The sequence below is a fragment of the Oncorhynchus nerka genome, linkage group LG6 (assembly GCF_034236695.1).
Source record: "Oncorhynchus nerka isolate Pitt River linkage group LG6, Oner_Uvic_2.0, whole genome shotgun sequence".
Classification (NCBI taxonomy): Eukaryota; Metazoa; Chordata; class Actinopteri; order Salmoniformes; family Salmonidae; genus Oncorhynchus; species Oncorhynchus nerka.
Window position 1 is genome coordinate 8034671 of NC_088401.1, and position 287141 is coordinate 8321811.

At 44.3% G+C, this 287141-nt stretch overlaps 1 protein-coding gene and 2 long non-coding RNA genes across 3 annotated transcripts; 1 reads left to right on the forward strand and 2 right to left on the reverse strand.

Annotated features, from left to right (window-relative positions):
* Positions 1-68420: 68420 nt before the first annotated feature.
* LOC135572093 (uncharacterized) lies at positions 68421-69957 on the reverse strand. The gene is made up of 2 exons (XR_010464007.1): positions 68880-69957; positions 68421-68461 (listed from the first exon to the last, which is right to left on the reverse strand). It is a non-coding gene; the product is annotated as an uncharacterized LOC135572093 (long non-coding RNA).
* A 391-nt stretch (positions 69958-70348) lies between these two features.
* Positions 70349-71123, reverse strand: LOC135572094 (uncharacterized). Its single transcript, XR_010464008.1, has 2 exons — positions 70808-71123; positions 70349-70389 (listed from the first exon to the last, which is right to left on the reverse strand). It is a non-coding gene; the product is annotated as an uncharacterized LOC135572094 (long non-coding RNA).
* A 1750-nt stretch (positions 71124-72873) lies between these two features.
* LOC115115735 (phospholipid phosphatase-related protein type 5-like) lies at positions 72874-243218 on the forward strand. Its single transcript, XM_065019763.1, has 6 exons — positions 72874-73203; positions 147647-147779; positions 177613-177863; positions 188294-188470; positions 208437-208550; positions 242469-243218. Exons 1-6 carry the CDS (start codon positions 72973-72975, stop codon positions 243216-243218), a joined length of 1656 nt encoding a protein of 551 aa, XP_064875835.1. The 5' UTR covers positions 72874-72972.
* Positions 243219-287141: the final 43923 nt, after the last annotated feature.

A 287141-nucleotide genomic window follows, 5' to 3' on the forward strand; every position in this document is an offset into this window, starting at 1 on the left:
TGGACTGCCTGCTGCCTCTGCACTCTAACCGCTGGGCTGCCCTGCCACCTCTGCACTCTAACCACTGGGCTGCCTGCCGGCCCCCTGCACTCTAACCACTGGGCCCTGCCCTGCACTCTAGGCCCTGCCACTCTACCTCTAACCACTGTCCCCTGCACTCTAACCACTGGGCTGGACTGCCACCTCTGCACTCTAACCACTGGGCTGCCTGCCGCCTCTGCCTCTAACCACTGGGCTACCTGCCTCCCTGCACTCTAACCACTGGGCTGCCTGCCACCCTGCACTCTAACCACTGGGCTACCCTGCCATCTACACTCTAACCGCTGGACTGCCTGCCAGCCTCTGCACTCTGACCACTGGATGCCTGCCTCTGCACTCTAACCACTGGGCTACCTGCCATCCCTGCACTCTAACCACTGGGCTGCCTGCCACCTCTGCTCTGGCCGCTGGGCTGCCTAGCCACCTCTACACTCTGAACCACTGGGCTGCCCTGCCGTCCTCTGCACTCTGACCGCTGGGCTACCTGGTTGATCCTGCCTACCCTGCCTAACCCTGGTTGCTGCCAACCTCTGCACTCCTGGCCACTGGACTACCTGCCTCTGCACTCCTGACCACTGGGCTGCCTGCTGCCCTGCACTCTGGCCGCTGGGCTGCCCTGCCACCTCTGCACTCTAACCACTAGGACCTGCCTGCCGTCCTGCACTCTAACCACTGGACTGCCCTGCCACCCCTGCACTCTAACCACTGGGCTGCCTGCTGGTTACCTCTGCACTCTAACCACTGGGCTGCCTGCCACCCTGCACTCTAACCACTGGCTGCCTGCTCCCCTGCACTCTAACCACTGGGCTGCCCTGCCACCTCCACACCTAACCACTGGGCTGCCCTGCCACCTCTGCACTCTAACCACTGGGCTGCCTGCCACCTCTGCACTCTAACCACTGGGCTACCTGCCGCCTGCACTCTAACCGCTGGGCTGAACCACCTCTACGCTCTACCACTGGAGCTACCCCTGCCACCTCTACAACTAACCACTGGTGCCTGCCACCTCTGACTCCTAACCGCTGGCTACTGCCTCTACGCTCTAACCACTGGGCTGCTGCCACCTGCTGGGCCTGCCCTAGGCCTCCCTGCACTCTAACTCTAACCACTGGGCTGCCCTGCCACCTCTGCACTCTGACCGCTGGGCTGCCTGCCTCCCCTGCACTCTGGCACTGGTTGCCCTGCCACCTCTGCACTCTAACCACTGGACTGCCTCCTCTGCACTGCCACTGGCTGCCTGCCTGGTCCTCTAGTCCAACACTCTAACCACTACCTGACCGCTGGCTGCCCTGCCTCCTCTGCACTCTAACCACTAGGCTGCCTGCTGCCCCCTGCCACTCTGGCCACTGGGCTGCCTGCCACCTCTACACTCTAACCACTAGGCTGCCTGCCACCCCTGGACTCTAACCACTGGGCTACCTGCCACCTCTCACTCTAACCACTGGGCTGCCCCTGCCCACCTCTGCACTCTAACCACTGGGCTGCCCTGCCACCTCTGCACTCTAACCACTGGGCTGCCCTGCCACCTCTGCACTCTAACCGCTGGGCTGCCTGCCCCCTGCCCACTCTGCCTGCCACCTCTGCAACCACTGGGCTGCCTGCCCTCTGCCTCTGACCACTGGGCTGCCTGCCACCCCTCTGCACTCTAACCACTGGGCTGCCCTGCCACCTCTGCACTCTAACCGCTGGGCTGCCTGCCACCTCTGCACTCTAACCACTAGGCTGCCCTGCCACCTCTGCACTCTAACCACTGGGCTGCCTGCCACCTCTGCACTCTAACCACTGGGCTGCCTGCCCCTCTGCACTCTAACCACTGGGCTGCCCTGCCTCCTCTACACTCTAACCACTAGGCTACCCTGCCTGCCTCTGCACTCTAACCACTGGGCTGCCCTGCCACCTCTGCCTCTAACCACTGGGCTGCCCCTGCCACCTCTGCACTCTAACCACTAGGCTGCCCTGCCTCCTCTACATCTAACCACTAGGCTGCCTGCCACCTCTTGCACTCTAACCACTAGGCTGCCCTGCCCCTCTACACTCTAACCACTAGGCTACCCTGGCTCTGCCCTGCCACTGGGCTCTGCACCTCTACACTCTAACCACTGGCTGCCCTGCCACCTCTGCACTCTAACCACTAGGCTACCTGCCACCTCTGCACTCTAACCACTGGGCTACCTGCCACCTCTGCCTGCTCTAACCACTGGGCTGCCTGTCTCTGCCTGCCTCTGCACTCTAACCACTGGGCTACCTCTACCTCTAACCACTAGGCCCTGCCACCTCTACACTCTAACCACTAGGCTGCCCCTGCCCGTTGCCTCTACACTCTAACCACTGGGCTGCCCTGCCTGCCTCTACACTCTAACCACTGGGCTGCCCTGCCACCTCTGCACTCTAACCACTGGCTGCCTGCCACCTCTACACTCTAACCACTGGGCTGCCCTGCCGCCTCTGCACTCTAACCACTGGGCTACCCTGCCGCCTCTACACTCTAACCGCTGGACTGCCCTGCCACCTCTGCCTCTAACCACTGGGCTGCCTGCCTCCTCTGCACTCTGCCGCTGGGCTGCCTGCCCACCTCTGCACTCTAACCACTGGGCTGCCTGCCACCTCTACACTCTAACCACTGGGCTACCTGCCTCCTCTACACTAACCACTGGCTACCTGCCACCTCTACACTCTAACCACTAGGCTACCCCTGCCACCTCTGCACTCTAACCACTGGGCTGCCTGCCACCTCTGCCTCTAACCACTGGGCTGCCCTGCCACCTCTGCACTCTAACCACTGGGCTGCCTGCCACCTCTGCACTCTAACCGCTGGGCTGCCCTGCCACCTCTGCACCTCTAACCACTGGACTGCCCTGCCACCTCTACCTCTGACCACTAGGCTGCCCTGCCGCCTCTGCACTCTGACCACTGGGCTGCCCTGCCACCTCTGCACTCTAACCACTGGACTGCCTGCACCTCTGCACTCTAACCACTGCCTGCCCTGCCACCTCTGCGCTCTAACCACTAGGCTACCTGCCACCTCTACACTCTAACCACTAGGCTGCCCTGCCACCTCTGCACTCTGCCACTAGGCTACCCTGCCGCCTCTGCACTCTGGCCGCTGGACTGCCTGCCTCCTCTGCACTCTAACCACTGGGCTGCCCTGCCACCCTGCACTCTAACCACTGGGCTACCCCTGCCCCCCTGCACTCTAACCACTGGGCTGCCTGCCATCCTCTGCTCTAACCACTGGGCTGCCCGCCTCTACCTCTGCCACTGGCTAGCCTGCCCACTGGGCTCTAACCACTAGGCTACCTGCCACCCTACACTCTAACCACTGGACTGCCTGCCACCTCTGCACTCTAACCACTGGGCTGCCTGCCCCTCTGCACTCTAACCACTGGGCTACCCTGCCCTCTACACTCTAACCACTAGGCTGCCCTGCCACCTCTGCACTCTAACCACTAGGCTACCCTGCCACCTCTGCACTCTGACCACTGGGCTGCCTCCACCACTGGGCTGCCACTGGGCTGCCCTGCCACCTCTGCACTCTAACCACTGGGCTGCCCTGCCACCTCTGGCTCTAACCACTGGGCTGCTGGACTGCCCTCCCTACTCTAACCACTGGGCTGCCTGCCACCTCTACATCTAACCACTGGGCTGCCCTGCCACCCTCTACACTCTAACCACTGGCTACCCTGCCACCTCTCACACTCTAACCACTAGGCTACCTGCCTCCTCTGCACTCTAACCACTGGGCTACCTGCCACCTCTGCACTCTAACCACTGGGCTTACTGCCCCTCTGGCTCTAACCACTGGGCTGCCTGCCTCCTCTACACTCTAACCACTCCTGCCACTCTAACCAACCACTAGGCTGCCTGCCACCTCTGCACTCTAACCACTGGCTGCCTGCCACCTCTACACTCTAACCACTGGGCTACCCTGCCCTCTACACTCTAACCGCTGGGCTGCCCTGCCTCCTCTGCACTCTAACCGCTGGGCTACCCCTGCCACCTCTGCCTCTAACCACTAGGCTACCTGCCCTCCTGCACTCTAACCACTGGGCTGCCCTGCCACCTCTACACTCTAACCACTGGGCTGCCCTGCCACCTCTACACTCTAACCACTAGGCTACCCTGCCACCTCTACACTCTAACCACTGGGCTGCCTGCCACCTCTGCACTCTAACCACTGGCTGCCCTGCCGCCACCTCTGCACTCTAACCACTGGGCTGCCTGCCACCTCTGCCTCTAACCACTGGGCTGCCTGCCACCTCTACACTCTAACCACTGGGCTGCCTGCCACCCCTCTACACTCTAACCACTGGGCTACCCCTGCCTCTCTACTCTAACCACTAGGCTACCCTGCCACCTCTACACTCTCTAACCACTGGGCTACCCTGCCACCTCTACACTCTAACCACTAGGCTGCCTGCCTCCTCTGCCTCTAACCACTGGGCTGCCCTGCCACCTCTGCACTCTAACCACTGGGCTACCTGCCTGCCTCTACACTCTAACCACTGGGCTACCTGCCGCCTCTGCACTCTAACCACTAGGCTGCCTGCCACCTCTACACTCTAACCGCTGCCTGCCACCTCTGCACTCTGACCACTGGGCTGCCCTGCCACCTCTGCCTCTGACCGCACTGGACTGCCTGCTGCACCTCTGCACTCTAACCGCTGGGCTGCCCTGCCTCTCTGCACTCTGACCGCTGGACCCCGCCACCTCTGCACTCTAACCACTGGGCTACCCTGCCTCCTCTGCACTCTAACCACTGGACTGCCTGCCACCTCTGCACTCTAACCACTGGGCTGCCTGCCTCCTCTGCACTCTAACCACTGGGCTACCCTGCCACCTCTACACTCTAACCACTGGGCTGCCTGCCACCCTGCCTCTAACCACTGGGCTACCTGCCACCCCTGCCTCTAACCACTGGGCTGCCCCTGCCACCTCTGCACTCTAACCACTAGGCTACCCTGCCACCTCTGCACTCTAACCACTAGGCTGCCTGCCTCCTCTGCACTCTAACCACTGGCTACCTGCCTCCTCTGCACTCTAACCACTAGGCTACCCTGCCTCCTCTACACTCTAACCACTGGGCTGCCTGCCACCTCTACACTCTAACCACTGGGCTGCCTGCCACCTCTGCACTCTAACCACTGGGCTGCCTGCCTCCTCTACACTCTAACCACTGGGCTGCCTGCCTCCTCTGCACTCTAACCACTAGGCTGCCCTGCCACCTCTGCACTCTAACCACTGGGCTGCCCTGCCTCTCTACACTCTAACCACTGGGCTGCCTGCCACCTCTGCACTCTAACCACTGGGCTGCCCTGCCACCTCTGCACTCTAACCACTGGGCTGCCCTGCCCCTCTGCACTCTAACCACTGGGCTGCCCTGCCACCCCTCTACACTCTAACCACTGGGCTACCCTGCCACCTCCCTCTAACCACTGGGCTACCTGCCTCCCTCTACCACTCTAACCACTAGGCTACCTGCCACCTCTGCACTCTAACCACTAGGCTGCCTGCCACTCTACACTCTAACCACTAGGCTACCTGCCACCTCTACACTCTAACCACTAGGCTGCCCCTGCCACCTCTGCACTCTAACCACTGGGCTGCCCTGCCTCCTCTACACTCTAACCACTGGGCTACCTGCCTCCTCTACACTCTAACCACTGGGCTACCTGCCGCCTCTACACTCTAACCACTGGGCTACCTGCCACCTCTACACTCTAACCACTGGGCTGCCCTGCCACCTCTGCACTCTAACCACTGGGCTACCTGCCACCTCTACCTCTAACCACTGGCTGCCCTGCCACCTCTACACTCTAACCACTAGGCTGCCTGCCACCTCTGCACTCTAACCACTAGCTGCCTGCTGCCTCTGCACTCTAACCACTAGGCTACTACCTGCCCTGCCTCTAACCACTAGAGCTGCCACCTCTGCACTCTAACCACTGGGGCTGCCTGCCTCTCTACACTCTAACCACTAGGCTGCCTGCCACCTCTGCACTCTAACCACTGGGCTGCCTGCCACCTCTGCACTCTAACCACTGGGCTGCCTGCCACCTCTGCACTCTAACCACTAGGCTGCCTGCCACCTCTGCACTCCTAACCACTAGGCTGCCCTGCCTCTGCACTCTAACCACTGGCTGCCTGCCGCCTCTACTCTAACCACTAGGCTGCCCTGCCACTCCCTGCCACTCTAACCACTGGCTACCCCTGCCCTCTGCACTCTAACCACTGGGCTACCCTGCCTCTACACTCTAACCACTGGGCTGCCCTGCCTGCCTCTACACTCTAACCACTGGGCTGCCCTGCCACCTCTGCACTCTAACCACTGGGCTGCCTGCCTCTGCACTCTAACCACTGGGCTGCCTGCCACCTCTACACTCTAACCACTGGGCTGCCCTGCCTCCTCTGCACTCTAACCACTGGGCTGCCTGCCACCTCTACACTCTAACCACTGGGCTGCCTGCCACCTCTGCACTCTAACCACTGGGCTGCCTGCCACCTCTCACTCTAACCACTGGGCTGCCCTGCCTCCTCTGCACTCTAACCACTAGGCTGCCTGCCACCTCTACACTCTAACCACTGGGCTGCCTGCCCCTCTGCACTCTAACCACTGGGCTGCCTGCCTCTACACTCTAACCACTGGGCTGCCCTGCCCCTCTGCACTCTAACCACTGGGCTACCCTGCCACCTCTGCACTCTAACCACTGGGCTGCCTGCCACCCTGCACTCTAACCACTGGGCTGCCTGCCACCTCTGCACTCTAACCACTGGGCTGCCCTGCCACCTCTGCACTCTAACCACTGGCTACCTGCCACCTCTGCACTCTAACCACTGGGCTACCTGCCACCTCTACTCTAACCACTGGGCTGCCTGCCCCTCTACACTCTAACCACTGGGCTGCCCTGCCACCTCACCTCTAACCACTGGGCTGCCTGCCACCTCTACACTCTAACCACTAGGCTACCTGCCACCTCTCACTCTAACCACTGGCTACCTGCCTTACTCCTACACTCTAACCACTGGGCTACCCTGCCACCTCTGCACTCTAACCACTGGGCTGCCTGCCACCTCTGCACTCTAACCACTGGGCTGCCTGCCACCTCTACACTCTAACCACTGGGCTGCCCTGCCACACTCTGCACTCTAACCACTAGGCTACCCTGCCACCTCTACCTCTAACCACTAGGCTACCCTGCCACCTCTACACTCTAACCACTAGACTGGGCCCTGCCACCTCTACACTCTAACCACTGGGCTACCCTGCCTCCTCTGCACTCTAACCACTGGGCTGCCCTGCCACCTCTACCACTCTAACCACTGGCTACCCTGCCACCTCTACACTCTAACCACTGGCTACCTGCTGCCTCTCTACTCTAACCACTAGGCTGCCCTGCCGCCTCTACACTCTAACCACTGGGCTGCCTGCCACCTCTGCACTCTAACCACTGGGCTACCTGCCACCTCTGCACTCTAACCACTGGGCTGCCTGCCCCTCTACCTCTACTCTAACCACTGGGCTGCCTGCCACCTCTGCACTCTAACCACTGGGCTGCCCTGCCACCTCTGCACTCTAACCACTGGGCTGCCCTGCCTCCTCTGCACTCTAACCACTGGGCTACCTGCTGCCTCTACACTCTAACCACTGGCTGCCTGCCACTGCTACACTCTAACCACTGGGCTGCCTGCCACCTCTGCACTCTAACCACTGGGCTGCCTGCCACCTCTGCACTCTAACCACTGGGCTACCTGCCACCTCTGCCACTCTAACCACTGGGCTGCCTGCCCTCTGCACTCTAACCACTGGCTGCCTGCCACCTCTGCACTCTAACCACTAGGCTGCCTGCCACCTCTGCACTCTAACCACTGGGCTGCCTGCCCCTCTGCACTCTAACCACTGGGCTGCCCTGCCACCTCTGCACTCTAACCACTGGGCTGCCTGCCACCTCTGCACTCTAACCACTGGGCTGCCCTGCCTCTGCACTCTAACCACTAGGCTGCCCTGCCACCTCTACACTCTAACCACTGGGCTGCCTGCCACCCTCTGCACTCTAACCACTGGGCTGCCCTGCCACCTCTACACTCTAACCACTGGGCTGCCTGCCTCCTCTACACTCTAACCACTAGGCTGCCCTGCCACCTCTACACTCTAACCACTGGGCTGCCCTGCCACCTCTGCACTCTAACCACTGGGCTGCCTGCCACCTGCCTCTGCCACTCTGCCACCTCTGGGCTCTAACCACTGCTGCCTGCCTCTGCACTCTAACCACTAGGCTGCCTGCCACCTCTGCACTCTAACCACTGGGCTGCCTGCCTCCTCTGCACTCTAACCACTGGGCTGCCCTGCCACCTCTGCACTCTAACCACTGGGCTGCCTGCCACCTCTGCACTCTAACCACTGGGCTGCCCTGCCCCTCTACCTCTAACCACTGGGCTGCCCTGCCACCTCTGCACTCTAACCACTGGGCTGCCCTGCCACCTCTGCACTCTAACCACTGGGCTACCCTGCCACCTCTGCACTCTAACCACTGGAGGCTGCCTGCCCTGCCCTAACCACTGGGCCCTCCTCTACCTCTAACCACTGGGCTGCCCTGCCACCTCTGCCTCCTAACCACTGGGCTGCCTGCCTCCTCTGCACTCTAACCACTGGGCTGCCCTGCCACCTCTGCACTCTAACCACTGGGCTGCCTGCCTCCTCTGCACTCTAACCACTAGGCTGCCCTGCCACCTCTGCACTCTAACCACTGGGCTGCCCTGCCGCCTCTGCACTCTAACCACTGGGCCCTGCCACCTCTGCACTCTAACCGCTGGGCTGCCTGCACTCTAACCTAGGCTACCTGCCCCTCTACCTCTAACCACTGGGCTGCCCTGCCACCTCTGCACTCTAACCACTGGGCTGCCTGCCACCTCTGCACTCTAACCACTGGGCTGCCCTGCCACCTCTGCACTCTAACCACTGGGCTGCCCTGCCTCTGCACTCTAACCACTGGGCTGCCCTGCCTCCTCTGCACTCTAACCACTGGGCTGCCTGCCACCTCTGCACTCTAACCACTGGGCTGCCCTGCCTCCCTCTGCACTCTAACCACTGGGCTGCCCTGCCTCTGCACTCTAACCACTGGGCTGCCCTGCCACCTCTACACTCTAACCACTGGGCTGCCTGCCACCTCTACACTCTAACCACTGGGCTGCCTGCCACCTCTGCACTCTAACCACTGGACTGCCCTGCCACCTCTGCACTCTAACCACTGGGCTGCCTGCCACCTCTACACTCTAACCACTGGGCTGCCTGCCACCTCTGCACTCTAACCACTGGGCTGCCCTGCCACCTCTGCACTCTAACCACTAGGCTGCCTGCCACCTCTACTCTAACCACTAGGCTACCTGCCACCTCTACCTCTAACCACTGGGCTACCTGCCACCTCTGCACTCTAACCACTGGGCTACCTGCCACCTCTGCACTCTAACCACTGGGCTACCTGCCACCTCTACACTCTAACCACTAGGCTACCTGCCACCTCTACACTCTAACCACTGGGCTACCTGCCTCCTCTGCACTCCTAACCACTGGGCTACCTGCCACCTCTACACTCTAACCACTAGGCTACCCTGCCACCTCTACACTCTAACCACTGGGCTGCCCTGCCACCTCTGCACTCTAACCACTGGGCTGCCCTGCCACTCTACACTCTAACCACTAGGCTACCTGCCACCTCTACACTCTAACCACTAGGCTGCCTGCCACCTCTGCACTCTAACCACTAGGCTACCTGCCACCTCTACACTCTAACCACTAGGCTGCCCTGCCACTCCTCTACACTCTAACCACTAGGCTGCCTGCCACCTCTACACTCTAACCACTAGGCTACCTGCCTCCTCTACACTCTAACCACTGGGCTACCTGCCACCTCTACCTCTAACCACTAGGCTACCTGCCACCTACACTCTAACCACTGGCTACCTGCCCCTCTAGCACTCTAACCACTGGACTACCTGCCACCTCTGCACTCTAACCACTGGGCTACCTGCCACCTCTACACTCTAACCACTAGGCTACCTGCCACCTCTACACTCTAACCACTAGGCTACCTGCCACCTCTACACTCTAACCACTGGGCTACCCTGCCACCTCTGCACTCTAACCACTAGGCTACCCTGCCTCTCTGCACTCTAACCACTAGGCTACCCTGCCACCTCTACACTCTAACCACTGGGCTACCTGCCACCTCTACACTCTAACCACTAGGCTACCCTGCCTCTGCACTCTAACCACTGGGCTACCCTGCCACCTCTGCACTCTAACCACTAGGCTACCCTGCCACCTCTACACTCTAACCACTAGGCTGCCCTGCCACCTCTACACTCTAACCACTAGGCTGCCTGCCACCTCTACTCTAACCACTAGGCTACCCTGCCACCTCTGCACTCTAACCACTGGGCTGCCCTGCCTGCCTCTGCACTCTAACCACTGGGCTACCTGCCACCTCTACCTCTAACCACTGGGCTACCCTGCCTCCTCTGCCCTCTAACCACTGGGCTGCCCTGCCACCTCTGCACTCTAACCACTGGACTGCCTGCCTCTACACTCTAACCACTAGGCTGCCTGCCACCTCTGCACTCTAACCACTAGGCTGCCTGCCACCTCTACACTCTAACCACTAGGCTGCCCTGCCTCACCTCTACACTCTAACCACTGGGCTACCCCTGCCACCTCTACACTCTAACCACTAGGCTACCCTGCCACCTCTGCACTCTAACCACTAGGCTACCCTGCCACCTCTACACTCTAACCACTAGGCTACCCTGCCTCTGCACCTCTAACCACTAGGCTACCCTGCCACCTCTACACTCTAACCACTGGGCTACCTGCCACCTCTGCACTCTAACCACTAGGCTACCTGCCACCTCTACACTCTAACCACTGGACTACCTGCCACCTCTGCACTCTAACCACTAGGCTGCCCTGCCACCTCTACACTCTAACCACTGGGCTGCCTGCCACCTGCACTCTAACCACTAGGCTACCTGCCACCTCTGCACTCTAACCACTAGACTGCCCTGCCACCTCTACACTCTAACCACTGGGCTACCTGCCACCTCTACCTCTAACCACTAGGCTACCCTGCCTCCTCTGCACTCTAACCACTAGGCTGCCTGCCACCTCTACACTCTAACCACTGGGCTACCCTGCCACCTCTGCACTCTAACCACTGGGCTGCCTGCCACCTCTACACTCTAACCACTGGGCTACCTGCCACCTCTACACTCTAACCACTAGGCTACCCTGCCACCTCTACACTCTAACCACTAGGCTGCCCTGCCACCTCTACACTCTAACCACTAGGCTGCCTGCCACCTCTGCACTCTAACCACTAGGCTGCCTGCCACCTCTGCACTCTAACCACTGGGCTGCCTGCCACCTGCCTCTGCACTCTAACCACTAGGCTACCCTGCCACCTCTACACTCTAACCACTAGGCTACCCTGCCACCTCTACACTCTAACCACTAGGCTACCCTGCCACCTCTACACTCTAACCACTAGGCTGCCTGCCACCTCTACACTCTAACCACTAGGCTACCCTGCCACCTCTACACTCTAACCACTGGGCTACCCTGCCACCTCTACACTCTAACCACTAGGCTACCCTGCCACCTCTACACTCTAACCACTAGGCTGCCCTGCCACCTCTACACTCTAACCACTAGGCTGCCTGCCACCTCTACACTCTAACCACTAGGCTGCCCTGCCACCTCTGCACTCTAACCACTGGGCTACCCTGCCACCTCTGCACTCTAACCACTGGCTACTACCTGCCACCTCTGCACTCTAACCACTAGGCTGCCCTGCCACCTCTACACTCTAACCACTAGGCTACCCTGCCACCCCTGCTACCTCTAACCACTAGGCTACCTGCCTCCTCTACCTCTAACCACTAGGCTGCCCTGCCACCTCTGCACTCTAACCACTAGGCTGCCTGCCCCTCTGCACTCTAACCACTGGCTACCTGCCGCCTCTGCACTCTAACCACTGACTGCCTGCCACCTCTGCACTCTAACCACTGGCTGCCTGCCACCTCTGCACTCTAACCACTGGGCTACCCTGCCACCTCTGCACTCTCTAACCACTAGGCTACCTGCCACCTCTACACTCTAACCACTAGGCTACCTGCCACCTCTACACTCTAACCACTGGCTACCTGCCACCTCTACACTCTAACCACTAGGCTGCCCTGCCACCTCTACACTCTAACCACTAGGCTACCTGCCTCCTCTACACTCTAACCACTAGGCTACCCTGCCACCTCTACACTCTAACCACTAGGCTACCCTGCCACCTCTGCACTCTAACCACTGGGCTGCCTGCCTCTACACTCTAACCACTAGGCTACCTGCCACCTCTGCACTCTAACCACTGGCTACCTGCCACCTCTGCACTCTAACCACTAGGCTACCCTGCCACCTCTCACTCTAACCACTAGGCTACCCTGCCTCCTCTGCACTCTAACCACTGGGCTACCTGCCCACCTCTACACTCTAACCACTAGGCTACCCTGCCACCTCTGCACTCTAACCACTAGGCTGCCCTGCCACCTCTGCACTCTAACCACTAGGCTACCTGCCACCTCTACACTCTAACCACTGGGCTACCCTGCCACCTCTACACTCTAACCACTAGGCTGCCCTGCCACCTCTGCACTCTAACCACTAGGCTACCCTGCCACCTCTACACTCTAACCACTAGGCTGCCTGCCACCTCTGCACTCTAACCACTGGGCTACCCTGCCACCTCTGCACTCTAACCACTGGACTACCCTGCCACCTCTACACTCTAACCACTAGGCTACCCTGCCACCTCTACCTCTAACCACTGGCTACCCTGCCACCTCTGCACTCTAACCACTAGGCTGCCCTGCCTGCCTCTACACTCTAACCACTGGGCTGCCTGCCACCTCTACTCTCTAACCACTAGGCTACCTGCCACCTCTACACTCTAACCACTAGGCTACCCTGCCACCTCTACACTCTAACCACTAGGCTACCTGCCACCTCTACACTCTAACCACTAGGCTACCTGCCACCTCTACTCTAACCACTAGGCTACCTGCCACCTCTACACTCTAACCACTAGGCTACCTGCCACCTCTACACTCTAACCACTAGGCTGCCCTGCCACCTCTACACTCTAACCACTAGGCTACCTGCCACCTCTACTCTAACCACTGGGCTACCCTGCCTCTGCACTACCTCTAACCACTAGGCTACCCTGCCACCTCTACCTCTAACCACTAGGCTACCCTGCCGCCTCTACACTCTAACCACTAGGCTGCCCTGCTGCCTCTGCACTCTAACCACTAGGCTACCTGCCACCTCTACCTCTAACCACTAGGCTACCCTGCCACCTCTACACTCTAACCACTAGGCTACCCTGCCTCTACACTCTAACCACTGGGCTGCCCTGCCACCTCTAACTCTAACCACTAGGCTACCCTGCCACCTCTACACTCTAACCACTAGGCTGCCTGCCTCTGCACTCTAACCACTGGCTGCCTGCCACCTCTACTCTAACCACTAGGCTGCCTGCCACCTCTGCACTCTAACCACTAGGCTACCTGCCTGCCACCTCTGCACTCTAACCACTAGGCTACCCTGCCACCTCTACACTCTAACCACTGGGCTACCTGCCTCCTCTACACTCTAACCACTAGGCTGCCCTGCCACCTCTACACTCTAACCACTGGCTACCCTGCCTCCTCTACACTCTAACCACTAGGCTACCCTGCCACCTCTGCACTCTAACCACTAGGCTACCCTGCCACCTCTACACTCTAACCACTAGGCTACCCTGCCACCTCTCTAACCACTGGCTCCTAACCACTGGACTACCCTGCCCCTCTACCTCTAACCACTGGGCTACCCTGCCACCTCTACACTCTAACCACTAGAGCTGCCTGCCACCTCTACACTCTAACCACTAGGCTACTGCCTGCCACCTCTACACTCTAACCACTAGGCTACCTGCCACCTCTACACTCTAACCACTAGGCTACCCTGCCACCTCTACACTCTAACCACTAGGCTACCCTGCCACCTCTACACTCTAACCACTGAACTACCTGCCACCTCTACACTCTAACCACTAGGCTACCTGCCACCTCTACACTCTAACCACTGGGCTACCCTGCCACCTCTACATTCTAACCACTAGGCTACCTGCCACCTCTACACTCTAACCACTAGGCTACCCTGCCACCTCTACACTCTAACCACTAGGCTACCCTGCCTCCTCTACACTCTAACCACTGGGCTGCCTGCCCTCTACACTCTAACCACTGAATACCTGCCACCTCTACACTCTAACCACTAGGCTACCCTGCCACCTCTACCTCTAACCACTAGGCTACCTGCCACCTCTACACTCTAACCACTAGGCTACCCTGCCACCTCTACACTCTAACCACTAGGCTACCTGCCACCTCTACATCTAACCACTAGACTACCCTGCCACCTCTACACTCTAACCACTAGGCCCTGCCTGCCTCACACTCTAACCACTAGGCTACCCTGCCACCTCTACACTCTAACCACTAGGCTACCCTGCCACCTCTACACTCTAACCACTAGGCTACCTTATCTCTACACTCTAACCACTAGGCTACCCTGCCACCTCTACCTCTAACCACTAGGCTACCTGCCACCTCTGCACTCTAACCACTGGCTACCCTGCCACCTCTACACTCTAACCACTAGGCTAGTTTGCCACCTCTACACTCTAACCACTGGGCTACCCTGCCCTCTACACTCTAACCACTAGGCTACCTGCCACCTCTATACTCTAACCACTGGGCTGCCCTGCCACCTCTATACTCTAACCACTAGGCTATTATGCCACCTCTACACTCTAACCACTAGGCTACCTGCCACCTCTACACTCTAACCACTAGGCTACCTGCCACCTCTACACTCTAACCACTAGGCTACCTGCCACCTCTACACTCTAACCACTAGGCTACCTGCCTCCTCTACTCTAACCACTAGGCTACCTGCCTCCTCTACACTCTAACCACTAGGCTACCCTGCCTCCTCTACACTCTAACCACTAGGCTACCTGCCACCTCTACACTCTAACCACTGGGCTACCCTGCCATCCTCTACACTCTAACCACTAGGCTATTATGCCACCTCTGCACTCTAACCACTAGGCTACCCTGCCACCTCTACACTCTAACCACTGGGCTACCTGCCACCTCTGCACTCTAACCACTAGGCTACCTGCCACCTCTACCTCTAACCACTTTATATTATATGCCACCTCTGCACTCTAACCACTAGGCTACCCTGCCACCTCTACTCTAACCACTAGGCTACCTGCCACCTCTACACTCTAACCACTAGGCTGCCCTGCCACCTCTACCTCTAACCACTAATACCCTGCCACCTCTGCACTCTAACCACTAGGCTACCTGCCTCCTCTACACTCTAACCACTGGGCTGCCCTGCCACCTCTACCCTGCCTCTCTAACCACTAGGCTACCCTGCCACCTCTACACTCTAACCACTAGGCTACCTGCCACCTCTACACTCTAACCACTGGGCTACCTGCCACCTCTACACTCTAACCACTAGGCTACCTGCCACCTCTGCACTCTAACCACTGGGCTGCCCTGCCACCTCTGCACTCTAACCACTAGGCTACCTGCCACCTCTGCACTCTAACCACTAGGCTACCCTGCCACCTCTGCACTCTAACCACTGGGCTTTGCCACCTCTACACTCTAACCACTAGGGCTACCTGCCACCTCTGCACTCTAACCACTGGGCTGCCCTGCCACCTCTGCACTCTAACCACTGGGCTACCTGCCACCTCTGCACTCTAACCACTGGGCTACCTGCCACCTCTGCACTCTAACCACTAGGCTACCCTGCCACCTCTGCACTCTAACCACTAGGCTACCCTGCCCCTCTACCTCTAACCACTGGGCTACCTGCCACCTCTACACTCTAACCACTGGGCTGCCCTGCCACCTCTGCACTCTAACCACTAGGCTACCCTGCCACCTCTACACTCTAACCACTAGGCTGCCCTGCCACCTCTGCACTCTAACCACTAGGCTACCTGCCACCTCCCTCTAACCACTAGGCTGCCTGCCACCTCTACACTCTAACCACTAGGGCTGCCCTGCCACCTCTACACTCTAACCACTAGGCTACCTGCCACCTCTACACTCTAACCACTAGGCTACCTGCCACCTCTGCACTCTAACCACTGGGCTGCCCTGCCACCTCTACACTCTAACCACTAGGCTACCCTGCCACCTCTACACTCTAACCACTAGGCTACCCTGCCACCTCTACACTCTAACCACTAGGACTACCTGCCTCTACACTCTAACCACTAGGCTACCTGCCACCTCTCACTCTAACCACTAGGCTGCCCTGCCACCTCTACACTCTAACCACTAGGCTACCTGCCACCTCTACACTCTAACCACTAGGCTACCCTGCCACCTCTGCACTCTAACCCTAGCTGGACTGCCCTGCCACCACCTCTACCTCTAACCACTAGGCTGCCTGCCACCTCTGCACTCTAACCACTGGGCTACCTGCCACCTCTACACTCTAACCACTGGGCTGCCCTGCCACCTCTGCACTCTAACCACTGGGCTACCCTGCCGCCTCTACACTCTAACCACTGGCTACCCTGCCACCTCTGCACTCTAACCACTAGGCTACCCTGCCACCTCTACACTCTAACCACTAGGCTACCTGCCACCTCTACACTCTAACCACTAGGCTGCCCTGCCACCTCTGCACTCTAACCACTAGGCTACCCTGCCTCCTCTACACTCTAACCACTAGGCTACCTGCCTCCTCTACACTCTAACCACTGGGCTACCTGCCCTCTGCACTCTAACCACTGGGCTACCCTGCCACCTCTGCACTCTAACCACTAGGCTACCTGCCACCTCTGCACTCTAACCACTAGGCTGCCCTGCCACCTCTACACTCTAACCACTGGGCTGCCCTGCCACCTCTACACTCTAACCACTGGGCTGCCTGCCACCTCTGCACTCTAACCACTGGGCTACCTGCCACCTCTACACTCTAACCACTAGGCTGCCCTGCCACCTCTACACTCTAACCACTAGGCTACCCTGCCACCTCTACACTCTAACCACTAGGCTACCCTGCCACCTCTACACTCTAACCACTAGGCTACCCTGCCACCTCTACACTCTAACCACTAGGCTACCCTGCCACCTCTACACTCTAACCACTAGGCTACCCTGCCACCTCTACACTCTAACCACTAGGCTACCCTGCCACCTCTGCACTCTAACCACTAGGCTACCTGCCACCTCTACACTCTAACCACTAGGCTACCCTGCCACCTCTACACTCTAACCACTAGGCTACCTGCCACCTCTACACTCTAACCACTAGGCTGCCTGCCACCTCTACACTCTAACCACTAGGCTACCCTGCCACCTCTACACTCTAACCACTAGGCTACCTGCCACCTCTACACTCTAACCACTAGGCTACCCTGCCACCTCTACACTCTAACCACTAGGCTACCTGCCACCTCTACACTCTAACCACTAGGCTACCCTGCCACCTCTACACTCTAACCACTAGGCTACCTGCCACCTCTACACTCTAACCACTGGGCTACCTGCCACCTCTACACTCTAACCACTGGGCTACCCTGCCACCTCTACACTCTAACCACTAGGCTACCTGCCACCTCTACACTCTAACCACTAGGCTACCCTGCCACCTCTACACTCTAACCACTAGGCTACCTCCCACCTCTACACTCTAACCACTAGGCTACCCTGCCACCTCTACACTCTAACCACTAGGCTACCTGCCACCTCTACACTCTAACCACTAGGCTACCCTGCCACCTCTACACTCTAACCACTAGGCTACCTGCCACCTCTACACTCTAACCACTAGGCTACCCTGCCACCTCTACACTCTAACCACTAGGCTACCTGCCACCTCTACACTCTAACCACTAGGCTACCCTGCCACCTCTACACTCTAACCACTAGGCTACCCTGCCACCTCTACACTCTAACCACTAGGCTACCCCTGCCACCTCTACACTCTAACCACTAGGCTACCTGCCTCCTCCATTCTAACCACTAGGCTACCTGCTCCTCTACACTCTAACCACTAGGCTACCCTGCCACCTCTACACTCTAACCACTAGGCTACCCTGCCACCTCTACACTCTAACCACTAGGCTACCCTGCCACCTCTACACTCTAACCACTAGGCTACCTGCCACCTCTGCACTCTAACCACTAGGCTACCTGCCGCCTCTGCACTCTAACCACTAGGCTACCCTGCCACCTGCACCACTGCACTCTAACCACTAGGCTACCCTGCCACCTCTACACTCCTAACCACTCCACCTCTACCTCTAACCACTAGGCTACCCTGCCACCTCTACACTCTAACCACTAGGCTACCTGCCACCTCTACACTCTAACCACTAGGCTACCCTGCCACCTCTACACTCTAACCACTAGGCTACCTGCCACCTCTACACTCTAACCACTAGGCTGCCCTGCCACCTCTACACTCTAACCACTAGGCTGCCTGCCACCTCTACACTCTAACCACTGGCTACCCTGCCACCTCTACACTCTAACCACTAGGCTACCTGCCACCTCTACACTCTAACCACTGGGCTACCCTGCCACCTCTACATTCTAACCACTAGGCTACCTGCCTCCTCTACATTCTAACCACTAGGCTACCTGTCTCCTCTACACTCTAACCACTAGGCTACCTGCCACCTCTACACTCTAACCACTAGGCTGCCTGCCACCTCTACACTCTAACCACTAGGCTACCTGCCGCCTCTACACTCTAACCACTAGGCTACCTGCCGCCTCTGCACTCTAACCACTAGGCTACCTGCCACCTCTACACTCTAACCACTAGGCTACCCTGCCACCTCTACACTCTAACCACTAGGCTACCCTGCCACCTCTACACTCTAACCACTAGGCTACCTGCCTGCCTCTCTACACTCTAACCACTAGGCTACCCTGCCACCTCTACACTCTAACCACTAGGCTACCCTGCCACCTCTACACTCTAACCACTAGGCTACCTGCCACCTCTACACTCTAACCACTAGGCTACCCTGCCACCTCTATACTCTAACCACTAGGCTACCTGCCACCTCTACACTCTAACCACTAGGCTACCCTGCCACCTCTACACTCTAACCACTAGGCTACCTGCCTCCTCCACATTCTAACCACTAGGCTACCTGTCTCCTCTACACTCTAACCACTAGGCTACCTGCCACCTCTACACTCTAACCACTAGGCAACCTGCCACCTCTACACTCTAACCACTAGGCTACCTGCCGCCTCTACACTCTAACCACTAGGCTACCTGCCGCCTCTACACTCTAACCACTAGGCTACCTGCCGCCTCTACACTCTAACCACTAGGCTACCCTGCCACCTCTACACTCTAACCACTAGGCTACCTGCCACCTCTACACTCTAACCACTAGGCTACCCTGCCACCTCTACACTCTAACCACTAGGCTACCTGCCACCTCTACACTCTAACCACTAGGCTACCCTGCCACCTCTACACTCTAACCACTAGGCTACCTTCCACCTCTACACTCTAACCACTAGGCTACCCTGCCACCTCTACACTCTAACCACTAGGCTACCTGCCACCTCTACACTCTAACCACTAGGCTACCCTGCCACCTCTACACTCTAACCACTAGGCTACCTGCCACCTCTACACTCTAACCACTAGGCTACCCTGCCACCTCTACACTCTAACCACTAGGCTACCTTCCACCTCTACACTCTAACCACTAGGCTACCCTGCCACCTCTACACTCTAACCACTAGGCTACCTGCCTCCTCCACATTCTAACCACTAGGCTACCTGTCTCCTCTACACTCTAACCACTAGGCTACCTGCCACCTCTACACTCTAACCACTAGGCAACCTGCCACCTCTACACTCTAACCACTAGGCTACCTGCCGCCTCTACACTCTAACCACTAGGCTACCTGCCGCCTCTACACTCTAACCGCTAGGCTACCCTGCCACCTCTACACTCTAACCACTAGGCTACCTGCCACCTCTACACTCTAACCACTAGGCTACCCTGCCACCTCTACACTCTAACCACTAGGCTACCTGCCTCCTCTACACTCTAACCACTAGGCTACCCTGCCACCTCTACACTCTAACCACTAGGCTACCTGCCACCTCTACACTCTAACCACTAGGCTACCTGCCACCTCTACACTCTAACTACTAGGCTACCTGCCACCTCTACACTCTAACCACTAGGCTACCTGCCACCTCTACACTCTAACCACTAGGCCACCCTGCCACCCCAGTCCTTCCGGACCTGCCTCTTTTAACACCCTTCCTGTTTAAAATAACATAGGATATTTCAACATCTCCAATTCCTTTTCCAGATCCAATTTTGTAATAGAGGGGAAATCAAGTACATCTCAAAAATGATGTCCGATTTAGTTCTCAGGAGAGTATTTTTTTGTGGGAATCACTTATGTTCAGTTCTACGGGAAACATTGATAATTGTCCTTGTTCATTATGAATTGCATTAATGACTCGGTCTGAATTGAACTTCTTTATGTGCCAGGCCAGTCAATTTACCCTGTTTTTCCACCTTGATCATATAAGGACTGTTCCAGCCTTGTTATGCTCTTAGCAGTCTTTGAAGTGGAATGTTATTCATGCTGACCTTTAAGAGCAAATAATTCCAGGTTCACTTCTGCTAAGCGATCCAAAAAAAGATTTCCTCTCCAATTCTCAGATTTTACTGTGCATCTCTCTCATTTTCATATTGGATTGAATTGATTTGAAACTGGTAAAATGTATACGTGGTTCCTTATGTATTCTTTGAGTACCTCCCATCTGGTACACGCTGATCAGTGTTAAATGTAAAATAAACATCTCTATTCATTCCAACATAATGTAGGAAGTTAGGGTCCTGTAACCAGCTGGTATGCAAACGCCATCTAGAGGATCCTTTGACAAACGTTGTATCCCAAAAGTCTACCACAGTGGATGTGTCCACAATACTCTTAAAAGCTAGCGGTCAAACACAGAAATGGTTGTAATAATTTTTCCACCGTAAATTTTTCACATTTTGTAAACAAAAACTTCAAATGAAGTATGTGTTTGGTGTTGGCTTACTTTGGTGTGACGTTATGATAACCGTGTAATTCTCTCTCGGACAAGGTGAGTTTTATCAATATATTTGGATAAATTTACAAAAAAAAAAATGCTAAATACTAATTAGCAACAGGGAAGACCTCAGCAAGCTTACAAATTCCTGCGGGAAGCTCCTGCACGTCATCTCTAGCCGACACTGTCAGCTACCGTTCACCAACGTTATCAGAGACCAGAGACCGGAGACCAGAGACCAGAGACCGGAGACCGGAGACCGGAGACCAGCGAACAATCCATGATTAATCCACATGCTGTATTGAAATGAATAAAGTGGTGAGCTTCTTCCCCTTTCTCTGTCTCAGCTAGGCACAGACTACACGTTATCATTCTGTTATACTTAGCCTAGATAATTGTTTGTGCAGTATGTTGACTTTGGTGTCTATTTCAGACGTTTTTCAAGGATACTAAGAGCATTAAAAGGGGAGAAGACCACTATCAGTCTGGCCATGTGGAGAAGACCACTATCAGTCTGGCCATGTGGAGAAGACCACTATCAGTCTGGCCATGTGGAGAAGACCACTAGAAGTCTGGCCATGTGGAGAAGACCACTAGAAGTCTGGCCATGTGGAGAAGACCACTAGAAGTCTGGCCATGTGGAGAAGACCACTAGAAGTCTGGCCATGTGGAGAAGACCACCATTAGTCTGGCCATGTGGAGGAGTGCAGCTATAGTGAGGGGCAACTTACCGGTTTGGTCAGGGCCAGCATGAGGGAGCAGAATTCTGTGTCGGTGAGTGTAGCTATTAAGTTAACCTTTCTAGCGCAGGCGTTCGTTCTGCTAGCGGAACCCCTCGACAACATTCTGCTGAAAAGGCAGCGCGCGAAAGTCAAAAATACAGTAAATGAAAGATAAACTTCTTGTTAATCTACCCAACGTGTCCGATTTCAAAAAGGCTTTACAGCGAAAGCACAACATATATTATGTTAGGTCAGAGCCAAGTAAAAAAATACAGCCATTTTTCCAGCCAAAGATAAGAGTCTCAAAAAGCTGAAATATAGATAAAATTAATCACTAACCTTTGATCTTCATTAGATGACACTCATAGGACATCATGTTACATAATACATGTATGTTTTGTTCGATAATGTGCATATTTATATCCACAAATCTCAGTTTACATTGGCGCGTTATGTGCAGTAATGTTTTGATTCCAAAACATCCGGTGATTTTGCAGATATCCACATTAAATCCCAGAAATACTCATAATAAACATCGATAAAAGACACAAGTGTTATTCACAGAATTATATAGATATACAGATATACTTCTCCTTAATGCAACCGCTGTTTCAGATTTCAGAAAAACTTTACGGAAAAAGCATAATCTGAGTACGGCGCTCAGAGCCAAATCCAGCCAAAGAAATATCTGTCATGTTGGAGTCAACAGAAGTTAGAAATAACATTATAAATATTCACTTACCATTGATGATCTTCATCAGAATGCACTCCCAGGAATCCCAGTTCTGCAATAAATGACTGATTTGTTCTATAAAGTCAATAATAAAGTCCAAATAGCCACTTGTTGTTAGCGTGCACTATGTCCAGACACAAACTTGAAAAGTTATGTTACAGGTTGTAGAAACATGTCAAACAATGTATGGAATTAATCTTTAGGATGTTTTTAACATAAATCATCATTTGTCTGTAGAAAAGCACTGGAACGAGAGCTAACTCTGTCGGGACCGCGCGTCATGAGCCTGACACAGAACCCAAACCGGCTGCGCGTGACTGCCATCGTGCGATATCGTGCATAAATGTATTTTGTCCCCCCCACACCAAACGCGATCACGGCACGCAGGTTAAAATATCAAAACAAACTCTGAACCAATGACATTAATTTGGGGTCAGGTCGAAAAGTATTAAACATGTATAGCAATTTAGCTAGCTTGCACTTGCTAGCTAACTTTAATTTGTCCTATTGAGCTAGTTTGCTGTTGCTGTCCTATTTAGCTAGCTTGAAGTTGCTAGCTAATTTGTCCTGAGATATAAACCTTGTGTCTGGTCTGGTCAGCATGTGAGACACTCTGCCAGACCCATGACTCATTCAGCTCCCATTCCCCCCAAAAGCCTGAAACAAGTTTCTAAAGACGGTTGACATGTTGGCTTGCTGATTTAGGTGGCATGGTGAATGTTAACGAAATGTACATTTCTTTTCCAGAAGAAAAGGGGTTACATTTTCAATGGTTTTTTTCAATTCAGTTTTAGACTGGGTATGCAGAAGGATGGAAGTGCTTTTGAAAGTGGGGTTAAGATGTTTCTAAATGCCCTGAACCTAAGAATTTCCCGTGAAGAATGATCAACTTCACTAGAAATTGTTGGAACAGGTGGGATTTAATTATAAAATGATTGAGCAATACCAGTCTCTATTCAAAGTGTACCATTACTTTGAAATTCCATTATATCCTTGGGAAAAGGATGAAGAGTTGTAATTTTGAATTGACTAGTTAATTAAATAAGTTTATTTTTATTTAACATGGGGTTATAGGAGTAAATATCAGTTCCCTGGGGTTATGGTCTTTGGGTAAATACAAAGTGTGCTTTGTTCTTTCTGCATATAAAATATAAAATGGAAAAATATGTTAACAAGGGATAACAGTTATATCAAATAGTTTATTGAGGTAGGATTCTCTGCAAGGGTTATTTATTTTTTTATTTTTTTTATTTTATTTCACCTTTATTTAACCAGGTAAGCAAGTTGAGAACAAGTTCTCATTTACAATTGCGACCTGGCCAAGATAAAGCAAAGCAGTTCGACACATACAACGACACAGAGTTACACATGGGGTAAAACAAACATACAGTCAATAATACAGTAAAAAAAAACAAGTCTATATACAATGTGAGCAAATTAGGTGAGAAGGGAGGTAAAGGCAAAAAGGCCATGGTGGCAAAGTAAATACAATATAGCAAGTAAAACACTGGAATGGTAGTTTTGCAATGGAAGAATGTGCAAAGTAGAAATAAAAATAATGGGGTGCAAAGGAGCAAAATAAATAAATAAATTAAATACAGTTGGGAAAGAGGTAGTTGTTTGGGCTAAATTATAGGTGGGCTATGTACAGGTGCAGTAATCTGTAAGATGCTCTGACAGTTGGTGCTTAAAGCTAGTGAGGGAGATAAGTGTTTCCAATTTAAGAGATTTTTGTAGTTCGTTCCAGTCATTGGCAGCAGAGAACTGGAAGGAGAGGCGGCCAAAGAAAGAATTGGTTTTGGGGGTGACTAGAGAGATATACCTGCTGGAGCGTGTGCTACAGGTGGGAGATGCTATGGTGACCAGCGAGCTGAGATAAGGGGGGACTTTACCTAGCAGGGTCTTGTAGATGACATGGAGCCAGTGGGTTTGGCGACGAGTATGAAGGGAGGGCCAGCCAACGAGAGCGTACAGGTCGCAATGGTGGGTAGTATATGGGGCTTTGGTGACAAAACGGATTGCACTGTGATAGACTGCATCCAATTTGTTGAGTAGGGTATTGGAGGCTATTTGTAAATGACATCGCCAAAGTCGAGGATTGGTAGGATGGTCAATTTTACAAGGGTATGTTTGGCAGCATGAGTGAAGGATGCTTTGTTGCGAAATAGGAAGCCAATTCTAGATTTAACTTTGGATTAGAGATGTTTGATATGGGTCTGGAAGGAGAGTTTATAGTCTAACCAGACACCTAAGTATTTGTAGTTGTCCACGTATTCTAAGTCAGAGCCGTCCAGAGTAGTGATGTTGGACAGGCGGGTAGGTGCAGGTAGCGATCGGTTGAAGAGCATGCATTTAGTTTTACTTGTATTTAAGAGCAATTGGAGGCCACGGAAGGAGAGTTGTATGGCATTGAAGCTTGCCTGGAGGGTTGTTAACACAGTGTCCAAAGAAGGGCCGGAAGTATACAGAATGGTGTCGTCTGCGTAGAGGTGGATCAGAGACTCACCAGCAGCAAGAGCGACCTCATTGATGTATACAGAGAAGAGAGTCGGTCCAAGAATTGAACCCTGTGGCACCCCCATAGAGACTGCCAGAGGTCCGGACAGCAGACCCTCCGATTTGACACACTGAACTCTATCAGAGAAGTAGTTGGTGAACCAGGCGAGGCAATCATTTGAGAAACCAAGGCTGTCGAGTCTGCCGATGAGGATGTGGTGGTTGACAGAGTCGAAAGCCTTGGCCAGATCAATGAATACGGCTGCACAGTAATGTTTCTTATCGATGGCGGTTAAGATATCGTTTAGGACCTTGAGCGTGGCTGAGGTGCACCCATGACCAGCTCTGAAACCAGATTGCATAGCAGAGATGTTAATAACTACATAATCTGTAGCTCATCTGAGAGATTGCCAGTAGAATAAGGGAGTTATCATGGAATGTGATTATCATCACAACAAGTGTGTGTGGAACTCTACCCCACCCTACTGGCTGAAAAGTGAAGGGCAACTGTGTCTGATGACCTGTGAACTGTATCTGGAATGATATGTGTCTGGGAGAAGAAAGACTAAAGGGGATTGAGGTAATGACCTTTTGTTACCAGGCTGCTCATGACAGAAAAGCAGAGGCAAGGGGACGCATGATAAAATAGATGTTACTGGTACTAAAAGTTTTTAGTATAAAGGTAATTATTAAAGGGATGATGTATTATATAGGTCAAATTTGAGTTAAAGTAAACACTAAAGACTGTTATCCTGAATATTGGATTGGACAATTTATAAACAACATTTAGTGATGTTTTGAATATGGGAAAACTCCTGAGACAGGTTGGTTGACAGAACTTGCAGAATATTAGATTAAAGGTTTTTGTTTCTTTTATTTTACAATATCATTGTAATTGGAGTGATACATTGGAATGACATAAGTAATTGAATAAAAAGTATAGTCTGTTGTGTGATAACACCCAAGGATGAAGAAGATATTACAAATAGTGGTAATTTATTGCAAATATGCAGTTATTATAATTTACTTTACTATTTTTAAATTTATTTTTGTTTTGAGGAGAATAAGAGTCTGAGGGGAGACTGATATAAATAGACTAAAAATGATTTGAGAATGTTTAAGTATGTATCAAACTATGGGAGAAAATTAGGAGTAGTGAATTATGTGTTATGGTAACAAAGGGGGGTGTTATTTCTAGAAACAATGTGTATTGATAGACAAGATAATTGACAGTTGGTTTTGTATAAATAGGGACAATTTTAAAGATGAATAGAACATTACACATACCTACATTATGGTAAAAGTAATAAGTAGTGACATTTTGAACTATTCTTAGGACTTAGTTGTGTTAGGATTGGATATTCTTTCACCTGGAAGACACTTGACTGATTACATGATATTCTTACAGCAGTTGCTGTAGGGACCATAATTTGGCTATCATTATGAATATTTTTGTGACAAGAGGCAAGGTATTTGAGACAGAATGTTTACATAACAGAATGGTTACATAAGGCTGTTATTTAAGAAAGTCTGTTGTCAGGAAATAACCCATGTGTTAGTTGTGTATGTTCCCAGGAAAAGAGCACAGAGTAAGATGCCAGATGGAAGGGCATGGACTGAATTCTGGAGACTGAGTGTACATCAAGATACACCGGGCTGGGGATATACTTCTTACAGCACCTGCAGTGGTAAAGATCGTCATGTCTCTCTTTGATGGGTGCATAAGTTTCACAAGAAGTAAGGTCCAGCTGAATAATGGGTGAGCTTGAAAACACCATGACAGAGGACGTGAAACAAAACAAAAGAGAGAGAGAGACTAGATTCTACTGTAGACATACTGGGTTGGGTTTGGGGGTTATTTGTTTTATTTGATAATGTATCATGTGAATAAGGATAGATAGGTAATTGTACTCTAAACCACATGTTGAAGGCTCGATGTGGAAGCCCATTCAGTGTTGAATTACTTCAAGAAGAAATAATGTTGATTAAGGTTATGCACATGCTTATCAGTTGATATAGAGCAAATGGGGAACTAAGTAAAAAATGACATGATTTGGGAACACCTCTCAGAACCTGTGGCCGAAAGGGGAAGACTGGATAAAAGCATGAGGAAGCTAATTAGGGCCTCCATTGTTGTAGAGTCCAGCAGAAACACATCCTGGAAGCATAGAGTCAGGTGAAGAGAGTGGGAATTGTCATGGTCTTTTCAGTATATGAGATTTCAGTATATGAATACAGTCATGCATAACACATAACATTGTCAATACTGTTATGTTGTGTCTTTTGTTTTCTAAGTCTTTTGTTTAGGAAACCAGATGGAGAAGGGTTCTCCAGCTTCAGCTGGAATGTCAGTTTGTGTGATGAGTGATGGAAGTAAGAGAATGTATGGTGTAATCATAGAACAGAGGCCATAAGTCTTTAAGTATGAATGCCCCACAGAAAGAAGGCAGAAACCTGAACCAGGACGAGAGGTTCCACATCGGATGATCTAAGGGGACCAGAAGGACCTCTCTCAGTGATACCAGGAGATCCAGTCTATGTTCGAGTGTTCCGGAGGAAGTAGGATCAGCCGAGTCCCGACGGAGAGAAGGACACAACCATACAGAGATGAGGACACAGAGGATGCTGATTCACCAGAGAGGACCCCGGAGGGAGCAGGAGCAGCGGAATCGATCAAAGCGCCGGGGAGGAATCAAGAAAATGGCAGACCAGATACAACGAGTGCATCAGCTAACACACTCAGAAGAAGCATCAGGGGGAAAATAGCCTGAAAAGTAAAGAGACAAACGACCAAAGTCTCCTCCAGTATGGCCAGAAGGCCCAGAAGTGGGGGGTAACATGTCTGCTACTACTGATGATATACCTGTTGGGGCAGACCTCCTTGACAGAAGCCCTCTACAGTGGGATCCTGAGGTATCGCCTAAAGAATGGGAACATCTCTTCCCTGAAATGGACGCCTTCCCAGATGGAAGCTCAGTTCGGCCTGAGGAGGGAACAACAGGAGAAGAAAGCGGAGGAGAAGCATTATACCAAGAGCAGAAGGAGAAATCGTGCAAGGAAGAACAGAAATCCTGCAAGATGAAAGAAATGGGGATTTCCCTACAATTGATTTTTCAGCTCTTACCTGATCTTCATAATGAACTATTGGAATTAGGACCACGAAAGAACAGTGACAAGGACAGAGTAAGAGCAACTGAGGACAATACGAAGATGATGCACACACTCACAATCAAGATAAATGATAAAAGCAGGAAGAGAAGAGAGGAACCTGTCGAACGAGGTAAAAAGACAGGACCTGTTGATAGGTTTAAGTTTCATGTTCCACCATAACTTCTAACAGAACCAGGGGAACAGAGGACAGTTTCTGTATGGAAGAAGAAATCTGTACCGGAGGAGTCACTCTGTGGATGGAAGCATCATATAACAAAGGGAGAAGCTGTTTGGGACCCCAAAGGATGTGACCTGAGATTAACCAAACGTGTGGAAGGCTGGGAGTTTATCATGAACAAGATAACACCAGCAGAAGGTGAAGAATTTGAAATTGAAATAGCAAGAACAGGACTGAGTGAAGGAAACAGATACGAATATGTTAAATTGGGTCCTATGCCAGCACCTGAACAAAAACAGCTGGTGACAACCAAAGTAATGACAACAATGGTGGCGGCTGCTGTAACGACCACAGCAACTACCACTGAGATGACACCAACTGCTCTTACCAAGTAGACCACGGCAATCACAAAGACACCTGACACATCAGAGCCAAAATGATTCTTTAATGAGATTTGGAATTCTTTTCAAACTCAAATGTTCAATATTCAGAGAAAGTATTCTATTCCTTGTGACATAGAATGTAGGATTGCCCATGGGAGCACCCCAAAGGAAGAACCATGTTGAAATGTGACTGGGTTGGGTAACAAGGTTGTGTTGTCTATAACATTTGGAACTGAATTAAATGGACCTTTGTTAGATGGAAACACTGTGATTAAAGGAATATATGAATGTTTTTACAGGCCATAACACTGAAGGTATTGATGTAAAACACCATTGTAGAATGTGATACTATTTGGGTACTAGAGACTGCAGGGGTTCGTAGAAATAAAGATAAGGGGTTCAGAAATAAAGATATGGGGGTTGTGTGAGTAAAAATAACTTTCAGGGGTTGCGCCATCTCTTATGCTAAATTATCAAGACAGAGTATTGCGGATAGTTTCTGGATGTGTGGTAAAAACAAACTGTTGAATGTACTGCCAGATGGATGGATTGGGTCTTTGTACCTTAGTTAGAGCAATTCAACAGGTAACCATTTTTAAATCACCCCCATGATGACTATGTTAACTCTAGAGTTAAGAGGGCGTATGAGAACCACACTGAGGTATACTAGATGCAATTGGACAGCCTAAAGAGGTGCCTCGGGAGTTCAAGGCAAGAGATGAAGTTAAATCTGGATTTGAATCTATATTTTTGTGGATAACACCAAATAAAATTTAGAGTGGATTACTTATATATACTATAACCAACAGAGATTCATTAACTACTGACTCGGCTCTAACGGCGTTGGGGGAACAGGTACAGGCTACCAGTAAAATGTCTTGGCAAAATAGACAGGCTCCTAATTGGCTTTTGGCAGAGAAGGGTGGAGTTTGTGTTATGTTCGGGATGATTGTTGCACCTTTATTCCCAATAACACTGTTTCGCCTAATGGATCCTTTGCAATTGCTATGGCTAACTTAAAGGTTACGAGCAGAGGTTAAGGCAAATGCTGGGGTTGACTCATGTTTGGGATTGGTTGGACTTAGCATTGGGGAGCTATGTTTGCTAGGATGACCTTTTATGCTGGGAGGGGTTATTGGCTCTGGGTATTGTATATTGTTGTGTTTTCCCTGGGTGAAATCACTTGTGATCCAGACAACGGTTAAACAGATGTTTGTAAAGAGCTGACACTCGGTGATAGTTAATCCTGTGCCGGGTAGGCCAGGCCACTATTCTGATGGGAATGGACAGTTATGCAAATGTGGTTGGTGGACCCCTTGACTGCCTTTTGGTAATCCTAACTGCCTGTATGGAGTGGTCTCTGGAGGTGGCTACATTTTGCCAGGTTTTTCATAAGGATGGTTTTACATGTACATTTACATTTAACATTTAAGTCATTTCTAGCAGACGCTCTTATCCAGAGCGACTTACAGAATTGGTGCATTCACCTTATGACCTCCAGTGGAACAGTAGTGCATCTAAATCTTTTCAGGGGAGAGGGGGTGAGAGGGATTACTTTATCCTATCCCAGGTATTCCTTAAAGAGTGGGGTTTCAGGTGTCTCCGGAGGTGGTGATTGACTCGCTGTCCTGGCGTCGTGAGGGAGTTTGTTCCACCATTGGGGGCCAGAGCAGCGAACAGTTTTGACTGGGCTGAGCGGGAACTGTACTTCTCAGTGGTAGGGAGGCGAGCAGGCCAGAGGTGGATGAACGCAGTGCCCTTGTTTGGGTGTAGGGCCTGATCAGAGCCTGGAGGTACTGAGGTGCTTCCCCTCACAGCTCCGTAGGCAAGCACCATGGTCTTGTAGCCCAGTGCGACTTCAACTGGAAGCCAGTGGAGGAGCGGAGGAGCGGGGTGACGGAGAGAACTTGGGGAAGGTTGAACACCAGACGGGCTGCGGCGTTCTGGATGAGTTGTAGGGGTTTAATGGCCAGGCAGGGAGCCCAGCCAACAGCGAGTTGCAGTAATCCAGGCGGGAGATGACAAGTGCCTGGATTAGGACTCTGCGCCGCTTCCTGTGTGAGGCATGGTCGTACTCTGCGGATGTTGTAGAGCATGAACCTGCAGGAACGGGCCACTGTCATAGGACAGTTAACTGATACGTATCCACAAAAAAGGGTATTTTCCATAGTAAGGGAAGTCCCCCTGTATTGGACAAAATGAATGGCAACATATTGGCAGTGAGCAAACCATATACACATTGTCCAATACCACCCACCTGCCGTTGATTCATGCAAAGCATATTGCAAATGCCATATGGCTAATGGCTATTCACCAGTTCGTAACACTTTGAAAATTCAACAGGTGGCGAATCAGCTCACCGTGGTTTTTTATTGGATGATATGTAACCCAAGTCAACGTCCAAAAGCAACATTTTGAAAAAATGAAATTTTTGCAAAACTTATCACCCCTTAAAAAGTGCTTTTTTTCTTTCTTTTCCAGTTAACGTTTTTGTCAATTACACATGTGTAAGAACTGTATGAATATACTTTTGTCAATTTTATTATCATAATTTTTTTTTTTTTACATGATAAGGAATATGTTTTTGTCAATTTCAATATGATTTCATAGGAAGTCAAAGTCAAAAAGTCAAAATGTCAAAATTTTGGAAAAAACTTCACACACCCTAAAAGTGCTTTCTGGACCGTTTTCAAAATTCTTTCAATTTTTTGTCAATTACATGTGTAAGAACTGTATGAATACACTTTTGTACAATTATATTATCTTTTTTTTTTACATGCGCATATGTTTTGTCCAATTTCAATATGATTTCATAGGAAGTCAAAAGTCAAAAATGTCAAAATTTTGTAAAAACTTCACACACCCTTAAAAGTGCTTTCTGGGCCCGTTTTCGAAATTCTTTCAAATTTTTGTGTCAATTACACACGTATAAGAACTGTATCAACATACTTTAGTTGTATTTTAGGTTTAATATTATATTTATCAATTACACACGTGTAGAACTCATATATTTTAATATATATTTTTTTACTTGTGCATATGAATATGATTTGTCCATTTACAATATGATTTCATAGGAAGTCAAAAGTCAAAGTCAAAATTCACTTTTTTTGAGGGCCAAATGCCATATGAAATGACATGTCAAAATGCAAAATTGACTGGCCTGATGAAACACAGGATGGCCGAAAGCAGTGATAGTTGTACCTTTCCATCACTCCCGTTGGTTTTCATCATGTCCATTAGTGATGTTTTTTCATTTCATAGAATCATATTGCGTGCACGTCATTTGCAATATGGTTCAATGGACAATTACCATATGAAATTTGACATGCTCAAAATGCTAAATTGACTGGCCCGATGAACTCGGGATGGCTGGGCAGTGATTCTGGTTCATCTCAATCGCTCGTTAGGGTTGATTTCAGAATGTCCATTAGGTGATGTTTTTCACTATAGAATCATCATTGCAAATGCACGTGCATTGTTGTGCAACTGGTAACCTAAAATAAAAATAAGGTGATTTCTATATGTCCATTTGTTTATGTTTGCTTACTTTTGCAAAGTCACTGTGCATTTGCAATATGGTTCAATGGGCAGGTACCATCACGATTTTGTCATGCTATAAAATCCTGCAGAATGCAAAATTGACTGGTCTGATGAACACAGGATGGCCGAGCAGTGATAGTTGTTCATTTCCATCACTCGTTGTGTTGATTTCATCATGTCCATTAGGTGATGTTTTTCACTATAGAATCATATTGCAAGTGCGCGTGCATTTTGCAATATGGTTCAATGGACAATTACCATATGAAATTTGACATGCTCAAAAATGTTAAATTGACTGGTCTGATGAACACAGGATGGCCGAGGCAGTGATAGTTGTACATTTCCATCATCGTTGTGTTGATTTCATCATGTCCATTAGGTGATGTTTTCACTATAGAATCATATTTGCAAGTGCGCGTTTTTGCAATATGGTTCAATGGACAATTACCATATGAAATTTGACATGCTCAAAAATGCTAAATTGACTGGCCTGATGAACACAGGGGTGGCCGAGCAGTGATAGTTGTACCTTTCCATCACTCGTTGTGTTGATTTCATCATGTCCATTTGTTTATGTTTTTCTCACTTTTGCAAAGTCACTGTGCATTTGCAATATGGTTCAATGGGCAGTTCTATCACGTCAATGGGCAGGTTGTCATGCTATAAACCATGGGAATGTGAATTGACTGGCCCGATGAACTCGGGATGGCTGGGCAGTGATTCTGGTTCATCTCAATGGCTCGTTAGGGTTGATTTCAGAATGTCACTTTTTGGTGACCTAGGATAGGATGAAGTAATCCCTCTCACCCCCCTTAAAAGATTTAGATGCACTACTGTTCCACTGGATGTCATAAGGTGAATGCACCAATTTGTAAGTCGCTCTGGATAAGAGCGTCTGCTAAATGACTTAAATGTAATGTAAATGTGGTGATGGTACCTCACTGTTTAAACATATTGCAAATGGACAAGAGTCACCAGCAAGTCACCGTCCATCAGTCAATTAGATATCATTCTGACAACAAACTGATACAAACTGACACTAAACCCTCTTTTTCCAACTCGTTTAGTAGCCAACTGTCACATACTTCAGAGCTGGCCCAAAATTCACAACGCCTTATGTTCAAACCATAAAAACATAAACACGTAGTTACGTTCTAGCTGCGGGTCCATTTCTTATGTTATGTAGGCCTGGCTAGGCGACCCGGTCAAGTTTCGGCTCGATCGGTCATTTTGCGTCCGAGCAAAACCCTAATTGGTGCTGAAAATCCACTTTTCCATGACTCGCCTTCGAGTTCCTTGAATGAGCTATCGGACCAAACGTTGGGGTCTGTCTATGGGCCGAGACGGTCACAATGCACCTAGTCTTGTGTCTCTGAGACATTTCTAAATGTCGCCATTTTCGTAATGGTCAAATGAATTGAAGTCATTGCAAATGTCGAAGCTGTTTCTCAGTCGAGGCCGTCTAGAGCCACGTAACTCACCACGCACTCATCGACCTGAGGTCTAGAGAACAGGTTTCTAAAGTTTGGAACTCTAGGTCTGACGGTTCTTTTAGCTCGAACAAAGCTAACTATTGGAGGCACTGTCTGTCTCTACAAACCCCCATCGTCCTCCTTCCAAGTTGTGTGTCTGTGTGATTTAGTTTTCCTCTGAAATTTTATGGGAAAATGACTGATTTACAGTTCATGGGGTTGCCTAATCACACATATGAAGTTTTTGGACAGATCTGACTTTTTTAACCCCTCAAACAGCCCGTGAGACACCACTTATGGCACTTCTGGTTGGCACAGGAAGCTATAAGTCAACACATATCCTCACTGGGGTATGCTGTTACAGAATCTGAGTTTTAAGTCCTTACATTAAGAATTGACTGATTTACACAGGGTTGAATGCTATGTCTATCAAACTGCAGGCAGGTAATGGAAAACACTTTTAGGGTGATTTGACCACTCCGGTTGATCCAGGAAGCTCAGAATCAACACAGGTAGACCTCATACTGGCCTGATGGACTGTTACCAAAGACAGGTTCATACGGCATTCATAACCCATATAGGCTTCAGGTTGAATTTAGGGGTGCAGGCAATGTATTCCTATGGGAGAGAAGTCAATGCAAACTCTTTGAAGTAAACACCTTCTTTGAACTATTAAGGGTTAATGCCACACGGTCAAGTTTAGGCTTGCACGATCGGGAGGACCTTAGGAACGCACTGGAGGTCGAATTGTGCTTCTCACCCTAACGGTTCACCTCTCTGTCACCAAAAGCAAATGACGCTTGTGGGGCAGGCTTAATTTTGGGCCTACTTTTCTAATGGTTGGGCCTACTTTTCTAATGGTCGCTGCGCTTAGACCGAGCGAGCTACGGTCAAGCGGGATATCTCGTTGAACTCCACGGCCTAGAGATTATGGTAATGCCATTGCCTGCTCTCTGTGTCTTAAGAACCACACTTTTTAACTCCATCCTTGCTGTGTGTGCGTGCAGGAGCTTTTCTTTGACATCTATTGGGAGAAATGACTGATTTTACAGTTTAGGAGGGTTACCTAGTCACACATATGAAGTTTTGGAGAGATATGACTTTTCTAACTCCTTCAAAACAGACAGTGTGACCCAATTAAAGGCACTTCCGGCTTTGTGGAAGCCAAATAAACATGTCTTGATGACATAAACACTTACAGAATCCTGAGTTTTAAGTCTTTAAGTTAAGAATTGATCGGATCTCGATCTACACAGGGTTGAATGTAGTCATTTTCACCTTGAAGGTTATGTACATCAAAAACACCTTGGGTCAATTTAACCACTTCCAGTTGCTCCAGGAAGCTTAGAATCGACACAGGTAGACCTCAGTGGTGGTCGATGGACTGTCATAGAAGACAGCTTCATAAGGCATTCATAACCCACATAGGCTTCAGGTTGAAATTAGAGGTGCAGGCAATGTATTCCTATGGGGAGAAGTCAATGCAAACTGTTTGAAGTAAACACTTATTTTAACTGTTATGGGTTAATGCCACACGGTCAAGGTTAGGCTTGCACGGATCAGGAGGACCTTAGGAACGTACCTGAGGTCGAATTGTGCTTCACACCTAACGTTCTCCTCTCTACCGTCACCCAAAAAGCAAATGACATTGAGGGCCAGGCTTCATTTTGTTCTGCTTTTTCAGGTCACTGCACTCAGAGCGAGCTACGGTCAAGCGGGGCGTCTCGTTGAACTCGGCACAGTCTGGAGACTATGGTGATGCCATTTTTTGTGTTGATTTCAGAATGCCATTTTGGTGATGGTCCCTCTCCGTTTAAACATATTGCTATGTACAAAAGTCAACTAGCAAATTCAGTGTCCATCAGTCAATTAGATGTCATTCTGACAGAACTGATACCAATTGACACCAAACCCACTTTTTAGGCTTTGTGTGTCTTTAAGCACCGCACTTTTGTCACTCCATCCTTGCTGTGTGTGTGTTTCTGTGTGTGTGTGAGAGAGCTTTTCTTTGACATCTGTTTAGGAGAATGACTGACTTACAGTTTATGGGGCTGCTAATCACACATATGAAGTTTGAAAAAGATCTGACCTTTTAACCCTTGGAAACTGCCACTGTGACACCATTTAAGGCACTTCCGGTTGGCACAGGAAGCTATAAATAAACTCATCATGATTTTTATGCCTTTACAGAATCCTGAGTTTTTTACGGAGGGTTTAGTGAGTGTGTGTTATTAAATCACAGAAATCTCGCAGAGCTCCGCAGCTTTTACTTTAAAAGATTAAATAAGAACACCCTGCAACTGGATCTGTAACCGTTGAAAAAACACCCTATCCGTGAACATCACCTGATGTCCAATTGTACATTCTCTATTTTTCATTTGGACCTTTAATCCCAGATGAATGGCCATAACTCAAAAACCGTTGAGGCCTAGACGCTGTATGGTTTTAATATTTCTATTTTTGTTTATGGTCTTGTGTTGTAGTATGTTTTGTTGAATGTTTTTGATAGGTATATCAATGAATTTTTTGGTTTCTTTTGATTAAAAGTTAGTTTTGCCTTCTGAATATTAGGTTAAATTCAAATACAAGAGATTAAACAGTGGGATATCCTGGTTATAAGTGTCTATGGACCATGTCCTTAATCTTTTAACAGAGGTTGGTATCATGTTTGTTGGAGAGGTGTCTGAGAGGGAGGATCATGTTGAAAGCCTAAATTTAGAATGATGTTGTGTCAATTTTATTTTTGTAACTACATGACGGCCTAGTGTTTTTTCTTATTCATTTTTATACTTCTTGCTTTATTATATATTTTTTCTTTTTACACATAACTGAGATAGTCTTAGGCAAGGCTATGTGCTTATGCTTCAACAAAATGTTATGTATTTCTTTTATTGTTTGTTTCTAACTAGATCTTTTACTCTTATGTAATACTAGAGATGTTTGGTCTAAGGTAGGTGTTCTTTTATTGTTTCTATACTTAACTGGATCTTTTACTCTTATGAAATACTAGAGATGTTTGGTCCAGTTGGTATTATATATGTTACTCTGTTTTTATATTTCACAGGTATTCTTATTCACCGTCATAGGGTTATATTTGTATTATTATGGGGCTATTTAGCCCCATAGGGGGGATTTGTGGTTGCAAATATAACACATAGACAAATGCATAATATGTATAGAATAGACAAATGCATAATATGTATAGAATAGCTGAACATACCAGCCAGAGGGATATAACAAAGGAGGGGGTCAGTCAAATGACTAACTGATGACCAATAGACATAGTTTGCATATTTTTAGGACGTAGAGATGCAGAAGGAATGACAGAGAAGACACATAGTCTGTTGCTCTGAGATAAAGACACACATACATAGTAACATATTGAGCTAAGTGCAGAGCCAAAGCATAAGGCTGTAAAATAGAGAAAGGTACACTTATGGGTTCATTCCCTGTTCTGGTAAAATGCATTTTCTATTGTATAGGGCAGGAAGCAGTTAAAGGCCATGGGGGTTAATTACAGGGTCTGAGCACAGGCCACAGGAAGAGGAATGTATAGTATTTTTAGTATAGCTGGACACGCTAGAAACTGAGGAGACACAGTCTGCTGATCTTAGATAATACACAAACAAAAGAATGCATTTAGCTAAGTGCAGGAACAGCAAGGGTCTTGTAATCTGGCCGAAAGCAGATGTGGGCGTTACTGGGCTGAACAAGCAGGACGAACAGATTGGAATGTAAGGGTATTTGCATTGGGGGATGAACTGATAATGTATGCAAGGAGATAAAAAGGAGAGCAAGGAGCTCTAGAGGTTGTGGGTCCTGCAGGGCTCTCCGGCTTGTGATACGGGGGTGTATTAAAAGTCTATCATTGAATTCAAAGTTCCTGGTCGTGTCATGTTTGCATCGATTGGCCACTACAACAGCCCATCTCAGGGTGGGGACAGACAACCCATCTCAGGGTGGGGACAGACAACCCATCTCAGGGTGGGGAGAGACAACACATCTCAGGGTGGGGACAGACAACCCATCTCAGGGTGGGGACAGACAACCCATCTCAGGGTGGGGACAGACAACCCATCTCAGGGTGGGGACAGACAACCCATCTCAGGGTGGGGAGAGACAACCCATCTCAGGGTGGGGACAGACAACCCATCTCAGGGTGGGGAGAGAAAACACATCTCAGGGTGGGGAGAGAAAACACATCTCAGGGTGGGGACAGACAACCCATCTCAGGGTGGGGACAGACAACCCATCTCAGGGTGGGGACAGACAACCCATCTCAGGGTGGGGAGAGACAACCCATCTCAGGGTGGGGACAGACAACCCATCTCAGGGTGGGGAGAGACAACACATCTCAGGGTGGGGAGAGAAAACACATCTCAGGGTGGGGACAGACAACCCATCTCAGGGTGGGGACAGACAACCCATCTCAGGGTGGGGACAGACAACCCATCTCAGGGTGGGGACAGACAACACATCTCAGGGTGGGGAGAGACAACCCATCTCAGGGTGGGGAGAGAAAACACATCTCAGGGTGGTGACAGACAACACATCTCAGGGTGGGGAGAGACAACCCATCTCAGGGTGGGGACAGACAACCCATCTCAGGGTGGGGAGAGACAACCCATCTCAGGGTGGGGACAGACAACCCATCTCAGGGTGGGGAGAGACAACACATCTCAGGGTGGGGAGAGAAAACACATCTCAGGGTGGGGAGAGACGGCCCATCTCAGGGTGGGGACAGACAGCCCATCTCAGGGTGGGGACAAACAGCCCATCTCAGGGTGGGGAAAGACAGCCCATCTCAGGGTGGGGAAAGACAGCCCATCTCAGGGTGGGGACAGACAACACATCTCAGGGTGGGGAGAGACAACACATCTCAGGGTGGTGACAAACAGCACATTTCAGTATGGAGCAGCAGCTCACACTACATGTAGACCTATCATCTCACCATTGTAACTTTGTTTCTGCTGACAGGTAGGCCTACATCTTCTGCGGCAGTCTACGCTCCAGTAATATAAAGACTGAATGCACTAATTTACCCATCTCCCATCTGGCTTTCAGGGGTCACCTTGTTTTTTAATTGTAAAGATTATAATTGTTTTAATTGTAGCCCCCCCACGCGCACACACACGCACACATACGCACACATCAACTCCATTCAAATTGCATCCAAAATATATAATTCTGTTCTAGATTGATGTATAAATGCCCTAGCCTGCCTCTTTCAGGTAATATATTCAGGCTATAGCAGTTATTTATTCAGACCGATAACCATTCAATCTTCATGAAGACAAGTGGAAGCCTTCTGCATCTAATTATTGTCCTGTATTATTCAAGGATGTCATTAGAATGATGCAGATAAGGACAACGAAACGTATTTCATTTAACTGTTGAAAGCCAGGAAGAAATGAAGCAACATTAGAGAGAGAAAGAGGCAGGCAGGCTAATAACATTATGGGAAAATATTATGAAAGGTACATATGCGTCAGCCTACTAATTATGCAAATAGGCCCAATTATATTTTTAAATGACAATCAATCTAACTAGCCTGTACTTGTAACTTTGTAGGCCGCATGAGCTGCACCAGAATGACATGTTCTCCTCTGCTTCGTCATGGTTTGAACGAGGTGCCTAATTCCAGTCCTTATAATACAGTATAATATGGTACAGTAATACAGTCCAAAAGATTAGCCTGCTGGAGCTAGTTTCATTTATTTACCCAAGAGACCATATAGCTAGCTACATAAATGGACTTTTAATGCTTTTCTGTTGTGCGTAATGTGCAGTAGTCTATATCAAATAGGTATTGGGCACATTAAATGTATTTAATATATGGTAGCATCAGGTTTGAATTTTCGTGCTGATCAAAGCTCTAATCAAATCCAGACATATTTATATGCTTTTGAATGACACTGTTGGTTTTCGTGGGAAATATCGGTTTACCAGGAAGAAAAGTGATTTATTCTCAGGATGGACCATTTGTAAAATACCAGGATATTTTTTTAACCCTATTCTATACAGTTGTCAACATTCTACAAGGAAAGAGTCACTCAAATCAACAATGTAATTATTACCCAGAATACCAGGCTTCAATGAGTGATAACTCAGTTCTAGAATGTTGTCATTGATGAGAAGTAATCAAAAATATCTATTTGACATCCAGCCTGTATTGTAGTTTCATGACCAGAGACACATCTTCAAAGGCAACGTATTTATTGATTATTGATTGGTACATGCATTCACATAGTCTTGATCTATTATAAGTTATTTAATTAAAAGATTATGGAAAATCTACACTTGTCTTCATGTGAACATTTGAGTTTATTAAATATTCTACAGCTGTAATGTCACAAATCAAACTTCATTTATATAGCACATTTCTTACAAAAAAATCAATTTCAAGGTGTTCTAAATCATGCATTGAAAGACATAACACTTAACCTCCTTGCTGTTGGCAGGTCTCTATAGGTGACCACTTCCTGTTGGCAGGTCTCTATAGGTGACCACTTCCTGTTGGCAGGTCTCTATAGGTGACCAGGGGATTCTCTCTGCAATATATGACATGTAACCTCCTTCCTGTTGGCAGGTCTCTATAGGTGACCACTTCCTGTTGGTAGGTCTCTATAGGTGACCACTTCCTGTTGGTAGGTCTCTATAGGTGACCACTTCCTGTTGGCAGGTCTCTATAGGTGACCAGGGGATTCTCTCTACCACACGTAAAAGCCTCCGTGGAGCTCATCAGTGTAGCCATGTAGCCTATTTCGGCGGTTTACAATATCGTCCGTACGGATGAGGAATGCGAGTGGAGGAAGCCAGCTGTTCCCAACCAGGTGCATTCAGAGGAGGATCTGTACCAGACTGAAGACTGCAACCCTCTGTCCCAAAAGCCCACAGAGGAGGATCTCTACCAGACTGAAGATTACAAGTATCTGTCCTGAGAGCCCACCGTGGAGGACCTGTACCCGGCTGAAGGCTACAACCCTCTGTCTCGAGAGCCCACAGAGGAGGACCTGTACCAGACTGAAGGCTACAACCCTCTGTCCCGAGAGCCCACAGAGGAGGACCTGTACCCGGCTGAAGACTTACAACCCTCTGTCCCGAGAGCCCACAGAGAACGATCTTCCGTGGCTAAGGAACCGTCTCTGGGGTAGGTTAAGTGGAATGGCATGTCTCCTTGACAACTGCTACCCTCCCTGTCATCCCTGTCTGTAACAAAAAACAAGGGCACCTTGAGCATGCAGGCATCCTGGCAGGCATGGCACTATCGGTGGAGCAGCAGAAGGCTATACGGCAGGCAACAGTTGGACAGCGCCCCAACCCTCAACTAGCACACCATGAGAAGAAGGAGGTTGAAGGCCAGCAATTATGGAGCAGTGGTTAGGACCAGTGGGATACTCCTCCGTCGCTGCTAAAAAGGGTCCTCAGATCACAGTGGTTAGATGGGGTGTTGTCTGTAATGTGGGGAGGAGGGCATCAAGGCATTAAAAATGTGTACAGGGATGGATGTGCAGGAGTCAGGGCTTTGAGTCACGGGGTCTGAGATCCTGGGATACTCACCGGATGGTCTGGTGGCCATGATAGCAGTGGTGGAGGTCTAGTGTCTCTATGGTGGAAGGGATCTTACCATTTGAGGCAGTGAAGTCGAAGGATTTCTATATCAAGGAGTCTTACAGCCTCCATGTAGACCATCCTTACTGGCACCAAGGTTCTTACTGGCACCAAGGTCCTTACTGGCACCAAGGTCCTTACTGGCACCAAGGTCCTTACTGGCACCAAGGTCCTTATTGGCACCAAGGTCCTTACTGGCACCAAGGTCCTTACTGGCACCGGGTCCTTATTGGCACCAAGGTCCTTAATGGCACCAAGGTCCTTACTGGCACCAAGGTCCTTACTGGCACCAAGGTCCTTACTGGCACCAAGGTCCTTACTGGCACCAAGGTCCTTATTGGCACCAAGGTCCTTATTGGCACCAAGGTCCTTACTGGCACCAAGGTCCTTACTGGCACCAAGGTCCTTACTGGCACCAAGGTCCTTACTGGCACCAAGGTCCTTACTGGCACCAAGGTCCTTATTGGCACCAAGGTCCTTATTGGCACCAAGGTCCTTACTGGCACCAAGGTCCTTACTGGCACCAAGGGCTTTACTGGCACCAACAGTCTCCATTGTCCATCCTTACTGGCACCAAGGTCCTTACTGGCACCAAGGTCCTTACTGGCACCAAGGTCCTTACTGGCACCAAGGTCCTTATTGGCACCAGGCTCCCATCAACAGTCTCCATTGTAGACCATCCTTACTGGCACCCAGGTTCTTACTGGCACCAAGGTTCTTACTGGCACCAAGTTCCTTACTGGCACCAAGGTCCTTATTGGCACCAAGGTCCTTACTGGCACTGGGTCCTTAATGGCACCAAGGTCCTTACTGGCACTGGGTCCTTATTGGCACCAAGGTCCTTATTGGCACCAAGTTTCTTACTGGCACCAAGGTCCTTACTGGCACTGGGTCCTTACTGGCACCAAGGTCCTTACTGGCACTGGGTCCTTATTGGCACCAAGGTCCTTATTGGCACCAAGTTTCTTACTGGCACCAAGGTCCTTATTGGCACCAAGGTCCTTACTGGCACCAAGGTCCTTATTGACACCAAGGTCCCATCAGCAGCCCCCACCGTTAACTACAGTCAGTGGTTATCTAGCTAATTTTCAAAAGCAACTTATCTAACCACAGATCTTTGACCAAACCAAAATAGTTTTTTAGTAGCTAGCAAACAGGGCTTACCTTAACCTTAATCTCGCTTACAGAAGTTGGAAAAGTCACACTTATCCATGAGGTGACATCAAATCAAATTTTAGCCAGTTAACTACAAAGGCCAGGGTACCTGAAGGATAGCCGCATTAGCGGCTAATTAGCATTTCATTGTGTTTGGGGGAAATTACAGGCATATACAGTATATTGATAAAAGTTACCTTCTCTGAGAGTGTAGGACAGGGTAAGCCTACACGAAACAAAGACCTAATATGCAGTAGTTATAAAATTCCCTGTGGAAAAATAAATGTTGGATTTAAAAAAATACAAAAAATCATTTCCTGGTTTTACCGCTAGGTTTTTATGGGTATTATGACTCATACTGTGGTACTCAATAGATTAATGACAAAGAGGAAGGGTTGCTCAAAACAATACTATAATATCCACTTCCTGCTAAATTGGGATGCAATGAGCAAGAAACTGAAAAGTAGTCTATATGAGAATATGATTTAATTGTCGACGAGTAACCTGAGTTCCCTTTTACTCAGGTTCTGAGTCCTCCAAGATTCACATAGATTTAATAAGTCCTTAATGAAATGTTGTAATTTCTTTCTACTCTGCTAGTGGGAAGAGTCTAAACCAGAATAAATTATCAAATAATTTGGGATTATCATCATTAGGACCATAAACATTAACTAGATTAATACACTCATTAATACGCTCATTAATATGCTCACTGTTTCAAAATGTATTCTCCAGATTCATCAGTTATAATATTATCCACTTGAAATGGAACAGATTTGTGAATTAAAACCATAACACCACGAGAATGAGAGGAGAAACAGGATGCTATTACTTGTCCGCTAGACTGTAAACTGTCCTGGTCAAAACATATTGAAACAACAGTAGATAAGAAGGAGAAGTCTGTCCACAATAAAGCGTTACTCTGCCTTCTTAACAACACTGTCAACAAGGCCGGTCCTACAGGCCCTAGTTTCTGCCTTCTTAACAACACTATCAACAAGGCAGGTCCTACAGGCCCAAGTTTCTGCCTTCTTAACAACACAACCAACAAGGCCGGTCCTACAGGCCCTAGTTTCTGCCCTCTTAACAACACAACCAACAAGGCCGGTCCTACAGGCCCTAGTTTCTGCCTTCTTAACAACACAACCAACAAGGCCGGTCCTACAGGCCCTAGTTTCTGCCTTCTTAACAACACAACCAACAAGGCCGGTCCTACAGGCCCTAGTTTCTGCCTTCTTAACAACACTGTCAACAAGGCCGGTCCTACAGGCCCTAGTTTCTGCCTTCTTAACAACACTGTCAACAAGGCAGGTCCTACAGGACATAGTTTCTGCCTTCTTAACAACACTGTCAACAAGGGAGGTCCTACAGGCCCTAGTTCCTACCTTCTTAACAACACAACCAACAAGGCCGGTCCTACAGGCCCTAGTTTCTGCCTTCTTAACAACACTGTCAACAAGGCCGGTCCTACAGGCCCTAGTTTCTGCCTTCTTAACAACACTATCAACAAGGCAGGTCCTACAGGCCCTAGTTTCTACCTTCTTAACAACACTATCAACAAAGCAGGTCCTACAGGCCCTAGTTTTGTCGCACCTGGAGAGGGACTTGACAGAACAGGTACCTCCGGATCCGATCTTGAATGGGAAGCCCCCAAGGAAGAAGGCGCTGTAACCTCTGGATCCAGGGTGGCAAAGCTGTTTCTGGTCTGTGTCAGGTCCAGGCTCAACATCTCCAAGGAGACACCCGTTGCCAGAGGACGCTTTCTTCGACTTCCACGGCGAGTGACATACATCCATGGCTGGTTGGTAGGGTCGAGAACAGCTTCATTCTCCAGGGAAGGGGGAGACCCCTTCGGGGATGGAACCCTGCTGAGCACCGGCCAGTCGGCTGTGGAGAGCCGACACGGCGGTGACACTTCCACCAGACCAGAGTGGCATCCGGCTACTGGGTTGGAAGACAAGGAAAAAGTCGGCGGGCGTGGATTCCCCAGTAGCTTGTGTAGATGTGCTACTTGCTTGCCAAGAGTAGCCATTTCACTCCTGTAGTTCTCCGCAAGCAATCAGTTGCTACATTGAAAGTCAGTGCGGTCCACATTGTCCCGGAACAAAGCAAAGTAAACACAGCTCCTGCAGTGCTGGAAACGTTCAACAGCGACCTCCATTTGAGACCGCTGAGCCAACTAGGACAGCTGGGCTTCCGTATCTCTCCCCCTCTGCAGAATCTGTCAGCATCTCGGGACAGACAGCAGCGATCACAGCAACTAATCCCAACAGAGACGCAGGATCCAAAATAAAATAAAAGTATTTAAAAACACTGTCAGCTTTAAATTAAAAAAACAAAAAAAACAATGAACCAAGGTCTCTCGTTCAGCATTCGGCGTTCAAGAGCGTTTCAACAACAAACTTACGTCGCTCTTGGATGCTCTCCCTGTCACCAAGACATCCAAAACGTCCCCTCCCACCTCCCTCTAATCATGAAGTGCATTCTGGTGGACGACTGATCTTGTAAAGGAAGCGGTCTAACCTAAATGACGCTAAACAAACAAAGTCTATTTCATAGGCAATGTTGAGGGACCTGAGCTTTGACCCCATCGTAGCGTTTGACCCCATCGTAGCGTTTGACCCCATCGTGGCGTTTGATCCCATCGTAACGTTTTCCTTTTCGGGTGAGGTCCGCGGATAGGTCAGGGAAGCACATGATCTCAGCCACCGTACATCACTTTGTCGTTGGCCCTGGCTTTTTGCAATCACTCTGACTTGTCTTGAACGTTGAGAAACTTCATGGTAAGGACTCTGAGAGAGGGGTGGCTTCACGGGCATGTAGGATCTGGAAGCCAATGGGCACTTTCAATGCACAGCGGGTCCGGAGAAATGTTCGGCCACAATGCTTCAGGCAGCCATCTCTCGAGAAAAGCAACTGCGTCACCATTTTCCTATTTTTAGAGTAAATTAACCAGTCTTAAGTTTGATCTCTTGTGGTGGTTCTCGAGCGAGCTTACTTTTGAAGTTGGCCAACTGTTTTTCCAAATTTTCGGTTGTTGTTTTGACATTGACAACAGTATCTTCCACTGTGCTAATGAGTTCCTCTGCTTCGTCCAAACACGAGGAGTAGGCCTGAAGGACACGTTTAACTTCACTAATCCCTGGAAGGACACCTTAGAGTTTGGTTGAAAAGTCCACCCTCATGTCAGAGATAGCTTCCAACACAACTTGGTTGGTTGCCGTGACAGACTCTTCATTGTGTAAGGGGCTAGCTGAGCATGCAGGACTAACTGGCCCAGCCTGGAGCACGTTGTCATGGCGAGTTGTTCCTCTTGAGTCGATTCACAATGGTTGTAGATACAGTACACCTGAAATTGTCCAATGGGAATTGCTGTTTGTGTTACAAAGATTTACATGGAGAGAACAAGAATTTAGTTAAAGTTGGCAGGAGAGCACCAAAAACAAGTTCAGTTCAACCCCATAACCATGCCCCCTTCCATTTATTTTTACCCAAAAATCTCCCTTGTCCTTGACGATGACAAGCATACCCATGCTTGAAAATATGAAGAGTGTTAATCAGTGATGATGTCCTGTTCCTCAATACTGACTCCTCAGAGCTGACATGTCCTCTTCCTCATCAGTAATTGGACAGATGTGTAGATCCTTTGGGATGATTGGATCTTTGTGCAGCGGTGCGATGATGCGGCTCAAGTAATGGACCATTGTGATTCACCGGCTACTCATTGTCTGGCCTTTCATAAAGAGTTTGATCTGAATTGACAAAAAAAAAACTGATCTGTAGAGTTTGTTCTGGGCTAAAAGACCACTGATCTGTAGAGAGTTTGTTGGGACACCTGGAATAATGGGTAAAGATTGGCCCCAAAATATGAGGCCACCAGTCAGAGAATTAACCCTAAGAGAACTATACATTAGCCTTAAGGCCAAGCACCACAGGCTAAAATAACCTTTTTGCATGTACTTATCAAATTAGATATATTTGTTTGGGGGGGGTTGTTCCATTAATATTAGTATTTTCAAAAGTCATAATAAAAACTGTCAAAAAGTGGATGACTATGTATTTTTGGTAGTTTTATCATACTACTATCATCAAAATGTTATGAATTGTAACCACTTTTAAATGGACACACAGCACATCCATTTTAAAGCCCATTTCATAGAGAATGTAACAAACTGAACTATATATTGTAACTTCCAAAAGATGGCGATTGGGTCTAAATAGTTGTTTTGTCTTTGTTATTCTAAATTCAGTGTACTTAACTTTAATTAACTGCCATTTCCTGAAAGTTAGACTGTGGTTATTACTTATACATATTCTCCATTTTTAGATTACATTTTCTTCTGAAACTTGTGGCCAAAGTTATTTTTTACATCCCTTTCTTTAGTATTTTACAAATAGAAACATAATATAATATAATGTAGTTTTCTGGGTTACATGTACAATAGTATAATATAATCTAGTTGTCTGGGTTACATGTATAACATAATCTAGTTGTCTGGGTTACATGTACAATATAATCTAGTTGTCTGGGTTACATGTACAATAGTATAATATATTCTAGTTGTCTGGGTTACATGTACAATAGTATGATATAATCTAGTTGTCTGGGTTACATGTACAATATTATAATATAATCTAGTTGTCTGGGTTACATGTACAATAGTATAATATAATCTAGTTGTCTGGGTTACATGTACAATAGTATAATATATTCTAGTTGTCTGGGTTACATGTACAATAGTATAATATAATCTAGTTGTCTGGGTTACATGTACAATATTATAATATAATCTAGTTGTCTGGGTTACATGTACAATAGTATAATATAATCTAGTTGTCTGGGTTACATGTACAATAGTACAATATAATCTAGTTGTCTGGGTTACATGTACAATATAATCTAGTTGTCTGGGTTACATGTATAACATAATCTAGTTGTCTGGGTTACATGTATAATATAATCTAGTTGTCTGGGTTACATGTATAACATAATCTAGTTGTCTGGGTTACATGTATAATATAATCTAGTTGTCTGGGTTACATGTATAATATAATCTAGTTGTCTGGGTTACATGTACAATAGTATAATATAATCTAGTTGTCTGGGTTACATGTACAATATAATCTAGTTGTCTGGGTTACATGTACAATAGTATAATATAATCTAGTTGTCTGGGTTACATGTATAATATAATCTAGTTGTCTGGGTTACATGTATAATATAATCTAGTTGTCTGGGTTACATGTACAATAGTATAATATTATCTAGTTGTCTGGGTTACATGTATAATATAATCTAGTTGTCTGGGTTACATGTATAATACAATCTAGTTGTCTGGGTTACATGTACAATAGTATAATATAATCTAGTTGTCTGGGTTACATGTACAATAGTATAATATAATCTAGTTGTCTGGGTTACATGTATAACATAATCTAGTTGTCTGGGTTACATGTACAATATAATCTAGTTGTCTGGGTTACATGTACAATATTATAATATAATCTAGTTGTCTGGGTTACATGTACAATAGTATAATATAATCTAGTTGTCTGGGTTACATGTACAATAGTATAATATAATCTAGTTGTCTGGGTTACATGTACAATAGTATAATATAATCTAGTTGTCTGGGTTACATGTACAATATATAATCTATTGTCTGGGTTACATGTACAATATAATCTAGTTGTCTGGGTTACATGTACAATATTATAATATAATCTAGTTGTCTGGGTTACATGTACAATAGTATAATATAATCTAGTTGTCTGGGTTACATGTACAATAGTATAATATATTCTAGTTGTCTGGGTTACATGTACAATAGTATAATATAATCTAGTTGTCTGGGTTACATGTACAATAGTATAATATAATCTAGTTGTCTGGGTTACATGTACAATAGTATAATATATTCTAGTTGTCTGGGTTACATGTACAATAGTATAATATAATCTAGTTGTCTGGGTTACATGTACAATATTATAATATTATCTAGTTGTCTGGGTTACATGTACAATATAATCTAGTTGTCTCGGTTACATGTACAATAGTATAATATAATCTAGTTGTCTGGGTTACATGTATAATATAATCTAGTTGTCTGGGTTACATGTATAATACAATCTAGTTGTCTGGGTTACATGTACAATAGTATAACATAATCTAGTTGTCTGGGTTACATGTATAACATAATCTAGTTGTCTGGGTTACATGTATAATATAATCTAGTTGTCTGGGTTACATGTACAATATAATCTAGTTGTCTGGGTTACATGTACAATAGTATAATATTATCTAGTTGTCTGGGTTACATGTATAACATAATCTAGTTGTCTGGGTTACATGTATAACATAATCTAGTTGTCTGGGTTACATGTACAATAGTATAATATAATCTAGTTGTCTGGGTTACATGTACAATATAATCTAGTTGTCTGGGTTACATGTACAATATAATCTAGTTGTCTGGGTTACATGTACAATAGTATAATATTATCTAGTTGTCTGGGTTACATGTACAATATAATCTAGTTGTCTGGGTTACATGTATAATAGTATAATATAATCTAGTTGTCTGGGTTACATGTACAATATAATCTAGTTGTCTGGGTTACATGTACAATATAATCTAGTTGTCTGGGTTACATGTACAATATAATCTAGTTGTCTGGGTTACATGTACAATAGTATAATATAATCTAGTTGTCTGGGTTACATGTACAATATAATCTAGTTGTCTGGGTTACATGTATAATATATTCTAGTTGTCTGGGTTACATGTATAACATAATCTAGTTGTCTGGGTTACATGTACAATAGTATAATATAATCTAGTTGTCTGGGTTACATGTATAATATAATCTAGTTGTCTGGGTTACATGTACAATAGTATAATATAATCTAGTTGTCTGGGTTACATGTACAATAGTATAATATAATCTAGTTGTCTGGGTTACATGTACAATAGTATAATATAATCTAGTTGTCTGGGTTACATGTACAATAGTATAATATATTCTAGTTGTCTGGGTTACATGTACAATAGTATAATATAATCTAGTTGTCTGGGTTAACATGTTGTCTGGGTTACATGTACAATAGTATAATATAATCTAGTTGTCTGGGTTACATGTACAATAGTATAATATAATCTAGTTGTCTGGGTTACATGTACAATAATAATATAATCTAGTTGTCTGGGTTACATGTATAATAATATAATCTAGTTGTCTGGGTTACATGTACAATAGTATAATATAATCTAGTTGTCTGGGTTACAATAGTATAATATAATCTAGTTGTCTGGGTTACATGTACAATATTATAATATAATCTAGTTGTCTGGGTTACATGTACAATATATAATATAATCTAGTTGTCTGGGTTACATGTACAATAGTATAATATAATCTAGTTGTCTTACATGTACAATATAATCTAGTTGTCTGTTACATGTATAATATAATCTAGTTGTCTGGGTTACAATAGTATAATATAATCTAGTTGTCTGGGTTACATGTATAATATAATCTAGTTGTCTGGGTTACATGTACAATAGTATATAATCTAGTTGTCTGGGTTACATGTATAATATAATCTAGTTGTCTGGGTTACATGTACAATAGTATAATATAATCTAGTTGTCTGGGTTACATGTACAATATAATCTAGTTGTCTAGTTACATGTACAATAGTATAATATAATCTAGTTGTCTGGGTTACATGTATAATATAATCTAGTTGTCTGGGTTACATTACATGTATAATATAATCTAGTTGTCTGGGTTACATGTACAATAGTATAATATATCTAGTTGTCTGGGTTACATGTATAATATAATCTAGTTGTCTGGGTTACATGTATAAATATAATCTAGTTGTCTGGGTTACATGTACAATAGTATAATATAATCTAGTTGTCTGGTTAATATAATCTAGTTGTCTGGGTTACATGTACAATAGTATAATATAATCTAGTTGTCTGGGTTACATGTATAATATAATCTAGTTGTCTGGGTTATATAATCTAGTTGTCTGGGTTACATGTACAATAGTATAATATAATCTAGTTGTCTGGGTTACATGTACAATAGTATAATCTAGTTGTCTGGGTTACATGTACAATAGTATAATATAATCTAGTTGTCTGGGTTACATGTACAATAGTATAATATAATCTAGTTGTCTGTATAATTACATGTACAATAGTATAATATAATCTAGTTGTCTGGGTTACATGTACAATAATATAATCTAGTTGTCTGGGTTACATGTATAATATAATCTAGTTGTCTGGGTATAATACATCTAGTTGTCTGGGTTACAATAGTATAATATAATCTAGTTGTCTGGGTTACATGTACAATAGTATAATATAATCTAGTTGTCTGGGTTACATGTACAATAGTTGTAATTATACAACATAATCTAGTTGTCTGGGTTACATGTACAATAGTATAATATAATCTAGTTGTCTGGGTTACATGTACAATATAATCTAGTTGTCTGGGTTACATGTACAATAGTATAATATATTCTAGTTGTCTGGGTTACATGTACAATAGTATAATATAATCTAGTTGTCTGGAGTTACATGTACAATAGTATAATATTATCTAGTTGTCTGGGTTACATGTACAATATAATATAATCTAGTTGTCTGGGTTACATGTACAATAGTATAATATAATCTAGTTGTCTGGGTTACATGTATATATATAATCTAGTTGTCTGGGTATAATATAATCTAGTTGTACACAATAGTATAATATAATCTAGTTGTCTGGGTTACATGTATAATATAATCTAGTTGTCTGGGTTACATGTACAATAGTATAATATATCTAGTTGTCTGGGTTACATGTACAATAGTATAATAATCTAGTTGTCTGGGTTACATGTACAATATATAATATATCTAGTTGTCTGGGTTACATGTACAATAGTATAATATAATCTAGTTGTCTGGGTATATAACATAATCTAGTTGTCTGGGTTACATGTATAATATAATCTAGTTGTCTGGGTTACATGTACAATAGTATAATATAATCTAGTTGTCTGGGTTACATGTACAATATAGTTGTCTGGGTTAATATATATCTAGTTGTCTGGGTTACATGTACAATAGTATAATATAATCTAGTTGTTGTCATGTATAATATAATCTAGTTGTCTACATGTACAATAGTATAATATAATCTAGTTGTCTTACATGTACAATAGTATAATATAATCTAGTTGTCTGGGTTACATGTACAATATAATCTAGTTGTCTGGGTTACATGTACAATATAATCTAGTTGTCTGGGTTACATGTACAATATAATCTAGTTGTCTGGGTTACATGTACAATAGTATAATATAATCTAGTTGTCTGGGTTACATGTATAATATAAATATAATCTAGTTGTCTGGGTTACATGTACAATAATAATATAATCTAGTTGTCTGGGTTACATGTACAATATAATCTAGTTGTCTGGGTTACATGTACAATAGTATAATATAATCTAGTTGTCTGGGTTACATGTATAATATAATCTAGTTGTCTGGGTTACATGTACAATATAATCTAGTTGTCTGGGTTACATGTACAATAGTATAATATAATCTAGTTGTCTGGGTTACATGTACAATATAATCTAGTTGTCTGGGTTACATGTATAATATAATCTAGTTGTCTGGGTTACATGTACAACATAATCTAGTTGTCTGGGTTACATGTACAATAGTATAATATAATCTAGTTGTCTGGGTTACATGTATAATATAATCTAGTTGTCTGGGTTACATGTATAACATAATCTAGTTGTCTGGGTTACATGTATAATACAATCTAGTTGTCTGGGTTACATGTACAATAGTATAATATAATCTAGTTGTCTGGGTTACATGTACAATATAATCTAGTAATGTATAATATAATCTAGTTGTCTGGGTTACATGTACAATAGTATAATCTAGTTGTCTGGGTTACATGTACAATAGTATAATATAATCTAGTTGTCTGTGTACAATATAATCTAGTTGTCAAGGTTACATGTACAATATAATCTAGTTGTCTAATCTAGTTGGTTACATGTACAATAGTATAATATAATCTAGTTGTCTGGGTTACATGTACAATATAATCTAGTTGTCTGGGTTACATGTACAATATAATCTAGTTGTCTGGGTTACATGTACAATAGTATAATATAATCTAGTTGTCTGGGTTACATGTACAATAGTATAATATAATCTAGTTGTCTGGGTTACATGTACAATAGTATAATATAATCTAGTTGTCTGGGTTACATGTATAATATAATCTAGTTGTCTGGGTTACATGTACAATAGTATAATATTATCTAGTTGTCTGGGTTACATGTATAATATAATCTAGTTGTCTGGGTTACATGTACAATAGTATAATATAATCTAGTTGTCTGGGTTACATGTACAATAGTATAATATTATCTAGTTGTCTGGGTTACATGTACAATAGTATAATATTATCTAGTTGTCTGGGTTACATGTACAATAGTATAACATAATCTAGTTGTCTGGGTTACATGTACAATAGTATAATATTATCTAGTTGTCTGGGTTACATGTATAATAGTACAATATAATCTAGTTGTCTGGGTTACATGTACAATAGTACAATATAATCTAGTTGTCTGGGTTACATGTATAATATAATCTAGTTGTCTGGGTTACATGTACAATAGTATAATATATTCTAGTTGTCTGGGTTACATGTATAACATAATCTAGTTGTCTGGGTTACATGTACAATATATAATATAATCTAGTTGTCTGGGTTACATGTACAATAGTATAATATAATCTAGTTGTCTGGGTTACATGTACAATAATATAATCTAGTTGTCTGGGTTACATGTACAATAGTATAATATATTCTAGTTGTCTGGGTTACATGTACAATATAAATATAATCTAGTTGTCTGGGTTACATGTACAATAGTATAATATAATCTAGTTGTCTGGGTTACATTATAATATAATCTAGTCTGGGTTACATGTACAATAGTACAATATAATCTAGTTGTCTGGGTTACATGTACAATAGTATAATATATCTAGTTGTCTGGGTTACATGTACAATATAATCTAGTTGTCTGGGTATAACATATATAATATAATCTAGTTGTCTGGGTTACATGTACAATAGTATAATATAATCTAGTTGTCTGGGTTACATGTACAATAGTATAATATAATCTAGTTGTCTGGGTTACATGTACAATAGTATAATATAATCTAGTTGTCTGGGTTACATGTACAATATAATCTAGTTGTCTGGGTTACAATATAATCTAGTTGTCTGGGTTACATGTACAATAGTATAATATAATCTAGTTGTCTGGGTTACATGTACAATAGTATAATATAATCTAGTTGTCTGGGTTACATGTACAATAGTATAATATAATCTAGTTGTCTGGGTTACATGTACAATATAATCTAGTTGTCTGGGTTACATGTACAATAGTATAATATAATCTAGTTGTCTGTACAATAGTATAATATGTACAATATAATATATAATATAATCTAGTTGTCTGGGTTACATGTACAATAGTATAATATAATCTAGTTGTCTGGGTTAAATATAATCTAGTTGTCTGGGTTACATGTACAATATTATAATATAATCTAGTTGTCTGGGTTACATGTACAATAGTATAATATAATCTAGTTGTCTGGGTTACATGTACAATAGTATAATATATTCTAGTTGTCTGGGTTACATGTACAATAGTATAATATAATCTAGTTGTCTGGGTTACATGTATAACATAATCTAGTTGTCTGGGTTACATGTATAACATAATCTAATAGTATAATATAATCTAGTTGTCTGGGTTACATGTATAATATAATCTAGTTGTCTGGGTTACATGTACAATAGTATAATATAATCTAGTTGTCTGGGTTACATGTACAATATAATCTAGTTGTCTGGGTTACATATATAATCTAGTTGTCTGGGTTACATGTACAATAGTATAACATAATCTAGTTGTCTGGGTTACATGTACAATAGTATAATATATTCTAGTTGTCTGGGTTACATGTACAATAGTATAACATAATCTAGTTGTCTGGGTTACATGTACAATAGTATAATATAATCTAGTTGTCTGGGTTACATGTACAATAGTATAATATATTCTAGTTGTCTGGGTTACATGTATAATATAATCTAGTTGTCTGGGTTATATAATATAATCTAGTTGTCTGGGTTACATGTACAATAGTATAATATAATCTAGTTGTCTGGGTTACATTGTACAATATAATCTAGTTGTCTGGGTTACATGTACAATAGTACATGTACAATATAATCTATATAATCTAGTTGTCTGGGTTACATGTACAAGTATAATAATCTAGTTGTCTGGGTTACATGTACAATATAGTTGTCTGGGTTACATGTACAATATAATCTAGTTGTCTGGGTTACATGTACAATATAATCTAGTTGTCTAATTACATGTACAATAGTATAATATAATCTAGTTGTCTGGGTTACATGTATAATATAATCTAGTTGTCTGGGTTACATGTACAATAGTATAATATAATCTAGTTGTCTGGGTTACATGTACAATAGTATAATATAATCTAGTTGTCTGGGTTACAATAGTATAATATAATCTAGTTGTCTGGGTAGTATAATATAATCTAGTTGTCTGGGTTACATGTACAATAGTATAATATAATCTAGTTGTCTGGGTTACATGTACAATAGTATAATAATCTAGTTGTCTGGGTTACATGTACAATAGTATAATATAATCTAGTTGTCTGGGTTACATGTACAATAGTATAATATAATCTAGTTGTCTGGGTTACATGTACAATATATAATATAATCTAGTTGTCTGGGTTACATGTACAATATATAATATAATCTAGTTGTTACATGTACAATAGTATAATAATATAATCTAGTTGTCTGGGTTACAATATAATATAATCTAGTTGTCTGGGTTACATGTACAATAGTATAATATAATCTAGTTGTCTGGGTTCAAGTACATGTACATGTATAATATAATCTAGTTGTCTGGGTTACATAGTATAATATAATCTAGTTGTCTGGGTTACATGTACAATAGTATAATATAATCTAGTTGTCTGGGTTACATGTTAATCATGTACAATAGTATAATATAATCTAGTTGTCTGGGTTACATGTATAATATAATCTAGTTGTCTGGGTTACATGTATAATATAATCTAGTTGTCTGGGTTACATGTATAATATAATCTAGTTGTCTGGGTTACATGTACAATAGTATAATATAATCTAGTTGTCTGGGTTACATGTACAATAGTAATAATATAATCTGGTTACTGTACAATGTATAATATAATCTAGTTGTCTGGGTTACAATTACAATGTATAATATAATCTAGTTGTCTGGGTTACATGTACAATATAATATATTCTAGTTGTCTGGGTTACATGTATAATATAATCTAGTTGTCTGGGTTACATGTTACTAGTGTCTGGGTTACATACAATATAATCTAGTTGTAATATATGTATATATAATCTAGTTGTCTGGGTTACATGTATAATATAATCTAGTTGTCTGGGTTACATGTACAATAGTATAATATAATCTAGTTGTCTGGGTTACATGTACAATAGTATAATATAATCTAGTTGTCTGGGTTACATGTACAATGTATAATATAATCTAGTTGTCTGGGTTACATGTATAATATAATCTAGTTGTCTGGGTTTACAATAAATATAATCTAGTTGTCTGGGTTACATGTATAATATAATCTAATTGTCTGGGTTATAATCTAGTTGTCTGGGTTACATGTACAATAATAATAATCTAGTTGTCTGGGTTACATGTACAATAGTATAATATAATCTAGTTGTCTGGGTTACATGTACAATAGTATAATATAATCTAGTTGTCTAGTTGTAATCTAGTTGTCTGGGTTATACAAATAGTATTATCTAGTTGTCTGGGTTAAGTTGTATAATAGTAAATATAATCTAGTTGTCTGGGTTACATGTACAATAGTATAATATAATCTAGTTGTCTGGGTTACATGTATAATATAATCTAGTTGTCTGGGTTACATGTACAATAGTATAATATAATCTAGTTGTCTGGGTTACATGTATAATATAATATAATCTAGTTGTCTGGGTTACATGTACAATAGTATAATATAATCTAGTTGTCTGGGTTACATGTATAATATAATCTAGTTGTCTGGGTTACATGTACAATAGTATAATATATTCTAGTTGTCTGGGTTACATGTACAATATAATCTAGTTGTCTGGGTTATAACAATAGTAAATATAATCTAGTTGTCTGGGTTACATGTACAATATAATCTAGTTGTCTGGGTTACATGTACAATAGTATAATATAATCTAGTTGTCTGGGTTACATGTACAATAGTATAATATAATCTAGTTGTCTGGGTTACATGTATAATATAATCTAGTTGTCTGGGTTACATGTACAATAGTATAATATAATCTAGTTGTCTGGGTTACATGTATAATATAATCTAGTTGTCTGGGTTATAATATAATCTAGTTGTCTGGGTTACATGTACAATAGTATAATATAATCTAGTTGTCTGGGTTACATGTACAATATAAATATAATCTAGTTGTCTGGGTTACATGTACAATAGTATAATATAATCTAGTTGTCTGGGTTACATGTACAATAGTATAATATAATCTAGTTGTCTGGGTTACATGTACAATATAATCTAGTTGTCTGGGTTACATGTACAATAGTATAATATAATCTAGTTGTCTGGGTTACATGTACAATAGTATAATATAATCTAGTTGTCTGGGTTACATGTACAATATAATCTAGTTGTCTGGGTTACATACAATAGTATAATATAATCTAGTTGTCTGGGTTACATGTACAATATAATCTAATCTAGTTGTCTGGGTTACATGTATAATATAATCTAGTTGTCTGGGTTACATGTACAATAGTATAATATAATCTAGTTGTCTGGGTTACATGTACAATAGTATAATATATTCTAGTTGTCTGGGTTACATGTACAATAGTATAATATAATCTAGTTGTCTGGGTTACATGTATAATATAATCTAGTTGTCTGGGTTACATGTATAATATAATCTAGTTGTCTGGGTTACATGTACAATATAATCTAGTTGTCTGGGTTACATGTACAATAGTATAATATAATCTAGTTGTCTGGGTTACATGTACAATATAATCTAATGTACAATATAATCTAGTTGTCTGGGTTACATGTACAATAGTATAACATAATCTAGTTGTCTGGGTTACATGTACAATAGTATAATATAATCTAGTTGTCTGGGTTACATGTACAATAGTATAATATATCTAGTTGTCTGGGTTACATGTACAATAGTATAATATAGTTGTCTGGGTCTAGTTGTCTGGGTTACATGTACAATAGTATAATATATTCTAGTTGTCTGGGTTACATGTATGTATAATATAATCTAGTTGTCTGGGTTACATGTATAATATAATCTAGTTGTCTGGGTTACATGTACAATAGTATAATATAATCTAGTTGTCTGTTATAATCTAGTTGTCTGTACATGTATATAATCTAGTTGTCTGGGTTACATGTACAATATAATCTAGTTGTCTGGGTAATATAATCTAGTTGTCTGGGTTACATGTACAATATAATCTAGTTGTCTGGGTTATGTACAATAGTATAATATAATCTAGTTGTCTGGGTTACATGTACAATATAAATATAATCTAGTTGTCTGGGTTACATGTACAATAGTATAACATATATCTAGTTGTCTGGGTTACATGTACAATAGTATAATATAATCTAGTTGTCTGGGTTACATGTACAATAGTATAATATAATAATCTAGTTGTCTGGGTTACATGTACAATAGTATAATATAATCTAGTTGTCTGGGTTACATGTATAATATAATCTAGTTGTCTGGGTTACATGTACAATAGTATAATATAATCTAGTTGTCTGGGTTACATGTATAATATAATCTAGTTGTCTGGGTTACATGTACAATAATATAATCTAGTTGTCTGGGTTACATGTACAATAGTATAATATAATCTAGTTGTCTGGGTTACATGTACAATAGTATAATATATCTAGTTGTCTGGGTTACATGTACAATAGTATAATATATCTAGTTGTCTGCATAATCTAGTTGTACAATAGTATAATATAATCTAGTTGTCTGGGTTACATGTATAATATAATCTAGTTGTTCAATATAATATTCTAGTAATAATATAATCTAGTTGTCTGGGTTACATGTACAATAGTATAATATATTCTAGTTGTCTGGGTTAATGTATAATATAATCTAGTTGTCTGGGTTACATGTACAATAGTATAATATAATCTAGTTGTCTGTATAATTACATGTATAAATATAATCTAGTTGTCTGGGTTACATGTACAATAGTATAATATTATCTAGTTGTCTGGGTTACATGTACAATAGTATAATATAATCTAGTTGTCTGGGTTACATGTACAATAGTATAATATAATCTAGTTGTCTGGGTTACATGTACAATATAATCTAGTTGTCTGGGTTACATGTACAATAGTATAATATAATCTAGTTGTCTGGGTTACATGTACTAATATAATCTAGTTGTCTGGGTTACATGTACAATAGTATAATATAATCTAGTTGTCTGGGTTACATGTACAATAGTATAATATAATCTAGTTGTCTGGGTTACATGTACAATAGTATAATATAATCTAGTTGTCTGGGTATAATATAATCTAGTTGTACAATAGTATAATATAATCTAGTTGTCTGGGTTACATGTACAATAGTATAATATAATCTAGTTGTCTGGGTTACATGTACAATACAATATAATCTAGTTGTCTGGGTTACATGTACAATAGTATAATATAATATAATCTAGTTGTCTGGGTTACATGTACAATAGTATAATATAATCTAGTTGTCTGGGTTACATGTACAATATAATCTAGTTGTCTGGGTTACATGTACAATAGTATAATATAATCTAGTTGTCTGGGTTACATGTACAATAGTTGTCTGGGTTACATGTACAATATATATCTAGTTGTCTGGGTTACATGTACAATATAATATAATATATAAATCTAGTTGTCTGGGTTACATGTACAATAGTATAATATAATCTAGTTGTCTGGGTTACATGTACAATAGTATAATATAATCTAGTTGTCTGGGTTACATGTACAATAGTATAATATAATCTAGTTGTCTGGGTTACATGTATATAATATAATCTAGTTGTCTGGGGTTACATGTACAATATAATCTAGTTGTCTGGGTTACATGTACAATAGTATAATATAATCTAGTTGTCTGGGTTACATGTATAATATAATCTAGTTGTCTGGGTTACATGTATAATATAATCTAGTTGTCTGGGTTACATGTACAATAGTATAATATAATCTAGTTGTCTGGGTTACATGTACAATAGTATAATATAATCTAGTTGTCTGGGTTACATGTACAATAGTATAATATAATCTAGTTGTCTGGGTTACATGTACAATAGTATAATATAATCTAGTTGTCTGGGTTACATGTATAATATAATCTAGTTGTCTGGGTTACATGTACAATAGTATAATATAATCTAGTTGTCTGGGTTACATGTACATAATCTAGTTGTCTGGGTTATAATAGTATAATCTAGTTGTCTGGGTTACATGTACAAATCTAGTTGTCTACATGTACAATAGTATAATATATTCTAGTTGTCTGGGTTACATGTACAATATTATAATATAATCTAGTTGTCTGGGTTACATGTACAATAGTATAATATAATCTAGTTGTCTGGGTTACATGTATAATATAATCTAGTTGTCTGGGTTACATGTACAATAGTATAATATATTCTAGTTGTCTGGGTTACATGTACAATATAATCTAGTTGTCTGGGTTACATGTACAATAGTATAATATAATCTAGTTGTCTGGGTTACATGTATAATATAATCTAGTTGTCTGGGTTACATGTACAATAGTACAATATAATCTAGTTGTCTGGGTTACATGTACAATAGTATAATATTATCTAGTTGTCTGGGTTACATGTACAATAGTATAATATAATCTAGTTGTCTGGGTTACATGTACAATAGTATAATATAATCTAGTTGTCTGGGTTACATGTACAATATAATCTAGTTGTCTGGGTTACATGTACAATATAATATAATCTAGTTGTCTGGGTTACATGTACAATAGTATAATATAATCTAGTTGTCTGGGTTACATGTACAATAGTATAATATAATCTAGTTGTCTGGGTTACATGTACAATAGTATAATATAATCTAGTTGTCTGGGTTACATGTACAATAGTATAATATAATCTAGTTGTCTGGGTTACATGTACAATATAATCTAGTTGTCTGGGTTACATGTACAATATAATCTAGTTGTCTGGGTTACATGTACAATAGTATAATATAATCTAGTTGTCTGGGTTACATGTACAATAGTATAATATAATCTAGTTGTCTGGGTTACATGTACAATATAATCTAGTTGTCTGGGTTACATGTACAATAGTATAATATAATCTAGTTGTCTGGGTTACATGTACAATATAATCTAGTTGTCTGGGTTACATGTACAATAGTATAATATAATCTAGTTGTCTGGGTTACATGTACAATATAATCTAGTTGTCTACATGTACAATATAATCTAGTTGTCTGGGTTACATGTACAATATAATCTAGTTGTCTGGGTTACATGTACAATAGTATAATATATTCTAGTTGTCTGGGTTACATGTACAATAGTATAATATAATCTAGTTGTCTGGGTTACATGTATAACATAATCTAGTTGTCTGACATTACATGTATAATATAATCTAGTTGTCTGGGTTACATGTACAATATAATCTAGTTGTCTGGGTTACATGTACAATAGTATAATATAATCTAGTTGTCTGGGTTACATGTACAATATAAATCTAGTTGTCTGGGTTAATCAGTTGTCTGGGTTACAATAGTATAACATAATCTAGTTGTCTGGGTTACATGTACAATAGTATAATATAATCTAGTTGTCTGGGTTACATGTATAATAGTATAATATAATCTAGTTGTCTGGGTTACATGTACAATAGTACAATATAATCTAGTTGTCTGGGTTACATGTATAATATAATCTAGTTGTCTGGGTTACATGTACAATAGTATAATATATTCTAGTTGTCTGGGTTACATGTATAACATAATCTAGTTGTCTGGGTTACATGTACAATAGTATAATATAATCTAGTTGTCTGGGTTACATGTATAACATAATCTAGTTGTCTGGGTTACATGTACAATAGTATAATATATTCTAGTTGTCTGGGTTACATGTACAATATTATAATATAATCTAGTTGTCTGGGTTACATGTACAATAGTATAATATAATCTAGTTGTCTGGGTTACATGTATAATATAATCTAGTTGTCTGGGTTACATGTACAATAGTATAATATATTCTAGTTGTCTGGGTTACATGTACAATATAATCTAGTTGTCTGGGTTACATGTACAATAGTATAATATAATCTAGTTGTCTGGGTTACATGTATAATATAATCTAGTTGTCTGGGTTACATGTACAATAGTACAATATAATCTAGTTGTCTGGGTTACATGTACAATAGTATAATATTATCTAGTTGTCTGGGTTACATGTACAATAGTATAATATAATCTAGTTGTCTGGGTTACATGTACAATAGTATAATATAATCTAGTTGTCTGGGTTACATGTACAATATAATCTAGTTGTCTGGGTTACATGTACAATATAATCTAGTTGTCTGGGTTACATGTACAATAGTATAATATAATCTAGTTGTCTGGGTTACATGTACAATAGTATAATATAATCTAGTTGTCTGGGTTACATGTACAATATAATCTAGTTGTCTGGGTTACATGTACAATAGTATAATATAATCTAGTTGTCTGGGTTACATGTACAATATAATCTAGTTGTCTGGGTTACATGTACAATAGTATAATATAATCTAGTTGTCTGGGTTACATGTACAATATAATCTAGTTGTCTGGGTTACATGTACAATATAATCTAGTTGTCTGGGTTACATGTACAATAGTATAATATAATCTAGTTGTCTGGGTTACATGTACAATAGTATAATATATTCTAGTTGTCTGGGTTACATGTACAATAGTATAATATAATCTAGTTGTCTGGGTTACATGTATAACATAATCTAGTTGTCTGGGTTACATGTATAACATAATCTAGTTGTCTGGGTTACATGTACAATATAATCTAGTTGTCTGGGTTACATGTACAATAGTATAATATAATCTAGTTGTCTGGGTTACATGTACAATATAATCTAGTTGTCTGGGTTACATGTACAATAGTATATAAATCTAGTTGTCTGGGTTACATGTACAATAGTATAATATAATCTAGTTGTCTGGGTTACATGTACAATAATAATATATCTAGTTGTCTGGGTTACATGTACAATAGTATAATATAATCTAGTTGTCTGGGTTACATGTACAATATAATCTAGTTGTCTGGGTTACATGTACAATAGTATAATATATTCTAGTTGTCTGGGTTACATGTATAATATAATCTAGTTGTCTGGGTTACATGTACAATAGTATAATATAATCTAGTTGTCTGGGTTACATGTATAATATAATCTAGTTGTCTGGGTTACATGTATAATATAATCTAGTTGTCTGGGTTACATGTATAACATAATCTAGTTGTCTGGGTTATAAATAGTATAATATAATCTAGTTGTCTGGGTTACATGTACAATATAATCTAGTTGTCTGGGTTACATGTACAATAGTATAATATAATCTAGTTGTCTGGGTTACATGTACAATATAATCTAGTTGTCTGGGTTACATGTACAATATAAATCTAGTTGTCTGGGTTACATGTACAATAGTATAATATAATCTAGTTGTCTGGGTTACATGTACAATAGTATAATATAATCTAGTTGTCTGGGTTACATGTACAATAGTATAATATAATCTAGTTGTCTGGGTTACATGTATAATATAATCTAGTTGTCTGGGTTACATGTACAATATAATCTAGTTGTCTGGGTTACATGTACAATAGTATAATATAATCTAGTTGTCTGGGTTACATGTACAATAGTATAATATAATCTAGTTGTCTGGGTTACATGTACAATATAAATATAATCTAGTTGTCTGGGTTACATGTACAATAGTATAATATAATCTAGTTGTCTGGGTTACATGTACAATAGTAAATATAATCTAGTTGTCTGGGTTACATGTACAATAGTATAATATAATCTAGTTGTCTGGGTTACATGTACAATAGTATAATATAATCTAGTTGTCTGGGTTACATGTACAATAGTATAATATAATCTAGTTGTCTGGGTTACATGTACAATAGTATAATATAATCTAGTTGTCTGGGTTACATGTACAATAGTATAATATAATCTAGTTGTCTGGGTTACATGTACAATAGTATAATATAATCTAGTTGTCTGGGTTACATGTATAATCTAGTTGTACAATAGTTGTCTGGGTTAATATAATAATCTAGTTGTCTGGGTTACATGTACAATAGTATAATATAATCTAGTTGTCTGGGTTACATGTACAATATAATCTATAATCTAGTTGTCTGGGTTACATGTACAATATAATCTAGTTGTCTGGGTTACATGTACAATATAATCTAGTTGTCTGGGTTACATGTACAATAGTAGTTGTCTGGGTTACATGTACAATATATAATATAATCTAGTTGTCTGGGTTACATGTACAATAATAATAATCTAGTTGTCTGGGTTACATGTACAATATAATCTAGTTGTCTGGGTTACATGTACAATAGTATAATATAATCTAGTTGTCTGGGTTACATGTACAATATAATCTAGTTGTCTGGGTTACATGTACAATAGTATAATATAATCTAGTTGTCTGGGTTACATGTACAATAGTATAATATAATCTAGTTGTCTGGGTTACATGTACAATAGTATAATATAATCTAGTTGTCTGGGTTACATGTACAATAGTATAATATAATCTAGTTGTCTGGGTTACATGTACAATAGTATAATATAATCTAGTTGTCTGGGTTACATGTATAATATAATCTAGTTGTCTACATTACATGTATAATATAATCTAGTTGTCTGGGTTACATGTACAATAGTATAATATATTCTAGTTGTCTGGGTTACACAATAGTATAATATAATCTAGTTGTCTGGGTTACATGTACAATATAATCTAGTTGTCTGGGTTACATGTACAATAGTATAATATAATCTAGTTGTCTGGGTTACATGTACAATATAATCTAGTTGTCTGGGTTACATGTACAATAGTATAATATAATCTAGTTGTCTGGGTTACATGTATAATATAATCTAGTTGTCTGGGTTACATGTATAATATATTCTATAATCTAGTTGTCTGGGTTACATGTACAATAGTATAATATAATCTAGTTGTCTGGGTTACATGTACAATAGTATAATATATTCTAGTTGTCTGGGTTACATGTACAATAGTATAATATAATCTAGTTGTCTGGGTTACATGTATATGTACAATAGTATAATATAATCTAGTTGTCTGGGTTACATGTACAATAGTATAATATAATCTAGTTGTCTGGGTTACATGTATAATATAATCTAGTTGTCTGGGTTACATGTATAATATAATCTAGTTGTCTGGGTTACATGTACAATAGTATAATATAATCTAGTTGTCTGGGTTACATGTACAATAGTATAATATAATCTAGTTGTCTGGGACATAGTATAATATAATCATGTACAATATAATCTAGTTGTCTGGGTTACATGTACAATAGTATAATATAATCTAGTTGTCTGGGTTATCTAGTTGTCTGGGTTACATGTACAATATAATATTCTAGTTGTCTGGGTTACATGTACAATAGTATAATATAATCTAGTTGTCTGGGTTACATGTACAATATAATATAATCTAGTTGTCTGGGTTACATGTACAATAGTATAATATAATCTAGTTGTCTGGGTTACATGTATAATATAATCTAGTTGTCTGGGTTACATGTATAATATAATCTAGTTGTCTGGGTTACATGTACAATAGTATAATAAATCTAGTTGTCTGGGTTACATGTATAATATAATCTAGTTGTTACATGTACAATAGTATAATATAATCTAGTTGTCTGGGTTACATGTACAATAGTATAATATAATCTAGTTGTCTGGGTTACATGTACAATAATAATATAATCTAGTTGTCTGGGTTACATGTACAATAGTATAATATAATCTAGTTGTCTGGGTTACATGTACAATAGTTGTCTGGGTAAATATAATCTAGTTGTCTGGGTTACATGTACAATAGTATAATATAATCTAGTTGTCTGGGTTACAATATAATCTAGTTGTACAATAGTATAATATAATCTAGTTGTCTGGGTTACATGTACAATATAAATATAATCTAGTTGTCTGGGTTACATGTACAATAGTATAATATAATCTAGTTGTCTGGGTTACATGTACAATAGTATAATATAATCTAGTTGTCTGGGTTACATGTACAATAGTATAATATAATCTAGTTGTCTGGGTTACATGTACAATAGTATAATATAATCTAGTTGTCTGGGTTACATGTACAATAGTATAATATAATCTAGTTGTCTGGGTTACATGTATAACATAATCTAGTTGTCTGGGTTACATGTATAACATAATCTAGTTGTCTGGGTTACATGTACAATATAATCTAGTTGTCTGGGTTACATGTACAATAGTATAATATAATCTAGTTGTCTGGGTTACATGTACAATATAATCTAGTTGTCTGGGTTACATGTACAATATAATCTAGTTGTCTGGGTTACATGTACAATAGTATAACATAATCTAGTTGTCTGGGTTACATGTACAATAGTATAATATATTCTAGTTGTCTGGGTTACATGTACAATAGTATAACATAATCTAGTTGTCTGGGTTACATGTACAATAGTATAATATAATCTAGTTGTCTGGGTTACATGTACAATAGTATAATATATTCTAGTTGTCTGGGTTACATGTATAATATAATCTAGTTGTCTGGGTTACATGTACAATAGTATAACATAATCTAGTTGTCTGGGTTACATGTATAATATAATCTAGTTGTCTGGGTTACATGTATAATATAATCTAGTTGTCTGGGTTACATGTACAATAGTATAATATAATCTAGTTGTCTGGGTTACATGTACAATATAATCTAGTTGTCTGGGTTACATGTACAATATAATCTAGTTGTCTGGGTTACATGTACAATATAATCTAGTTGTCTGGGTTACATGTACAATATAATCTAGTTGTCTGGGTTACATGTACAATAGTATAATATATTCTAGTTGTCTGGGTTACATGTATAATATAATATAGTTGTCTGGGTTACATGTACAATAGTATAATATAATCTAGTTGTCTGGGTTACATGTATAATATAATCTAGTTGTCTGGGTTACATGTATAATATAATCTAGTTGTCTGGGTTACATGTACAATAGTATAACATAATCTAGTTGTCTGGGTTACATGAACAATAGTATAATATAATCTAGTTGTCTGGGTTACATGTACAATAGTACAATATAATCTAGTTGTCTGGGTTACATGTACAATAGTACAATATAATCTAGTTGTCTGGGTTACATGTACAATAGTATAATATAATCTAGTTGTCTGGGTTACATGTACAATAGTATAATATAATCTAGTTGTCTGGGTTACATGTACAATAGTATAACATAATCTAGTTGTCTGGGTTACATGTACAATAGTATAATAGTATAATATAATCTAGTTGTCTGGGTTACATGTACAATAGTACAATATAATCTAGTTGTCAGGGTTACATGTACAATAGTATAATATATTCTAGTTGTCTGGGTTACAATAGTATAATATAATCTAGTTGTCTGGGTTACATGTACAATAGTATAATATAATCTAGTTGTCTGGGTTACATGTACAATAGTATAATATAATCTAGTTGTCTGGGTTACATGTACAATAGTATAATATAATCTAGTTGTCTGGGTTACATGTACAATAGTATAATATAATTGTTGTTACATGTACAATATGTATAATATAATCTAGTTGTCTGGGTTACATGTACAATAGTATAATATAATCTAGTTGTCTGGGTTACATGTACAATAGTATAATATAATCTAGTTGTCTGGGTTACATGTATAATAATATAATCTAGTTGTCTGGGTTACATGTATAATACAATCTAGTTGTCTGGGTTACATGTACAATAGTATAATATATTCTAGTTGTCTGGGTTACATGTATAATATAATCTAGTTGTCTGGGTTACATGTACAATAGTATAATATATTCTAGTTGTCTGGGTTACATGTATAATATAATCTAGTTGTCTGGGTTACATGTACAATAGTATAATATATTCTAGTTGTCTGGGTTACATGTACAATAGTATAACATAATCTAGTTGTCTGGGTTACATGTATTCTGCCCTTGAGTTGCGTTCCCATGCAAAACTAGACAGATAGCTAACAACTAAGTCTTCAATAAAACTCCCAAGGCGTGACTTTTCTTGAATGAATATATTGCAAACGTTTATGTTGTGAAACTGCAAAATACAGAAAAGAATATACTTTAGTGTTCAATTCACACCGACATACTGTAGCTGTACATTAAACATTTGAAGTTGCATAAATACAAAGCACGCGCTAAGGTACCATGCATCTGGCATGATGCCAAACCATATAGCTAATTGTTAACCATATGGTAATTGCTCCTTTCATTACTCTAATAATGTATAACCATCTATGTAGAATAACAAAGCATATTACACTAGAAACAGTAACAAAACTACAGTATTGTATATTTTACAATTAGTTTGCATGACGCATGAGCAAAGTAATACAGCTAACGACATACATTAAAGGCATTGCAATTTGTGAGTAAATGCAACCAACATTGATATGTAAGAAACTTTATCAATAACAAGATTATCATCATTAGCTAAATGCTTGAATCGAACTTACAAACAAATATTTTTCCAAGGCTGAAGCGTGACAAGAAATAACTACATTGAAAGACCTGCACCGTAGCGTTGTTTGTAGCTGCTTCTATGCGTGCAAAACAAATTCTGAACTTCCCGTTTGCGTTGTCTTTCTAAGTACCAGAAAGCGCCACTAGGGGGCAAATAACACCATTGAACACAATGCAAATCCAATTTAACCATTGTAATAAAATAATCTGTTACCTTCTAACAGGATGGCAGCACAACATGTATAACATAATCTAGTTGTCTGGGTTACATGTACAATAGTATAATATTATCTAGTTGTCTGGGTTACATGTATAACATAATCTAGTTGTCTGGGTTACATGTACAATATAATCTAGTTGTCTGGGTTACATGTACAATATAATCTAGTTGTCTGGGTTACATGTACAATAGTATAACATAATCTAGTTGTCTGGGTTACATGAACAATAGTATAATATAATCTAGTTGTCTGGGTTACATGTACAATAGTACAATATAATCTAGTTGTCTGGGTTACATGTACAATAGTATAATATAATCTAGTTGTCTGGGTTACATGTACAATAGTATAATATAATCTAGTTGTCTGGGTTACATGTACAATAGTATAACATAATCTAGTTGTCTGGGTTACATGTACAATAGTATAATATAATCTAGTTGTCTGGGTTACATGTACAATAGTACAATATAATCTAGTTGTCAGGGTTACATGTACAATAGTATAATATATTCTAGTTGTCTGGGTTACATGTACAATAGTATAATATAATCTAGTTGTCTGGGTTACATGTACAATAGTACAATATAATCTAGTTGTCTGGGTTACATGTACAATAGTATAATATAATCTAGTTGTCTGGGTTACATGTACAATAGTATAATATAATCTAGTTGTCTGGGTTACATGTACAACATAATCTAGTTGTCTGGGTTACATGTACAATATTATAATATAATCTAGTTGTCTGGGTTACATGTACAATAGTATAATATAATCTAGTTGTCTGGGTTACATGTACAATAGTATAATATAATCTAGTTGTCTGGGTTACATGTATAATACAATCTAGTTGTCTGGGTTACATGTACAATAGTATAACATAATCTAGTTGTCTGGGTTACATGTATAATACAATCTAGTTGTCTGGGTTACATGTACAATAGTATAATATATTCTAGTTGTCTGGGTTACATGTATAATATAATCTAGTTGTCTGGGTTACATGTACAATAGTATAATATATTCTAGTTGTCTGGGTTACATGTATAATATAATCTAGTTGTCTGGGTTACATGTACAATAGTATAATATATTCTAGTTGTCTGGGTTACATGTACAATAGTATAACATAATCTAGTTGTCTGGGTTACATGTATTCTGCCCTTGAGTTGCGTTCCCATGCAAAACTAGACAGATAGCTAACAACTAAGTCTTCAATAAAACTCCCAAGGCGTGACTTTTCTTGAATGAATATATTGCAAACGTTTATGTTGTGAAACTGCAAAATACAGAAAAGAATATACTTTAGTGTTCAATTCACACCGACATACTGTAGCTGTACATTAAACATTTGAAGTTGCATAAATACAAAGCACGCGCTAAGGTACCATGCATCTGGCATGATGCCAAACCATATAGCTAATTGTTAACCATATGGTAATTGCTCCTTTCATTACTCTAATAATGTATAACCATCTATGTAGAATAACAAAGCATATTACACTAGAAACAGTAACAAAACTACAGTATTGTATATTTTACAATTAGTTTGCATGACGCATGAGCAAAGTAATACAGCTAACGACATACATTAAAGGCATTGCAATTTGTGAGTAAATGCAACCAACATTGATATGTAAGAAACTTTATCAATAACAAGATTATCATCATTAGCTAAATGCTTGAATCGAACTTACAAACAAATATTTTTCCAAGGCTGAAGCGTGACAAGAAATAACTACATTGAAAGACCTGCACCGTAGCGTTGTTTGTAGCTGCTTCTATGCGTGCAAAACAAATTCTGAACTTCCCGTTTGCGTTGTCTTTCTAAGTACCAGAAAGCGCCACTAGGGGGCAAATAACACCATTGAACACAATGCAAATCCAATTTAACCATTGTAATAAAATAATCTGTTACCTTCTAACAGGATGGCAGCACAACATGTATAACATAATCTAGTTGTCTGGGTTACATGTACAATAGTATAATATTATCTAGTTGTCTGGGTTACATGTATAACATAATCTAGTTGTCTGGGTTACATGTACAATATAATCTAGTTGTCTGGGTTACATGTACAATAGTATAATATTATCTAGTTGTCTGGGTTACATGTACAATATAATCTAGTTGTCTGGGTTACATGTACAATAGTATAATATAATCTAGTTGTCTGGGTTACATGTACAATATAATCTAGTTGTCTGGGTTACATGTATAATATAATCTAGTTGTCTGGGTTACATGTACAATAGTATAATATATTCTAGTTGTCTGGGTTACATGTACAATAGTATAATATATTCTAGTTGTCTGGGTTACATGTATAATATAATCTAGTTGTCTGGGTTACATGTACAATAGTATAATATATTCTAGTTGTCTGGGTTACATGTACAATAGTATAATATAATCTAGTTGTCTGGGTTACATGTATAATATAATCTAGTTGTCTGGGTTACATGTACAATAGTATAATATATTCTAGTTGTCTGGGTTACATGTACAATAGTATAATATAATCTAGTTGTCTGGGTTACATGTACAATATAATCTAGTTGTCTGGGTTACATGTACAATAGTATAATATAATCTAGTTGTCTGGGTTACATGTACAATATAATCTAGTTGTCTGGGTTACATGTATAATATAATCTAGTTGTCTGGGTTACATGTACAATAGTATAATATATTCTAGTTGTCTGGGTTACATGTACAATAGTATAATATATTCTAGTTGTCTGTACAATTACAATAGTATAATATAATCTAGTTGTCTGGGTTACATGTACAATATAATCTAGTTGTCTGGGTTACATGTACAATAGTATAATATAATCTAGTTGTCTGGGTTACATGTACAATATAATCTAGTTGTCTGGGTTACATGTACAATAGTATAATATAATCTAGTTGTCTGGGTTACATGTACAATATAATCTAGTTGTCTGGGTTACATGTACAATAGTATAATATTATCTAGTTGTCTGGGTTACATGTACAATATAATCTAGTTGTCTGGGTTACATGTACAATAGTATAATATAATCTAGTTGTCTGGGTTACATGTACAATAGTATAATATATTCTAGTTGTCAAGGTTACATGTATAACAACATCTAGTTGTCTGGGTTACATGTACAATAGTATAATATATTCTAGTTGTCTGGGTTACATGTATAACAACATCTAGTTGTCTGGGTTACATGTACAATGCCATAATAATCTAGTTGTCTGGAGTGTAGACTAGTGTGGTTGACATCAGATTTAATTACTGCGTTCTGTTGGAGTCTTTCGGACACACGCGGACGCGCAAATAATAAATATGAATTAGGAATGGTACATTTCTCTCCAAAGGGCACTAATGCTGACGCACGTTTTAGACTCACGGTTACGATGATTTGGAGCCGAATCTAAAGCTAACGAGTTGCTCAGAGTCAGTCATCCACTGCCCGTGCTCAACGGATAGACGAAGTGCAGCGCTTCCTCTTTCTGTCATCCTGCCCACGGTAAATAGTAGCGAAACGCGACTGCCACTGTACACACACGCGCACGCACGCACGCACACACACACATATTCATCCTAGAATCAGACCCACGGCTGCGCTCCCTCCCTCCCTCCCACTCACCAAGTTTCCGTCTGTGTCTCGTTCATTCCGGTTCCAGGGACCAACACCGTGTGCCATGACAGAAAAAGGCTCTGTGAATATTACCGGCTAATGCATTTTAACAAGCATTAATGGCAGTAGGAGACACGTGGTGCTGACCGGAGTTGTGATGGTCAGGCTGTTGCGCTAGTCTAGGGCGGAGAAGGCGGCATGAATGGCAGGGCTTTCTCTCCTCAGTGAAGTGATGTGTTAAATGTTCTTTCCTCTACCTTTCACGAACATGCTTTATTTTCAGCTGGTGATCATGGCGGGGACAGTCATGCTAGCATACTACTTCGAGTACACGGACACGTTCAACGTGCACATCCAAGGGTTCTTCTGCTATGACAATGCCTACGTGAAGCCATACCTCGGACCGGAGGAGTCCAGCGCGATCCCACCGACTTTACTGTATGCGCTCGTGGCAGGGGTCCCTACATTTGTGGTGAGTTGATCTATATTCCCTATTTCTATGATGGGTGTGTATTGGAATAGACTGCAGAATAATATATTAATGATCATAGATCAGTTTCTGTTACAGTAGAGTTTACATTTCGTGACCAATTACATGTTGATAGGAAATGAATTTGCATATGAAAATACACTGAGCTTGGACGATGAATGCAATACTTGCTGACAGCAATTGATTCCTGTCTCGAGTTGCCATAGCAATTACTGTATACATGTTGATTCAGACTGGCATTTAATGTTACTGACACCTAATGTACTCTGTATCTTTATGTCAGGGTTGATGAATTCATAGATATAAAAGTCATAGATCGAACATACAAATGAGTTATGAAGTCTGTGCACGGCTAGAAGTCTGAACTCAATGGTGGCACAACACACACTTAGGGCAATACTTACCTTTTGATCAGATTAAGAAACATAGCCTCCGATTTAAACATTTCCCTGGGCTCAACTAGACCCCCTTGTGAGGTATGCTGTCTTTGATACATGATATGCTTCATTACAGCCCTGTTCTAGATGACTTCATTACAGCCCTGTTCTAGATGACTTCATCACAATGTCCTGTTCTAGATGACTTCATTACAGTCCTGTTCTAGATGACCTCATCACAATGCCCTGTTCTAGATGACTTCATTACAGCCCTGTTCTAGATGACTTCATTACAATGTCCTGTTCTAGATGACTTCATTACAATGTCCTGTTCTAGATGACTTCATCACAATGCCCTGTTCTAGATGACTTCATTACAGCCCTGTTCTAGATGACTTCATCACAATGCCCTGTTCTAGATGACTTCATTACAGCCCTGTTCTAGATGACTTCATTACAATGTCCTGTTCTAGATGACTTCATTTACAGCCCTGTTCTAGATGACTTCATCACAATGCCCTGTTCTAGATGACTTCATTACAGCCCTGTTCTAGATGACTTCATTACAATGTCCTGTTCTAGATTACTTCATTACAGCCCTGTTCTAGATGACTTCATTACAGCCCTGTTCTAGATGACGTCATTACAGTCCTGTTCTAGATGACTTCATTACAGCCCTGTTCTAGATGACCTCATCACAATGCCCTGTTCTAGATGACTTCATTACAGCCCTGTTCTAGATGACTTCATTACAATGTCCTGTTCTAGATGACTTCATTACAATGTCCTGTTCTAGATGACTTCATTACAGCCCTGTTCCAGATAACTTCATTACAGCTCTGTTCTAGATGACTTCATTACAGCTCTGTTCTAGATGACTTCATTACAGCTCTGTTCTAGATGACTTCATTACAGCTCTGTTCTAGATGACTTCATTACAGCTCTGTTCTAGATGACTTCATTACAGCCCTGTTCTAGATGACTTCATTACAGCCCTGTTCTAGATGACTTCATTACAGCCCTGTTCTAGATGACTTCATTACAGTCCTGTTCTAGATGACTTCATTACAATGTGCTGTTCTAGATGACTTCATTACAATGTCCTGTTCTAGATGACTTCATTACAGCCCTGTTCTAGATGACTTCATTACAGCTCTGTTCTAGATGACTTCATTACAGCTCTGTTCTAGATGACTTCATTACAGCTCTGTTCTAGATGACTTCATTACAGCCCTGTTCTAGATGACTTCATTACAGCCCTGTTCTAGATGACTTCATTACAGCCCTGTTCTAGATGACTTCATTACAGTCCTGTTCTAGATGACTTCATTACAATGTCCTGTTCTAGATGACTTCATTACAATGTCCTGTTCTAGATGACTTCATTACAGCTCTGTTCTAGATGACTTCATTACAGCTCTGTTCTAGATGACTTCATTACAGCCCTGTTCTAGATGACCTCATCACAATGCCCTATTCTAGATGACTTCATTACAGCCCTGTTCTAGATGACCTCATCACAATGTCCTGTTCTAGATGACTTCATTACAGTCCTGTTCTAGATGACCTCATCACAATGCCCTGTTCTAGATGACTTCATTACAGCCCTGTTCTACATGACCTCATCACAATGCCCTGTTCTAGATGACTTCATTACAGCCCTGTTCTAGATGACCTCATTACAGCCCTGTTCTAGATGACGTCATTACAGTCCTGTTCTAGATGACTTCATTACAGCCCTGTTCTAGATGACCTCATCACAATGCCCTGTTCTAGATGACTTCATTACAGCCCTGTTCTAGATGACTTCATTACAATGTCCTGTTCTAGATGACTTCATTACAATGTCCTGTTCTAGATGACTTCATTACAGCCCTGTTCCAGATAACTTCATTACAGCTCTGTTCTAGATGACTTCATTACAGCTCTGTTCTAGATGACTTCATTACAGCTCTGTTCTAGATGACTTCATTACAGCTCTGTTCTAGATGACTTCATTACAGCTCTGTTCTAGATGACTTCATTACAGCCCTGTTCTAGATGACTTCATTACAGCCCTGTTCTAGATGACTTCATTACAGCCCTGTTCTAGATGACTTCATTACAGTCCTGTTCTAGATGACTTCATTACAATGTCCTGTTCTAGATGACTTCATTACAATGTCCTGTTCTAGATGACTTCATTACAGCCCTGTTCTAGATGACTTCATTACAGCTCTGTTCTAGATGACTTCATTACAGCTCTGTTCTAGATGACTTCATTACAGCTCTGTTCTAGATGACTTCATTACAGCCCTGTTCTAGATGACCTCATCACAATGCCCTATTCTAGATGACTTCATTACAGCCCTGTTCTAGATGACCTCATCACAATGTCCTGTTCTAGATGACTTCATTACAGTCCTGTTCTAGATGACCTCATCACAATGCCCTGTTCTAGATGACTTCATTACAGCCCTGTTCTAGATGACCTCATCACAATGCCCTGTTCTAGATGACTTCATTACAGCCCTGTTCTAGATGACTTCATTACAGTCCTGTTCTAGATGACTTCATTACAGCCCTGTTCTAGATGACTTCATTACAATGTCCTGTTCTAGATGACTTCATTACAATGTCCTGTTCTAGATGACTTCATTACTGCCCTGTTCCAGATAACTTCATTACAGCCCTGTTCTAGATGACTTCATTACAGCTCTGTTCTAGATGACTTCATTACAGCTCTGTTCTAGATGACTTCATTACAGCTCTGTTCTAGATGACTTCATTACAGCTCTGTTCTAGATGACTTCATTACAGCCCTGTTCTAGATGACCTCATCACAATGCCCTGTTCTAGATGACTTCATTACAGCCCTGTTCTAGATGACCTCATCACAATGCCCTGTTCTAGATGACTTCATTACAGCCCTGTTCTAGATGACTTCATTACAATGTCCTGTTCTAGATGACTTCATTACAGCCCTGTTCCAGATGACTTCATTACAGCCCTGTTCTAGATGACTTCATCACAATGCCCTGTTCTAGATGACTTCATTACAGCCCTGTTCTAGATGACTTCATCACAATGCCCTGTTCTAGATGACTTCATTACAGCCCTGTTCTAGATGACTTCATTACAATGTCCTGTTCTAGATGACTTCATTACAGCCCTGTTCTAGATGACTTCATTACAGCCCTGTTCTAGATGACGTCATTACAGTCCTGTTCTAGATGACCTCATCACAATGCCCTGTTCTAGATGACTTCATTACAGCCCTGTTCTAGATGACTTCATTACAATGTCCTGTTCTAGATGACTTCATTACAATGTCCTGTTCTAGATGACTTCATTACAGCCCTGTTCCAGATAACTTCATTACAGCCCTGTTCTAGATGACTTCATCACAATGCCCTGTTCTAGATGACTTCATTACAGCCCTGTTCTAGATGACTTCATCACAATGTCCTGTTCTAGATGACTTCATTACAGCCCTGTTCTAGATGACTTCATTACAGCTCTGTTCTAGATGACTTCATTACAGCTCTGTTCTAGATGACTTCATTACAGCTCTGTTCTAGTTGACTTCATTACATCTCTGTTCTAGATGACTTCATTACAGCCCTGTTCTAGATGACTTCATTACAGCTCTGTTCTAGATGACTTCATTACAGCCCTGTTCTAGATGACTTCATTACAGCCCTGTTCTAGATTACTTCATTACAGCCCTGTTCTAGATGACTTCATCACAATGTCCTGTTCTAGATGACTTCATTACAATGTCCTGTTCTAGATGACTTCATTACAGCCCTGTTCTAGATGACTTCATTACAGCCCTGTTCTAGATGACTTCATTACAGCTCTGTTCTAGATGACTTCATTACAGCTCTGTTCTAGATGACTTCATTACAGCTCTGTTCTAGATGACTTCATTACAGCTCTGTTCTAGATGACTTCATTACAGCTCTGTTCTAGATGACTTCATTACAGCTCTGTTCTAGATGACTTCATTACAGCTCTGTTCTAGATGACTTCATTACAGCCCTGTTCTAGATGACTTCATTACAGCCCTGTTCTAGATGACTTCATTACAGCCCTGTTCTAGATGACTTCATTACAGTCCTGTTCTAGATGACTTCATTACAGCCCTGTTCTAGATGACTTCATTACAGCTCTGTTCTAGATGACTTCATTACAGCTCTGTTCTAGATGACTTCATTACAGCTCTGTTCTAGATGACTTCATTACAGCCCTGTTCTAGATGACCTCATCACAATGCCCTGTTCTAGATGACTTCATTACAGCCCTGTTCTAGATGACCTCATCACAATGCCCTGTTCTAGATGACTTCATTACAGCCCTGTTCTAGATGACTTCATTACAGCCCTGTTCTAGATGACTTCATTACAGTCCTGTTCTAGATGCCTTCAGTACAGCCCTGTTCTAGATGACTTCATTACAGCTCTGTTCTAGATGACTTCATTACAGCTCTGTTCTAGATGACTTCATTACAGCTCTGTTCTAGATGACTTCATTACAGCTCTGTTCTAGATGACTTCATTACAGCTCTGTTCTAGATGACTTCATTACAGCCCTGTTCTAGATGACCTCATCACAATGCCCTGTTCTAGATGACTTCATTACAGCCCTGTTCTAGATGACCTCATCACAATGCCCTGTTCTAGATGACTTCATTACAGCCCTGTTCTAGATGACCTCATCACAACGCCCTGTTCTAGATGACTTCATTACAGCCCTGTTCTAGATGACTTCATTACAATGTCCTGTTCTAGATGACTTCATTACAATGTCCTGTTCTAGATGACTTCATTACAGCCCTGTTCCAGATGACTTCATTACAGCCCTGTTCTAGATGACTTCATCACAATGCCCTGTTCTAGATGACTTCATTACAGCCCTGTTCTAGATGACTTCATCACAATGCCCTGTTCTAGATGACTTCATTACAGCCCTGTTCTAGATGACTTCATTACAATGTCCTGTTCTAGATGACTTCATTACAGCCCTGTTCTAGATGACTTCATTACAGCCCTGTTCTAGATGACGTCATTACAGTCCTGTTCTAGATGACTTCATTACAGCCCTGTTCTAGATGACCTCATCACAATGCCCTGTTCTAGATGACTTCATTACAGCCCTGTTCTAGATGACTTCATTACAATGTCCTGTTCTAGATGACTTCATTACAATGTCCTGTTCTAGATGACTTCATTACAGCCCTGTTCCAGATAACTTCATTACAGCCCTGTTCTAGATGACTTCATCACAATGCCCTGTTCTAGATGACTTCATTACAGCCCTGTTCTAGATGACTTCATCACAATGTCCTGTTCTAGATGACTTCATTACAGCCCTGTTCTAGATGACTTCATTACAGCTCTGTTCTAGATGACTTCATTACAGCTCTGTTCTAGATGACTTCATTACAGCTCTGTTCTAGATGACTTCATTACAGCTCTGTTCTAGTTGACTTCATTACATCTCTGTTCTAGATGACTTCATTACAGCCCTGTTCTAGATGACTTCATTACAGCTCTGTTCTAGATGACTTCATTACAGCCCTGTTCTAGATGACTTCATTACAGCCCTGTTCTAGATGACTTCATTACAGCCCTGTTCTAGATGACTTCATTACAGTCCTGTTCTAGATGACTTCATTACAATGTCCTGTTCTAGATGACTTCATTACAGCCCTGTTCTAGATGACTTCATTACAGCCCTGTTCTAGATGACTTCATTACAGCCCTGTTCTAGATGACTTCATTACAGCCCTGTTCTAGATGACTTCATTACAGCCCTGTTCTAGATGACTTCATTACAGTCCTGTTCTAGATGACTTCATTACAATGTCCTGTTCTAGATGACTTCATTACAATGTCCTGTTCTAGATGACTTCATTACATCCCTGTTCTAGATGACTTCATTACAGCTCTGTTCTAGATGACTTCATTACAGCTCTGTTCTAGATGACTTCATTACAGCTCTGTTCTAGATGACTTCATTACAGCCCTGTTCTAGATGACCTCATCACAATGCCTGTTCTAGATGACTTCATTACAGCCCTGTTCTAGATGACCTCATCACAATGTCCTGTTCTAGATGACTTCATTACAGTCCTGTTCTAGATGACCTCATCACAATGCCCTGTTCTAGATGACTTCATTACAGCCCTGTTCTAGATGACCTCATCACAATGCCCTGTTCTAGATGACTTCATTACAGCCCTGTTCTAGATGACTTCATCACAGCCCTGTTCTAGATGACTGTTCTAGATGACTTCATTACAGCCCTGTTCTAGATGACTTCATTACAGCTCTGTTCTAGATGACTTCATTACAGCTCTGTTCTAGATGACTTCATTACAGCTCTGTTCTAGATGACTTCATTACAGCTCTGTTCTAGATGACTTCATTACAGCTCTGTTCTAGATGACTTCATTACAGCCCTGTTCTAGATGACCTCATCACAATGCCCTGTTCTAGATGACTTCATTACAGCCCTGTTCTAGATGACTTCATCACAATGCCCTGTTCTAGATGACTTCATTACAGCCCTGTTCTAGATGACTTCATCACAATGCCCTGTTCTAGATGACTTCATTACAGCCCTGTTCTAGATGACTTCATTACAATGTCCTGTTCTAGATGACTTCATTACAATGTCCTGTTCTAGATGACTTCATTACAGCCCTGTTCCAGATGACTTCATTACAGCCCTGTTCTAGATGACTTCATCACAATGCCCTGTTCTAGATGACTTCATTACAGCCCTGTTCTAGATGACTTCATCACAATGCCCTGTTCTAGATGACTTCATTACAGCCCTGTTCTAGATGACTTCATTACAATGTCCTGTTCTAGATGACTTCCTGTTCTAGATGACTTCATTACAGCCCTGTTCTAGATGACCTCATCACAATGCCCTGTTCTAGATGACTTCATTACAGCCCTGTTCTAGATGACTTCATTACAATGTCCTGTTCTAGATGACTTCATTACAATGTCCTGTTCTAGATGACTTCATTACAGCCCTGTTCCAGATAACTTCATTACAGCCCTGTTCTAGATGACTTCATCACAATGCCCTGTTCTAGATGACTTCATTACAGCCCTGTTCTAGATGACTTCATCACAATGTCCTGTTCTAGATGACTTCATTACAGCCCTGTTCTAGATGACTTCATTACAGCTCTGTTCTAGATGACTTCATTACAGCTCTGTTCTAGATGACTTCATTACAGCTCTGTTCTAGATGACTTCATTACAGCTCTGTTCTAGATGACTTCATTACAGCTCTGTTCTAGATGACTTCATTACATCTCTGTTCTAGATGACTTCATTACAGCCCTGTTCTAGATGACTTCATTACAGCTCTGTTCTAGATGACTTCATTACAGCCCTGTTCTAGATGACTTCATTACAGCCCTGTTCTAGATGACTTCATTACAGCCCTGTTCTAGATGACTTCATCACAATGTCCTGTTCTAGATGACTTCATTACAATGTCCTGTTCTAGATGACTTCATTACAGCCCTGTTCTAGATGACTTCATTACAGCCCTGTTCTAGATGACTTCATTACAGCCCTGTTCTAGATGACTTCATTACAGCCTGTTCTAGATGACTTCATTACAGCTCTGTTCTAGATGACTTCATTACAGCCCTGTTCTAGATGACTTCATTACAGCTCTGTTCTAGATGACTTCATTACAGCCCTGTTCTAGATGACTTCATTACAGCCCTGTTCTAGATGACCTCATCACAATGCCCTGTTCTAGATGACTTCATTACAGCCCTGTTCTAGATGACTTCATCACAATGCCCTGTTCTAGATGACTTCATTACAGCCCTGTTCTAGATGACTTCATTACAGCTCTGTTCCAGATGACTTCATTACAGCCCTGTTCTAGATGACTTCATCACAATGCCCTGTTCTAGATGACTTCATTACAGCCCTGTTCTAGATGACTTCATCACAATGTCCTGTTCTAGATGACTTCATTACAGCCCTGTTCTAGATGACTTCATTACAGCTCTGTTCTAGATGACTTCATTACAGCTCTGTTCTAGATGACTTCATTACAGCTCTGTTCTAGATGACTTCATTACAGCTCTGTTCTAGATGACTTCATTACAGCTCTGTTCTAGATGACTTCATTACATCTCTGTTCTAGATGACTTCATTACAGCCCTGTTCTAGATGACTTCATTACAGCTCTGTTCTAGATGACTTCATTACAGCCCTGTTCTAGATGACTTCATTACAGCCCTGTTCTAGATGACTTCATTACAGCCCTGTTCTAGATGACTTCATCACAATGTCCTGTTCTAGATGACTTCATTACAATGTCCTGTTCTAGATGACTTCATTACAGCCCTGTTCTAGATGACTTCATTACAGCCCTGTTCTAGATGACTTCATTACAGCTCTGTTCTAGATGACTTCATTACAGCTCTGTTCTAGATGACTTCATTACAGCTCTGTTCTAGATGACTTCATTACAGCCCTGTTCTAGATGACTTCATTACAGCTCTGTTCTAGATGACTTCATTACAGCCCTGTTCTAGATGACTTCATTACAGCCCTGTTCTAGATGACCTCATCACAATGCCCTGTTCTAGATGACTTCATTACAGCCCTGTTCTAGATGACCTCATCACAATGCCCTGTTCTAGATGACTTCATTACAGTCCTGTTCTGGATGCCTTCAGTACAGCCCTGTTCTAGATGACTTCATTACAGCTCTGTTCTAGATGACTTCATTACAGCTCTGTTCTAGATGACTTCATTACAGCTCTGTTCTAGATGACTTCATTACAGCTCTGTTCTAGATGACTTCATTACAGCCCTGTTCTAGATGACCTCATCACAATGCCCTGTTCTAGATGACTTCATTACAGCCCTGTTCTAGATGACCTCATCACAATGCCCTGTTCTAGATGACTTCATTACAGCCCTGTTCTAGATGACCTCATCACAATGCCCTGTTCTAGATGACTTCATTACAGCCCTGTTCTAGATGACTTCATTACAATGTCCTGTTCTAGATGACTTCATTACAATGTCCTGTTCTAGATGACTTCATTACAGCCCTGTTCTAGATGACTTCATTACAGCCCTGTTCTAGATGACTTCATCACAATGCCCTGTTCTAGATGACTTCATTACAGCCCTGTTCTAGATGACTTCATCACAATGCCCTGTTCTAGATGACTTCATTACAGCCCTGTTCTAGATGACTTCATTACAATGTCCTGTTCTAGATGACTTCATTACAGCCCTGTTCTAGATGACTTCATTACAGCCCTGTTCTAGATGACTTCATTACAGTCCTGTTCTAGATGACTTCATTACAGCCCTGTTCTAGATGACCTCATCACAATGCCCTGTTCTAGATGACTTCATTACAGCCCTGTTCTAGATGACTTCATTACAATGTCCTGTTCTAGATGACTTCATTACAATGTCCTGTTCTAGATGACTTCATTACAGCCCTGTTCTAGATGACTTCATTACAGCCCTGTTCTAGATGACTTCATTACAATGCCCTGTTCTAGATGACTTCATTACAGCCCTGTTCTAGATGACTTCATCACAATGTCTAGATGACTTCATTACAGCCCTGTTCTAGATGACTTCATTAGAGCTCTGTTCTAGATGACTTCATTACAGCTCTGTTCTAGATGACTTCATTACAGCTCTGTTCTAGATGACTTCATTACAGCCCTGTTCTAGATGACTTCATTACAGCCCTGTTCTAGATGACTTCATTACAGCCCTGTTCTAGATGACTTCATTACAATGTCCTGTTCTAGATGACTTCATTACAGTCCTGTTCTAGATGACTTCATTACAGCCCTGTTCTAGATGACTTCATTACAGCCCTGTTCTAGATGACTTCATTACAGCCCTGTTCTAGATGACTTCATTACAGCCCTGTTCTAGATGACTTCATTACAGCCCTGTTCTAGATGACTTCATTACAGCCCTGTTCTAGATGACTTCATTACAGTCCTGTTCTAGATGACTTCATTACAATGTCCTGTTCTAGATGACTTCATTACAGCCCTGTTCTAGATGACTTCATTACAGCTCTGTTCTAGATGACTTCATTACAGCTCTGTTCTAGATGACTTCATTACAGCTCTGTTCTAGATGACTTCATTACAGCCCTGTTCTAGATGACTTCATTACAGCTCTGTTCTAGATGCCTTCATTACAGCCCTGTTCTAGATGACTTCATTACAATGTCCTGTTCTAGATGACTTCATTACAGCTCTGTTCTAGATGACTTCATCACAATGCCCTGTTCTAGATGACTTCATTACAGCCCTGTTCTAGATGACTTCATCACAATGCCCTGTTCTAGATGACTTCATTACAGCCCTGTTCTAGATGACTTCATTACAGCCCTGTTCTAGATGACTTCATTACAGCCCTGTTCTAGATGACTTCATTACAATGTCCTGTTCTAGATGACTTCATTACAGCCCTGTTCTAGATGACTTCATTACAGCTCTGTTCTAGATGACTTCATTACAGCTCTGTTCTAGATGACTTCATTACAGCCCTGTTCTAGATGACTTCATTACAGCCCTGTTCTAGATGACTTCATTACAGCCCTGTTCTAGATGACTTCATTACAGCCCTGTTCTAGATGACTTCATTACAGCCCTGTTCTAGATGACTTCATTACAGCCCTGTTCTAGATGACTTCCAGCTCTGTTCTAGATGACTTCATTACAGCTCTGTTCTAGATGACTTCATTACAGCTGTTCTAGATGACTTCATTACAGCCCTGTTCTAGATGACCTCATCACAATGCCCTGTTCTAGATGACTTCATTACAGCCCTGTTCTAGATGACTTCACAATGTCCTGTTCTAGATGACATTACAGCCCTGTTCTAGATGACTTCATCACAATGCCCTGTTCTAGATGACTTCATTACAGCCCTGTTCTAGATGACTTCATTACAATGCCCTGTTCTAGATGACTTCATTACAGCCCTGTTCTAGATGACTTCATTACAGTCCTGTTCTAGATGACTTCATTACAGCCCTGTTCTAGATGACTTCATTACAGCTCTGTTCTAGATGACTTCATTACAGCCTGTTCTAGATGACTTCATTACAGCTCTGTTCTAGATGACTTCATTACAGCTCTGTTCTAGATGACTTCATTACAGCCCTGTTCTAGATGACTTCATGTTCTAGATGACTTCATTACAGCCCTGTTCTAGATGACTTCATCACAATGCCCTGTTCTAGATGACTTCATTACAGCCCTGTTCTAGATGACTTCATTACAATGCCCTGTTCTAGATGACTTCATTACAGCCCTGTTCTAGATGACTTCATTACAATGTCCTGTTCTAGATGACTTCATTACAATGTCCTGTTCTAGATGACTTCATTACAGCCCTGTTCTAGATGACTTCATTACAGCCCTGTTCTAGATGACTTCATCACAATGCCCTGTTCTAGATGACTTCATTACAGCCCTGTTCTAGATGACTTCATTACAATGCCCTGTTCTAGATGACTTCATTACAGCCCTGTTCTAGATGACTTCATTACAGCCCTGTTCTAGATGACTTCATTACAATGTCCTGTTCTAGATGACTTCATTACAGCCCTGTTCTAGATGACTTCATTACAGCTCTGTTCTAGATGACTTCATTACAGCCCTGTTCTAGATGACTTCATTACAGCCCTGTTCTAGATGACTTCATTACAGCCCTGTTCTAGATGACTTCATTACAGCCCTGTTCTAGATGACTTCATTACAATGCCCTGTTCTAGATGACTTCATTACAGCCCTGTTCTAGATGACTTCATTACAGCCCTGTTCTAGATGACTTCATTACAGCCCTGTTCTAGATGACTTCATCACAATGTCCTGTTCTAGATGACTTCATTACAGCCCTGTTCTAGATGACTTCATTGACTTCATTACAGCCCTGTTCTAGATGACTTCATTACAGCTCTGTTCTAGATGACTTCATTACAGCTCTGTTCTAGATGACTTCATTACAGCCCTGTTCTAGATGACTTCATTACAGCTCTGTTCTAGATGACTTCATTACAGCCCTGTTCTAGATGACTTCATTACAGCTCTGTTCTAGATGACTTCATTACAGCCCTGTTCTAGATGACTTCATTACAGCTCTGTTCTAGATGACTTCATTACAGCCCTGTTCTAGATGACTTCATTACAGCCTGTTCTAGATGACTTCATTACAATGTCCTGTTCTAGATGACTTCATTACAATGCCTGTTCTAGATGACTTCATTACAGCCCTGTTCTGACTTCTGTTCTAGATGACTTCATTACAGCCCTGTTCTAGATGACTTCATTACAGCCCTGTTCTAGATGACTTCATTACAATGTCCTGTTCTAGATGACTTCATTACACTTCTATTGACTTCATTACATCTGTTCTAGATGACTTCATTACAGCTCTGTTCTAGATGACTTCATTACAGCTCTGTTCTAGATGACTTCATTACAGCTCTGTTCTAGATGACTTCATTACAGCCCTGTTCTAGATGACTTCATTACAGCCCTGTTCTAGATGACTTCATTACAGCCCTGTTCTAGATGACTTCATCACAATGTCCTGTTCTAGATGACTTCATTACAGCCCTGTTCTAGATGACTTCATTACAATGCCCTGTTCTAGATGACTTCATTACAGCCCTGTTCTAGATGACTTCATTACAGCCCTGTTCTAGATGACTTCATTACAGTCCTGTTCTAGATGACTTCATTACAGCCCTGTTCTAGATGACTTCATTACAATGTCCTGTTCTAGATGACTTCATTACAGCCCTGTTCTAGATGACTTCATTACAGCTCTGTTCTAGATGACTTCATTACAGCTCTGTTCTAGATGACTTCATTACAGCTCTGTTCTAGATGACTTCATTACAGCTCTGTTCTAGATGACTTCATTACAGCTCTGTTCTAGATGACTTCATTACAGCCCTGTTCTAGATGACTTCATTACAGCCCTGTTCTAGATGACTTCATTACAGCCCTGTTCTAGATGACTTCATTACAGCCCTGTTCTAGATGACTTCATTACAATGCCTGTTCTAGATGACTTCATTACAGCCCTGTTCTAGATGACTTCATTACAGCTCTGTTCTAGATGACTTCATTACAGCTCTGTTCTAGATGACTTCATTACAGCTCTGTTCTAGATGACTTCATTACAGCCCTGTTCTAGATGACTTCATTACAGCCCTGTTCTAGATGACTTCATTACAGCCCTGTTCTAGATGACTTCATTACAGTCCTGTTCTAGATGACCTCATCACAATGCCCTGTTCTAGATGACTTCATTACAGCCCTGTTCTAGATGACTTCATTACAATGCCCTGTTCTAGATGACTTCATTACAGCCCTGTTTCATTACAGCCCTAGATGACTTCATTACAGCCCTGTTCTAGATGACTTCATTACAGCCCTGTTCTAGATGACTTCATTACAGCCCTGTTCTAGATGACTTCATTACAGCTCTGTTCTAGATGACTTCATTACAGCTCTGTTCTAGATGACTTCATTACAGCTCTGTTCTAGATGACTTCATTACAGCCCTGTTCTAGATGACTTCATTAATGCCCTGTTCTAGATGACTTCATTACAGCCCTGTTCTAGATGACTTCATCACAGCCCTGTTCTAGATGACTTCATTACAGCCCTGTTCTAGATGACTTCATTACAATGCCCTGTTCTAGATGACTTCATTACAGCCCTGTTCTAGATGACTTCATTACAATGTCCTGTTCTAGATGACTTCATTACAATGTCCTGTTCTAGATGACTTCATTACAGCCCTGTTCTAGATGACTTCATTACAGCCCTGTTCTAGATGACTTCATTACAATGCCCTGTTCTAGATGACTTCATTACAGCTCTGTTCTAGATGACTTCATTACAGCCCTGTTCTAGATGACTTCATTACAGCCCTGTTCTAGATGACTTCATTACAATGTCCTGTTCTAGATGACTTCATTACAGCCCTGTTCTAGATGACTTCATTACAGCCCTGTTCTAGATGACTTCATTACAGCCCTGTTCTAGATGACTTCATTACAGCCCTGTTCTAGATGACTTCATTACAGCCCTGTTCTAGATGACTTCATTACAATGCCCTGTTCTAGATGACTTCATTACAGCCCTGTTCTAGATGACTTCATTACAATGAGATGACTTCATTACAATGTCCTGTTCTAGATGACTTCATTACAGCCCTGTTCTAGATGACTTCATTACAGCCCTGTTCTAGATGACTTCATTACAATGTCCTGTTCTAGATGACTTCATTACAGCCCTGTTCTAGATGACTTCATTACAATGCCCTGTTCTAGATGACTTCATTACAGCCCTGTTCTAGATGACTTCATTACAGCTCTGTTCTAGATGACTTCATTACAGCTCTGTTCTAGATGACTTCATTACAGCTCTGTTCTAGATGACTTCATTACAGCTCTGTTCTAGATGACTTCATTACAGCTGTTCTAGATGACTTCATTACAGCTCTGTTCTAGATGACTTCATTACAGCCCTGTTCTAGATGACTTCATTACAGCTCTGTTCTAGATGACTTCATTACAGCCCTGTTCTAGATGACTTCATTACAGCCCTGTTCTAGATGACTTCATTACAGCCCTGTTCTAGATGACTTCATCACAATGTCCTGTTCTAGATGACTTCATTACAATGTCCTGTTCTAGATGACTTCATTACAGCCCTGTTCTAGATGACTTCATTACAGCCCTGTTCTAGATGACTTCATTACAGCTCTGTTCTAGATGACTTCATTACAGCTCTGTTCCTCTGTTCTAGATGACTTCATTACAGCTCTGTTCTGTTCTAGATGACTTCATTACAGCCCTGTTCTAGATGACTTCATTACAGCCCTGTTCTAGATGACTTCATTACAGCCCTGTTCTAGATGACTTCATTACAGCCCTGTTCTAGATGACTTCATTACAGCCCTGTTCTAGATGACTTCATTACAGTCCTGTTCTAGATGACTTCATTACAGCCCTGTTCTAGATGACTTCATTACAGCTCTGTTCTAGATGACTTCATTACAGCTCTGTTCTAGATGACTTCATTACAGCTCTGTTCTAGATGACTTCATTACAGCCTGTTCTAGATGACTTCAGCCCTGTTCTAGATGCCCTGTTCTAGATGACTTCATTACAGCCCTGTTCTAGATGACTTCATCTGCCCTGTTCTAGATGACTTCATTACAGCCCTGTTCTAGATGACTTCATTACAGCCCTGTTCTAGATGACTTCATTACAGCCCTGTTCTAGATGACTTCATTACACCTGTTCTAGATGACTTCATTACAGCCCTGTTCTAGATGACTTCATTACAGCCCTGTTCTAGATGACTAGATGACTTCATTACAATGTCCTGTTCTAGATGACTTCCTGTTCTAGATGACTTCATTACAGCCCTGTTCTAGATGACTTCATTACAGCCCTGTTCTAGATGACTTCATTACAGCCCTGTTCTAGATGACTTCATTACAGCCCTGTTCTAGATGACTTCATTACAATGTCCTGTTCTAGATGACTTCATTACAGCCCTGTTCTAGATGACTTCATTACAGCTCTGTTCTAGATGACTTCATTACAGCTCTGTTCTAGATGACTTCATTACAGACTTCTGTTCTAGATGACTTCATTACAGCTCTGTTCTAGATGACTTCATTACAGCTCTGTTCTAGATGACTTCATTACAGCCCTGTTCTAGATGACTTCATTACAGCTCTGTTCTAGATGACTTCATTACAGCCCTGTTCTAGATGACTTCATTACAGCCCTGTTCTAGATGACTTCATTACAGCCCTGTTCTAGATGACTTCATTACAATGTCCTGTTCTAGATGACTTCATTACAATGTCCTGTTCTAGATGACTTCATTACAGCCCTGTTCTAGATGACTTCATTACAGCCCTGTTCTAGATGACTTCATTACAGCCCTGTTCTAGATGACTTCATTACAGCCCTGTTCTAGATGACTTCATTACAGCCCTGTTCTAGATGACTTCATTACAGCCCTGATGACTCATTACAATGATGACTTCATTACAATGTCCTGTTCTAGATGACTTCATTACAGCCCTGTTCTAGATGACTTCATTACAGCTCTGTTCTAGATGACTTCATTACAGCTCTGTTCTAGATGACTTCATTACAGCCCTGTTCTAGATGACTTCATTACAATGCCCTGTTCTAGATGACTTCATTACAGCCCTGTTCTAGATGACTTCATTACAGCCCTGTTCTAGATGACTTCATTACAGCCCTGTTCTGTTCTAGATGACTTCATTACAGCCCTGTTCTAGATGACTTCATTACAATGCCCTGTTCTAGATGACTTCATTACAGCCCTGTTCTAGATGACTCCTGTTCTAGATGACTTCATTACAGTTGTTCTAGATGACAGCCCTGTTCTAGATGACTTCATTACAGCCCTGTTCTAGATGACTTCATTACAGCTCTGTTCTAGATGACTTCATTACAGCTCTGTTCTAGATGACTTCATTACAGCTCTGTTCTAGATGACTTCATTACAGCCCTGTTCTAGATGACTTCATTACAGCCCTGTTCTAGATGACTTCATTACAATGCCCTGTTCTAGATGACTTCATTACAGCCCTGTTCTAGATGACTTCATTACAATGCCCTGTTCTAGATGACTTCATTACAGCCCTGTTCTAGATGACTTCATTACAATGTCCTGTTCTAGATGACTTCATTACAATGTCCTGTTCTAGATGACTTCATTACAGCCCTGTTCTAGATGACTTCATTACAGCCCTGTTCTAGATGACTTCATCACAATGCCCTGTTCTAGATGACTTCATTACAGCCCTGTTCTAGATGACTTCATCACAATGCCCTGTTCTAGATGACTTCATACAGCCCTGTTCTAGATGACTTCATTTCTACAGCCCTGTTCTAGATGACTTCATTACAATGTCCTGTTCTAGATGACTTCATTACAGCCCTGTTCTAGATGACTTCATTACAGCCCTGTTCTAGATGACTTCATTACAGTCCTGTTCTAGATGACTTCATTACAATGCCTGTTCTAGATGACTTCATTACAGCCCTGTTCTAGATGACTTCATTACAGCCCTGTTCTAGATGACTTCATTACAATGTCCTGTTCTAGATGACTTCATTACAGCCCTGTTCTAGATGACTTCATTACAATGTCCTGTTCTAGATGACTTCATTACAGCCCTGTTCTAGATGACTTCATTACAGCTCTGTTCTAGATGACTTCATTACAGCTCTGTTCTAGATGACTTCATTACAGCCTGTTCTAGATGACTTCATTACAGCCCTGTTCTAGATGACTTCATTACAGCTCTGTTCTAGATGACTTCATTACATCTCTGTTCTAGATGACTTCATTACAGCCCTGTTCTAGATGACTTCATTACAGCTCTGTTCTAGATGACTTCATTACAGCCCTGTTCTAGATGACTTCATTACAGCCCTGTTCTAGATGACTTCATTACAGCCCTGTTCTAGATGACTTCATCACAATGTCCTGTTCTAGATGACTTCATTACAATGTCCTGTTCTAGATGACTTCATTACAGCCCTGTTCTAGATGACTTCATTACAGCCCTGTTCTAGATGACTTCATTACAGCCCTGTTCTAGATGACTTCATTACAGCCCTGTTCTAGATGACTTCATTACAGCCCTGTTCTAGATGACTTCATTACAGCCCTGTTCTAGATGACTTCATTACAGCCCTGTTCTAGATGACTTCATTACAATGTCCTGTTCTAGATGACAGCCCTGTTCTAGATGACTTCATTACAGCTCTGTTCTAGATGACTTCATTACAGCTCTGTTCTAGATGACTTCATTACAGCTCTGTTCTAGATGACTTCATTACAGCCCTGTTCTAGATGACCTCATGTTCAGCCTGTTCTAGATGACTTCATTACAGCCCTGTTCTAGATGACTTCATTACAATGTCCTGTTCTAGATGACTTCATTACAAGATGACCTCCCTGTTCTAGATGACTTCATTACAGCCCTGTTCTAGATGACTGTCACAATGCCCTGTTCTAGATGACTTCATTACAGCCCTGTTCTAGATGACTTCATTACAGCCCTGTTCTAGATGACTTCATTACAGCCTGTTCTAGATGACTTCATTACAGCCCTGTTCTAGATGACTTCATTACAGCCCTGTTCTAGATGACTTCATTACAGCCCTGTTCTAGATGACTTCATTACAGCTCTGTTCTAGATGACTTCATTACAGTTCTAGATGACTTCATTACAGCTCTGTTCTAGATGACTTCATTACAGCCCTGTTCTAGATGACTTCATTACAGCCCTGTTCTAGATGACTTCATTACAGCCCTGTTCTAGATGACTCATCACAATGCCCTGTTCTAGATGACTTCATTACAGCCCTGTTCTAGATGACTTCATCACAATGCCCTGTTCTAGATGACTTCATTACAGCCCTGTTCTAGATGACTTCATTACAATGCCCTGTTCTAGATGACTTCATTACAATGTCCTGTTCTAGATGACTTCATTACAGCCCTGTTCTAGATGACTTCATTACAGTCCTGTTCTAGATGACTTCATTACAGCCCTGTTCTAGATGACTTCATTACAGCCCTGTTCTAGATGACTTCATTACAATGCCCTGTTCTAGATGACTTCATTACAGCCCTGTTCTAGATGACTTCATTACAATGTCCTGTTCTAGATGACTTCATTACAGCCCTGTTCTAGATGACTTCATTACAGCCCTGTTCTAGATGACTTCATTACAGCCCTGTTCTAGATGACTTCATTACAGCCCTGTTCTAGATGACTTCATTACAATGCCCTGTTCTAGATGACTTCATTACAGCCCTGTTCTAGATGACTTCATTACAGCTCTGTTCTAGATGACTTCATTACAGCTCTGTTCTAGATGACTTCATTACAGCTCTGTTCTAGATGACTTCATTACAGCTCTGTTCTAGATGACTTCATTACAGCCCTGTTCTAGATGACTTCATTACAGCCCTGTTCTAGATGACTTCATTACAGCTCTGTTCTAGATGACTTCATTACAGCCCTGTTCTAGATGACTTCATTACAGCCCTGTTCTAGATGACTTCATTACAGCCCTGTTCTAGATGACTTCATCACAATGTCCTGTTCTAGATGACTTCATTACAATGTCCTGTTCTAGATGACTTCATTACAGCCCTGTTCTAGATGACTTCATTACAGCCCTGTTCTAGATGACTTCATTACAGCCCTGTTCTAGATGACTTCATTACAGCCCTGTTCTAGATGACTTCATTACAGCTCTGTTCTAGATGACTTAGATGACTTCATTACAGCTCTGTTCTAGATGACTTCATTACAGCCCTGTTCTGACTTCATTCTGTTCTAGATGACTTCATTACAGCCCTGTTCTAGATGACTTCATTACAGCCCTGTTCTAGATGACTTCATTACAGCCCTGTTCTAGATGACTTCCAGCCCTGTTCTAGATGACTTCATTACAGTCCTGTTCTAGATGACTTCATTACAGCCCTGTTCTAGATGACTTCATTACAGCCCTGTTCTAGATGACTTCATTACAATGCCCTGTTCTAGATGACTTCATTACAGCCCTGTTCTAGATGACTTCATTACAATGCCCTGTTCTAGATGACTTCATTACAGCCCTGTTCTAGATGACTTCATTACAGCCCTGTTCTAGATGACTTCATTACAGAGATGACTTCATTACAGCCCTGTTCTAGATGACTTCATTACAGCTCTGTTCTAGATGACTTCATTACAGCCCTGTTCTAGATGACTTCATTACAGCTCTGTTCTAGATGACTTCATTACAGCTCTGTTCTAGATGACTTCATTACAGCTCTGTTCTAGATGACTTCATCACAATGCCCTGTTCTAGATGACTTCATTACAGCCCTGTTCTAGATGACTTCATCACAATGCCCTGTTCTAGATGACTTCATTACAGCCCTGTTCTAGATGACTTCATTACAATGCCCTGTTCTAGATGACTTCATTACAGCCCTGTTCTAGATGACTTCATTACAATGCCCTGTTCTAGATGACTTCATTACAGCCTGTTCTAGATGACTTCATTACAGCCCTGTTCTAGATGACTTCATTACAGCCCTGTTCTAGATGACTTCATCACAATGCCTGTTCTAGATGACTTCATTACAGCCCTGTTCTAGATGACTTCATTACAGCCCTGTTCTAGATGACTTCATTACAGCCCTGTTCTAGATGACTTCATTACAATGTCCTGTTCTAGATGACTTCATTACAGCCCTGTTCTAGATGACTTCATTACAGCCCTGTTCTAGATGACTTCATTACAGCCCTGTTCTAGATGACTTCATTACAGCCCTGTTCTAGATGACTTCATTACAATGCCCTGTTCTAGATGACTTCATTACAGCCCTGTTCTAGATGACTTCATTACAATGTCCTGTTCTAGATGACTTCATTACAATGTCCTGTTCTAGATGACTTCATTACAGCCCTGTTCTAGATGACTTCATTACAGCCCTGTTCTAGATGACTTCATTACAGCCCTGTTCTAGATGACTTCATTACAATGCCCTGTTCTAGATGACTTCATTACAGCAATGTCCTGTTCTAGATGACTTCATTACAGCCCTGTTCTAGATGACTTCATTACAGCTCTGTTCTGTTCATTAGATGACTTCATTACAGCCCTGTTCTAGATGACTTCATTACAGCTCTGTTCTAGATGACTTCATTACAGCTCTGTTCTAGATGACTTCATTACAGCTCTGTTCTAGATGACTTCATTACAGCCCTGTTCTAGATGACTTCATTACAGCTCTGTTCTAGATGACTTCATTACAGCCCTGTTCTAGATGACTTCATTACAGCCCTGTTCTAGATGACTTCATTACAGCCCTGTTCTAGATGACTTCATTACAATGTCCTGTTCTAGATGACTTCATTACAATGTCCTGTTCTAGATGACTTCATTACAGCCCTGTTCTAGATGACTTCATTACAGCCCTGTTCTAGATGACTTCATTACAGCCCTGTTCTAGATGACTTCATTACAGCCCTGTTCTAGATGACTTCATTACAGCCCTGTTCTAGATGACTTCATTACAGCCCTGTTCTAGATGACTTCCAGCCCTGTTCTAGATGACTTCATTACAATGCCCTGTTCTAGATGACTTCATTACAGCTCTGTTCTAGATGACTTCATTACAGCCCTGTTCTAGATGACTTCATTACAGCCCTGTTCTAGATGACTTCATTACAGCTCTGTTCTAGATGACTTCATTACAGCCCTGTTCTAGATGACTTCATCACAATGTCCTGTTCTAGATGACTTCATTACAGCCCTGTTCTAGATGACTTCATTACAGCCCTGTTCTAGATGACTTCATTACAGCCCTGTTCTAGATGACTTCATTACAGCCCTGTTCTAGATGACTTTACATCTCCTGTTCTAGATGACTTCATTACAGCCCTGTTCTAGATGACTTCATTACAGCTCTGTTCTAGATGACTTCATTACAGCCCTGTTCTAGATGACTTCATTACAGCCCTGTTCTAGATGACTTCATTACAGCCCTGTTCTAGATGACTTCATCACAATGTCCTGTTCTAGATGACTTCATTACAATGTCCTGTTCTAGATGACTTCATTACAGCCCTGTTCTAGATGACTTCTAGATGACTTCATTACAGCCCTGTTCTAGATGACTTCATTACAATGCCCTGTTCTAGATGACTTCATTACAGCTCTGTTCTAGATGACTTCATTACAGCCCTGTTCTAGATGACTTCATTACAGCTCTGTTCTAGATGACTTCATTACAGCCCTGTTCTAGATGACTTCATTACAGCCCTGTTCTAGATGACTTCATCACAATGTCCTGTTCTAGATGACTTCATTACAGCCCTGTTCTAGATGACTTCATTACAGCCCTGTTCTAGATGACTTCATTACAGCCCTGTTCTAGATGACTTCATTACAATGCCCTGTTCTAGATGACTTCATTACAGCTCTGTTCTAGATGACTTCATTACAGCCCTGTTCTAGATGACTTCATTACAGCCCTGTTCTAGATGACTTCACACAATGCCCTGTTCTAGATGACTTCATTACAGCCCTGTTCTAGATGACTTCATTACAGCCCTGTTCTAGATGACTTCATTACAGCCCTGTTCTAGATGACTTCATTACAATGTCCTGTTCTAGATGACTGTTCTAGATGACTTCATTACAGCCCTGTTCTAGATGACTTCATTACAGCTCTGTTCTAGATGACTTCATTACAGCTCTGTTCTAGATGACTTCATTACATCTCTGTTCTAGATGACTTCATTACAGCCCTGTTCTAGATGACTTCATTACAGCCCTGTTCTAGATGACTTCATTACAGCCCTGTTCTAGATGACTTCATTACAGATGACTTCCATCCCTGTTCTAGATGACTTCATTACAGCTCTGTTCTAGATGACTTCATTACAGCTCTGTTCTAGATGACCCTGTTCTAGATGACTTCATTACAGCCCTGTTCTAGATGACTTCATTACAGCCCTGTTCTAGATGACTTCATCACAATGTCCTGTTCTAGATGACTTCATTACAATGTCCTGTTCTAGATGACTTCATTACAGCCCTGTTCTAGATGACTTCATTACAATGCCCTGTTCTAGATGACTTCATTACAGCCCTGTTCTAGATGACTTCATTACAGCCCTGTTCTAGATGACTTCATTACAATGCCCTGTTCTAGATGACTTCATTACAGCCCTGTTCTAGATGACTTCATTACAGCCCTGTTCTAGATGACTTCATTACAGCCCTGTTCTAGATGACTTCATTACAGCCCTGTTCTAGATGACTTCATTACAATGCCCTGTTCTAGATGACTTCATTACAGCCCTGTTCTAGATGACTTCATTACAGCCCTGTTCTAGATGACTTCATTACAGCCCTGTTCTAGATGACTTCATCACAATGTCCTGTTCTAGATGACTTCATTACAGCTCTGTTCTAGATGACTTCATTACAGCTCTGTTCTAGATGACTTCATTACAGCCCTGTTCTAGATGACTTCATTACAATGTCCTGTTCTAGATGACTTCATTACAGCCCTGTTCTAGATGACTTCATTACAGCTCTGTTCTAGATGACTTCATTACAGCCCTGTTCTAGATGACTTCATTACAGCCCTGTTCTAGATGACTTCATTACAGCCCTGTTCTAGATGACTTCATTACAGCCCTGTTCTAGATGACTTCATTACAGCCCTGTTCTAGATGACTTCATTACAGCCCTGTTCTAGATGACTTCATTACAGCCCTGTTCTAGATGACTTCATTACAATGCCCTGTTCTAGATGACTTCATTACAGCCCTGTTCTAGATGACTTCATTACAGCCCTGTTCTAGATGACTTCATTACAGCCCTGTTCTAGATGACTTCATCACAATGTCCTGTTCTAGATGACTTCATTAGATGACTTCATTACAGCCCTGTTCTAGATGACTTCATTACAGCCCTGTTCTAGATGACTTCATTACAATGTCCCTGTTCTAGATGACTTCATTACAGCCCTGTTCTAGATGACTTCTAGATGACTTCATTACAGCTCCTGTTCTAGATGACTTCATTACAGCCCTGTTCTAGATGACTTTACAGCTCTGTTCTAGATGACTTCATTACAATGCCCTGTTCTAGATGACTTCATTACAGCCCTGTTCTAGATGACTTCATTACAGCCCTGTTCTAGATGACTTCATTACAGCCCTGTTCTAGATGACTTCATTACAGCCCTGTTCTAGATGACTTCATTAGCCCTGTTCTAGATGACTTCATTACAGCCCTGTTCTAGATGACTTCATTACAGCCCTGTTCTAGATGACTTCATTACAGCCCTGTTCTAGATGACTTCATTACAATGTCCTGTTCTAGATGACTTCATTACAGCCCTGTTCTAGATGACTTCATTACAGCCCTGTTCTAGATGACTTCATTACAATGCCCTGTTCTAGATGACTTCATTACAGCCCTGTTCTAGATGACTTCATTACAATGTCCTGTTCTAGATGACTTCATTACAATGTCCTGTTCTAGATGACTTCATTACAGCCCTGTTCTAGATGACTTCATTACAGCCCTGTTCTAGATGACTTCATTACAGCCCTGTTCTAGATGACTTCATTACAGCCCTGTTCTAGATGACTTCATTACAGCCCTGTTCTAGATGACTTCATTACAGCCCTGTTCTAGATGACTTCATTACAGCCCTGTTCTAGATGACTTCATTACAGCCCTGTTCTAGATGACTTCATTACAGCCCTGTTCTAGATGACTTCATTACAATGCCCTGTTCTAGATGACTTCATTACAGCCCTGTTCTAGATGACTTCATTACAGCCCTGTTCTAGATGACTTCATTACAGCCCTGTTCTAGATGACTTCATTACAATGTCCTGTTCTAGATGACTTCATTACAGCCCTGTTCTAGATGACTTCATTACAGCTCTGTTCTAGATGACTTCATTACAGCCCTGTTCTAGATGACTTCATTACAGCCCTGTTCTAGATGACTTCATTACAGCCCTGTTCTAGATGACTTCATTACAATGCCCTGTTCTAGATGACTTCATTACAGCCCTGTTCTAGATGACTTCATTACAGCCCTGTTCTAGATGACTTCATTACAGCCCTGTTCTAGATGACTTCATTACAATGTCCTGTTCTGTTCTAGATGACTTCATTACAGCCCTGTTCTAGATGACTTCATTACAGCCCTGTTCTAGATGACTTCATTACAGCCCTGTTCTAGATGACTTCATTACAGCCCTGTTCTAGATGACTTCATTACAGCCCTGTTCTAGATGACTTCATTACAATGCCCTGTTCTAGATGACTTCATTACAGCCCTGTTCTAGATGACTCAGCCCTGTTCTAGATGACTTCATTACAGCCTGTTCTAGATGACTTCATTACAGCTCTGTTCTAGATGACTTCATTACAGCTCTGTTCTAGATGACTTCATTACAGCCCTGTTCTAGATGACTTCATTACAGCCCTGTTCTAGATGACTTCATTACAGCCCTGTTCTAGATGACTTCATTACAATGTCCTGTTCTAGATGACTTCATTACAGCCCTGTTCTAGATGATTTCATTACAGCCCTGTTCTAGATGCCTTCATTACAGCCCTGTTCTAGATGACTTCATTACAATGTCCTGTTCTAGATGACTTCATTACAGCCCTGTTCTAGATGACTTCATTACAGCCCTGTTCTAGATGACTTCATTACAGCCCTGTTCTAGATGACTTCATTACAATGCCCTGTTCTAGATGACTTCATTACAGCCCTGTTCTAGATGACTTCATTACAATGCCCTGTTCTAGATGACTTCATTACAGCCCTGTTCTAGATGACTTCATTACAGCCCTGTTCTAGATGACTTCATTACAGCCCTGTTCTAGATGACTTCATTACAATGTCCTGTTCTAGATGACTTCATTACAGCCCTGTTCTAGATGACTTCATTACAGCCCTGTTCTAGATGACTTCTCTGTTCTAGATGACTTCATTACAGCCCTGTTCTAGATGACTTCATTACAGCCCTGTTCTAGATGACTTCATTACAATGTCCTGTTCTAGATGACTTCATTACAATGTCCCTGTTCTAGATGACTTCATTACAGCCCTGTTCTAGATGACTTCATTACAGCAGATGACTTCCTGTTCTAGATGACTTCATTACAATGCCCTGTTCTAGATGACTTCATTACAATGTCCTGTTCTAGATGACTTCATTACAGCCCTGTTCTAGATGACTTCATTACAGCCCTGTTCTAGATGACTTCATTACAGCCCTGTTCTAGATGACTTCATTACAATGCCCTGTTCTAGATGACTTCATTACAGCCCTGTTCTAGATGACTTCATTACAGCCCTGTTCTAGATGACTTCATTACAGCCTGTTCTAGATGACTTCATTACAATGACTTCATTACAGCTCTGTTCTAGATGACTTCATTACAGCCCTGTTCTAGATGACTTCATTACAGCCCTGTTCTAGATGACTTCATTACAATGTCCTGTTCTAGATGACTTCATTACAGCCCTGTTCTAGATGACTTCATTACAGCCCTGTTCTAGATGACTTCATTACAGCCCTGTTCTAGATGACTTCATTACAGCCCTGTTCTAGATGACTTCATTACAGCCCTGTTCTAGTTCTAGATGACTTCATTACAGCTCTGTTCTAGATGACTTCATTACAACTCTGTTCTAGATGACTTCATTACAGCCCTGTTCTAGATGACTTCATTACAGCCCTGTTCTAGATGACTTCATTACAATGCCCTGTTCTAGATGACTTCATTACAATGACCCTGTTCTAGATGACTTCATTACAGCCCTGTTCTAAATGACTTCATTACAGCCCTGTTCTAGATGACTTCATTACAGCCCTGTTCTAGATGACTTCATTACAATGTCCTGTTCTAGATGACTTCATTACAATGTCCTGTTCTAGATGACTTCATTACAGCCCTGTTCTAGATGACTTCATTACAATGTCCTGTTCTAGATGACTTCATTACAGCCCTGTTCTAGATGACTTCATTACAGCCCTGTTCTAGATGACTTCATTACAATGCCCTGTTCTAGATGACTTCATTACAGCCCTGTTCTAGATGACTTCATTACAGCCCTGTTCTAGATGACTTCATTACAGCCCTGTTCTAGATGACTTCATTACAATGTCCTGTTCTAGATGACTGCCCTGTTCTAGATGACTTCATTACAGCCCTGTTCAGATGACTTCATTACTGTTCTAGATGACTTCATTACAGCCCTGTTCTAGATGACTTCATTACAATGTCCTGTTCTAGATGACTTCATTACAATGTCCTGTTCTAGATGACTTCATTACAGCCCTGTTCTAGATGACTTCATTACAGCTCTGTTCTAGATGACTTCATTACAGCTCTGTTCTAGATGACTTCATTACAGCTCTGTTCTAGATGACTTCATTACAGCTCTGTTCTAGATGACTTCATTACAGCCCTGTTCTAGATGACTTCATTACAGCTCTGTTCTAGATGACTTCATTACAGCCCTGTTCTAGATGACTTCATTACAGCCCTGTTCTAGATGACTTCATTACAGCCCTGTTCTAGATGACTTCATCACAATGTCCTGTTCTAGATGACTTCATTACAATGTCCTGTTCTAGATGACTTCATTACAGCCCTGTTCTAGATGACTTCATCACAATGTCCTGTTCTAGATGACTTCATTACATCCCTGTTCTAGATGACTTCATTACAGCCCTGTTCTAGATGACTTCATTACAATGTCCTGTTCTAGATGACTTCATTACAGCCCTGTTCTAGATGACTTCATTACAGCCCTGTTCTAGATGACTTCATTACAGCCCTGTTCTAGATGACTTCATTACAATGCCCTGTTCTAGATGACTTCATTACAGCCCTGTTCTAGATGACTTCATTACAGCCCTGTTCTAGATGACTTCATTACAGCCCTGTTCTAGATGACTTCATCACAATGTCCTGTTCTAGATGACTTCATTACAATGCCCTGTTCTAGATGACTTCATTACAGCCCTGTTCTAGATGACTTCATCACAATGTCCTGTTCTAGATGACTTCATTACAGCTCTGTTCTAGATGACTTCATTACAGTCCTGTTCTAGATGACTTCATTACAGCCCTGTTCTAGATGACTTCATTACAATGTCCTGTTCTAGATGACTTCATTACAGCCCTGTTCTAGATGACTTCATTACAATGTCCTGTTCGAGATGACTTCATTACAATGTCCTGTTCTAGATGACTTCATTACAGCCCTGTTCTAGATGACTTCATTACAATGTCCTGTTCTAGATGACTTCATTACAGCCCTGTTCCAGATGACTTCATTACAGCCCTGTTCTAGATTATTTCATCACAATGCCCTGTTCTAGATGACTTCATTACAGCCCTGTTCTAGATGACTTCATTACAATGTCCTGTTCTAGATGACTTCATTACAGCCCTGTTCTAGATGACTTCATTACAATGTCCTGTTCTAGATGACTTCATTACAGCCCTGTTCTAGATGACTTCATCACAATGTCCTGTTCTAGATGACTTCATTACAGCCCTGTTCTAGATGACTTCATTACAGCCCTGTTCTAGATGACTTCATTACAGCCCTGTTCTAGATGACTTCATTACAATGTCCTGTTCTAGATGACTTCATTACAGCCCTGTTCTAGATGACTTCATTACAACCCTGTTCTAGATGACTTCATTACAGCCCTGTTCTAGATGACTTCATTACAGCCCTGTTCTAGATGACTTCATTACAGCCCTGTTCTAGATGACTTCATCCTGTTCTAGATGACTTCATTACAGCCCTGTTCGAGATGACTTCATTACAATGTCCTGTTCTAGATGACTTCATTACAACCCTGTTCTAGATGACTTCATTACAGCCCTGTTCTAGATGACTTCATCACAATGCCCTGTTCTAGATGACTTCATTACAGCCCTGTTCCAGATGACTTCATTACTGCCCTGTTCTAGATGACTTCATCACAATGCCCTGTTCTAGATGACTTCATTACAGCCCTGTTCTAGATGACTTCATTACAGCCCTGTTCTAGATGACTTCATTACAGCCCTGTTCTAGATGACTTCATCACAATGTCCTGTTCTAGATGACTTCATTACAATGTCCTGTTCTAGATGACTTCATTACAGCCCTGTTCTAGATGACTTCATCACAATGTCCTGTTCTAGATGACTTCATTACATCCCTGTTCTAGATGACTTCATTACAGCCCTGTTCTAGATGACTTCATTACAATGTCCTGTTCTAGATGACTTCATTACAGCTCTGTTCTAGATGACTTCATTACAGCCCTGTTCTAGATGACTTCATTACAGCCCTGTTCTAGATGACTTCATTACAATGTCCTGTTCTAGATGACTTCATTACAGCCCTGTTCTAGATGACTTCATTACAATGTCCTGTTCTAGATGACTTCATTACAATGTCCTGTTCTAGATGACTTCATTACAGCCCTGTTCTAGATGACTTCATTACAATGTCCTGTTCTAGATGACTTCATTACAGCCCTGTTCTAGATGACTTCATTACAGCCCTGTTCTAGATGATATCATTACAGCCCTGTTCTAGATGACTTCATTACAGCCCTGTTCTAGATGACTTCATTACAATGTCCTGTTCTAGATGACTTCATTACAGCCCTGTTCTAGATGACTTCATTACAGCCCTGTTCTAGATGACTTCCAGCCCTGTTCTAGATGACTTCATTACAGCCCTGTTCTAGATGACTTCATTACAGCCCTGTTCTAGATGACTTCATTACAATGTCCTGTTCTAGATGACTTCATTACAGCCCTGTTCTAGATGACTTCATTACAGCCCTGTTCTAGATGACTTCATTACAGTCCTGTTCTATTTCATTACAGCCCTGTTCTAGATGACTTCATTACAGCCCTGTTCTAGATGACCCCCTGTTCTAGATGACTTCATTACAGCCCTGTTCTAGATGACTTCATTACAGCCCTGTTCTAGATGACTTCATTACAACCCTGTTCTAGATGACTTCATTACAGCCCTGTTCTAGATGACTTCATTACAGCCCTGTTCTAGATGACTTCATTACAGCCCTGTTCTAGATGACTTCATTACAATGCCCTGTTCTAGATGACTTCATTACAGCCCTGTTCTAGATGACTTCATTACAGCCCTGTTCTAGATGACTTCATTACAACCCTGTTCTAGATGACTTCATTACAGCCCTGTTCTAGATGACTTCATCACAATGCCCTGTTCTAGATGACTTCATTACAGCCCTGTTCCAGATGACTTCATTACTGCCCTGTTCTAGATGACTTCATCACAATGCCCTGTTCTAGATGACTACATTACAGCCCTGTTCTAGATGACTTCATTACAATGCCCTGTTCTAGATGACTTCATTACAATGTCCTGTTCTAGATTACTTCATTACAGCCCTGTTCTAGATGACTTCATTACAGCCCTGTTCTAGATTACTTCATTACAATGTCCTGTTCTAGATGACTTCATTACAACCCTGTTCTAGATGACTTCATTACAGCCCTGTTCTAGATTACTTCATTACAGCCCTGTTCTAGATGACTTCATTACAACCCTGTTCTAGATGACTTCATTACAGCCCTGTTCTAGATGACTTCATTACAGCCCTGTTCTAGATGACTTCATTACAATGTCCTGTTCTAGATGACTTCATTACAACCCTGTTCTAGATGACTTCATTACAGCCCTGTTCTAGATGACTTCATTACAGCCCTGTTCTAGATGACTTCATTACAATGTCCTGTTCGAGATGACTTCATTACAATGTCCTGTTCTAGATGACTTCATTACAATGTCCTGTTCTAGATGACTTCATTGCAATGTCCTGTTCTAGATGACTTCATTACAGCCCTGTTCCAGATGACTTCATTACTGCCCTGTTCTAGATGACTTCAACACAATGCCCTGTTCTAGATGACTTCATTACAGCCCTGTTCTAGATGACTTCATTACAATGCCCTGTTCTAGATGACTTCATTACAATGTCCTGTTCCAGATTACTTCATTACAGCCCTGTTCTAGATGACTTCATTACAGCCCTGTTCTAGATTACTTCATTACAATGTCCTGTTCTAGATGACTTCATTACAACCCTGTTCTAGATGACTTCATTACAGCCCTGTTCTAGATTACTTCATTACAGCCCTGTTCTAGATGACTTCATTACAACCCTGTTCTAGATGACTTCATTACAGCCCTGTTCTAGATGACTTCATTACAGCCCTGTTCTAGATGACTTCATTACAATGTCCTGTTCTAGATGACTTCATTACAACCCTGTTCTAGATGACTTCATTACAGCCCTGTTCTAGATGACTTCATTACAGCCCTGTTCTAGATGACTTCATTACAATGTCCTGTTCTAGATGACTTCATTACAATGTCCTGTTCTAGATGACTTCATTACAGCCCTGTTCCAGATGACTTCATTACAGCCCTGTTCTAGATGACTTCATCACAATGCCCTGTTCTAGATGACTTCATTACAGCCCTGTTCTAGATGACTTCATTACAATGCCCTGTTCTAGATTACTTCATTACAATGTCCTGTTCTAGATGACTTCATTACAGCCCTGTTCTAGATGACTTCATTACAATGTCCTGTTCTAGATGACTTCATTACAGCCCTGTTCTAGATGACTTCATTACAGCCCTGTTCTAGATGACTTCATTACAATGTCCTGTTCTAGATGACTTCATTACAGCCCTGTTCTAGATGACTTCATTACAGCCCTGTTCTAGATGACTTCATTACAATGTCCTGTTCTGACTTCATTACAGCCCTGTTCTAGATGACTTCATTACAATGTCCTGTTCTAGATGACTTCATTACAATGTCCTGTTCTAGATAACTTCATTACAGCCCTGTTCCAGATGACTTCATTACAGCCCTGTTCTAGATGACTTCATCACAATGCCCTGTTCTAGATGACTTCATTACAGCCCTGTTCTAGATGACTTCATTACAATGCCCTGTTCTAGATTACTTCATTACAATGTCCTGTTCTAGATGACTTCATTACAGCCCTGTTCTAGATGACTTCATTACAATGTCCTGTTCTAGATGACTTCATTACAGCCCTGTTCTAGATGACTTCATTACAGCCCTGTTCTAGATGACTTCATTACAATGTCCTGTTCTAGATGACTTCATTACAGCCCTGTTCTAGATGACTTCATTACAGCCCTGTTCTAGATGACTTCATTACAATGTCCTGTTCTGACTTCATTACAGCCCTGTTCCAGATGACTTCATTACAGCCCTGTTCTAGATGACTTCATCACAATGCCCTGTTCTAGATGACTTCATTACAGCCCTGTTCTAGATGACTTCATTACAATGCCCTGTTCTAGATGACTTCATTACAATGTCCTGTTCTAGATGACTTCATTACAGCCCTGTTCTAGATGACTTCATTACAGTGCCCTGTTCTAGATGACTTCATTACAATGTCCTGTTCTAGATTACTTCATTACAGCCCTGTTCTAGATTACTTCATTACAGCCCTGTTCTAGATTACTTCATTACAATGTCCTGTTCTAGATGACTTCATTACAACCCTGTTCTAGATGACTTCATTACAGCCCTGTTCTAGATTACTTCATTACAGCCCTGTTCTAGATGACTTCATTACAACCCTGTTCTAGATGACTTCATTACAGCCCTGTTCTAGATGACTTCATTACAGCCCTGTTCTAGATGACTTCATTACAATGTCCTGTTCTAGATGACTTCATTACAGCCCTGTTCTAGATGACTTCATTACAACCCTGTTCTAGATGACTTCATTACAGCCCTGTTCTAGATGACTTCATTACAATGTCCTGTTCTAGATGACTTCATTACAGCCCTGTTCTAGATGACTTCATTACAACCCTGTTCTAGATGACTTCATTACAACCCTGTTCTAGATGACTTCATTCCAGCCCTGTTCTAGATGACTTCATTACAATGTCCTGTTCTAGATGACTTCATTACAGCCCTCTTCTAGATGACTTCATTACAGCCTTGTTCTAGTTGATGTCTTATTTTACTAGGTGATGTCAAATACAATTTTATTTGTCACATGCTTTGTGAACAACAGGTAGACTAACAGTGACTTATTTATGTGTCTTTTTCCAACAATGCAGAGAGAAAGATGAATATAAATAAGATAAATACAAATGGAAATAGCAACACAAGTTACATAGTGAATAACAAACAACAATAAGGATTAAAACTATCATGGTTATATACAGGAGTACCAGGTAATATGGTTATATACAGGAGTACCAGGTAATAACATGACTATATACAGGGAGAACCAGGTAATAACATGGCTATATACAGGGAGTACCAGGTAATAACATGACTATATACAGGGAGAACCAGGTAATAACATGGCTATATACATGGAGGTAATATCATGGTTATATACAGGGAGAACCAGGTAATAACATGGTTATATACAGGGAGAACCAGGTAATAACATGGCTATATACAGGGAGGTAATAACATGGTTATATACAGGGAGTACCACGTAATAACATGGTTATATACAGGGAGTACCAGGTAATAACATGGTTATATACAGTGTGTTGGCAGCAGTCTTATGGTCTGGATTAGCAGTCTGGATTAGCAGCCTGGTTTAGCAGTCTGGATTAGCAGTCTGGATTAGCAGCCTGGTTAAGCAGTCTGGATTAGCAGTCTGGATTAGCAGCCTGGTTTAGCAGTCTGGATTAGCAGCCTGGTTTAGCAGCCTGGTTTAGCAGCCTGGATTAGCAGCCTGGTTTAGCAGCCTGGTTTAGCAGCCTGGTTTAGCAGCCTGGTTTAGCAGCCTGGATTAGCAGTCTGGATTAGCAGCCTGGTTTAGCAGTCTGGATTAGCAGCCTGGTTTAGCAGCCTGGATTAGCAGCCTGGTTTAGCAGCCTGGATTAGCAGCCTGGTTTAGCAGCCTGGTTTAGCAGCCTGGTTTAGCAGCCTGGTTTAGCAGCCTGGATTAGCAGTCTGGATTAGCAGCCTGGTTTAGCAGTCTGGATTAGCAGCCTGGTTTAGCAGTCTGGATTAGCAGCCTGGTTTAGCAGTCTGGATTAGCAGCCTGGTTTAGCAGTCTGGATTAGCAGCCTGGTTTAGCAGTCTGGATTAGCAGCCTGGTTTAGCAGTCTGGATTAGCAGCCTGGTTTAGCAGTCTGGATTAGCAGCCTGGTTTAGCAGTCTGGATTAGCAGCCTGGTTTAGCAGTCTGGATTAGCAGTCTTGTTTAGCAGTCTTATGGCTTGGCTGTAGAAGTTGTTCAGGTTCCTGTTGGTTCCAGACTTGGTGCACTGGTACCGCTTGCCGTGAGGTAGCAGAGAGACCAGTCTATGACTTGGGTGGCTGGAGTCTTTAACATTTCTTTGGGCCTTCCTCTGACACCGGCAGGTTTAGAGGTCCTGGGTGGCAGTGCCAACACTTTACATGTTTCATTTATATTTTTGTTCAGTGTAGATGAAAACTCTCTTGTTAAATAGTATGGTCTACAGCATATCATGAGCTATTCTAATTCAGGGGTGTGGAAACATCGATACTTTAATATTTAATATTAGCGATGTTAACAGTTGTTAACAAAGTGACCAACCCATCCTTGAGTTTTACAAAACACTGCCGTTCTGTCCTGACGATGTGTAGAAATAAACAGCTAGATTCATATTGTCCTCGTTCAGCCAACTGGCTCTATATCTATAAACCCTCTCTTGCAAGACAGTGTAGAATAACACATCAGGTTTAACAATAATAATAAATACCTTGGTTATTTTTGACTCTTATAACCCCAGCTGCTGAGCGTAGATGATGATATGTCTAATGATCACATTTTGTAGTATCTTTTAAGGTTTAATAATGCCTTAGAATATCGCTTCGTCTTGCCTATGAGATAAGATGAAAATGAAGAATGATGGTTCTTTCTGCAAGCCGAACTGTAAGCCAAAAACCAATATAATGTCTGGCCACTGTTCTCCATGCATAGTGACATGCATTCATGTCACTACAGATGACATTTGAGCATTTGATTGGCAGAAACGCACAAAGGGGAAATTCCCCTCTACCCAACTGCGTTTGTTCCCTATTCAAGAAAGAGATGATCACTTTCTCTGGCATGAAACAGACAGATTCTATCGACGTGGGTGAAATACAGTTGTTTCAGAGGCTGCTGCTGCTCCACATGATCCCTTATTGGACAGAGGGTCGAGGACCATATGGTTGTCAGTCATATCGAACTCCTCTTTCATGTAATGTTTCGACTGGGCGTCTCCATGAAACAGACAGATTCTATCGACGTGGGTGAAATACAGTTGTTTCATTGGCTGCTGCTGCTCCACATGATCCCCTATTGGATGGAGGGTCGAGGACCATATGGTTGTCAGTCATATATATCTAACTCCTCTTTCATGTAATGTCTCCAGTCTCCATTCAGAGATGCGTTGTGAATTCATGTACATATTTCAGATCTCGTCAACCATATTTCAATTAAAAGATAAAAATAAAAACGTTATTTTCACTCCGCCAGTGTTAAGCCATGGTCTTGTGATATAAGGCTACAAACATATCTACGTGTTGTATATCTAGTCATTATATGACACTGACAACATCATTGGGTTTTGTTGGTAACAGCAACACCTGTCCACATTTCCCAATGAACCATTAACAAAAATAAATTGAAAAACAACAACCAAAGGAAAGTGTCTGCTACACGGAGGATGACCTAAAACAGAATCACACGTTCATTTCCATCCCTGGTGTGCTCAAGATCTGTCTAGCTGTCACATACTGTGTGTGTGTGTGTGTGTGTGTGTGTGTGTGTGTGTGTGTACATGTGTGTGTGATCTATATAGTAGTGTTAGCAGAAAATATATATTGCCTCTTTAAAATGTGCTGTTTGGAGATTTCTTATTTGATTTACATTGGACGTAAATATACTACAGCCTATTAGACACAGGCCTATGGCCTATATACAGTAAATAGTCACAGGCCTATGGCCTATATACAGTAAATAGACACTCTCAAACTGTTAGACAACCTTCCTAGATTTGATCAGGGCAGTTGCAGTGCATTATAATCGTCACATGTAATGTGTGTAGTTTTACATTCAATCTGTTCAATTAAGAAATTGGTCCATTCCAGAATATACAGGGACAGTAGTTATATACAGGGACAGTAGTTATATACAGGGTCAGTAGTTATATACAGGGTCAGTAGTTATATACAGGGTCAGTTCCAGGGTCAGTAGTTATATACAGGGTCAGTAGTTATATACAGGGTCAGTAGTTATATACAGGGACAGTAGTTATATACAGGGACAGTAGTTATATACAGGGACAGTAGCTATATACAGGGTCAGTAGCTATATACAGGGGCAGTTCCAGGGTCAGTAGTTATATACAGGGTCAGTAGTTATATACAGGGACAGTAGTTATATACAGGGACAGTAGCTATATACAGGGTCAGTAGCTATATACAGGGACAGTAGCTATATACAGGGTCAGTTCCAGGGTCAGTAGTTATATACAGGGACAGTAGTTATATACAGGGACAGTAGCTATATACAGGGTCAGTAGCTATATACAGGGACAGTAGCTATATACATGGTCAGTAGTTATATACAGGGTCAGTAGTTATATACAGGGACAGTAGTTATATACAGGGTCAGTAGCTATATACAGGGTCAGTAGTTATATACAGGGTCAGTAGTTATATACAGGGACAGTAGTTATATACAGGGTCAGTAGCTATATACAGGGTCAGTAGTTATATACAGGGTCAGTAGTTATATACAGGGACAGTAGTTATATACAGGGTCAGTAGTTATATACAGGGACAGTAGTTATATACAGGGTCAGTAGTTATATACAGGGACAGTAGCTATATACAGGGTCAGTAGTTATATACAGGGTCAGTAGCTATATACAGGGTCAGTTCCAGGGTCAGTAGTTATATACAGGGTCAGTAGTTATATACAGGGACAGTAGCTATATACAGGGACAGTAGCTATATACAGGGACAGTAGCTATATACAGGGTCAGTAGCTATATACAGGGGCAGTTCCAGGGTCAGTAGCTATATACAGGGTCAGTAGCTATATACAGGGACAGTAGCTATATACAGGGTCAGTAGCTATATACAGGGACAGTAGCTATATACAGGGTCAGTTCCAGGGTCAGTAGCTATATACAGGGACAGTAGCTATATACAGGGTCAGTTCCAGGGTCAGTAGCTATATACAGGGTCAGTTCCAGGGTCAGTAGCTATATACAGGGTCAGTAGCTATATACCAGGGTCAGTTCCAGGGTCAGTAGTTATATACAGGGTCAGTAGTTATATACAGGGTCAGTTCCAGGGTCAGTAGTTATATACAGGGTCAGTTCCAGGGTCAGTAGTTATATACAGGGTCAGTAGTTATATACAGGGTCAGTAGTTATATACAGGGACAGTAGCTATATACAGGGTCAGTAGTTATATACAGGGACAGTAGCTATATACAGGGTCAGTTCCAGGGTCAGTAGTTATATACAGGGTCAGTAGCTATATACAGGGTCAGTTCCAGGGTCAGTAGTTATATACAGGGTCAGTTCCAGGGTCAGTAGTTATATACAGGGTCAGTAGTTATATACAGGGACAGTAGCTATATACAGGGTCAGTAGATATATACAGGGTCAGTAGCTATATACAGGGTCAGTAGCTATATACAGGGTCAGTAGTTATATACAGGGACAGTAGCTATATACAGGGTCAGTAGCTATATACAGGTTATCAGGGTAGCTATATACAGGGTCAGTAGTTATATACAGGGTCAGTAGTTATATACAGGGACAGTAGCTATATACAGGGTCAGTAGTTATATACAGGGACAGTAGCTATATACAGGGGTTATTACAGGGTCAGTAGTTATATACAGGGTCAGTAACTTATATACAGGGTCAGTAGTTATATACAGGGTCAGGGTAGCTATATATACAGGGTCAGTTCAGGGTCAGTAGCTATATAGAGGGTCAGTAGCTATATACAGGGTCAGTAGTTATATACAGGGTCAGTTCCAGGGTCAGTAGTTATATACAGGGTCAGTTCCAGGGTCAGTAGTTATATACAGGGACAGTAGCTATATACAGGGTCAGTAGTTATATACAGGGACAGTAGCTATATACAGGGGTAGTTCAGGGTCAGTAGTTATATACAGGAACAGTAGCTATATACAGGGTCAGTAGTTATTCCAGGGACAGTAGCTATATACAGGGGCAGTTCCAGGGTCAGTAGCTATATACAGGGTCAGTAGTTATATACAGGGTCAGTAGTTATATACAGGGTCAGTAGTTATATACAGGGTCAGTAGCTATATACAGGGACAGTAGCTATATACAGGGTCAGTAGTTATATACAGGGACATTAGTTATATACAGGGTCAGTAGTTCCAGGGTCAGTAGCTATATACAGGGTCAGTAGTTATATACAGGGTCAGTAGTTATATACAGGGTCAGTAGCTATATACAGGGTCAGTAGCTATATACAGGGTCAGTAGCTATATACAGCTATATACAGGGTCAGTAGGGTTAGTTATATACAGGGTCAGTTCCAGGGTCAGTAGTTATATACAGGGTCAGTAGTTATATACAGGGTCAGTAGTTATATACAGGGTCAGTAGTTATATACAGGGACAGTAGCTATATACAGGGACAGTAGCTATATAGGGGACAGTAGCTATATACAGGGTCAGTTCAGGGTCAGTAGTTATATACAGGGTCAGTTCCAGGGTCAGTAGTTATATACAGGGTCAGTAGTTATATACAGGGTCAGTAGTTATATACAGGGTCAGTTCAGGGTCAGTAGTTATATACAGGGTCAGTTCCAGGGTCAGTAGTATATACAGGGTCAGTAGTTATATACAGGGTCAGTAGTTATATACAGGGACAGTTCCAGGGTCTAGTTATACAGGGTCAGTAGCTATATTCAGGGTCAGTAGTTATATACAGGGTCAGTTCCAGGGTCAGTAGTTATATACAGGGTCAGTAGCTATATACAGGGTCTGTTCCAGGGTCAGTAGTTATTTACAGGAACAGTTCCAGGGTCAGTAGCTATATACAGGGTCAGTTAGTTATTCCAGGGACAGTAGCTATATACAGGGTCAGTAGATATATCCAGGGTCAGTAGTTATATACAGGAACAGTTCCAGGGTCAGTAGCTAGCTATAGTTATATCAGGGTCAGTAGTTATAGGGTCAGTAGTTATATCCAGGGACAGTAGTTATATACAGGGACAGTTTCAGGGTCAGTAGCTATATACAGGGTCTGTTCCAGGGTCAGTAGTTATAACGGTTCCAGGGTCAGTAGCTATATCCAGGGTCAGTAGTTATATCCAGGGTCAGTAGTTATATACAGGGTCAGTAGTTGTATACAGGGTCAGTAGTTGTACAGGGTCAGTAGCTATATACAGGGTCAGTAGCTATATACAGGGTCAGTTCCAGGGTCAGTAGTTATATACAGGGTCATTTCCAGGGTCAGTAGTTATATACAGGGTCAGTAGCTATATACAGGGTCAGTAGTTATATACAGGGTCAGTAGTTATATACAGGGTCAGTAACTATATACAGGGTCAGTAGCTATATACAGGATCAGTTCCAGGGTCAGTAGTTATATACAGGGTCAGTTCCAGGGTCAGTAGCTATATAGAGGGTCAGTAGCTATATACAGGGTCAGTAGTTATATACAGGGTCAGTTCCAGGGTCAGTAGTTATATACAGGGTCAGTTCCAGGGTCAGTAGTTATATACAGGGACAGTAGCTATATACAGGGTCAGTAGTTATATACAGGGACAGTAGCTATATACAGGGGTAGTTCCAGGGTCAGTAGTTATATACAGGAACAGTAGCTATATACAGGGTCAGTTCCAGGGTCAGTAGCTATATACAGGGTCAGTTCCAGGGTCAGTAGCTATATACAGGGTCAGTAGCTATATACAGGGTCAGTAGTTATATACAGGGTCAGTAGCTATATACAGGGTCAGTAGCTATATACAGGGTCAGTAGTTATATACAGGGTCAGTAGCTATATACAGGGTCATTAGTTATATACAGGGTCAGTAGTTATATACAGGGTCAGTAGCTATATACAGGGTCAGTAGCTATATACAGGGTCAGTAGCTATATACAGGGTCAGTAGTTATATACAGGGTCAGTTCCAGGGTCAGTAGTTATATACAGGGTCAGTAGCTATATACAGGGTCAGTAGCTATATACAGGGTCAGTAGTTATATACAGGGTCAGTTCCAGGGTCAGTAGCTATATACAGGGTCAGTAGTTATATACAGGGTCAGTAGTTATATACAGGATCAGTAGTTATATACAGGGACAGTAGCTATATACAGGGACAGTAGCTATATACAGGGACAGTAGCTATATACAGGGACAGTAGTTATATACAGGGTCAGTAGCTATATACAGGGTCAGTAGTTATATACAGGGTCAGTGCCAGGGTCAGTAGTTATATACAGGGTCAGTAGTTATATACATTGTCAGTAGTTATATACAGGGTCAGTAGTTATATACAGGGTCAGTAGTTATATACAGGGTCAGTTCCAGGGTCAGTAGCTATATACAGGGTCAGTAGTTATATACAGGGTCAGTAGTTATATACAGGGTCAGTTCCAGGGTCAGTAGTTATATACAGGGTCAGTAGCTATATTCAGGGTCAGTAGTTATATACAGGGTCAGTTCCAGGGTCAGTAGCTATATACAGGGTCAGTAGCTATATACAGGGTCTGTTCCAGGGTCAGTAGTTATTTACAGGAACAGTTCCAGGGTCAGTAGCTATAGACAGGGTCAGTAGTTATTTACAGGAATAGTTCCAGGGTCAGTAGCTATAGACAGGGTCAGTAGTTATATCCAGGGTCAGTAGTTATTTACAGGAACAGTTCCAGGGTCAGTAGCTATAGACAGGGTCAGTAGTTATATCCAGGGTCAGTAGTTATATCCAGGGTCAGTAGTTATATCCAGGGACAGTAGTTATATACAGGGACAGTTTCAGGGTCAGTAGCTATATACAGGGTCTGTTCCAGGGTCAGTAGTTATTTACAGGAACGGTTCCAGGGTCAGTAGTTATATCCAGGGTCAGTAGTTATATCCAGGGTCAGTAGTTATATCCAGGGTCAGTAGTTGTATACAGGGTCAGTAGCTATATACAGGGTCAGTAGCTATATACAGGGTCAGTAGTTATTTACAGGGTCAGTAGCTATATACAGGGTCAGTAGCTATAGACAGGGTCAGTAGTTATATACAGGGACAGTAGCTATATACAGGGTCAGTAGTTATATACATGGTCCGTAGTTATATACAGGGTCAGTAGCTATATACAGGGTCAGTAGCTATATACAGGGTCAGTTCCAGGGTCAGTAGTTATATACAGGGTCAGTTCCAGGGTCAGTAGCTATATACAGGGTCAGTAGCTATATACAGGGTCAGTTCCAGGGTCAGTAGTTATATACAGGGTCAGTTCCAGGGTCAGTAGTTATATACAGGGTCAGTAGTTATATACAGGGTCAGTAGTTATATACACGTTCAGTTCCAGGGTCAGTAGTTATATACAGGGTCAGTTTCAGGGTCAGTCCCAAGGTCAGCCTGTTCAACCTCTCTTTTGTATTGTCTGAGATCCACAAAGATTGGAAAGCTGCTGCGGTGATCCCCCTCTTCAAAGGGCGAGACACTCTAGACACAAACTGCTACAGACCTATATCTATCCTACCCTGCCTTTCTAAGGTCTTCGAAAGCCAAGTTAACAAACAGATCACTGACCATTTAGAATCCCACCGTACCTTTTCCGCTATGCAATCTGGTTTCAGAGCTGGTGAACCTCAGCCACGCTCAAGGTCCTAAAGGATATCATAACCGCCATCGATAAAAGACAATACTGTGCAGCAGTATTCATCGACCTGGCCAAGGCTTTCAACTCTGTCAATCACCACATTTTTATTGGCATACTTGACAGCCTTGGTTTCTTAACGAATTGCCTCGCCTGGTATACCAACTACTTCTCTGATAGAGTTCAGTGTGTCAAATTGGAGGGCCTGTTGTCCGAACCTCTGGCAGTCTCTATGGGTGTGCCACAGGGTTCAATTCTCGGGCCGTCTCTCTTCCCTGTTTATATCAATGATGTCGCTCTTGCTGCTGGTGATTCTCTGATCACCTCTATGCAGACGACACCATTCTGTATACTTCTGGCCCCTCCTTGGACACTGTGTTAACTAACCTCCAGACGAGCTTCAATGCCATACAACTCTCCTTCCGTGGCCTCCAACGGCTCTTAAACGGAAGTAAAACTAAGTACATGCTATTCAACCAATCGCTGCCCACTGCTGCTCGCCCGTCCAGCATCACTACCCTGGACGGCTCTGACTCAGAATATGTGGACAACTACAAATACCTGGGTGTCTGGTTAGACTGTAAACTCTCCTTCCAGACTCACATTAAGCATCTCCAATCCAAAATTAAATCTAGAATCGGTTTCCTATATCGAAACAAAGCATCCTTCACTCATTCTGCCAAACATACTCTGGTAAAACTGACCATCCTACCAATCCTCGACTTCGGTGATGTCATCTATAAAATAGCCTCCAACACTCTACTCAACAAACTAGATGCAGTCTATCACAGTGCAATCTGTTTTGTCACCAAAGCCCCATATACTACCCACCATTGCGACCTGTACGCTCTCGTTGGTTGGCCCTTGCTTCATACATGTCGCCAAACCCATTGGCTACAGGTCATCTACAAGTCTCTGCTAGGTAAAGCCCCGCCTTATCTCAGCTCACTGGTCACCATAGCAGCACCCACTCGTAGCATGCGCTCCAGCAGGTATATCTCACTGGTCACCCCCAAAGCCAATTCCTCCTTTGGTCGTCTTTCCTTCCAGTTCTCTGCTGCCAATGACTGGAACGAACTGCAAAAATCTCTGAAGCTGGAGACTAATTTCTCCCTCACTAGCTTTAACCTCATAGTCCGCCCAAACCCGTATGCGGGAGCGTAACTACAGCCTCAAGCTCATTACCATAACGCAACGTTAGCGATTTCTAAAAATCGCAAATGAAATGAAATAAATATGCCTGCTCTCAAGCTTATCCTTTTCTTAACAATCCTGTCGTCTCAGATTTTCAAAATATGCTTTTGAACCAGAGAAAATCAATAATTTGTGTAAGAGTGGTGATAGCTAGCTTAGCATTTAGCGTTAGCATTTAGCACGCAACATATTCACAAAAACCAGCCAAGGAATCAAATAAAATAATTTACCTTTGAATAACTTCAGATGTTTCAATGAGGAGACTCTCAGTTACATAGCAGATGTCCAGTTTTTCCTGAAAGATTCTTGTGTAGGACACATCGTTCCGTTTTGTTACTATGCATTTGGCTACCGAAACTAACCGAAAATTCAGTCACCTACACGTCAAACTTTTTTCCGAAATAACTCCATAATATCGACTGAAACATGGAAAACGTTGTTTGAATCAATCCTGAAGGTGGTTTGTCATATATCTCTCCATTGAAACCGCAGTCCTAGAAGCATGCTTTCTCCTCTGATTCGGATGGAAAAATACTGGGAGCTGACTTTTGCGCACCAATTGCCACGCAGACACCGTGCGGGACACTTGGCAATTGTAGTCTCTTATGGTCAATCTTCCAATGATATGCCTACAAATACGTCACAATGCTGCAGACACCTTGGGGAAACAAGAGAAAGTGTCCGTTCATTCCTGTCGCATTCACAGCCATATAAGGCGATCATGGAAAACGTAGCCTCAGAAATCCTGTTCATTTCCTGGTCGGTCAAACATCTTGGTTTTGCCTGAAGCATTTGTTCTAGGGCACTCACAGTGAAAATCTTTGCAGTTCTGGAAACGTAAGAGTGTCTTCTTTCCAAAACTATCAATTCCAAGCATAGTCGAGCATCTTTTCGTGACAAAATATTGCGCTTAAAACGGGCACGTCTTTTTATCCAAAAATGAAATACTGCCCCTATTGGACTAACAGGTTAAGCACCAGCTGTCAGAGCAGCTCACAGATCACTGCACATGTACATAGCCCATCTGTAAACAGCCCATCTATCAACCTACCTCATCCCCATACTGTATTTATGTATTTATTTATCTTGCTCCTTTGCACCCCAGTATCTCTACCTGCACATTCATCTTCTGCACATCCTACCATTCCAGTGTTTAATTGCTATATTGTAATTACTTCACCACCATGGTCTATTTATTTCCTTAACTTACCTCATTTGCACTCACTGTACATAGACTTTTTGTTTTCTTTTGTTCTACTGTATTATTGATTGTATGTTTTGTTTATTCCATGTGTAACTCTGTGTTGTTGTATGTGTCGAATTGCTATGCTTTATCTTGGCCAGGTCGCAGTTGCAAATGAGAACTTGTTCTCAGCTAGCCTACCTTGTTAATTAAATAAGGGTAAATACAATTTAAATAAATCTCTCATTAACCACCACAGGCCTGTCTCCCTGAGTAAGAAACATCTCTCATTAACCACCACAGGCCTGTCTCCCTGAGTAAGAAACATCTCTCATTAACCACCACAGGGCTGTCTCCCTGAGTAAGAAACATCTCTCATTAACCACATTAACCACCACAGGCCTGTCTCCCTGAGTAAGAAAAATCTCTCATTAACCACCACAGGCCTGTCTCCCTGAATAAGAAACATCTCTCATTAACCACCACAGGCCTGTCTCCCTGAGTAAGAAACATCTCTCATTAACCACCACAGGCCTGTCTCCCTGAGTAAGAAACATCTCTCATTAACCACATTAACCACCACAGGCCTGTCTCCCTGAGTAAGAAACATCTCTCATTAACCACCACAGGCCTGTCTCCCTGAATAAGAAACATCTCTCATTAACCACCACAGGCCTGTCTCCCTGAGTAAGAAACATCTCTCATTAACCACCACAGGCCTGTCTCCCTGAGTAAGAAACATCTCTCATTAACCACCACAGGCCTGTCTCCCTGAGTAAGAAACATCTCTCATTAACCACATTAACCACCACAGGCCTGTCTTCCTGAATAAGAAACATCTCTCATTAACCACCACAGGCCTGTCTCCCTGAGTAAGAAACATCTCTCATTAACCACATTAACCACCACAGGCCTGTCTCCCTGAGTAAGATACATCTCTCATTAACCACCACAGGCCTGTCTCCCTGAGTAAGAAACATCTCTCATTGATCCACACGTTTGAAGCAGGGCTTTCCTTTTCCCTCCTTAATTATTTTATCCTCCACTTTTGAAAGGGCCCAAGCTGGTGTGTGGTGGTGGTGTGTCTGGCCCTGTCTATATGGTTGGTTCTGTCTGTACGGAGGTTCTGTCTGTACGGCTGGTTCTGTCTGTACGGCGGTTCTGTCTGTACGGAGGTTCTGTCTGTACGGCTGGTTCTGTCTGTACGGCGGTTCTGTCTGTACGGCGGTTCTGTCTGTACGGCGGTTCTGTCGGTACGGCTGGTTCTGTCTGTACGGCTGGTTCTGTCTGTACGGTTGGTTCTGTCTGTACGGCTGGTTCTGTCTGTACGGCGGTTCTGTCTGTACGGCTGGTTCTGTCTTTACGGCTGGTTCTGTCTGTACGGTTGGTTCTGTCTGTACGGCTGGTTCTGTCTGTACGGCTGGTTCTGTCTGTATGGCGGTTCTGTCTGTACGGCCGGTTCGGTTGGTCTGTCTGTTTCTGTCGGTGTGGCTGTCTCTGTTGGTCTGGCTGGTTCTGTTGGTCTGGCTGGTTCTGTTGGTCTGGCTGTCTCTTGGTCTGGCTGGTGCTGTTGGTCTGGCTGGTTCTGTTGGTCTGGCTGGTTCTGTTGGTCTGGCTGGTTCTGTTGGTGTGGCTGTCTCTGTTGGTCTGGCTGGTTCTGTTGGTCTGGCTGTCTCTGTTGGTCTGGCTGGTTCTGTTGGTCTGGCTGGTTCTGTTGGTCTGGCTGGTTCTGTTGGTCTGGCTGTCTCTGTTGGTCTGGCTGGTTCTGTTGGTCTGGCTGGTTCTGTTGGTCTGGCTGTCTCTGTTGGTCTGGCTGGTTCTGTTGTTCTGGCTGGTTCTGTTGCTCTGGAGACAGAGCTGGTGGCTGAAAACATTTTTTGGTCTTTGGTATTTCTCCACACATGCTACATTCAATAGAAACATGATATAGTTTAAAACAATTTGCAAGTAGAATGTAGTGTTTTGAATTGGCTTTGATCGTAGACCTATCATACATATATACAAAATACCATTTAGATGAGTGTGGAGGGAAACAATCTGCCTTACTGATTGTCGGCTACGTGTGCATCTGTTCATTCAGCAACTCCTCATCGGGGAGCTGGATGACGCAGACAACAGGGAGGCGATGAGGCTGATGCTTCAGCGAGAGCCAGGGGTTGTTTTGTTGTTGTTGTTGATATCCTAGAGATCTACCGACGGCGGCACGGTGAGCCACCACCTGCACTTTTTTTTTTACCAGGTGGTAACCTTGGTAACTGCAAGGGGGGATGCCTACAGAGACAAGAAAGGAAGTGTCACGGTCGGGGACCAGACTTCTGTGTAAACCAGCCGCCACATTTCCCCCCATTACTGCCTCGACAACGGATATTTTAGGTTTTGTTGACGTGTTGGCAGTGGCTGATGCAGCAGAGCTTGGGGATGGCTCCCGGGTAGCAACGGCATGCTGACTACACACAGTTTGTGATGTGGCGGCATGGAGCCCTTGGTGCAGGAAACCAGAGTTTGTCAGCCCCAGTTGCAGTGTTTGGAAAATCAGGGACACTTGATCCCCATTCACAGAACACTGGGTTCCACTCTGGGCGCTTTGGATTCTCAAAGAGCGTCACATGATGACATACTAGTGTTATGACCAAAGAGCGTCACATGATGACATACAGTGCCTTGCGAAAGTATTCGGCCCCCTTGAACTTTGCGACCTTTTGCCACATTTCAGGCTTCAAACATAAAGATATAAAACTGTATTTTTTTGTGAAGAATCAACAACAAGTGGGACACAATCATGAAGTGGAACGACATTTATTGGATATTTCAAACTTTTTTAACAAATCAAAAACTGAAAAATTGGGCGTGCAAAATTATTCAGCCCCCTTAAGTTAATACGCCACCTTTTGCTGCGATTACAGCTGTAAGTCGCTTGGGGTATGTCTCTATCAGTTTTGCACATCGAGAGACTGACATTTTTTCCCATTCCTCCTTGCAAAACAGCTCGAGCTCAGTGAGGTTGGATGGAGAGCATTTGTGAACAGCAGTTTTCAGTTCTTTCCACAGATTCTTGATTGGATTCAGGTCTGGACTTTGACTTGGCCATTCTAACACCTGGATATGTTTATTTTTGAACCATTCCATTGTAGATTTTGCTTTATGTTTTGGATCATTGTCTTGTTGGAAGACAAATCTCCGTCCCAGTCTCAGGTCTTTTGCAGACTCCATCAGGTTTTCTTCCAGAATGGTCCTGTATTTGGCTCCATCCATCTTCCCATCAATTTTAACCATCTTCCCTGTCCCTGCTGAAGAAAAGCAGGCCCAAACCATGATGCTGCCACCACCATGTTTGACAGTGGGGATGGTGTGTTCAGGGTGATGAGCTGTGTTGCTTTTACGCCAAACATAACGTTTTGCATTGTTGCCAAAAAGTTCAATTTTGGTTTCATCTGACCAGAGCACCTTCTTCCACATGTTTGGTGTGTCTCCCAGGTGGCTTGTGGCAAACTTTAAACAACACTTTTTATGGATATCTTTAAGAAATGGCTTTCTTCTTGCCACTCTTCCATAAAGGCCAGATTTGTGCAATATATGACTGATTGTTGTCCTATGGACAGAGTGTCCCACCTCAGCTGTAGATCTCTGCAGTTCATCCAGAGTAATCATGGGCCTCTTGGCTGCATCTCTGATCAGTCTTCTCCTTGTATGAGCTGAAAGTTTAGAGGGACGGCCAGGTCTTGGTAGATTTGCAGTGGTCTGATACTCCTTCCATTTAAATATTATCACTTGCACAGTGCTCATTGGGATGTTTAAAGCTTGGGAAATCTTTTTGTATCCAAATCCGGCTTTAAAATTCTTCACAACAGTATCTCGGACCTGCCTGGTGTGTTCCTTGTTCTTCATGATGCTCTCTGCGCTTTTAACGGACCTCTGAGACTATCACAGTGCAGGTGCATTTATACGGAGACTTGATTACACACAGGTGGATTGTATTTATCATCATTAGTCATTTAGGTCAACATTGGATCATTCAGAGATCCTCACTGAACTTCTGGAGATAGTTTGCTGCACTGAAAGTAAAGGGGCTGAATAATTTTGCACGACCAATTTTTCAGTTTTTGATTTGTTAAAAAAGTTTGAAATATCCAATAAATGTCGTTCCACTTCATGATTGTGTCCCACTTGTTGTTGATTCTTCACAAAAAAATACAGTTTTATATCTTTATGTTTGACGCCTGAAATGTGGCAAAAGGTCGCAAAGTTCAAGGGGGCCGAATACTTTCGCAAGGCACTGTACTAGTGTTATGACCAAAGAGTGTCACATGATGACATACTAGTGTTATGACCAAAGAGTGTCACATGATGACATACTAGTGTTATGACCAGAGTGTCACATGATGACATACTAGTGTTATGACCAAAGAGTGTCACCTGATGACATACTAGTGTTATGACCAAAGAGTGTCACATGATGACATACTAGTGTTATGACCAGAGTGTCACATGATGACATACTAGTGTTATGACCAAAGAGTGTCACATGATGACATACTAGTGTTATGACCAGAGTGTCACATGATGACATACTAGTGTTATGACCAGAGTGTCACATGATGACATACTAGTGTTATGACCAGAGTGTCACATGACATACTAGTGTTATGACCAAAGAGCGTCACATGATGACATACTAGTGTTATGACCAAAGAGCGTCACATGATGACATACTAGTGTTATGACCAGAGTGTCACATGATGACATACTAGTGTTATGACCAGAGTGTCACGTGATGACATACTAGTGTTATGACCAGAGTGTCACATGATGACATACTAGTGTTATGACCAAAGAGTGTCACATGATGACATACTAGTGTTATGACCAGAGTGTCACATGATGACATACTAGTGTTATGACCAAAGAGCGTCACATGATGACATACTAGTGTTATGACCAGAGTGTCACATGACATACTAGTGTTATGACCAAAGAGTGTCACATGCTGACATACTAGTGTTATGACCAAAGAGCGTCACATGATGACATACTAGTGTTATGACCAAAGAGTGTCACATGATGACATACTAGTGTTATGACCAAAGAGTGTCACATGATGACATACTAGTGTTATGACCAAAGAGTGTCACATGATGACATACTAGTGTTATGACCAGAGTGTCACATGATGACATACTAGTGTTATGACCAAAGAGTGTCACATGATGACATACTAGTGTTATGACCAAAGAGTGTCACATGATGACATACTAGTGTTATGACCAAAGAGTGTCACATGATGACATACTAGTGTTATGACCAGAGTGTCACATGATGACATACTAGTGTTATGACCAAAGAGTGTCACATGATGACATACTAGTGTTATGACCAAAGAGCGTCACATGATGACATACTAGTGTTATGACCAAAGAGTGTCACATGATGACAGACTAGTGTTATGACCAAAGAGCGTCACATGATGACATACTAGTGTTATGACCAGAGTGTCACATGATGACATACTAGTGTTATGACCAGAGTGTCACATGATGACATACTAGTGTTACGACCAGAGTGTCACATGACATACTAGTGTTACGACCAAAGAGTGTCACATGATGACATACTAGTGTTATGACCAAAGAGTGTCACATGATGACATACTAGTGTTATGACCAAAGAGCGTCACATGATGACATACTAGTGTTATGACCAAAGCGCGTCCGTTGCCAGACACTTATCGTCACGACGTTAGTACTGACATGTCACCTGCTGTGAACAGAACACATCCTCTCCCTCAGTTTGAGTTCTCCGCACACAAACACCTACCAGGTATGTCTTCAGGACATCAGAAACCTTCTAAACTGGGAACAACATGTCATATCAAAGATTGAAAAAGGTTGTTAGTTTATTTCTCCCAGCACAACAAATGTTAAAATGGGAAAATGTCCCATTTTTATTTATACGTCTGAAAGTGAATAAATGATTTTACATTAGTTTGTTTTGCATATGTTCTTCTCTGGATATAAAGTGTTAAAAACGCACAATTTTAACACATTTTAGACAGTGTTTGTCTATATTATAAATTGGTTACCGTTGACATATAATTAGTTGAAAACAACCGCTAACACCAATGCCTTGTGCCGGGTCTATGCAGATAAATGAGGTCACCCTCAGAACAACAGCTAACACCAATGACTTGTGCCGGGTCTATGCAGATAAATGAGGTCACCCTCAGAACAACAGCTAACACCAATGCCTTGTGCCGGGTCTATGCAGATAAATGAGGTCACCCTCAGAACAACAGCTAACACCAATGACTTGTGCCGGGTCTATGCAGATAAATGAGGTCACCCTCAGAACAACAGCTAACACCAATGACTTGTGCCGGGTCTATGCACATAAATGAGGTCACCCCCTTCAAAACAACAGCTAACACCAATGCCTTGTGCCGGGTCTATGCAGATAAATGAGGTCACCCTCAGAACAACAGCTAACACCAATGACTTGTGCCGGGTCTATGCAGATAAATGAGGTCACCCTCAGAACAACAGCTAACACCAATGCCTTGTGCCGGGTCTATGCAGATAAATGAGGTCACCCTCAGAACAACAGCTAACACCAATGACTTGTGCCGGGTCTATGCAGATAAATGAGGTCACCCTCAGAACAACAGCTAACACCAATGCCTTGTGCCGGGTCTATGCACATAAATGAGTCACCCTCAGAACAACAGCTAACACCAATGCCTTGTGCCGGGTCTATGCACATAAATGAGGTCACCCCCTTCAAAACAACAGCTAACACCAATGCCTTGTGCCGGGTCTATGCACATAAATGAGGTCACCCCCTTCAAAACAACAGCTAACACCAATGACTTGTGCCGGGTCTATGCACATAAATGAGAACTTACTCCAAACCTTGCTATTCAAGGAGACATGAGATATCCAATGAAATATGACATAGGCATGAAATGATTAGGTTTTGGTACCGATATTCCAGAGGGGTTTCCAACAGGAATATAAAACACATAACTAACCCTGGACAAGTGAACATATTTAAAAGTGGTAATCAACGAGTCGTCCATGTCTCTCCCGCTTCTTGTGTTGTTTATATATTACAACCTATGGTTGTGAGAGAGCGCTTGAGCATGAGGGAGTGGGCATGAGGGAGTGGGCATGAGGGAGTGGGCATGAGGGAGTGGACATGAGGGGAGTGGGCATGAGGGAGTGGGCATGAGGGAGTGGGCATGAGGGAGTTGGCATGAGGGAGTGGGCATGAGGGGAGTGGGCATGAGGGAGTGGGCATGAGGGGAGTGGGCATGAGGGAGTGGGCATGAGGGGAGTGGGCATGAGGGAGTGGGCATGAGGGGAGTGGGCATGAGGGAGTGGGCATGAGGGAGTGGGCATGAGGGGAGTGGGCATGAGGGAGTGGGCATGAGGGAGTGGGCATGAGAGAGTGGGCATGAGGGGAGTGGGCATGAGGGGAGTGGGCATGAGGGAGTGGGCATGAGGGGAGTGGGCATGAGGGAGTGGGCATGAGGGAGTGGGCATGAGGGAGTGGGCATGAGCGTGTGTCAAGAGAGCTCGGATGTAAACAGTCTATTAAAGGATGGCTAACAATGTTCTTGGTGAGGTAAAAGGGTTAACTTGCTTTTGATCATGTTCACATTGTATCTTAATATCTGAGAGCTGGAATCAGCGAGTCGTCAGCGACGCAACTCTTTTGTTATTTCATTTGTAAGGAAACTCTCTCCCTCTTTTTTTTTGTCACTTCTCTTTTCGTGTCGAGTCGATCCAACGCTAATGACGATGATGCCTCTTCAGTAGAACATGTCTGAAACATGCTACCACAAATGTTCATCTACAACTAGAGCTCTGGCAGCTGACTGCTGTTGGGGAGGGGAGAGAATCTGCTCTGTGTTGTTTCAATAGGCTACAATCACATTGTCACTCTTATTTTGTCTTCTAAACCAAGGATTCTGTTTGCAAGTGACGCCACTTTTTTTGTGAAGAGGCTTTTAGGAGGAGCTGCTTGGCAAATTGAAATGGGGTGATAACGTGATGCCGGTGGGCCTTTAAGTAATGCACTATCAAAAGTATGGCCATATTTACAGAGCAAAGTAAACCTATGAAAATGGTCTGGCACTGCAGGCCCTCTGTAAAGCATTATATCAATGCTAATGTCATCCCATTTCTTCACTATGCCAGCTGTCCATGTGTAGGTTTTTGTCACAGGTCTGAGTGTGTGGCCTGGTTCATGGAGAAAGTGCTGTGTTTTGGGGTTGGGACTGGGAGGAAGGCAGGGAGGGAGGTCTCAGCCCTAGTTGCTTGATAATGGAGGCTTCGGAAAGAGGTCTTTAGAGAGGTCCAGCAGCAGGGGTCTTTAGAGAGGTCCAGCAGCAGGGGTCTTTAAAGAGGTCCAGCAGCAGGGGTCTTTAGAGAGGTCCAGCAGCAGGGGTCTTTAGAGAGGTCCAGCAGCAGGGGTCTTTAAAGAGGTCCAGCAGGAGGGGTCTTTAGAGAGGTCCAGCAGCAGGGGTCTTTAGAGAGGTCCAGCAGCAGGGGTCTTTAGAGAGGTCCAGCAGCAGGGGTCTTTAGAGAGGTCCAGCAGCAGGGGTCTTTAAAGAGGTCCAGCAGCAGGGGTCTTTAGAGAGGTCCAGCAGCAGGGGTCTTTAGAGAGGTCCAGCAGCAGGGGTCTTTAGAGAGGTCCAGCAGCAGGGGTCTTTAGAGAGGTCCAGCAGCAGGGGTCTTTAAAGAGGTCCAGCAGCAGGGGTCTTTAGAGAGGTCCAGCAGCAGGGGTCTTTAGAGAGGTCCAGCAGCAGGGGTCTTTGTCCATCAGGGCCTTTACTGTTAATCTAGAGATGTATTCCAACAGATATAGCAGAACAAATATAACTGTTACTATGAGGGGTAAAGAATTATGTAGCACAAGAAACCTAAATTAAACCGCTTCTTTCAAATTATGTCATTGTAATGTACATTGTGTAAAATGGTTTGAATGTATGTGGGTCTTTACCTGGGTTTCTCCAAGGGTTGCTGAGCTAGAGAATGATTATGTAGCTCCCGTATGGTCTCCAGGTTCACCTGCCTTTAATCTGTGGTTGACTTCCTCCTTCATCGACAAGATGAGTTCTGCCTTTAATCTGTGGTTGACTTCCTCCTTCATCGACAGGATGAGTTCTGCCTTTAATCTGTGGTTGACTTCCTCTTTCATCGACAGGATGAGTTCTGCCTTTAATCTGTGGTTGACTTCCTCCTTCATCGACAGGATGAGTTCTGCCTTTAATCTGTGGTTGACTTCCTCCTTCATGTGTTCTGCCTGGCTTTTAATCTGTGCTGTCTAGATATGATAATAATTGCAACACTGGAGCAACATCGTCGCATCATAAGAGTCCAAAACATATATACATATATACTGTAATATCTATAATTAAATACTCACTGCATGGATTTACTTGGCCAGGTTCTTGGCTCCACATATCGAGAGAATATTTCACTGTCTTTATATGTTCCTTCCGCTGGGTCTGAAAAAATATGAGAAATACACTAAATCAAATCAAATCAAATGTATTTATATAGCCCTTCGTACATCAGTTAATATCTCAAAGTGCTGTACAGAAACCCAGCCTAAAACCCCAAACAGCAAGCAATGCAGGTGTTGAAGCATCTACATAGGCGTACAGGGGCCCATTATCAGCAACCATCACTCCTGTGTTCCATTGACACGTTGTGTTAGCTAATCCAAGTTTATCATTTTAAAAGACTAATTGATCATTAGAAAACCCTTTAGCAATCATGTTAGCACAGCTGAAAACTGTTGTTCTGATTAAAGAAGCAATAAAACTGTCCTTCTTTAGACTAGTTGTGTATCTGGAGCATCAGCATTTGTGGGTTTGATTACAGGCTCAAAATGTCCAGAAACAAATACCTTCTTCTGAAACTCGTCACTCTATTCTTGTTCTGAGAAATGAAGGCTATTCCATGTGAGAAATTGCCAAGAAACTGAAGATCTCGTACAACGCTGTGTACTACTCCCTTCACAGAACAGCGCAAACTGGCTCTAACCAGAATAGAAAGAGGAGTGGGAGACCCCGGTGTACAACTGAGCAAGAGGACAAGTACATTAGAGAGTCTAGTTTGAGAAACAGTACATTAAATAGCTCCCGCAAAACACCAGTCTCAACGTCAAAAGTGACGAGGCAACTCCGGGATGCTGGCCTTCTAGGCAGAGTTGCAAAGAAAAAGCCATATCTCAGACTGGCCAATAAAAAGAAAAGATTAAAATGGGCAAAATGAACAAAGACTTTTAGACAGAGATATGGCTTTTTTCTTTGCAACTCTGCCTCGAAGGCCAGCATCCCGGAGTCGCCTCACTGTGGGCTGAGACTTCCATTTCCAGATGCAGTGACCTTTAGATCAGATCTGTAAAGACATAAAGACAGCATTCAATGGTTTCCATACTACCATATATATATATATGAGACACAACCTGGATAAAAAATATTATATCCAAATTATAATCTAAAAATACACACTATTAAAGCTTTTGTTTTTACAAATACATTTGTGGAAGAATCCTTACTTTTTGGTGGATGCCAACCAATGTTTATATAGCACGGGAAGTTCAAAGATACAAGTCTGACGTTCTTCATTGCATGTAGAGAAGTACGACAAACCCACGTTAGGATTGGATTAACTCACCCATTCAATGATGCTCGCTGTGCGTCTCCAATTGATGTGGACCACAAATGGGTGGAAGGACGTGTCGATTTTTATCTGTTCCCCCGGTTGTGGAACGGGCACTGATCAACAGGCAGCACAAGAGAGTTAATCAGATCTATTGAACTGACTTCAGAAGTGATGGATGGATGTATGCTTGCCAATTATGTCATCCTCGCGAATCACTTGATGTGGGTCAGGCGTGTCTGTGGCTGGAGTTGCGTCTGTCCGTGGACGGAGGCGCGTCTGTCTGTGGATGGAGGGCGTTTTGTCTGTGGATGGAGGGCGTTTTGTCTGTGGATGGAGGGCATTTTGTCTGTGGATGGAGGGCGTTTGTCTGTGGATGGAGGGCGTTTTGTCTGTGGATGGAGGGCGTTTGTCTGTGGATGGAGGGCGTTTGTCTGTGGACGGAGTTGCGTCTGTGGCAGAAGAGTCTTCTAAAAGGATGGAGTCGTGCCCTGTCTCTTCCACGCTGATGACCGGTAGTTCTGTGGCAGAAGAGTCTTCTAAAAGGATGGAGTCGTGCCCTGTCTCTTCCACGCTGATGACCGGTAGTTCTGTGGCAGAAGAGTCTTCTAAAAGGATGGAGTCGTGCCCTGTCTCTTCCACACTGATGACCGGTAGTTCTGTGGCAGAAGAGTATTCTAAAAGGATGGGGTCGTGCCCTGTCTCTTCCACGCTGATGACCGGTAGTTCTGTGGCAGAAGAGTCTTCTAAAAGGATGGAGTCGTGCCCTGTCTCTTCCACGCTGATGACCGGTAGTTCTGTGGCAGAAGAGTCTTCTAAAAGGATGGAGTCGTGCCCTGTCTCTTCCACGCTGATGACCGGTAGTTCTGTGGCAGAAGAGTCTTCTAAAAGGATGGAGTCGTGCCCTGTCTCTTCCACGCTGATGACCGGTAGTTCTGTGGCAGAAGAGTCTTCTAAAAGGATGGAGTCGTGTCTCTTCCACGCTGATGACCGGTAGTTCTGTGGCAGAAGAGTCTTCCGTAAAACATGGAAAATTACGTGTACATCTTTAGAAACTGATGACCGGTAGTCTAAATCAAAATGTAAACAGTATACATGGCTAAATGGTATAGATTCACCCATTCCGTTTTAAACACCTAGAAAATTACGTGGATACATTTCTTTAGAAACACGGTACACGATGTATCATAAAATACAAAATGTAAACATGTATACATGGCTAAAGGTATAGAATAATAATCATACCGAACACAGCGCGAAGGAATGTATTCTTCTTTAAAGGTATAGAATAATAATCTCGTCCGAGATGCTGTCCTCAGAATCTTCAAACTCGTCAGACTCCTCTTCATCAGTATCTTCATTCACCTGTGATTTCTATGAGGGACTCCAGGTCTCATCAGCACCACTCTCATCAGCACCACTCTCATCAGCACCACTCCCACCAGCACCACTCTCATCAGCAGCACAGCACCACTCTCATCAGCACCCCTCTCATCAGCACCACTCTCATCAGCACCACTCCCATCAGCACCACTCTCATCAGCACCACTCTCATCAGCACCACAGCACCACTCTCATCAGCACCACTCTCATCAGCACCACAGCACCACTCTCATCAGCACCACTCTCCTCAGCACCACTCTCATCAGCACCACAGCACCACTCCCACCAGCACCACTCTCATCGGCACCACAGCACCACTCTCATCAGCACCACTCTCATCAGCACCACTCTCATCAGCACCACTCTCATCAGCACCACAGCACCACTCTCATCAGCACCACTCTCATCAGCACCACTCTCAGCAGCACCACTCTCATCAGCACCACAGCACCACTCTCATCAGCACCACTCTCATCAGCACCACTCTCATCAGCACCACAGCACCACTCTCATCAGCACCACTCTCATCAGCACCACTCTCATCAGCACCACTCTCATCAGCACCACAGCACCACTCTCATCAGCACCACAGCACCACTCCCATCAGCACCACAGCACCAACTCTCATCGGCACCACAGCACCACTCTCATCGGCACCACAGCACCACTCCCATCAGCTCCACTCTCATCAGCACCAAAGCACCACTCCCATCAGCACCACTCTCAGCAGCACCACAGCACCACTCTTATCAGCACCAATCGATGCAATCACAAATAAGACAGAATAATAATATAAAAGGTACATTGTAAATAAAACAACAAAAGTACACTAGCACATCACAAATACTAAGAACAATGTTACACTTCCCCACTATTCATTAGGGCATTGACCTCATCTTCATTTCCTTCTACGGTCTGTTCGGAGATGCTCATATTCATCAGCCTAAATAGAACATAGAACACAACAAGTTAATTCACTGAATAAGAAATGGCAATACACATATAGGGTGATAATGTCTGGGAACAGTTAACTGAAAGAGACTGTAGTGTAGCCTGTTTCGCCTTCTGTTGCCTCCATGGTACTCTCATCTAGCTCAACCTCTCCAGGCTCCTCCACGGTGCTCTCATCTATCTCATCCCCTCTAGGCTCCTCCACGGTGCTCTCATCTAGCTCAATCACTCCCGGCTCCTCCACGAGGCTCTCATCTAGCTCAACCCCTCCAGGCTCCTCCCATCTAGCCCCCCCTCCCCGAGCTCCTCCCATCTAGCTCAACTCCTCCAGGCTCCTCCCCATCTATGTCAACCCCTCCAGGCTCCTCCCATCTACCTCAACCCCTCCAGGCACCTCCCATCTAGCTCAACCCCTCCAGGCTCCTCCAGAAACTCATCCCCCCTTTAGAAAAAGACAGTCGGTTATACTCCAAGCATATAGTATCTTCATTACTGGCAAACATGTTAACTACTAGAGAGGGAGACATGACAGTACCAGAGAGATAAACCTACACATAGGCCACTCAAAGAAGGCAGGCTCAAAGAAAGTAGAGAAACCAACCAGAAATGATTCACCCACAAGAAAGTTCACACTACCCAATAGCCATCATTGAAAGGAATAGGAAAAAGGTATCTAGCTATTCTCCTAATGAAATGAAGCATGTGTTCTCAACCTATCTGACAGCGTGATGCTGGACGCCACTTCAACGCTTGATAAAGCAGGCAGCAGTAACACCTTGGAGTGGATTGTTGTGTGGTCTTTTAATAACTACATTTTTTATTTTTATTTTGGGCATGTCCCATTATTATATAACATTATATCTATCTAGCTAGCTAATTTTTTTATTTTTTTATTTTGACCTTTATTTAACCAGGCAAGTCAGTTAAGAACACATTCTTATTTTCAATGATGGCCTGGGAACAGTGGGTTAACTGCCTGTTCAGGGGCAGAACGACAGATTTGTACCTTGTCAGCTCGGGGGTTTGAACTCACAATCTTCCGGTTACTAGTCCAACGCTCTAACCACTAGGCTACGCTGCCGCCCCAGGCCCCATGTCACAAAACCTAGCTAACTCGCTAATGTATGTCACAAAACCTAGCTAACTCGCTAATGAACGTCACAAAACCTAGCTAACTCGCTAATGTACGTCACAAAACCTAGCTAACTCGCTAATGTACATCACAAAACCTAGCTAACTCGCTAATGTACGTCACAAAACCTAGCTAACTCGCTAATGTACGTCACAAAACCTAGCTAACTCGCTAATGTACGTCACAAAACCTAGCTAACTCGTTAATGTATGTCACAAAACCTAGCTAACTTGCTAATGTATGTCACAAAACATAGCTAGCTCATTTGCTTGTCAACTCTCTACCAAGCCACATAATGTGAGCTAGCTAGCTAACCTGGTTTCTCAGTAATGTTCTGTAATAAAGTTATTCACTTGGATGTCTCCAAAAAGACAAGGCAACGTTACAGCCAAGCAGTATTTAGGACCCGCTGGTATGAAAGTGGTGACAGTATTTAGGACCCGCTGGTATGGAAGTGGTGACTGTATTGATGTGTTTTAGTAGAGCATAGCTGAGTGGTGCTGAATGTTTTTAAAACAGGGCTTGCTTCTTGACACACCACTCAGAGAGACAACATGAATAATGCATGGTAGAGATAGTCAGGGTAATGCTCTTTCTTCTGTTTTCTGGTGCCGCCAAAACGCATAGCAATTCCTGCTAAACGGCTTTCCTAAACTAGTGCAAGTGGAAAGTTTTCAAGTCATTAAAGCTATATTCATTCAGGGAGAGTACTGTGGTTCAGTTGTTGTTTTAGCACATTTTTTTATGTTTTGAATGGTAAGTAGTTTGGCTGTTTGCTGCTGACAATAAATAAACAATTGATAATAAATTAATCATTCTTCTCCCAAACCAATCAGGGATTCTGTTCGGTTACAAGTCCCTCCCTTCAACTCTCGGTGTTTGGTTGTGATTAAAACCCCTGGCCACTCAATCTCAACTGCAATCTTTAATTTATGACAAATATGCAAATCTCCAGCTTCTTCTACCAACAAGTGATGAGCTTTTCTGGGCACACGATGTTTTTAGTTTAGGGTTCTGAGATGATGTGGTGGTGGTGTGCTTATAAAGTCAGTCATGAGGCAGACAGGAAGGAGGAGGGCGTGGGGGGGGGGACTTAGCCCGAGAGCAACACACAGCTAGCTAGATAACTTTCAAAGGATTCACATTCAGACAGAATATATCCTTCCTCATATGAAACATCGTTAACCTCCACTGGTTAGCAAAGGGCGGCAGGTAGCCTAGAGGTTAAGAGCATTGGACCCGTAACCAAAAGGTTACTGGTTTGAATGAACGCCAGCCGAGTAACACGTCTTGAACCAGCCCAGTAAAGTCAGTCTAAACAGATACCAGGAACCCAGCCCAGTAATGCCAGTCTAAACAGACACCAGGAACCAGCCCAGTAATGCCAGTCTAAACAGACACCAGGACCCAGCCCAGTAATGCCAGTCTAAACAGACACCAGGAACCAGCCCAGTAATGCCAGTCTAAACAGACACCAGGAATGCCAGTCTAAACAGACACCAGGAACCAGCCCAGTAATGCCAGTCTAAACAGACACCAGGAACCAGCCCAGTAATGCCAGTCTAAACAGACACCAGGACCCAGCCCAGTAATGCCAGTCTAAACAGATACCAGGAACCAGCCCAGTAATGCCAGTCTAAACAGACAGACCCTGTAGCATAGCCTGGGCTCAGATCTAGGAGGGTTCTCAGGGTACAGAGGCTTAGTGAAGGCCGAATTAACACTTCAAACTAAAGTTTTATTTCATAATTACCCAACATAAATGCTTACAGATAATAAACTTAACTTTTGTTAGTTCAAGTTCTACTTTTATCTTATACAGAGAGTCTTTCAGCCTCAACATGGCTGCTGCTGTCTCCAGTACTCTCCTTCAAACGGGAGCTGCGGCAGCCTGATCAAATGTTGGATCTGATCGTCCAGTCAATTACCCTCAGCTGGGCTCCGTCAGCCTCCCAATAGGGAAGGCTTGTCTCCTCTAGAGCCACACATCTCCACTAATCATGTTTCCTCTTTAGTTCTCTATTGCTCCTCTGTTGTTCCTCAAGCAAAAAATGGGGGAAGGTTGATGATGTCACAATAGACCATCAGACCAATTCCATGAAATAAAAATAAATGATTACACAACTGAAAACTTCATGGAATTGGTCTGATGGTCTATTGTGACATCATCAACTTTTTAATTTTTTTATCATCATCATCAAAAAAAATAAAAAAATGTAACGCTGTTTTAAACGCAAAACGTATTATTGTACCCTTCAGTGTGTGTGTACTTTACTGTATTTATACCTGCGATATCGCTTTTCAACAGTAAAAGTTTTTTTAAATTTCCCGGATGACGTCTTTTTTAAGATTCTTGAACACGACAGCGTAAGGACTCTTGGAAGTACCCTTAGAAATAACATGAGTCATCCCAGGCTGAGATGTGACCGTTGTCACTTCGTGTGTCCTTTTTAATGGTAGGGTGGTAACAACAGTTGTTATTACCAAATGCGGTAACACTTTACTTGACACCCAGCGTGTCATAATGTCACATTATGTGACAGGGTCATAACCATGTCATATGTCATAACAGCTGACATTACTTGTCATAACCTGTCATAGCCTAGTGGTTAGAGCGTTGGACTAGTCACCGAAAGGTTGCAAGTTCATATCCCCGAGCTGACAAAATACAAATCTGTCGTTCTGCCCCTGAACAAGAGAGGTAACCCACTGTTCCTTGGTAGGCCATCATTGAAAATAAGACTTTGTTCTTAACTGACTTGCCTAGTTAAATAAAGGTAAAAAATAAATAATAATGTGGTCATAATACTGTTCTGACCCATATTTACACCACGAACCCTACCGAACAATGCAAAACATGACATCATACTCTACTTGTCAACACTACGTTATATAACGTTTTCTGAAATGTACCATATTAAATGATCGTTGTAATTGCGTACACGTTGATGTCAGACATGCACCTAACCCAATGCTCTGTTGCTAATGACTGGGATGAATGCAGGAGCAGACTTCAGGAGCAGGACAAGACACCCTCTATTTTGACGGATGCACATGATAGGCCTATCTGGCTTATATGATTAGGATGGTCATAACGCTTCGTGACAGTGTCATATAGTGTATTTTCTTAGTCCAAGTAAAGTGACGCAGGACGGTCATAATGCCTCATGACAGTGTCGTAAAGTGTATTTTCTTAGTCCAAGTAAAGTGACACAGGACGGTTATAATGCCTCATGACAGTTTCGTAAAGTGTGTTTTCTTAGTCCAAGTAAAGTGACACAGGACAGTCATAATGCCTCATGACAGTGTGGTGAAGTATGTTTTCTTAGTCCAAGTAAAGTGACGGAGGACAGTCATAATGCCTCATGACAGGGTCGTGAAGTGTGTTTTCTTAGTCCAAGTAAAGTGACGCATGACAGTCATAATGCCTCATGACAGTGTGGTGAAGTATGTTTTCTTAGTCCAAGTAAAGTGACGCAGGACAGTCATAATGCCTCATGACAGTTTCGTGAAGTGTGTTTTCTTAGTCCAAGTAAAGTGACACAGGACAGTCATAATGCCTCATGACAGTTTCGTAAAGTGTATTTTCTTAGTCCAAGTAAAGTGACGTAGGACAGTCATAATGCCTCATGACAGTGTCGTGAAGTGTATTTTCTTAGTAACAACAACAACAACAACAACAAAGGATTGAAGAAACAAACATTCAAATGAAAGTAAACTTCTCGGATTTATTTGTTTGTTAAATAAATGTGGGGTTTTGACACTCTTATGTAGGTGTCATAACCAGCCATAAAATAACACTATGTCACAACAGGTGTAAATGTATGGGTCATGACAGTGAAATGACCGTGTTATGTCAGCCGTTATGACATATGACATGGCTATGACCTGTGTCATGGCTATGACCTGTGTCTTGACGAGTTATGTCAGCCGTTATGACATATGACATGGCTATGACCTGTGTCATGGCTATGACCTGTGTCTTGACGAGTTATGTCAGCCGTTATTACATATGACATGGCTATGACCTGTGTCATGGCTATGACCTGTGTCATAACGTGTTATGTCAGCCGTTATGACATATGACATGGCTATGACCTGTGTCATGGCTATGACCTGTGTCATGACGTGTTATGTCAGCCGTTATGACACATGACATGGCTATGACCTGTGTCATGACATGTTATGTCAGCCGTTATGACATATGACATGGCTATGACCTGTGTCATGGCTATGACCTGTGTCATGACGTGTTATGTCAGCCGTTATGACATATGACATGGCTATGACCTGTGTCATGGTTATGACCTGTGTCATGACGTGTTATGTCAGCCCTTATGACATATGACATGGCTATGACCTGTGTCATGACGTGTTATGTCAGCCGTTATGACATATGACATGGCTATGACCTGTGTCATGTCTATGACCTGTGTCATGACGTGTTATGTCAGCCGTTATGACATATGACATGGCTATGACCTGTGTCATGGTTATGACCTGTGTCATGACGTGTTATGTCAGCCCTTATGACATATGACATGGCTATGACCTGTGTCATGACGTGTTATGTCAGCCGTTATGACATATTTACATTTACATTTAAGTCATTTAGCAGACGCTCTTATCCAGAGCGACTTACAAATTGGTGCATTCACCTTATGACATCCAGTGGAGCAGCCACTTTACAATAGTGCATCTAAATCTTTTAAGGGGGGTGAGAAGGATTACTTTATCCTATCCTAGGTATTCCTTAAAGAGGTGGGGTTTCAGGTGTCTCCGGAAGGTGGTGATTGACTCCGCTGTCCTGGCGTCGTGAGGGAGTTTGTTCCACCATTGGGGGGCCAGAGCAGCGAACAGTTTTGACTGGGCTGAGCGGGAACTGTACTTCCTCAGTGGTAGGGAGGCGAGCAGGCCAGAGGTGGATGAACGCAGTGCCCTTGTTTGGGTGTAGGGCCTGATCAGAGCCTGGAGGTACTGAGGTGCCGTTCCCCTCACAGCTCCGTAGGCAAGCACCATGGTCTTGTAGCGGATGCGAGCTTCAACTGGAAGCCAGTGGAGAGAGCGGAGGAGCGGGGTGACGTGAGAGAACTTGGGAAGGTTGAACACCAGACGGGCTGCGGCGTTCTGGATGAGTTGTAGGGGTTTAATGGCACAGGCAGGGAGCCCAGCCAACAGCGAGTTGCAGTAATCCAGACGGGAGATGACAAGTGCCTGGATTAGGACCTGCGCCGCTTCCTGTGTGAGGCAGGGTCGTACTCTGCGGATGTTGTAGAGCATGAACCTACAGGAACGGGCCACCGCCTTGATGTTAGTTGAGAACGACAGGGTGTCATATGACATGGCTATGACCTGTGTCATGACGTGTTATGTCAGCCGTTATGACATATGACATGGCTATGACCTGTGTCATGGCTATGACCTGTGTCATGACGAGTTATGTCAGCCATTATGACATGGCTATGACCTGTGTCATGGCTATGACCTGTGTCATGACGAGTTATGTCAGCCGTTATGGCATATGACAAGACCATGGTGCTTGCCTATGACCTGTGGCTCTGATCATACACCCAAACAAGGCTACTGACCTGGCCTGTCACCACTGAGGAAGTACGTTCCCGTTCAAAACTGTCAGCTCTGGCCCCCAATGGTGGAACAAACTCCCTCACGAGGACATATGACCATGAGACACCTGAAACCCCACCTGAATACCTGTGTCATGAAAAGATTTAGATGACTACTGTTCCACTGTCATAAGGTGAATGTTTGTAAGTCGCATAAGAGCGTCTGTTATGAAATGTAATATGACATGGCCTGTGTCATGACCTGTGTCATAACGTGTTATGACATTGAGTACATGTTATGAGTGTACTGGGTACCATTAATGCCTGTGAAAATGAAGGATTGTAATAGTAGATGAAGCATAACGATGATTGAACATCATTGGATAGCAAATATGCCACTTTCCCAATGGTGGAAAATGTACTTAATTGTCATACTTGATTAAAATTAAAAAATAACTTAATAGATAATGACTCAAGTAAAAGTGAAAGTCACCCAGAAAAATACTACTTGAGTAAAAGTCAAAAATTATACACTTAAGTATCAAAAGTTAAAGTATAAGCCAATTCAAATTCCGTATATTTAGCAAACCAGACAGCACCATCATTAGGTATTTTTGTATTAACGGATAGCCAGGGGTACATTCCAACACTCAGACATAATTTACAGATAGCCAGGGGAACACTCCAACACTCAGACATAATTTACAGATAGCCAGGGGAACACTCCAACACTCAGACATAATTTACAGATAGCCAGGGGAACACTCCAACACTCAGACATAATTTACAGATAGCCAGGGGAACACTCCAACACTCAGACATAATTTACAGATAGCCAGGGCCACACTCCAACACTCAGACATAATTTACAGATAGCCAGGGGCACACTCCAACACTCAGACATTATTTACAGATAGCCAGGGGCACACTCCAACACTCAGACATAATTTACAGATAGCCAGGGGCACACTCCAACACTCAGACATTATTTACAGATACCCAGGGGCACACTCCAACACTCAGACATTATTTACAGATACCCAGGGGCACACTCCAACACTCAGACATTATTTACAGATACCCAGGGGCACACTCCAACACTCAGACATAATTTACAAACTAAGCATTTTGTGTTTAGTGAGTCCGCCAGATCAGAAGCAGCAGGGATGACCAGGGATGGTCTCTGTTTAGTGAGTCTGTCAGATCGTCAGATCAGAGGCAGTAGGGATGACCAGGGATGTTCTCTGTTTAGTGAGTCCTCCAGATCAGAGGCAGTAGGGACGACCAGGGATGTTCTCTGTTTAGTGAGTCCTCCAGATCAGAGGCAGTAGGGATGACCAGGGATGTTCACTGTTTAGTGAGTCCACCAGATCAGAGGCAGTAGGGATGACCAGGGATGTTCTCTGTTTAGTGAGTCCTCCAGATCAGAGGCAGTAGGGATGACCAGGGATGTTCTCTGTTTAGTGAGTCCTCCAGATCAGAGGCAGTAGGGATGACCAGGGATGTTCTCTGTTTAGTGAGTCCTCCAGATTAGAGGCAGTAGGGATGACCAGGGATGTTCTCTGTTTAGTGAGTCCACCAGATCAGAGGCAGTAGGGATGACCAGGGATGTTCTCTGTTTAGTGAGTCCTCCAGATCAGAGACAGTAGGGACGACCAGGGATGTTCTCTGTTTAGTGAGTCCTCCAGATCAGAGGCAGTAGGGATGACCAGGGATGTTCTCTGTTTAGTGAGTCCTCCAGATCAGAAGCAGTAGGGATGACCAGGGATGTTCTCTGTTTAGTGAGTCCTCCAGATCAGAAGCAGTAGGGATGACCAGGGATGTTCATATTATACATATATATATATATATATATATATATATATATATACAGTGTTGTAACAATGTACAAATGGTTAAAGAACACAAGGGAAAATAAATAAGCATAAATATGGGTTGTATTTACAATGGTGTTTGTTCTTCACTGGTTGCCCTTTTCTTGTGGCAACAGGTCACAAATCTTGCTGCTGTGATGGCACACTGTGGAATTTCCCCCAGTAGATATGGGAGTTTATCAAAATTGGATTTGTTTTCGAATTCTTTGTGGATCTGTGTAATCTGAGGGAAATATGTATCTCTAATATGGTCATACGTTTGACAGGAGGTTAGGAAGTGCAGCTCAGTTTCCACCTCATTTTGTGGGCAGTGTGCACATAGCCTGTCTTCTCTTGAGAGCCATGTCTGCCTACGGCGGCCTTTCTCAATAGCAAGGCTATGCTCACTGAATCTGTACATAGTCAAAGCTTTCCTTAAGTTTGGGTCAGTCACAGTGGTCAGGTATTCTGCCACTGTGTACTCTCTGTTTAAGGCCAAATAGCATTCTAGTTTGCTCTGTTTTTTTGTTAATTCTTTCCAATGTGTTAAGTAATTATCTTTTTGTTTTCTCATGATTTGGTTGGGTCTAATTGTGCTGCTGTCCTGGGGCATCCCTGTCTCACCCCACAACCCTGTGTGAAGAAATGTGTGTGTTTTTTGCCAATGTTAGCCGCACACTTGTTGTTTGTGTACATGGATTTTATAATATCGTATGTTTTACCCCCATACCACTTTCCATCAGTTTGTATAGCAGACCCTCATGCCAAATTGAGTCGAAGGCCTTTTTGAAATCAACAAAGCATGAGAAGACTGGTTGGTTTGTTTGGTTGTCAATTAGGGTGTGCAGGGTGAATACGTGGTCTGTTGTACAGTAATTTGGTAAAAAGCCAATTTGACATTTGCTCAGTACATTGTTTTTGTTGAGGAAATGTACGAGTCTGCTGTTAATGATAATGCAGAGGATTTTCCCAAGGTTACTGTTGACGCATGTCTCTCTCATTGTCAAAGTATACATTTTTACAAAAATGGTGTGACCAACAGCAGTAATACTGGGATTACCATTATCAGCAACTACAACAACAATATTAATGAGAATAATAATACATTAAAGCAATAGTAGTAGACCAGTGTCAACATGACTGAGAAGACACATGACCTGATCGTAGACCAGTCTCAACCTGACTGAGAAGACACATGACCTGGTAGTAGACCAGTCTCAACCTGACTGAGAAGACACATGACCTGATCGTAGACCAGTCTCAACCTGACTGAGAAGACACATGACCTGGTAGTTGACCAGTCTGAACCTGACTGAGAAGACACATGACATGGTAGTAGACTAGTCTGAACCTGACTGAGAAGACACATGACCTGGTTGTAGACCAGTCTCAACCTGACTGAGAAGACACATGACCTGGTAGTTGACCAAACTCAACCTGACTGAGAAGACACATGACCTGGTAGTAGACCAGTCTCAACTTGACTGAGAAGACACATGACCTGGTCATAGACCAGTCTCAACCTGACTGAGAAGACACATGACCTGGTCGTAGACCAGTCTCAACCTGACTGAGAAGACGCATGACCTGGTAGTAGACCAAACTCAACCTGACTGAGAAGACACATGACCTGGTAGTAGACCAGTCTGAACCTGACTGAGAAGACACATGACCTGGTAGTAGACTAGTCTGAACCTGACTGAGAAGACATATGACCTGGTAGTAGACCAGTCTGAACCTGACTGAGAAGACACATGACCTGGTAGTCGACCAGTCTCAACCTGACTGAGAAGACACATGACCTGGTCGTAGACCAGTCTGAACCTGACTGAGAAGACACATGACCTGGACTAGAAGGCACATGACCTGACCAGTCTGAACCTGACTGAGAAGGCACATGACCTGGTAGTCGTCTGAACCTGACTGTGACCTGGTAGTAACCAGTCTGAACCTGACTGAGAAGACACATGACCTGGTAGTAGACCAGTCTGAACCTGACTGAGAAGACACATGACCTGGTAGTGACCTCTGAACCTGACTGAGAAGACACATGACCTGACTAGTCTGAACCTGACTGAGAAGACATATGACCTGGTAGTAGACCAGTCTGAACCTGACTGAGAAGACACATGACCTGGTAGTCGACCAGTCTCAACCTGACTGAGAAGACACATGACCTGGTCGTAGACCAGTCTGAACCTGACTGAGAAGACATATGACCTGGTAGTAGACCAGTCTCAACCTGACTGAGAAGACACATGACCTGGTAGTAGACCAGTCTGAACCTGACTGAGAAGACACATGACCTGGTCGTAGACCAGTCTGAACCTGACTGAGAAGACATATGACCTGGTAGTAGACCAGTCTCAACCTGACTGAGAAGACACATGACCTGTTATGAAAAACCACACTAAATGGGAAATATTATTGACATTACATTATACTTTTCACTGGCTATCTCTCAGGTTGTGGCAGGAGGACGTATTTGGCTTTTCACCCAATAAATATTTGATTTCTTCTTCAGCTTTAATAGTTTCAAATTCTTTGTACTCAATGATAGTTTTCGGAAAGAAAGATTCTCTTAGGTCTGAGTATTTGTCACCTTGTAACAGAAATGCAGCTCCGTCTCTACCTCTCTCCTGGAGCAGAGTGAGCACAGCCTGTCCTCTCTGGGCAGCCAGGTTTGTCTGTGACGACCGGTCTCTATAGCCAGACTGTGCTAACTGAGTCTGTACCTAGTCAGTGTTTTCCTCAGTTTTCTATCAGTCACAGTGGTCAGATAGTCTGCCAACATGTGCTGTTTGTTTAGAGACAAATAGCATTGAAGTTTACTTAGATTTTTGTGGTGTCTTTCCAATAGGTGATATATTTTCATTTTTGCCTTGTGATGATTTGTTTGGGCCCGATTTTCTGAGTGTTGTCCTGAGGCTCTAAGGGGTTGGTTTGGGTTGGTGAACTGAGCCTCAGAACCAGCTGGCTGAGTGCTGTCCTGAGGCTCTAAGGGGTTGGTTTGGGTTGGTGAACTGAGCCTCAGAACCAGCTGGCTGAGTACTGTCCTGAGGCTCTAAGGGGTTGGTTTGGGTTGGTGAACTGAGCCTCAGAACCAGCTGGCTGAGTGCTGTCCTGAGGCTCTAAGGGGTTGGTTTGGGTTGGTGAACTGAGCCTCAGAACCAGCTGGCTGAGTGCTGTCCTGAGGCTCTATGGGGTTGGTTTGGGTTGGTGAACTGAGCCTCAGAACCAGCTGGCTGAGTGCTGTCCTGAGGCTCTATGGGGTTGGTTTGGGTTGGTGAACTGAGCCTCAGAACCAGCTGGCTGAGTGCTGTCCTGAGGCTCTATGGGGTTGGTTTGGGTTAGTGAACTGAGCCTCAGAACCAGCTGGCTGAGTGCTGTCCTGAGGCTCTAAGGGGTTGGTTTGGGTTGGTGAACTGAGCCTCAGAACCAGCTGGCTGAGTGCTGTCCTGAGGCTCTAAGGGGTTGGTTTGGGTTGGTGAACTGAGCCTCAGAACCAGCTGGCTGAGTGCTGTCCTGAGGCTCTAAGGGGTTGGTTTGGGTTGGTGAACTGAGCCTCAGAACCAGCTGGCTGAGTACTGTCCTGAGGCTCTAAGGGGTTGGTTTGGGTTGGTGAACTGAGCCTCAGAACCAGCTGGCTGAGTGCTGTCCTGAGGCTCTAAGGGGTTGGTTTGGGTTGGTGAACTGAGCCTCAGAACCAGCTGGCTGAGTGCTGTCCTGAGGCTCTATGGGGTTGGTTTGGGTTGGTGAACTGAGCCTCAGAACCAGCTGGCTGAGTGCTGTCCTGAGGCTCTATGGGGTTGGTTTGGGTTGGTGAACTGAGCCTCAGAACCAGCTGGCTGAGTGCTGTCCTGAGGCTCTATGGGGTTGGTTTGGGTTAGTGAACTGAGCCTCAGAACCAGCTGGCTGAGTGCTGTCCTGAGGCTCTATGGGGTTGGTTTGGGTTGGTGAACTGAGCCTCAGAACCAGCTGGCTGAGTGCTGTCCTGAGGCTCTATGGGGTTGGTTTGGGTTAGTGAACTGAGCCTCAGAACCAGCTGGCTGAGTGCTGTCCTGAGGCTCTATGGGGTTGGTTTGGGTTGGTGAACTGAGCCTCAGAACCAGCTGGCTGAGTGCTGTCCTGAGGCTCTATGGGGTTGGTTTGGGTTAGTGAACTGAGCCTCAGAACCAGCTGGCTGAGTGCTGTCCTGAGGCTCTATGGGGTTGGTTTGGGTTAGTGAACTGAGCCTCAGAACCAGCTGGCTGAGTGCTGTCCTGAGGCTCTATGGGGTTGGTTTGGGTTGGTGAACTGAGCCTCAGAACCAGCTGGCTGAGTGCTGTCCTGAGGCTCTATGGGGTTGGTTTGGGTTGGTGAACTGAGCCTCAGAACCAGCTGGCTGAGTGCTGTCCTGAGGCTCTATGGGGTTGGTTTGGGTTAGTGAACTGAGCCTCAGAACCAGCTGGCTGAGTGCTGTCCTGAGGCTCTATGGGGTTGGTTTGGGTTGGTGAACTGAGCCTCAGAACCAGCTGGCTGAGTGCTGTCCTGAGGCTCTATGGGGTTGGTTTGGGTTAGTGAACTGAGCCTCAGAACCAGCTGGCTGACTGCTGTCCTGAGGCTCTATGCGGTTGGTTTGGGTTAGTGAACTGAGCCTCAGAACCAGCTGGCTGAGGGAACTCGTCTCTTGTTTCATCTCTTGACATTGTAGATCTGTGTGATGGAATGTTTTTGGGGTCACTTGTTTTTAGATGGTTGTAACGTTTGATGGCTCTTTTATCTATTTGAATGAGGAGGGTTTTGGCCCCATTCTGCTCTACATGTGTTATCTGGAGGTTTTCTTTGTACTTGCAGTAAAGTTTTGCAAAACTCTGCATGCAGTAATTTGATTGGATGTTTGTTCCATTTGGTAAATTCATTATTAGAGAGCGGATACCATACTTCACTACCATATAGAGCAATTGTTTCCATAACTGATTGGAAAATGTATGTTAGAATGCAGTTAATTGATTATAGCTCAGCCTTCAACACCATAGTACCCTCCAAGCTCATCATTAAGCTCGGGCCCTGGGTCTGAAACCCGCCCTGTGCAACTGGGTCCTGGACTTCCTGACGGGCCGCCCCCCAGGTGGTGAAGATAAGAGAAACGACACCTCCAGTATGCTGATCCTCAACACAGGGGCACCTCAAGGGTGCGTGCTCAGCCCCCTCCTGTACTCCCCGTACTCCAAGGTTCACCCATGACTGCGTGGCCACTCAATCATCATGTTTGCAGACGACCCATTAGTAGCAAGCCTGATTAACAAACAATGACGAAACAGCCTACAGGGAGGAGGTGAGGGCCCTGGCAGAGTGGTGCCAGGAAAATAACCTCTTCCTCAATGTCAACAATATTAAGGAGCTGATCGTGGACTTCAGGGAAACAGCAGAGAGAGCACGCCCCCATCCACATCAACGGGACCACAGAGGAGAAGGTGAAAAGCTTCAAGTTCCTCGGCGTACACGTCACTGACAATCTGAAATGGTCCACCCACACAGACAATGTGGTGAAGAAGGTGCAACAGCACCTCTTCAATCTCAGGAGGCTGAAGAAATTTGGTTTGTCACCTAAGACCCTCACAAACTTTTACAGATGCACCACTGAGAGCATCCTGTCAGGCTGTATCCCCACCTGATATGGCAACTGGACTGCCCACAACCGCAGGGCTCTCCAGAGGGTGGTGCGATCAGCCCAACGCATCACCGGGGGCACACTGCCTGCCCATCAGGACACTTACAGCACCCGATGTCACAGGAAGGCCAAAAATATCATCAAGGACGTCAACCAATCAAGCCACTGCCTGTTCACCCAGCTATCATCTAGAAGGCAAGGTCAGTACAGCTGCATCAAAGCTTGGATGGAGAGACTGAAAAACAGCTTCTATCTCAAGACAATCAGTCTGTTTCAAAGTTATTACTAGTCAGCTACCACCCAGTTCCTCAACCCCGCACCTCAGAGGCTGCTGCCCTATGTACATAGACATGGAATCACTGGTCACTTTAATAATGGAACACTGGTCACTTTAATAATGGAACACTGGTCACTTTAATAATGGAACACTAGTCACTTTAATAATGGAACACTGGTCCCTTTAATAATGGAACACTGGTCACTTTAATAATGGAACACTGGTCACTTTAACAATGGAACACTGGTCACTTTAATAATGGAACACTAGTCACTTTAATAATGGAACACTGGTCACTTTAATAATGGAACACTGGTCACTTTAATAATGGAACACTAGTCACTTTAATAATGGAACACTGGTCCCTTTAACAATGGAACACTGATCACTTTAATAATGGAACACAGGTCACTTTAATAATGGAACACTGGTCACTTTAATAATGGAACACTGGTCACTTTAATAATGGAACACTAGTCATTTTAATAATGGAACTCTGAGCACTTTAATAATGGAACCCTAGTCAGTTTAATGATGTTTACAGGCTGTTTTACTAATCTCATATGTATATACTGTACTCCACAGTATTTTAGTCAATGCCACTCCGACATTGCTCGTCCTAATATTTATATTTTCTTAATTCCATTTGTTTACATGTGTGTGTATTGTTTGAATTGTTAGATACTACTGGACTGTTGGAGCTAAGAAACACAAGCATTTCGCTACACCTGCAATAACATCTGCTAAATATGTGTATGTGATCAATAAAATGGATTGCTTTTAGGAGATGTGGGGATGTGTGTGTGTGTTACAGTTTGTTACAGTGTGTTACAGTGTGTTACAGTGTGTTAGAGAGATGTGTGTGTGTGTGTTACAGTGTGTTAGAGGAGATGTGTGTGTGTGTGTGTGTGTTTACAGTGTGTTAGAGGAGATGTGTGTGTGTGTGTGTGTTACAGTGTGTTAGAGGAGATGTGTGTGTTACAGTGTGTTACAGTGTGTTACAGTGTGTTAGAGGAGATGTGTGTGTGTGTTACAGTGTGTTAGAGGAGATGTGTGTGTGTGTGTTACAGTGTGTTAGAGGAGATGTGTGTGTGTGTTACAGTGTGTTAGAGGAGATGTGTGTGTGTTACAGTGTGTTAGAGGAGATGTGTGTGTGTGTTACAATGTGTTAGAGGAGATGTGTGTGTGTTACAGTGTGTTAGAGGAGATGTGTGTGTGTGTTACAGTGTGTTAGAGGAGATGTGTGTGTGTGTTACAGTGTGTTAGAGGAGATGTGTGTGTGTGTGTTACAGTGTGTTAGAGGAGATGTGTGTGTGTGTTACAGTGTGTTAGAGGAGATGTGTGTGTGTTACAGTGTGTTAGAGGAGATGTGTGTGTGTGTGTTACAGTGTGTTAGAGTGTGTTAGAGATGAGATGTGTGTGTGTTACAATGTGTTAGTTAGTTAGAGAGATGTGTGTGTGTTACAGTGTGTTAGAGGAGATGTGTGTGTGTGTGTTACAGTGTGTTAGAGGAGATGTGTGTGTGTGTTACAGTGTGTTAGAGGAGATGTGTGTGTGTGTTACAGTGTGTTAGAGGAGATGTGTGTGTTACAGTGTGTTAGGGAGAATGTGTTACAGTGTGTTAGAGGAGATGTGTGTGTGTTACAGTGTGTTAGAGGAGATGTGTGTGTGTTACAGTGTGTTAGAGGAGATGTGTGTGTGTTACAGTGTGTTAGAGGAGATGTGTGTGTGTGTTACAGTGTGTTAGAGGAGATGTGTGTGTGTTACAGTGTGTTAGAGGAGATGTGTGTGTGTTACAGTGTGTGTGTTAGAGTGAGATGTGTGTGTGTTAGAGGAGATGTGTGTGTGTTAGTGTGTTGTTAGAGGGAGATGTGTGTGTGTTACAGTGTGTTAGAGGAGATGTGTGTGTGTTACAGTGTGTTAGAGGAGATGTGTGTGTGTTACAGTGTGTGTGTGTGTGTTACAGTGTGTTAGAGGAGATGTGTGTGTGTTACAGTGTGTTAGAGATGTGTTTACAGTGTGTTAGAGGAGATGTGTGTGTGTTACAGTGTGTTAGAGGAGATGTGTGTGTGTTACAGTGTGTTAGAGGAGATGTGTGTGTGTTACAGTGTGTTAGAGGAGATGTGTGTGTGTTACAGTGTGTTAGAGGAGATGTGTGTGTGTGTTACAGTGTGTTAGTTACAGTGTGTTAGAGGAGATGTGTGTGTGTTACAGTGTGTTAGAGGAGATGTGTGTGTGTTTGACAGTGTGTTAGAGGAGATGTGTGTGTGTGTTACAATGTGTTAGAGGAGATGTGTGTGTCATCTGATATTTTTGACTTCACATTTAAATGAAAACTCAAAACGTAGCATCATCAGAAATAAAATGCATCATACAGGGATTATTTCTGTATCTTGAAAACTTGAAAACTGCTGACAAGTAAAACATTTAGGGACTGTGTCAACAATGGACTAATGAAACAAATACCAAAATATAGTTTAGGGTGGAGTTTTCCTTAAAGTGAGGAGTCATGAATATCAGATTTTGGGATGAATTTTTTGGGGAGGTGTGGAATTTTTCTTTAAAGAAAGGATGCTTATTTGTTAATAATCTCTTTCTTTCTTTTCTTTTCTAGATGATGATCTCAGAGGCTGTCCTGTTTTTGATACAGTACTCCTCTAAAGAGCTGGACGGCCAGGAGAATACCATCCAGACTGGAGACTGCTGCTATCTCAACCCACTGGTGCAAAGGACCTTTCGCTTTCTGGGTATAGAGTCATTATCATTATTATCTAAACATTAAATGAATATGTGTGTCTGGATACACCATAGATTCATTATTAAGGCCAGGCACCACAGGCAAAAATGAAAGATTTAGCTTCCATCTGTCAATTTTCAGTTTTTCGAACTATCACTTCCTTACTTTTCATAAAATGTACAACTAAATCGTCAATAATGTATATAAATACTTGATTTGTATAATTTCATCCGTCAACTACACCTAGCCTATATTTCATTCTTGTTAGCATGTTTCATGTGGAACTTTAACGCTATTTTTAACGCTAAGTTTCCATGTTGAATCATATATCATTCAAAAGCTTTTTTTTTCCGGAGCATATCGATAGCTAGTCCAAACATGGCTATATCATTTGTAGACGTAGAGGCTCGTGCTGAAAGATGAATCGCTACCTGGTTAAATAAAGGTGAAATAAATAAATAAATAAAAATAATTTCCTGACATCTGATTGGTTACTGGAATTAAAAGACCCTTTCCAGGCAACCTGATTGGTTACAATACCTCACGTGTTGCGCAGCATTTCCTTGTTTGAAAATATCTCCTGCGAAGTATCCATGGAAAGAGAGACAAAATGAGAAAATCTCGAAGAATATACCTACAGTATGTGAATAAAAAAATCGGCGATCTCAGTTAGCCAATGAGAGAAAGACAATGAAGTGAAAAGATTTACCTGATCAGTCGATTGAGGCCGTACAGGTAGACGAGGACAAGGAGGTTGAGATAAAGAACACAACTGGCAGCAATCAACCAGACAGCAGCCAGCCAACAGTGGCTTTTATTCCACATGTCACAAATAAAACAACATTGTACACGATTCCATTTCCCCCTACGTGTCTAAACACTGGACTAAAAACCACCATGGACCCCACCAAACAGGGATTCTGTCATTCTGAAGGAGATCGTGATGAATTTAGTAAGAGTGTTTACACTTCAGGCTGCAGGAGTGCTCCAGGGGATGATGTGGCATTTGATTTAAATATCAGGATGGTTCCCCCAAAAACCTGTACTTGGTTATGCAACTCTAAAGAAAATGGTCAAAGTCCTAGTGACTCCTTCCCTGCGTCTCAGCTCATATCAGAGACATGACAGGAGAGTGACAGGTGGAGACGTTATTGTCAGGTGACTTGCTGTGTATAAATAATATTTATTTCCTGGCTCTGGCAAAATGTATTCAAAGTGAATAAAACAGAGTGGTAGGAAACCAAAGCAACACAACGAGACTGTCACTTAGGCCTACAGTGTCATAGAGCTGTAGCCTACTGTGTTTTAGGGCTGTAGTCTACTGTGTCACAGGGCTGTAGTCTACTGTGTCATAGAGCTGTAGTCTACTGTGTTTTAGGGCTGTAGTCTACTGTGTCACAGGGCTGTAGTCTACTGTGTCACAGGGCTGTAGTCTACTGTGTCACAGGGCTGTAGTCTACTGTGTTTTAGGGCTGTAGTCTACTGTGTCACAGGGCTGTAGTCTACTGTGTCATAGAGCTGTAGTCTACTGTGTCACAGGGCTGTAGTCTACTGTGTCACAGGGCTGTAGTCTACTGTGTCATAGAGCTGTAGTCTACTGTGTCACAGGGCTGTAGTCTACTGTGTCACAGGGCTGTAGTCTACAGTGTCACAGGGCTGTAGTCTGTAGTCTACAGTGATTACTGACAAATTAGCTTCATATGAAGTAAATACATGCTGATATGCTGATATTTACACAGGGTATCATGCTGATATTTACACAGGGTATCATGCTGATATTTACACAGGGTATCATGCTGATATTTACACAGGGTAACATGCTGATATTTACACAGGGTATCATGCTGATATTTACACAGGGTATCATGCTGATATTTACACAGGGTAACATGCTGATATTTACACAGGGTATCATGCTGATATTTACACAGGGTATCATGCTGATATTTACACAGGGTATCATGCTGATATTTACACAGGGTAACATGCTGATATTTACACAGGGTATCATGCTGATATTTACACAGGGTATCATGCTGATATTTACACAGGGTAACATGCTGATATTTACACAGGGTAACATGCTGATATTTACACAGGGTAACATGCTGATATTTACACAGGGTATCATGCAGATATTTACACAGGGTATCATGCTGATATTTACACAGGGTAACATGCTGATATTTACACAGGGTAACATGCTGATATTTACACAGGGTATCATGCTGATATTTACACAGGGTATCATGCTGATATTCAGACCTACGGTGATGACTGTAATGTCGAACAGACATAATAATAATAATTACTCCCCCCCACTCACTTTTGTTGCAGAGACTCAGAGAGGGAGGAAGTCATTGGAGAGTGCTGCAAAGATAATTAGAAGAGCAGAGATGCTGAAGGAGGGTACAGATATAGACCCAGACATAACAGAGTTACTGAAGGAGGAGGACGATATAGACCCAGAAATAACAGAGATACTGAAGGAGGAGGACGATATAGACCCAGAAATAACAGAGATACTGAAGGAGGAGGAGGATATAGACCCAGACATAACAGAGATACTGAAGGAGGAGGAGGATATAGACCCAGACATAACAGAGTTACTGAAGGAGGAGGAGGATATAGACCCAGACATAACAGAGATACTGAAGGAGGAGGAGGATATAGACCCAGAAATAACAGAGTTACTGAAGGAGGAGGAGGATACAGACCCAGAAATAACAGAGATACTGAAGGAGGAGGAGGATATAGACCCAGAAATAACAGAGTTACTGAAGGAGGAGGAGGATATAGACCCAGAAATAACAGAGTAACTGAAGGAGGGTACAGATATAGACCCTATAGACCCAGAAATAACAGAGATACTGAAGGAGGAGGAGGATATAGACCCAGACATAACAGAGATACTGAAGGAGGAGGAGGATATAGACCCAGACATAACAGAGTTACTGAAGGAGGGTACAGATATAGACCCAGACATAACAGAGATACTGAAGGAGGAGGAGGATACAGACCCAGACATAACAGAGATACTGAAGGAGGAGGAGGATACAGACCCAGAAATAACAGAGTTACTGAAGGAGGAGGAGGATATAGACCCTATAGACCCAGACATAACAGAGTTACTGAAGGAGGAGGAGGATATAGACCCAGACATAACAGAGTTACTGAGGGAGGAGGAGGATACAGACCCAGAAATAACAGAGTTACTGAAGGAGGAGGAGGATACAGACCCAGAAATAACAGAGTCACTGAAGGAGGAGGAGGATACAGACCCAGAAATAACAGAGTTACTGAAGGAGGAGTAGGATATAGACCCAGACATAACAGAGTCACTGAAGGAGGAGGAGGATATAGACCCTATAGACCCAGACATAACAGAGATACTGAAGGAGGAGGAGGATATAGACCCAGAAATAACAGTTACTGAAGGAGGGTACAGATATAGACCCTATAGACCCAGACATAACAGAGATACTGAAGGAGGAGGAGGATATAGACCCAGACATATCAGAGATACTGAAGGAGGAGGAGGATATAGACCCAGACATAACAGAGTTACTGAAGGAGGAGGAGGATATAGACCCTGAAATAACAGAGTTACTGAAGGAGGAGGAGGATATAGACCCAGAAATAACAGAGTTACTGAAGGAGGAGGAGGATATAGACCCTATAGACCCAGACATAACAGAGTTACTGAAGGAGGAGGAGGAGGATATAGACCCAGACATAACAGAGTTACTGAAGGAGGAGGACGATATAGACCCAGAAATAACAGAGTTACTGAAGGAGGAGGAGGATATAGACCCAGAAATAACAGAGTTACTGAGGGAGGAGGAGGATACAGACCCAGAAATAACAGAGTCACTGAAGGAGGAGGAGGATATAGACCCAGAAATAACAGAGTTACTGAAGGAGGAGGAGGATACAGACCCAGAAATAACAGAGTTACTGAAGGAGGAGGAGGATACAGACCCAGACATAACAGAGTCACTGAAGGAGGAGGAGGATATAGACCCAGACATAACAGAGTTACTGAAGGAGGAGGAGGATATAGACCCAGACATAACAGAGTCACTGAAGGAGGAGGAGGATATAGACCCTATAGACCCAGACATAACAGAGATACTGAAGGAGGAGGAGGATATAGACCCAGAAATAATAGAGTTACTGAAGGAGGAGGAGGATACAGACCCAGACATAACAGAGTCACTGAAGGAGGAGGAGGATATAGACCCTATAGACCCAGACATAACAGAGTTACTGAAGGAGGAGGAGGATATAGACCCAGCCATAACAGAGTTACTGAAGGAGGAGGAGGATATAGACCCAGAAATAACAGAGTTACTGAAGGAGGAGGAGGATACAGACCCAGAAATAACAGAGATGCTGAAGGAGGATATAGATATAGACCCTATAGACCCAGACATAACAGAGTTACTGAAGGAGGAGGAGGATACAGACCCATAAATAACAGAGTTACTGAAGGAGGAGGAGGATATAGACCCAGAAATAACAGAGTTACTGAAGGAGGAGGAGGATACAGACCCAGACATAACAGAGTTACTGAAGGAGGAGGAGGATATAGACCCAGAAATAACAGAGTTACTGAAGGAGGAGGAGGATATAGACCCAGACATAACAGAGTTACTGAAGGAGGAGGAGGAGGATATAGACCCAGACATAACAGAGTCACTGAAGGAGGAGGAGGATATAGACCCTATAGACCCAGACATAACAGAGATACTGAAGGAGGAGGAGGATATAGACCCAGAAATAACAGAGTTACTGAAGGAGGAGGAGGATACAGACCCAGACATAACAGAGTCACTGAAGGAGGAGGAGGATATAGACCCTATAGACCCAGACATAACAGAGTTACTGAAGGAGGAGGAGGATATAGACCCAGCCATAACAGAGTTACTGAAGGAGGAGGAGGATATAGACCCAGAAATAACAGAGTTACTGAAGGAGGAGGAGGATACAGACCCAGAAATAACAGAGATGCTGAAGGAGGATATAGATATAGACCCTATAGACCCAGACATAACAGAGTTACTGAAGGAGGAGGAGGATACAGAAATAACAGAGTAAATAAGACAGAAATAACAGAGTTACTGAAGGAGGAGGAGGATATAGACCCAGACATAACAGAGATACTGAAGGAGGAGGAGGATATAGACCCAGACATAACAGAGTTACTGAAGGAGGAGGAGGATATAGACCCAGAAATAACAGAGTTACTGAAGGAGGAGGAGGATATAGACCCAGACATAACAGAGTTGCTGAAGGAGGAGGATATAGACCCAGGCATAACAGAGTTACTGAAGGAGTAGGAGGATATAGACCCAGACATAACAGAGATACTGAAGGAGGAGGAGGATATAGACCCAGACATAACAGAGTTACTGAAGGAGGAGGAGGATACAGACCCAGAAATAACAGAGATGCTGAAGGAGGATATAGATATAGACCCAGAAATAACAGATTTTTTTATTTTTTTTATTTCACCTTTATTTAACCAGGTAGGCTAGTTGAGAACACCTTTATTTAACCAGGTAGGCTAGTTGAGAACAAGTTCTCATTTGCAACTGCGACCTGGCCAAGATAAAGCATAGCAGTGTGAACAGACAACACAGAGTTACACATGGAGTAAACAATTAACAAGTCAATAACACAGTAGAAAAAAAATGGGCAGTCTATATACAATGTGTGCAAAAGGCATGAGGAGGTAGGCGAATAATACAATTTTGCAGATTAACACTGGGGTGATAAATGATCAGATGGTCATGTACAGGTAGAGATATTGGTGTGCAAAAGAGCAGAAAAGTAAATAAATAAATAAAAAAACAGTATAAAAACAGTATGGGAATGAGGTAGGTGAAAATGGGTGGGCTATTTACCAATAGACTATGTACAGCTGCAGCGATCGGTTAGCTGCTCGGATAGCTGATGTTTGAAGTTGGTGAGGAGATAAAGTCTCCAACTTCAGCGATTTTTGCAGTTCGTTCCAGTCACAGGCAGCAGAGTACTGGAACGAAAGGCGGCCAAATGAGGTGTTGGCTATAGGGATGATCAGTGAGATACACCTGCTGGAGCGTGTGCTACGGATGGGTGTTGCCATCGTGACCAGTGAACTGAGATAAGGCGGAGCTTTACCTAGCATGGACTTGTAGATGACCTGTAGCCAGTGGGTCTGGCGACGAATATGTAGCGAGGGCCAGCCGACTAGAGCATACAAGTCGCAGTGGTGGGTGGTATAAGGTGCTTTGGTGACAAAACGGATGGCACTGTGATAGACTGCATCCAGTTTGCTGAGTAGAGTGTTGGAAGCCATTTTGTAGATGACATCGCCAAATCAAGGATCGGTAGGATAGTCAGTTTTACTAGGTAAGCTTGCGGCGTGAGTGAAGGAGGCTTTGTTGCGGAATAGAAAGCCGACTCTTGATTTGATTTTCGATTGGAGATGTTTGATGTGAGTCTGGAAGGAGAGTTTGCAGTCTAGCCAGACACCTAGGTACTTATAGATGTCCACATATTCAAGGTCGGAACCATCCAGGGTGGTGATGCTAGTCGGGCATGCGGGTGCAGGCAGCGATCGGTTGAAAAGCATGCATTTGGTTTTACTCGCGTTTAAGAGCAGTTGGAGGCCACGGAAGGAGTGCTGTATGGCATTGAAGCTCGTTTGGAGGTTAGATAGCACAGTGTCCAATGACGGGCCGAAAGTATATAGAATGGTGTCGTCTGCGTAGAGGTGGATCAGGGAATCGCCCGCAGCAAGAGCAACATCATTGATATATACAGAGAAAAGAGTCGGCCCGAGAATTGAACCCTGTGGCACCCCATAGAGACTGCCAGAGGACCGGACAGCATGCCCTCCGATTTGACACACTGAACTCTGTCTGCAAAGTAATTGGTGAACCAGGCAAGGCAGTCATCCGAGAAACCGAGGCTATTGAGTCTGCCGATAAGAATATGGTGATTGACAGAGTCGAAAGCCTTGGCAAGGTCGATGAAGACGGCTGCACAGTACTGTCTTTTATCGATGGCGGTTATGATATCGTTTAGTACCTTGAGCGTGGCTGAGGTGCACCCGTGACCGGCTCGGAAACCAGATTGCACAGCGGAGAAGGTACGGTGGGATTCGAGGTGGTCAGTGACCTGTTTGTTGACTTGGCTTTCGAAGACCTTAGATAGGCAGGGCAGGATGGATATAGGTCTATAGCAGTTTGGGTCCAGGGTGTCTCCCCTTTGAAGAGGGGGATGACTGCGGCAGCTTTCAATCCTTGGGGATCTCAGACGATATGAAAGAGAGGTTGAACAGGCTGGTAATAGGGGTTGCGACAATGGCGGCAGATAGTTTCAGAAATAGAGGGTCCAGATTGTCAAGCCCAGCTGATTTGTACGGGTCTAGGTTTTGCAGCTCTTTCAGAACATCTGCTATCTGGATTTGGGTAAAGGAGAACCTGGACAGGCTTGGGCGAGGAGCTGCGGGGGGGGCGGAGCTGTTGGCCGAGGTTGGAGTAGCCAGGCGGAAGGCATGGCCAGCCGTTGAGAAGTGCTTATTGAAGCTTTCGATAATCGTGGATTTATCGGTGGAGACCGTGTTACCTAGCCTCAGTGCAGTGGGCAGCTGGGAGGAGGTGCTCTTGTTCTCCATGGACTTCACAGTGTCCCAGAACTTTTTGGAGTTGGAGCTACAGGATGCAAACTTCTGCCTGAAGAAGCTGGCCTTAGCTTTCCTGACTGACTGCGTGTATTGGTTCCTGACTTCCCTGAACAGTTGCATATCTCGGGGGCTATTCGATGCTATTGCAGTCCGCCACAGGATGTTTTTGTGCTGGTCGAGGGCAGTCAGGTCTGGAGTGAACCAAGGGCTCTATCTGTTCTTGGTTCTGCATTTTTTGAACGGAGCATGCTTATCTAAAATGGTGAGGAAGTTACTTTTAAAGAATGACCAGGCATCCTCAACTGACGGGATGAGGTCAATGTCCTTCCAGGATACCCGGGCCAGGTCGATTAGAAAGGCCTGCTCACAGAAGTGTTTTAGGGAGCGTTTGACAGTGATGAGGGGTGGTCGTTTGACTGCGGCTCCGTGGCGGATACAGGCAATGAGGCAGTGATCGCTGAGATCCTGGTTGAAGACAGCGGAGGTGTATTTGGAGGGCCAGTTGGTCAGGATGACGTCTATGAGGGTGCCCTTGTTTACAGAGTTAGGGTTGTACCTGGTGGGTTCCTTGATGATTTGAGTGAGATTGAGGGCATCTAGCTTACATTGTAGGACTGCCGGGGTGTTAAGCATATCCCAGTTTAGGTCACCTAACAGAACAAACTCTGAAGCTAGATGGGGGCGATCAATTCACAAATGGTGTCCAGGGCACAGCTGGGAGCTGAGGGTGGTCGGTAGCAGGCGGCAACAGTGAGAGACTTATTTCTGGAGAGGGTAATTTTCAAAATTAGTAGTTCGAACTGTTTGGGTATGGACCTGGAAAGTATGACATTACTTTGCAGGCTATCTCTGCAGTAGACTGCAACTCCGCCCCCTTTGGTAGTTCTATCTTGACGGAAGATGTTATAGTTGGGTATGGAAATCTCTGAATTTTTGGTGGCCTTCCTGAGCCAGGATTCAGACACGGCAAGGACATCAGGGTTAGCAGAGTGTGCTAAAGCAGTGAGTAAAACAAACTTAGGGAGGAGGCTTCTGATGTTGACATGCATAAAACCAAGGCTTTTTCGATCACAGAAGTCAACAAATGAGGGTACCTGGGGACATGCAGGGCCTGGGTTTACCTCCACAACACCCGCGGAACAGAGAAGGAGTAGTATGAGGGTGCGGCTAAAGGCTATCAAAACTGGTCGCCTAGAGCGTTGGGGGCAGAGGATAAGAGGAGCAGGTTTCTGGGCATGGTAGAATATATTCAGGGCATAATGCGCAGACAGGGGTATGGTGGGGTGCGGGTACAGCAGAGGTAGGCCCAGGCACTGGGTGATGATGAGAGAGGTTGTATCTCTGGACATGCTGGTTGTAATGGGTGAGGTCACCGCATGTGTGGGAGGTGGGACAAAGGAGGTAACAGGGGTATGCAGAGTGGGTCTAGGGGCTCCATTGTGAACTAAAACAATGATAACTAACCTGAACAACAGTATACAAGGCATATTGACATCTGAGAGAGACATACAGCGAGGCATACAGTAATCACAGGTGTTGAATTTGGAAAGCTAGCTAAAAACAGTAGGCGAGGCTAATCCGCTAGCACAACAAACAGCAGGTAAAATGGCGTTGACTAGGCAACGGGGCCGACAGGTAAGACAAACAAGCAGAAAGGAGTACCGTGATTAATGGACAGTCCAGCGTGCGTCAGCTATGTAGCCAAGAGATCAGCGTCCAGGGGGCAGCGGTGGATGGGCAGGGGGGCTGGGCTGGCGAGTGTTATCCAGGTTTTTAAAAAACTAACAATGACTAACTAGCTTGTAGCTAGTTAGCTGGTTAGCGTCTGGAGGTTCTTGAGTGTGTCATAAAAATAAAAATAAGAGTAAAAGTAATAGCGATTCCGTATCACATTGGGTGAGGCAGGTTTCCGGAAGGTATAAACAAATTAAAAATCAAAAAGAGATAGAAAGTAAATGGGGTCAGAGAGTGATTGGGACGCGGTGGTTCAGACGGTTAGCAGGCCTGTGCTAACAAGCTAACAGTTCGTAGGCCCGAGCTAGACAAGGTAGCAGTTAGCGGACCGGAGCTTGACAAGCTAGCCGTTAGCAGGCCGAATTAGCAAGCAGGGAGATAGCGAGGGCTAGAGAGTTAACCTTTGGGGGACGTCGCGATGGGGTGAGTCTGTTTATTCCTCTTCATGCGGTGAGCTGGAGATACAGCGATTCAGAAAGCTCGCGGGCCTTGGCCAGCAGATGGATCTTTGGCGATGTCGCAGCGGAAAAGCCTGTTGAAACCCCCTCGGACGATTAAGTCGGCGGACCAGTCGTGATGGATCGGTTACTGAAGGAGGAGGAGGATATAGACCCAGAAATAACAGAGATGCTGAAGGAGGATATAGATATAGACCCAGACATAACAGAGATACTGAAGGAGGAGGTGGATACAGACCCAGAAATAACAGAGATACTGAAGGAGGAGGTGGATACAGACCCAGAAATAACAGAGTTACTGAAGGAGGAGGAGGATACAGACCCAGAAATAACAGAGTTACTGAAGGAGGAAGAGGATACAGACCCAGAAATAACAGAGTTACTGAGGGAGGAGGAGGATACAGACCCAGACATAACAGAGTTACTGAAGGAGGAGGAGGATATAGACCCAGAAATAACAGAGTTACTGAGGGAGGAGGAGGATACAGACGCAGACATAACAGAGATGCTAAAGGAGGATGATGATGCCATCATAGACATTCATGTATCTTTCGATGGCACTTGGTACAAGAGAAGATTCACTTCCAACTATGGGATAGGTGTGTGCAGTGGCGCTGGTACCAGCCAGCCATAGAAAATGGTAGAGATCCACCCTGTCACATAAAACCTTGGAGGACACACATATTTTAATAGAGAGGTTGCACAGGAAATGGTACCGGTACATCATAGGGTGTCAAATGATAACCTCCTCAAAAGAATGTAGCATGGATGAACCCAGAATATGCAAATGAACTTGATGCCCCAAAACCTTCTTCGTGTTGCAACAGCCGCATTGACGGAGCAGCCAGTATGTCAGTAGCCACGTTCAATTAGGGAGCCACGGCCATATCAAATGTGTTGAACAAATGTTGGCTTGACAGCCACTCTGGGTGACACTGTAAGCAATATCAGAGAGGAGTTGCGTGAGAGCTGATGCTGTGTCAAGCGCAGGCGAAGGTCCCATGACACGGGCCAGAAAGTAAAGGGGAGCCTTACATATGGGGCAGGCATAGCTGATTCATGTTCTGCACATTTCATCAGCCATACAAAAGACTTTTGATCAAAGGGATGTGAGAATTTGCCCAAAACTGCAGATTTGCCCCTACAGACCAGTACTCAAAGCAAACTCTCTATTGCTTGAAACTAATGTATGAACCCTGCTAATGTATTTGTTGAAGGTATATTTGATGTTTATTTGTCAGTTTAGAAGTGATATATGAATAAGAGATTAATTAATGTGACTTAAATTGTCATATTTATGGGAAGAGACATTCTCGAGACATTTTCTCAAAATGAAATGGTTCCCCGTACGTACGCCAATTCATTTTTCTCAGTCTTTTTTCAAAGGGAAGTACATTTCACATTATTCCACACAGAGGAGGTTGGTGGCCCCTTAATTAGGGAGGATGGGCTCATGGTAACGACTGGAGTGGAATCAGTGGGATTTTTGATGCCATTCCATGTGCTCTGTTCCTGACATTATTATGAGCCGTCCTCCCCTCAGCAGCCTCCACTGACACACACATACATAATATATAGACTACTTTGGATAACAGCATCTGCTTAGTGGCATATATTTTATGTATTCAATCCTCTGTGTCTTGTCCCGAGCCATGGTGCAATGCATGCTGGTTATTGCAATGCCTCTCTGTCTTGTCCCGAGCCATGGTGCAATGCATGCTGGTTAGCCATGTTGCAATGCCTCTCTGTCTTGTCCCGAGCCATGGTGCAATGCATGCTGATTAGCCATGTTGTAATGCCTCTCTGTCTTGTCCCGAGCCATGGTGCAATGCATGCTGGTTAGCCATGTTGCAATGCCTCTCTGTCTTGTCCCGAGCCATGGTGCAATGCATGCTGGTTATTGCAATGCCTCTCTGTCTTGTCCCTAGCCATGGTGCAATTCATGCAAAATAGGTCTATATGGACAGTGTCTCCTCATATTTAATCACATGATGTTACATGCATTGAACTGAATGAATGGGAAGTACTGAGCCCTGAAGGGAGATAATGGGCAGTACTGAGCCCTGAAGGGAGGTAATGGACAGTACTGAGCCCTGAAGGGAGATAATGGACAGTACTGAGCCCTGAAGGGAGGTAATGGACAGTACTGAGCCCTGAAGGGAGATAATGGACAGTACTGAGCCCTGAAGGGAGGTAATGGACAGTACTGAGCCCTGAAGGGAGGTAATGGACAGTACTGAGCCCTGAAGGGAGATAATGGACAGTACTGAGCCCTGAAGGGAGGTAATGGACAGTACTGAGCCCTGAAGGGAGGTAATGGACAGTACTGAGCCCTGAAGGGAGGTAATGGACAGTACTGAGCCCTGAAGGGAGTGGTACACAGGCCGAACACAGCTGCCTGCAGTGTATTGAAGTGCACCAGTACAGTACCTCTTCAACCCATTACAGGTTAAGAGGTACTGTATCACAGAGACACAGTATCATTTTATTCTCTTTTGTTCTATAATGATAGCTTTCCTGGAACCCTCTGATTGGCTGCTCTTGTTCTATAATGATACGCCCTAGCTATCCTGGAACCTTCTGATTTGCTGCTCTTGTTCTATATTGATACGCCCTAGCTATCCTGGAACCTTCTGATTGGCTGCTCTTGTTCTATATTGATACGCCCTAGCTATCCTGGAACCTTCTGATTGGCTGCTCTTGTTCTATAATGATACGCCCTAGCTATCCTGGAACCCTCTGATTGGCTGCTCTTGTTCTATAATGATACGCCCTAGCTATCCTGGAACCTTCTGATTGGCTGCTCTTGTTCTATAATGATACGCCCTAGCTATCCTGGAACCTTCTGATTGGCTGCTCTTGTTCTATAATGATACGGCCCTAGCTATCCTGGAACCTTCTGATTGGCTGCTCTTGTTCTATAATGATACGGCCCTAGCTATCCTGGAACCTTCTGATTGGCTGCTCTTGTTCTATAATGATACGGCCCTAGCTTTCCTGGAACCTTCTGATTGGCTGCTCTTGTTCTATAATGATACGGCCCTAGCTTTCCTGGAACCTTCTGATTGGCTGCTCTTGTTCTATAATGATACGCCCTAGCTATCCTGGAACCCTCTGATTGGCTGCTCTTGTTCTATAATGATACGGCCCTAGCTATCCTGGAACCTGATTGGCTGCTCTTGTTCTATAATGATATACCCTAGCTATCCTGGAACCTGATTGGCTGCTCTTGTTCTATAATGATACGGCCCTAGCTATCCTGAAACCTGATTGGCTGATCTTGTTCTATAATGATACACCCTAGCTTTCCTGGAACCTTCTGATTGGCTTAGCCTCTTCATCCCTGTACCTAAACCTAACCTCTTCATCCCTGTACCTAAACCTCTTCATCCCTGTACCTTAACCTAACCTCTTCATCCCTGTACCTTAACCTAACCTCTTCATCCCTGTACCTTAACCTAACCTCTTCATCCCTGTACCTTAACCTAACCTCTTCATCCCTGTACCTTAACCTAACCTCTTCATTCCTGTACCTTAACCTAACCTCTTCATCCCTCTACCTTAACCTAACCTCTTCATCCCTGTACCTAAACCTCTTCATCCCTGTACCTTAACCTAATCTCTTCATCCCTGTACCTTAACCTAACCTGTTCATTCCTGTACCTTAACCTAACCTCTTCATCCCTGTACCTAAACCTAACCTCTTCATTCCTGTACCTAAACCTAACCTCTTCATCCCTGTACCTAAACCTCTTCATCCCTGTACCTAAACCTAATCTCTTCATTCCTGTACCTAAACCTAATCTCTTCATTCCTGTACCTTAACCTAACCTCTTCATTCCTGTACCTTAACCTAATCTCTTCATCCCTGTACCTTAACCTAACCTCTTCATCCCTGTACCTAAACCTAACCTCTTCATCCCTGTACCTAAACCTAACCTCTTCATCCCTGTACCTTAACCTAATCTCTTCATCCCTGTACCTAAACCTCTTCATCCCTGTACCTAAACCTCTTCATCCCTGTACCTAAACCTCTTCATCCGTACTGTACCATAACCTAACCTCTTCATCCGTATTGTACCTTAACCTCTTCATCCCTGTACCATCCTCGGACAGTGTGTGTGTGCGTGAACACCCAGCCTCTACCCATCCAGCCTCTACCCATCCAGCCTCTACCCATCCAGCCTCTACCCATCCAGTCTCTACCCATCCAGCCTCTACCCATCCAGTCTCTACCCATCCAGTCTCTACCCATCCAGTCTCTACCCATCCAGTCTCTACCCATCCAGCCTCTACCCATCCAGTCTCTACCCATCCAGTCTCTACCCATCCATCTCTACCCATCCAGCCTCTACCCATCCAGGCTCTACCCATTCAGCCTCTACCCATCTGTCCTCTACCCATCCAGTCTCTACCCATCCGTCCTCTACCCATCCAGCCTCTACCCATCCAGACTCTACCCATCCAGGCTCTACCCATTCAGCCTCTACCCATCCAGCCTCTACCCATCCAGGCTCTACCCATTCAGCCTCTACCCACCCAGCCTCTACCCATTCAGCCTCTACCCACCCAGCCTCTACCCATCCAGCCTCTACCCATCCAGTCTCTACCCATCCAGTCTCTACCCATCCAGCCTCTACCCATCCGTCCTCTACCCATCTAGGCTCTACCCATCCAGCCTCTACCCAACCAGCCTCTACCCATTCAGCCTCTACCCACCCAGCCTCTACCCATCCAGCCTCTACCCATCCAGCCTCTACCCATCCAGCCTCTACCCATCCAGCCTCTACCCATCCAGTCTCTACCCATCCAGTCTCTACCCATCCAGCCTCTACCCACCCAGCCTCTACCCATCCGTCCTCTACCCATCCAGCCTCTACCCATCCAGTCTCTACCCATCCAGCCTCTACCCATCCAGTCTCTACCCATCCAGTCTCTACCCATCCAGCCTCTACCCATCCACACTCTACCCATCCAGTCTCTACCCATCCGTCCTCTACCCATTCAGCCTCTACCCATCCAGCCTCTACCCATCCAGGCTCTACCCATTCAGCCTCTACCCATCCAGTCTCTACCCATCCACACTCTACCCATCCAGTCTCTACCCATCCGTACTCTACCCATCCAGCCTCTACCCATCCAGCCTCTACCCATCCAGTCTCTACCCATCCAGGCTCTATCCATCCAGCCTCTACCCATCCAGCTCTACCCATCCAGCCTCTACCCATCCAGCCTCTACCCATCCAGTCTCTACCCATCCGTCCTCTACCCATTCAGCCTCTACCCATCCAGTCTCTACCCATCCAGTCTCTACCCATCCAGGCTCTACCCATCCAGCCTCTACCCATCCAGCCTCTACCCATCCAGCCTCTACCCATCCAGTCTCTACCCATCCGTACTCTACCCATCCAGCCTCTACGCACCCATCCTCTACCCATCCAGCCTCTACTCATTTATCCTCTACCCATTCAGCCTCCTACCCACCCAAACTCCCCATACAGCACCAACCCACTACACACCACACCCAGATGGTAAGAAATGGGATCAATTACACAAAAAAGAGATTGTCTTTGAAATGTTATTTTTTTGATTGAATACTGAACCGTTTGATTAAATATATCTGCTTAATAAGAGTATGATTTCCCCCGTCTACATTGCCAGCTAAGTAATTATTCAGCTAAACCCCATACACAGCCTTTCCACAGACAGGCGATCCGCCCGGCGTATTTGTGCTGCTACTAAGTGGAACATTGTCAGGCTTCTGAAATCTACTGCCAAATACTTGTCTACTAATCTTGTCTTGTCTGAGTCGTGTCTGAGTCTTGTCTGAGTCTTACCTAGTGAGTCACTGTTGAAGTAATGCATCTGACAGAAGTAATAATCAGTCCGTCAGCATCTACCCTCCTCTAATCTCATCCCATCTCTTGTCTCACCCCCTCCTCTCGTCTCATCCCATCTCTTGTCTCACCCCCTCCTCTAATCTCATCCCATCTCTTGTCTCACCCCCTCCTCTAATCTCATCCCATCTTTTGTCTCACCCCCTCCTCTCATCTCATCCCATCTCTTATCTCACCCCCTCCTCTAATCTCATCCCATCTCTTGTCTCACCCCTCCTCTTGTCTCGTCTCATCCCATCTCTTGTCTCACCCCCTCCTCTCGTCTCATCCCATCTCTTGTCTCACCCCTCCTCTAATCTCATCCCATCTCTTGTCTCACCCCCCTCTTGTCTCGTCTCATCCCATCCCATCTCTTGTCTCACCCCTCCTCTCGTCTCATCCCATCTCTTGTCTCACCCCCTCCTCTAATCTCATCCCAATCTCTTGTCTCACCCCCTCCTCTAATCTCATCCCATCTCTTGTCTCACCCCCTCCTCTTGTCTCGTCTCATCCCATCTCTTGTCTCACCCCCTCCTCTCGTCTCATCCCATCTCTTGTCTCACCCCTCCTCTAATCTCATCCCATCTCTTGTCTCACCCCTCCTCTAATCTCATCCCATCTCTTGTCTCACCCCTCCTCTAATCTCATCCCATCTCTTGTCTCACCCCTCCTCTAATCTCATCCCATCTTTTGTCTCACCCCCTCCTCTTGTCTCACCCCTCCTCTTGTCTCACCCCTCCTCTTGTCTCACCCCTCCTCTCATCTCATCCCATCTCTTGTCTCACCCCCCTCCTTTTGTCTCATCTCATCTCTTGTCTCACCCCTCCTCTAATCTCAACCCATCTCTTGTCTCACCCCCTCCTTTTGTCTCATCTCATCCCTCGCTCCCTTTAATTAAGAATACAGAAGATGAGAAAGCAGTGAATAGAATGTAAAACAAGGAGACACGGAGACAAAACAGAAAGCCACTCAACATTAATGAAGCCTTTTTTCTCTACTCTTCCAGCTAAGTGGGCTTCAAAGCTGAACGTCGCATTAAGATGCAGAGACACAGAGTCCAACTAATGCGAGAGCACAAGCCTCTACCATATGGACACATTGATAGACCGTAATCCATTGGTGGCTAAAGAAATGAACACATGGTACTCAGAAATAGCCCATGGGCCAATGCAGCAGTATGCCTATAACTTTTTAATTAAGTAATCAATCAACTGGGTTTGGCCTGAAGCTGTCTCTAGCAAACTTGCAACATTGTATCAACAATCAACAACAACTCCGGGTCCTCAGAGTTTCCCAGACCAGTGAACTCAGGACAGCTGTTTTCCCCCCATTATTTTATGACGTTTCCACTGGATATATGGCATCATCAGATGATGACATGTGGCTCTTTCACACCGAGGCTTGGTGAGGCCAGGAAAGTGTTTTTCAAATACTGTGAGAAACTATTATCATTTGCAAAATGGATGTTACAAAAACATTCCGGAGAGTTGAGAGCATTCTGGAGAGTTTAGAGAATTCCGGAGATATGAGAGCATTCTGGAGATATGAGAGCATTCCAGAGAGGTGAGAGCATTACGGAGAGTTGAGAGCATTCTGGAGATATGAGAGCATTCCGGAGAGTTGAGAGCATTCTGGAGAGTTGAGAGCATTCCGGAGATATGAGAGCATTCCGGAGAGTTGAGAGCATTCCGGAGAGTTGAGAACATTCCGGAGAGTTGAGAACATTCCAGGGGGTTGAGAACATTCCGGAGACTTGAGAGTATTTCAGAGAGTTGAGAGCATTCTGGAGAGTTGAGAGCATTTCAGAGAGTTGAGAGCATTCTGGAGAGTTGAGAGCATTCTGGAGAGTTGAGAGCATTTCAGAGAGTTGAGAGCATTCTGGAGAGTTGAGAGCATTTCAGAGAGTTGAGAGAATTCTGGAGAGTTGAGAGCATTCCGGAGAGTTGAGAGAATTCTGGAGAGAGACACTCCTATATCTTCGCCTCCTCCTCTTCTTCTTGTCTCAACATTTTAAATTATTGTCAACAGAAATGATCTGTACATGTACATGTATTTTAGATGGTTGTTCACTGACAACCACAACATAATAATCATCTCGTCCTGTAGCCACGTGCTTTGCCCAAATTGCAGGCTTCCAAAATCAAATCAAATCTAATCAAATTGCATTAGTCACATGGGCCGAATACACCTTACAGTGAAATGCTTAATTACATCCCCTTAACCAACAATGCAGTTTCCAAAACATACGGATAAGAATACAAGTAATTAAAGAGCAGCAGTAAAAAATAACAATATATACAGGGGGGTATCAGTACAGAGTCAATGTGGAGGCTATATACAGGGGGTATCAGTACAGAGTCAATGTGGAGGCTATATACAGGGGGTACCAGTACAGAGTCAATGTGGAGGCTATATACAGGGGGTACCAGTACAGAGTCAATGTGGAGACTATATACAGGGGGTATCAGTACAGAGTCAATGTGGAGGCTATATACAGGGGGTACCAGTACAGAGTCAATGTGGAGACTATATACATGGGGTACCAGTACAGAGTCAATGTGGAGACTATATACAGGGGGGTACCGGTACAGAGTCAATGTGGAGACTATATACATGGGGTACCAGTACAGAGTCAATGTGGAGACTATATACAGGGGGTACTGGTACAGAGTCAATGTGGAGGCTATATACACGGGGTACCGGTACAGAGTCAATGTGGAGGCTATATACATGGGGTACCAGTACAGAGTCAATGTGGAGGCTATATACAGGGGGTATCAGTACAGAGTCAATGTGAAGGCTATATACAGGGGGTACCAGTACAGAGTCAATGTGGAGGCTATATACAGGGGGTACTGGTACAGAGTCAATGTGGAGACTATATACAGGGGGTACCAGTACAGAGTCAATGTGGAGGCTATATACAGGGGGTACAGGTACAGAGTCAATGTGGAGACTATATACAGGGGGGTACCAGTACAGAGTCAATGTGGAGGCTATATACAGGGGGTACCGGTACAGAGTCAATGTGGAGGCTATATACAGGGTATTACGGTACAGAGTCAATGTGGAGGCTATATACAGGGTGTACCGGTACAGAGTCAATGTGGAAACTATATACAGGGGGGTACCAGTACAGAGTCAATGTGGAGGCTATATACATGGGGTACCGGTACAGAGTCAATGTGGAGACTATATACATGGGGTACCGGTACAGAGTCAATGTGGAGACTATATACATGGGGTACCAGTACAGAGTCAATGTGGAGACTATATACAGGGGGTACTGGTACAGAGTCAATGTGGAGGCTATATACACGGGGTACCGGTACAGAGTCAATGTGGAGGCTATATACATGGGGTACCAGTACAGAGTCAATGTGGAGGCTATATACAGGGGGTATCAGTACAGAGTCAATGTGGAGGCTATATACAGGGGGTACCAGTACAGAGTCAATGTGGAGGCTATATACAGGGGGTACTGGTACAGAGTCAATGTGGAGACTATATACAGGGGGTACCAGTACAGAGTCAATGTGGAGGCTATATACAGGGGGTACAGGTACAGAGTCAATGTGGAGACTATATACAGGGGGTACCAGTACAGAGTCAATGTGGAGGCTATATACAGGGGGTACCGGTACAGAGTCAATGTGGAGGCTATATACAGGGTATTACGGTACAGAGTCAATGTGGAGGCTATATACAGGGTGTACCGGTACAGAGTCAATGTGGAAACTATATACAGGGGGGTACCAGTACAGAGTCAATGTGGAGGCTATATACAGGGGGTACCGGTACAGAGTCAATGTGGAGGCTATATACAGGGGGTACCGGTACAGAGTCAATGTGGAGACTATATACATGGGGTACCAGTACAGAGTCAATGTGGAGACTATATACAGGGGGTACTGGTACAGAGTCAATGTGGAGGCTATATACACGGGGTACCGGTACAGAGTCAATGTGGAGGCTATATACAGGGGGTATCGGTACAGAGTCAATGTGGAGGCTATATACATGGGGTACCAGTACAGAGTCAATGTGGAGGCTATATACAGGGGGTATCAGTACAGAGTCAATGTGGAGGCTATATACAGGGGGTACCAGTACAGAGTCAATGTGGAGGCTATATACAGTGGGTACTGGTACAGAGTCAATGTGGAGACTATATACAGGGGGTACCAGTACAGAGTCAATGTGGAGGCTATATACAGGGGGTACAGGTACAGAGTCAATGTGGAGACTATATACAGGGGGGTACCAGTACAGAGTCAATGTGGAGGCTATATACAGGGGGTACCGGTACAGAGTCAATGTGGAGGCTATATACATGGGGTACCAGTACAGAGTCAATGTGGAGGCTATATACAGGGGGTATCAGTACAGAGTCAATGTGGAGGCTATATACAGGGGGGTACCAGTACAGAGTCAATGTGGAGGCTATATACAGGGGTACTGGTACAGAGTCAATGTGGAGACTATATACAGGGGGTACCAGTACAGAGTCAATGTGGAGGCTATATACAGGGGGTACAGGTACAGAGTCAATGTGGAGACTATATACAGGGGGTACCAGTACAGAGTCAATGTGGAGGCTATATACAGGGGTACCGGTACAGAGTCAATGTGGAGACTATATACAGGGGGTACCAGTACAGAGTCAATGTGGAGGCTATATACGGTACAGAGTCAATGTGGAGGCTATATACAGGGTGTATACAGTACAGAGTCAATGTGGAAACTATATACAGGGGGGTACCAGTACAGAGTCAATGTGGAGGCTATATACAGGGGGTACCGGTACAGAGTCAATGTGGAGGCTATATACAGGGGGTACCGGTACAGAGTCAATGTGGAGACTATATACATGGGGTACCAGTACAGAGTCAATGTGGAGACTATATACAGGGGTACTGGTACAGAGTCAATGTGGAGGCTATATACAGGGGGTACTGGTACAGAGTCAATGTGGAGGCTATATACAGGGGTATCGGTACAGAGTCAATGTGGAGGCTATATACATGGGGTACCAGTACAGAGTCAATGTGGAGGCTATATACAGGGGGTATCAGTACAGAGTCAATGTGGAGGCTATATACAGGGGGTACCAGTACAGAGTCAATGTGGAGGCTATATACAGTGGGTACTGGTACAGAGTCAATGTGGAGACTATATACAGGGGGTACCAGTACAGAGTCAATGTGGAGGCTATATACAGGGGGTACAGGTACAGAGTCAATGTGGAGACTATATACAGGGGGGTACCAGTACAGAGTCAATGTGGAGGCTATATACAGGGGGTACCGGTACAGAGTCAATGTGGAGGCTATATACAGGGTATTACGGTACAGAGTCAATGTGGAGGCTATATACAGGGTGTACCGGTACAGAGTCAATGTGGAAACTATATACAGGGGGTACCGGTACAGAGTCAATGTGGAGGCTATATACAGGGTATTACGGTACAGAGTCAATGTGGAGGCTATATACAGGGGGTACCGGTACAGAGTCAATGTGGAGGCTATATACAGGGGGTACCGGTACAGAGTCAATGTGGAGGCTATACACAGGGGTACTATATACGGGGGTACAGAGTCAATGTGGAGACTATATACAGGGGTACCGGTACAGAGTCAATGTGGATGCTTTATACAGGGGTACCAGTACAGAGTCAATGTGGAGACTATATACAGGGGTACCGTACAGGGTCAATGTGGAGGCTATATACAGGGGGTACCGGTACAGAGTCAATGTGGAGGCTATATACAGGGGGTACCAGTACAGAGTCAATGTGGAGGCTATATACAGTGGGTGTGGTACAGAGTCAATGTGGAGGCTATATACAGGGTGTTACGGTACAGAGTCAATGTGGAGGCTATATACAGGGGGTACTGGTACAGTGTCAATGTGGAGGCTATATACAGGGGGTACTGGTACAGAGTCAATGTGGAGACTATATACAGGGGTACCGGTACAGAGTCAATGTGGAGGCTATATACAGGGGTACCGGTACAGAGTCAATGTGGAGGCTATATACAGGGGGTACCGGTACAGAGTCAATGTGGAGGCTATATACAGGGGTACCGGTACAGAGTCAATGTGGAGGCTATATACAGGGTGTACAGGGGTACGGTACAGAGTCAATGTGGAGACTATATACAGGGGGTACCAATGTGGAGGCTACAGAGTCAATGTGGAGACTATATACAGGGGGTACTGGTACAGAGTCAATGTGGAGGCTATATACAGGGGGTACCAGTACAGAGTCAATGTGGAGGCTATATACAGGGGGTACCAGTACAGAGTCAATGTGGAGGCTATATACAGGGTATTACGGGTACAGAGAGTCAATGTGGAGGCTATATACAGGGTGTACCGGTACAGAGTCAATGTGGAAACTATATAATGTGGAGGGGGTACCGGTACAGAGTCAATGTGGAGGCTATATACAGGGTATTACGGTACAGAGTCAATGTGGAGGCTATATACAGGGGGTACCGGTACAGAGTCAATGTGGAGGCTATATACAGGGGGTACCGGTACAGAGTCAATGTGGAGGCTATACACAGGGGGTACCGGTACAGAGTCAATGTGGAGACTATATACAGGGGGTACCGGTACAGAGTCAATGTGGAGGCTTTATACAGGGGGTACCAGTACAGAGTCAATGTGGAGACTATATACAGGGGGTACCGGTACAGGGTCAATGTGGAGGCTATATACAGGGGGTACCGGTACAGAGTCAATGTGGAGGCTATATACAGGGGGGTGTCGGTACAGAGTCAATGTGGAGGCTATATACAGGGTGTTACGGTACAGAGTCAATGTGGAGGCTATATACAGGGGGTACTGGTACAGTGTCAATGTGGAGGCTATATACAGGGGGTACTGGTACAGAGTCAATGTGGAGACTATATACAGGGGGTACCGGTACAGAGTCAATGTGGAGGCTATATACAGGGGGTACCAGTACAGAGTCAATGTGGAGGCTATATACAGGGGGTACCGGTACAGAGTCAATGTGGAGGCTATATACAGGATGTACCGGTACAGAGTCAATGTGGAGACTATATACAGGGGGTACCGGTACAGAGTCAATGTGGAGGCTATATACAGGGGGGTACTGGTACAGAGTCAATGTGGAGGCTATATACAGGGGGTAGCAGTACAGAGTCACTGTGGAGGCTATATACAGGGGGTACCGGTACAGAGTCAATGTGGAGTCTATATACAGGGGGTACCAGTACAGAGTCAATGTGGAGGCTATATACAGGGGGTACCGGTACAGAGTCAATGTGGAGGCTATATACAGGGTGTTACGGTACAGAGTCAATGTGGAGGCTATATACAGGGGGTACTGGTCAATGTGGGAGCTATATGCAGCGTCAATTTGGAGGCTATATACAGGGGTACTGGTACAGAGTCAATGTGGAGACTATATACAGGGGGTACCGGTACAGAGTCAATGTGGAGGCTATATACAGGGGGGTACTGGTACAGAGTCAATGTGGAGGCTATATACAGGGGGTAGCAGTACAGAGTCACTGTGGAGGCTATATACAGGGGGTACCGGTACAGAGTCAATGTGGAGTCTATATACAGGGGGTACCAGTACAGAGTCAATGTGGAGGCTATATACAGGGGGTACCGGTACAGAGTCAATGTGGAGGCTATATACAGGGTGTTACGGTACAGAGTCAATGTGGAGGCTATATACAGGGGGTACTGGTACAGCGTCAATTTGGAGGCTATATACAGGGGGTACTGGTACAGAGTCAATGTGGAGACTATATACAGGGGGTACCGGTACAGAGTCAATGTGGAGGCTATATACAGGGGGGTACCGGTACAGAGTCAATGTGGAGGCTATATACAGGGGGTACACGTACAGAGTCAATGTGGAGGCTATATACAGGGGGTACTGGTACAGAGTCAATGTGGAGGCTATATACAGGGGGTACCAGTACAGAGTCAATGTGGAGGCTATATACAGGGGGTACTGGTACAGAGTCAATGTGGAGGCTATATACAGGGGTACCAGTACAGAGTCAGAGTCAATGTGGAGGCTATATACAGGGTGTACCGGTACAGAGTCAATGTGGAGACTATATACAGGGGGGTACCGGTACAGAGTCAATGTGGAGGCTATATACAGGGGGTACCAGTCACAGAGTCAATGTGGAGGCTATATACAGGGGTACCGGTACAGAGTCAATGTGGAGATACTATACAGAGTCAGGGGGTGGGTACAGAGTCAATGTGGAGGCTATATACAGGGTGTACCGGTACAGAGTCAATGTGGAGACTATATACAGGGGGTACCGGTACAGAGTCAATGTGGAGGCTATATACAGGGTGTTACGGTACAGAGTCAATGTGGAGGCTATATACAGGGGGTACTGGTACAGAGTCAATGTGGAGGCTATATACAGGGGGTACTGGTACAGAGTCAATGTGGAGACTATATACAGGGGGTACCGGTACAGAGTCAATGTGGAGGCTATATACAGGGGGTACCGGTACAGAGTCAATGTGGAACCTATATACAGGGGGTACCGGTACAGAGTCAATGCGGAGGCTATATACAGGGGGTACCGGTACAGAGTTAATGTGGAGGCTATATACAGGGTGTACCGGTACAGAGTCAATGTGGAGGCTATATACAGGGGGTACCGGTACAGAGTCAATGTGGAGACTATATACAGGGGGGTACTGGTACAGAGTCAATGTGGAGGCTATATACAGGGGGTACCAGTACAGAGTCAATGTGGAGGCTATATACAGGGGGGTGTCGGTACAGAGTCAATGTGGAGGCTATATACAGGGTGTTACGGTACAGAGTCAATGTGGAGGCTATATACAGGGGGTACCGGTACAGAGTCAATGTGGAGGCTATATACAGGGGGTACCGGTACAGAGTCAATGTGGAGGCTATATACAGGGGGGTACAGAGTCAATGTGGAGGCTATATACAGAGTCAGATCAATGTGGAGGCTATATACAGGGGGTACTGGTACAGAGTCAGTGTGGAGGCTATATACAGGGGTACTGGTACAGAGTCAATGTGGAGGCTATATACAGGGGGGTACTGGTACAGAGTCAATGTGGAGACTATATACAGGGGGTACCGGTACAGAGTCAATGTGGAGGCTATATACAGGGGGTACCGGTACAGAGTCAATGTGGAGGCTAAATACAGGGGTACCAGTACAGAGTCAATGTGGAGGCTAAATACAGGGGTACCAGTACAGAGTCAATGTGGAGACTATATACAGGGGTACTGGTACAGAGTCAATGTGGAGGCTAAATACAGGGGTACTGGTACAGAGTCAATGTGGAGACTATATACAGGGGGAGTCAATGTGGAGACCAGGGTACAGAGTCAATGTGGAGGCTATATACAGGGGGTACCGGTACAGAGTCAATGTGGAACCTATATACAGGGGGTACCGGTACAGAGTCAATGTGGAGGCTATATACAGGGGGTACCGGTACAGAGTCAATGTGGAGGCTATATACAGGGTGTACCGGTACAGAGTCAATGTGGAGACTATATACAGGGGTACCGGTACAGAGTCAATGTGGAGGCTATATACAGGGGGGTACCGGTACAGAGTCAATGTGGAGACTATATACAGGGGGGTACTGGTACAGAGTCAATGTGGAGGCTATATACAGGGGGTACCAGTACAGAGTCACTGTGGAGGCTATATACTGCTAAATGACTTAAATGTAATGTAATGTACCGGTACAGAGTCAATGTGGAGGCTATATACAGGGGGTACCGGTACAGAGTCAATGTGGAGACTATATACAGGGGGAGGCTATATACAGGGGGTACTGGTACAGAGTCAATGTGGAGGCTACATACAGGGGGAGGCTATATACAGGGGTACTGGTACAGAGTCAATGTGGAGGCTATATACAGGGGGTGAGTCAATGTGGAGACTATATACAGAGTCAATGTGGAGGCTATATACAGGGTGTTACGGTACAGAGTCAATGTGGAGGCTATATACAGGGGGTACTGGTACAGAGTCAATGTGGAGACTATATACAGGGGGTACCGGTACAGAGTCAATGTGGAGGCTATATACAGGGGGGTACCGGTACAGCATCAATGTGGAGACCATATACAGGGGGTACCGGTACAGAGTCAATGTGGAGGCTATATACAGGGGTACCGGTACAGAGTCAATGTGGAGACTATATACAGGGGGTACCGGTACAGAGTCAATGTGGAGGCTATATACAGGGGGTACACGTACAGAGTCAATGTGGAGGCTATATACAGGGGGTACTGGTACAGAGTCAATGTGGAGGCTATATACAGGGGGTACTGGTACAGAGTCAATGTGGAGGCTATATACAGGGGATACCAGTACAGAGTCAATGTGGAGGCTATATACAGAGTGGGGTACTGGTACAGAGTCAATGTGGAGGCTATATACAGGGGGTACCGGTACAGAGTCAATGTGGAGGCTATATACAGGGGTACTGGTACAGAGTCAATGTGGAGGCTATATACAGGGGGTACCAGTACAGAGTCAATGTGGAGGCTATATACAGGGGGTACCAGTACAGAGTCAATGTGGAGACTATATACAGGGGTACTGGTACAGAGTCAATGTGGAGGCTAAATACAGGGGGTACCAGGTACAGAGTCAATGTGGAGGCTATATACAGGGGATACCAGGTACAGAGTCAATGTGGAGACTATATACAGGGGTACTGGTACAGAGTCAATGTGGAGGCTATATACAGGGGGTACTGGTACAGAGTCAATGTGAGGCTATATACAGGGTACAGAGTCAATGTGGAGGCTATATACAGGGGGTACCAGTACGTCAATGTGGAGACTATATACAGGGGTACCAGTACAGAGTCAATGTGGAGGCTATTGTACAGGGGTACCAGTCCTCAATGTGGAGACTATATACAGGGGGTACTGGTGACAGGTCAATTGATTGCTATATACATGGAGTAATTAAATAATTTCAGAAATGTGTGGAGGCTTAAATTACAGGGGGAAGGCTAAGCCGGTGAGTGAATGTTTGGGGCACCGGTTAGTTGAGGTAGTATGTACATGTAGGTAGAGTTAAGAGGCCTAAGAGCTTGTGATTTGATCCAAAGCTGTTGTTCACAAGAGTCTAATGATCCTCTGTGGTTAAGTCTCTCTGTTTGTCATTTGAAGGTTTTTGTCTTGTCTGTGTGCTGTGTCATAGACCTTTGTGTCTGTAATTAAATGTCTTTGTGTCTCTGTGTGTGTCTTTAAATTGTCTTTCTGTCTGTGTGTCTCTGTGTCGTTATGTGTGTGCTTTGTGTCTGTGTGTCACTGTCTGTGTGTCTCTGTGTGTCTCTGTTTGTCTGTCTCTGTTTGTCTGTCTCTGTCTGTGTGTCTCTGTGTCGTTATGTGTGTGCCTTTGTGTCTGTGTGTCTCTGTCTGTGTGTCTTTGTGTCTCTGTGTGTGTCTCTGTTTGTCTGTCTCTGTTTGTCTGTCTCTGTCTGTGTGTCTCTGTGTCGTTATGTGTGTGCCTTTGTGTCTGTGTGTCTCTGTCTGTGTGTCTTTGTGTCTCTGTGTGTGTCTCTGTTTGTCTGTCTCTGTTTGTCTGTCTCTGTCTGTGTGTCTCTGTGTCGTTATGTGTGTGCCTTTGTGTCTGTGTGTCTCTGTCTGTGTGTCTTTGTGTCTCTGTGTGTCTCTGTTTGTCTGTCTCTGTTTGTCTGTCTCTGTCTGTGTGTCTCTGTGTCGTTATGTGTGCCTTTGTGTCTGTGTGTCTCTGTCTGTGTGTCTTTGTGTCTCTGTGTGTGTCTCTGTTTGTCTGTCTCTGTTTGTTTGTCTCTGTCTGTGTGTCTCTGTGTCGTTATGTGTGTGCCTTTGTGTCTGTGTGTCTCTGTCTGTGTGTCTTTGTGTCTCTGTGTTATTATGTGTCTGGTTATGTCTGTGTGGCTCTGTGTGTGTCTCTGTGTGTGTGTATGTGTGTGTGTCTCTGTGTGTGTCTGTGTGTGTGTCTGTGTGTGTGTCTGTGTCTCTGTGAGTGTCTCTGTGTGTGTGTCTCTGTGAGTGTCTCTGTGTGTGTGTCTGTGTGTGTGTCTGTGTGTGTGTCTGTGAGTGTCTCTGTCTGTGTGTCTCTGTGTTATTATGTGTCTATGTGTGGCTCTGTGTGTGTGTCTTTGTGTGTGTCTCTGTGTGTGTGTATGTGAGTGTCTTTGTGTGTGTCTCTGGCTGTGTGTCTGTGTGTGTATTTGGGTGTTTCTCTGTCTGTGTATTTGGGTGTGTGTCTGTGAGTGTCTCTGTGTGTTTATTTGTGTGTGTCTGTGAGTGTCTCTGTGTGTGTGTCTTTGTGTCTGTGTGTGTGTCTGTGAGTGTCTCTGTGTGTGTGTCTGTGTGTGTGTCTCTGTGATTGTCTCTGTGTGTGTCTGTGTGTGTGTCTCTGTGAGTGTCTCTGTGTGTTTATTTGTGTGTGTCTATGAGTGTCTCTGTGTGTGTGTCTTTGTGTGTTTCTCTTTGAGTGTCCTTGTGTGTGTGTCTCTGAACGGTTAGAACGTGACACAGAGCTACAGTGCTCTCCTCTGAGGAAAACAACATGTTGCTCATCTAACCACATGGAGACGGTCTCTGGTCTCTTTGTTGGTTTAGGAGCAACAGTCATGGACATTGTGTCTCCACGTATCTTGTCTCTATGACACATGTTCGTTGTGTGTGTATGTGCGCGTGTGTGTTCGCGTGTGTGTGTATGTGTGTGTGTGTGTGCGTGCACGTGTGTGTGCGTGCGTGTGTGTGTGTTTTTGTGTGTGCGTGCGTGCGTGTGTGTGTGTGTCCAGCTATGAGATGTCCATTGAGGAAAGTGTTACATTGAAGGATCTGTGTCTGTCCTGTATGTTTGAGCCTCACACTGCTTTATGCAGAAACAGGGCTGTCATGAGGAGAATGTCATTTAGCTGATGTTTGGCAGACGTGGTTGTTTGTAGCATGCAGGGAATTGGGGTCTAACCAGTGTCTATCTCCCCTTCTATCCAGTGTCTATCTCCCCTCTATCCAGTGTCTCTCTCCCCTTCTATCCAGTGTCTCTCTCCCCTTCTATCCAGTGTCTCTCTCCCCCTCTATCCAGTGTCTATCTCCCCTTCTATCCAGTGTCTATCTCCCCCTCTATCCAGTGTCTATCTCCCCTCTAACCAGTGTCTATCTCCCCCTCTAACCAGTGTCTATCTCCCCTTCTATCCAGTGTCTATCTCCCCTCTAACCAGTGTCTATCTCCCCTTCTATCCAGTGTCTATCTCCCCTTCTATCCAGTGTCTATCTCCCCCTCTATCCAGTGTCTATCTCCCCTTCTATCCAGTGTCTATCTCCCCCTCTATCCAGTGTCTATCTCCCCTCTAACCAGTGTCTATCTCCCCTCTAACCAGTGTCTATCTCCCCTCTATCCAGTGTCTATCTCCCCCTCTAACCAGTGTCTATCTCCCCTCTAACCAGTGTCTATCTCCCCTCTAACCAGTGTCTATCTCCCCCTCTAACCAGTGTCTCTCTCCCCTCTAACAAGTGTCTATCTCCCCCTCTATCCAGTGTCTATCTCCCCTCTAACCAGTGTCTATCTCCCCCTCTATCCAGTGTCTATCTCCCCTCTAACCAATGTCTCTCTCCCCCTCTATCCAATGTCTATCTCCCCCTCTATCCAGTGTCTCTCTCCCCCCAGTCTATCCAGTGTATATCTCCCCCTCTAACCAGTGTCTCTCTCCCCCTCTATCCAGTGTCTATCTCCCCCTCTAACCAGTGTCTATCTCCCCCTCTAACCATTGTCTATCTCCCCCTCTAACCAGTGTCTATCTCCCCTCTAACCAGTGTCTATCTCCCCCTCTAACCAGTGTCTCTCCCCCTCTCTAACCAGTCTCTCTCTCCCCTCTATCCAGTGTCTCTCTCCCCCTCTAACCAGTGTCTCTCTCCCCTTCTATCCAGTGTCTATCTCCCCCTCTAACCAGTTTCTCTCTCCCCCCTCTATCCAGGCGTCTAACCAGTGTCTCTTCCCCTCTATCCAGGCGTCTAACCAGTGTCTCTTCCCCTCTATCCAGGCGTCTAACCAGTGTCTCTTCCCCTCTATCCAGGCGTCTACACGTTCGGCCTGTTCACCGTGGACATCTTTGTGAACGCCGGACAGCTGGTGACGGGGAATCTGGCCCCACACTTCCTGACGGTGTGTAAGCCCAACTACACAGCCCTGGGCTGCCAGCACGCCCTGATCTACATCAGTCACCAGGAGGCCTGCACAGGGAACCAGGAGGATGTCCTGCGCGCACGCAAAACCTTCCCCTCCAAAGAGGCAGCGCTCAGTGTCTACGCAGCCTTCTATCTTGCGGTGAGTAGGAACTAAAGATTAGTAGGAACCAAAGATACAAGTTCAGTAATTGAGTCGGCTGTGTTACAACTACTGACTAACGGAATGAAGTAACTGGAGTGGTTCCATATTGATGATATGTGCAGAATAGTAGGATTTCTGACATTACAGACAGGGGCGACAGGGTAGCCTAGTGGTTAGAGTGGAGGGGCGGCAGGGTAGCCTAGTGGTTAGAGTGGAGGGGCGACAGGGTAGCCTAGTGGTTAGAGTGGAGGGGTGGCAGGGTAGCCTAGTGGTTAGAGTGGAGGGGCGACAGGGTAGCCCAGTGGTTAGAGTGGAGGGGCGACAGGGTAGCCTAGTGGTTAGAGTGGAGGGGCGACAGGGTAGCCTAGTGGTTAGAGTGGAGGGGCGACAGGGTAGCCTAGTGGTTAGAGTGGAGGGGGCGACAGGAGGTAGCCTAGTGGTTAGAGTGGAGGGGGCGACAGGGTAGCCTAGTGGTTAGAGTGGAAGGGCGGCAGGGTAGCCTAGTGGTTAGAGTGGAGGGGCGACAGGGTAGCCTAGTGGTTAGAGTGGAGGGGCGACAGGGTAGCCTAGTGGTTAGAGTGGAGGGAGGCAGGGTAGCCTAGTGGTTAGAGTGGAGGGGAGGCAGGGTAGCCTAGTGGTTAGAGTGGAGGGCGACAGGGTAGCCTAGTGGTTAGAGTGGAGGGGCGACAGGGTAGCCTAGTGGTTAGAGTGGAGGGGCGACAGGGTAGCCTAGTGGTTAGAGTGGAGGGGGCGACAGGGTAGCCTAGTGGTTAGAGTGTAGGGCGACAGGGTAGCCTAGTGGTTAGAGTGGAGGGCGACAGGGTAGCCTAGTGGTTAGAGCGTTGGACTAGTAACCCGGTAGGTGGTTCAAACCTCCAAGCTGACAAGGTGGTTGAGTTCTGCCCCTGAACAGGGTAGCCTGTGGTTAGACCAGTGGAGGTTAACCCACTGTTCCTAGACAGTTAACCCACTGTTCCTAGAGTTAACCCACTGTTCCTAGACCAGTTAACCCACTGTTCCTAGACCAGTTAACCCACTGTTCCTAGACCAGTTAATCCACTGTTCCTAGACAGTTAACCCACTGGTTAGACCAGTGGACCCACTGTTCCTAGACCAGTTAACCCACTGTTCCTAGACCAGTTAACCCACTGATCCTAGACCAGTTAACCCACTGTTTAGACCAGTTAACCCACTGTTCCTAGACCAGTTAACCCACTGTTCCTAGACCAGTTAACCTACTGATCCTAGACCAGTTAACCCACTGTTCCTAGACCAGTTAACCCACTGTTCCTAGACCAGTTAACCCACTGTTCCTAGACCAGTTAACCCACTGTTCCTAGACCAGTTAACCCACTGTTCCTAGACCAGTTAAACCCACTGTTCCTGACAAACCCACTGTTCCTAGACCAGTTAACCCACTGTTCCTAGACTGTTCCTAGTTAACCCACTGTTCCTAGGCAGTTAACCCACTGTTCCTAGACCAGTTAACCCACTGTTCCTAGACCAGTTAACCCACTGTTCCTAGACCAGTTAACCCCAGTTACTGTTCCTAGACCAGTTAACCCACTGTTCCTAGACCAGTTAACCCACTGTTCCTAGACCAGTTAACCCACTGTTCCTAGACCAGTTAACCCACTGTTCCTAGACCAGTTAACCCACTGTTCCTAGACCAGTTAACCCACTGTTCCTAGACCAGTTAACCCACTGTTCCTAGACCAGTTAACCCACTGTTCCTAGACCAGTTAACCCACTGTTCCTAGACCAGTTAACCCACTGTTCCTAGACCAGTTAACCCACTGTTCCTAGACCAGTTAACCCACTGTTCCTAGACCAGTTAACCCACTGTTCCTAGACCAGTTAACCCACTGTTCCTAGACCAGTTAACCCACTGTTCCTAGACCAGTTAACCCACTGTTCCTAGACCAGTTAACCCACTGTTCCTAGACCAGTTAACCCCACTGTTCCTAGACCAGTTAACCCACTGTTCCTAGACCAGTTAACCCACTGTTCCTAGACCAGTTAACCCACTGTTCCTAGACCAGTTAACCCACTGTTCCTAGACCAGTTAACCCACTGTTCCTAGACCAGTTAACCCACTGTTCCTAGACCAGTTAACCCACTGTTCCTAGACCAGTTAACCCACTGTTCCTAGGCCAGTTAACCCACTGTTCCTAGACCAGTTAACCCACTGTTCCTAGACCAGTTAACCCACTGTTCCTAGACCAGTTAACCCACTGTTCCTAGGCCAGTTAACCCACTGTTCTAGTTAACCCACTGTTCCTAGACCAGTTAACCCACTGTTCCTAGACCAGTTAACCCACTGTTCCTAGACCAGTTAACCCACTGTTCCTAGACCTGTTAGCCTGTTCCTAGACCAGTTAACCCACTGTTCCTAGACCTGTTAGCCTGTTCCTAGACCAGTTAACCCACTGTTCCTAGACCTGTTAGCCTGTTCCTAGACCAGTTAACCCACTCTTCCTAGACCTGTTAGCCTGTTCCTAGACCAGTTAACCCACTGTTCCTAGACCTGTTAGCCTGTTCCTAGACCAGTTAACCCACTGTTCCTAGACCAGTTAACCCACTGTTCCTAGACCAGTTAACCCCCTGTTCCCAGGCCGTCACTGACTTGCCTAGTTAAATAAAGGAAAAGTAAGTAAAACATTAATAAAAATCCTTGGGAAATCTAGAACATTCTATGAGGGCCTTTATAACAGATCTTGAAGACTTAGTAAGTTGGCCCAATAGATGCCGGTCTTGAATGTGCTGCTATTCAGCTGCTTCTTTTGATGGCTATGGCGAGATGTGGAGAACGCTGCTAAATAGATCCCGTTAGTGTGTAAATCCCTTATAAACCATTCATCAATTCCTGTCAGATTTGGGCTTAATTCTCGTGTCTGGAAATCTTGTTTTCGTTTTGGACGCTGGATTCGAGTTGAAGAGTGTCTGGTGGTGAGATACAATTGGTTGAAGATTTCACATTTGATATGTAACTTTGTAAAAATCAAATTTCTTCCATGAAGCTCCGCAGAACGCAGATCTATTTTTTCTGCATTGTTTAGGACTGGAGCTTTGGTTATTGTCATGCAAAAGCCTGTCGGTCTCACAGTAATTGACCAGAAATTAACATGAACACGTTTAGCTTCTCCAGGCCCACATGACACGTAAAAGGCTCTGAGTGCACACACACACACACACGCACGCACGCACGCGCACGCGCACGCACACGCACACGCACACACACTGAAACAGTGCTGACTGATTCTTGGATGTATTTTTCTATCTTGGCTACGAATATCCTGTTTGGCCACTGAATGCATTCTGTTTGTCTGTTTGCTGTAGATCAGAGAAAAGGGTGCCAGACACGTCTTAATCCATTCCTTACTTCCATTTTCCTCTATTTTGGGTTATATATGTTGTGAAACTGTTAGATATTACTTGTTAGATGTTGCTGCGCTTTCGGAACTAGAAGCACAAGCATTTCACTACACTCGCATTACTGTAACATCTGCTAAACACGTGTATGTGACCAATAAAATTGATTTGATTTTCATTTCGATAAACTTTGAATAACAGCCTGGCCGTTTATTTCCGTTAATCACTGAACACAACAGGCTTTTATTAGTGACAGGCTTCTATTTGTGCCAGGCGTCTATTTTCTTAATGCACAGAGCTTTTGCACATTTGCATAACATTATTCTTTTTTAATTACATTCACTTCCATCATTTTAATCAATTTCCTACATTTCCTGCACTGTGTCATCATTTCCACACTATAACTGGTTTCCATTGGCGACGACAGATTTGCATACGAATATTCTAAATTCTGCATAAATCAATATGCGCATTTTCCCACCAGAGATTTGTTTCCATCAAACAGACTTTATGTGGATTGTCACGTTCTGACCATAATACTTTTGTGTTTTCCTTGTTTTAGTGTTGGTCAGGACGTGAGCTGGGTGGGCATTCTATGTTGTGTGTCTGGTTTGTCTATTTCTTTGTTTGGCCTGATATGGTTCTCAATCAGAGGCAGGTGTTAGTCATTGTCTCTGATTGGGAACCATATTTAGGTAGCCTGTTTGTTGTTGGGTTTTGTGGGTGGTTGTTTCCTGTCTTTGTGTTTTCTGCACCACATAGGGCTGTTTCGGTTTTCACGTTAATTGTTTTGCATCAGTTGTGTTCATGTTGAGTATTTCTTATTAAAAGAACCATGGACACTTACCACGCCACATATTGGTCCTCCGATCCTTCTCGCCTCTCCTATTCAGAGGAAGAGGAGGCAAACCTTTACATGGATGAAGACTGCGCGTGAAGACAGTGCACATAAACATGACTTTTACCGGTAAATTCCCATGTACTGAATAAAAAAATAAAATAAAACGTTTTTTAAATGGGTTTCCATCTCATTTAAAAAAAATCTACTGATGTTTTTGTCACAAAAACTGTTGAGTTATATAACGAATGTGCCAACAGCCTTGGCACAGATGCTCTACAGTGCGGGTAGCCTACCTACATTATGAGATTATTATGGATAAGAGCGATATAATTTGTTTTTGTTAAATGGTAGCCAAAGCGTCCATCGTCATGTCACCAGTATAAGACCCTCGATATCTACTGGTAAAAGAACATCAAGCTCATCACCGTGACCTTTCACCCCCCCCTGTGAAGTTCATTGTCATTTACTTCATCTGTAGCCTAATAAACTACATGGTTTCCTGAGTCGTAGTGGGAGGACCACACAACAGATCTGTAGCCTAATAAACTACATGCTTTCCTGAGTTGTAGTGGGAGGACATGATCTTTAATAAACTGATGTTTCGTGAGTGGGAGGACCACACAACAGATCTGTAGCCTAATAAACTACATGCTTTCCGGAGTCGTAGTGGGAGGACCACACAACAGATCTGTAGCCTAATAAACTACATGCTTTCCTGAGTCGTAGTGGGGAGATCTGACCACATGCTTTCCTGAGTCGTAAGGACAGATCTGTAGCCTAATAAACTACATGCTTTCCTGAGTCGTAGTGGGACCACACAACAGATCTGACCTTTCCTGAGTCGTACCACACAACAGATCTGTAGCCTAATAAACTACATGCTTTCCTGAGTCGTAGTGGGAGGACCACACAACAGATCTGTAGCCTAATAAACTACATGCTTTCCTGAGTCGTAGTGGGAGGACCACACAACAGATCTGTAGCCTAATAAACTACATGCTTTCCTGAGTCGTAGTGGGAGGACTAAACAACATGTTATTGCTTCCATATGATGTTCCTCTTCACAGGAGGTTGATGACACATGAATTGGGGAGAACGGGCTTGTGTTACCGACTGTAGTCAGATCAGTGGACTGGTCAAAAGTAGAGTACTACCCATAGTGCCCTGGTATCAAATACATTCAAAACAAATGATTTCTCTGTGTTTGCTGCCGTTCCAGTGTTGTGAGCCGTTTTCCCCTCAGGAGCCTCCACTGTGTTAATTATATCAATATTTGTGCATCAAAAGGCATTTCCACCGCCAATTTCTCGCATAATTAATTTTACAGTCGCTAACAGATCCCACCATGTCAAACGAACAAATTCTCTGTCAGCATTTATGAAATTGTAATCACATTTCATGTTTCCATCATCCCAGTTATTTTTATTTTTATTTTCATTGCGTCAGACAATTCATCTGCATGAAAATGTTTGATGTAAATGTGGTTTCAAACCCCCGAGCTGTCGTTCTGCCCCTGAACAGGCAGTTAACCCACTGTTCCTAGGCTGTCATTGAAAATAAGAATTTGTTCTTATAACTGACTTGCCTGGTTAAATAAAGGTAAAAAACAACAAAAAAACAGTGCATTTTTAGCAGTTCTTACTTTCGCCACTAGAGTTAACCAATTTCTTTGGGTCTGTACTCCCACAGTTGACAGTTTTATTTGCTTGGCAGTTAACTAGCAGTTGTCAGCTGTTAGCGGCTAATGGATAGCAGTTTCTTACTGGCGATAAAAACGGATGATTGCCATCATGTTTTCCCCCGGAGTCATTACTGAATTATTTAATGTAACAAATCAATCATTAAACTTTGTAAACAAGTCATGGCAATTCATGGTAACCTCGTAAATAATTCATTTAGACCGGGTGTTTATTTGAAAAAGGTGTTTATTTCCTGAAATGGTGTGCAGTTGCCCAGCTATTAAAAGGGACAGGCGGCTGTTTGAGACTCAACGTTTAATTTAAGTTTTATGGCATCGATGAAAAGGAACTTCTCCACTGACTCATAGCAGACTAAGCCTGGTACTTTACATAAAGAGGATTTCTGCTGATTCACCCTACTCACTCTAGAAAGCTTGCTAGTTGAATGATTTTAGGGTGAGAGGACAGTATTAGGCACTGGGAAAATAATGTTAGCAGACTGATGCTGTCTGAAACCTTATTCACTATATAGTGCACTACTTTTGACAAGGGCACTCTGGGTAGTGCACTACTTTTGACAAGGGCACTCTGGGTAATGCACTTATTTTGACCAGGGCACTATGGGTAGTAAACTACTTTGACCAGTGCATTATGGGTAATGACTACTTTGACCAGTGCATTATGGGTAGTGAACTACTTTTGACCAGGGCACTCTGGGTAATGCACTTTTGTTGACCAGGGCACTATGGGTAATGCACTTCTGTTGACCAGGGCACTATGTTGCACTTCTGTTGACCAGGGCACTCTGGGTAATGCACTTCTGTTGACCAGGGCACTATGGGTAGTAAACTACTTTTGACCAGGGCACTATGGGTAGTAAACTACTTTTGACCAGGGCACTATGGGTAATGCACTACTTTGACCAGGGCACTATGGGTAGTAAACTACTTTTGACCAGGGCACTATGGGTAATGCACTACTTTGACCAGTGCATTATGGGTAGTAAACTACTTTTGACCAGGGCACTCTGCAGGAAATAAGGTGCATTTTAGACACAGGCATGGTTAATATATTCAACATCACAACAGACAAACGTGTTGATGATACAATTTTATGCCAGCAGCATACCACCCTGCATACCACTGCTGGCTTGCTTCTGAAGCTAAGCAGGGTTGGTCCTGGTAAGTTCCTGGGTGGGAGACCAGATGCTGCTGGAAGTGGTGTTGGAGGGCCAGAAGGAGGCACTCTTTCCCCTGGTCTAAAAAAATATCCCAGTTCCCAATGCAACCCTGTGTAGGGTGCTGTCTTACGGATGGGACGTTAAATGGGTGTCCTGACTCTCTGAGGTTATTAAAGATCTCATGGCACTTATTGTAAGAGTAGGGGTGTTAACCCTGGTGTCCTGGCTAAATTCCCAATCTGACCCTCAAACCATCATGGTCACGGCATTTGTGTTTAGTGGGTCTGACAGATCAGAGGCAGTAGGGATGACCAGGGATGTTCTCTTGATAAGTGGGTGAATTATACACTTTTCCTGTCCTGCTAAGCATTCAAAATGTACAGAGTACTTTTGGGTGTCAGGGAAAATGTAAGGAGTAAAAAGTACATAATTTTCTTTCAGAATGTAGTGAAGTAAAATTGTCCAAAATATAAATAGTAAAGTACAGATACCCCAAATAACAACTTAAGTAGTACTTTAAAGTATTTTTACTTAAAGTACTTTACACCACTGCAGGTCGTTTGGGGGGATACCCTGCCTATTACAGACCAAGCCACTACTGGGATCTATTCACTATGATTTTAAAGGGAAAACTGATCCCAGATCATCACTCATACAGTCACTGTGTGAATATGAACCACAGTGTGATGGCAGGGTGTTTCAAAAGGGTTCCCAACTTCCCTACAGCTAAGGGGGATTACATTTCACAGATCTAATAACCTCTAATAACCTCTAATAACCTCTAATAACCTCTCTAGGCTAGATGGGACGCTACCGTCCCTCCTGACCAACGTCCCTACAGCTACGGGGGATTACATTTCACAGATCTAACTCTGTCAGACCTCTCTAGGCTAGATGGGACGCTACCGTCCCTCCTGACCAACGTCCCTACAGCTACGGGGGATTACATTTCACAGATCTAATAACCTCTAATAACCTCTAATAACCTCTCTAGGCTAGATGGGGCTACCGTCCCTCCTGACCAACGTCCCTACAGCTACGTCCCTCTCTGACCAAGATGGGACGTCCCCTCTGACCAACGTCCCTACAGCTACGGGGGATTACATTTCACAGATCTAACTCTGTCAGACCTCTCTAGGCTAGATGGGACGCTACCGTCCCTCCTGACCAACGTCCCTACAGCTACGGGGGATTACATTTCACAGATCTAACTCTGTCAGAAGTCTTTATCTGTGACGTGTGAGACCATCTTATAATAACCTCTAATAACCTCTAATAACCTCTAATAACCTCTAATAACCATCTTATAATAACTTTAATAACCATCTTATAATAACCTCTAATAACCATCTTATAATAACCTCTAATAACCTCTAATAACCTCTAATAACCTCTCTAGGCTAGATGGGACGCTACCGTCCCTCCTGACCAACATCCAGTGAAGGTGCAGGGCGCCAAATTTAAACTACAGAATTGTAAATATTTAACATTCTTGAAAATACACTTGCAATATGTCAAAATAAAGCTTAACTTCTTGTTAATCCAGCCACGGTGTCAGATTTCAAAAAGGCTTTACGGCAAAAGCAAACCATGCGATTATCTGAGGACAGCACCCCATCAAACAAACATCATCCTGCCAGGCGTGACACAAAACTCAGAAATAGCCATAAATGCCTTACCTTTGAAGAGCTTCTTCTGTTAGCAGTCTAATATGTGTCATAAACATCACAAATGGTCCTTTTGTTCGATTAATTCCGTCGCTATATCTCCTAAATGTCCATTTATTTGGCGCGTTTGATCCAGAAAAACACTGGTTCCAACTCGCGCAACGTGACTACAAAATATCTCATATTAGTTACCTGTAAACTTGATCCGAACATTTCAAACAACTTTCCTAATACAACTTTAGGTATTTTTTAACCTAAATAATCAATCAAATTTAAGACGGGATAAACTGCTTTCAATACCGGACGAAAATACAATATGCATATCCTAGCTTCTGGGCCTGAGTAGCAGGCAGTTTACTTTGGGCACACTTTTCATCCGGATGTGAAAATACCGCCCCCTAGCCTAGAGAGGTTTTTAAGTCATCAATCTCTGACGGGTTCGAGTGTCTGATTGATTACCAAAAGGGATATTTTTTTTGTAGACTCTTCTTCCTCCCCCTTGATCCACATAATAGATTGGACCTTTACAGCATGTAGGTCAGTTAGCAGGGCCATTGTTTTGTAGCGGTTAGCGGTATTAGCATGCTATGTTAAAGAATATTGTTTTGTAGCAGTTAGCGTTATTAGTATACTATGTTAAAGAAGATTGTTTTGTAGCGGTTAGAGGTATTAGCATACTACTGTAAAGCACATTGTTTTTTAGTACCAGTTAGCAAGCTATTTTAAAGCACATTGTTTATTAGCAGTAAGTGCAAGTTAGCTTGCTACAGTCAAACAGGTAGTTGTTTAGTGGTTAGCATGCTACTGTAAAGCTTGATGCATGCTACTGTAAAACTAGTGTTAAACAACACATTTCACTGCACCTATCCAATGTTTGTGACAATACTTCTTTTTTAAAATTCCTGTTATACCCTCATTGTCTTCAGCATTATCACAGGCTGGTGCTGGTGCTAGCATTATCACATGATGCGGGTAACATTATCACTGGCTGTTGGTAGCATTATCCCAAGCTGGTGCTAGCATTGTCACAGGCTGAGTTTGGTGCTAGCATTATCCCAGACTGGTGCTAGCATTATCCCAGACTGGTGATGGCATTATCCCAGGCTTGTGCTTGCGTTATCCCAGGCTGCTGGTAACATTATCCCAGGCTGGTGCTAGCATTATCCCAGAATGTTGGTAACATTATCCCAGACTGGTACTAACATTATCCCAGGCTGTCGGTGACATTATCCCAGGCTGGTGCTAGGAGTATCACACGCTGTTGGTAACATTATCACAGGCTGCTGCTAGCATTATCCCAGACTGCTGGTAACATTATCACAGCATTATCAAATTCTTGGCTCGCAGACCTTTTTCAGAATCTCAATAAGACAATCATTGTATGCTGCACAGTAGATCTGACCTCGTTTCTCAGTGTTCCCATTGAAAGTCAGTCCACTCTTTGATGGTATGGACAAACTAATAGAGGTAATTCAACGAAACCACACAACGTGGTATACCCTCTCAGCACAGATATGACCTTATTGACCTCTTTACAGGATGGGTTTATATCCAGCAAGTCAGAACAGGGATGTGAGGAGATAACAGCATGTTCATTGTTGATTTCTGTTGATTTTTTCTCACAAATGTAATAAAAGAGATCCACTGAGATGTGAGGAAATAACCGTATGTTCATTACTATCTTCTAGAGTTACATCACATGTACAGTGGAAGTCAAAGGAACGCGGCTAGCCAAGCCTGTGCTGTCCCTGGGTCTGATGTATCTGGCTTTCCTCACGGGACTCAACAGAGTGGCTGAGTACCGGAACCACTGGTCTGACGTCATCGCTGGATTCATCATAGGAGTGGCCATCGCCACTTTCCTGGTAAGAACCTGTCCTGCAGCAGCATCACAATCCTCACAATGTACAGTGTGCATATTTTGGACAGCCTCGTTCACCAACTCCTTGTGATTCTGACGCTGTCGTAATTTGGACACCGTACCACTTTTGTTGTAGAACCTGGATCGGCATCGCTATGGGTTGTGTTCAAAATGACAGCCTATTCCCTGGTGGTGGTCCACCAGGGGTGTCCCGCAAGGCTTGGTCCTAGGGCCACTATTGTCTTGTATCTACATGCTGCCACTGGGAAACATAATGAGGAAACACGAACTGAGCTTTAACTTTAAATGCTATTGACACTCAGCTGTGCGGCATTCACAAACACTGACACTGACTGCACTCCCTGTTAGCTGCCTACAGGACATCCTATGCAGTTTCCTGCAGTTAAACTGCAAAAGACACGGGTTGCACTGATTGGCACTGGCACCATCAGTAACAACAGCAGCAGTGACAGCCTTAATATTGATGGTGTCAAGGTCCTTCCCTTCCAGGGAGGTTCAGCAGCTACAGACTCAATACTGATGGTGTCAAGGTCTTCCCCTTTTTTATTTTTTATTTTTTTATTTGACCTTTATTTAACCAGGTAGGCAAGTTGAGAACAAGTTCTCATTTACAATTGCGACCTGGCCAAGATAAAGCAAAGCAGTTCGACAGATACAACGACACAGAGTTACACGTGGAGTAAAACAAACATACAGTCAATAATACAGTATAAACAAGTCTATATACAATGTGAGCAAATGAGGTGAGAAGGGAGGTAAAGGCAAAAAAGGCCATGGTGGCAAAGTAAATACAATATAGCAAGTAAAACACTGGAATGGTAGTTTTGCAATGGAAGAATGTGCAAAGTAGAAATAAAAATAATGGGGTGCAAAGGAGCAAAATAAATAAATAAATTAAATACAGTTGGGAAAGAGGTAGTTGTTTGAGCCGTCCAGAGTAGTGATGTTGGACAGGCGGGTAGGTGCAGGTAGTGATCGGTTGAAGAGCATGCATTTAGTTTTACTTGAATTTAAGAGCAATTGGAGGCCACGGAAGGAGAGTTGTATGGCATTGTGGCTTGCCTGGAGGGTTGTTAACACAATGTCAAAAGAAGGGCCAGAAGTATACAGAGTATACCTCCTTCAGGGAGGTTCAGCAGCTTCAGACTCAATACTGATGGTGTCAAGGTCTTCCCTTCCAGGGAGGTTCAGCAGCTACAGACTCAATACTGATGGTGTCAAGGTCTTCCCCTTCAGGGAGGTTCAGCAGCTACAGACTCAATACTGATGGTGTCAAGGTCCTTCCCTTCCAGGGAGGTTCAGAGCTACAGACTCAATACTGATGGTGTCAAGGTCCTTCCCTTCCAGGGAGGTTCAGCAGCTACAGACTCAATACTGATGGTGTCAAGGTCCTTCCCTTCCAGGGAGGTTCGGCAGCTACAGACTCAATACTGATGGTGTCAAGGTCTTCCCCTTCAGGGAGGTTCAGCAGCTACAGACTCAATACTGATGGTGTCAAGGTCCTTCCCTTCCAGGGAGGTTCAGAGCTACAGACTCAATACTGATGGTGTCAAGGTCCTTCCCTTCCAGGGAGGTTCAGAGCTACAGACTCAATACTGATGGTGTCAAGGTCCTTCCCTTCCAGGGAGGTTCAGCAGCTACAGACTCAATACAGATGGTGTCAAAGGTCCTCCCCTCCAGGTAGGTTCTCAACATGGGTAGGATATTTGACAGTCAACTCTCGTTTGAGGCCCACATCAAAAGTGTGATCAAAGTTGTATTTTTCCATCTAACATTGCCAGGTTACGACTTATGCTGTCACAGCCTGCAGCTGTGTGACTTTATACCATGCCGTCTGGACTATTGTAATGCCTTGTTAGTTGGCACAAGAAGCCTAAGATATGTCCCGAACTGTGCTGCACTTGTCCTCAACCACACCTCCCCCTGTGAGCACATACGGCAGCGTAGCCTAGTGGTTAGAGCGTTGGACTAGTAATCGGAAGGTTGCGAGTTCAAACCCCCGAGCTGACAAGGTACAAATCTGTCGTTCTGCCCCTGAACAGGCAGTTAACCCACTGTTCCCAGGCCGTCATTGAAAATAAGAATGTGTTCTTAACTGACCTGCCTGGTTAAATAAAGGTAAAAATTAAAATAAAATAAATACCTCCAGTGCTGTTCAACCTCCATTGGCTCCCCATATGCTCACACATTGACTTTAAAATCCTGGTTCCTACCTACCAAGTAATCCACAACTCTGGAGCCAAGTACCTGTCTGTCCTCATCTTACCTACCAAGCTATCCACAACTCTGGACCCGAGTACCTGTCTGTCCTCATTCTACCTATCAAGCTATCCACAACTCTGGACCCAAGTACCTGTCTGTCCTCATCCTACCTACCAAGTTATCCACAACTCTGGACCCGAGTACCTGTCTGTCCTCATTCTACCTATCAAGCTATCCACAACTCTGGACCCGAGTACCTGTCTGTCCTCATTCTACCTATCAAGCTATCCACAACTCTGGACCCAAGTACCTGTCTGTCCTCATCCTACCTTCCTGCCTCACACAGCCTTCACTCCTCCAGGTCCACCTACCTTCATCGGCAGACCACCCATCACTCCTCCAGGTCCATCTCCCTTCATCAGCCCCACAGCAGACCACCCCATCACTCCTCCAGGTCCATCTCCCTTCATCAACTCCACAGCAGACCACCCCATCACTCCTCCAGGTCCATCTCCCTTCATCAGCTCCACAGCAGATCACCCCATCACTTTTCCAGGTCCATCTCCCTTCATCAGCCCCACAGCAGACCACCCCATCACTCCTCCAGGTCCATCTCCCTTCATCAGCTCCACAGCAGACCACCCATCACTCCTTCAGGTCCATCTCCCTTCATCAGCTCCACAGCAGATCACCCCATCACTCCTCCAGGTCCATCTCCCTTCATCAGCTCCACAGCAGACCACCCCATCACTCCTCCAGGTCCATCTCCCTTCATCAGCTCCACAGCAGACCACCCTTCACTCCTCCAGGTCCATCTCCCTTCATCAGCTCCACAGCAGACCACCCATCACTCCACCAGGTCCATCTCCCTTCATCAGCAGACCACCCCATCACTCCTCCAGGTCCATCTCCCTTCATCAGCTCCACAGCAGACCACCCTTCACTCCTCCAGGTCCATCTCCCTTCATCAGCTCCACAGCAGACCACCCATCACTCCTCCAGGTCCATCTCCCTTCATCAACTCCACAGCAGACGACCCTTTTCTCCTCCAGGTCCATCTCCCTTCATCAGCTCCACAGCAGACCAACCTTCACTCCTCCAGGTCCATCTCCCTTCATCAGCTCCACAGCAGACCACCCATCACTCCTCCAGGTCCATCTCCCTTCATCAGCTCCACAGCAGACCACCCCATCACTCCTCCAGGTCCATCTCCCTTCATCAGCTCCACAGCAGACCACCCTTCACTCCTCCAGGTCCATCTCCCTTCATCAGCTCCACAGCAGACCACCCATCACTCCACCAGGTCCATCTCCCTTCATCAGCAGACCACCCCATCACTCCTCCAGGTCCATCTCCCTTCATCAGCTCCACAGCAGACCACCCTTCACTCCTCCAGGTCCATCTCCCTTCATCAGCTCCACAGCAGACCACCCATCACTCCTCCAGGTCCATCTCCCTTCATCAACTCCACAGCAGACGACCCTTTTCTCCTCCAGGTCCATCTCCCTTCATCAGCTCCACAGCAGACCACCCATTACTCCTCCAGGTCCATCTCCCTTCATCAGCAGACCACCCCATCACTCCTCCAGGTCCATCTCCCTTCATCAGCTCCACAGCAGACCACCCATCACTCCTCCAGGTCCATCTCCCTTCATCAGCAGACCACCCCATCACTCCTCCAGGTCCATCTCCCTTCATCAGCTCCATAGCATACCACCCTTCACTCCTCCAAGTCCATCTCCCTTCATCAGCTCCACAGCAGACCACCCATCACTCCTCCAGGTCCATCTCCCTTCATCAGCAGACCACCCATCACTCCTCCAGGTCCATCTCCCTTCATCAACTCCACAGCAGACGACCCTTTTCTCCTCCAGGTCCATCTCCCTTCATCAGCTCCACAGCAGACCAACCTTCACTCCTCCAGGTCCATCTCCCTTCATCAGCTCCACAGCAGACCACCCATTACTCCTCCAGGTCCATCTCCCATCATCAGCTCCACAGCAGAACACCCATCACTCCTCCAGGTCCATCTCCCTTCATCAGCAGACCACCCCATCACTCCTCCAGGTCCATCTCCCTTCATCAGCTCCACAGCAGACCACCCATCACTCCTCCAGGTCCATCTCCCTTCATCAGCAGACCACCCCATCACTCCTCCAGGTCCATCTCCCTTCATCAGCTCCATAGCATACCACCCTTCACTCCTCCAAGGTCCATCTCCTTCATCAGCTCCCCTTCATCAGCAGACCACCCATCACTCCTCCAGGTCCATCTCCCTTCATCAGCTCCACAGCAGACCACCCTTCACTCCTCCAGGTCCATCTCCCTTCATCAGCTCCACAGCAGACCACCCTTCACTCCTCCCAGCTCCACAGTCCATCCATCTCCTTCATCAGCTCCACAGCAGACCACCCCTTCATCACTCCTCCAGGTCCATCTCCCTTCATCAGCTCCACAGCAGACCACCCTTCACTCCTCCAGGTCCATCTCCCTTCATCAGCTCCACAGCAGACCACCCCATCACTCCTCCAGGTCCATCTCCCTTCATCAGCTCCACAGCAGACCACCCCATCACTCGTCCGTTTCCATCTTCCTTCATCAGCTCCACAGCAGACCACCCCATCACTCCTCCAGGTCCATCTCCCTTCATCAGCTCCACAGCAGACCACCCCATCACTCCTCTAGGTCCAACTCCCTTCATCAGCTCCACAGCAGACCACCCATCACTCCTCCAGGTCCATCTCCCATTCATCAGCCATCTCCCTTCATCACAGCAGACCACCCCATCACTCCTCCATCAGCTCCACAGCAGACCACCCTCCAGGTCTCCTTCATCAGCTCCACAGCAGACCACCCTCACTCCTCCAGGTCCATCTCCCTTCATCAGCTCCACAGCAGACCACCCCTCCAGGTCACTCCTTCCAGGTCCAGGTCCATCTCCCTTCATCAGCTCCACAGCAGACCACCCATTCACTCTCCAGGTCCATCTCCCTTCATCAGCTCCACAGCAGACCACCCATCACTCCTCCAGGTCCATCTCCCTTCATCAGCTCCACAGCAGACCACCCATCACTCCTCCAGGTCCATCTCCCTTCATCAACTCCACAGCAGACCACCCTTCACTCCTCCAGGTCCATCTCCCTTCATCAGCTCCACAGCAGACCACCCATCACTCCTCCAGGTCCATCTCCCTTCATCAGCTCCACAGCAGACCACCCATCACTCTCCCTTCCAGGTCCATCTCCCTTCATCAGCTCCACAGCAGACCACCCTTCACTCCTCCAGGTCCATCTCCCTTCATCAGCTCCACAGCAGACCACCCATCACTCCTCCAGGTCCATCTCCCTTCATCAGCTCCAGACCACCCCATCTTCCTTCATCAGCTCCAGGTCCACCCCATCCCTCCTTCATCAGCTCCACAGCAGACCACCCCATCACTCCTCCAGGTCCATCTCCCTTCATCAGCTCCACAGCAGACCACCCATCACTCCTCCAGGTCCATCTCCTTCATCAGCTCCACAGCAGACCACCCTTCACTCCTCCAGGTCCATCTCCCTTCATCAGCTCCACAGCAGACCACCCTTCACTCCTCCAGGTCCATCTCCCTTCATCAACTCCACAGCAGACCACCCCATCACTCCTCCAGGTCCATCTCCTTCATCAGCTCCACAGCAGACCACCCATCACTCCTCCAGGTCCATCTCCCTTCATCAACTCCACAGCAGACCACCCATCACTCCTCCAGGTCCATCTCCCTTCATCAACTCCACAGCAGACCACCACCCTTCACTCCCACAGCAGACCACCCATCCAGGTCCATCTCCTTCATCAGCAGACCACCCACAGCATCTCCCTTCATCAACTCCATCACTCCTCCAGGTCCATCTCCCTTCATCAGCTCCACAGCAGACCACCCATCACTCCTCCAGGTCCATCTCCCTTCATCAGCTCCACAGCAGACCACCCCATCACTCCTCCAGGTCCATCTCCCTTCATCAGCTCCACAGCAGACCACCCCATCACTCCTCTAGGTCCAACTCCCTTCATCAACTCCACAGCAGACCACCCTTTTCTCCTCCAGGTCCATCTCCCTTCATCAGCTCCACAGCAGACCACCCATCACTCCTCCAGGTCCATCTCCCTTCATCAACTCCACAGCAGACCACCCTTCACTCCTCCAGGTCCATCTCCCTTCATCAGCTCCACAGCAGACCACCCATCACTCCTCCAGGTCCATCTCCCTTCATCAACTCCACAGCAGACCACCCTTCACTCCTCCAGGTCCATCTCCCTTCATCAGCTCCACAGCAGACCACCCTTCACTCCTCCAGGTCCATCTCCCTTCATCAACTCCACAGCAGACCACCCATCACTCCTCCAGGTCCATCTCCCTTCATCAACTCCACAGCAGACCACCCATCACTCCTCCAGGTCCATCTCCCTTCATCAACTCCACAGCAGACCACCCATCACTCCTCCAGGTCCATCTCCCTTCATCAGCAGACCACCCATCACTCCTCCAGGTCCATCTCCCTTCATCAACTCCACAGCAGACCACCCTTCACTCCTCCAGGTCCATCTCCCTTCATCAGCTCCACAGCAGACCACCCATCACTCCTCCAGGTCCATCTCCCTTCATCAGCAGACCACCCCATCACTCCTCCAGGTCCTTCTCCCTTCATCAGCTCCACAGCAGACCACCCTTCACTCCTCCAGGTCCATCTCCCTTCATCAGCTCCACAGCAGACCACCCCATCACTCCTCCAGGTCCATCTCCCTTCATCAGCTCCACAGCAGACCACCCTTCACTCCTCCAGGTCCATCTCCCTTCATCAGCTCCACAGCAGACCACCCTTCACTCCTCCAGGTCCATCTCCCTTCATCAGCTCCACAGCAGACCACCCCATCACTCCTCCAGGTCCATCTCCCTTCATCAGCTCCACAGCAGACCACCCCATCACTCCTCCAGGTCCATCTCCCTTCATCAGCAGACCACCCTATCACTCCTCCAGGTCCATCTCCCTTCATCAGCTCCACAGCAGACCACCCCATCACTCCTCCAGGTCCATCTCCCTTCATCAACTCCACAGCATCAGCTCACCCTTCTCTCCTCCAGGTCCATCTATCTTCATCAGCTCCACAGCAGACCACCCATCACTCCTCCAGGTCCATCTCCCTTCATCAGCTCCACAGCAGACCACCCATCACTCCTCCAGGTCCATCTCCCTTCATCAGCTCCACAGCAGACCACCCCATCACTCCTCCAGGTCCATCTCCCTTCATCAGCTCCACAGCAGACCACCCATCACTCCTCCAGGTCCATCTCCCTTCATCAGCAGACCACCCCATCACTCAGCACTCCTCCCATCTCCCTTCATCAGCAGACCACCCTTCACTCCTCCAGGTCCATCTCCCTCAGCTCCACAGCAGACCACCCATCACTCCTCCAGGTCCATCTCCCTTCATCAGCTCCACAGCAGACCACCCACTCACCATCTCCCTTCATCAGCTCCACAGGACCACCCTTCCATCCATCTCCTTCATCAGCTCCAGACCACCCCATCACTCCTCCAGGTCCATCTCCCTTCATCAGCTCCACAGCAGACCACCCCATCACTCCTCCAGTTCCATCTCCCTTCATCAGCAGACCACCCCATCACTCCTCCAGGTCCATCTCCCTTCATCAGCTCCACAGCAGACCACCCTTCACTCCTCCAGGTCCATCTCCCTTCATCAGCTCCACAGCAGACCACCCATCACTCCTCCAGGTCCATCTCTCTTCATCAGCTCCACAGCAGACCACCCCATCACTCCTCCAGGTCCATCTCCCTTCATCAGCTCCACAGCAGACCACCCATCACTCCTCCAGGTCCATCTCCCTTCATCAGCAGACCACCCCATCACTCCTCCAGGTCCATCTCCCTTCATCAGCTCCACAGCAGACCACCCATCACTCCTCCAGGTCCATCTCCCTTCATCAGCAGACCACCCCATCACTCCTCCAGGTCCATCTCCCTTCATCAGCTCCATACCACCCTTCACTCCTCCAGGTCCATCTCCCTTCATCAGCTCCACAGCAGACCACCCATCACTCCTCCAGGTCCATCTCCCTTCATCAGCAGACCACCCCATCACTCCTCCAGGTCCATCTCCCTTCATCAGCTCCACAGCAGACCACCCATCACTCCTCCAGGTCCATCTCCCTTCATCAGCAGACCACCCCATCACTCCTCCAGGTCCATCTCCCTTCATCAGCTCCATACCACCCTTCACTCCTCCAGGTCCATCTCCCTTCATCAGCTCCACAGCAGACCACCCATCACTCCTCCAGGTCCATCTCCCTTCATCAGCATACCACCCCATCACTCCTCCAGGTCCTTCTCCCTTCATCAGCTCCACAGCAGACCACCCATCACTCCTCCAGGTCCATCTCCCTTCATCAGCTCCACAGCAGACCACCCTTCACTCCTCCAGGTCCATCTCCCTTCATGAGCTCCACAGCAGACCACCCCATCACTCCTCCAGGTCCATCTCCCTTCATCAGCTCCATACCACCCTTCACTCCTCCAGGTCCATCTCCCTTCATCAGCTCCACAGCAGACCACCCATCACTCCTCCAGGTCCATCTCCCTTCATCAGCAGACCACCCCATCACTCCTCCAGGTCCATCTCCCTTCATCAGCTCCACAGCAGACCACCCATCACTCCTCCAGGTCCATCTCCCTTCATCAGCAGACCACCCCATCACTCCTCCAGGTCCATCTCCCTTCATCAGCTCCATACCACCCTTCACTCCTCCAGGTCCATCTCCCTTCATCAGCTCCACAGCAGACCACCCATCACTCCTCCAGGTCCATCTCCCTTCATCAGCATACCACCCCATCACTCCTCCAGGTCCTTCTCCCTTCATCAGCTCCACAGCAGACCACCCATCACTCCTCCAGGTCCATCTCCCTTCATCAGCTCCACAGCAGACCACCCTTCACTCCTCCAGGTCCATCTCCCTTCATGAGCTCCACAGCAGACCACCCCATCACTCCTCCAGGTCCATCTCCCTTCATCAGCTCCACAGCAGACCACCCTTCACTCCTCCAGGTCCATCTCCCTTCATCAGCTCCACAGCAGACCACCCTTCACTCCTCCAGGTCCATCTCCCTTCATCAGCTCCACAGCAGACCACCCATCACTCCTCCAGGTCCATCTCCCTTCATCAGCTCCACAGCAGACCACCCCATCACTCCTCCAGGTCCATCTCCCTTCATCAGCTCCACAGCAGACCACCCAATCACTCCTCCAGGTCCATCTCCCTTCATCAACTCCACAGCAGACCACCCTTTTCTCCTCCAGGTCCAGCTCCCTTCATCAGCTCCACAGCAGACCACCCATCACTCCTCCAGGTCCATCTCCCTTCATCAGCAGACCACCCATCACTCCTCCAGGTCCATCTCCCTTCATCAACTCCACAGCAGACCACCCTTCACTCCTCCAGGTCCATCTCCCTTCATCAGCTCCACAGCAGATCACCCCATCACTCCTCCAGGTCCATCTCCCTTCATCAGCTCCACAGCAGACCACCCCATCACTCCTCCAGGTCCATCTCCCTTCATCAGCTCCACAGCAGACCACCCTTCACTCCTCCAGGTCCATCTCCCTTCATCAGCTCCACAGCAGACCACCCTTCACTCCTCCAGGTCCATCTCCCTTCATCAACTCCACAGCAGACCACCCTTCACTCCTCCAGGTCCATCTCCCTTCATCAGCTCCACAGCAGACCACCCATCACTCCTCCAGGTCCATCTCCCTTCATCAGCTCCACAGCAGACCACCCCATCACTCCTCCAGGTCCATCTCCCTTCATCAACTCCACAGCAGACCACCCTTCACTCCTCCAGGTCCATCTCCCTTCATCAGCTCCACAGCAGACCACCCATATTGTAGCTTTAGGCACACCATTGTTGTAGATAGGGGAAACTTCTACTGTCACTCAACATCGTAACTCTTCATCCTAGTGCTCCTGTCCCACTCTGGAGGTGACTGGGCCAGGGGTGTGGTTCTGGCTTTGTAGTCCAATGGATGTTCATGAGGCTGGATGGTCCCAGATGTCTGAACCAGCCATCGACCTGTCCATATCTGTACTGTACACAGAACGGGATAAACCAAATGTTGATGCAGCCACCCCATTCCCCCTCAGTTGAACTCTATAAGATCCAAGATCCTCTCTCTCTCTCTCTCTCTCTGTCTCTCTCCTCACACACTCTATTCTCTCTCTCTGTCTCTCTCTATATCCTCTCTCTCTCGCTCCTCTTTTCTGTCTCTCTCTTCTCTCCCTCTCTCTCTCCTCTTCTTTCTCTCCCACCTTTTCTCTCTTCTCTCTTTCTCTTTTCTCTCTCCTCTTCTCTCTCTAGCACATGGACGCTGAGATGAATAGGGCTGGGCTAGGCTAGGAGAGTAGGATGTTCACTCTAAAGAGACACAGCACCATTAAAGCTGAACCCACCAAACTGTTGAGTGCTATTAGTGGTTACTGCTCACTGCTGAAATGAAGCACCTTTCAAAGAGGATTCTAATGGATTCTAACTTTGTGCGAGTTAAAAACATGGCTGGTGGCACTTTAAATCGGATGACAAGATTATAGTAATAACTGGAACATGATGGGCCTCCTATTGGAGAACCCTGATATAGAGCGTCATTGACGCCTCTCGGTATTGCATTGAAGTGAAAGAAGTTTAGATCGATTGAACTCTAGTCGATGAATGTGCTATGATGCTACTACTAACCCGTTCCAAGGTTGGAGCTCGAGCATGTGATTGAGCATCAGATGTTCCTTTAACAAGATGTCTGTGATTCACGTTGATTGATGATTTGATTGACTATAGTACTTTCTATGTCTGATGCCAGAGAATCTAGGGCAGGCAAGCTTATACACTGAGTGTATAAAACATTAGGAACACCTTCCTAATACATTTACATTTACATTTAAGTCATTTAGCAGACGCTAGAGCGACTTACAAATTGGATATTGGGTCGCACGCCCTTTTATCCTCAGAACAGACTCAATTCATTGGGGCAGGGACTCTGCAAGGTGTCGAAAGCATTATACAGGGATGCTTTCCAATGTTGACTCCAATGCTTCCCACAGTATCATGTTGGGAAACTGTTGAGTGTAAAAAAAACAGCAGCGTTGCAGTTCTTGACACACTCAAACCGGTGCGCCTGGCACCTAGTACCATACCCCATTCAAAGGCACTTTGAATATTGTGTCTTGCCCATTCACCCTCTGAATGGCACAGATAAACAATCCATGTCTCAATTGTCTCAAGGCTTAAAAATCCTTCTTTAACCTGGCTCCTCCCTTTCATCATCGATTTAACAAATGACATCAATAAGCGATCATAACATTCACCTGCTCAGTCTGTGATGGAAAGAGCAGGTGTCCTTAATGCTTTGTACACTCAGTGTATAAGGTTAGGTTATACAACGTTTGGTTAAATAAGGTTTTACTTAAGCCCTGTTTCCATTGGCACTTAGAAGTCAACTCAGGTTGGGCTGTCCTTGGTGGGCTAGCTCAAATTGAATTTCCACGGCCTCCAGAAATGTGAAATTATGTTATGTTGCGAGGTAGCCATTATGTGACTGCAGCTGGCTTCACTAATGTTGCTAAAAGATGTTGAAGAATGTAATTCACCCTCACCATGCTGTAACTAACGTTACCCCATACTCCTGCCAGTACCAGCCACATTTAGAGCCATGAATTTAGCTTGCTGACTTTAGTTAATAACTAGCTAAATGGTTAGCATTGTCACTAGCATAACAGGCTAGCTAACTAGATTCCCACTTTACTTTCCATGGCACTGGCTATTAGCTAGCTAGCTAACCAAGCAAAGCAGACAACGGGTTTGATGTGACATAGCTAGCTAGCTTATTTCAACTCTGATTTGCTATTTTAACATCAGGATCTAGCTATGGTGGGCATTTGTGTCATATTTGACTACTGCAGTGGTGCTTGTCAATGTTGTAGCTAACAACAACAAGCCCAGGTGAGCTAGCTAAATGATGTGTCAGCATTCAGCAGTGATCAGCTTGGTGGTTGCATAGTAACGGTGTCACAAGCCCGAATTCTAATTGTGCTGACACCAGTTGTGAAACTGGTCTGCGCTGGTACGGGTTTCCCTCGACCCAGATTGAATTTGAGAATTCCATCGTAGTCTGCTCGAATTTGACCCTAATTTTAAGTGTCAGCGGAAATGGGGATTTAGTGTCTGGAAGTAAGTCACCTAATTAGTCTTCCTTAAGCACATGTGTCTAAACAAGAAGGTCAAGAGGAACCACTGCACTACACCACTATGACATCACTGTGTCACAGTCCACTACACCACTATGACTTCACTGTGTCACAGTCCACTACACCACTATGACATCACTGTGTCACAGTCCACTACACCACTATGACATCACTGTGTCACAGTCCACTACACCACTATGACTTCACTGTGTCACAGTCCACTACACCACTATGACTTCACTGTGTCACAGTCCACTACACCACTATGACATCACTGTGTCACAGTCCACTACACCATTATGACATCACTGTGTCACAGTCTACCGTCCTCCACTACACCACTATGACATCACTGTGTCACAGTCTACCGTCCTCCACTACACCATTATGACATCACTGTGTCACAGTCTATGGTCCTCCGCTACACCATTATGACATCACTGTGTCACAGCCTACCATCCTCCACTACACCATTATGACATCACTGTGTCACAGTCTATGGTCCTCCACTACACCATTATGACATCACTGTGTCACAGTCTACCATCCTCCACTACACCATTATGACATCACTGTGTCACAGTCTACCATCCTCCACTACACCATTATGACATCACTGTGTCACAGCCTATGGTCCTCTATGTTGCAATAACTAAGTAACATACAATACTGTAACAGCCCTAGCTTTTTGGGAGTGCTGGACTGTGGTTAGCTATCTTGCCCTGTAGCCCGGGGTTCCAAGGTAATGTACGTGTGTGCTTTTTCTATAAAAGTTAATCAAATAGAGCAACAGCAATGAGAAAACAATCTGTGGTTGTATTTGATTAACATTTATTGAAAAAGTATCGATTTCAGCAAACAAAAAAGGCACTACAGAGAACAAACATAGGTACAAAGTGGACGTTTCATAATTGACATTTTCTGAAGAATTGACCTTGGGGGAATCGATGTAGTCATGGCTAGATAGTCATGGCTAGAATCCACAAATCCTGGTCTGGGTTCAACGTCGTTGGTGAAATTCATCATAAATGTCCTACATCATGGAGTGGAGTTTAGCCCTATAATCCTCCTTGGACATGGTAAAGTTACATTTGTACCTTTTGCAGCTAGCTAGCTAATGTTTTGATATCTGTTTAGTTAATGAGAGAGAGAGAGAGAGAGAGAGAGAGAGAGAGAGAGAGAGAGAGAGAAAGAGAGAGAGAGAGAGAGAGAGAGAGAGAGAGAGAGAGAGAGAGAGAGAGAGAGATAGAGAGAGAGAGAGAGAGACAGAGAGAGAGATTAGTGAATACAGGAAACCGTGTGTGTGAGACATTGTAAGCTAGCCTACATTTTTTTTACTTGCACAATATGGATGTAAAGTCTTTCTTGAATCATCAGTGATCCTTGTATTTTTGTGTATTTCTGACAATACAATACATTTTGCCTATCCATACTCCCCCTCAACACTCATTCTAATGTTACAACTCTTATCTACCCTTTTCAATTCTTGATTCTCTTTTCTTCCAGGAATCTTCTATATTGGATGGAAGGAAGGAGAAACTACAAAGGGCAGAAGTTCAGAAGTTATCATGAATAAGAAATGGAAAAATGGAAATGGAAAAATGTTATGTCTCTCTCTCTCTCTCTCTCTCTCTCTCTCTCTCTCTCTCTCTGTCTCTCTCCCACTCTCCTCTGACTGCCAGATTGATGGGTGGCAACATACTGTAGTTAATGTACTTGCTAGTCTAAGTCTAACTTAGTGAAGACCTTAGGTAATGGTTAATCATGATATGTCTCTGTCTTTACAGTTCCTTACACATGTCAATGACCTGATGCATAGCCTCTACCGCAGTGCTTGGCCACAGACTCAGTTACCAGGGACCTATTCTGCCACATCCCAGGTGAAGGAGACAGCAGATCCACCCCTCTTTAAATCCATAGTCATTGACAAATGTTACATTTTATTCTGTTTGATACTGATCCTTTATAGGAGCTAGGTTGGTAAGAGCTAGGTTGGTAGGAGCTAGGTTGGTAAGAGCTAGGTTGATAAGAGCTAGGTTGGTAAGAGCTAGGTTGGTAAGAGCTAGGTTGATAAGAGCTAGGTTGGTAAGAGCTAGGTTTGTAAGAGCTAGGTTGGTAAGAGCTAGGTTGATAAGAGCTAGGTTGGTAAGAGCTAGGTTTGTAAGAGCTAGGTTTGTAAGCGATAGGTTGGTAAGAGCTAGGTTGATAAGAGCAAGGTTGGTAAGAGCTAGGTTGGTAAGAGCTAGGTTGGTAAGAGCTAGGTTGATAAGAGCTAGGTTGGTAAGAGCTAGGTTGGTAAGAGCTAGGTTGATAAGAGCTAGGTTGGTAAGAGCTAGGTTGATAAGAGCTAGGTTGGTAAGAGCTAGGTTGGTAAGAGCTAGGTTCGTAAGAGCTAGGTTGGTAAGAGCTAGGTTGGTAGGAGCTAGGTTGGTAAGAGCTAGGTTGATAAGAGCTAGGTTGGTAGGAGCTAGGTTGGTAGGAGCTAGGTTGGTAAGAGCTAGGTTGATAAGAGCTAGGTTGGTAAGAGATAGGTTGGTAAGAGCTAGGTTGGTAGGAGCTAGGTTGGTAAGAGCTAGGTTGGTAAGAGCTAGGTTTGTAAGAGCTAGGTTGGTAAGAGCTAGGTTGGTAAGAGCTAGGTTGGTAAGAGCTAGGTTGGTAGGAGCTAGGTTGGTAAGAGCTAGGCTGGTAAGAGCTAGGTTGGTAGGAGCTAGGTTGGTAAGAGCTAGGTTGATAAGAGCTAGGTTGGTAGGAGCTAGGTTGGTAGGAGCTAGGTTGGTAAGAGCTAGGATGATAAGAGCTAGGTTGGTAAGAGATAGGTTGGTAAGAGCTAGGTTGGTAGGAGCTAGGTTGGTAAGAGCTAGGTTGGTAAGAGCTAGGTTGGTAAGAGCTAGGTTGGTAAGAGCTAGGTTGGTAGGAGCTAGGTTGGTAAGAGCTAGGCTGGTAAGAGCTAGGTTGGTAGGAGCTAGGTTGGTAAGAGCTAGGTTGGTAAGAGCTAGGTTGGTAAGAGCTATGTTGGTAGGAGCTAGGTTGGTAAGAGCTAGGTTGGTAAGAGCTAGGTTGGTAAGAGCTAGGTTGGTAAGAGATAGGTTGGTAAGAGCTAGGTTCGTAAGAGCTAGGTTCGTAAGAGCTAGGTTGGTAAGAGCTAGGTTGGTAGGAGCTAGGTTGGTAAGAGCTAGGTTGGTAAGAGCTAGGTTGATAAGAGCTAGGTTGATAAGAGCAAGGTTTGTAAGAGCTATGTTGGTAGGAGCTAGGTTGGTAAGAGCTAGGTTGGTAAGAGCTAGGTTGGTAAGAGATAGGTTGGTAAGAGCTAGTTTGGTAAGAGATAGGTTGGTAAGAGCTAGGTTCGTAAGAGCTAGGTTCGTAAGAGCTAGGTTGGTAAGAGCTAGGTTGGTAGGAGCTAGGTTGGTAAGAGCTAGGTTGATAAGAGCTAGGTTGGTAAGAGCTAGGTTGGTAGGAGCTAGGTTGGTAAGAGCTAGGCTGGTAAGAGCTAGGTTGGTAGGAGCTAGGTTGATAAGAGCTAGGTTGGTAAGAGCTAGGTTGGTAAGAGCTAGGTTGGTAAGAGCTAGGTTGATAAGAGCTAGGTTGGTAAGAGCTAGGTTGATAAGAGCTAGGTTGATAAGAGCAAGGTTGGTAGGAGCTAGGTTGGTAAGAGCTAGGTTGGTAGGAGCTAGGTTGGTAAGAGCTAGGTTTGTACTAGCTATGCTGATGATCATTACACTTTTTCTCTCTGCATCAGGTCTCACTGAGACTGGATTCCCCAGGAAACTATTCAGCTGCCCATGACTGCCTTATCTTAAACGCCTGCTATCTAGAACCTAAAAGCGTTTATCGGCTGTACCCATAGGAGAACCATTTGAAAAATAATTTTGGGTTCCACGTAGAACCCTCTTGGTTCCAGGTATAACTATTTTGGGTTCCATGTAGAGCCCTTTCCACAGAGGGATCTACACTGAGTATACCAAATATTAACACAATCCTAATATTGAGTTGCACCCCCTTTTGCCCTTTGAACAGCCTGAATTTGTCGGGGCATGAACTCTACAAGGTATCGAAAGAGTTCTACAGGGATGCTGGCCCATGTTGACCCCAATGTGTCCCACAGTTTTGCCAAGTTGCCTGGTTGTCCTTTGTTGTCCTTTGGGTGGTGGACCATTCTTGATACACACAGGAAACTGTTGAGTGTGAAAAACTCAGCAGCGTTGCAGTTCTTGACACAAACCGGTGCGCCTGGCACGTACTACCATACACCATTCAAAGGCCCTTCAATCATTTGTCTTGCCCATTCACCCTCTGAATGGCACACATACACAATACATGTCTCAAGGCTTAAAAATCATTCTTTAACCTGTCTCCCTTTCATCTACACTGATTGAAGTGGATTTAACAAGTGACATCAATAAGTGATCATAGCTTTCACCTGGATTCACCTGGTCCGTCTATGTCATGGAAAGAGCAGGTTTTTAGTATACTCAGTGTACTTGGAACCTAAAAGTGTTTTACCTGGAACCAAAAAGGGTTCTCCCTGGAACCAAAAATTGTTCTACCTGGAACCAAAAAGTGTTCTACCTGGAACCAAAAAGTGTTCTACCTGGAACCAAAAAGTGTTCTACCTGGAACCAAAAAGTGTTCAACCTGGAACCAAAAAGGGTTCTCCCTGGAACCTAAAAGTGTTTTACCTGGAACCTAAAAGTGTTCTACCTGGAACCAAAAAGGGTTCTCCCTGGAACCAAAAAGGGTTCTCCCTGGAACCAAAAACGGTTCTCCTATGGGGACAGCCGAAGAACCCTTTTAGATTCTGACTGAAGATACTTCACTGTGTGTTACTGTTCAGTCGTGTCCTGCACGTCCACATTATGCCAATCGTTCATTTATTTTCTTCTCTTTTTATTCTTACAGTAAGTGTCATGAAAAGCCAGAAAACTCAGGAGGTTGATGTGTTGCGGACCCTCTGGAAAGTCCTAAAAATATGCCCCTGACAACCACGGTGGTTTGTCAACTAGTTCCATGGAAATGCTTTGAGTCCACAAAGTTTCTTCAGGAATGTCCTGTACTAGTTATCTTTTAAAATCTCTAATTGATAAAGTTGTAATTTTCTGATTCTCTTCATTGCAGATCTGACACCTCCCACTCTTCAAGATGGCCACTACACTCCGGGATCGCCCCCTCTGTGTTCAGAGGTCCTTGATGAGGATCTGACTCCTCCCACTCGTCAAGATGGCCACTACACTCCGGGATCGCCCCCTCTGTGTTCAGAGGTCCTTGATGAGGATCTGACCCCACCCACTCTTCAAGATGGCCACTACGCTCCGGGATCGCCCCCTCTGTGTACAGAGGTCCTGGATGAGGATCTGACCCCTCCCACTCTTCAAGATGGCCACTACGCTCCGGGATCGCCCCCTCTGTGTTCAGAGGTCCTCGATGAGGATCTGACCCCTCCCACTCTTCAAGATGGCCACTACGCTCCGGGATCACCCCTCTGTGTTCAGAGGTCCATGATGAGGATCTGACCCCACCCACTCTTCAAGATGGCCACTACGCTCCGGGATCGCCCCCTCTGTGTTCAGAGGTCCTTGATGAGGATCTGACCCCTCCCACTCTTCAAGATGGCCACTACGCTCCGGGATCGCCCCCTCTGTGTTCAGAGGTCCTTGATGAGGATCTGACCCCTCCCACTCTTCAAGATGGCCACTACGCTCCGGGATCGCCCCCTCTGTGTTCAGAGGTCCTCGATGAGGATCTGACCCCTCCCACTCTTCAAGATGGCCACTACGCTCCGGGATCGCCCCCTCTGTGTTCAGAGGTCCTCGATGAGGATCTGACCCCTCCCACTCTTCAAGATGGCCACTACGCTCCGGGATCGCCCCCTCTGTGTTCAGAGGTCCTCGATGAGGATCTGACCCCTCCCACTCTTCAAGATGGCCACTACGCTCCGGAATCGCCCCCTCTGTGTTCAGAGGTCCTCGATGAGGATCTGACCCCTCCCACCACTCTTTTTAATCATTAATCAAATTAAATAAATCTGCCTGTATTTGTTCTGTGTCCCAGTCTTTCTGTGTCCCAGTCTTTCTGTGTCTGTATAATCAGATATGCAAAACAGTGTGATGTAGATTTGTTTGTGTCATTGCTTGATCTATTTTAAATGTAAGACGTATTTTGCAGATTTAAACTTTAAAAAGTTGCTATGGAAACAGATAGAAATGCCACGAACAATGTTTTCTGTATCCAACTGCTATTGTCTGTAGGTAATATGCTGTATTCAGCTGGTCATTACCAGGTTAGGATGAGGTCTTAACTATGACCAGTAGGCTAAGTAATATAGGACATAATATAATTGTCACAATTATGACCGACTGGTCAGATAGAGGTCACAATTATTACCACCTGGTCAGATAGAGGTCACAATTATTACCAGCTGGTCAGATAGAGGTCACAATTATGACCAACTGGTCAGATAGAGGTCACAATTATGACCAACTGGTCAGATAGAGGTCACAATTATTACCAGCTGGTCAGATAGAGATCACAATTATTACCAGCTGGTCAGATAGAGGGCACAATTATTACCAGCTGGTCAGATAGAGGTCACAATTATTACCAGCTGGTCAGATAGAGGTCACAATTACGACCAGCTGGTCAGATAGAGATCACAATTATTACCAGCTGGTCAGATAGAGGTCACAATTATTACCAGCTGGTCAGATAGAGGTTACAATTATTACCAGCTGGTCAGATAGAGGTCACAATTACGACCAGCTGGTCAGATAGAGATCACAATTATTACCAGCTGGTCAGATAGAGATCACAATTATTACCAGCTGGTCAGATAGAGGTCACAATTATTACCAGCTGGTCGTACGGTGGTCAGAAAATATATCCTGTCTCTCTCTGCTGTGTGTTCTAGATGGTGTATATATCCTGTCTCTCTCTGCTGTGTGTTCTAGATGGTGTGGTGTATATATCCTGTCTCTCTGCTGTGTGTTCTAGATGGTGTATATATCCTGTCTCTCTCTGCTGTGTGTTCTAGATGGTGTGGTGTATATCTCCTGTCTCTCTCTGCTGTGTGTTCTAGATGGTGTGGTGTATATCTCCTGTCTCTCTCTGCTGTGTGTTCTAGATGGTGTGGTGTATATATCCTGTCTCTCTGCTGTGTGTTCTAGGTGGTGTATATCTCCTGTCTCTCTCTGCTGTGTGTTCTAGATGGTGTGGTGTATATCTCCTGTCTCTCTCTGCTGTGTGTTCTAGATGGTGTGGTGTATAACTCCTGTCTCTCCCTGCTGTGTGTTCTAGATGGTGTGGTGTATATCTCCTGTCTCTCTCTGCTGTGTGTTCTAGGTGGTGTGGTGTATATATCCTGTCTCTCTCTGCTGTGTGTTCTAGATAGTGTGGTGTATATATCCTGTCTCTCTGCTGTGTGTTCTAGGTGGGGTGGTGTTTAACTCCTGTCTCTCCCTACTGTGTGTTCTAGGTGGTGTGTGTGGTGCATAACTTCAAAGGCAAGCTGTTGCTGAGTGGTGAAGACCCCCCACAGGAGAACATGTCTAGAGTGGAGAGCCCACTGGAGAAGTACATCACTTTGCAGGTATCTACACTTTTCCCTATTCGACCCTACACCCTGTAGAAACACCCTACACCCTGTAGAAACAAACTACACCCTGTAGAAACATACTACACCCTGTAGAAACACCCTACACCCTGTAGAAACCCTACACCCTGTAGAAACACCCTACACCCTGTAGAAATACACTACACACTGTAGAAACACCCTACACCCTGTAGAAACACCCTACATCCTGTAGAAACACCCTACACCCTGTAGAAACACACTACACCCTGTAGAAACACCCTACACCCTACACCCTGTAGAAACACCCTACACCCTGTAGAAACACACTACACCCTGTAGAAACACCCTACACCCTACACCCTGTAGAAACACCCTACACTCTGTAGAAACACCCTACACTCTGTAGAAACACACTATACCCTGTAGAAACACCCTACACCCTGTAGAAACACACTACACCCTGTAGAAACACACTACACCCTGTAGAAACACCATACACCCTGTAGAAACACCCTACACCCTGTAGAAACACACTACACCCTACACCCTGTAGAAACACCCTACACCCTGTAGAAAAACCCTTCACCCTGTAGAACCACCCTACACACTGTAGAAACACCCTACACCCTGTATAAACACACTACACCCTGTGGAAACACCCTACACCCTGTAGAAACACACTACACCCTGTAGAAACACCCTACACCCTGTAGAAACACCCTACACCCTACACCCTGTAGAAACACCCTACACCCTGTAGAAACACACGACACCCTGTAGAAACACCCTACACCCTGTAGAAACACCTTCACCCTGTAGAAACACCCTACACCCTACACCCTGTAGAAACATACACCCTGTAGAAACACCCTACGCACTACACCCTGTAGAAACACCCTACACCCTGTAGAAACACCCTACACACTGTAGAAACACCCTACACCCTGTAGAAACACACTACACCCTGTAGAAACACCCTACACCCTGTAGAAACACCCTACACACTGTAGAAACACCCTACACCCTGTACCCTGTAGTAACACCCTACGCCCTGTAGAAACACCCTACACCCTGTAGTAACACACTACACACTACACCCTGTAGAACCACCCTACACCGTGTAGAAACACCCTTCACCCTGTAGAACCACCCTACACCCTGTAGAAACACCCTACACCCTCTATAAACACACTACACCCTGTGGAAACACCCTACACCCTGTAGAAACACACTACACCCTGTAGAAACACCCTACACCCTGTAGAAACACACGACACCCTGTAGAAACACCCTACACCCTGTAGAAACACCCTACACCCTACACCTTGTAGAAACACCCTACACCCTGTAGAAACACACGACACCCTGTAGAAACACCCTACACCCTGTAGAAACACCCAACACCCTGTAGAAACACCCTACACCCTCTAGAAACACCCTACACCCTGTAGAAACACACTACACCCTGTAGAAACACACTACACCCTGTAGAGACACACTACACACTGTAGAAACACACAACACCCTGTAGAAACACCCTACACCCTGTAGAAACACCCTACACCCTACACCCTGTAGAAACACCCTACACCCTGTAGAAACACACTACACCCTGTAGAAACACCCTACACCCTGTAGAAACACACGACACCCTGTAGAAACACCCTACACCCTGTAGAAACACCCGACACCCTGTAGAAACACCCTACACCCTGTAGAAACACCCTTCACCCTGTAGAAACACACTACACCCTACACCCTGTAGAAACACCCTACACCCTGTAGAAACACACTACAACCTGTAGAAACACCCTACACCCTGTAGAAACACCCTTCACCCTGTAGAAACACCCTACACCCTACACCTTGTAGAAACAACCTACACCCTGTAGAAACACCCTACGCACTACACCATGTAGAAACACCCTACACCCTGTAGAAACACCCTACACACTGTAGAAACACCCTACACCCTGTAGAAACACACTACACCCTGTAGAAACACCCTACACACTGTAGAAACACCCTACACCCTGTACCCTGTAGTAACACCCTACACCCTGTAGAAACACCCCTGCACCCTGTAGTAACACACTCACACTACACCCTGTAGAAACACCCTACACCTGTGAAACACACTACACCCTGTAGAAACACACTACACACTACACCCTGTAGAAACACCCTACACCATGTAGAAACACCCTACACCCTGTAGAAACACCCTTCACCCTGTAGAAACACACTACACCCTACACCCTGTAGAAACACCCTACACCCTGTAGAAACACCCTACACCCTGTAGAAACACACTACACCCTGTAGAAACACCCTTCACCCTGTAGAAACACCCTACACCCTACACCCTGTAGAAACAACCTACACCCTGTAGAAACACCCTACGCACTACACCCTGTAGAAACACCCTACACCCTGTAGAAACACCCTACACCCTGTAGAAACACCCTACACGCTGTAGAAACACCCTACACCCTGTAGAAACACACTACACCCTGTAGAAACACCCTACACCCTGTAGAAACACCCTACACCCTGTACCCTGTAGTAACACCCTACACCCTGTAGAAACACCCTACACCCTGTAGAAACACCCTACATCCTGTAGAAACACACTACACCCTGTAGAAACACCCTACACCCTGTAGAAACACACTACACCCTGTAGTAACACACTACACACTACACCCTGTAGAAACACCCTACACCCTGTAGAAACACACTACACCCTGTAGAAACACACTACACACTACACCCTGTAGAAACACCCTACACCCTGTAGAAACACCCTACACCCTGTAGAAACACCCTTCACCCTGTAGAAACACCCTACACCCTGTAGAAACACACTACACCCTGTAGAAACACCCTTCACCCTGTAGAAACACCCTACACCCTACACCCTGTAGAAACAACCTACACCCTGTAGAAACACCCTACGCACTACACCCTGTAGAAACACCCTACACCCTGTAGAAACACCCTACACCCTGTAGAAACACACTACACCCTGTAGAAACACCCTACACCCTGTAGAAACACCCTACACCCTGTACTCTGTAGTAACACCCTACACCCTGTAGAAACACCCTACACCCTGTAGAAACACCCTACATCCTGTAGAAACACACTACACCCTGTAGAAACACCCTACACCCCGTAGAAACACACTACACCCTGTAGTAACACACTACACACTACACCCTGTAGAAACACCCTACACCCTGTAGAAACACACTACACCCTGTAGAAACACACTACACACTACACCCTGTAGAAACACCCTACACCCTACACCCTGTAGAAACACCCTACACTCTGTAGAAACACCCTACACCCTGTAGAAACACACTACACCCTGTAGAAACACCCTACACCCTGTAGAAACACCCTACACCCTGTACCCTGTAGTAACACCCTACACCCTGTAGAAACACCCTACACCCTGTAGAAACACCCTACATCCTGTAGAAACACACTACACCCTGTAGAAACACCCTACACCCTGTAGAAACACACTACACCCTGTAGAACTACACACTACACCTGTAGAAACACCCTACACCCTGTAGAAACACACTACACCCTGTAGAAACACACTACACACTACACCCTGTAGAAACACCCTACACCCTGTAGAAACACCCTACACCCTGTAGAAACACCCTTCACCCTGTAGAAACACCCTACACCCTGTAGAAACACCCTACACCCTGTAGAAACACACTACACCCTGTAGAAACACCCTTCACCCTGTAGAAACACCCTACACCCTACACCCTGTAGAAACAACCTACACCCTGTAGAAACACCCTACGCACTACACCCTGTAGAAACACCCTACACCCTGTAGAAACACCCTACACCCTGTAGAAACACACTACACCCTGTAGAAACAACCTACACCCTGTAGAAACACCCTACACCCTGTACTCTGTAGTAACACCCTACACCCTGTAGAAACACCCTACACCTGTAGAAACACCCTACATCCTGTAGAAACACACTACACCCTGTAGAAACACCCTACACCCTGTAGAAACACACTACACCCTGTAGTAACACACTACACACTACACCCTGTAGAAACACCCTACACCCTGTAGAAACACACTACACCCTGTAGAAACACACTACACACTACACCCTGTAGAAACACCCTACACCCTACACCCTGTAGAAACACCCTACACTCTGTAGAAACACCCTACACTCTGTAGAAACATACTACACCCTGTAGAAACACCGTACACCCTGTAGAAACACACTACACCCTGTAGAAACACCCTACACCCTGTAGAAACACCCTACACCCTGTAGAAACACCCTACACCCTGTAGAAACAACCTACACCCTGTAGAAACACCCTACGCACTACACCCTGTAGAAACACCCTACACCCTGTAGAAACACCCTACACACTGTAGAAACACCCTACACCCTGTACCCTGTAGTAACACCCTACACCCTGTAGAAACACCCTACACCCTGTAGAAACACCCTACATCCTGTAGAAACACACTACACCCTGTAGTAACACACTACACACTACACCCTGTAGAAACACCCTACACCCTGTAGAAACACACTACACCCTGTAGAAACACACTACACACTACACCCTGTAGAAACACCCTACACCCTGTAGAAACACCATACACCCTGTAGAAACACCCTTCACTCTGTAGAAACACACTAAACCCTACACCCTGTAGAAACACCCTACACCCTGTAGCCTGTAGAAACACACTACACCCTGTAGAAACACCCTTCACCCTGTAGAAACACCCTACACCCTACACCCTGTAGAAACAACCTACACCCTGTAGAAACACCCTACGCACTACACCCTGTAGAAACACCCTACACCCTGTAGAAACACCCTACACCCTGTAGAAACACACTACACCCTGTAGAAACACCCTACACCCTGTAGAAACACCCTACACCCTGTACTCTGTAGTAACACCCTACACCCTGTAGAAACACCCTACACCCTGTAGAAACACCCTACATCCTGTAGAAACACACTACACCCTGTAGAAACACCCTACACCCTGTAGAAACACCCTACACCCTGTAGAAACACACTACACCCTGTAGTAACACACTACACACTACACCCTGTAGAAACACCCTACACCCTGTAGAAACACACTACACACTACACCCTGTAGAAACACCCTACACCCTACACCCTGTAGAAACACCCTACACTCTGTAGAAACACCCTACACTCTGTAGAAACACACTACACCCTGTAGAAACACCCTACACCCTGTAGAAACACACTACACCCTGTAGAAACACCTTCACCCTGTAGAAACACCCTACACCCTGTAGAAACACCCTACACCCTACACCCTGTGGAAACACCCTACACCCTGTAGAAAACACTTCACCCTGTAGAAACACCCTACACTGTAGAAACACCTGTATAAACACACACTACACCCTGTAGAAACACCCTACACCCTGTAGAAACACACTACACCCTGTAGAAACACCCTACACCCTGTAGAAACACACACCCTACACCCTGTAGAAACACCCTACACCCTGTAGAAACACACGACACCCTGTAGAAACACCCTACACCCTGTAGAAACACCCGACACCCTGTAGAAACACCCTACACCCTACACCCTGTAGAAACATACACCCTGTAGAAACACCCTACACTACACCCTGTAGAAACACCCTACACCCTGTAGAAACACCCTACACACTGTAGAAACACCCTACACCCTGTAGAAACACACTACACCCTGTAGAAACACCCTACACACTGTAGAAACACCCTACACCCTGTAGAAACACCCTACACCCTGTAGAAACTACACACTACACCTGTAGAAACACACTTCACCCTGTAGAAACACACTACACCCTGTACACCCTACACCCTGTAGAACCCTACACCCTGTAGAAACACACTACACCCTACACCCTGTAGAAACACCCTACACCCTGTAGAAACACCCTTCACCCTGTAGAAACCCTACACCCTGTACACCCTACACCCTGTATAAACACCCTACACCCTGTAGAAACACCCTACACCCTGTAGAAACACCCTACACCCTGTAGAAACACCCTACACCCTACACCCTGTAGAAACAACCTACACCCTGTAGAAACACCCTACGCACTACACCCTGTAGAAACACCCTGTGAAACACACACTGTAGAAACACCCTACACCCTGTACCCTGTAGTAACACCCTACACCCTGTAGAAACACCCTACACCCTGTAGAAACACCCTACATCCTGTAGAAACACACTACACCCTGTAGTAACACACTACACACTACACCCTGTAGAAACACTACACCCTGTAGAAACACACTACACACACTACACCCTGTAGAAACACCCTACACACCCTGTGGAAACACCATACACCCTGTAGAAACACCCTTCACTCTGTAAAACACACTAAACCCTACACCTGTAGAAACACCTACACCCTGTAGCCTGTAGAAACACACTACCCCTGTAGAAACACCCTCACCCTGTAGAAACACCCACCCTACACCCTGTAGAAACAACCCACACCCTGTAGAAACACCCACGCACTACACCTGTAGAAACACCCTACACCCTGTAGAAACACCCTACACCCTGTAGAAACACACTACACCCTGTAGAAACACCCTACACCCTGTAGAAACACCCTACACCCTGTACTCTGTAGTAACACCCTACACCCTGTAGAAACACCCTACACCCTGTAGAAACACCCTACATCCTGTAGAAACACACTACACCCTGTAGAAACACCCTACACCCTGTAGAAACACCCTACACCCTGTAGAAACACACTACACCCTGTAGTAACACACTACACACTACACCCTGTAGAAACACCCTACACCCTGTAGAAACACACTACACCCTGTAGAAACACACTACACACTACACCCTGTAGAAACACCCTACACCCTACACCCTGTAGAAACACCCTACACTCTGTAGAAACACCCTACACTCTGTAGAAACACACTACACCCTGTAGAAACACCCTACACCCTGTAGAAACACACTACACCCTGTAGAAACACCCTACACCCTGTAGAAACACCCTACACCCTGTAGAAACACCCTACACCCTACACCCTGTAGAAACACCCTACACCCTGTCACCCTTCACCCTGTAGAACCACCCTACACACTGTAGAAACACCCTGTATAAACACACTACACCCTGTGGAAACACCCTACACCCTGTAGAAACACACTACACCCTGTAGAAACACCCTACACCCTGTAGAAACACCCTACACCCTACACCCTGTAGAAACACCCTACACCCTGTAGAAACACACGACACCCTGTAGAAACACCCTACACCCTGTAGAAACACCCGACACCCTGTAGAAACACCCTACACCCTACACCCTGTAGAAACAACCTACACCCTGTAGAAACACCCTACGCACTACACCCTGTAGAAACACCCTACACCCTGTAGAAACACCCTACACACTGTAGAAACACCCTACACCCTGTACCCTGTAGAAACACCCTACACACTGTAGAAACACCCTACACCCTGTAGAAACACCCTACACCCTGTAGTAACACACTACACACTACACCCTGTAGAAACACACTACACCCTAGAAACACACTACACCCTGTAGAAACACCCTACACCCTGTAGAAACACCCTACACCCTGTAGAAACACACTACACCCTACACCCTGTAGAAACACCCTACACCCTGTAGAAACACCCTTCACCCTGTAGAACCACCCTACACCCTGTAGAAACACCCTACACCCTGTATAAACACCCTACACCCTGTGGAAACACCCTACACCCTGTAGAAACACACTACACCCTGTAGAAACACCCTACACCCTGTAGAAACACACGACACCCTGTAGAAACACCCTACACCCTGTAGAAACACCCTACACCCTACACCTTGTAGAAACACCCTACACCCTGTAGAAACACCCTACACCCTGTAGAAACACACTACACCCTACACCCTGTAGAAACACCCTACACCCTGTAGAAACACCCTTCACCCTGTAGAACCACCCTACACCCTGTAGAAACACCCTACACCCTGTATAAACACCCTACACCCTGTGGAAACACCCTACACCCTGTAGAAACACACTACACCCTGAAAACACCCACACCCTGTAGAAACACCTGTAGAAACACCCTACACCCTGTAGAAACACCCTACACCCTACACCCTGTAGAAACACCCTACACCCTGTAGAAACACACGACACCCTGTAGAAACACCCTACACCCTGTAGAAACACCCAACACCCTGTAGAAACACCCTACACCTCTAGAAACACCCTACACCCTGTAGAAACACACTACACCCTGTAGAAACACACTACACCCTGTAGAAACACACTACACCCTGTAGAAACACCCTACACCCTGTAGAAACACACTACACCCTGTAGAAACACCCTACACCCTGTAGAAACACACACCCTACACCCTGTAGAAACACCCTACACCCTGTAGAAACACCCTACACCCTGTAGAAACACCCACACCCTGTAGAAACACCCTACACCCTGTAGAAACACCCTTCACCCTGTAGAAACACACTACACCCTACACCCTGTAGAAACACCCTACACCCTGTAGAAACACACTACAACCTGTAGAAACACCCTACACCCTGTAGAAACACCCTTCACCCTGTAGAAACACCCTACACCCTACACCCTGTAGAAACAACCTACACCCTGTAGAAACACCCTACGCACTACACCATGTAGAAACACCCTACACCCTGTAGAAACACCCTACACACTGTAGAAACACCCTACACCCTGTAGAAACACACTACACCCTGTAGAAACACCCTACACCCTGTAGAAACACCCTACACACTGTAGAAACACCCTACACCCTGTACCCTGTAGTAACACCCTACACCCTGTAGAAACACCCTACACCCTGTAGTAACACACTACACACTACACCCTGTAGAAACACCCTACACCCTGTAGAAACACACTACATCCTGTAGAAACACACTACACACTACACCCTGTAGAAACACCCTACACCATGTAGAAACACCCTACACCCTGGAGAAACACCCTTCACCCTGTAGAAACACACTACACCCTACACCCTGTAGAAACAACCTACACCCTGTAGAAACACCCTATGCACTACACCCTGTAGAAACACCCTACACCCTGTAGAAACACCCTACACACTGTAGAAACACCCTACACCCTGTAGAAACACACTACACCCTGTAGAAACACACTACACCCTGTAGAAACACCCTACACCCTGTACCCTGTAGTAACACCCTACACCCTGTAGAAACACCCTACACCCTGTAGAAACACCCTACATCCTGTAGAAACACACTACACCCTGTAGAAACACCCTACACCCTGTAGAAACACCCTACACCCTGTAGAAACACACTACACCCTGTAGAAACACCCTACACCCTGTAGAAACACACTACATCCTGTAGAAACACACTACACACTACACCCTGTAGAAACACCCTACACCATGTAGAAACACCCTACACCCTGGAGAAACACCCTTCACCCTGTAGAAACACACTACACCCTACACCCTGTAGAAACAACCTACACCCTGTAGAAACACCCTACGCACCACCCTGTAGAAACACCCTACACCCTGTAGAAACACCCTACACCCTGTAGAAACACCCTACACACTGTAGAAACACACTACACCCTGTAGAAACACCCTACACCCTGTAGAAACACCCTACACCCTGTACCCTGTAGTAACACCCTACACCCTGTAGAAACACCCTACACCCTGTAGAAACACCCTACATCCTGTAGAAACACACTACACCCTGTAGAAACACCCTACACCCTGTAGAAACACCCTACACCCTGTAGAAACACACTACACCCTGTAGTAACACACTACACACTACACCCTGTAGAAACACCCTACACCCTGTAGAAACACACTACACCCTGTAGAAACACACTACACTACACCCTGTAGAAACACCCTTCACCCTGTAGAAACACCCTACACCCTACACCCTGTAGAAACAACCTACACCCTGTAGAAACACCCTACGCACTACACCCTGTAGAAACACCCTACACCCTGTAGAAACCCCCTACACCCTGTAGAAACACCCTACACCCTGTAGAAACACCCTTCACCCTGTAGAAACACACTAAACCCTACACCCTGTAGAAACACCCTACACCCTGTAGAAACACCCTACACTACACCCTGTAGAAACACCCTTCACCCTGTAGAAACACCCTACACCCTACACCCTGTAGAAACAACCTACACCCTGTAGAAACACCCTACGCACTACACCCTGTAGAAACACCCTACACCCTGTAGAAACACCCTACACCCTGTACCCTGTAGTAACACCCTACACCCTGTAGAAACACCCTACACCCTGTAGTAACACACTACACACTACACCCTGTAGAAACACCCTACACCCTGTAGAAACACACTACATCCTGTAGAAACACACTACACACTACACCCTGTAGAAACACCCTACACCATGTAGAAACACCCTACACCCTGGAGAAACACCCTTCACCCTGTAGAAACACACGACACCCTGTAGAAACACCCTACACCCTGTAGAAACACCCGACACCCTGTAGAAACACCCTACACCCTACACCCTGTAGAAACATACACCCTGTAGAAACACCCTACGCACACACCTGTAGAAACACCCTACACCCTGTAGAAACACCCTACACCCTGTAGAAACACCCCTACACCCTGTAGAAACACACTACACCCTGTAGAAACACCTACACACTGTAGAAACACCCTACACCCTGTAGAAACACCCTACACCCTGTAGAAACACACTACACTACACACCACCTGTAGAAACACACTACACCCTGTAGAAACACACTACACCCTGTAGAAACACCCTACACCCTGTAGAAACACCCTACACCCTGTAGAAACACACTACACCCTACACCCTGTAGAAACACCCTACACCCTGTAGAAACACCCTTCACCCTGTAGAACCACCCTACACCCTGTAGAAACACCCTACACCCTGTAGAAACACCCTACACCCTGTGGAAACACCTTACACCCTGTAGAAACACACTACACCCTAGAAACACCCTACACCCTGTAGAAACACACGACACCCTGTAGAAACACCCTACACCCTGTAGAAACACCCTACACCCTACACCTTGTAGAAACACCCTACACCCTGTAGAAACACCCTACACCCTGTAGAAACACACTACACCCTACACCCTGTAGAAACACCCTACACCCTGTAGAAACACCCTTCACCCTGTAGAACCACCCTACACCCTGTAGAAACACCCTACACCCTGTATAAACACCCTACACCCTGTGGAAACACCCTACACCCTGTAGAAACACACTACACCCTGTAGAAACACCCTACACCCTGTAGAAACACACGACACCCTGTAGAAACACCCTACACCCTGTAGAAACACCCTACACCCTACACCTTGTAGAAACACCCTACACCCTGTAGAAACACACGACACCCTGTAGAAACACCCTACACCCTGTAGAAACACCCAACACCCTGTAGAAACACCCTACACCCTCTAGAAACACCCTACACCCTGTAGAAACACACTACACCCTGTAGAAACACACTACACCCTGTAGAGACACACTACACACTGTAGAAACACACAACACCCTGTAGAAACACCCTACACCCTGTAGAAACACCCTACACCCTACACCCTGTAGAAACACCCTACACCCTGTAGAAACACACTACACCCTGTAGAAACACCCTACACCCTGTAGAAACACACCTTCACCCTGTAGAAACACCCTACACCCTGTAAACACCCTACACCCTGTAGAAACACCCTACACCCTGTAGAAACACCCTTCACCCTGTAGAAACACACTACACCCTACACCCTGTAGAAACACCCTACACCCTGTAGAAACACACTACAACCTGTAGAAACACCCTACACCCTGTAGAAACACCCTTCACCCTGTAGAAACACCCTACACCCTACACCCTGTAGAAACAACCTACACCCTGTAGAAACACCCTACGCACTACACCATGTAGAAACACCCTACACCCTGTAGAAACACCCTACACACTGTAGAAACACCCTACACCCTGTAGAAACACACTACACCCTGTAGAAACACCCTACACCCTGTAGAAACACCCTACACACTGTAGAAACACCCTACACCCTGTACCCTGTAGTAACACCCTACACCCTGTAGAAACACCCTACACCCTGTAGTAACACACTACACACTACACCCTGTAGAAACACCCTACACCCTGTAGAAACACACTACATCCTGTAGAAACACACTACACACTACACCCTGTAGAAACACCCTACACCATGTAGAAACACCCTACACCCTGGAGAAACACCCTTCACCCTGTAGAAACACACTACACCCTACACCCTGAAAACAACCTACACCCTGTAGAAACACCCTATGCACTACACCCTGTAGAAACACCCTACACCCTGTAGAAACACCCTACACACTGTAGAAACACCCTACACCCTGTAGAAACACACTACACCCTGTAGAAACACACTACACCCTGTAGAAACACCCTACACCCTGTACCCTGAAACACCCTACACCCTGTAGAAACACCCTACACCCTGTAGAAACACCCTACATCCTGTAGAAACACACTACACCCTGTAGAAACACCCTACACCCTGTAGAAACACCCTACACCCTGTAGAAACACACACTACACCCTGTAGAAACACCCTACACCCTGTAGAAACACACTACATCCTGTAGAAACACACTACACACTACACCCTGTAGAAACACCCTACACCATGTAGAAACACCCTACACCCTGGAGAAACACCCTTCACCCTGTAGAAACACACTACACCCTACACCCTGTAGAAACAACCTACACCCTGTAGAAACACCCTACGCACTACACCCTGTAGAAACACCCTACACCCTGTAGAAACACCCTACACCCTGTAGAAACACCCTACACACTGTAGAAACACACTACACCCTGTAGAAACACCCTACACCCTGTAGAAACACCCTACACCCTGTACCCTGTAGTAACACCCTACACCCTGTAGAAACACCCTACACCCTGTAGAAACACCCTACATCCTGTAGAAACACACTACACCCTGTAGAAACACCCTACACCCTGTAGAAACACCCTACACCCTGTAGAAACACACTACACCCTGTAGTAACACACTACACACTACACCCTGTAGAAACACCCTACACCCTGTAGAAACACACTACACCCTGTAGAAACACACTACACTACACCCTGTAGAAACACCCTTCACCCTGTAGAAACACCCTACACCCTACACCCTGTAGAAACAACCTACACCCTGTAGAAACACCCTACGCACTACACCCTGTAGAAACACCCTACACCCTGTAGAAACCCTACACCCTGTAGAAACACCTACACCCTGTAGAAACACCCTTCACCCTGTAGAAACACACTAAACCCTACACCCTGTAGAAACACCCTACACCCTGTAGAAACACCCTACACTACACCCTGTAGAAACACCCTTCACCCTGTAGAAACACCCTACACCCTACACCCTGTAGAAACAACCTACACCCTGTAGAAACACCCTACGCACTACACCCTGTAGAAACACCCTACACCCTGTAGAAACACCCTACACCCTGTACCCTGTAGTAACACCCTACACCCTGTAGAAACACCCTACACCCTGTAGTAACACACTACACACTACACCCTGTAGAAACACCCTACACCCTGTAGAAACACACTACATCCTGTAGAAACACACTACACACTACACCCTGTAGAAACACCCTACACCATGTAGAAACACCCTACACCCTGGAGAAACACCCTTCACCCTGTAGAAACACACTACACCCTACACCCTGTAGAAACAACCTACACCCTGTAGAAACACCCTATGCACTACACCCTGTAGAAACACCCTACACCCTGTAGAAACACCCTACACACTGTAGAAACACCCTACACCCTGTAGAAACACACTACACCCTGTAGAAACACCCTACACCCTGTAGAAACACCCTACACCCTGTACCCTGTAGTAACACCCTACACCCTGTAGAAACACACTACACCCTGTAGAAACACCCTACACCCTGTAGAAACACACTACACCCTGTAGAAACACCCTACACCCTGTAGAAACACCCTACACCCTGTAGAAACACACTACACCCTACACCCTGTAGAAACACCCTACACCCTGTAGAAAAACCCTTCACCCTGTAGAACCACCCTACACACTGTAGAAACACCCTGTATAAACACACTACACCCTGTGGAAACACCCTACACCCTGTAGAAACACACTACACCCTGTAGAAACACCCTACACCCTGTAGAAACACCCTACACCCTACACCCTGTAGAAACACCCTACACCCTGTAGAAACACACGACACCCTGTAGAAACACCCTACACCCTGTAGAAACACCCGACACCCTGTAGAAACACCCTACACCCTACACCCTGTAGAAACATACACCCTGTAGAAACACCCTACGCACTACACCCTGTAGAAACACCCTACACCCTGTAGAAACACCCTACACACTGTAGAAACACCCTACACCCTGTAGAAACACACTACACCCTGTAGAAACACCCTACACACTGTAGAAACACCCTACACCCTGTAGAAACACCCTACACCCTGTAGTAACACACTACACACTACACCCTGTAGAAACACACTACACCCTGTAGAAACACACTACACCCTGTAGAAACACCCTACACCCTGTAGAAACACCCTACACCCTGTAGAAACACACTACACCCTACACCCTGTAGAAACACCCTACACCCTGTAGAAACACCCTTCACCCTGTAGAACCACCCTACACCCTGTAGAAACACCCTACACCCTGTATAAACACCCTACACCCTGTGGAAACACCCTACACCCTGTAGAAACACACTACACCCTGTAGAAACACCCTACACCCTGTAGAAACACACGACACCCTGTAGAAACACCCTACACCCTGTAGAAACACCCTACACCCTACACCTTGTAGAAACACCCTACACCCTGTAGAAACACACGACACCCTGTAGAAACACCCTACACCCTGTAGAAACACCCAACACCCTGTAGAAACACCCTACACCCTCTAGAAACACCCTACACCCTGTAGAAACACACTACACCCTGTAGAAACACACTACACCCTGTAGAGACACACTACACACTGTAGAAACACACAACACCCTGTAGAAACACCCTACACCCTGTAGAAACACCCTACACCCTGTAGAAACACCCTACACCCTGTAGAAACACACTACACCCTGTAGAAACACCCTACACCCTGTAGAAACACACGACACCCTGTAGAAACACCCTACACCCTGTAGAAACACCCGACACCCTGTAGAAACACCCTACACCCTGTAGAAACACCCTTCACCCTGTAGAAACACACTACACCCTACACCCTGTAGAAACACCCTACACCCTGTAGAAACACACTACAACCTGTAGAAACACCCTACACCCTGTAGAAACACCCTTCACCCTGTAGAAACACCCTACACCCTACACCCTGTAGAAACAACCTACACCCTGTAGAAACACCCTACGCACTACACCATGTAGAAACACCCTACACCCTGTAGAAACACCCTACACACTGTAGAAACACCCTACACCCTGTAGAAACACACTACACCCTGTAGAAACACCCTACACCCTGTAGAAACACCCTACACACTGTAGAAACACCCTACACCCTGTACCCTGTAGTAACACCCTACACCCTGTAGAAACACCCTACACCCTGTAGTAACACACTACACACTACACCCTGTAGAAACACCCTACACCCTGTAGAAACACACTACATCCTGTAGAAACACACTACACACTACACCCTGTAGAAACACCCTACACCATGTAGAAACACCCTACACCCTGGAGAAACACCCTTCACCCTGTAGAAACACACTACACCCTACACCCTGTAGAAACAACCTACACCCTGTAGAAACACCCTATGCACTACACCCTGTAGAAACACCCTACACCCTGTAGAAACACCCTCCTACACACTGTAGAAACACCCTACACACTGTAGAAACACACTACACCCTGTAGAAACACACTACACCCTGTAGAAACACCCTACACCCTGTACCCTGAAACACCCTACACCCTGTAGAAACACCCTACACCTCTGTAGAAACACCCTACATCCTGTAGAAACACACTACACCCTGTAGAAACACCCTACACCCTGTAGAAACACCCTACACCCTGTAGAAACACACTACACCCTGTAGAAACACCCTACACCCTGTAGAAACACACTACATCCTGTAGAAACACACTACACACTACACCCTGTAGAAACACCCTACACCATGTAGAAACACCCTACACCCTGGAGAAACACCCTTCACCCTGTAGAAACACACTACACCCTACACCCTGTAGAAACAACCTACACCCTGTAGAAACACCCTACGCACTACACCCTGTAGAAACACCCTACACCCTGTAGAAACACCCTACACCCTGTAGAAACACCCTACACACTGTAGAAACACACTACACCCTGTAGAAACACCCTACACCCTGTAGAAACACCCTACACCCTGTACCCTGTAGTAACACCCTACACCCTGTAGAAACACCCTACACCCTGTAGAAACACCCTACATCCTGTAGAAACACACTACACCCTGTAGAAACACCCTACACCCTGTAGAAACACCCTACACCCTGTAGAAACACATTACACCCTGTAGTAACACACTACACACTACACCCTGTAGAAACACCCTACACCCTGTAGAAACACACTACACCCTGTAGAAACACACTACACTACACCCTGTAGAAACACCCTTCACCCTGTAGAAACCCCCTACACCCTACACCCTGTAGAAACACCCTACACCCTGTAGAAACACCCTTCACCCTGTAGAAACACACTAAACCCTACACCCTGTAGAAACACCCTACACCCTGTAGAAACACCCTACACTACACCCTGTAGAAACACCCTTCACCCTGTAGAAACACCCTACACCCTACACCCTGTAGAAACAACCTACACCCTGTAGAAACACCCTACGCACTACACCCTGTAGAAACACCCTACACCCTGTAGAAACACCCTACACCCTGTACCCTGTAGTAACACCCTACACCCTGTAGAAACACCCTACACCCTGTAGTAACACACTACACACTACACCCTGTAGAAACACCCTACACCCTGTAGAAACACACTACATCCTGTAGAAACACACTACACACTACACCCTGTAGAAACACCCTACACCATGTAGAAACACCCTACACCCTGGAGAAACACCCTTCACCCTGTAGAAACACACTACACCCTACACCCTGTAGAAACAACCTACACCCTGTAGAAACACCCTATGCACTACACCCTGTAGAAACACCCTACACCCTGTAGAAACACCCTACACACTGTAGAAACACCCTACACCCTGTAGAAACACACTACACCCTGTAGAAACACCCTACACCCTGTAGAAACACCCTACACCCTGTACCCTGAAACACCCTACACCCTGTAGAAACACCCTACACCCTGTAGAAACACCCTACATCCTGTAGAAACACACTACACCCTGTAGAAACACCCTACACCCTGTAGAAACACCCTACACCCTGTAGAAACACACTACACCCTGTAGAAACACCCTACACCCTGTAGAAACACACTACATCCTGTAGAAACACACTACACACTACACCCTGTAGAAACACCCTACACCATGTAGAAACACCCTACACCCTGGAGAAACACCCTTCACCCTGTAGAAACACACTACACCCTACACCCTGTAGAAACAACCTACACCCTGTAGAAACACCCTACGCACTACACCTGTAGAAACACCCTACACCCTGTAGAAACACCCTACACCCTGTAGAAACACCCTACACACTGTAGAAACACCCTACACCCTGTAGAAACACACTACACCCTGTAGAAACACCCTACACCCTGTAGAAACACCCCTACACCCTGTACCCTGTAGTAACACCCTACACCCTGTAGAAACACCCTACACCCTGTAGAAACACCCTACATCCTGTAGAAACACACTACACCCTGTAGAAACACCCTACACCTCTAGAAACACCCTACACCCTGTAGAAACACCTACACCCTGTAGAACACACTACACACTACACCCTGTAGAAACACCCTACACCCTGTAGAAACACACTACACCCTGTAGAAACACCCACTACACCCTGTAGAAACACCTTCACCCTGTAGAAACACCCTACACCCTACACCCTGTAGAAACAACCTACACCCTGTAGAAACACCCTACGCACTACACCCTGTAGAAACACCCTACACCCTGTAGAAACCCCCTACACCCTGTAGAAACACCCTACACCCTGTAGAAACACCCTTCACCCTGTAGAAACACACTAAACCCTACACCCTGTAGAAACACCCTACACCCTGTAGAAACACCCTACACTACACCCTGTAGAAACACCCTTCACCCTGTAGAAACACCCTACACCCTCACCCTGTAGAAACAACCTACACCCTGTAGAAACACCCTACTACACCCTGTAGAAACACCCTACACCCTGTAGAAACACCCTACACCTGTAGAAACACCCTACACCCTGTAGAAACACACTACACTACCTGTAGAAACACCCTACACCCTGTAGAAACACCCTACACCCTGTAGAAACACATTACACCCTGTAGAAACACACTACACACTACACCCTGTAGAAACACCCTGTAGAAACACACTACACCCTGTAGAAACACACTACACTACACCCTGTAGAAACACCCTTCACCCTGTAGAAACACCCTACACCCTACACCCTGTAGAAACACCCTTCACCCTGTAGAAACACCCTAGAACACACTAAACCCTACACCTGTAGAAACACCCTACACCCTGTAGAAACACCCTACACTACACCCTGTAGAAACACCCTTCACCCTGTAGAAACACCCTACACCCTGTAGAAACACACCTACACCCTGTAGAAACACACTACGCACTACACCCTGTAGAAACACCCTACACCCTGTAGAAACACCCTACACCCTGTACCCCTGTAGAAACACCCTACACCCTGTAGAAACACCTACACCCTGTAGTAACACACTACACACTACACCCTGTAGAAACACCCTACACCCTGTAGAAACACACTACATCCTGTAGAAACACACACACACTACACCCTGTAGAAACACCCTACACCATGTAGAAACACCCTACACCCTGTAGAAACACCTTCACCCTGTAGAAACACACTACACCCTACACCCTGTAGAAACAACCTACACCCTGTAGAAACACCCTATGCACACACTACACCCTGTAGAAACACCCTACACCCTGTAGAAACACCCTACACACTGTAGAAACACCCTTCACCCTGTAGAAACACACTACACCCTGTAGAAACACCCTACACCCTGTAGAAACACCCTACACCCTGTACCCTGTAGTAACACCCTACACCCTGTAGAAACACCCTACACCCTGTAGAAACACCCTACATCCTGTAGAAACACACTACACCCTGTAGAAACACCCTACACCCTGTAGAAACACCCTACACCCTGTAGAAACACACTACACCCTGTAGAAACACCCTACACCCTGTAGAAACACACTACATCCTGTAGAAACACACTACACACTACACCCTGTAGAAACACCCTACACCATGTAGAAACACCCTACACCCTGGAGAAACACCCTTCACCCTGTAGAAACACACTACACCCTACACCCTGTAGAAACAACCTACACCCTGTAGAAACACCCTACGCACTACACCCTGTAGAAACACCCTACACCCTGTAGAAACACCCTACACCCTGTAGAAACACCCTACACACTGTAGAAACACCCTACACCCTGTAGAAACACACTACACCCTGTAGAAACACCCTACACCCTGTAGAAACACCCTACACCCTGTACCCTGTAGTAACACCCTACACCCTGTAGAAACACCCTACACCCTGTAGAAACACCCTACATCCGGTAGAAACACACTACACCCTGTAGAAACACCCTACACCCTGTAGAAACACCCTACACCCTGTAGAAACACACTACACCCTGTAGTAACACACTACACACTACACCCTGTAGAAACACCCTACACCCTGTAGAAACACACTACACCCTGTAGAAACACACTACACTACACCCTGTAGAAACACCCTTCACCCTGTAGAAACACCCTACACCCTACACCCTGTAGAAACAACCTACACCCTGTAGAAACACCCTACGCACTACACCCTGTAGAAACACCCTACACCCTGTAGAAACCCCCTACACCCTGTAGAAACACCCTACACCCTGTAGAAACACCCTTCACCCTGTAGAAACACACTAAACCCTACACCCTGTAGAAACACCCTACACCCTGTAGAAACACCCTACACTACACCCTGTAGAAACACCCTTCACCCTGTAGAAACACCCTACACCCTACACCCTGTAGAAACAACCTACACCCTGTAGAAACACCCTACGCACTACACCCTGTAGAAACACCCTACACCCTGTAGAAACACCCTACACACTGTAGAAACACCCTACACCCTGTAGAAACACACTACACCCTGTAGAAACACCCTACACCCTGTAGAAACACCCTACACCCTGTACCCTGTAGTAACACCCTACACCCTGTAGAAACACCCTACACCCTGTAGAAACACCCTACATCCTGTAGAAACACACTACACCCTGTAGAAACACCCTACACCCTGTAGAAACACCCTACACCCTGTAGAAACACACTACACCCTGTAGAAACACACTACACACTACACCCTGTAGAAACCCCCTACACCCTGTAGAAACACCCTACACCCTGTAGAAACACCCTTCACCCTGTAGAAACACACTAAACCCTACACCCTGTAGAAACACCCTACACCCTGTAGAAACACCCTACACCCTGTAGAAACACATTACACCCTGTAGAAACACCCTTCACCCTGTAGAAACACACTAAACCCTACACCCTGTAGAAACACCCTACACCCTGTAGAAACACCCTACACCCTGTAGAAACACATTACACCCTGTAGAAACACCCTTCACCCTGTAGAAACACCCTACACCCTACACCCTGTAGAAACAACCTACACCCTGTAGAAACACACTACGCACTACACCCTGTAGAAACACCCTACACCCTGTAGAAACACCCTACACACTGTAGAAACACCCTACACCCTGTAGAAACACACTACACCCTGTATAAACACCCTACACCCTGTAGAAACACCCTACACCCTGTAGAAACACCCTAACCCTGTAGAAACACCCTACACCCTGTAGAAACACCCTACATCCTGTAGAAACACACTACACCCTGTAGAAACACCCTACACCCTGTAGAAACACCCTACACCCTGTAGAAACACCCTACACCCTGTAGAAACACTACACACTACACCCTGTAGAAACCCCTACACCCTGTAGAAACACACTACACCCTGTAGAAACACACTACACACTACACCCTGTAGAAACAACCTACACCCTGTAGTAACACACTACACACTACACCCTGTAGAAACACCCTACACCCTGTAGAAACACACTACACCCTGTAGAAACACCCTACACCATGTAGAAACACCCTACGCACTACACCATGTAGAAACACCCTACACCCTGTAGAAACACCCTACACACTGTAGAAACACCCCACACACCCTGTATAAACACACTACACCCTGTAGAAACACCCTACACCCTGTAGAAACACCCTACACACTGTAGAAACACCCTACACCCTGTACCCTGTAGTAACACCCTACACCCTGTAGAAACACCCTACACCCTGTAGTAACACACTACACACTACACCCTGTAGAAACACCCTACACCCTGTAGAAACACACTACATCCTGTAGAAACACACTACACACTACACCCTGTAGAAACACCCTACACCATGTAGAAACACCCTACACCCTGAGAAACACCCTTCACCCTGTAGAAACACACTACACCCTACACCCTGTAGAAACAACCTACACCCTGTAGAAACACCCTATGCACTACACCCTGTAGAAACACCCTACACCCTGTAGAAACACCCTACACCCTGTAGAAACACCCTACACACTGTAGAAACACCCTACACCCTGTAGAAACACACTACACCCTGTAGAAACACCCTACACCCTGTAGAAACACCCTACACCCTGTACCCTGTAGTAACACCCTACACCCTGTAGAAACACCCTACACCCTGTAGAAACACCCTACATCCTGTAGAAACACACTACACCCTGTAGAAACACCCTACACCCTGTAGAAACACCCTACACCCTGTAGAAACACACTACACCCTGTAGAAACACCCTACACCCTGTAGAAACACACTACATCCTGTAGAAACACACTACACACTACACCCTGTAGAAACACCCTACACCATGTAGAAACACCCTACACCCTGGAGAAACACCCTTCACCCTGTAGAAACACACTACACCCTACACCCTGTAGAAACAACCTACACCCTGTAGAAACACCCTACGCACTACACCCTGTAGAAACACCCTACACCCTGTAGAAACACCCTACACCCTGTAGAAACACCCTACACACTGTAGAAACACCCTACACCCTGTAGAAACACACTACACCCTGTAGAAACACCCTACACCCTGTAGAAACACCCTACACCCTGTAGAAACACACTACATCCTGTAGAAACACACTACACACTACACCCTGTAGAAACACCCTACACCATGTAGAAACACCCTACACCCTGGAGAAACACCCTTCACCCTGTAGAAACACACTACACACTACACCCTGTAGAAACAACCTACACCCTGTAGAAACACCCTACACCCTGTAGAAACACCCTACACACTGTAGAAACACCCTACACCCTGTAGAAACACCCTACACACTGTAGAAACACCCTACACCCTGTAGAAACACACTACACCCTGTAGAAACACCCTACACCCTGTAGAAACACTCTACACCCTGTACCCTGTAGTAACACCCTACACCCTGTAGAAACACCCTACACCCTGTAGAAACACCCTACATCCGGTAGAAACACACTACACCCTGTAGAAACACCCTACACCCTGTAGAAACACCCTACACCCTGTAGAAACACACTACACCCTGTAGTAACACACTACACACTACACCCTGTAGAAACACCCTACACCCTGTAGAAACACACTACACCCTGTAGAAACACACTACACTACACCCTGTAGAAACACCCTTCACCCTGTAGAAACACCCTACACCCTACACCCTGTAGAAACAACCTACACCCTGTAGAAACACCCTACGCACTACACCCTGTAGAAACACCCTACACCCTGTAGAAACCCCCTACACCCTGTAGAAACACCCTACACCCTGTAGAAACACCCTTCACCCTGTAGAAACACACTAAACCCTACACCCTGTAGAAACACCCTACACCCTGTAGAAACACCCTACACTACACCCTGTAGAAACACCCTTCACCCTGTAGAAACACCCTACACCCTACACCCTGTAGAAACAACCTACACCCTGTAGAAACACCCTACGCACTACACCCTGTAGAAACACCCTACACCCTGTAGAAACACCCTACACCCTGTAGAAACACCCTACACACTGTAGAAACACCCTACACCCTGTAGAAACACACTACACCCTGTAGAAACACCCTACACCCTGTAGAAACACCCTACACCCTGTACCCTGTAGTAACACCCTACACCCTGTAGAAACACCCTACACCCTGTAGAAACACCCTACACCCTGTAGAAACACACTACACCCTGTAGAAACACACTACACACTACACCCTGTAGAAACCCCCTACACCCTGTAGAAACACCCTACACCCTGTAGAAACACCCTTCACCCTGTAGAAACACACTAAACCCTACACCCTGTAGAAACACCCTACACCCTGTAGAAACACCCTACACCCTGTAGAAACACATTACACCCTGTAGAAACACCCTTCACCCTGTAGAAACACCCTACACCCTACACCCTGTAGAAACAACCTACACCCTGTAGAAACACCCTACACCCTGTAGAAACACACTACACCCTGTAGAAACACCCTACACCCTGTAGAAACACCCTACACCCTGTACCCTGTAGTAACACCCTAAACCCTGTAGAAACACCCTACACCCTGTAGAAACACCCTACATCCTGTAGAAACACACTACACCCTGTAGAAACACCCTATACCCTGTAGAAACACCCTACACCCTGTAGAAACACACTACACCCTGTAGTAACACACTACACACTACACCCTGTAGAAACCCCCTACACCCTGTAGAAACACACTACACCCTGTAGAAACACACTACACACTACACCCTGTAGAAACAACCTACACCCTGTAGTAACACACTACACACTACACCCTGTAGAAACACCCTACACCCTGTAGAAACACACTACACCCTGTAGAAACACCCTACACCATGTAGAAACACCCTACGCACTACACCATGTAGAAACACCCTACACCCTGTAGAAACACCCTACACACTGTAGAAACACCCTACACCCTGTATAAACACACTACACCCTGTAGAAACACCCTACACCCTGTAGAAACACCCTACACACTGTAGAAACACCCTACACCCTGTACCCTGTAGTAACACCCTACACCCTGTAGAAACACCCTACACCCTGTAGTAACACACTACACACTACACCCTGTAGAAACACCCTACACCCTGTAGAAACACACTACATCCTGTAGAAACACACTACACACTACACCCTGTAGAAACACCCTACACCATGTAGAAACACCCTACACCCTGGAGAAACACCCTTCACCCTGTAGAAACACACTACACCCTACACCCTGTAGAAACAACCTACACCCTGTAGAAACACCCTATGCACTACACCCTGTAGAAACACCCTACACCCTGTAGAAACACCCTACACCCTGTAGAAACACCCTACACCCTGTAGAAACACCCTACATCCTGTAGAAACACACTACACCCTGTAGAAACACCCTATACCCTGTAGAAACACCCTACACCCTGTAGAAACACACTACACCCTGTAGTAACACACTACACACTACACCCTGTAGAAACCCCCTACACCCTGTAGAAACACACTACACCCTGTAGAAACACACTACACACTACACCCTGTAGAAACAACCTACACCCTGTAGTAACACACTACACACTACACCCTGTAGAAACACCCTACACCCTGTAGAAACACACTACACCCTGTAGAAACACCCTACACCATGTAGAAACACCCTACGCACTACACCATGTAGAAACACCCTACACCCTGTAGAAACACCCTACACACTGTAGAAACACCCTACACCCTGTATAAACACACTACACCCTGTAGAAACACCCTACACCCTGTAGAAACACCCTACACACTGTAGAAACACCCTACACCCTGTACCCTGTAGTAACACCCTACACCCTGTAGAAACACCCTACACCCTGTAGTAACACACTACACCCTGTAGAAACACCCTACACCCTGTAGAAACACACTACATCCTGTAGAAACACACTACACACTACACCCTGTAGAAACACCCTACACCATGTAGAAACACCCTACACCCTGGAGAAACACCCTTCACCCTGTAGAAACACACTACACCCTACACCCTGTAGAAACAACCTACACCCTGTAGAAACACCCTATGCACTACACCCTGTAGAAACACCCTACACCCTGTAGAAACACCCTACACCCTGTAGAAACACCCTACACACTGTAGAAACACCCTACACCCTGTAGAAACACACTACACCCTGTAGAAACACCCTACACCCTGTAGAAACACCCTACACCCTGTACCCTGTAGTAACACCCTACACCCTGTAGAAACCCCTACACCCTGTAGAAACCCCTACACCCTGTAGAAACACCCTACACCCTGTAGAAACACCCTTCACCCTGTAGAAACACACTAAACCCTACACCCTGTAGAAACACCCTACACCCTGTAGAAACACCCTACACCCTGTAGAAACACATTACACCCTGTAGAAACACCCTTCACCCTGTAGAAACACCCTACACCCTACACCCTGTAGAAACAACCTACACCCTGTAGAAACACACTACGCACTACACCCTGTAGAAACACCCTACACCCTGTAGAAACACCCTACACACTGTAGAAACACCCTACACCCTGTAGAAACACACTACACCCTGTAGAAACACCCTACACCCTGTAGAAACACCCTACACCCTGTACCCTGTAGTAACACCCTAAACCCTGTAGAAACACCCTTCACCATGTAGAAACACCCTACGCACTACACCATGTAGAAACACCCTACACCCTGTAGAAACACCCTACACACTGTAGAAACACCCTACACCCTGTATAAACACACTACACCCTGTAGAAACACCCTACACCCTGTAGAAACACCCTACACACTGTAGAAACACCCTACACCCTGTACCCTGTAGTAACACCCTACACCCTGTAGAAACACCCTACACCCTGTAGTAACACACTACACACTACACCCTGTAGAAACACCCTACACCCTGTAGAAACACACTACATCCTGTAGAAACACACTACACACTACACCCTGTAGAAACACCCTACACACTGTAGAAACACCCTACACCCTGTATAAACACACTACACCCTGTAGAAACACCCTACACCCTGTAGAAACACCCTACACACTGTAGAAACACCCTACACCCTGTACCCTGTAGTAACACCCTACACCCTGTAGAAACACCCTACACCCTGTAGTAACACACTACACACTACACCCTGTAGAAACACCCTACACCCTGTAGAAACACACTACATCCTGTAGAAACACACTACACACTACACCCTGTAGAAACACCCTACACCATGTAGAAACACCCTACACCCTGGAGAAACACCCTTCACCCTGTAGAAACACACTACACCCTACACCCTGTAGAAACAACCTACACCCTGTAGAAACACCCTATGCACTACACCCTGTAGAAACACCCTACACCCTGTAGAAACACCCTACACCCTGTAGAAACACCCTACACCCTGTAGAAACACCCTACACCCTGTAGAAACACACTACACCCTGTAGAAACACCCTACACCCTGTAGAAACACCCTACACCCTGTACCCTGTAGTAACACCCTACACCCTGTAGAAACACCCTACACCCTGTAGAAACCCCCTACACCCTGTAGAAACACCCTACACCCTGTAGAAACACCCTTCACCCTGTAGAAACACACTAAACCCTACACCCTGTAGAAACACCCTACACCCTGTAGAAACACCCTACACCCTGTAGAAACACATTACACCCTGTAGAAACACCCTTCACCCTGTAGAAACACCCTACACCCTACACCCTGTAGAAACAACCTACACCCTGTAGAAACACACTACGCACTACACCCTGTAGAAACACCCTACACCCTGTAGAAACACCCTACACACTGTAGAAACACCCTACACCCTGTAGAAACACACTACACCCTGTAGAAACACCCTACACCCTGTAGAAACACCCTACACCCTGTACCCTGTAGTAACACCCTAAACCCTGTAGAAACACCCTACACCCTGTAGAAACACCCTACACCCTGTAGAAACACACTACACCCTGTAGAAACACCCTATACCCTGTAGAAACACCCTACACCCTGTAGAAACACACTACACCCTGTAGTAACACACTACACACTACACCCTGTAGAAACCCCCTACACCCTGTAGAAACACACTACACCCTGTAGAAACACACTACACACTACACCCTGTAGAAACAACCTACACCCTGTAGTAACACACTACACACTACACCCTGTAGAAACACCCTACACCCTGTAGAAACACACTACACCCTGTAGAAACACCCTACACCATGTAGAAACACCCTACGCACTACACCATGTAGAAACACCCTACACCCTGTAGAAACACCCTACACACTGTAGAAACACCCTACACCCTGTATAAACACACTACACCCTGTAGAAACACCCTACACCCTGTAGAAACACCCTACACACTGTAGAAACACCCTACACCCTGTACCCTGTAGTAACACCCTACACCCTGTAGAAACACCCTACACCCTGTAGTAACACACTACACACTACACCCTGTAGAAACACCCTACACCCTGTAGAAACACACTACATCCTGTAGAAACACACTACACACTACACCCTGTAGAAACACCCTACACCATGTAGAAACACCCTACACCCTGGAGAAACACCCTTCACCCTGTAGAAACACACTACACCCTACACCCTGTAGAAACAACCTACACCCTGTAGAAACACCCTATGCACTACACCCTGTAGAAACACCCTACACCCTGTAGAAACACCCTACACACTGTAGAAACACCCTACACCCTGTAGAAACACACTACACCCTGTAGAAACACCCTACACCCTGTAGAAACACCCTACACCCTGTACCCTGTAGTAACACCCTACACCCTGTAGAAACACCCTACACCCTGTAGAAACACCCTACATCCTGTAGAAACACACTACACCCTGTAGAAACACCCTACACCCTGTAGAAACACCCTACACCCTGTAGAAACACACTACACCCTGTAGAAACACCCTACACCCTGTAGAAACACACTACATCCTGTAGAAACACACTACACACTACACCCTGTAGAAACACCCTACACCATGTAGAAACACCCTACACCCTGGAGAAACACCCTTCACCCTGTAGAAACACACTACACCCTACACCCTGTAGAAACAACCTACACCCTGTAGAAACACCCTACGCACTACACCCTGTAGAAACACCCTACACCCTGTAGAAACACCCTACACCCTGTAGAAACACCCTACACACTGTAGAAACACCCTACACCCTGTAGAAACACACTACACCCTGTAGAAACACCCTACACCCTGTAGAAACACCCTACACCCTACCCTGTAGAAACACCCTACACCCTGTAGAAACACCCTACACACTGTAGAAACACCCTACATCCTGTAGAAACACACTACACCCTGTAGAAACACCCTACACCCTGTAGAAACACCCTACACCCTGTAGAAACACACTACACCCTGTAGTAACACACCACACTACACCCTGTAGAAACACCCTACACCCTGTAGAAACACACTACACCCTGTAGAAACACACTACACTACACCCTGTAGAAACACCCTACACCCTGTAGAAACAACACTACACCCTGTAGAAACACCCTACGCACTACACCCTGTAGAAACACCCTACACCCTGTAGAAACCCCCTACACCCTGTAGAAACACCCTACACCCTGTAGAAACACCCTTCACCCTGTAGAAACACACTAAACCCTACACCCTGTAGAAACACCCTACACCCTGTAGAAACACCCTACACTACACCCTGTAGAAACACCCTTCACCCTGTAGAAACACCCTACACCCTACACCCTGTAGAAACAACCTACACCCTGTAGAAACACCCTACGCACTACACCCTGTAGAAACACCCTACACCCTGTAGAAACACCCTACACCCTGTAGAAACACCCTACACCCTGTACCCTGTAGTAACACCCTACACCCTGTAGAAACACCCTACACCCTGTAGAAACACCCTACATCCTGTAGAAACACACTACACCCTGTAGAAACACCCTACACCCTGTAGAAACACCCTACACCCTGTAGAAACACACTACACCCTGTAGAAACACACTACACACTACACCCTGTAGAAACCCCCTACACCCTGTAGAAACACCCTACACCCTGTAGAAACACCCTTCACCCTGTAGAAACACACTAAACCCTACACCCTGTAGAAACACCCTACACCCTGTAGAAACACCCTACACCCTGTAGAAACACATTACACCCTGTAGAAACACCCTTCACCCTGTAGAAACACCCTACACCCTACACCCTGTAGAAACAACCTACACCCTGTAGAAACACACTACGCACTACACCCTGTAGAAACACCCTACACCCTGTAGAAACACCCTACACACTGTAGAAACACCCTACACCCTGTAGAAACACACTACACCCTGTAGAAACACCCTACACCCTGTAGAAACACCCTACACCCTGTACCCTGTAGTAACACCCTAAACCCTGTAGAAACACCCTACACCCTGTAGAAACACCCTACATCCTGTAGAAACACACTACACCCTGTAGAAACACCCTACACCCTGTAGAAACACCCTACACCCTGTAGAAACACACTACACCCTGTAGAAACACACTACACCCTGTAGAAACCCCCTACACCCTGTAGAAACCCCCTACACCCTGTAGAAACACACTACACACTACACCCTGTAGAAACAACCTACACCCTGTAGTAACACACTACACACTACACCCTGTAGAAACACCCTACACCCTGTAGAAACACACTACACCCTGTAGAAACACCCTACACCATGTAGAAACACCCTACACCCTGTAGAAACACACTACACACTACACCCTGTAGAAACACACTACACCCTGTAGAAACACCCTACACCCTGTAGTAACACACTACACACTACTCCCTGTAGAAACACCCTACACCCTGTAGAAACACACTACACCCTGTAGAAACACACTACACACTACACCCTGTAGAAACACCCTACACCCTGTAGAAACACCCTTCACCCTGTAGAAACACACTAAACCCTACACCATGTAGAAACACCCTACACCCTGTAGAAACACCCTGTAGAAACACCCTACACCCTGTAGAAACACACTACACCCTGTAGAAACACCCTTCACCCTGTAGAAACACCCTACACCCTACACCCTGTAGAAACAACCTACACCCTGTAGAAACACCCTACACACTGTACACCCTACACCCTGTAGAAACACACTACACCCTGTAGAAACACCCTACACCCTGTAGAAACACCCTACACCCTGTACCCTGTAGTAACACCCTACACCCTGTAGAAACACCCTACACCCTGTAGAAACACCCTACATCCTGTAGAAACACACTACACCCTGTAGAAACACCCTACACCCTGTAGAAACACCCTACACCCTGTAGAAACACACTACACCCTGTAGTAACACACTACACACTACACCCTGTAGAAACACCCTACACCCTGTAGAAACACACTACACCCTGTAGAAACACACTACACACTACACCCTGTAGAAACACACTACACCCTGTAGAAACACACTACACACTACACCCTGTTGAAACCCCCTACACCCTGTAGAAACACCCTACACCCTGTAGAAACACCCTTCACCCTGTAGAAACACACTAAACCCTACACCCTGTAGAAACACCCTACACCCTGTAGAAACACCCTACACCCTGTAGAAACACATTACACCCTGTAGAAACACCCTTCACCCTGTAGAAACACCCTACACCCTACACCCTGTAGAAACAACCTACACCCTGTAGAAACACACTACGCACTACACCCTGTAGAAACACCCTACACCCTGTAGAAACACCCTACACACTGTAGAAACACCCTACACCCTGTAGAAACACACTACACCCTGTAGAAACACCCTACACCCTGTAGAAACACCCTACACCCTGTACCCTGTAGTAACACCCTAAACCCTGTAGAAACACCCTACACCCTGTAGAAACACCCTACATCCTGTAGAAACACACTACACCCTGTAGAAACACCCTACACCCTGTAGAAACACCCTACACCCTGTAGAAACACACTACACCCTGTAGAAACACACTACACCCTGTAGAAACCCCCACCCTGTAGAAACCCCCTACACCCTGTAGAAACACACTACACACTACACCCTGTAGAAACAACCTACACCCTGTAGTAACACACTACACACTACACCCTGTAGAAACACCCTACACCCTGTAGAAACACACTACACCCTGTAGAAACACCCTACACCATGTAGAAACACCCTACACCCTGTAGAAACACACTACACACTACACCCTGTAGAAACACACTACACCCTGTAGAAACACCCTACACCCTGTAGTAACACACTACACACTACTCCCTGTAGAAACACCCTACACCCTGTAGAAACACACTACACCCTGTAGAAACACACTACACACTACACCCTGTAGAAACACCCTACACCCTGTAGAAACACCCTACACCCTGTAGAAACACCCTTCACCCTGTAGAAACACACTAAACCCTACACCATGTAGAAACACCCTACACCCTGTAGAAACACCCTGTAGAAACACCCTACACCCTGTAGAAACACACTACACCCTGTAGAAACACCCTTCACCCTGTAGAAACACCCTACACCCTACACCCTGTAGAAACAACCTACACCCTGTAGAAACACCCTACACACTGTAGAAACACCCTACACCCTGTAGAAACACACTACACCCTGTAGAAACACCCTACACCCTGTAGAAACACCCTACACCCTGTACCCTGTAGTAACACCCTACACCCTGTAGAAACACCCTACACCCTGTAGAAACACCCTACATCCTGTAGAAACACACTACACCCTGTAGAAACACCCTACACCCTGTAGAAACACCCTACACCCTGTAGAAACACACTACACCCTGTAGTAACACACTACACACTACACCCTGTAGAAACACCCTACACCCTGTAGAAACACACTACACCCTGTAGAAACACACTACACACTACACCCTGTAGAAACACCCTACACCCTGTAGTAACACACTACACACTACACCCTGTAGAAACACCCTACACCCTGTAGAAACACACTACACCCTGTAGAAACACCCTACACCCTGTAGAAACACCCTACACCCTGTAGAAACACACTACACCCTACACCCTGTAGAAACACCCTACACCCTGTAGAAACACCCTACACTGTAGAAACACCCTACACCCTGTAGAAACACCCTACACCCTGTAGAAACACCCTGTCCTCTACCCTATGTACACTATGGATATAAAGTTCATTGTGAAAGTATTCAGACCCCTTGACTTATTCTACATTTAGTTACGTTACAGACTTATTCTAAAATTGATTAAATGAAACATTGTAGCGTCATACCTAAGAAGACTCGAGGCTGCAATCGCTGCCAAAGGTGCTTCAACAAAGTACTGAGTAAAGGGTCTGAATATTTATGTAAATGTGATGCTTCAGTTTTGCTTGTCTAAAAAAACATTTTTCTCTTTCATTATGGGGTATCGTGTGTAGATTGATGAGGGGGGGGGGAGCTATTTAATACATTTCAGAATAAGTCTGGGGGTCTGAATTCTTTCCAAATGCACCGTAAGGTATAGGATTTCTATACTGGCACACTCTAACCAAGGTTGTTTTTAAACATATAAATAACATTTTGAACTCAGTAATATGGGTCACACTAGCTGTCCATTTGAAGTGTTATCACACTGGTTTATGTGATCATGTGATTTTACTAGGCTAATGACAACTAATCTGAGTGGAGTTTGAGAATACTCTGCATTAGTATGCACACTCATCGTCCAGTTTATTAGGTACACCACCCCGTTCGCGAAAATGGACTTCAACCCAATAGACTTCAACCCAATAGAGCATAATGAGATGATCGGGAACGGGCTGTTAGCAACATGATGTATCGCCGTCCAATCAGCAGTAAATATGTGATGCCTTTCCGTCAGCATGGACCAACATCCCTGTGGAACGTTTCTGACACTGTGTAGAATGTCCCGAAGACTTTAGGTTGTTCTGGATGCAAATGAGGTCAGACTGTACTAGATGGGTGTACCTATTAAACTGTCCGGTTAACGTATCTTATTTATTCTGTGCATATCAGTACCACTAAACTCCTGTATGAGACAGACATTGAGGATTAGCCTCATTGGTCGTTCAAAGAACGCATTCGGGGGCAGTACACAAGGCAATAAATGTATCCAGCCGTTTGTACGAGGGCTCCAAGCCTGCTTGCCAACTCTGGACTCCAAGCCTGCCTGCCAACTCTGGGGTCCAAGCCTGCCTGCCAACTCTGGGCTCCAAGCCTGCCTGCCAACTCTGGGCTCCAAGTCTGCCTGCCAACTCTGGGCTCCAAGTCTGCCTGCCAACTCTGGGCTCCAAGTCTGCCTGCCAACTCTGGGCTCCAAGTCTGCCTGCCAACTCTGGGCTCCAAGTCTGCCTGCCAACTCTGGGCTCCATGTCTGCCTGCCAACTCTAGGCTCCAAGTCTGCCTGCCAACTCTGGGCTCCAAGTCTGCCTGCCAACTCTGGGCTCCATGTCTGCCTGCCAACTCTAGGCTCCAAGTCTGCCTGCCAACTCTGGGCTCCATGTCTGCCTGCCAACTCTAGGCTCCAAGTCTGCCTGCCAACTCTGGGCTCCAAGTCTGCCTGCCAACTCTGGGCTCCAAGTCTGCCTGCCAACTCTGGGCTCCAAGTCTGCCTGCCAACTCTGGGCTCCAAGTCTGCCTGCCAACTCTGGGCTCCAAGTCTGCCTGCCAACTCTGGGCTCCAAGTCTGCCTGCCAACTCTGGGCTCCAAGCAAGAACAATGGAACCCTATTCTCTTTGTAGCGCACTACTTTTGGCCAGGGCCAATACGGCCAATAGGGCCAATAGGGTAGTGCACTACTTTTGACCAGGGCCAATAGGGTAGTGCACTACTTTTGGCAAGGGCCAATAGGGTAGTGCACTACTTTTGACCATCATTTCATGGAGTCTGTGACGAAGAAACCACATTTAAAAAGTGTTAAGCAAGATACGAGAGGTCCAAAAAAAAACTAATTTTCACCAAGTCAAATGAATTTATCGTGTTATAGATTTCATGATGCTTGTAATCGAAACCAAAGTAGATATTTGTTTCTATTGTTCTAAACATCAGTATAGAACTTTATAAGCTTCAGTATGAGGTCCTGAACCTGGCATGAAAGTGCCTTCTTGTAGATGTGCGAGGCAATATAGTCAAAATGTTTGCTAATGGCAAGGTGAGCAAATTGAAGTGTTTTCTTCTCAGGCATTATCGCTGGGATATGAAGTAACAACAGGGCCTGGTCTTTGTTAAAAGTTTTTAAAAAACTTATTTCTTAGGTAAAAAAAAAATGTAAACTTAATTCTTAGGTGTTAAGCTTATGTAAAAAAATGTTTTAAACTTAATTCTTAGGTGTTAAGCTTTTGGTAAAAGATTATTCAAATTATTAAAAGACAAACAAGTGTTTATAAATATGATTGAATTGTGTTTGAGAAATAAAGATAAACATGGTGTTTAAAAGGTTGTGGTAATATTTCATTCAGTACCCGGAATGTACCCTGTCAATATGCTTATTTTACCCCATACCACTTTTATTGGAAAAACTGCGTTTTCAAAACTGTAATATTTACATGAATTCAGATTATTTCCATGGAAACACAACATTCTGAAATATATGTATATTATATGTATATAATGTATTATATGTATATAATATATCAGAGAGATATAATATATATTTCCCTTGACGGAGTGATGATGAATGTAAAAAATGGCTCAACTTACCCCCCTCTTTTCTACCAATGTAATGAATAAACTTAGCACTATATGATGCACCAATACACCACATCAATATATTCTCTGAATTCTATACTTTTTTTGGTGAAAACCAGCCAATTGGAAGAGTGTACTGGCATAAAATAATGCATTAAACAGAACATGGTATCCCCCAGTTTCCATGAGGCTGCGTTGTGTGGAAGCAGAGCACTGACCCTGACAATACTGTGTCTTTCTCTACCAGTGACTCGCTCGCATAGTTATCTTACTGTGGTTGGTGAAAATGTATTATAAACCCTTCCTGACAACCACAATATTGACCTGTGGGTCATGTTCTTCCACTGCATCGAGCTCTTCAGAGCTGTTTTACTGTGGGAGGTAGTAGCTAGTTACTCAACGTTGTCAATGTCTACTGTAGTGAGGTAGTAGCTAGTTACTCAACGTTGTCAATGTCTACTAGTAGTGAGGTAGTAGTTAGTTACTCAACGTTCTCAATGTCTACTGTAGTGAGGTAGTAGTTAGTTACTCAACATGGTCAATATCTACTAGTAGTGAGGTAGTAGTTAGTTACTCAGCGTTCTCAATGTCTCAGGTGCTCAAGAACATTTATCATACTGTTATATAGCGACTAGTTAGTGAGCGGTGCTATGAATTATGTGATGTGACTAAGCTTGTTACCGTGACCACATTACCGCCACATCGGCGGTCCTGAGCCATGACCACAGTCAATTCCAACGTGACCATTTAGTCACGGTAACAAGGCTTCTCCAAGCTCTTATGCTGCTGATGGTCATTAGCGGTGAGACTCAGCACTCTATTGTCCCTCTAATCACTCTGACATCAATGTAAACATATTAAAACATCTAATCAAACACTTCCTGAGAGTCCATGAACTCATGCTGCGTAAGGTTTCTATAGGCTATGCAATAGCGTGAGATAACAGAGTGATGGCCTCTATTAAAAAGAGGAGGATCCCATCAGCTTTCTGTAGGCTAGGCCTACTATATTTATGTATCTACTTTCCTATTATTAAGCACATTGCTTCTCTTTACAACAAGAGTAATAGGCTACCTGGCTGGCATTATAATGAACCTTAGGAAAAGCGACCTCCATTCACTATTTAAGTGCATAGACGACATGTACGTGTGTGCATTGCAGCGCTTATAATGTGAATAAATAGCCTAATAGTTGATCAGAATGTTAAGCTAAATGTTGTGATCTGTTGCATCAGCCTCATTGATTTCGAAAGGTTTCTTGATGATAGTGGTTGTATTAATTCGGGATCTATCGCGTCCCACAACTGTCCCAGACTATGTTTGGATAGAATAGGTCAACTTTTCTACTATGGGGGAAGAGTATATTAACATAGGCTAGTGCAAATATGGACAGTTCTTCCAACATCTTCAATATGTGCCTCGGGAATTCGATAAGGACGCACGCCCTGATGCGTCTGTCTTCACTTGTAGCCTGTGAGAAGGACCCGATCACATCAAATCAAATCAAATCAAATTTATTTATATAGCCCTTCGTACATCAGCTGATATCTCAAAGTGCTGTACAGAAACCCAGCCTAAAACCCCAAACAGCAAACAATGCAGGTGTAAAAGCACGGTGGCTAGGAAAAACTCCCTAGAAAGGCCAAAACCTAGGAAGAAACCTAGAGAGGAACCAGGCTATGTGGGGTGGCCAGTCCTCTTCTGGCTGTGCCGGGTAGAGATTATAACAGAACATGACCAAGATGTTCAAATGTTCATAAATGACCAGCATGGTCGAATAATAATAAGGCAGAACAGTTGAAACTGGAGCAGCACAGTCAGGTGGACTGGGGACAGCAAGGAGTCATCATGTCAGGTAGTCCTGGGGCACGGTCCTAGGGCTCAGGTCCTCCGAGAGAGAGAAAGAAAGAGAGAATTAGAGAGAGCATATGTGGGGTGGCCAGTCCTCTTCTGGCTGTGCCGGGTGGAGATTATAACAGAACGTGGCCAAGATGTTCAAATGTTCATAAATGACCACATGACAGACATTGGCTAATAAGAACTGAGAGATATGAGAGAACCATGTGAGTGAGAGGTACTTCTGAGCATGCAGACGGGAGCAAAGAATTATAATGATTATATTCAGCTCAATGGGCACAACGGACACTGGCCACAAAATACATGTATTTTTTCTAGGGGGCGTTACGGCCAATCAAATGGGATGCCGCCGGGATATTCTGGGGCTTGTCAAATTGTGTAAGAGAGACTGATGAAGTGTGTGCAGCCTTCGCAAAAAAAAAACTAAGTAGAGCTCATGCCTATCATGCGACTTTTATCAAACTAGCCACATCTTGCAGCCTTAGAATGTATTAAAAAATCAAAACATATAGCCCAATGTTTGAATAAACAACTAAAGTTGCATAAATAGTTCTAAATGAAGCATACAGGAGTACCTGTGTCTTTGTTAGCCACTTAACACAGAATAGCCGCACGTACGCACTTCCTCAAATAGTTTGTAGAAAGTATCCTATTTTATTCAGCGATGTTCAATTGTATTATTCATACTATAAAATTATGCCACAGAATTGTAAGCAAATCTTGTCTGCTAAATGAACTAGTGTAGCCCGCAGCAATATGGCATAGCCAGATCGGGACCTGACATAAGGACAACTCAGACGAAGCTGTTCTGTTCTAATGAAATAGAGTACATTTTCTTCATATCATGTTTCTTTAGACCTGTCTAAAATAAACAATGGATTTAATGTTATGGTGTAGGCTGTATTACATTGGTTTATTATACTTGTTTTTAAATGTAGATGTTCCAAAGGTCTGCATCAGTGGCTGGTTAGCTATGTTTAGAAGCCAAGAGATGTTCAATGTGTTTATGTTAATTAACCTGTGAGGCATTACCAACCTCTTGTACGACATCAGTCAGGCTGTGGTGAGGTGACTCCCTCCTCTCAGTCCACCATCTTTCTTTACCCAGCAACACTGAAACAAATAACTGCATCGGTCTTCAGTCATATTTGAAACAAATACAACATTTAAGGGTATAATGAAGAATTCCTAAAACCTTATTCATTATAAGTGTTGTTGTGTAAAGTGATTAAGAATGTTTTTTGAATGCCATATGAATCCTGCATCTGTCACAGAGAGGGGTTAAATGACAGTTGATCTAGAATATCAAGGTAGCATATAGCTAGAGTACACTCCGCACACCCCCAATCACCCACCCTATGAACCCCCCATTTACCCACCCTATTCACCCCATTAACCCCAGCATTCACCCACCCTATTTCACCCCATTAACCCCAGCATTCACCCACCCTATTCACCCCCCCATGTATCCTCTATTCACACTCCCATTCACCCCCCATTCCCACCCTATTCACCCCTATTAAACCCCCATTCACACCCTATTCACCCCCATGTATCCTCTATTCACACTCCCATTCACCCCCCATTCCCACCCATTCACCCCTATTAACCCCCCATTCCCACCCATTCACCCACCCTATTCACCCCTATTAAACCCCATTCACACCCTATTCACCCCCCATGTATCCTCTATTCACCCCCCATTCCCACCCATTCACCCCTATTAACCCCCCATTCCCACCCATTCACCCACCCTATTCACCCCTATTAACCCCCCATTCACACCTTATTCACCCCCCATGTATCCTCTATTCACCCCCCATTCTCCATTATTAAACCCCCATTCACCGCTTATTCACCCCCGTGTATCCTCTATTCACCCCTCAATTTATCCCCTATTCACGTATCATTCACACCTATTCATCCCCCTATTCGCCCTCCCATTTATCCCATATTCACCCCCATTCCTCCTCTATTAACCCACCTGGCCACCCCCCCATTTACCCCCATTCACCCCCTTATTCACTCACCTATTTTCACCCCCCTCGCTCTAAGGCTCCCACATTCATCTTGAAGTGTTTCTTTTTAAAAGTGTACTGTATTCCTCCTCCCCTTTGCTTTACTCCCAAATCTGTGTTGAGCAAAGCCGTCAGACCATAACTTCCTCCCTGCTCATAGGCATGCAGAACGGCAGCCCTTGGTCTTCATTGTTGATGACTTCCTCCCTGCTCATAGGCATGCTGAACGGCAGCCCTTGGTCTTCATTGTTGATGACTTCCTCCCTGCTCATAGGCATGCTGAACGGCAGCCCTTGGTCTTCATTGACGATAACTTCCTCCCTGCTCATAGGCATGCTGAACGGCAGCCCTTGGTCTTCATTGACGATGACTTCCTCCCTGCTCATAGGCATGCTGAACGGCAGCCCTTGGTCTTCATTGACGATGACTTCCTCCCTGCTCATAGGCATGCTGAACGGCAGCCCTTGGTCTTCATTGACGATAACTTCCTCCCTGCTCATAGGCATGCTGAACGGCAGCCCTTGGTCTTCATTGATGATGACTTCCTCCCTGCTCATAGGCATGCTGAACGGCAGCCCTTGGTCTTCATTGACGATAACTTCCTCCCTGCTCGTAGGCATGCTGAACGGCAGCCCTTGGTCTTCATTGACGATAACTTCCTCCCTGCTCATAGGCATGCTGAACGGCAGCCCTTGGTCTTCATTGATGATGACTTCCTCCCTGCTCATAGGCATGCTGAACGGCAGCCCTTGGTCTTCATTGACGATAACTTCCTCCCTGCTCGTAGGCATGCTGAACGGCAGCCCTTGTTCTTCATTGATGATGACTTCCTCCCTGCTCATAGGCATGCTGAACGGCAGCCCTTGGTCTTCATTGACGATAACTTCCTCCCTGCTCATAGGCAGGGAGGAAGTTATCGTCAAGCAACAGAAGAACCATCTATCACAACGCGTTACGTTTTTTTATTTTTATGAAAGAACCAGGAAATAAACGGCCATATTGTTGCCAGTGTCAGCATTGGGAAGAAACGTGGGCTAAGAATAGACTAGAATAAACCAACAATAATCTAGATCAGGTGTCTTTCAGCTTCATAATGATTTACATTTCTTAATTTCAAAAAGCTTTTTTATTTCTTCAGAGAAAAAAAACGAAAGTAACTTTTTATTTCTGTAACTTGTCTTTATATTGATCTTTTCTCCTTTTTTTTAGAATCACATCGCCTTCGCTGAGGTCACATGACGCTGAATCGGCTGTTTGGCAAACCCATTGGACATCCACGCACCTCACCGTCCAATCAAAAATCGAAATAGCTCTTCACCGTCCAATCAAAAAACAAATAGCTCTTCACCGTCCAATCAAAAAACAAAATGGAATAGTCAAGTTGCAACGCTAACTCATTATGCATGGCTACTGTATTAGTGTTATTGTCTGTTAAGTCTCTGTATCATGGCCTATACAGCAGTCAGGGAAAACTCCTCAAAAGCATGATGGGAAAGGCCTTACTGGGTTTCTCCATTTATTTAATCTATTTTGGGACTAAATCCCCCAATGAAGAAAATCAACTGGAATCAACTTGAATTGAACTGGACTCTTCTTTACACGACATGACCTGCTGTGACCCAGATGCCTCTATCTACTGAAGCAGAGAGGTGATTCATCCATTTTCCCACAATGTTGGTCAAATGGGTTCTTATTCATCACTTCTAAATAATAATTCTGTCTTTTCCATCAGTAGAGAAGAACAAATTATCGATGTCTCTGTTATGATTCCCCTTGAAAACGATATTTTTGTAATGCTCACTAATGCACTTAACTGTCACAAAGGACATAGCGACACACACCAGCACTTTAAAATCAAACTCGAGTCAAAAACCGCAGGCAAGATGGCCGCCCATACTGCTGCTGCTTGAAAAATATACATGTCAATTCAGGATTAGTCAAATCTGCTAACGTGTGCGTTGCAAGACTTAACTGTTTAGTGTTATTATATTCAAATTATGAAAAAATATAGCTGTATATAATGTATACATACTTTAATTTCCTTTTGCCAAACATTGCTGTCTATTTTCTTATGGTTGTGTACTGTATGTACTGTATGTACTGTGTGTATTGTGTGTACTGTGTGTACTGTGTGTATTGTGTGTACTGTGTGTGTTTGTTCACAAGAATTACTGTCCACGTGTTGTTTATTTTATCAATTGACTATTAGTACTTGATTGTTTTGCTATCATGAGATAGCTATACCATGTTAAACATCTAGGCAACACATGGCTATGTTCTATCATGAGATAGCTATACCATGATACACTCTACAGGATCGGTGCCCCCTCCCGCGGAACGGTTGAGCTAACATGTGCTAATGTGATTAGCATGACATTGTAAGTAAATACAACATTTCCCAGGACATAGACATATCTGACATGGGCAGAAAGCTTAAACTGCACTGTCCAATTTACAGTAGCTATTACAGTGAAAGAATACCATGCTATTGTTTGAGGAGAGTTGTACAGTTATGTATCAATAAACATGTATCAATAAACCAATTAGGCACATTTGGGAAGACTTGATGCAATATTTTGAACAGAAATGCAATGGTTCATTGGATCAGTGTAAAACTGTGCGCATTCACTGCTGCCATCCAGTGGCCAAAATCTAAATTGTGCCTGGACTGGAATAATCATTGTGGCCTTTTTTTGGCTTTTCAAAGATGATGAAAAAAACATGATCTTTAATCAGATCGAATGTGTTCTATTCTCCTACATTCATTTCACATTTCCACAAAAATTCAAAGAGTTTCCTTGCAAATGGTATCAATAATATGCATATCCTTGCTTCAGGTCCTGAGCTACAGGCAGTTAGATTTGGGCATGTCATTTTAGGCAACATTTTAAAAAAGAAAAAAAAGGGTTGGATCCTTAAATATACATCTAGGCTACACATGGCTATCTTCTGATTTTTTTATACTCTTGACTTTTGAATAGTGTTAATATTTCCTGTTTTTATGTTATATTATAATAGTCTACTACATATTTCATACTTTTTTTCTCTCTTAAAACAAGTTTTGGTCAATAGGCAAGACTTTTCAATCTTTCATGATCCTTTTTTAAATGGTGGATTTGTAGTTTATTCTTCTTTTTCGTCTTCTTCCTGGTTTGAAGTCAGATTGTCACATGGTCATTATAGCATAGTGATTCATTTTGTGTGGATGCTATTGATAGTATTCCCACCCAGTGATTTTTACCATACTTGTATTTCTTATCCTTTCTCTTTTTAACTTTAACATCAATCAGATCATGACCTTTTACACTGTAAGCAAAATGATATGTACGGTCTTTCAATAAAAAAAATATCTAAATTGGTTGCTGCCATGCTTTCACTAACCTACGCTGGACACTGAATTTCTTGCTATTTGTTTGTTGTGAATGATTGTGTTGAAAAAGACCATTAAAAAAGACCATTACAACGTCCCTAACATCAGACAGATTGATTGAACTCCACTGTAGAAGGTAGACAATATGCAGTAGGATGACATCACAGTCTGTTGTTGTAGAGGACTCGTTGGAGCCACTGGTTCCTTGACTGACTCCTACGGTCCTATGAAAGACAAACAAACAAAGAGGGAGCAAAGTAGCAGAGAGCCATATATAACTGTTAGTTACTGTAAGTAGCAGAGAGCCATATATAACTGTTAGTTAAGTAGCAGAGAGCCATATATAACTGTTAGTTAAGTAGCAGAGAGCCATATATAACTGTTAGTTAAGTAGCAGAGAGCCATATATAACTGTTAGTTAAGTAGCAGAGAGCCATATATAACTGTTAGTTAAGTAGCAGAGAGCCATATATAACTGTTAGTTAAGAATTATAGAGCCATATATAACTGTTAGTTAAGTAGCAGAGAGCCATACCTGTATATAACAGTTAGTTAAGTAGCAGAGAGCCGTATATAACTGTTAGTTAAGTAGCAGAGAGTCATATATAACTGTTAGTTAAGTAGCAGAGAGCCATTTATAACTGTTAGTTAAGTAGCAGAGAGCCAATTTAATGGTTAGTTAAGTAGCAGAGAGCCAGTTTAATGGTTAGTTAAGTAGTAGAGAGCCAGTTTAATGGTTAGTTAAGTAGCAGAGAGCCATATATAACTGTTAGTTAAGTAGCAGAGAGCCATATATAACTGTTAGTTAAGTAGCAGAGAGCCATTTATAACTGTTAGTTAAGTAGCAGAGAGCCATATATAACTGTTAGTTAAGTAGCAGAGAGCCATTTATAACTGTTAGTTAAGTAGCAGAGAGCCAGTTTAATGGTTAGTTAAGTAGCAGAGAGCCAGTTTAATGGTTAGTTAAGCATTTAGGATAGTTAGTTAAGTAGTGGAGAGACATTAATAATGGTTAGTTAAGTAGCGGAGAGCTATTAACTTCTTCGATATAGGGGGCGCTCTTTTAATTTTTGGATAAAAAAACTTTCCCGTTTTAAACAAGATATTTTGTCACGAAAAGATGCTCGATTATGCATATAATTGACAGCTTTGGAAAGAAAACACTCTGACGTTTCCAAAACTGCAAAGATATTATCTGTGAGTGCCACAGAACTGATGCTACAGGCGAAACCAAGATGAAATTTCAAACAGGAAATGCCCCAGATTTTGAAGGCGCTGTGTTCCAATGTCTCCTTATATGGCTGTGATTGCGCAAGGAATGAGCCTACACTTTCTGTCGTTTCCCCAAGGTGTCTGCAGCATTGTGACGTATTTGTAGGCACATCATTGGAAGATTGACCATAAGAGACTACATTTACCAGGTGCTCGCTTGGTGTCCTCCGTTTCAATTATTGCGTAATCTCCAGCTGCGTGCATTTTTCCATTTGCTTCAGAGGAGAAACCCAACTGCCACGAATGACTTATCATCGAATAGATATGTGAAAAACACCTTGAGGATTGATTCTAAACAACGTTTGCCATGTTTCTGTCGATATTATGGAGTTAGCCAAACGTGATGAACAAAATGGAACGATTTCTCCTACACAAATAATCTTTTGGGAAAAACTGAACATTTGCTATCTAACTGAGAGTCTCCTCATTGAAAACATCCGAAGTTCTTCAAAGGTAAATGATTTTATTTGAATGCTTTTCTTGTTTTTGTGAAAATGTTGCCTGCTGAATGCTAGGCTTAATGCTATGCTAGCTATCAATACTCTTACACAAATGCTTGTGTAGCTATGGTTGAAAAGCATATTTTGACAATCTGAGATGACAGTGTTGTTAACAAAAGGAGCCAATATATTTATTTAATTTCATTTGCGATTTTCAAATAGTTAACGTTGCGTTATGCTAATGAGCTTGAGGCTATGATTACGCTCCCGGATACGGGATTGATCGACGCTAGAGGTCAACCTCTAATGACTCCCCATCCCGCATGAGGGAGCGTAATCATCGACTCACACTAATTAGCATAACGCAACGGACATAAATATTCCTAGAAAATATTCCTATTCATGAAATTCACAAGTTAAATATATTGAGACACAGCTTAGCCTTTTGTTAATCACCCTGTCATCTCAGATTTTCAAAATATGCTTTACAGCCAAAGCTAGAAAAGCATTTGTGTAAGTTTATCGATAGCCTAGCATAGCATTTTGTCCAGCTAGCAGCAGGTAACTTGGTCACGGAAATCAGAAAAGGAATCAAATTAAATCGTTTACCTTTGATGAGCTTCGGATGTTTTCACTCACGAGACTCCCAGTTAGATAGCCAATGTTCCTTTTTTCCAAAAATATTATTTTTGTAGGCGAAATAGCTACGTTTGTTCCTCACATTTGGCTGAGGAATCGCCCGGAGAAAAATATTCCAAATTAGCTCCATAATATCGACAGAAACATGGCAAACGTTGTTTATAATCAATCCTCAAGGTGTTTTTCAAATATCTATTCGATAATATATCCACCGGGACAATTGGTTTTTCAGTAGGACCGATTGGAATAATGGCTACCTCTGTATTTTACGGGACAATCACTCTGAGAGCCATCAGGTGACCAGTTCAATATCAGTTTTGTTATACTCACAGACAATATTTTTACAGTTTTGGAAACTTTAGAGTGTTTTCTATCTTAAGCTGTCAATTATATGCATATTCTAGCTTCTTGTCCTGACAAAATGTCCCGTTTACTACGGGAACGTTATTTTTCCAAAAATGAAAATACTGCCCCCTAAAAGGTTTTAATAACGGTTAGTTAAGTAGACGAAGAGCCATTAGTAATGGTTAGTTAAGTAGCAGAGAGACATTAATAATGGTTATTTAAGTAGATGGAGAGCCATTACAGGGAGATTTGACTTATTTGACAGCATTGTATGGTGACATTAATAGTAAGCCTGAGACAGAATGTTTTCTGTTCCTGTGACATCTAATTCATCACATACCTTCTGTCGCGGGAACAAAATGGTTTGGACCTGTTTAATCTCTCCTAGTAGGGGTTGGTTTATTTATTTTTTATTTAACCTTTATTTAACTAGGCAAGTCAGTTAAGGACACATTCTTATTTACAATGACGGACCTGATCCTAGATCAGCACTCCTTCCAACCTTGTTTTGTTAGTTTTCGTCTGTCTGTCTGAAATACTTACAGTACTATAGTAGCGCTTAGTGGAAGGAACATACCAGAAGAAAATATGTGATAATGTTTCATCATTTTGTTCCCGCCACAGAAGGTATGTGATGAATTAGATGTCACAGGAACAGAAAACATTCTGTCTCAGGCTTACTATTAATGTCACCATACAATGCTGTCAAATAAGTCAAATCTCTCTGTTCAGCCATATGTGCACATTCGTCTCCAAAGACTTTCACAGCGTATGTGTGGTTTGATACAAAATATATGTTGCCATGGAAATAAATGATGTATTGTGCAAAATGGATCCGGGTGTTTCTAAAGAGCCCAGTAAAACACACCAAGAGGCTGGGCCTCAATGGGACCTGGTCAGTACAACACACCAAGAGGCTGGGCCTCAATGGGACCTGGTCAGTACAACACACCAAGAGGCTGGGCCTCAATGGGACCTGGTCAGTACAACACACCAAGAGACTGGGCCTCAATGGGACCTGGTCAGTACAACACACCAAGAGGCTGGGCCTCAATGGGACCTGGTCAGTACGAGACACCAAGAGGCTGGGCCTCAATGGGACCTGGTCAGTACAACACACCAAGAGACTGGGCCTCAATGGGACCTGGTCAGTACAACACACCAAGAGGCTGGGCCTCAATGGGACCTGGTCAGTACGACACACCAAGAGACTGGGCCTCAATGGGACCTGGTCAGTACAAGACACCAAGAGACTGGGCCTCAATGGGACCTGGTCAGTACGACACACCAAGAGACTGGGCCTCAATGGGACCTGGTCAGTACAAGACACCAAGAGACTGGGCCTCAATGGGACCTGGTCAGTACAAGACACCAAGAGACTGGTCCTCAATGGTCCTCAATAAACATCTTTAATGTTTGTTCAGATTGTGTTGAGATGCATCTTTGGCTTTGAGCAACGTTTGTGTTCTTGTGGGAAGGAGGATGGTCGGAGGCCGTTTGAAAATGTGTCTGAGCACAATTGGAGTTGGACCTGTTTAATCTGTACTAGTAGGGGTTAGTTTGGACCTCTTTAATCTCTCCTAGTAGGGGTTGGTTTGGACCCCTTTAATCTTTCCTAGTAGGGGTTGGTTTGGACCTCTTTAATCTCTCCTAGCAGGGGTTGGTTTGGACCTGTTTAATCTCTCCTAGTAGGGGTTGGTTTGGACCTCTTTAATCTCTCCTAGTAGGGGTTGGTTTGGACCTCTTTAATCTGTCCTAGCAGGGGTTGGTTTGGACCTCTTTAATCTGTCCTAGCAGGGGTTGGTTTGGACCTGTTTAATCTCTCCTAGTAGGGGTTGGGAGGGGTTGGTTTGTACCTGTTTAATCTCTCCTAATATGGGTTGGTTTGGACCTCTTTAATCTCTCCTAGTAGGGGTTGGTTTGGACCTCTTTAATCTGTCCTAGTAGGGGTTGGTTTGGACCTGTTTAATCTCTCCTAGCAGGGGTTGGTTTGGACCTCTTTAATCTCTCCTAGCAGGGGTTGGTTTGGACCTCTTTAATCTCTCCTAGTAGGGGTTGGTTTGGACCTCTTTAATCTGTCCTAGTAGGGGTTGGTTTGGACCTGTTTAATCTCTCCTAGCAGGGATTGGTTTGGACCTGTTTAATCTCTCCTAGTAGGGGTTGGTTTGGACGTGTTTAATCTGTCCTAGTAGGGGTTGGTTTGGACGTGTTTAATCTGTCCTAGTATGGGTTGGTTTGGACCTCTTTAATCTCTCCTAGTAGGGGTTGGTTTGGACCTCTAATCTCTCCTAGTAGGGGTTGGTTTGAACCTGTTTAATCTCTCCTGGTAGGGGTTGGTTTGGACCTCTTTAATCTCTCCTAGTAGGGGTTGGTTTGGACCTGTTTAATCTCTCCTAGTAGGGGTTGGTTTGGACCTCTTTAATCTGTCCTAGTAGGGGTTGGTTTGGACCTGTTTAATCTGTCCTAGCAGGGGATGGTTTGGACCTGTTTAATCTCTCCTAGTAGGGGTTGGGAGGGGTTGGTTTGGACCTGTTTAATCTCTCCTAGCAGGGGTTGGTTTGGACCTGTTTAATCTCTCCTAGTAGGGTTGGTTTGGACCTATTTAATCTGTCCTAGTAGGGGTTGGTTTGGACGTGTTTAATCTGTCCTAGTATGGGTTGGTTTGGACCTCTTTAATCTCTCCTAGTAGGGGTTGGTTTGGACCTGTTTAATCTCTCCTAGTAGGGGTTGGTTTGGACCCCTTTAATCTTTCCTAGTAGGGGTTGGTTTGGACCTCTTTAATCTCTCCTAGCAGGGGTTGGTTTGGACCTGTTTAATCTCTCCTAGTAGGGGTTGGTTGGACCTGTTTAATATGTCCTAGTAGGGGTTGGTTTGGACCTGTTTAATCTGTCCTAGTAGGGGTTGGTTTGGACCTGTTTAATCTCTCCTAGTAGGGGTTGGTTTGGACCTCTTTAATCTCTCCTAGTAGGGGTTGGTTTGGACCTGTTTAATCTCTCCTAGTATGGGTTGGTTTGGACCTCTTTAATCTCTCCTAGTAGGGGTTGGTTTGGACCTGTTTAATCTCTCCTAGTAGGGGTTGGTTTGGACCTCTTTAATCTGTCCTAGTAGGGGTTGGTTTGGACCTGTTTAATTTCTCCTAGCAGGGGTTGGTTTGGACCTGTTTAATCTCTCCTAGTAGGGGTTGGTTTGGACGTGTTTAATCTGTCCTAGTAGGGGTTGGTTTGGACGTGTTTAATCTGTCCTAGTATGGGTTGGGTTGGACGTGTTTAATCTGTCCTAGTATGGGTTGGTTTGGACCTCTTTAATCTCTCCTAGTAGGGGTTGGTTTTGGACCTCTAATCTCTCCTCGTAGGGGTGGTTTGAACCTGTTTAATCTCTCCTAGTAGGGGTTGGTTTGGACCTCTTTAATCTCTCCTAGTAGGGGTTGGTTTGGACCTGTTTAATCTCTCCTAGTAGGGGTTGGTTTGGACCTCTTTAATCTGTCCTAGTAGGGGTTGGTTTGGACCTCTTTAATCTCTCCTAGTAGGGGTTGGTTTGGACCTGTTTAATCTGTCCTAGCAGGGGTTGGTTTGGACCTGTTTAATCTCTCCTAGGTAGGGGTTGGTTTGGACCTATTTAATCTGTCCTAGTAGGGGTTGGTTTGGACCTGTTTAATCTGTACTAGCAGGGGTTGGTTTGGACCTGTTTAATCTCTCCTATTAGGGGTTGGGAGGGGTTGGTTTGGACCTGTTTAATCTCTCCTAGTAGGGGTTGGGAGGGGTTGGTTTGGATGTGTTTAATCTGTCCTAGTATGGGTTGGTTTCGACCTCTTTAATCTGTCCTAGTAGGGGTTGGTTTGGACCTGTTTAATCGGTCCTAGTATGGGTTGGTTTGGACCTCTTTAATCTCTCCTAGTATGGGTTGGTTTGGACCTGTTTTATCTCTCCTAGTAGGGGTTGGTTTGGACCTGTTTAATCTCTCCTAGTAGGGGTTGGTTTGGACCTCTTTAATCTGTCCTAGTAGGGGTTGGCTTTGGACCTGTTTAATCTCTCCTAGTAGGGGTTGGTTTGGACCTGTTTAATCTCTCCTAGTATGGGTTGGTTTGGACCTCTTTAATCTCTCCTAGCAGGGGTTGGTTTGGACCTGTTTAATCTCTCCTAGCAGGGGTTGGTTTGGACCTCTTTAATCTGTCCTAGTAGGGGTTGGTTTGGACCTCTTTAATCTGTCCTAGCAGGGGTTGGTTTGGACCTCTTTAATCTCTCCTAGCAGGGGTTGGTTTGGACCTCTTTAATCTGTCCTAGTAGTGGTTGGTTTGGACCTGTTTAATCTCTCCTAGTAGGGGTTGGTTTGGACCTCTTTAATCTCTCCTAGCAGGGCTTGGTTTGGACCTCTTTAATCTGTCCTAGTAGGGGTTGGTTTGGACCTCTTTAATCTCTCCTAGTAGGGGTTGGTTTGGACCTCTTTAATCTGTCCTAGTAGGGGTTGGTTTGGACCTCTTTAATCTGTCCTAGCAGGGGTTGGTTTGGACCTCTTTAATCTCTCCTAGCAGGGGTTGGTTTGGACCTCTTTAATCTGTCCTAGTAGTGGTTGGTTTGGACCTGTTTAATCTCTCCTAGTAGGGGTTGGTTTGGACCTCTTTAATCTCTCCTAGCAGGGCTTGGTTTGGACCTCTTTAATCTGTCCTAGTAGGGGTTGGTTTGGACCTCTTTAATCTCTCCTAGTAGGGGTTGGTTTGGACCTCTTTAATCTGTCCTAGTAGGGGTTGGTTTGGACCTCTTTAATCTGTCCTAGTAGGGGTTGGTTTGGACCTCTTTAATATGTCCTAGTAGGGGTTGGTTTGAACCTGTTTAATCGGTCCTATCTCACATTCCAGTGTTCAAACTTGTAAACAAGGTTGTATGGGATTCCTGTTAATGCGACACCTTGCAGCCAATGGCAATTTCCGCTTTAGGTATAATATAGTATAGTATAGTAGTACAGTATAATGCCAGAAGCCACATGTGGATTTGACAGCTCTAATGCAGTTCCACCTTCGACGCCACCAAAACAACAGCTATGCGGATGTCGGATAAATCGGATCTGATTGAATACAGACCCTAATCTTGTCCTACTCCTGAGCTGTGGAAGTGTGTTAGACGTAGGGCTATTGCAGTGTCACATATTACCGACACACCGGCCGTCAATGAGACATGATCTCAGTAAAATTGGCAGAGCGATTTCTGCATACTGTACCTTTAAGGATTTAATTATATTGATAAAACAGGAGCTGTAGTACAATGTTTGGACACCTGCGTCAGTGACGTTTACCTTCAGCTTTAAATACACTACATGGCCAAAGGTATGTGGACACCCCTTCATGTTAGTAGATTCAGCTTTTTCCAGCCACACCAGTCACTGACAGGTGTATAAAATCGAGCACACAGCCTTGCAATATCCCTAGACAAACATTGGCAGTAGAATGGCCCTTACTGAAGAGCTCAGTGATTTTCAATGTGGCACCGTCATAGGATGCCACCTTTCCAACAAGTCAGTTCCTCAAATTTCTGCCCTGCTACAGTAGAGCTGCCCCGGTCAACTGTAAGTGCTGTTTTTGTTAAGTGGAACACTTCTAGGAGCAACAACAGCTCAGCCGAGGAGTGGTAGGCCACACAAGTTCACAGAACAGGACCTCCGCGCACTGTGTAAAAATCTTCTGTCTTCGGTTGCGACACTCACCACTGAGTTCCAAACTACCTCTTGAAGCAACGTCAGCACAATAACTCATCAAAATGATCTAAAACATGTTCCCTAATTATTGCTATTCATTATTGATTCCATAGTGGATCTTTGCCCAAAACCGTATGTAGAAAAGCAATGACCGGATTCCATTAGAGAGCGAAAGAGATTTGAATGGCTGAGTCAACTCAGTCCTGTTGCAGTCATGATTAAATACAACCTGGTCCTGTTTCATTCCTGATGAATTACTGGGCCTGACTATAAATGTCAGTATTGTGTTCACACAGGTCCCAAACACTGATCGATGCCTTTCTGAGGCCAGGTATTCTGCCACTATGTACTCTCTGTTTAGGGCCAAATAGCATTCTAGTTTGCTCTGTTTTTTTGTTAATTCTTTCCAATGTGTCAAGTAATTACCTTTTTGTTTTCTCATGATTTGGTTGGGTCTAATTGTGTTGCTGTCCTGGGGCTCTGTGGGGTCAGTTTGTAGTTGTGAACAGAGCCCCAGGACCAGCTTGCTTAGGGGACTCTTCTCCGGGTTCATCTCTCTATTCTAAAATGGCGTCCGAAGAAATGGTAGCAGTTTTACGGGCACCCAACTAATTGTGCTATTATGTGGGAGTTTTTCGCATTATTTGTAACTTATTTTGTTCAAAAGAGAGCTTCTGGATATCAGGACAGCGATCACTCACCTCGGATTAGACAAAGAGCTTCTGGATATCAGGACAGCGATCACTCACCTCGGATTAGACAAAGAGCTTCTGGATATCAGGACAGCGATCACTCACCTCGGATTAGACAAAGAGCTTCTGGATATCAGGACAGCGATCACTCACCTCGGATTAGACAAAGAGCTTCTGGATATCAGGACAGCGATCACTCACCTCGGATTAGACAAAGAGCTTCTGGATATCAGGACAGCGATCACTCACCTCGGATTAGACAAAGATATTTTGTTCAACAAGCAAGACACACAAGACATTCTCCAAACACCCGACACGGCCAGCATCCCCGTTATTTGCAAGAGGAAGAGACGCAGGTACAGAGGACAAAGAGCCAGATGCCTCGTCAGGACCCGCAGAAGGCGAGTGGGAAAGCTGCCGATACCGTCAATACTACTCACCAACGTGCAATCATTGGACAATAAATTAGGTACGATCACGAATATCCTACCAACGGGACATCAAAACTGTAGTATCCTATGTTTCACGGAATCGTGGCTGAATGATGACATGGATATTCAGCTTGCGGGATATAGGCTGCATCAGCAGGATGAACAGCACACTCCGGTAAGACGGGGGGGGTCTGTGCATATTTGTAAACAACAGCTGGTGCACGAAATCTAAGGTCTCTAGATTTTTTTTGCTTGAAGTAGACTATATTGCCTAGAGAGTTTTCAACTATACTTTTCGTTGCTGTATTTACCACCACAGACAGATGCTGGCACTAAGGCCACACTCAGCCAGCTGTATAAGGAAATAAACAAACAGGAAACCACTCACCCAGAGGCGGCGCTCCTAGTGGCCGGGGACTTTAATTCAGGGAAACTTAAATCAGTTCTACCAAATTTCTATCAACATGTTAAATGTGCAACCAGACGGAAAATGTTTTGAGATCACCTGTACTCTACACACAGACACACGTACAAAGCTCACCCTCCATTTGGTAAATCTGACCACAACTCTATCCTCCTGATTCCTGCTTACAAGCACAAATTAAACCAGGAAGCTCCAGTGACTAGATCAATAAAAAAAAGTGATCAGATGAAGCAGATGCTAAACTACAGGACTGTTTTGCTACAGACTGGAACATGTTCCGGGATTCTTCCGATGGCATTGAGGAGTACACCACATCAGTCACTGGCTTTATCAATAAGTGCATCGAGGATGTCATCCCCACAGTGACTGTACGTACATACCCCAACCAGAAGCCATGAATTACAGGCAACATTGGCACTGAGCTAAAGGGTAGCGCTGCAGCTTTCAAGGTGTGGGACTCTAACCCGGAAGCTTACAAGAAATCCCGCTATGACCTGCGACGAACTATCAAACAGGCAAAGCGTCAATACAGGGCTAAGATTGAATCATACTACACCAGCTCCGACACTCATCTTATGTGGCAGGGCTTGCAAACTATTACAGACTACAAAGGGAAGCACAGCCGCGAGCTGCCCAGTGACACGAGCCTACCAGATGAGCTAAATCACTTCTATGCTCGCTTCGAGGCAAGCAACACTGAGGCATGCATGAGAGCAGCTGTTCCGGATAACTGTGTGATCGTGAGTAAGACCTGTAAACAGGTCAACAAACACAAGGCTGCGGGGGCAAGATCTCTCTCTCTCTCTCTCTCTCTCTCTCTCTCTCTCTCTCTCTCTCTCTCTCTCTCTCTCTCAGCAAGTGAAATAGATTAAAAAAATAAATAAATGAAACACACTGCATCTGTTGACTACCTTCATGAGCCAGTGATGTTTTCCTTTTATCCTGGTGTGATGAAGCTTTGCCTCGTTCAGCTCCCAGTCATTATATTACTCTATGTTCAGGTACGAAAGGCAAAGGTAGGAATAGTGACTCTGATGTTTGCTAGGCTGTGAATCTGAATGAAACTGAGTTATGTATTGTTGTAAGGCTGAATAAGAGGAGGAATCATGATTCTGAGGTTTGTTCGGCTGTGAGGCTGAATGAGAGGAGGAATCATGATTCTGAGGTTTGTTCGGCTGTGAGGCTGAATGAGAGGAGGAATCATGATTCTGAGGTTTGTTCGGCTGTGAGATCTGGTACTTACAGCTGGGTCCATTATCTAGCTCCCTTCCAAGTAATATGGACAGATAATTATTCCTCTCTTTTCATATTTCCTGAGACGAGGGATAGGGAGGAATATTAGGCTTCACATTCAGAGAATATTATCCCTGTCGATCAGGTTTAAAACCACCACAGCAGTTAGTATTTCACGTGTGTCAAGTGGAAATGACCAACAGTCAGTAGTCCCTATGGGGACATTTTAAAAGAACAGCGTACAGTGTCACACAATATCATGCTGTTGTAAATCACGACGTCACTATGAAAACAGTCTATCAGGAAACACCACAAGAATTGAAGAGAACACTCTCACACTTATTATTCATCTGGATCATTACGTGACCGCTCCTTCATATTATCTAGCTCCACAACAGGTCAACAGGTCAACAGGTCAACAGGTGGTAGGAATTGAAATGTCCAATAGATGAATAGAAGGTTCAGGTACTGACGGACATTGGCTATTCTCTACGCATAAACACGTTCTCCATTGTCTTCGCCAAGGCCATCACTACCGTTGTGTTGGTAACAGTTGTGTTGTGTTGGTAACAGCTGTTGTGTTGGTAACAGTTGTGTTGTGTTGGTAACAGCTGTTGTGTTGGTAACCGTTGTGTTGGTAACAGCTGTGTTGTGTTGGTAACAGTTGTGTTGGTAACAGTTGTGTTGTGTTGGTAACAGTTGTGTTGTGTTGGTAACAGTTGTGTTGGTAACAGTTGTGTTGTGTTGGTAACAGCTGTGTTGTGTTGGTAACAGCTGTGTTGTGTTGGTAACAGTTGTGTTGGTAACAGTTGTGTTGTGTTGGTAACAGTTGTGTTGTGTTGGTAACAGTTCCTCTGGTCTAAATCTTGACTAACTTGCCGACTGCCATTATAAGAGAGTTAGTTATAAACAGCAACAAGCTGTTAATTAACTGTAAATAGACAATAGTTTTCTGTTGGGGTTGGTCTTTACTAAATAACCCACAGTGTGTGATACTAACAGACTGTAGAGGGCAGGTTTACCCAGACTCAGTGGGCTCCTCCCACTAGGGAATTACGGTTCCGTTTGGGTCGCAACCAATGTCTAATAGAAACACATTGAAGAACATCAGAGTGACACAAGCGACTGCCAGGACAACAACCTCTCTCTCAATGTCAGCAAGACAAAGGAGCTGATCGTGGACTACAGGAAAAGGAGGGTCGAACAGGCCCCCATTAACATCGACAGGGGCTGAAGTGGAGCGGGTCGAGAGTTTCAAGTTCCTTGGTGTCCACATCACCAACAAACTATCGTGGTCCAAACACACCGAGAGAGTCGTGAAGAGGGCACGACAACACCTTCATCCCCCTCGGGACACCCAGATTCTCCTCCCATACGGCACTAGGAAATTAGGGTTCCGATTGGGACGCAGCCCAATGCAGAATGGAAACACATTGAAGAACATCAGAGCGACACAAGCGACTGTGGAATTACGATAGTAGTTCATCATGGTTCTAGTGGGCCCAGTTCGTTAGATCACATTACAGTAGAAAGAGAGTATGGGCCTTGTGTTTTTATGGACCAACTCTCTACACTGACCTTGGATTGAATATGCTGATTACAATACAAAATGGCTATCTTTATCCATGTTTGTATACTGAAGTATAAGCACACAAATGTTTCATTGCTTTGTCATGTATACAGGCACATTTTGACATATTACAACAATCCCATTCAAATAAGAAAATAGACAAGTAATAATGAGAAACTATAAGCTACCTTTACCCTCTCTAGACTGTGCTCTGCCAGAGCCTATCTCTCTCTCCCTCTCTCTGTAATGACACTGTCCAGCTGTCTGCACATTGGAACGTTCCGGGGATTGTGTTGGTAAACACAGATGGTGACATTGGAGGTGATGTCAAAAATATAATATTTTGTTAATTCAACGTTGTCACCTTGAAAAGCCCTCAGTCAATGAGTTGTTTCTGTAAAACCTGGGAGGGAGGTAGGCAGGCAGTCAGGGAAGCAGGTAGGCAAGGAGGCAGGTAGGCAAGGAGGGAGGTAGTGGGACAGGGAGGGAGGGATGCAGGCTGGTGGGAAAGTAGGGATGAAGGGAGGCATGCAGGTAGTGGGACAGGCAGGGAGGCAGGTAGTGGGGCAGGGAGGGAGGCAGGTAGTGGGGCAGGGAGGGAGGCAGGCAGTGGGACAGGGAGGGAGGCAGGTAGTGGGACAGGGAGGCAGGCAGGCAGTGGGACAGGGAGGGAGGCAGGTAGTGGGGCAGGGAGGGAGGCAGGTAGTGGGACAGGGAGGCAGGCAGGCAGTGGGACAGGGAGGGAGGCAGGTAGTGGGACAGGGAGGGAGGCAGGTAGTGGGGCAGGGAGGGAGGCAGGTAGTGGGACAGGGAGGCAGGCAGGCAGTGGGACAGGGAGGGAGGCAGGTAGTGGGACAGGGAGGCAGGCAGGCAGTGGGACAGGGAGGGAGGCAGGTAGTGGGACAGGGAGGGAGGTAGGCAGGTAGTGGGGCAGGCAGGTAGTGGGGCAGGCAGGTAGTGGTGGGGCAGGCAGTAAGTGGGGCAGATAGTGGTGCAGGTAGTAGGATAGGCAGATCGTGGTGCAGATAGTGGTGCAGGCTGGCAGGTAGTGGGGCAGGCAGGTAGCCGGTCACGCAGGTAGTGGGGCAGGCAGTTAGGCCGGTATTGGGGCAGTTAGTCAGATAGGTAGTGGGGCAGGCAGGTAGTGAGGCAGGCAGTCAAGCAGGTAGTGGGGCAGGTAGGTAGGGGCCAGGCAGACAGGTTGTGGGGCAGGCAGGCAGGAGTCTTGAAAAGCCCTGCCATACTGCCATGCTTGGCTGGTTGCTCACTTCACCCCACCTCACCTCACCCCACCCACCCCACCTCACCCCACCACACCTCACCTCACATGGACGTTGATCTGAGCTAGTGGAATATTCATAACCACATTGTAGCAGGGGCTGCTGTTCACTACAGAGAAAGCAGGTTGGATGCGCCCTAAATGACCACCTATTCCCTGTATAGTGCACTACTTTAGACCAGATCCCTATGGGTCTGGGAATAGGGAATAGTGTTCCATTTCAGACACAGGTTGTCTGTCGAGGAGGTGGTAAATACTATATTTTCCTCCTCACACCTCAAGGGTATACCATTAGTTAGTTAGAATGACATGACCAAAATGAAATGGGGTGGGACCTATGGAAGTGGTAGAGGAGTCGCTGAGAAACATCCAAACATGGTCCACAGTTTAACGTTGAACTACAACACACGCAATCTAATCTGATGTTCTAACTGGACGCTTCAGAACACTGAACCTGCGGAGCCAGTTCTGGGATAGCATCCCAAATGGAAGCCTATTCCCTATGTAGTGCTATACTTTTGACCAGAGCCCTATGGACCCTGGACAAAAGTAGTGCATTGTATAGGGAATAGGATGCCACTTGGGATGCATCTCTCGGTTATAACTCAGGTGTTGGTTAACAAGCATAATGTGTCTTTCTTTCCTCTCGCTGCTCATTCTACATTCAACAAAGTGCTGATGGGGGCCTCATTTCAGGACACTGTGTTATTTGAAGAGGGTTTAATGTTTAATGTGATTAGGCCTTTAGAGTGCGTAACCTAGTTTGGCAGAGAACATGCAGCTCTACTCCACAGTACTGTCAGTTCTCACACACACGTACAGCGTGAAGATCAATCCCCAATAAATGCCATGTTTACACCTCACGCCCTGTTGGAAGTCAAAGGAGAGGAGATATGGGTTCTCCCTATCCAACTTCACAAAGGAATGTGCTTTATCAGATAGAGACTTTTCCCACTGAAACTTTAACACGTTCTAAAGTGACTACTGGAACAATATTTCTAACAGAGAACGTGGGGAATGGTTAGAGGCGAGCTATAGAAAACTAATATCATGTTCTTTGTTATTTTGTGATGTCATTAACAATGCTTTAGAGTAAATACTGTACCTTGGAAAGTATACACACTACATGTTTGAAGTGTCCATCCTTTACGTTGTTTCTGTTAACCTTTCTAGCACAGGCGTTCCGCTGAGAAGGCAGAGCGCGAAGTTCAAAAATATATATTTTTAAATATGTAACTTTCACACATTAAAAAGTCCAATACAGTTCATGAAAGATAAACATCTTCTTAATCTACCCATCGTGTCCGATTTCAAAAAGGCTTTACAGCGAAAGCACAGTAAATGATTATGTTTACACGACACGTCACCGAACGCTGCCCGATTGGAGTAAGAAATCATGAATGTCTTTATGGGTAAATTACTCTTGTTATGCTCTGATTGTCCAAAAGGAGTCCCCACCCTTTTCCAAGAAGATACCCGACAGAGATACCCGGCGAACGAAGGATTTACACGTAAATATATTCATGAATATATTCATGATTTCTAACTCCAAACGGGCGGCGGTTCGTTTGCAAAAGTATATGACTACTGTGAGAGTAGTTTCTAAAATGTACCAACATTAAGAGTCTCTGGCTCTCTCTCTCTCCCCCCTCTCCATCTCCTTTGTAACAAGCCGCCATATTATGTCAATCCCCTCGGGATCGGCTTTAATGTATTAAGTGTGTATGTTTATTCTCTGTTACCATTTAGATAGTTAGTAAATAAATAATTAAACCCATTTCTGTAGTACTGAATCATAAGTAAGGCTGGGATTTTTTGCAGATGCAAGGAGGTTGTTCAGAATGATGATATGATTCAAACTAGAGATTTAATAAACGATGATGGAGAATTCAAATGTGATAATAAATTGAGTGTTTTATGGATGAAATAGGTAAAAACCTTTTAGAGTTTAATTCGGGTGTTGGCAACTCTTTAAAAAGAACCACTCTTGTTGCGCCCCAAATCCTGATGAGTTAATTGTTGCATAATTTAATAACAAATAAACATAGTTAGTTGATTAGAAAAATAACAGTCAGCAGATTAATTAATGTCACGACAAAACATATTTCACAAAATGTATGTCTGTCCTGAAACACCATGTAACCCTGGAGCTATTAGGTTTAAGTGCCTTGTTCAAGGGCACAGACGGATGAACCTTGTCGGCTCGGAGATTTGAACTAGCGGCCTTTCAGTTACCTGCCGCGGAATGATGAGGGTTCAAATCCAGGGGCTCCTCTGTGTTGCGTTGGAAGGTGTCTTTGACTGCTTGTGCCCCCTGGGTAGGGTGGGGGTTGTGGGATAGGGAAGAGGTGCATTGTAGGGGTTAGGAGGTGGTGTATCTTTCGCTCTTCTCGCTAGTGTCCGTTCTCTGGGAGAGAAGGGAGGACTCCCACACTGCCAGACAGTTTAGGAGAGAAGGGAGGACTCCCACACTGCCAGACAGTTTAGGAGAGAAGGGAGGACTCCCACACTGCCAGACAGTTTAGGAGAGAAGGTAGGACTCCCACACTGCCAGACAGTGGAGGAGAGAAGGGAGGACTCCCACACTGCCAGACAGTGGGGAGAGAAGGGAGGACTCCCACACTGCCAGACAGTGGAGGAGAGAAGGGAGGACTCCCACACTGCCAGACACTGGAGGAGAGAAGGGAGGACTCCCACACGGCCAGACACTGGAGGAGAGAAGGGAGGACTCCCCACCATTGCACTGCCAGACACTGGAGGAGAGAAGGGAGGACTCCCACACTGCCAGACAGTTTAGGAGAGAAGGGAGGACTCCCACACTGCCAGACACTGGAGGAGAGAAGGGAGGTCTCCCACACTGCCAGACAGTTTAGGCAAGAAGGGAGGACTCCCACACTGCCAGACACTGGAGGAGAGAAGGGAGGACTCCCACACTGCCAGACAGTTTAGGAGAGAAGGGAGGACTCCCACACTGCCAGACACTGGAGGAGATAGAGAGAACACAATACATCAGGATATGACAGACAGCTAGTGAAATTACAGACAGCTAGTGATATGACAGACAGGTAGTGAAATGACAGACAGGTAGGAAACACACACTCACGACAGACACTACAGAGGCACGCACACAAACACACACACACACACACACACACACACACACACACACACAGACACTGCTGACTCACACACACGACAGACACACACAAGCAATCATCCGTAGACAGGTCTGTGACCTTCTGTCAGTCCGTTTCCACATCAATAAAACCTGCCACTCTGTCGTCTAAACTTCCAAAGTAATAGCTGTCTGTTAAAAGGCGTCCATAAGTTAGACCCACACATTACCAGCTCAATTTAGCAGCCAGTTTCATTCACACGCTCCGACTGCTCCTTGTCCTCCTGTGAGTCCTGTCTCATCTATTTGTCTCTTGCCAAGGCTGTGATAAATGTTCTGACCCAAACAGAGCCAAGCACCCCCCCCCCACCCCATCCAAACACCCCATTATTGTTTAAATCTCTAGTTTGAATCCTCCATCATCGTTTAAATCTCTGATCCTCCATCATCGTTTAAATCTCTAGTTTGAATCCTCCATCATCGTTTAAATCTCTAGTTTGGATCCTCCATCATCGTTTAAATCTCTGATCCTCCATCATCGTTTAAATCTCTAGCTTAGATCCTCCATCATCGTTTAAATCTCTAGTTTGGATCCTCCATCATCGTTTAAATCTCTGATCCTCCATCATCGTTTAAATCTCTAGTTTGGATCCTCCATCATCTTTTAAATCTCTAGTTTGGATCCTCCATCATCGTTTAAATCTCTAGTTTGAATCCTCCATCATCGTTTAAATCTCTGATCCTCCATCATCGTTTAAATCTCTAGTTTGGATCCTCCATCATCGTTTAAATCTCTAGTTTGGATACTCCATCATCGTTTAAATCTCTAGTTTGGATTCTCCATCATCGTTTAAATCTCTGATCCTCCATCATCGTTTAAATCTCTAGTTTGGATCCTCCATCATCGTTTAAATCTCTGATCCTCCATCATCGTTTAAATCTCTAGTTTGGATCCTCCATCATCGTTTAAATCTCTAGTTTGATCCTCCATCATCGCTTAAATCTAGTTGATCCTCCATCATCGTTTAAATCTCTAGTTTGGTTCCTCCATCATCTTTTAAATCTCTAGTTTGGATCCTCCATCATCGTTTAAATCTCTAGTTTGGATCCTCCATCATCGTTTAAATCTCTAGTTTGGATACTCCATCATCGTTTAAATCTCTAGTTTGGATACTCCATCATCGTTTAAATCTCTAGTTTGGATACTCCATCATCGTTTAAATCTCTAGTTTGGATACTCCATCATCGTTTAAATCTCTAGTTTGGATACTCCATCATCGTTTAAATCTCTAGTTTGGATACTCCATCATCGTTTAAATCTCTGATCCTCCATCATCGTTTAAATCTCTAGTTTGGATACTCCATCATCGTTTAAATCTCTAGTTTGGATCCTCCATCATCGCTTAAATCTCTGATCCTCCATCATCGTTTAAATCTCTAGTTTAGATCCTCCATCATCGTTTAAATCTCTAGTTTGATACTCAATCATCGTTTAAATCTCTGATCCTCCATCATCGTTTAAATCTCTAGTTTGGATCCTCCATCATCTTTTAAATCTCTAGTTTGGATCCTCCATCATCGTTTAAATCTCTAGTTTGAATCCTCCATCATCGTTTAAATCTCTGATCCTCCATCATCGTTTAAATCTCTAGTTTGGATCCTCCATCATCGTTTAAATCTCTAGTTTGGATACTCCATCATCGTTTAAATCTCTAGTTTGGATTCTCCATCATCGTTTAAATCTCTGATCCTCCATCATCGTTTAAATCTCTAGTTTGGATCCTCCATCATCGTTTAAATCTCTGATCCTCCATCATCGTTTAAATCTCTAGTTTGGATCCTCCATCATCGTTTAAATCTCTAGTTTGGATCCTCCATCATCGTTTAAATCTCTGATCCTCCATCATCGTTTAAATCTCTGATCCTCCATCATCGTTTAAATCTCTAGTTTGGATACTCCATCATCGTTTAAATCTCTAGTTTGGATCCTCCATCATCGTTTAAATCTCTGATCCTCCATCATCGTTTAAATCTCTAGTTTGGATACTCCATCATCGTTTAAATCTCTAGTTTGGATTCTCCATCATCGTTTAAATCTCTGATCCTCCATCATCGTTTAAATCTCTAGTTTGGATACTCCATCATCGTTTAAATCTCTAGTTTGGATCCTCCATCATCGTTTAAATCTCTAGTTTGGATACTCCATCATCGTTTAAATCTCTAGTTTGGATACTCCATCATCGTTTAAATCTCTAGTTTGGATACTCCATCATCGTTTAAATCTCTAGTTTGGATACTCCATCATCGTTTAAATCTCTAGTTTGGATACTCCATCATCGTTTAAATCTCTAGTTTGGAAACTCCATCATTGTTTAAATCTCTAGTTTGGATACTCCATCATCGTTTAAATCTCTAGTTTGGATACTCCATCATCGTTTAAATCTCTAGTTTGGATACTCCATCATCGTTTAAATCTCTGATCCTCCATCATCGTTTAAATCTCTAGTTTGGATACTCCATCATCGTTTAAATCTCTAGTTTGGATCCTCCATCATCGTTTAAATCTCTGATCCTCCATCATCGTTTAAATCTCTAGTTTGGATCCTCCATCATCGTTTAAATCTCTAGTTTGGATACTCAATCATCGTTTAAATCTCTGATCCTCCATCATCGTTTAAATCTCTAGTTTGGATACTCCATCATCGTTTAAATCTCTGATCCTCCATCATCGTTTAAATCTCTAGTTTGGATACTCCATCATCGTTTAAATCTCTAGTTTGGATACTCCATCATCGTTTAAATCTCTAGTTTGGATACTCCATCATCGTTTAAATCTCTAGTTTGGATACTCCATCATCGTTTAAATCTCTAGTTTGGATACTCCATCATCGTTTAAATCTCTGATCCTCCATCATCGTTTAAATCTCTAGTTTGGATACTCCATCATCGTTTAAATCTCTAGTTTGGATACTCCATCATCGTTTAAATCTCTAGTTTGGATCCTCCATCATCGTTTAAATCTCTAGTTTGGATACTCCATCATCGTTTAAATCTCTAGTTTGGATACTCCATCATCGTTTAAATCTCTAGTTTGGATACTCCATCATCGTTTAAATCTCTAGTTTGGATACTCCATCATCGTTTAAATCTCTAGTTTGGATACTCCATCATCGTTTAAATCTCTAGTTTGGATACTCCATCATTGTTTAAATCTCTAGTTTGGATACTCCATCATCGTTTAAATCTCTAGTTTGGATACTCCATCATCGTTTAAATCTCTAGTTTGGATACTCCATCATCATTTAAATCTCTGATCCTCCATCATCGTTTAAATCTCTAGTTTGGATACTCCATCATCGCTTAAATTTTAGTTTGGATCCTCCATCATCGCTTAAATCTCTAGTTTGGATACTCCATCATCGTTTAAATCTCTAGTTTGGATACTCCATCATCGTTTAAATCTCTGATCCTCCATCATCGTTTAAATCTCTAGTTTGGATACTCCATCATCGTTTAAATCTCTAGTTTGGATCCTCCATCATCGTTTAAATCTCTGATCCTCCATCATCGTTTAAATCTCTAGTTTGGATACTCCATCATCGTTTAAATCTCTAGTTTGGATACTCAATCATCGTTTAAATCTCTGATCCTCCATCATCGTTTAAATCTCTAGTTTGGATACTCCATCATCGTTTAAATCTCTAGTTTGGATACTCCATCATCGTTTAAATCTCTAGTTTGGATACTCCATCATCGTTTAAATCTCTAGTTTGGATCCTCCATCATCGTTTAAATCTCTAGTTTGGATACTCCATCATCGTTTAAATCTCTGATCCTCCATCATCGTTTAAATCTCTAGTTTGGATACTCCATCATCGTTTAAATCTCTGATCCTCCATCATCGCTTAAATCTCTAGTTTTGATCCTCCATCATCGTTTAAATCTCTAGTTTGGATACTCCATCATCGTTTAAATCTCTGATCCTCCATCATCGTTTAAATCTCTAGTTTGGATCCTCCATCATCGTTTAAATCTCTAGTTTGGATACTCCATCATCGTTTAAATCTCTGATCCTCCATCATCGTTTAAATCTCTAGTTTGGATACTCCATCATCGTTTAAATCTCTGATCCTCCATCATCGTTTAAATCTCTAGTTTGGATCCTCCATCATCGTTTAAATCTCTGATCCTCCATCATCGTTTAAATCTCTAGTTTGGATCCTCCATCATCGCCTAAATCTCTGATCCTCCATCATCGCTTAAATCTCTAGTTTTGATCCTCCATCATGGTCAAAATCTCTAGTTTGGATACACCATCATCGCCTTAAATCTCTAGTTTGGATACTCCATCATCGCAAATCTCTGATCCTCCATCATCGTTAAATCTCTAGTTTGGATAACCATCATCGTTTAAATCTCTAGTTTGATACTCCATCATCTTTAAATCTCTAATACAATCATCGCCTCCTAGTTTGGTCATACTCCATCATCGCAAACCTGATCCTCCATCATCGTTAAATCTCTAGTTTGGATACAACCATCATCGCTTAAATCTCTAGTTTGGATACTCCATCATCGCAAATCCTAGTTTGGATACTCCATCATCGTTAAATCTCTAGTTTGGATACTCCATCATCGCTTAAATCTCTAGTTTGGATACTCCATCATCAAATCTCAGTTTGGATACTCCATCATCGTTTAAATCTCTAGTTTGGATACTCCATCATCGTTTAAATCTCTAGTTTGGATAACTAATCATCACAAATCCTAGTTTGGATACTCCATCATGGTCAAATCTCTGATCCTCCATCATCGCTTAAATCTCTAGTTTGGATACTCCATCATCGCAAATCTCTAGTTTGGATACTCCATCATCGTCAAAATCTCTAGTTTGGATACTCCATCATCGTTTAAATCTCTAGTTTGGATACTCCATCATCGTTTAAATCTCTAGTTTGGATACAACCATCATCGTTTAAATCTCTAGTTTGGATACTCCATCATCACAAACCTGATCCTCCATCATCGTTTAAATCTAGTTTGGATACTCCATCATCGTTTAAATCTCTAGTTTGGATACTCCATCATCGTTTAAATCTCTAGTTTGGATCCTCCAGCATCGTCAAAATCTCTAGTTTAACACAACATTTAGACCCTTATTCTGATTATTAGGTCAGAAAGCTGTGTTTGAATACCCATACTAACATACTGTATCCTACATTATCAGTATATACTACATACAGTATACTATTAGTTATTTTTAGTATACTATAAATGTCCTTCCAGTTGAGGTGACGCCTGTCTACAGGAAGTTGATGCTCTTGCTTTTCAACCTTTTGCTAGTTTGTTAGCATAACAAATTACTAGCTGAACATTTTACAACTTCGGGTGTGTTCGTAAATTCAATCTGGAGTGCCAGAGTGCGCTTGTAAATTCACAGCGTTGTCAGATTGTCCGTTGGTAAATTCAGAGCGTTGTCAGATCGGTAAATTCAGAGCGTTGTCAGATTGGTAAATTCAGACCGTTGTCAGATTGGTAAATTCACAGTGTTGTCAGATTGGTAAATTCAGAGCGTTGTCAGATTGGTAAATTCACAGCGTTGCCAGATTGGTAAATTCAGAGCGTTGTCAGATTGGTAAATTCAGGGCGTTGTCAGATTGGTAAATTCAGGGCGTTGTCAGATTGGTAAATTCAGGGCGTTGTCAGATTGGTAAATTCAGGGCGTTGTCAGATTGGTAAATTCAGAGCGTTGTCAGATTGGTAAATTCAGGGCGTTGTCAGATTGGTAAATTCACAGCGTTGTCAGATTGGTAAATTCAGAGCGTTGTCAGATTGGTAAATTCAGGGCGTTGTCAGATTGGTAAATTCACAGCGTTGTCAGATTGTCCATCAGAACATTTCTTTCCTCTTTCGTTCAGAGCACCGCCACTGGACGCTCTAGGCAGTCAAGCAAACGAGCTAACTGGCAAATTGGCTAACTGGCTAACTAGCAAACTGGCTAACTAGCTAACTGGCTAACTGGCTAACTGGCTAACTAGCTAACGTTGGCTAGCTACTTTCAGACACAAATGAGAGAACCTCACTTTGACCATTTTAGTCACCCTAGCAGAGCTAGTTAGGCTGTTTTCATGTTATCCAGCATCTTGTTGACTGTAACTGTGCTGCTGGTAACAATTTAATTACACTTTTTTAATTTAATTATTATTTATTTTATCGGCTATTTTGCCGACTTTTACAGACACCGGCCATATTCAACGGGTGTTGAGGCCTTCGTAAATTCATCAGTTATTCTGCATTGGGGGCACACTCAGACTGGTGCTCTGAAATCAACAGTAGATGTTTACAGACACCCAGCTTTGGGTGTTGAGCTTTTGAAATTCCAGTTATTCTGCACTCTGGACACTCAGACTGTGGTGCCTGAAATCAGAGTAGATGTTTACAGACACCGCATTGGGGGCAACGGGTGTTGAGCCCAGCATCAGGACTCTGGCACACTCAGACTGTAGTGCTCTGAAATCAGAGTAGATGGCCAGAACAAATTTACAAACCACTTGAATTAACACTGTCCATTGAGAAAGCACTAATACAACACAACACCTGCCTCCTACTGATGGTCAAAACTAATACAACACAACACCTGGGGGCCACTGATGGTCAAAACTAATACAACACAACACCTGCCTCCTACTGATGGTCAAAACTAATACAACACAACACCTGCCTCCCACTGATGGTCAAAACTAATACAACACAACACCTGCCTCCTACTGATGGTCAAAACTAATACAACACAACACCTGCCTCCACTGATGGTCAAAACTAATACAACACAACACCTGCCTCCTACTGATGGTCAAAACTAATACAACACAACACCTGCCTCCTACTGATGGTCAAAACTAATACAACACAACACCTGCCTCCTACTGATGGTCAAAACTAATACAACACAACACCTGCCTCCTACTGATGGTCAAAACTAATACAACACAACAACACCTGCCTCCTACTGATGGTCAAAACTAATACAACACAACACCTGCCTCCTACTGATGGTCAAAACTAATACAACACAACACCTGCCTCCTACTGATGGTCAAAACTAATACAACACAACACCTGCCTCCTACTGATGGTCAAAACTAATACAACACAACACCTGCCTCCTACTGATGGTCAAAACTAATACAACACAACACCTGCCTCCTACTGATGGTCAAAACTAATACAACACAACACCTTCCTACTGATGGTCAAAACTAACACAACACAACACCTGCCTCCTACTGATGGTCAAAACTAATCAACACAACACCTGCCTCCTACTGATGGTCAAAACTAATAAAACAACACCTGCCTCCCACTGATGGTCAAAACTAATACAACACAACACCTGCCTCCTACTGATGGTCAAAACTAATACAACACAACACCTGCCTCCCACTGATGGTCAAAACTAATACAACACAACACCTGCCTCCTACTGATGGTCAAAACTAATACAACACAACACCTGCCTCCTACTGATGGTCAAAACTAATACAACACAACACCTGCCTCCTACTGATGGTCAAAACTAATACAACACAACACCTGCCTCCTACTGATGGTCAAAACTAATACAACACAACACCTGCCTCCTACTGATGGTCAAAACTAATACAACACAACACCTGCCTCCTACTGATGGTCAAAACTAATACAACACAACACCTGCCTCCTACTGATGGTCAAAACTAATACAACACAACACCTGCCTCCTACTGATGGTCAAAACTAATACAACACAACACCTGCCTCCTACTGATGGTCAAAACTAATACAACACAACACCTACCTCCCCTACCCCCAAAACTAATACAACACAACACCTGCCTCCTACTGATGGTCAAAACTAATACAACACAACACCTGCCTCCTACTGATGGTCAAAACTAATACAACACCTGCCTCCTACTGATGGTCAAAACAACACAACACCTGCCTACTTCTGATGGTGTGCACAGAAAATATATTGAAAGATAGTTTATTTTGAAATCATCGTACCTCTTCACTTTCCATAGCGTACACATCACTGACGATCTGAAATAGTCCACCCACACAGACAGTGTGGCGTAGAAGGCGCAGCACACTTCTTCAACCTCAAAGTGCTGAAGTAATTTGGCTTGGCACCTAAAACCTCAAACTTTTTACAGATGTAGATTCAGAGTATCCTGTTGGGCTGTATCACCGCCTGGTACGGCACCTGCCCTGCCACCACCGCCTCTCCAGAGAGTGGTGCTGTCTACCCAACGCATCACCGGGACACCTACTGCCTAACCTATTCCTCCAGGACACCTGAGAACGCGATGTCACAGGAATGACAAAAAGATCATCAAGGACATCAACCACCCAAGATTACGGCCTGTTCACTGCTTCATCCAGAAGACGAGGTTGCAGTACAGTTGCATCAAACCTATCCCTAGAAGCAGAAAAAAACATTTCCATCTCAAGGCAATCAGACTGTCAAATAGCCATCACTAGCCGGTTACACCTGGTTATCTAAAACCCTTTTTAGCTTGGAGGCTGCTGCCCTATGAGGCATAGACATTGAATCACTGGTCACTTTAAATGGAACACTAGTCTAACCTCTTAAACCCAGCTTTGGGGCCACTCTGAGCCCAGCAGAGGGCCACTCTGGAGCCCAGCTTTGGGGCCACTCTGGAGCTAGCATTGACTCTGGAGCCCAGCATTGGGGTCACTTGAGCCCAGCATTGGGGGCCACTCTGGGCCAGCTGGGGCCACTGAAGCCCAGCATTGGGGGCCACTCTGGAGCCCAGCTTTGGGGCCACTTTGGAGCCCAGTTTTGGGGGCCACTCTGGTCAGCCCAGCATTGGGGGCCACTCTGGAGCCCAGCATTGGGGGCCACTCTGGAGCCCAGCATTGGGGGCCACTCTGGAGCCCAGCATTGGGGGCCACTCTGGAGCCCAGCTTTGGTCCTCTGTCCTTGCATTGGGGGCCACTTGGTAGCCCAGCTTTGGGGCCACTCTGGAGCCCAGCATTGGGGTGCCACTTGGAGCCCAGCTTTGGGGCCACTTACCCAGCATTGGGGGCCACTTTGGAGCCCAGCTTTGGGGTTTCTGGACCAGAATTATGAGGTTCAGTGTCACAATTGCTGATATTCAGAGGCCCTGCGGGAGGAGAAGAGAATAACAGTAGACATATGGGAATGTATATTTCAACCAGGCAACATGTTTTCTACATGAATTTAAAAACAAACCTACATGTCAATGATGTGATACAGTTACAGTGAACAAACTGAAGTCTTGGGTTGCTGACTATCCAATGTCCACAGACTAAAACATATCCATAAGATGAGACATCATGTTATATCTGCATTTACAACCTTTATAAACGGCTGTAGTTTGTGAATGAAGTAATACCTCCATCTACTGGCAGTTGTGCAGAAAGAGACTAGAAAATACACAGCACAAACAACAATATTTCTGGCCAAATTGCAATGCATAATTTACTGTTAAAATTCATCCCAAATATCTATAAAATATAAAAAGCAAATAACCACTATAACAATTTAATACCAGGCAACAAGTTTAGATTTCTCCTAAATTGATAGTTTGGGGAGTTGTCTCTCACTGACAGTCTACCTCTGACCCCTTACCTCTACACCCTACCTCTACCCTGTCTCTCACTGACAGTCATTATGTCTGTTCTGTTATATCTCCAACTGCTTTTCAGTCTCTCTTGCTCTTACCCCTTACCTCTACCACCTAAAATAGAAAACCATACCTCTACCCTACCTCTACCCCTAACTCTACCATACCTCTACCCTACCTCTACACTACCTCTACCTCTACCCATACCCTATCTCTCCCTGAAAGTCATTATTTATATTCTGTTATATCTCTACCCCTACCTCTAGCCCCTACCTCTACCCCTACCCTACCCTTACCTCTATCTACCCCTATCTCTAAGCTACAAAACCCCTACCTCACTCTAACTCTACTTTTTACCTATACCCCTACCTTACCAATTACCTCTATCCTACTTTCACCATACCTCTACCTTACAGTACCTCTACCCCTACATCTACCCTACTTCTACCCTAAGTACCTCTAACTAAGCTCTAAAAATTCTTCCCTACCTATTGCCCCTACCTAATTGCATTAGCTCTACTCCCTTCAACCCCCACCTCTACCCCCTACATCTACCCCTACCTATTGCTTCTACTCTACCCTCTACCTCTACCCTAGTCATTTCAGAGACTCACTGAGATAATTCATTTGATGATGCAATTCACAAGGATATAACATTTATATAAGATACAGAACTGCTGGGGAGGTGTTGCTGTATATTTTCAGAACCATATCCCTGTAATGCTTAGAGGATTTCTTATGTTAAGTGTTATTGAAGTGTTGTGGTTGCAGGTTCACCTGGCACATCTAAAGCCTTTTCTTTTGGGGTGTTGCTATAGGCCACCAAGTGCTAACAGTCAGTATCTAAATAATATTTTTGAAATGTTGATAGTGTATGTGATGTTAACAGAGAGGTTACTTTCTGGGGACCTGACTATTGACTGGTTTTCATCAAGATGTCTGCTTAAGAGGAAGCTTCTCACTGTAACCAGTGCCTGTAGTCTGCTCAGTGTCACACCCTGACCATTTTTGCTTTGTATGTTCTAAAAGTGTTTTGGTTGGTCAGGGTGTTTTAAGTCAACCTATGTTACATGTCTAGTTTGTTATTTCTAAGTTTGGCCTGACATTCAGGTTATTAAGTCAACCTAGGTGACATTCATTGTCTTTGATTGTGAACCATATTTAGTAGACATTTGGTGTTGGTTTTGTGGGTGATTGTTCCTGTTCTGTGTTTACACCAGATAGGGCTGTTTTGGGTTTTCATTTCTTGTTTTGTTAGTTTGTTCATGTGTAGTTGCTTTATTAAAGAACCATGACTAGTAACCACGTGACATTTTGGTCCTCTCCTTCACCGCAAGAAAACTGTGACATTCAGGTTATTAAGTCAACCTACCGTGACATTCAGGTTATTAAGTCAACCTACCGTGACATTCAGGTTATTAAGTCAACCTACCGTGACATTCAGGTTATTAAGTCAACCTACCGTGACATTCAGGTTATTAAGTCAACCTACCGTGACATTCAGGTTATTAAGTCAACCTACCGTGACATTCAGGTTATTAAGTCAACCTACCGTGACATTCAGGTTATTAAGTCAACCTACCAGGGTGTTTACAAAAACGACACGATCAAGATAATCCACATGTATTGATCACATTATTACTAATGCTGTAGGACTTTGTTCTGGAAAGTTTTAAGTTTCTCGGCGTACACATCACAGACAAACTGAAATGGTCCACCCACACAGACAGCGTGGTGAAGAAGGCGCAACAGCGCCTCATCAACCTCAGGAGGCTGAAGAAATTTTGCTTGTCACCAAAACCACTGACAAACTTTACAGATGCACAATCAAGAGCATCCTGTCGGGCTGTATCACCGCCTGGTACAGCAATTGCTCCGCCCACAACCGTAAGGCTCTCCAGAGGGTAGTGAGGTCTGCACAACGCATCACAGGGGCAAAGTACCTGCCCTCCATGACACCTACAGCACCCGATGTCACAGGAAGACCAAAAATATCATCAAGGGCAACAACCACCCGAGCCTCTGCCTGTTCACCCCGCTATCATCAAGAAGGCGAGGTCAGTACAGATACATCAAAGCAGGGACAGAGAGACTGAAAAACAGCTTCTATCTCAAGGCCATCAAACTGCTTAACAGCCATCACTAACATTGAGGGGCTGCTGCCAACATACTGACTCAAATCTCTAGCAATTTTAATAATAAAAAATTGGATGTAATAAATATCACTAGTTACTATAAATAATTCCACTTTATATAATGTTTACATACCCTACATTACTCATCTCATATGTATATTCTGTACCATATCATCTACTGCATCTTGTCTATGCCGTTCAGCCAACGCGCACCCATATACATATTCTTAATCATTCCTTTACACTTGTGTGTATAAGGTAGTTGTTGTGAAATTTTTTAGATGACTTGTTAGATATTACTGCACGGTCGGAACTAGAAGCACAAGCATTTCACTACACTCACATTAACATCTGCTAAACATGTGTATGTGACCAATAAAATGCGATTTGATTTGATTTGTTCTAAAGCTATATCCGTACCCATTGAATGCAGTGATCACAATATAGTGTCTGTATCCAGGTAAGCCAAAGTTTCAACAGCTGGGCCTAAAATAGTGTATAAGAGATCATACAAAATATTCTGCTGTGACTCTTATGTGGATGATGTTACAAATGTTTATTGGTCTGATGGTCATCCCTGACCGCTGGCTACGTCCCTTCCGTCTTCAAGAGAGCGAGAGTTGCACCCCTTCTGAAAAAACCTACACTCGATCCCTCCGATGTCAACAACTACAGACCAGTATCCCTTCTTTCTTTTCTCTCCAAAACTCTTGAACGTGCCGTCCTTGGCCAGCTCTCCCGCTATCTCTCTCAGAATGACCTTCTTGATCCAAATCAGTCAGGTTTCAAGACTAGTCATTCAACTGAGACTGCTCTTCTCTGTATCACGGAGGCGCTCCGCACTGCTAAAGCTAACTCTCTCTCCTCTGCTCTCATCCTTCTAGACCTATCGGCTGCCTTCGATACTGTGAACCATCAGATCCTCCTCTCCACCCTCTCTGAGTTGGGCATCTCCGGCGCGGCCCACGCTTGATTGCGTCCTACCTGACAGGTCGCTCCTACCAGGTGGCGTGGCGAGAATCCGTCTCCACACCACGTGCTCTCACCACTGGTGTCCCCAGGGCTCTGTTCTAGGCCCTCTCCTATTCTCGCTATACACCAAGTCACTTGGCTCTGTCATAACCTCACATGGTCTCTCCTATCATTGCTATGCAGACGACACACAATTAATCTTCTCCTTTCCCCTTCTGATGACCAGGTGGCGAATCGCATCTCTGCATGTCTGGCAGACATATCAGTGTGGATGACGGATCACCACCTCAAGCTGAACCTCGGCAAGACGGAGCTGCTCTTCCTCCCGGGGAAGGACTGCCCGTTCCATGATCTTGCCATCACGGTTGACAACTCCATTGTGTCCTCCTCCCAGAGCGCTAAGAACCTTGGCGTGATCCTGGACAACACCCTGTCGTTCTCAACTAACATCAAGGCGGTGGCCCGTTCCTGTAGGTTCATGCTCTACAACATCCGCAGAGTACGACCCTGCCTCACACAGGAAGCGGCGCAGGTCCTAATCCAGGCACTTGTCATCTCCCGTCTGGATTACTGCAACTCGCTGTTGGCTGGGCTCCCTGCCTTTGCCATTAAACCTCTACAACTCATCCAGAACGCCGCAGCCCGTCTGGTGTTCAACCTTCCCAAGTTCTCTCACGTCACCCCGCTCCTCCGCTCTCTCCACTGGCTTCCAGTTGAAGCTCGCATCCGCTACAAGACCATGGTGCTTGCCTACGGAGCTGTGAGGGGAACGGCACCTCAGTACCTCCAGGCTCTGATCAGGCCCTACACCCAAACAAGGGCACTGCGTTCATCCACCTTTGGCCTGCTCGCCTCCCTACCACTGAGGAAGTACAGTTCCCGCTCAGCCCAGTCAAAACTGTTCGCTGCTCTGGCCCCCAATGGTGGAACAAACTCCCTCACGACGCCAGGACAGCGGAGTCAATCACCACCTTCCGGAGACACCTGAAACCCCACCTCTTTAAGGAATACCTAGGATAGGATAAAGTAATCCCTCTCACCCCCCCCTTAAAAGATTTAGATGCACTACTGTTCCACTGGATGTCATAAGGTGAATGCACCAATTTGTAAGTCGCTCTGGATAAGAGCGTCTGCTAAATGACTTAAACGTAAATGTAAAAATGTGATTAATGAGGAGCATCCAGACGCTGCGCTTGATGAATTTATGGAATTGCTTCTTCCAATTATTGATAAACATGTACCTGTTAAGAAACTGACCGTTAGAACTGTTAAGGTTCTGTGGATTGATGAGGAATTGAAAAACTGTATGGTTGAAAGAGATGGGGGCAAAAGGAGTGGCTCATAAGACTGGCTGGACATCTGACTGGCTGACTTACTGCAAATGTAGAAATTATGTGAATCAACTCAACAAAAAGAAGAAGAAACTTTATTATGAATCCAAGATCAACGATATAAAGCGGGCAAACTTGTGGGCAGGAAATGCCCACAATGAACACTGAGCAATTGTATTTATGCATATAAAAATGAATAATGAAAGAAAAGCAGTGCTAGATGGAATTTTGTAAAGTTAGTTTGGGAGAGTTGGAAAACTGATTGTTATCGATCAATAATTACAAACCTGCTGGCATTGACAACTTAAATGGAAAGCTACTGAGGATGGTAGCTGACTCTATAGCCACTGCTATCTGTCATATTTTTAATCTGAGCCTAGAGGGAAGTCTTTGTCCTCAGGCCTGGATGGTAGCCAAAGTAATTCCTCTATCCAAGAGTGGAAAAGCGACTTTCAGACTTTCAGCCTGCTTATAGAGAAGGCCACTCAACATGTACTGCACTGACACAAATGACCGATGATTGGTTGAAATAAATCGATAATAAGAAGATTGTGGGAGCTGTTAGATTTTAGTGCAGCCTTTGATATTATTGACCATAACCTGTTGTTGAAAAAACGTATGTGCTGTGGCTTTTCAACCTCTGCCATATTGTCTATTCAGAGCTATCGATCTAATATAACTTAGAGGGTTATCTTTAATGCTTCTCTAATGTCAAACATGTAAAGTGTGGTGTACCGCAGAGCAGCTCTCTAGGCCCTCTACTCTTTTCTATTTTTACCTGCCTCTGGCATTAAACAAAGCATGTAAGACCATGTATGCACATGATTCAACCATATACACATCAGCAACCACAGCTAATGAAGTCACTGAAACCCTTAACAAAGAGTTGCAGTCTGTTTTGGAATGGGTGGCCAGTAATAAACTGGTCCTGAACACCTCTAAAACTAAGAGCATTGTATTTGGTAAAAATAATTTATTATGTTCTAGAGCTCAGCTGAATCTGGCAATGAATGGTGTGGCTGTTGAACAAGTTGGGGTGACTAAATTACTTGGCCTTAGATTGTAAACTGTCATGGTCAAAACAAATAGATTCAGTGTTTGTAAAGATGGGGAAAGGACTAGCTGTAATAAAGAGATGCTTTGCTTTTTTGACACCACACTCCAAAAAACAAGTTCTGCAAGCTCTAGTTTTGTCTAATCTTGGTTATTGTCCAGTCGTGTGGTCCAGTGCTGCAAGGAAATACCTAGTTAAGCTGCAACTGGTCCAGAACAGAGTGGCACATTTTGCTCTTACTTGTAATCAGAGGGCTGATATAAATACTATGCTGCCAGTCTCTCTTGGCTAAGAGTTGAAGAGACTGACTGCATCACATCTTCATTTTATGAGAAACAATGTGTTGAAAATTCCAAATGGTTTGCATTGTCAACTTACAAACAGCTCTGACACACACAATTATCCCACCAGACATGCCACCAAGGGTCTTTTCACAGTCCCCAAATCCAGAACAAATTCAAGAAAACGTACATTATTATATAGAGCACTTATTGCATGGAACTTCCTTCCATCTCATATTGCTCAAATAAACAGCAAACCTGGTTTTAAAAAACAGATAAAGCAACACCCCGCGGCACAAAGCCACTCCTCTATTTGACCGAGATAGGTTGTGTGTATGCATTGATATGTAGGCTACGTGTGCCTTTTTAAAAATGTATGTAGTTCTGTCCTTGTCTATTAATGTTCTGTATTATGTTTAATATTCTGTGTTCTGTGCTCTGTGGTCTGTATTATGTTTCATGTTCTGTGTGGACCCCAGGAAGAGTATCTGCTGGTTTTGCAACAGCTACTGGGCATCTTAAGAAAATACCAAAATACTCTACCACTCCTCTACCTCTACTCTACTCTACCTCTACTCTACCTCTACTCTACCTCTACTCTACCTCTACGCTACCTCTACGCTACCTCTACTCTACCTCTACGCTACCTCTACTCTACCTCTACTCTACTCTAACACTACTCTAACACTACCACTCTACCACTCTACTCTACTCTCTACCTCTACTCTACCTCTACTCTACCTCTACTCTACCTCTACTCTACCTCTACACTACTCTAAACCTACTCTAACACTACTCTAACACTACTCTACCTCTACCACTCTACCTCTACCTCTACTCTACCCTACCTCTACTCTACCTCTCCTCCTACTCTACCTCTACTCTACCTCTACTCTACCTCTACCCCATACCTCTACCCCCTACATATTGCTCCTAACTATTGCCCCTACCTCTACCCATACCTCTACCCCTACCTATTGCCCCTACCTCTACCCCTACCTATTGCCCCTACCTCTACCACCTACCTATTGCCCCTACCTCTACCCATACCTCTACCACCTACCTATTGCCCCTACCTCTATCCCTACCTCTACCCCCTACCTATTGCCCCTACCTCTACCACCTACCTATTGCCCCTACCTCTACCACCTACCTATTGCCCCTACCTCTACCACCTACCTATTGCCCCTACCTCTACCACCCCATCTACCCCTACATATTGCCCTACCTCTACCCCTACCTATTGCCCCTACCCCTACCTATTGCCCCTACCTCTACCCCTACCTATTGCCCCTACCTCTACCCCTACCTTTTGCCCCTACCTATTGCCCCTACCTCTACCCCTACCTATTGCCCCTACCACCCTCCTATTGCCCCACCTACCCATATTGCCCCTACCCCTACCTCTACCACCTACCTATTGTCCCTACCTCTACCCCTACCTATTGCCCCTACCTCTACCACCTACCTATTGCCCCTACCTCTACCCCTACCTATTGCCCCTACCTCTACGCATACCTATTGCCCCTACCTCTACCCATACCTATTGCCCCTACCTCTACCACCTACCTATTGCCCCTACCTCTACCACCTACCTATTGCCCCTACCTCTACCACCTACCTATTGCCCCTACCTCTACCACCTACCTATTGTCCCTACCTCTACCACCTACCTATTGCCCCTACCTCTACCCATACCTCTACCACCTACCTATTGTCCCTACCTCTACCCCTACCTACTGCCCCTACCTCTACCCATACCTCTACCACCTACCTATTGCCCCTACCTCTACCCATACCTCTACCACCTACCTATTGCCCCTACCTCTACCCCTACCTATTGCCCCTACCTATTGTCCCTACCTCTACCCATACCTCTACCACCTACCTATTGCCCCTACCTCTACCCATACCTCTACCCCTACCTATTGCCCCTACCTCTACCTCTACCACCTACCTATTGTCCCTACCTCTACCCATACCTCTACCACCTACCTATTGTCCCTACCTCTACCCATACCTCTACCACCTACCTATTGCCCCTACCTCTACCCATACCTCTACCACCTACCTATTGCCCCTACCTCTACCCATACCTCTACCACCTACCTATTGCCCCTACCTCTACCCATACCTCTACCCCTACCTATTGCCCCTACCTCTACCACCTACCTATTGCCCCTACCTCTACCCATACCTCTACCCCTACCTCTACCACCTACCTATTGTCCCTACCTCCCTACCCCTACCTATTGTCCCTACCTATTGTCCCTACCTCTACCCATACCTCTACCCCTACCTATTGTCCCTACCTCTACCCATACCTCTACCCCTACCTATTGTCCCTACCTATTGTCCCTACCTCTACCACCTACCTATTGTCCCTACCTCTACCCATACCTCTACCCCTACCTATTGTCCCTACCTATTGTCCCTACCTCTACCACCTACCTATTGCCCCTACCTCTACCCATACCTCTACCCCTACCTATTGTCCCTACCTCTACCCCTACCTACTGTCCCCTACCTCTACCCATACCTCTACCACCTACCTATTGCCCCTACCTCTACCCATACCTCTACCACCTACCTATTGTCCCTACCTCTACCCCTACCTATTGCCCCTACCTATTGTCCCTACCTCTACCCATACCTCTACCACCTACCCCTATTGCCCCTACCTCTACCCATACCTCTACCCCTACCTATTGCCCCTACCTCTACCTCTACCACCTACCTATTGTCCCTACCTCTACCCCTTACCTCTACCACCTACCTATTGTCCCTACCTCTACCCATACCTCTACCACCTACCTATTGCCCTACCTCTACCCATTTCCTCTAAATACCTACCTATTGCCCCTACCTCTACCCATACCTCTACCACCCTACCTATTGCCCCTACCTCCCTACCCATACCTCTACCCCTACCTATTGCCCCTACCTCTACCACCTACCTATTGCCCCTACCTCTACCCATATTGCTCTACCCCTACCTCTACCACCTACCTATTGTCCCTACCTATTGTCCCTACCTCTACCCCTACCTATTGTCCCTACCTATTGTCCCTAAGAAGACACTCTTCCCAATATCCTCTACCCCTACCTATTGTCCCTACCACTTTAAACAATGCTCTTAATATACCTTTGGTCCCTACCTTATTCATCCTACCTCTATATACCTTACCTATTGTCCCTACTGCTCTACCCATACCTGTACCCCTACCATTGT

What these genes read in the sequence shown, in the direction of transcription:
- LOC115115735 (XM_065019763.1), top strand. Translation starts at nt 72,973, where the DNA reads ATGTTCTTTCCTCTACCTTTCACGAACATGCTTTATTTTCAGCTGGTG. An exon ending in CAGGGGTCCCTACATTTGTG is followed by an intron (nt 73,204 to 147,646) that starts GTGAGTTGATCT and finishes TTTCTTTTCTAG; the next exon opens with ATGATGATCTCAGAGGCTGT. An exon ending in AAGGACCTTTCGCTTTCTGG is followed by an intron (nt 147,780 to 177,612) that starts GTATAGAGTCAT and finishes CCCTCTATCCAG; the next exon opens with GCGTCTACACGTTCGGCCTG.